Source organism: Sebastes fasciatus, chromosome 11, assembly GCF_043250625.1.
Source record: "Sebastes fasciatus isolate fSebFas1 chromosome 11, fSebFas1.pri, whole genome shotgun sequence".
NCBI lineage: Eukaryota > Metazoa > Chordata > Actinopteri > Perciformes > Sebastidae > Sebastes > Sebastes fasciatus.
The window spans coordinates 28,187,017-28,433,597 of record NC_133805.1 but is presented as its reverse complement, the minus strand read 5'-3'; the positions used below and the strand labels follow the sequence as shown (position 1 = coordinate 28,433,597).

General features: G+C 39.0%; 11 protein-coding genes, 1 long non-coding RNA gene and 1 pseudogene across 23 annotated transcripts in view; 6 read left to right on the top strand and 7 right to left on the bottom strand.

Moving 5' to 3' along the window:
- LOC141777624 (uncharacterized) overlaps window positions 1-34,076 on the bottom strand; it is a 39,089-nt gene extending 5,013 nt beyond the window's left edge. Inside the window, exons 1-45 of one of the 6 annotated variants that reach the window (XM_074652053.1) lie at window positions 33,994-34,076; window positions 26,254-26,306; window positions 26,068-26,094; window positions 25,874-25,942; window positions 24,628-24,675; window positions 22,750-22,803; window positions 22,391-22,447; window positions 22,263-22,304; window positions 22,102-22,167; window positions 20,664-20,735; window positions 20,514-20,564; window positions 18,704-18,808; window positions 16,690-16,761; window positions 16,564-16,614; window positions 15,960-16,028; window positions 15,783-15,851; window positions 15,569-15,634; window positions 14,821-14,886; window positions 14,233-14,307; window positions 13,167-13,226; window positions 12,898-12,954; window positions 11,808-11,876; window positions 11,174-11,245; window positions 10,801-10,857; window positions 10,636-10,707; window positions 10,084-10,143; window positions 9,902-9,976; window positions 9,746-9,811; window positions 9,597-9,665; window positions 9,434-9,505; window positions 8,955-9,020; window positions 7,973-8,044; window positions 6,205-6,270; window positions 5,890-5,955; window positions 5,738-5,803; window positions 5,571-5,642; window positions 5,328-5,390; window positions 4,348-4,419; window positions 4,195-4,251; window positions 2,500-2,574; window positions 2,213-2,275; window positions 2,012-2,074; window positions 1,627-1,701; window positions 547-586; window positions 255-306 (exon numbers count right to left, since the gene is read on the bottom strand). In XM_074652053.1, coding sequence (XP_074508154.1) covers window positions 255-306; window positions 547-586; window positions 1,627-1,701; window positions 2,012-2,074; window positions 2,213-2,275; window positions 2,500-2,574; window positions 4,195-4,251; window positions 4,348-4,419; window positions 5,328-5,390; window positions 5,571-5,642; window positions 5,738-5,803; window positions 5,890-5,955; window positions 6,205-6,270; window positions 7,973-8,044; window positions 8,955-9,020; window positions 9,434-9,505; window positions 9,597-9,665; window positions 9,746-9,811; window positions 9,902-9,976; window positions 10,084-10,143; window positions 10,636-10,707; window positions 10,801-10,857; window positions 11,174-11,245; window positions 11,808-11,876; window positions 12,898-12,954; window positions 13,167-13,226; window positions 14,233-14,307; window positions 14,821-14,886; window positions 15,569-15,634; window positions 15,783-15,851; window positions 15,960-16,028; window positions 16,564-16,614; window positions 16,690-16,761; window positions 18,704-18,808; window positions 20,514-20,564; window positions 20,664-20,735; window positions 22,102-22,167; window positions 22,263-22,304; window positions 22,391-22,447; window positions 22,750-22,803; window positions 24,628-24,675; window positions 25,874-25,942; window positions 26,068-26,094; window positions 26,254-26,301 — 2,804 coding nt within the window. In that variant the 5' untranslated portion in view covers window positions 26,302-26,306; window positions 33,994-34,076. Of the gene's footprint in view, window positions 1-254; window positions 307-546; window positions 587-1,626; window positions 1,702-2,011; window positions 2,075-2,212; window positions 2,276-2,499; window positions 2,575-4,194; window positions 4,252-4,347; window positions 4,420-5,327; window positions 5,391-5,570; window positions 5,643-5,737; window positions 5,804-5,889; window positions 5,956-6,204; window positions 6,271-7,972; window positions 8,045-8,954; window positions 9,021-9,433; window positions 9,506-9,596; window positions 9,666-9,745; window positions 9,812-9,901; window positions 9,977-10,083; window positions 10,144-10,635; window positions 10,708-10,800; window positions 10,858-11,173; window positions 11,246-11,807; window positions 11,877-12,897; window positions 12,955-13,166; window positions 13,227-14,232; window positions 14,308-14,820; window positions 14,887-15,568; window positions 15,635-15,782; window positions 15,852-15,959; window positions 16,029-16,563; window positions 16,615-16,689; window positions 16,762-18,703; window positions 18,809-20,513; window positions 20,565-20,663; window positions 20,736-22,101; window positions 22,168-22,262; window positions 22,305-22,390; window positions 22,448-22,749; window positions 22,804-24,627; window positions 24,676-25,873; window positions 25,943-26,067; window positions 26,095-26,253; window positions 26,307-31,770; window positions 31,827-32,003; window positions 32,128-33,993 lie in introns of those variants that run through there. The other 5 variants (XM_074652052.1, XM_074652054.1, XM_074652055.1 and 2 more) reach the window with 5 other exon arrangements.
- A 1,485-nt stretch (window positions 34,077-35,561) lies between these two features.
- On the bottom strand, window positions 35,562-61,529 carry apol1 (apolipoprotein L, 1). 2 transcript variants are annotated; one of them, XM_074652058.1, is made up of 36 exons: window positions 61,290-61,529; window positions 61,129-61,182; window positions 58,794-58,865; window positions 58,409-58,474; window positions 58,232-58,300; window positions 57,581-57,652; window positions 57,427-57,498; window positions 57,267-57,329; window positions 56,090-56,158; window positions 55,930-55,998; window positions 55,160-55,231; window positions 55,014-55,082; window positions 54,695-54,766; window positions 54,535-54,597; window positions 54,390-54,449; window positions 53,194-53,259; window positions 53,047-53,100; window positions 52,856-52,930; window positions 52,612-52,659; window positions 52,324-52,392; window positions 52,156-52,209; window positions 51,970-52,041; window positions 48,545-48,598; window positions 47,847-47,912; window positions 47,521-47,598; window positions 47,353-47,412; window positions 46,959-47,003; window positions 46,347-46,430; window positions 44,999-45,049; window positions 44,678-44,767; window positions 44,480-44,530; window positions 40,408-40,458; window positions 39,628-39,705; window positions 39,464-39,500; window positions 38,913-38,964; window positions 35,562-38,174 (listed from the first exon to the last, which is right to left on the bottom strand). In XM_074652058.1, the coding sequence occupies exons 1-36, from the start codon at window positions 61,290-61,292 to the stop codon at window positions 37,217-37,219; spliced, it is 3,138 nt and encodes a 1,045-aa protein (XP_074508159.1). In that variant the 5' UTR covers window positions 61,293-61,529; the 3' UTR covers window positions 35,562-37,216. The 2 variants fall into 2 exon arrangements, with proteins under 2 accessions (XP_074508159.1, XP_074508161.1); XM_074652060.1 differs by lacking the exon at window positions 48,545-48,598.
- A 2,567-nt stretch (window positions 61,530-64,096) lies between these two features.
- tep1 (telomerase-associated protein 1) lies at window positions 64,097-106,626 on the bottom strand. 4 transcript variants are annotated; one of them, XM_074652048.1, is made up of 56 exons: window positions 106,507-106,626; window positions 105,232-105,740; window positions 104,866-105,057; window positions 104,556-104,705; window positions 103,339-103,503; window positions 103,115-103,252; window positions 102,716-102,787; window positions 101,811-101,935; window positions 100,405-100,562; window positions 99,738-99,847; window positions 99,492-99,570; window positions 97,815-98,007; window positions 97,017-97,299; window positions 96,717-96,869; window positions 96,384-96,455; window positions 95,013-95,134; window positions 94,677-94,742; window positions 93,903-94,043; window positions 93,424-93,715; window positions 91,590-91,711; window positions 90,473-90,586; window positions 90,099-90,216; window positions 89,048-89,236; window positions 88,509-88,696; window positions 88,267-88,408; window positions 87,769-87,948; window positions 87,507-87,599; window positions 86,914-87,049; window positions 86,584-86,743; window positions 86,071-86,204; window positions 85,885-85,973; window positions 84,558-84,672; window positions 84,318-84,344; window positions 84,021-84,231; window positions 82,002-82,122; window positions 80,966-81,090; window positions 80,752-80,851; window positions 79,675-79,830; window positions 78,353-78,565; window positions 77,622-77,678; window positions 77,298-77,433; window positions 75,801-76,061; window positions 75,518-75,669; window positions 73,854-73,961; window positions 73,071-73,175; window positions 72,524-72,653; window positions 72,333-72,418; window positions 71,953-72,088; window positions 70,074-70,204; window positions 69,857-69,978; window positions 68,013-68,156; window positions 67,313-67,412; window positions 66,932-67,043; window positions 66,709-66,791; window positions 65,788-65,892; window positions 64,097-64,640 (listed from the first exon to the last, which is right to left on the bottom strand). In XM_074652048.1, the coding sequence occupies exons 1-56, from the start codon at window positions 106,529-106,531 to the stop codon at window positions 64,521-64,523; spliced, it is 7,866 nt and encodes a 2,621-aa protein (XP_074508149.1). In that variant the 5' UTR covers window positions 106,532-106,626; the 3' UTR covers window positions 64,097-64,520. The 4 variants fall into 4 exon arrangements, with proteins under 4 accessions (XP_074508149.1, XP_074508148.1, XP_074508150.1 ...); XM_074652047.1 differs by having other exon boundaries at window positions 105,232-105,743; window positions 106,507-106,625; XM_074652049.1 differs by having other exon boundaries at window positions 105,232-105,743; window positions 106,429-106,586.
- A 2,313-nt stretch (window positions 106,627-108,939) lies between these two features.
- On the top strand, window positions 108,940-119,700 carry LOC141777622 (uncharacterized). The gene is made up of 5 exons (XM_074652046.1): window positions 108,940-109,791; window positions 111,771-111,866; window positions 111,964-112,069; window positions 115,125-115,226; window positions 117,131-119,700. The coding sequence occupies exons 1-4, from the start codon at window positions 109,260-109,262 to the stop codon at window positions 115,180-115,182; spliced, it is 792 nt and encodes a 263-aa protein (XP_074508147.1). The 5' UTR covers window positions 108,940-109,259; the 3' UTR covers window positions 115,183-115,226; window positions 117,131-119,700.
- A 1,979-nt stretch (window positions 119,701-121,679) lies between these two features.
- LOC141777619 (protein lifeguard 1-like) lies at window positions 121,680-127,967 on the top strand. Of its 2 annotated transcripts, none has more exons than XM_074652044.1 (6): window positions 121,680-121,841; window positions 123,645-123,955; window positions 124,356-124,556; window positions 125,487-125,615; window positions 125,762-125,905; window positions 126,874-127,967. In XM_074652044.1, exons 2-6 carry the CDS (start codon window positions 123,656-123,658, stop codon window positions 127,006-127,008), a joined length of 909 nt encoding a protein of 302 aa, XP_074508145.1. In that variant the 5' UTR covers window positions 121,680-121,841; window positions 123,645-123,655; the 3' UTR covers window positions 127,009-127,967. The 2 variants fall into 2 exon arrangements, with proteins under 2 accessions (XP_074508145.1, XP_074508146.1); XM_074652045.1 differs by having other exon boundaries at window positions 121,712-121,841; window positions 123,655-123,955.
- Window positions 127,968-133,061: 5,094 nt separating this feature from the next.
- On the top strand, window positions 133,062-153,681 carry LOC141777620 (protein lifeguard 1-like; annotated as a pseudogene).
- On the bottom strand, window positions 153,559-167,874 carry parp2 (poly (ADP-ribose) polymerase 2). The gene is made up of 17 exons (XM_074652041.1): window positions 167,665-167,874; window positions 166,219-166,428; window positions 164,975-165,142; window positions 164,681-164,751; window positions 163,885-163,935; window positions 163,468-163,564; window positions 163,237-163,312; window positions 163,045-163,147; window positions 162,816-162,969; window positions 161,083-161,221; window positions 160,888-160,951; window positions 160,652-160,786; window positions 160,341-160,468; window positions 160,057-160,156; window positions 158,628-158,726; window positions 157,627-157,751; window positions 153,559-155,138 (listed from the first exon to the last, which is right to left on the bottom strand). The coding sequence occupies exons 1-17, from the start codon at window positions 167,738-167,740 to the stop codon at window positions 154,979-154,981; spliced, it is 1,956 nt and encodes a 651-aa protein (XP_074508142.1). The 5' UTR covers window positions 167,741-167,874; the 3' UTR covers window positions 153,559-154,978.
- A 242-nt stretch (window positions 167,875-168,116) lies between these two features.
- On the top strand, window positions 168,117-175,965 carry mettl17 (methyltransferase like 17). The gene is made up of 14 exons (XM_074652042.1): window positions 168,117-168,343; window positions 169,552-169,693; window positions 169,782-169,931; window positions 170,034-170,121; window positions 170,688-170,769; window positions 170,993-171,066; window positions 171,162-171,256; window positions 171,368-171,438; window positions 172,538-172,645; window positions 172,842-172,910; window positions 173,892-173,942; window positions 174,038-174,130; window positions 174,425-174,621; window positions 175,705-175,965. The coding sequence occupies exons 1-14, from the start codon at window positions 168,275-168,277 to the stop codon at window positions 175,802-175,804; spliced, it is 1,389 nt and encodes a 462-aa protein (XP_074508143.1). The 5' UTR covers window positions 168,117-168,274; the 3' UTR covers window positions 175,805-175,965.
- A 29-nt stretch (window positions 175,966-175,994) lies between these two features.
- On the bottom strand, window positions 175,995-180,328 carry sdr39u1 (short chain dehydrogenase/reductase family 39U, member 1). The gene is made up of 6 exons (XM_074652043.1): window positions 180,182-180,328; window positions 179,252-179,358; window positions 178,998-179,080; window positions 178,211-178,332; window positions 177,917-178,069; window positions 175,995-177,192 (listed from the first exon to the last, which is right to left on the bottom strand). The coding sequence occupies exons 1-6, from the start codon at window positions 180,195-180,197 to the stop codon at window positions 176,765-176,767; spliced, it is 909 nt and encodes a 302-aa protein (XP_074508144.1). The 5' UTR covers window positions 180,198-180,328; the 3' UTR covers window positions 175,995-176,764.
- Window positions 180,329-180,530: 202 nt separating this feature from the next.
- On the top strand, window positions 180,531-184,591 carry LOC141777615 (uncharacterized). Its single transcript, XR_012595932.1, has 5 exons — window positions 180,531-180,545; window positions 181,380-181,568; window positions 182,622-182,656; window positions 184,022-184,056; window positions 184,329-184,591. It is a non-coding gene; the product is annotated as an uncharacterized LOC141777615 (long non-coding RNA).
- A 240-nt stretch (window positions 184,592-184,831) lies between these two features.
- Window positions 184,832-193,221, bottom strand: ltb4r2b (leukotriene B4 receptor 2b). The gene is made up of 5 exons (XM_074652039.1): window positions 193,123-193,221; window positions 189,320-189,911; window positions 187,785-187,985; window positions 187,637-187,680; window positions 184,832-186,664 (listed from the first exon to the last, which is right to left on the bottom strand). Exons 2-5 carry the CDS (start codon window positions 189,890-189,892, stop codon window positions 186,355-186,357), a joined length of 1,128 nt encoding a protein of 375 aa, XP_074508140.1. The 5' UTR covers window positions 189,893-189,911; window positions 193,123-193,221; the 3' UTR covers window positions 184,832-186,354.
- Window positions 193,222-201,742: 8,521 nt separating this feature from the next.
- On the top strand, window positions 201,743-220,802 carry nfatc4 (nuclear factor of activated T cells 4). 2 transcript variants are annotated; one of them, XM_074652038.1, is made up of 13 exons: window positions 201,743-202,439; window positions 207,441-207,580; window positions 209,237-209,749; window positions 210,521-210,696; window positions 211,789-211,951; window positions 212,161-212,261; window positions 214,687-214,788; window positions 214,990-215,177; window positions 215,361-215,501; window positions 216,999-217,054; window positions 217,204-217,330; window positions 218,469-219,179; window positions 220,523-220,802. In XM_074652038.1, exons 1-13 carry the CDS (start codon window positions 202,232-202,234, stop codon window positions 220,591-220,593), a joined length of 2,697 nt encoding a protein of 898 aa, XP_074508139.1. In that variant the 5' UTR covers window positions 201,743-202,231; the 3' UTR covers window positions 220,594-220,802. The 2 variants fall into 2 exon arrangements, with proteins under 2 accessions (XP_074508139.1, XP_074508138.1); XM_074652037.1 differs by having other exon boundaries at window positions 201,747-202,439; window positions 207,435-207,580.
- A 9,845-nt stretch (window positions 220,803-230,647) lies between these two features.
- myadmb (myeloid associated differentiation marker b) lies at window positions 230,648-238,289 on the bottom strand. The gene is made up of 2 exons (XM_074652036.1): window positions 238,149-238,289; window positions 230,648-233,344 (listed from the first exon to the last, which is right to left on the bottom strand). Exon 2 carries the CDS (start codon window positions 233,232-233,234, stop codon window positions 232,353-232,355), a length of 882 nt encoding a protein of 293 aa, XP_074508137.1. The 5' UTR covers window positions 233,235-233,344; window positions 238,149-238,289; the 3' UTR covers window positions 230,648-232,352.
- Window positions 238,290-246,581: the final 8,292 nt, after the last annotated feature.

Genomic DNA, 246,581 nt, shown 5'->3' with positions numbered 1-246,581 from the left:
TTTTTTATTTTGTCTGATAATTCATAAATAAAATCATCAATCAATCAATGGACGGGAGCTTTTTGAGGGAGTGGGATAGGACAGGAGTGAAAATCCACTCCTGTGTCACTCTGTTACAGATCTGATAGATATCCCAGATGAGGAAATAGAAATAAAACAATAACACTACCCTAAAAAAAATCCTCAGAAAGTAAAATAACATCTTTTGGCTAAATTTGAATGGAAAGTTATTAAAGAAAAGAAACTACACTTACATTTCCTCGTCTTCACCCTCGAAATGTGATATCTCGTTCCACTCTGCCCAACCTGGAAACCGGCAGCAGAAATAATACAATTAGTTCATGGAGCTCATACATAAAACTGTGTTTTGTTTGTACGTTTTAGTGCTGATTTCTTTTATCGTTTTTTATGATTTTTACATTGTGTGTGAGTGTGTGTGTGTGTGTGAGTGAGTGAGTGAGTGAGTGAGTGAGTGAGTGATTCTCCTGGTGGAGCAGTACAACAAACAAACACAAACAAATAACGTGAACACATCATCATACTGACCTTTGACTGTGTTCCACCACTCCATCAACTCATCACTTTCCTGAAAACAGAGACCGTTGTCAATGAAAATATATACACACACATATCAGCCCTGTCTCCTAAAAATTACATTCCCCTACAACGAAACTGCGAGTTACATTTTGAGGGAAACGTGTTCAACAAACACCGGACTATCGCCCAGGAGACCGGTGTTTTTGTCCTGTGTGAAGCTAACAGTCAACGTTCACTTATACTTTAATCATGATGTTTTTTACTAAACCTTTTTGTTGTGTTTTGATTCATTTTCATATTAATTTTAAGCCAAACTATGATGTTTTTTAAACCTGCCCAAGTAGTTTTGTTGCCTAAACCTAATGAAGTAGTTTAGTTGTGTTTTTTTGTTTGTTTTTGTTTCAATTCACAACATTAACCATATGTTTAAAACTGTTTAAAAGAGCGACTGTAATCTAGGAGAAAATATGTTTCCCTTGAAACCTAATCGACAATGCAGTTTAGCTGTATGGGAACATCATTTTGTAGGAGACAGGGTTGCATGTATACTATATATACACATATATATTAGGTGAGTGCAGTAATACCCCTGTAACACTGCTGTAAGAGATGCAACCTTTTCGTGCTGTATATCTACCCGTTAGTTATTATTCATAACATGGTGTTGATTTTAAGTCTAATAATACTAGAGCTGCAACGATTAATCTATTAGTTATCAACTATTAAATCAATCTCCAACTATTTTGAAAATCTAAACTGAATAACTTTAAGTTGTTGACAAAACATGACATGTGAGGACGTCATCTTGGGCTTTGAGAAACACTGATCAACATTTTTCACCATTTTCTGACATTTTATAGACCAAACAACTTATCGATTAATCGAGAAAATAATCAACAGATTAATCAACAATGCAAATAATCATTATAATAATGCTTATAATAAATTATTTCCTTGTGAGCCCTTTCTGGCACCAGAAAACATAAATATACACATAATATACACATAAGGACCAGTAAAGCAAATGCAAAATAAAAGGCCGGACCAAATGAACCAAAGCAAAAGGTGTGAAAGTGTCCTAAAACACACCTCCTCAGTGTCAAAAGGGGTTTCTTCAGTAGGATAAGCTGCCATCTCCACAGGCTGGACCTCCACTGTGCTCTCCTGGAAAACAAACAATAACACAACTTTGTGACACCAAATTCAGTTTAAACCGGTAACTTAATTAAAAGTTTTATTTAGAGTTAATTAATTTATTCATCGTGACAGATTTTTTGTCAACCAAAGACTGACTTTTCCTTTTCAGTTAATTTCACAGCTGCATGATGAACTTTTTCATAATGTTCATAAATGATATCTTAAATAGATGTTTAGTTAAGATTTATGGTTGGTTGAAATCTTGGATTGGCCATTTGTAAACCCCACTAAAATGTATTTTTTCTGCATATCTACGTTATCATATCAACATGCCAACCTGTGCTGGGTTCAGCTCCTGCAGCTCAACAGCCTCCTCAATAAGAGGCAGCTTTTCTGAACCCTGTAGAGGAAAAAAAAATGAATGTCATTAAGAAGAACTTTGACACACATTAGTAACAGTAACTAAAAAACAGGAGCAGGGAGCAAAACAGCAATGTGAGTAGTAACTGAGGAACAACTACAGGAGACCGGCACATACTTGTGAAGTTAGATTAAGCTTCGGTATTTTGGGAAGAGTTTTCTTGACTCGGAATGACACAACCTGAGAAACAAAACAAGAAAAGAAGAGTTTGCCAGTGAGAAAAGACATTGAACATTGAAGTTAACAGCTGAAACTGGAGAAGCAAGAGAAGAATAATCTCAAAGTTCAGCTCCATTAAGGTATTATAACAGAAGTATAGCTGTTGAAATACACTTTTGTTCTTGCTCTGGTGACTGTCTGTCACGTCTCTGGATGTTTCTTTAAAGTGAACAACAACAACTCACTCGTTTTTTCCTCTTGATGGTTCTCCTGCGTCTCAGCCCACCACCTCCTTCGGGTGCCACCATGTCCTCACCTTCCTGCAAATGAAGACAGAGATAATGTGTTAACGGCTGCACGGACACATAATCCAGGAGTTTATAGGGATCATCTCACTTGCTCTATGTATTTATTAGGGCTGTCAAAGTTAAAGTGATAATGCATTAATGCAAATTTGTTTTAACACCACTAATTTCTTTAACGCATTAATGCAATCAATCTTTCGGAGGTGAAGATACTGGTATCATATGAAACTACAAAACCTAAGGAATCCATTGGTACCAAGCATGTCATGCTTGTCACAAAGGAGGTTAAATAATGCTCCAAACTTACGCTACATTTTGGCGAGGAAAAACTGTCCTGGCCATTTTCAAAGGGGTCCCTTGACCTCTGACCTCAAGATATGTGAATGAAAATGGGTTCTATGGGTACACACCAGTCTCCTCTTTACAGACATCCCCACTTTATGATAATCACATGCAGTTTGGGGCAAGTCGTAGTCAAGTCAGCACACTGACACACTGACAGCTGTTGTTGTCTGTTGGGCTGCAGTTTGTCATGTTATGATTTGAGCATATTTTTTTGTGCTAAATGCAGTACCTGTGAGGGTTTCTGGACAATATCTGTCATTGTTTTGTGTTGGTAATTGATTTCCAATAATAAATATATACATACATTTGCATAAAGCAGCATATTTGCCCACTCTCATGTTGTTAAGAGTATTAAATACTTGACACATCTCCCTTTAATGTACATTTTGAACGGATAAAAAAAATGTGCAATTAATTTGTGATTAATCATGGACAATCATGCGATTAATCACGATTAAATATTAAAATCGATTGACAGCCCTAGTATTTATACCTATCATCAGCATTTTAAATTTCAGGAGTACAGTGCTAGTTTTTGAATGCCGCTGGTTCCCGGAAGTGAATTTCCCATTGAATTTCCCATTCATTCACTCCATTGACGTTTCAGAAAATCCTTAAAGAAAGAATTTTAAGCATTAAATTAAGTCGACCAACTACGAGATGAATCGTGACTATAAAATATTTGAGTCGGAGCAAAAAAAAGGAGGGGGAAAAAAAGGGTAAAGGTACAAGACTGTGTACATAATTATTTGAAGAGTGAAGGAACTACTTATACCACAATCCACTGTGAATGGCGACTCGCCGTCTCTGGAAACTCCCGAAAAACTTTTAAACTAATCGTTGTCGATCTAAAATGAAGACAGATTCATCAACTGTGTGCCCTATTTATCGCCTCAAATGTTTTCAGAAACATATTTCGGTGAACTATTTATATAAGGGAAAGCCCAAACGAGCCGCCATGTTGACCCAGTTTGAAATCCGGAAGCAGACACCACAGAGCAGCACTTACAAGCACGTTCCCTCATTAGCCATTCGCGGGTGCGGTATACATTGCCATAGTAACATCAAGCTCCACCAATCAGAGACGTCACGGTTACACGTAGGATAGTGAGTAGTGTAGTACTTCTCCATGACATCGTGAATAAAACATGTTTTTCTTAAGACAAGTTTGATATCATACACCATCATTTCACAATCTCGTAGCTCATGGTAAGTCTACCTTGGATGGTTACGACATTATGGAGTGTTGGTAAAAATACATTTCATGTCTCTGTGCCAATAATAACATACCTGTTGTTCTGCTTTGGGCGTCCTCCTGAACAATCCAGCAAACCCTCCTTTTTTCTCCTGTTTGAGAAATAAAACATTAATTTAAGTCACAAAAAAGTTATAAAATATGCTGATACGATCAAACAGAATAACAGACTCTACATCAAGACTCACCTTTGTGGCGCTTATAGCTTCAGAAAGATTATCGTTACTGGTCGACAATTCACCACGTGCTAAAAGATTATCCTTTAAAATGAAGCAAAGTTCAACACAGTCAAAAACCTACTCAGTTATTAAAAAGTAAATTTAAAACTGTAAATAATGGCATCTAGTGGTGTGGTTGCAGATCCCAACCGAGTACCAATCCGCTCACTCCTCTCTTTCCAAGACTGCGGTAATGTGAGACGCCGAGTGCAAAACCGTGGTAATGCCGTCCGCCTCGCTCAGAGGCCATCCTTACCATAATAACACTACTTTAGGAGCAACGGAAGTCAGACGGCAGCTGGTGGTACCACGGTTTTACACTCTGCGGCTCACGCTACCGCAGTTTCACAAGCGTGTCGGAGAACTACTGTTATCATCTTTTTTCCTTTGGTAAAGGATGGTCCAGTGTATCTTATGCTAAAGGAGATAAGAAAGGAATCATTGAAGCGACTTTCCTTAGCATATAGAGAATTCGAACAGCTATTATCATGGCTGCTGGCAGATTCTTAGTTTCAGGTGATTTTACACTAAGGAAAATATGTTATGAATATTATATTCAATTTCTGCTGATAGATCCCCTGAAATATTACACACCGTTCCTTTAAATATTTGCTGGCAGAGAATGTAGAGAAAGGAAGGCTCTGCACACTTAGGTCAAATGCTCTTTTGTGAAACATTTGTCTCATGAAAGAAGAAAGCTTGGCTTAAATATATAAAAAGATTCTAGGGATGTTGGTGTGCAGAGCTTTCCTTTCCCTAGTTTGAATGTTTTTGGCCTTCAACCTGAGCATTGTGTTCGGAGTGTAGTCCTCTCAAAGGTATTCAAATGTTGGATGGCAAAAAATATTCTCATGAAAGTACTCTGTCACTGTTGCCTATAGCGTTAGCGTTGCTCAACATGTTGCTTGACAAGTTGCCGGGTGCATCCACAGACTTGGAGTAGCTCTCACCTCTGCAATGTCTGTGAGGCTGTCGCAGCTGGCGGACAGCTCCTTCATGTCATTGAGAGGATCCTGGAAAACAAAAAGAAACAATTTTTTGTACAACCTGGTTTGTTTTAACTTGTTGACAGTAATTTTACAGCAGTATGATTATCATAAAAATGTCAATGGGAGCTTTCACAGACAACTAAACAAGCGGTAATCATACACATCACCAGCAAAAAACAAAACAAAATGAGTTTATTTGTTCACCTTAGTAGCGATCGAGCGCGGAGCTGGTTTGGGGGACTTTTTGAAGATCCCTGCAAGTCCTCCCGACTTCTCCTGAAACATATGAAACATTCACACGTTAATATTAAAATAATCAACAACAGAACAAATAAAAACAGGCCGAGATTGTGATCGTTAAACATTTGTACCTTTGATGCGTTTGCTTCCAACAGATTTTCACAACTGGCAGATAACTTCTTATCCTCGTTTGATTCCTGAACGGAAAATAAAACATAAATACAAAGTACAGTCAAATGGTGAGATATACAACAAACTTTATGTGAAAGGGTCATCACTGTACCTCATCTGTTGCAGTCCACTCTGCTGTTTTAGGCTTTTTAAACATGCCACTGAAAATATTTTTCTCCTGAAAACAGACATTAAACACAGACACACTCTGTGTAAGTTACAGTAAAACTACATCAGGACTATCTGTAATGTCTCATAGAAAACATTAAATAAATTAAAAAAACAGTAATAGCATGGTTAATTTAAATTTTTTAAGTGTAGGCTGAATAGAAAATTAACAAACGTAAACTAAACAAGCTAAAAATATTATATTTTTGTAAATGTATGAGAAACTGCATGTTTAAAGCAACATTTCTCATCTCAGTACCTTGGTGTTGCTGTTTTCAAACAGATTGTCATTACTTGCTGACAGCTCCTTCTGGTCATCTTTGTCCTGGAAGCAGAGAAATGGATGGTTTATAAATATGTACAATAACAGTCACCACAGACAGTGATGCTAACAGTGTAAATCTGGGTTGGCCAAACTATGACCCAGGGGTGAATTTTTTTTTAAATAAACTAGAATAACGCTTGCATATTATAATAAATTGCACTGTATTGCATGTCCTTGTTTAAACACTAGATGTCGACTTAATTTTGTGAAATTTTAATCTCTTGGCACAGAAACCAATATTTTACCATTTCTGTCTGTTCTGTTTGTTACATCTTAATATTAAACTTACTGATTTACATCTTACGCTTACATTGGCATCATTATCTTTTAAGTGGGCGCTTAGGCCACCAACAGAAACCAATATTTGGCAATTTTTGTATGGTTTAACTTTACTTATTTACACATATCATAATATTTTAAGTGGGCACTTAGGCCATGCACTGCATTAGAGTTTAAAAGTATTGAATTAATTTAAATTCAATCTAAGAGCAGCAGATACAGAAATACTTTTTGCAGTGTAACTGATTAAAAACTACGCATTTACTATTGTTTGGCCTGTGACTCCTTATATTTTTCTGTATATTGCCCATAATATAAAATTTTTGGCCACCCCTGGTCTTAAGGCCCCGACACACCAAGCTGACGGTCAGCTGTCGGACAGTTTGGGCCGTCGTTGAGCGTCTGTTGGCCTAGTTTTTGTGGTGTGTCCCGCACATTCGGCTCTAGTCTGCCCATGTTGGAGATTTTTCGGCTGATTCAGCATGTTCAATCGGCAGCAGCGCCCGTCGGCGAGAGGAATCACTTTTTATTGGCTGTTCACCTTAAGCGAATCAGTGCACGAGAAGAGAAACGGAAGTGAAGAAAGCAAGTCAAAAGGAAAAACACAGAATGCTCTTCTCATTTTTCATCTTCATCTCATCTGATCATTCCAATACACAGATATTTTCACAACAAAATGGCCATCTGGAATGAAGCTAAGTGGTGAGTGAGAGTGGTGTGAAAATGGTCGGCAGACGCTGCTTTGTTTCATGTACATATCATAACAACAGCTTGTCTATCCGCCGTCCTCGGTCTTCCGGTTTCCCTTTTTGAATGACAAATACAGACTACCGCTGCCTGCTGGTTTGGAGAGTTATTTCCTCTCACGCAGGCGCAGAACATACATGCTAACTGTGATGGAATTTTCTATTAATTCCTCTCTTCTTGGTCAGGAGGTCAGAGTGTTTGTCTCTGTTGACATTATTGGGTTGGAGTCCTGTCTAGGGGAGCTGCGTTATCTGTACAGCTGTGTCTGTAGTAGGGACCATAGAGCCAGTCGCTGGGGCAACCAGGGTCAGAGATGCTAGAGGAACGGAGTAAGTCAAAACATGATAAGGGTAAGACATTGAGCACCAGGGAGGAAGGGCAGAGTTGTGAGGCCTTCACGCAGAGAGCACCTCAATGGTGGAGACCTGACAATTGCTCCTTGATCAAGCTTCAATAAACCTTCTACATCAACAGCTCCGGGGCCTCTTCCTTCCTATAAGTTAACATGTGTATCAGAAATTCCATCACACTAACTGGCCGTCAGCTGTAGTCTTTGTAGTGTGTTCAAGAGCAACTTGTCGGCGATGTGAGACATCGCAACAGTCGGCTTCCATTGCCGCTAGTTCTTTGATGTTGGCTTGGTGTGTCTGGGCCTTTACTGGTCACACACACTCACCTCTCCAGCTGCCTCGTCTCTGGACGCTTTGGGTGTTTTCTTCTTCAGTCCACTGAACAGCCCGCCTTTCTCCTGATGAGTGAAAAGAGTTCTAGATGAGTTTTGGACTAAAGATAAAATATGTGTCCCCACTGGACAAAACAGTTTTATTTTGGACATTTTGTTGATAATCATCTCTCGATTGGTTCGTGAAAAATGAGGAAGCTTGAAAGACTCAACAAGTGGGTGTTTATGGTTTAGCCAGCTACCTCAAAATACATTTTACATGATTGCCAACCATGTTTCAGAGCATGCAGTCGGTTTATTTTCTACCTTTCAGCAGTAAAATGAGATATTTTACTCAAGTAAAGGTAGTAATACCGCAGTAAATAAAATACTTTGTCAAGTAAAAGTCCTGCATTCAAAATCTTACTTAAAAAACTCTGACTTACATCAAAATGTACCTAAAGTATCAAAAGTAAAAGTATTCTTTATGCTAAATGACTCCAATCAGAGTGTAGTCAAGGTAGAGCTTATTCTAACTACTTAATATACAGTTATGTAGTTTAATTTATCAGAATGCATAATACTTTTTAAACTGATCTGTTTCACACATAAAATCTTGACCTGACAAGTAACTACAGCTGTCAGATAAATGTATCGGAGTAAAAAGTACAATAATTCCCTCTGAAATGTCATTGAGTAGAAGTAGCAAGTAGCAGAATATGGAAATACTGAAGTGAAGTACTAGTACCTCAATTTTACTTGAGTAAATGTACTTAGTTACATTACACCATTGCATTTCAGGCAGCAATGGGTTCATTTCGGCACACCATAAATACATCAAGTTGTAGTTTCATCCAACATGCTGTATTCTGTGACTCGTGACTTTACAACATTATTTTTTATCAAAGTAACATTATTAAAATGTGTAACAATAACGTCTCCATAGTGGAGCCTTAAAGCTGCAGGGAGGATGCTGCTGTGAGTGTTTGACACTGACCTCGTCAAACAGGTTGTCAATGCTGGCTGATCTTTTGAAGATGCCCGCCAGGCCGCCTTTTTTCTCCTAAAAAAACACAGAATTTGTGTTATTTCTCTCAAATCAAAACATTCAGACACAAAAACAAAAATTAAAGAGAATCAGCTCCCAAGATCACAGTGAATCGGACTTTGCTCACACTGTTAAATTCTTCTGTACCAAATTCATCCACAGCGTATACGCTGGTGCTGGATGTGCATATGTATCTCTATGGTATTTATATTTTTAATGTGGTCTTTTACCATTTATGTTTCCCAATTGTTTTTTTTTTATTATTTTTTATTATTATTTAGTTGTTTTGTGTGAAGTAATTTGTAACTAACAGGAACAATGACAAGACAAACACAAAGCTATCTGATCATACAATCTGCTGTCTGTGATCAGGTTTCATGCTGACGTGACGAGAGCAGCCACAGTGAGACAGAAAAAGACTGAAGTACCTTCGTGACGGTGGTGTCAGACAGATTCTCACAGCTACCAGATAACTGTTTTTCTGTGTTCACCTCCACCTCCTGAATTCAAACCAGAAAACTGTAAATATAAACATCAATTCCATCCTCCATAATAGGAAATTTAACGACTGATTTAATCAAATCACAGTACCTTGCCCGCTGCAGCGTCCTCTGCTGGTTTCTGTGGCTTCTTAAACATGTTGCTAAAAATATTTTTCTCCTGAAAATAATTTGGTTGTCAGTGAACGCTCCCGCTGAAGACATTTTACCTACAAGTATTTGTTGCATTATACTGCTCACCTTAGTGGTGTTATTCTTAGACAGGTCTTCATTGCTGGCCGACAGCTCTTTCTGAGTCTCTCGTTCCTGAAACACAAAAATGTATGTTTTATGAAACAGGTGAAATTGTGTTGACATCTTAGAAACTCATTGCGCATCCAGGAAACACTCACTCACCGGTGACTCTGCCCTTTCTCCAGACGCTTTGGGAGTCTTTTTGAGGAGTCCGCTGAACAACCCTCCACCTTTCTCCTGATGAAGGAAAAAAAGAGTATTTATTGAAGTATTTGAAGTATTTACAAATCAAACTGCTGTTTTGTTGAAAAGCCATTAATCATCTTTGATTTTAACTCACTGACCTGTTTGTTCTTAGATAAATTCTCGGTGCTGGTTGAGAGATCGCTGTCAGGAGACTCATCCTGTAAAAAGGATTTAAAAAGTTGTGGTAGCAAATAGATATTACCTGGGAATACTACATAAAAGTTGTATCAAAAATTTTAATTTTCACATTCACAAAATATATCTGGTTAAAACTTTGTTGACTGTTAATTATGATTAATCAGTTTCTACTTGAAATATTTGTTACTTGATATTAACAGAAATAAGTAAATGAAAATATTCAATGAACATCTGAGCATGGCTTTGCATTAGTATACACATAATTAATAATAATCATGGGATATATTTTCCAGATTTTCATGTGAAAATAGTAAAAACATTCAAAAATGCACGATGTTAAGAAATCTCCTAAAAGAAATACTGAATCTGCACCAGCAACCTATCACTCTGGTAACCAAACAGGTAATGAGGCTTTACAATATAAACATTATCATAAAAGACTTCATAAAAGACATATGGGGGTGAAGAGTTGGATTTCATTTAAGCAGGTCACTGACGAATGACACTTTTACCTCCTCAGGCTGAGCAGCTTCTGCTGGTTTGGGAGGTTTCTTGAATATTCCACTAAATATTCCTCCTTTTTCCTGAAACATACAGATTCAGATGAGGGAGTTCAGATGAGTGAGAGCTCTCCCTTAATGTCAAGTTATTCAGGATTGTTTCTAAATTATGCTGACCTTGGTGTTGAGAGCTTCACTGCTGCCTGAGAGTTCATCGTCTTGTGACTGTGTTTCCTGAGAAAAAATAAAAACAATCAGAACCTGTTACACACTACAGACCTTTTACATTTCCTCACTAACAGTCTTTTACAGCTAAAGCCTCAGCTTAAACGGGAACGCCACCAATTTTACACATCAGTCTGTTCACATGCCTGTTCACAAGGAGCTGCGTGAAGTATTTTTTAACTGTCCAACAAGGTTAAAGGAGTGCAATGGTAAATCGGTGGAGTGCTTCCTTTAAGGGCATTTCACATGTAAATACTCAGGATAAGAATTGAGTCTGCCACTGTGTTTTATAATACACGTGGGTCAACTGAATGGGGCTTCTTACTTCGTCTGTAGGAGGACTGTCTGTAAGTCTGGTCGACTTCTTGAACATTCCACTGAACGCACCTCCTTTCTCCTGAAACACAGATGACATTTATTATATACTTTATATTTACATTCCCTCTTCAAGACATAGAGCATATGAATCAATTAGAAAAATACATGACAAGATATCACATACAACTACAATCAGAAAGAGAAGTAACTACTTAGGAAAAAAATACAAATATCAATACATCGATATTAATATATATGTATATGCTGTGGTTGTTTGTATTTATTGCTGTAACAATGTTTTAATGCTACCCCTTTGCCAGGTCTCTCTTGAAAAAGAGATTGTTAAGACTTTTGCCTGGTTAAAAAAATGAAATATTTAAAAATGAAGGGTGTTACCTGTATCACTGTTACATACAGGCAGCAATATTCAATACCACATTAGATTTGAACCATAAGTAGGGCAGCAAATAAAGATTATTTTCATTATCTATTAATCAGGTGATTATTTTCTCCATTGATCGATTAATCTGTTGGTCTATGTTGTTATAAAATAGTTTAAAATGCCTCAATTTCCTGTAGCGTAAGGTGAACAACAGACAGATGACCTCTGATGCCAGAGAGTGATTTTCAACCAAACTGACCTTTGTGTTGGCAACCTCAGACAGACTGTCATTACTGGCTGAAAGGTCTTTCTGCGCCGATAGATTCTCCTGAAAAAAGAATGAAAACTGTCAGAAACAGAGCAGCTCAGCAGGAAATGAAAGGGTTACAAGAAAAACATATCAATGTCTTGTCATATTTTAACTTCTGCTGCACCTGGATAACAGCATTTGACCACAGACGAGGAAATAACAAGGAATTTGCATTATACTGGCTGCGCTCCATTTGGTCATGCTCACATGCCTTTTTTGTTACATAGCAGGAAGGTTAAACCTGGTTAAATGGAATACAGGCAGCAAATGAGTCAGTGGGAATGACGTTGAATCTCTATCAGCTGATAATCAAACATCAGCAGGTGGTAGAGATGTTGAGATTAACTTTGATTTAATCGTTTTACAGCTTGTAAGTGATGGCAAGCATGTATTAGTCTTTTTATGCTGTCGTGCTGTTTATGATGTTGTTGGTACATGTTGTTACCACACTGAGCTGTTGAATCACGTTGGCACATGCAGTTTATTTATTTTTTGGTTTATATATATATATATATATATATATATTTTTTTTTTTTTTTTTTTCTACATACATGCCCCCAACCTGATACACCCAAAGACGTACAATAAAACAATTAAAATCTCTAGTGTTCACAGCTAGTGTGATGATACTGCCCATACATGGAAGAACAATGAGCACGATTTAAAAGATGGTTTACTGTATATTAAGCCTGAAATAAATACAACATAAACTGTTTAGTTATTTGCTTCCTCGTATAATCAATAAAAGGGACTGTACAAGTCAGACGAGGAGTACACAATCTCCTCCAAATAAAGACAGGACATTATATCATTGAGCCACTTCTGAAAAAAATAACCCTTTTATCTATAATCACACAAAACAACTGGGTCTCATGGCATGTGCTGCTTTGTAGGCAAAATTAAAATGGAGTGAAAACCACACCCAACAAACCGACATCCTGACGGTCGGGTTTGGCACAATAAAGCAGCTGTTTTTTTTGTTCAGAATTAGACAGTGTTTGCCTACGTGAAAGCTACATTTGTGTTTGAGAAGCTGTACCTCTCCAGTTGTTTTGGGAGTCTTTTTGTGGAGTCCACTGAACCAACCGCCTTTCTCCTACAGAGAAGCAGAAAACATGTTAGTGCAAACCGACGACTTATTCTCTTTAATTTCAGAATTACAATCCTCCTTATTGTCCATCTACTGTATGCTATGGGGCTGCAGAGATTTTAGGGCACACTTGTCATGTTGGTGGTGACTACATGGTGACTCATGTAGTTTCAGTGGGTGTGTGCGGAGGATCTGTCAGTCCGATGATAAAGACTCACCTTGTTCTCCAACAGGTTGTCAGTGCTGGCAGAGAGTTCACTGTGTGACGACTCTGCGCCCTAAACAAAACAAATATGTTACTCAACCTGTGCGGTTTCACATGAACAGTGAAACCGGTTACTGAAACAAAACTAGGTTAAAGCAGGAGATCAGAGGAACATGTTTATATGTGTTGCAATAATCTGATAATCATTTTATAAGGAGCTGGTCAGTAATTTAGTTTTCTTCTGTGAACACCCATCATATTTATTTATTCAAGTACATTAAATGTTATGTAAGAAACATGTCTCGTGATACATGATGGTTATGGATACATTAAAAGGTCAGCCACCTCATTGGGGACAATTTTTGACTGATTTAGACAGTAAACAAATTATGAAAGTCTAACTGTGCATAAATTTGAATAATGGCGTGAACCCACAGTTCATTAGAATCAAGTAGGGATGTCAAGACAGCCGATACTTTGGTACCAAGTTGATGACAGAAAGTGACAGTACTTGTTTTTCTACAGTACCTGTGGTACTGGGGATCAGGCCTGAGACTAACGGCGTCCCGTCGTACCGGGTATGACAGAGAATTTCCCTGATAATGCTACATTGTGAACAACAAATCCGTGTTGAAATCGGCAGAAGGAGTGCTAGTAAAGTTAGCTGGTAGCAGTCGGTGGACAGCACAGTCCTGCTTGGCTAAATAACGGAGCTAACAGCTAACAGCTAACATACAGAGGTTGCATTGATTTACATTATGATGCATTGTCAATGTAAGGTATAACGTTATCATGATGTGTTCAAATGCAATCTTGTAAAATGTAGTTATTGGCGAGAAACTTGAGGCGGATCATCAGGGATTAATAATACATTTGCAAAAACAGGATGCAAACAGTAATAAAGGAGTTTACGTTGAAGTGATTTATTGTTTTGTTTTTGTTTTTTACAGTGGTATCAAATTGGGTATCGAGAATCGTGGAATTTCACTGGTATCGGTGTCAACTACTAAATTTCTGGTATCGTAACATCCCTAGATTCAAGGCTTCAAAAGTGACGGTTAAGTGTGTAAATGTTTTACCTCCTCCGGTCGGGTGGCCCTAGACAGTTTGGGAGATTTCTTGAACCTTCCACTGAAAACACCTCCTTTCTCCTGCTACGTGAACAAAAAGAAGAAACTCACTGTCAAAGCCTTTTAATACTGGTTTCCTTGTGAGAATGCTTTGGCTAAAATTGTTTCATTGAGAGTTTGTACTGAATACAGAAGAGAAATATGTAAAGCTATAAAATTCAAATTACAATGTTGTATATACCTTTCTTTTACTGGAAAAAAAGACTGACAATAACGGTGCCTTTTAACATATACAGAGGACAAATATCATGCTTCTTTATTAACTAGTCGAAGCTTGAAGAGCTCTATAGTTAGTAGGGATTAAACATTATTTAATTTTTTCACTTCGTTCAAAAATAGAGAGCAACTGGAAACAGCATAATTTGTATTGTGTAATTTGGGCTATGTAAAAATGATTGTTCCATTTCAGCACATTTGAAATCGGGGATGAGTTTGGGTATTAGCTGGGAGGGTGGTCAGTGTAGGGGAGAGTTCAAAGCACATATAAGATTCAGGCTCCCCATCCTCAACCCTAATAACTTTCATGCATTCTCTTACTTTAGTGGTGTTGTTCTCAGACAACTCACTGCTGTCTGCTGGCCCCGTTTGCTGCGACTGTTTATCCTGAAACGAGACGATAAACAAACAGTTCAATAGTGTCTCAGTGTTTCGTTTGATCACTGAACACAATGATACACACAGTCAGTTACAAGTTTTGTTTCCTGTTTGGTGTATGTTTTCAAGTTCTGTTATCACCTTTCAAAGATTCATATTTTACTTTTTGTTTTTCTAACGGTTAAACGCAAGAACATAGTGCCACAATGCATTGTGCAGTATGCAGGATTATGTTATATTATAATGTAGCTAAAAGCAGATATAAGGTTATTAATGTATTCGTCAACAACTGTAACTTCTGGTGTATAAACACAATGAATGACAACATACATTAGTAAAACACAGTTGTAATAATATAAAATCTGTTTTCATAGGAGAAGTTGTGATTGCTGACAAATATTGTACTTTGATTAACGCTTACAGATGTCCTTATAACTGCTTACAACTACATTAGTGTGTTATTCAGTTCAGGTAAATACTAGGGGTGCAGGAAGTATCGCGACATTATGTTTTGTGATACTGTATTGATTCTCAAAAACACTGTAGTCAGTACTTTATTTCATTTGCAAAGATATGCAACCTCTCAGTGTATGTGCCCTCTAAAAGTAGTGCTGGATTAAACTAATGATATGACCTTTTTTACTTTGTTTGAATTGAGTTGCATAATATATTGTTTCTTCAGCTACATCACCTCGTCAGTTTGAGCCGCTTCTGTTGGTTTCTTCTTGAACATCCCGCTGAATATTCCTCCTTTTTCCTGAAGCAGACACACAAACATCACACACACGCTCGGTTATGAAAGATTTATCTTGGTCAAGGTCAGGTCACTGAAGCACCAATCTCCTAGGCTGTGTGTACACTCTAATTAAAGATAACTTTATCAGTGCAAACACAAAGCTGCTCACCTTATTGTTGCCGTTTTCAGACAGGCTGTCGTTGCTGGCAGACAGCTCACTATGGGCACTCAGATTGTCCTGAAACACCAACATGACATAATAGAAAAGTGAAAAAACACAGACAAAAAAACGTTTAACTTTTTCAAGTTGTATTTTAAGAAGGAGAAAGCCCTTTTTGTCACTCACCTGTGCAGGTGTCTCATCTGTTGGTTTATTGGATTTTTTAAGGATGCCAGAGAAGAAGTTTCCCTTTTCCTGTAGAAAATGAAACAGTGTGTTTGTGACAATACAAATACAGATACATAAAAAACAGAACATGTATCCACCCCACCATAAGGACGAAAACAACAAAAAACATCTCAGACATTTGTTCCCAAAGTCCCATAAAACCTGTCTGAATGTTTTATTAATTTATGTGTCTGCTTCTCCAGTGGAATAAGGGCAGCAATCTCTGCCATCCACACTTTTAAAGAAGAGGATGAAACCTTTTCTATATGTGAATGCAGAGATTTCTTTGGATATTTGAGGCACGTCTTTCAAATCATTTCACAACAGTGGCTGAATGTTTGGACACAAAACGTTTCTGGCAACACAGGAAACTATTCTCGACTCTGTAGTTACACTGGGAATCCACATAAAAAGCGAGTAGATAAAGTTTTTATTTATTGATTCACCGACTTTACAGTTGTCTTTTGGGCTTCACTAGCGCAGCAAACACTTCAAAAAAAAAATCTACGTGGATTGTCCGTTACACTGAATACACCCTGAAATCGACTAAAACAAGACTCACCTTATCTGCTGCTTCTTCTGCATCTTCAGGATCACTGTCTGCTTTGCTTAACTGGTGATGAAATGGCAAAACAATGAGCAAGAGAAAAACTTATTGTCAGAAAATGAGCAGAGGAGTTGGTGTTACCGTCACAACAGGAGACGATGATTTCTCTTTGGGTGTTTTCCGGAACATTCCAGCGATCAGACCTCCAATGTCCTGAACGAAAGGTTGAGAGTAAAAAAATCGAATGAGAAGCTGCCTTTAAGTTTTCTTATTCTAATTGGGAATGTTGAATACCGTCTTTCCTTCTCTGTCTGCTGACATTTAAAAACAATGAAAATAATGTAATAATAATTAACGTGTGGCTTCACCAGCATTAAAAGGAAGTGTAGATGGTGGTTTTTATTCAAGCACTTTTAAAGAAATCTGATTTTCTTGTGCTCTGTCACTTAAAGGTACAATGAATAGGATTTGGCGGCATCAAGTGGTGTGGTTGCAGATTGCAACCAACTGAGTACCCCTCCGCTCAGGTTGCTAAGGGTGTATCCCAAAGCTCTTACTTGTCGTTTCCTCGCTCCTCGATCCTCGCTTGAACCAGAAGTTGTTTTGGTGCACCATCTTGAAGCCCGTCCCAAAGCTCTTATTTCTGCACGGAGGAGCGAGGAGTGCGGCGGGATCTCTCAGGATCGATGAGCGAGGATACACGAGAGCAGCCTTCACGGAAGTCTTTTACCGACCAACACGCACCCTCATTGGATATCAGTTACTGATCAGACGCTGTTGCCAATCGGACTGATCTGATAACTTTACCTCTCAACATCACAGGAGTTTCATACCGGAGTGAAAACAGATCACAGATTAAACGTTTCATATTTTAGTTGTTTTCTGATTCACCATCTAGTTAAAATCTGTGTTAACTAAAGGTGTGAACAGCAGCAGAAGGACCTGCAGTATCTCTCCTTCACACACCGCGATGTGCAGCAGCCTGTCACTGAAAGAGCTTCATAAGACCTGACAAACGGGTCTAAAACATCTTTCTGAATTTATTAGAAAGATTTTTCTTTTCATGATCTGTTATTTCCCCCATTCACTTTTATGAATGATATTATTAAAGTCAGAGAGAGAAGGAGAGTCTGTCTGTCAACAACAAACACCTGTTACATCATTTATCCTCATTTCCATTCAGTCACATGTGAGGCTGATACTTCCTGAAAGTCGGGTTTGATATAAGTTATATCATTTACATTTTCCCTGAAACATTCAGCCTAATAAATAATGTCCAGTGTTCAAAAGACACCATAGTCATATTCTGGGTTATTAAATAATGAATTCACAATCAGAATATTAATAACTACAGACGCTAATAATGAATAAATAATATAAAGATATTGTGCCAGTAGAGATGGTTCCTGCAGCTGTTATTCCTGTGCAGGTGTTAAACAGGTAACTAAGGCTACAGAGAGAAAACACAGCTGCTCTGCCACTGATAATAACCGTCTGTCTTTATTAGTATTATTAGTACAGTTCAGACACAAACTCCATCAAAAGTCTCTACAGCTGTTAAAGCCAACTGACAGCTGATCCAGCTGCGATTAGCTGCTGCTGTCATCAGAAACGGACGCCGCTTCACGTGACGGTTCAGAGAAAAGGACGTCTCATTTCTCTTAGAACATATTTCCTCGTTTCCTCTCTCCTCGCATGGTTTCCTTGCAAGGAAAAGACGCAAGTGAGGAAAACGTGGATGCAATTAAGAGCTTTGGGATGCACCCTAAGTGAGCCGCCGAAACGCCGTCCTTACCAAAATAACACTACTTTAGGAGCAACAGAAGTCAGACGGCGGCTGGTGGTACCACTGTTACCGACTGTAGAAACATGGCGTAGCAACATGGTGGACCCCGTAAAGAGGACCCGCTTCCTATGTAGATATAAACGGCTCATTCTACACTAATGAAAACATAACGATTCTTAGTTTCAGGTGATTATACACTAATGAAAACACAGTTCTGAATATGATATTCCATTTCTGCTTATGCTAAACACTGTACTTTTAGATATCACAACAGTGACTGAATAATGATTTTGTTTGTCTGGAAAAAGCAGAAGCAGAACTGGCTTGTTAACATGAGCGGAGTCAGTCAAACTATTGTTAATCTCTTACCTGTTTGGCTTCTGCATTCTTTTCCTGCTTGTTTTTTTCTGCGGATTGTTCCTTTTCTGAGCCGGCTTCCTCTGCACTGGGATCTGGACTTGGGTCTCTGCTGGCCTTAGAGAAGAGTCAACAATCTTCAGCACAATAAAATCATCCTGAATTAATTAATTAATACAACCAGACAAGAGAAGACACTACATTTAAACTATGTGCTTAAAATTGGTCCAAAATATGTCCTATTCCAGTCGCACAATTTATCATCTCAAAGTGTCTCCAGGATTAAAAATCCTTCTCCAACCACTTAGGCTTCACCTCACCACCTATATTATATTTACAGCTGCTTTATGAATACAATAATGATGTGGAATTTCAGGTGGGACATAGGATGCCTTAAAAGTCCTAAAAAATTCAGATAACTTTGCTGATAACTGAAAATTGTCACAAATTTTAATTCTTTAATATGAATAAATTCTAAACAATGAGATGCAAGAAAGGTGGTTCACCCAGTTGGGTAAATCAAATGGGGCTGTGCCATGGATGCCAAAAAATGTCAAGTTGACAAGGTTTTACACGCTGACACTGAGATAATCTTTTCTAGGTATTTTTTGGGGGGCAATTTATGTCTTTATTAGTGAGTTGACAGAGAGAGATGGGGACTGACATGCAGCAAAGGTCCCAGGCTGGACACGAAACAGGGATGTTACAGTTCATGGTCACTGTCTAAACCCCCAACTATAGATTATATATATATATATATATATATATATGTAGGAGTGGACGTAGTCACCGTGACGTCACCCACTGGTTTGTTGACTGCCATTATGAAGCATCTTGGTTTTTGGCCATCGCCATCTTGGTTATTTGCAACCAGAAGTGACACGAGAGGGTGGACCTAAGTACAACTGAATGCTGAGACATTTTTAGGTGACCAAAAAGGTTATAATTAACTTTCATGAACTGAAAACACACAGTGAAAGGGTTAAAGTTCTGAGACGAAAACACGGACAACGCCGTGGTAGCAACCTGTCAATCACAAGGTAGCCACGCCCTAAAGCATCCCCTGCTTTATGGTCTATTTGACTCTAAATGGGACCATAATTTACTAAATGAACATCATGCTGTATTGAAGAAGACTTGAAACTAGCGATTGAGACCATAAACTCATGTTTACAATGTTTACTGAGGTAATAAATCAAGTGAGGAATAGGGTCATTGTCTCATAGACTTCTATACAATCAGACTTCTTTTTGCAACCAGAGGAGTCGCCCCCTGCTGGCTGTTGGAGAGAATGTAAGTTTAAGGCACTTCAGCATTGGCTTCACTTCTCAGACCCCGGAGTTGCCCACTGCTCCCAACCCACCAGGGCACCTTCACAGTCAGGTAATCTTTTGATCCAGCCCCAATAATATGCCATAAAGTAAACACTAAAATGCATATAGGGGGTAAATATACAAGGATAAACTGCATTTACTCCAACAATGCAGAATGATGAAAGCTGCCTACAGACTTCTTTGTTTTAATGTGACAATCAGTAAAAAAAATAAAAATAAGATCAAATCATTCCCAAGGATTCATCCAGGCAGTCTGAGCAATTCTTATTAAAATGCATCATTTTAACCACAGACAACACATTTAAATATCTTTAAAATCAAAGCAATCCAAGCCATATTAAACAAATGTAACCATCCTAAAAGCAGTTACTGTACTACCACCACCACCAGCAGACACACAACAGTACTTCCATGTAAAATGTCACCACTGTAAAATAAAATACTGCAGCCACCACCAGAGGAACACTAAACCAGATGGTGCTTCATACCTTTGGTGACGACTTGATTTGCAACCCTTTCATTACTCCCTTCAGACCGCCCTGTCAATCACAGTCACATGTCACAAACCAGCTGATGACATCAGCAGTTGAACGAACACATACACAAACACAAACACATATGCACATACACACACATACCGGTTTGCTGCCAGGAGCTTGTTTGGCTGCGACATCATCAGTTTTGTCCTCTTTGTCGTGGACCACGTAACTCTGAGGAGGAATGAAATATCAGGTAAACAGTAAAAAACACATTCTTCTTCATACGTATATCTACTGTGCAGCTCTAAAACAATGTATGTTTGTACGTATATTATGTTTATCCTATCATACATGTTTATGCTTAATGCATGTTTGTTTCTTCTATTTGATAATTATGAGACTCTTTCATTGAACAACTTACTGGACAACATTGACTTGAGTCATGAAGAGCAGCTGATACATGCCAATACAAACCTACTGTATGTCTGAATACACACCTACTGTATGTCTGAATACACACCTACTGTATGTCTGAATACAAACCTACTGTGTGTCTAAATAAACACTTGTGTTTCATGCATGTACACACCCACACCTGCTTGCTACCAGGAACCTGTTTAACTGAGGCATTGTCAGTTTTTTTTTAACCTTTACACACAGTTATATTTTTATATATTTTATATGTATATTAATTTCTTATTTATATTTCATTTTTACTGATATTTTTATATTTACATTTTTACATGTACTTTATTGCTTTAAGTAAAAAAGAGGTAAAAAAAAAGCCAATAGAGATTCAGGATTTGACCCAGTTGTTGATCCTCCAGTCAGTGTATGATTTACTGTAGAGTACATATTTAAGTGAATCCCATTTGTATAAACATCTATATCCATTTTTGTAAATGAATATGCTCATTTATGACCATCAGTTATACAATGGCAAATTCTCCTTCTTGACTGGATGGCAGGTGTAATTTGAAATTGTGTATGGGGACCCCTTAAATACCTTTCCACTGTGTAAGGTGTATTACACTCCAGATAACGATGGCTAGATTTTTTTTTCTTCTCATACTTCGTCACAAGTTAACTTAAATTTGTTTTTTTTAAAATGGGTGATGTTTTCAACAGAGCCTCTTGTTTGTATTTGGTGCATGTTCATGGTATGATTTAAAGGAATAGTTTTCCCCCTGGGGTGCCGACAGGCACAGGAGTAAAGCAATGTACTGCTGTGGACGGGGCAGCAGCAAAACATATTTTAGCCACCAAAGAAAGGCCCACCTAAAAAAATGAATCAGTTTAAGTGTACGCAATATTTAGAATATTTTCACCGCTTTATATCTCTTCAAGATGTTCAGGTATAAGGAAATATGGATTCAATAGTGCAACATGATCATTTTCTCCTCCAACTCCAACCTTGTTTTTGTTTTTATGGTAACACCCTGCTGTACGTTATTGCTTACATGATGGACAGAACACAAACAAATAAACACTACAGTAAAGCAATAAACCTGTTCAATATAATAATCATAAAAATAAACATAAGATGATATGATGTGTAATGTACAGTGCAGAGAAGAGCTGCAGGTGCATTTCTTACAGTGAACGTAGGCGTTTTCTCTTTTTGGCTACGTCGAAACAATCCAGTCAGGACCGGCTGATCACTCTACAGAAAAAGCACATGTAAATAAAGAGGAAGACATTTCATATACTGTTTATAAATTAGGTCAGAGCTGTAGTTAATAACTCTGGCTGTAATACCTTTTTGATCTCTGCTTCATTTTTGGCATCTTCGGATTGGCTCTGATGAGGAAAAGGAAGGACACCGATTCAGAAATTTATAAAAACAACCAAGAAGGAACATGACATTTCCTTGTGTGCGTGTGTACCTGTGCGTCCTCAGCCTGTTCCCTCCTGCGTTGGCTGTATCTGGTTGTGTTAAGTTCCTGCACACACACATACAACCAAACAAAAAGCCGAGAAGGGAACAATAACAAAAGGTATTTGGAACAGGAAAGAAACATGAAACCTTGTGTAGCTCTGAGTGATTCTTTACTGTAAGCTGTTTTCACAGTAAAGACACACAGACATCAAAAAGGTTGCCAATCATCTCCAATTTCAATCAACTCAATTATCGGCCAAGTACTTGGCTTTGAACATGAGAAACATTTCCTGTGTGGAAGTTGAACTGAATTCTGACTGCATTGATGAGTATTGTTATATATTAGAGTATTTGGGTGTACTGTACCTTTTCTTTGGGTCTGGGTGGAACCACAGGAGTTTGCATCAAGTTTCCATTAGCCTGATAAAGATTGAAAAAAGGTGACAATACACAAAAAGAATGGTATCAGACTATTTGGTCAATAATGCACAAAGTATATGAAGGCAACAGTAAGCAGAATATTGGTTAAAGGGACAGTGTGTGACATTTCGGGGATCTATTAGCAGAAGTGGAATATAATATTCATAACTATTAGGGGTGTAACAATCCATCGATCTGGATTAATATAACGATTTAATAATCAACAATGCAACACATCAATGCAAAGTGAAAACAAAGATACATACCATCATCTTTAATATATGCCCTTATTTTATAATTCTTAACTGATAAAAAAAAGGTGCACTTCAGTGCACACTCAGAAATGTGGCACTTTATAGTGTTCTACAGGAGGTCTATGTTTAATAGTTTTTATTAAAAAGAATATTGTTTTTCATTTAAATGTCTGGAAGAGCTCAGTAATAAAATTGTCAAATCCTATTTTAGTTGTTTTTTGTGTGTTGATATAAATGTAACCGATTGTGTTAAATGGGCATATGATATCGTCTCATATTGATCTCAGTCCCCTGAATTTAATTGAATTTAATCGAAATCGTATCGTGGCAGATATCAGCAAACATTGTATCGTTGTCCAAAGAATCAATATAATATCGTATTGTGATTTACACCCCTTATAATTATGTTTTCTTTAGCTGTATAATCACCTGAAACTAAGAACCATTGTGTTTTTGTTAGCTTAGAATGAGCCCTTCATATCTACATAGAGAGCGGGTCCTCTTCGCGGAGTCCGCCATGTTTCTACAGTAACCCAGAACAGACAAACCAAACACTGACTCTAGAGAGAGCCTGCTAGAGTTACCTGAAGGCCACCGTAGTTCTCCGACACGCTTGTTAAACTGCGGTAATGCGAGCTGCAGAGTGCAAAACCGTGGTACCGGCAGCCACCGTCTTCTTCCGTTGCTCCTAAAGTAGTGTTATTATAGTAAGGATGGCCTCTGAGCGAGGCAAACAGCTTTACCATGGTTTTGCACTCGGCAGCTCACGTTACCGCAAAGAGCGGTACTCGGTAGCGGTAGTAATCATAAGATGCTTATTCAGTATGAATATACAGTATACATATATCCATACTGAAAGTAGTAACTAGCAGCCGCAAAACGAGCTGCAAGGGCAAGTGAGCAGCGTCACTATAACATCACGTCCATTAAAAATGCTTGTTTTTTGGCTCAGATTGTTATTATAAGTGTCATTGACATGACATTGAAAATCTTTTATCTAACACTAAGCTCAATTCCTGTACTCCAACACAACAAACTCTGCCCGGCTGACACTCACGTTTCCACCATGGATGTATTCCACTATTCCACCGTTGTCTTCTAGCGACACGTCACCTCGCCAGATTTCACAAAGAGGCTTCTCCTTCAGCGAGACTTTTTCCATAATGTCATTAACTTATAACAATCAGAGCCTGTCATGGCAAAAACAAGAACTTTTGATGGACGTAAATGATGGCGCCAGCTTGCCCCAATAGCACCATATTGCAGCCTGTGAGCAGCTGCCGTCTAAAGCGTTCTCCCTCAATATTGGACAAGTTTCAGAAACTGTTGTTCCTATTAGTCAGTTAGAAACCAAAACTTGGGGAAATGGGATCCAGGTTGAAAAATACCTAAGTTACACAATGTCTTTTTGTCTTCTAAATTTAACCAGATATTCTCACATGCAGGCTCAATCTAAAGGGCTTTGTCACACATCATCTTATCCCCACATTTCATTTCTCTCTGTCCCTCTATCTAGTAAAACATAAACAATGGCAAAAAATCAATAAAAAAAATCAAATACAGTAAATACCTCATTGTTTGCTGCTCTTTTCATTTGGTATTGTGTCTGACCCAGTTCCTGCACAGAAAACACAAATCGATTTTTAAAAAAAAAGTTGAGTCTCTATGCAAATCAAAGTTAATCTTCTAAATAGGCCGATTCCCCTCATTGCCTCTCCTGTTTCTTTAGTGACTCTTGTAAAATATATTAAAAAGTTGTATGAGAAAACACACAAACAAAAATGCAGATACAGATAATGGAGGAGAGAAAATGTAGTTCTTTCAGTTTTTTAAGGCTCATATCAGTTCTGATATTGTTGTGCTGATAACAGAAGCCAGCTTGTATCAATTATCGATATCTTTAAAAGTTACTTTTTGTTTTACCAAAATGATGTGGAGTTGATAGATTAACCCCCAGTTTTCCTCCTCACAGAGTGGAAATATCCTCTCCACTGGAACTCAAGCTAAATAATTTACTTAAATGTTACCAGATGTTTAAGGAATGTCGGCCCACCACACATGCTCAGCAGAATGTAAACGCTGGGATACATAAAACAATTATATTATAGACCCTACATCACATCAGAGGCCTTGTTCAGACCTGGCATTAACATAAGTCTCCACATGCGTCTTGAGTGACCCACTTGTGATCCGATCTCACTTCCCCGCTCAGCAAATAAACACGTAGTAAACGCATGGCTAATACAGCAGACATTGTGACGTAATATTACATGAATGTCATTGGTAATATCCTACATATATTAGTGAATTTTATTTATAAAGCACCGGAACAACAAACACCAACAAATTACCGAAAGTATGATAATGCACTTCCCGTGCCTAGTCTGTAAATACGTATGTAGCCTATAGATATAGATATATTTTAATGTAGCTATAGCCTATGAAGGAAATACAGTTGAACCAACAGCATACAGTAGTGCACAGAAGCCGTTTCCATAAAGCGCTCGTGTCTGCCTGTCTATTCACATGAGGAGTGCGGAGACCCCGCGGATCCAAGTGGGACGTCAGTTGAGTAGGCGGTCTTTAATGTGGCCCAGGACACATTCACGTACACACTGCTAAAAGAATGTGGCCATATGCGGCCTAGACCACCTCTGAATGTGGTCTGAATAATCGGATCTCAATGCGTCCTCAATGCGTTTTTGTTGCATTCACACCTGTACTTAGAGCTGTCCACTTGTGATCCAATCACTGAGGACGCATGTTAATGCCAGGTCTGAACAGGGCCATAGATGACTGGCCTAGGCCGGACTTACTGTGTCTGCAGGTCGTTGAGGCACCAGAGGAGTTGGTTTCTCTAGTTTTTCTGGGTCATTTCTTTTTACCTGTAGAGAATCACCCTGAAGTCATATTCTTAAACAAACTACTGATGTTACAGCACATACACCTCAGTAAACACATGATTAACTTTGTCACATAGCTAATCAAAGCTTTGGGTTTCTTACGGTACCTCTGCAGGCTTTGGGGGAGGCTTCGGCTGTGAACAGAGAAGAAAACGTGTTTGTATTGTATATATGATACATTACGTTTGATTTTGGTGAATTTTTTTTATACATTCTACAATCAGTATTGGAGAGTATTCAGACTGTGTTGTGCATTAGTTCAGTGTTTTTGTGTTGGATGTACATGTTCTCACCGGCTTTGGTTTCTTTTTGACTTCTGGCTTCACCATACACGCCTCCATCCTTTCTGTAAGAGCAACACAGAGAAATGAAGTGTAAGGAATAATCACAGGTTTGTGCTCGTTTGTGATTTTGCACTTTTAAATGCCAACTGGACCAAATGGAAGTAAGAGACAAACACTCTCACCAACTTCTTCACAACATGCCCTGTGACATGCTGTAACAAGAAAAGTACAGGTGTAATGAATAGCATTAATCATTAATTAACCCTCACATTATCAACTCTGTAATCACACAACCATCTTGAACACTCTTATGTCTTCAACATGGGAATATTTTCCATCTTTACCATCCATCCATTAAAAGGTGGACACAGAATAAAGCTTGTTTTTCATTTTCCAAGATCTTCCTTGAGCTCTATCACCACCATCCACAATTAGTTGTAATGTTTTGCAGCTGTGAGCAGCTCTTCTATTTCCTTGGTGCATTGCATATCGAGACATTAGTGTGCCTCAAAAAAATTCAAGCATGTTTTAGTGTGCAACCTGAGTTTTAATGAATACACTGAATTTTGACCCCCATTTAGGGTGAATTAATGAATTACAGACTTAGAAACTTCCTAAAATCAGTATGTAATATAGAATTGGGACACTATTGTACATTCTGGCTCACTGGGGCACTTAAATGCAACGGAGCGATCAATAGTGTTATTAGTAACAAATGTGATTTTCCTACTGTTTCAAGTCAAAATGTCTGCTGTTTGTACTGAGAGGCTTTTATGTTTAAATATGTAGAAATGCAGGTCAGTTGATAATTTATCTTTATTATCAAGCAAAACGCAGAAGTTATTGTCTCACAAAACTCTATTGTCAGTCAAAACACATAAAAGTGGCATACTGTTGCACTGGCTCATATGTTCCTTACATAATGTATTTTACTTTTGAACTTCTGGTTAGACGAAACAATACATTTAAATATGTCATCTTGTGCTTGAGAAGTTTTTGCACAATTTTAATTATTTTTTATATCAAATGACTTAGAATATTTAATCGAGAAGATTTCTGCCCTACATACCACAAATCAAAAAAAGTAAAGTACTGCATTCAAAAGTACTCAAAAGTACTCCAGTATCAGAAGTATAATGTACTTGCACCATATTTATAAGCACATCATGTTTTCTTGCAAAAAACTGTGCCTGTAAAGTAACTATTATGAGCAGTATGTACAGTGAAAAGTAACGGAGTATAAGGAAGCACAAAAAAGTACCCCTATACCAGGGGTCAGCAACCTTTACTATCAAAAGAGCCATTTAGGCAAAAAATAATAATAATAATCTGTCTGGAGCCGCAAAACATTTGATCATTGTGATGAAGGTAACACAGTTTATAGTCTAAGTATATAGTACAGACGTAGGCAAAGTTGTTGGTAACGTTCCGTTAAAGAGAGAAAAACCCACAATGGTCACTGAAATAACTTGAAACTGACAAAAGTAATAATAAATAAAAATTCACTGAAAATTAACTAATGAAAATCAGATATTGTTTTTGAATTATGGTTCAGCAGAATCATTTAAAAAAACAAACTAATGAAACTGGCCTAGACAAAAATGATGGTAACATTAACTTAATATTTTGTTGCACAACCTTTTGAGGCAATCACTGCAATCAAGTGATTTCTGTAACTCTCAATGAGACTTCTGCACCTGTTGACAGGTATGTTGGCCCACTCCTCGTGAGCAAACTGCTCCAGCTGTCTCAGGTTTGAAGGGTGCCTTCTCCAGACTGCATGTTTCAGCTCCTTCCACAGATGTTCAATAGGATTTAGATCAGGGCTCATAGAAGGCCACTTCAGAATAGTCCAATGTTTTGTTCTTAGCCATTCTTGGGTGTTTTTAGCTGTGTTTTGGGTCATTATCCTGTTTGAGGACCCATGACCTGCAACTGAGACCAAGCTTTCTGACACTGGGCAGCACATTTCGCTCCAGAATGCCTTGATAGTCTTGAGATTTCATTGCACCCTGCACAGATTCAAGACACCCTGTGCCAGATGCAGCAAAGCAGCCCCATAACATAACCGAGCCTCCTCCATGTTTCACATTAGGTACAGTGTTCTTTTCTTTGGATGCTTCATCTCTTCGTCTGTGAACATAGAGCTGATGTGACTTGCCAAAAAGCTCCAGTTTTGTCTCATCTGTCCAAAGGACATTCTCCCAGAAGCTTTGTGGCTTGTCAATATGCATTTTGGAAAATTCCAGTCTCGCTTTTTTATGATTTGGTGTCCTCCTCGGTTGTCTTCCATTAAGTCCACTTTGGCTCAAACAGTGACGGATGGTGCGATCTGACACTGATGTACCTTGACCTTGGAATTCACCTCTAATCTCTTTGGAAGTTGTTCTGGGCTCTTTGGTTACCATTCGTATTATCCGTCTCTTCAATATGTCATCAATTTTCCTCTTGCGGCCACGTCCAGGGAGGTTGGCTACAGTCCCATGGACCTTAAACTTCTGAATAATATGTGCAGCTGTAGTCACAGGAACATCAGGCTGCTTGGAGATGGTCTTATAGCCTTTACCTTTAACATGAAGGTCTATAATGTTCTTTCTGATCTCCTGAGACAACTCTCTCCTTAGCTTTCTGTGGTCCATGTTCAGTGTGTTACACACCATGATACCAAACAGCACAGTGACTACTTTTCACCCTTTAAATAGGCAGACTGACTGATTACAAGTTTGAAGATACCTGTGATGCTAATTACAGGACACACCTTAGTTTAACATGTCCCTATGGTCACATTATTTTACATCTTTTCTAGGGGTACCATCATTTTTGTCCTGGCCAGTTTCATTAGTTTGTTTTTTAAAATGATTCTGTTGAACCACAATTCAAAAACAATATCTGATTTTCATTAGTTCATTTTCAGTAAATTTTTATTTATTATTACTTTTGTCAGTTTCAAGTTATTTCAGTGACCATTGTGGGTTTTTCTCTCTTTAACGGAACGTTACCAACAACTTTGCCTACGTCTGTATATACAGTGGAGGAAATAAGTATTTGATCCCTTGCCGATTTTGTAAGTTTGCCCACTTACGAAGAAAAGAACGGTCTATAATTTTAATGGTAGGTATATTTTAACAGTGAGAGACAGAATATAAAAAAAAAAAATCCCAAAAATCACATCATATAAAAGTTATAAATTGATTTGTATTTTATTGTGGGAAATAAGTATTTGATCCCCTAGCAACCAACAAGAATTCTGTCCCCCGCAGACCGGTTAGATTAGTCCTCTCGCTTTAAGAAAGTACTCCGAATCTCAACTCGTGACCTGTATAAAAGACACCTGTCTCAACTCATTACCTGTATAAAAGACACCTGTCCACAATCAGATTCCAACCTCTCCACCATGGGCAAGACCAAAGGGCTGTCTAAGGACGTCAGGGACAAGATTGTAGACCTGCACAAGACTGGAATCGGCCACAAGACCATTGGCAAGCAGCTTTGTGAGAAGTAGACAACTGTTGGTGCCATTATTCGGAAATGGAAGAAACACAAAATGACCATCAATCGCCCTCGGTCTGGGGCTCCACGCAAGATCTCGTCTCGTGGGGTATCGATGATCATGAGAAAGGTGAGGGATCAGCCCAGAACTACACGGGAGGAACTTCTTAATGATCGCAAGACAGCTGGGACCACAATCACCAAGAAAACCATTTGTAACACACTACACCGTAACGGATTAAAATCCTGCAGCGCCCGCAATGTCCCCCTGCTCAAGAAGGCACATGTACAGGCCCGTCTGTTTGCCAATGAACACCTGAATGATTCAGAGAAGGCTTGGGAGAAGGTGATGTGGTCAGATGAGACCAAAATCGAGCTCTTTGGCATCAACTCAACTCGCCGTGTTTGGAGGAAGAGAAATGCTGACTATAACCCAAAGAACACCATCACCACCGTCAAGCATGGAGGTGGAAACATTATGTTTTGGGGGTGTTTCTCTGCTACGGGGACAGGACGACTTCACCGCATCGAAGGGAGGATGGACGGGGCCATGTACCTTGAAATGTTGGGCGACAACCTCCTTCCCTCAGCCAGGACACTGAAAATGGGACGTGGATGGGTCTTCCAGCACGACAATGACCCAAAACATACGGCCAAGGCAGCAAAGGAGTGGCTCAAGAAGAAGCACATTAAGGTCATGGAGTGGCGTGGCCAGTCTCCGGACCTTAATTCCATATCAAATCTGTGGAGGGAGCTGAAGCTTCGAGTTGCCAAGCGACAGCCTCGAAACCTTAAGGATTTGGAGATGATCTGCAAAGAGGAGTGGACCAAAATCCTCCGAGATGTGCGCAAACCTGGTGACCATCTACAAGAAACGTCTGACCTCTGTGCTTGCCAACAACGTTTCTCCACCAAGTACCGAGTCATGTTTTGCTAGGGGATCAAATACTTATTTCCCACAATCAAATGCAAATCAATTTTTAACTTTTATATGATGTGATTTTCTGGATATTTTTTTTTATATTCTGTCTCTCACTGTTAAAATATACCTACCATTAAAATTATAGACTATTCTTTTCTTTGTAAGTGGGCGCAAACTTACAAAATCGGCAAGGGATCAAATACTTATTTCCTCCACTGTAAGTCTAATGCAGTGAGGGCCAAAGAGCAAATGTACGACGGAGTATTAGGGCCACATTGAGGGAAAAAAAAATCGGAGATTTCGAGAATAAAAGTCGTAATATTACGAGAATAATGTCATAAATTTACGAGAAAAAAAATTACGTAAAATTACTACTTTATAATATTACAACTTTTCTCGTAAACCTATGTCTTTATTCTTGAAAAACTTTATTCTCGTAAACCTATAACTTTATTCTCATAAACCTATAACTTTATTCTTGTAAACCTATGACTTTATTCTTGTAAGGTTTATTCTCGTAAACCTATAAATTTATTCTCGTAAACCTATAAATTTATTCTCGTAAACTTTATTCTCGTAAACCTATAAATTTATTCTCGTAAACCTATAAATTTATTCTTGTAAACTTTATTCTCATAAACCTATAACTTTATTCTCATAAACCTATAACTTTATTCTCGTAAACCTATAACTTTATTCTCGTAAACCTATAACTTTATTCTCATAAACCTATAACTTTATTCTCGTAAACCTATAACTTTATTCTTGTAATATTATGACTTAATCCTCGAAATCTCATATTTATTTATTTCCCTCAATGTGGCCCTAATACTCCGTTGTACCGTAGACCTACAACAATGATAAATAAAAATGAAACTTTAAACAAAAGAACAGTTTTTCATTTCCATGTTTATAAATCCAGAGGGAGCCACTGGAGAGGAGCTGGAGAGCCTCGGGTTGCTTAGAGACCCCTGACCTGACCTTACAGCCCTTGAGTATAGTTTAAGTTACTTTGTTATTAGCCAACATAGAAAAACTAGAGCAGCAAAAGTCTACTGATTAATTGAAGTATTAATACAGGAGGAAACAGGCTCCATGTTGCAGTTGTCACTTACTGTATGATCATTTGGAGAAGTAACTACTGCAGTACTCATACTCAGACTCAGCTGCAGCGTTAGTCTCGTTAGTTGTTATTGGATGTTAACTAGCTTAACGACTGACAACCTTTAGCTAACGTTAGCTCAGTTAAAAACACGTGTCATTTAAACGGACGGTAAATAATAATATTATTAAAGTCCAAAGCGCTATAAATAATCAGGTTGTTGTCGGACTGAGCGGTTTCACCTACCGAGTATGTAGAAGACGGTTCAGAGAAACTTCACATTTAGTTTTAACCAGATAACATCAGACAGGCGGCTCCTTCACTGTCACCTCATTCCTCCAGGAGTTTATAAACTCCACCACACCCACACAGCAACATCTGCACGCATGAGGCGTTCACAAGCTCCTCCAAAAGATCCGACATTACAGCTCTTCACCCAGCACACATGTGTATGTGGGGCCCATGTGGGTAGTAAATGGCCTGAAAAATGAGCCCTATGTGGGATTGTCCGTGGGTTCAATAATGGCCCCATGCCAATTACCCTTGTGGGTTTCATGCAGGAGTACACTGGTGTTATATGGGCCTAATCTGGGCAACATAAACCAAAACCCATCTCGGTCCCAGCTTTAAGTTCTATGTGGGATCTACATGGGGACTCCATGGGCTGAAATATGGGTTGTAAGTGGGTTTGTCCACAGTTTCCATGTTGGTCCCATGCACTAATTTCCCAGTTTGTGACCCAACTAGGACCCACACGGGTAGCCCACATGGGGAGCCCATGTGGGACCAACTTAGTTGATCCAAGTGGGCCCCATTTGTGTTGCCCATTCTGAGCCCAAGCACTAATTTCCCATTAGTGACCCAACTAGGTTCCACATGGGGAGCCCACATGGGGAGCCCATGTGGGACCAACTTAGTTGATCCAAGTGGGCCCCAGATAAAATGCCCATTTTGGGCCATACCCACTTGGTACCCAGGTACCCCCAGCATAACCCATGTGGGGCCCACATAACCATGTTGGCTGGGCAGTCACAACCGACTCAAGAGCTTTGGTTTTTAGGCTACAATATAAATAGTGTCGGATTTATTTACATGATAATTATATATTGCTTAATCATTCCCCACTTTTTTCACATTTTAACAAACAAATATTACTTTCTCACTCAAGAAAAGGTTTGATTACCGCACTTCAGTACTTGAAATTTTGTGTTTATTGAAAAATCTTATTAAAAACACTGGCGAAGCCCAGGTAGGTGTCATGTAGAAAAAAAAATATTGTCATGTTATTATTATTACGCTTATTTAAATGTATTTATTTATTTTCCATTGCTTGTAAATTATGACAGTACAATTTACCCTGCACATTCATTTACGCAACATCATTTTTATATTGTATATATATATACACAAAATAAAAATGATGTTGCGGTTTTCATATATATATATATAAAAAACATATATATACATATAAATATTCTATTTTTTACAGATTTTTTTAGATAAATAACGCTCTATCCTATCTTATTGTATTATTTGGTTACATTTTAGATAATTCTGCTTAGATTAGGTTTTATACATAAAAAAATGGTTTAAGGTTTTATAAAATAGTGATATATTTGAGAAGTTGGGCCTATTATACGAAATGAAAACAGGGAGTTTTAAAAAAATTTTTTATTTAATACTCAAATTTAGATAGCAAAAAAAAGGTAGCATTCTAGTTTCAGAAACAAAAACATGGGTATGGTATAGATACATTTTGAATAACCAGCCATAATAACATTTCATCTGGAAATATGTCAAACTACACAAGCATTGCATCCGAAAAAAAAGCATTTGCAATGTGACTTTAAAGACAAGTGTGCGAAAATGCAAAACAATAATAATATGCATATCACTGTCAGCATCCTCTTCACCTTCACATCTCAACTACTCATGTACACTCCACCTGTAGCTCATGTTGTGTCGCAAGAGTACAGTAGGCCTATTTACCGCCGCATGAAGTAATCCACATATTTCCGACACCACCCAAAGGCAACATCCCTTACAGGTCAAACGAAGCATCTTAAACAAACCAAAACACGCCCTGAGAGCTTCTGTGCCACAAATCCTCACTGTGAAATCACCTGTCGGATAATAAGGTGACTTCCTGTCACACAAAAAGAGCTCAGTCACAGAATCTCCACCTGATAACTGATCCAAAGATGAAAGGCTGCATCAAAAGCATCTTACATCTTACCTGTTTCAGTCGGAGAAGATGCGAGATCTGAAACCTTTGTGTTCTGTGTGGCTCTGTGATGGCTGTCGACTCACCTGGGAGTGAGGCGTGGCCAGTTTGAGCTCTACCTGTATGTGTGGGAGTGGAAAAAAACGCGTCTCCCAGCCGGTGTGACTCTGACTCATCGGTTTCACAGGTGTCAACAACATGGGAAGAAAAACCTAAACGTGAGGGTCCAAAAATAGAAAACCTAAATGGAGTAATCATCTTAGCAGGAGTCTGAACACCGAGTTTGACAATATTTTATTTTATTTTTTAAATTGTTCATTATTTATTGTGTTAATTTAATTGTTTATTTTTTTATATCTGTTTATATTTTCTGAAATATTATCTATCATTCTGCATTCAGAAAGTATTCATTGTTTTTTGCTCTGATGTGCATTGTTAGCTGTGAGAACTTATATAAACAGGTGTGTGTCATGTCCAATCAACTGAATTGACCACAGGTGAACTCCGATCAAGGTGTAGAAACATCTTAAAGATGATCAAGAGAAATGGGACGCACCTGAGCTGAATTTCAAGTGCTGTAGGGTCTGAATACTTATGTCAATGTGATAATTCATTTTTTTCCCTTTTATTAAATTTGTAAAAAAAACATTTGAAAATTCTCGTCGTGGTCAAAAAAAAAATCACTCCCTTTATAAGTGACACTTCAGTCCTTGAGCTTCATCTGGTAAAATGTGTATTGTATTATTATTATTACAGGGTTATAGATATTTTTATCTGATCACCTATCAATTAAACTCTCTGGTGTGCAATCATTTTGTAGTAATTGGTAACTTAAAACACTTCAATTTAAAGAGCAACTTAACATCAGCTGAAGATCTTGATTTTTTTCGGACCTCCAGTAGTTCATCTTCTCGCCCTGCTTCAGTGACGTAGAAGTGTACTCCAGGGTGTGGTCAGTATGCTGTGACATCACCGTTGGGTGTGGTTACGCCCTGCTGCAGTGACGTAGAAGTGTACTCCAGGGTGTGGTCAGTATGCTGTGACATCACCGTTGGGTGTGGTTACGCCCTGCTGCAGTGATGTAGAAGTGTACTCCAGGGTGTTGTCAGTACGCTGTGACATCACCGTTGGGTGTGGTTACAAGTTTCACCAGGTGCGCTCCAAACCCTGACCAGCGCAGAGCAGGTTTTTACTGGTTGGGTGCGATTTCCACTACATTTCTGTTTCATCGGAACACAAAACGGCACATGCTGCTCATGCCGACCTGGATCGAAAGCTCTGTGTGGCAGCATAAATCCGACCCCAGTCTCACAACTGTGTTTAAACAAGATCAAGCTAGTATATAAATTCTTAATTATGCCAAAAATTCAGAGACATTTGCAGCTATCAGACTTCCGTCTATGTTCATCATGGAAATGACGAAAAGTAAACAGTGCTGAAGGACACTTTGACAAACAAGTTTATCTTGGGTTATTAACTGAGCAAATACCAACTCAGTTTGTACACAGCAGTTGGAAAAAACGATGTGAAGTGTTTGCTTGGTTGCATGTAGACTTTACAAATCAACAGATTGACACACATTTTTCTCTGATCTTTAATAATTAATTTTCTACAATATATTGCACATAAAAAGGTAGTATCGAATGAACAACGCCACCCAGAAAAATAAATATTAAGTTCATTTAACTGACCTCAGAGCTGACATCATCAGAGCTTACAGTACAGACCGACTTTGAAATTACAGTACTCAAAATATTAATGCAACAATAAAAGGAACTGGCAAACAGATCCTTTCAGGAGAGGTTGGCACAGTCCTGGCTGCTTTTTACAGTCCTGTGTCATTCCATTCATCTATGGAGGGACTATTTTACACCTTAAAACATCGAATATGACAGAAGACATGATTAAAAACAATGACTGAACTTGTAGGAGTCTTGAAAGAAAAAAAGACCATCAATGTTTCACATTAGTTCTGCTCAGACAGATTTTCTATGTTTGTGTGTTTGTCTGGAGCCGGTTGCACCAGCTGTTCAAACTTAACTTGGTTAAGTGTTTACCGAGTGGAGATTTACACATCACTAAATTACAACAGGTTGCTCCACAATGACTATTTCTCACGTAGAGATTAGTTACTATTATAAAAAGAAGCCACAACATTACAAACTGGTTCATGCATTAACAAAGGATTGGCAGTTTACTTGAATATTTCACTTGCCTCCCTAAAACTGTTATTTTCTAGAAGTTATGTTCCAGCTACAGGCGTTTCCTATCAACCAATTTAGACATTACTAAAGTCTTCACTAGCTAAGACATTCCTTAAGTTTTAATAGTGCCGATTTAATGAATCAACTATCTAGTAGCTAAGAACTTATTCACGAACAGCTGGTGCAACCCCATCCTGTTTTTTTCTCACTCTCATTTGGTCATTTTATTGGCTCTTTTGTAAAAAAACAATCCAAAACAAAGCTTATTGCTACTGCATTCTTCAAAATGAGACCAATATCATCAAGACTTTGTAAAAAAAACTTAAAACATCCCACATCAGATCCAAAACCTCAAGCAGAGGATGAGAGGAAATGGTTTTGTTGCAGCCCTGACACCAAAATAAGCAACATAGACATAGAAAAATACAGACTAATGCTACATTCCATCATAGTGTATTTCGAAGGCATTGTAAATAATAAAGGCACTCGTCCCTAAAAGAGTATACACAGGCTCTATACCTGGTCAGTAAAAGAGTTTCAATATGAACCAACACACTTTGATGAAACTCTAAGCAAGTCTAGAAAATACTATTTCTTTAACTAATCTTAAACTATACTATCCAAATACATGATTTAGTTTATTAAATCTTTGAATCTCGTTTTATTGAAGACAACATGGCAGGTTTCACACGTTGGCACGACAGCCAGAGAAGCAAATGTGATCTATCTATCTTTATCTATTGAAAGCCTCAGTTCCTCTCAGTAGTGTAAATGCAGTTTGGATTCAAGAAGTCAGGTCCGTTAAGGAAGTTTTAGAAACTAGTGTATTTCATCAAGAGTGCCAAAATAGGCCTGATTATAGCCTGTTTTAAGAAATTGGCACCAACCACCTCACAGATGCTAACAACGCAGCAGTGTGCTGGAGTCGTGAGGCGGTACATTCAACAGGAAACTGACTGCTTGAATCTTCCCCCCTGAAACCGTGATAATAAAGCACAGTTTAAGGCCTTTTCCAGTTTTTAAAGTTTCTGTCAAACATATTCTCGGTTCTCATAGTCCTTTTTAATGGCTTTTTTAATGCGGTCGATTTCATCTTCACTCGAACTGTCATATTTGTCCTCTTTCTCTTTCTTCTCACTGACTACAGTATCTGTATCGTTGGCTGTTGTGTCTTCTGGCGTGGTGGACTGCAGCTCCTCTCGTATCCCGTTGAGCTCCACCAGACCGTCGTGCAGCTGCGTAGCCACCTCCCTGATTTTGGCGGCGAACTCCGACTTGGCCCCTTTCTTGAGCTCTTTTGAGTCTTTGGCCACAAAGTAGATGTCCATACCTACGAAGAGTCCGGTGAGCACACCGGTGGCCATGCTGGCGATCTGGACAGCTCTGGCTGCTGTGCTGCCCGCCACGTTGGCAATCTGCACCACACGCATGATCTCGTTGGCGTTGACGAGGATGGCTTTCCCTGCCATGGCGCCGTCCTCGTAGAACCTACTACTGATCACGGGGAAGTCACGGTTGTAGGCGTGTTCTTTCATCTTGATCAGGTCGAACTTCTTCAGGTTCTCGATACCCTGCTTGATGAATTTCAGGCACTTGTCGAGGTCGACCATCTTCTCCTGATAATCCTTCACAATCTTCTCCACCTTCTTGCGGTCCATCGAGTTGTTGACCTGGTTGGAGATGCCGGCGCCGGCCGATGTCAGACCGCCCGCCGTGGCGACACCCAATCCCACCGCCGTCACGATCAAGGAGATTCCCATGGTGACCGGGGCCAGAGCGAGGCCGGTGATGGTGCACACGCCCCCGATGGCGCTCGTGGAGCCGCCGGTGATTTGAGCGATCTTTGTGTTCTTGCTGAACTTGTCCAGGCCGTCCGCGAGGCTGTTGAGTTCGATGACGTGCATCCAGAGGCTCTCGGCACGCTCCGAGAACAGTTTGTTGAAGACGCGGATGCCCTTCTGCACCTTATCTGCGGTCACAGCAAACGCCCTGAGACCAACAAGTTAAGAGTGATTACACAGAACAAGGTCACTGTATCTCTCACTTACCACTAGTGTAGCTAGCCATGCACATAGTAGTGGTTTTATATGCCCAAGTTTTGCTAAGTCCAGCTTCCTCTCCAATATAACGGAGGTGAATACATTTTTTTCTGCCACGCAAAGCATTGATAAATTGCATTTAAGTAACACCAATGCATCTTTCTAGAAACATCGTTCTGATTACACGACTTGTTGTCAACAGTTTTCTTTGGAACGACTCTCTACTGAAGAAACTGTCCCTATGAAAACTGCTGGCAGCATGTCCTGTGAGTGATGGTGGTATTGTTTCTGTCTGAGTTTTTCAAATGTAATTTGTCAGTGTTTTGAGCAGCTCTAATGAAATTCTAATCTCAACTATATTAGGGTCATGGAAGCTATTTTAGATGTGGCTATCTCAAAACTTTGGCACATGTAACTGTAGCTATCTGCATGGCTAAATACCACCAGAAATAAGAGAAAAATCATAAGGGCGAACAGACCCTTTAAGAGTGAAATATTATATTAACACTAGGGCTGTCAAAGTCATTGTTTCTGTTGTTAATTGATTTCCGATTGTGATACTTGACAAATCTCCCTTTAAGGTACATTTTGAACAGATAAAAATGTGTGATTAATTTGTGATTAATCGTGATGAACTGTTTTAATGGATTGACAGCCCTAATTAACACCTATTTGAGCCTTCACTTACTTGGCCTCTTCTTTTTCTGTCATGTCTTCGTCTTGAGGCGTGTCCTCCCAAGCTGAGGAAGTAAAAGTAAGAAAGAATTATATTAAGCTTTCTCATAATGTTACATAAAAATAAAAGAATGTGGACACCAGCACATTTTATATATGGGCATTAAACTGCTGCTATAACTGCATCCACTCCTCTGGTTTCAGGCTTTCCACCAGATTTTGGAACCTAACGGCAGGGATTTGTTACCATTCAGCCACAAGAGAAATAGATAAACCTTTTTTTATGGCTGTGTGCACGGGGGCATTCTTCCCCAAACTGTTACCCCAAAGTTGGACGAACACTATTGACTAAAATATCATTGTATGCTGCAGCATTAAGATTTCCTTTAACTGGAACTTAGGGGCCCAAACCATGAAAAACCGCACTCTAAAGTATGTAACCAGGGATATCCACATACTTTTGGTCATATGGTGCAAATGGTTGACGAACAAACTTAAAGTTGGGCCCTCCACTCTCAGAACAAATCCCAAAGAAAATCAAAACAGAGTGTAAAAACAACTTACATTCCACATTGATCCACCACTCCATAAGGTCCACATCCTGAAAGACATAAGATAAGATTTGTATGGGTTTGTAGGTTTATGGTTGTTATCCAACAGGTTAATAATGAGCCATCAGACTTTATGGAAATGTTACTATGGTGACATATTTTGCTTCAGAAACCAACCTGTCTGCCTTCAGGCTGTGCTGAGTCAATACGGAGCTCTTCCAGCTGGTCGAACAAGGTTCTATTTCCACCTTCGTTCTGAAACAACACAAATAATAAGGCTTAAAATTCATATTATCAATACCAAGATTTGTGTTTCCTGTGTAAAGACAAAAAGTCTGGGTCTACAGTGTAGCTGAAGTGTGTGAGTGAGACAGATAAAGATACAGATAAACCAACAGAAGAAGAAGAATTCAAATCACATCACATATCCTCAGTTTCACTCTTTTTACGCTGGATAGGCTCAGATAAAAATCAGACAGACATGAGGAAGTGATGGTAAAAAGGGATTCTGAATGTACTGCTGTTTTTTGCAGAAGTAAAAAAGTCCATTCTTCCATCGACACGTTGAAAAAGGAAGCAGAGCAGAGAAACAGGTTTGGACACATTGCAACCTAATCTCATGTCTTCTTCTAGGCCAAGGACATGCGCAAACACTGTGTAGAGGTGTGGGGGTGGGTTTCACGTCGAGAAAAAAACAAAACACATGTTGATTATAATAGTCTCTGTTGGGAGGTGAGCGGACACCATGGAGACAAACATAAGGAAGAGGTTGCTTTCAGGGACGGGTCAGGTGACTGAAACAGACCTTTTGTAATCCTGAACCACAATGAGTAAGACTGCAACTCGTCAGTCTGGTGGACAAACACGCCGACACAGACTGGGTGGGAAAAACGGTTGTGTTCAATGGAAAGCTCAATGCGTGTGAGGAAAGAAAGAGAAGAAAGAGAAGAAACATACCTCTGTGTTGCCTGCAGCTCCGTCCTGTGCGTTTCTCTTTGGAACTCTGCCCTGAAACCAAACAACACAAACACACGGTTAAATCATTTATAACATCAATATATCATGTTGCTTTTGGGCTGGCATTTACGACGGCCTATTGGAGTCATTGTTAGGTAAAAGATAATAGTTCTGGAGCTGGGGGAGAGGGATACTATTTAGTGAAAAAACTCGGAATTTTCCAAGATTAAAGTGGCAAATTTACATGAAAAAACTTGGATATTCTCTGAGATTAAAGTGGCAAATTTACGAGAAAAAAAACACAAATATGCAAGATTATAAAGTAATACAATCTTTCTCTGAATATTACCCCCTTCCACAGCCCTATAATTATTATTCTTTTTAACTACAATGGCACCAATACGCCTTAAATAATGGTTCCCATACAGTCCAGACAGATACAAACTCAGAGGCAGAGCTGTTCTTCTCTGTCACCTTTTTTTCTTTCTCACTTTACCTTTATATACTTTACATACTGTTTTACAAACAGTTACACCTCTGTTCACATATTACTTCTCATCATGTATATACATACTACATCCTGTTTACATTTCGTTTCCACATCTGAAATACTGTCTTCAACCAAATTACAAATTTACATTACTATTTCCTTGTGCTTATTTTTAAGGCCTTTATTTTAACTGCACTATTTTATACCTTAGATTGTCATTTTGCTTTTACGTGTGTGATTTCCCCTTTTATATATACATATTTTATGAAAAGTGTTGAAGGAACCTGAGACCAAAGATTTTCATTGTCAATGACTGCTTTGCTGGAAATGACAAATAAAGAACCTTGAAAGACAGACATGTTATTTGAGTTAAAAAGCAAAAAAAGGAACTCTAGTCAAAATATTAATGCCACAATAACTTATTTTTCTGGTCTTAGAATCAGCAAGGTAACTACCTCAATGATTTGAACATAAAGGTGTAATTTTAGCTATACCAACTTAATAACTTTCCAAAATAACATGGTAAGAGTGCATATTTTCAGTGAACAGCCAGAGAGATAAGGAAAGGTGACTAACAAAAACTAGAATTATCGCCTCGTGGTTGTATGCTTCCGCCAACCAGTGAGGTTGCAGTTTACATCCATATCTGTCCAAAATGTCTTTTGTTTTGTTTATCTTTTGTTTTGCGAGATGGTGTTCACCCCTCCAGTAGAGCTCAGAGATTTGGAAAATGTATAACAAGGAGCATTGAAGCTGTTCTGGGGGAAGAAATCGGTTTTCTGTTCTCTCACAGAATAAATTCCACCTTTAATGAACCATTAATGAACTTAATAAGCACAGAATAGCAGCCACTGAATGCCTGAAATGGGTGGATGCGGTGTACAGCGCTTCATGAGAGTGACATATGGTATGACGTAGGCTTGGATCAGTCTACTCAAATTCCAGTTCCTCCAGTTCTGTGACATGCAGAAACACATGGTCTCCATGGTGATACAGATCCTCTGTCTTGAAAAACCATGTGATTATTTTCTTTAGGATATAGGGATAAGGAGGATTACAGTGTCGTCTTCTACGATGTGAACTGTTCAATGAGCTCAAAGTGCAGTTTTGCAGCAGCATTATCCTCGGATGGAATTGTAATTATGCGGTGTGTTTAAAGTAGGGCTGTCAATCGTTTAAAATAGCTAATCGCGATTAATCACAAATTAATCACAATTTTTTTTATCTGTTCAAAATGTACCTTAAAGGGAGATTTGTCAAGTATTTACAGACGTAGGCAAAGTTGTTGGTACCCTTCCGTTAAAGAGAGAAAAACCCACAATGGTCACTGAAATAACTTGAAACTGACAAAAGTAATAATAAATAAAAATTTACTGAAAATGAACTAATGAAAATCAGACATTGTTTTTGAATTATGGTTCAACAGAATCATTTTAAAAAACAAACTAATGAAACTGACCTGGACAAAAAATGATGGTACCCCTAGAAAAGATGTAAAATAATGTGACCATAGGGACATATTAAACTAAGGTGTGTCCTGTAAATAGCATCACAGGTATCTTCAAACTTGTAATCAGTCAGTCTGCCTATTTAAAGGGTGAAAAGTAGTCACTGTGCTGTTTGGTATCATGGTGTGTACCACACTGAACATGGACCACAGAAAGCTAAGGAGAGAGTTGTCTCAGGAGATCAGAAAGAACATTATAGACCTTCATGTTAAAGGTAAAGGCTATAAGACCATCTCCAAGCAGCTTGATGTTCCTGTGACTACAGCTGCACATATTATTCAGAAGTTTAAGGTCCATGGGACTGTAGCCAACCTCCCTGGACGTGGCCGCAAGAGGAAAATTGATGACATATTGAAGAGACGGATAATACGAATGGTAACCAAAGAGCCCAGAACAACTTCCAAAGAGATTAGAGGTGAACTCCAAGGTCAAGGTACATCAGTGTCAGATCGCACCATCCGTCACTGTTTGAGCCAAAGTGGACTTAATGGAAGACGACCGAGGAGGACACCAAATCATGAAAAAGCGAGACTGGAATTTTCCAAAATGCATATTGACAAGCCACAAAGCTTCTGGGAGAATGTCCTTTGGACAGATGAGACAAAACTGGAGCTTTTTGGCAAGTCACATCAGCTCTATGTTCACAGACGCAAAAATTAAGCATCCAAAGAAAAGAACACTGTACCTAATGTGAAACATGGAGGAGGCTCGGTTATGTTATGGGGCTGCTTTGTTGCATCTGGCACAGGGTGTCTTGAATCTGTGCAGGGTGCAATGAAATCTCAAGACTATCAAGGCATTCTGGAGCGAAATGTGCTGCCCAGTGTCAGAAAGCTTGGTCTCAGTTGCAGGTCATGGGTCCTCAAACAGGATAATGACCCAATACACAGCTAAAAACACCCAAGAATGGCTAAGAACTAAACATTGGACTATTCTGAAGTGGCCTTCTATGAGCCCTGATCTAAATCCTATTGAACATCTGTGGAAGGAGCTGAAACATGCAGTCTGGAGAAGGCACCCTTCAAACCTGAGACAGCTGGAGCAGTTTGCTCACGAGGAGTGGGCCAACATACCTGTCGACAGGTGCAGAAGTCTCATTGAGAGTTACAGAAATCACTTGATTGCAGTGATTGCCTCAAAAGGTTGTGCAACAAAATATTAAGTTAAGGGTACCATCATTTTTGTCTAGGCCAGTTTCATTAGTTTGTTTTTTTAAATGATTCTGTTGAACCATAATTCAAAAACAATATCTGATTTTCATTAGTTCATTTTCAGTGAATTTTTATTTATTATTACTTTTGTCAGTTTCAAGTTATTTCAGTGACCATTGTTGGTTTTTCTTTCTTTAACGGAAGGGTACCAACAATTTTGCCTACGTCTGTAATACTCCTATCAACATGGAAGTGGGCAAATAAGCTGCTTTATGCTAATGTATGTATATATTTATTACTGGAAATCAATTAACAACACAAAACACAAATCAATGACAAATATTGTCCAGAAACCCTCACAGGCACTGCATTTAGCATAACAAATATGCTCAAATCATAACATGGCAAACTGCAGCCCAACAGGCAACAACAGCTGTCAGTGTGTCAGTGTGCTGACTTGACTATGACTTGCCCCAAACTGCATGTGATTATCATAACGTGGGCATGTCTGTAAAGGAGAGACTCGTGGGTACCCATAGAACCCATTTTCATTCACAGATCTTGAGGTCAGAGGTCAAGGGACCCCTTTGAAATGCCAGTTTTTCCTTGCCAAAATTTAGTGCAAGTTTGGAGCATTATTTAAATTTCTTCGCGACAAACTAGCATGACATGGTTGGTTTTTCTAGTTTCATATGATGCCAGTATCTTCACTCTAGCTTTAAAACTGAGCCCGCTACAACCTAAAAATCGCAAGTTGCATTAATGCATTAAATAAATTAGCGGGGTTAAAACAAATTTGCATTAACACATCATTATTGCAATAACTTTGACAGCCCTCGTTCAAAGAGATTTTGGCTGTGTTGTTTAAACAAACAAATATTATCCACACGGGAGAAAACAAGTTTGTACATGTCATATATTACCTTGGTCCGAGGCATGAAAGGATTGTGTTTCTTAGGTTTCTTGACTTTGGTCTAAAAAGAAAAATCAGGATTGCAGTGTTACTCCAAGGAAGATACAAGTCAGGTCAGTAAGTTCCTGATGACTATCATTGTAAAAATCAAACCAAGAACTGTTCAATCCTTCAACAAGCATTTAGTTAAAGAAATTAATTCATGTACCTCTGTTTTCTCCTTGCCCTCCTCATCTTGCTTTTCCTCTTTGGATGAAGAACCATCTTCTTCTTTCAGCCCTTCATCATCAGACTGAGCCTGAAGTAAACAGTGTGAACATAATAATGAAATAAAAAAGTAACACAGGGTTGCATATGAACTTCTTCCTAATTTAACATACATTTTAAACATATTGTGGCCTTTGTCAAATCATTTTGAGGAGGTAATGAATTAATATATTATATATAACCAATTGAAGTAGGTTCAAAGAAGATAAAAGGTCTTCATGACTGAATTGACTCTATATGAAGAGCAAAATCAAGACAATACCTTGGCTCCAGCTTGTCGCATGAATGGATTATGGTGTTTTTTCACCTTGGTCTGTAAAATAAAAGAGGCACAGGGACGATATGTAAGGTGACATGAGGAGCAATAACCGGAAGAACGACATTTCATTACAGCCGTTGGTGATATGTGTGCTACAGTTCAAGAAGATCCTTCAGCAAATACATCATGTGTCGGTTTCTTCCCTAAAATACACAAGGAACTACATATTTTGTTTACTGTACATCAAAAATAGGTGTAATCTAATCTCACTACTACTTACAAATTTCATTAATAACCCTTCAACAAGCAGTGCACAATTAAAGCCGACCAAATAAAAAAATAATTTGCTGAGAGGCGCGTACAAATTGGAGCAAGTTTATCTTTTCCCTATTGCTGTTGAAGTTTTGTTCACTTGGACTCGGCACTGATCTACTGTGCGCTTGAATCCCTTCTCCTCCAGTTCATTTTGAATGACTTTATAAACGTGACTATTTTTGTGGACTTTATTTAGCACATTCTGTATGTTCTCTTCAACCCAGATGTCAAGCAAACACTGACTTCAGCAGAAGTCCAAGGTCAGTCCTCTCCCACTCCTGTTATCTTGTCATTTACCAGTGTCCATCTCAACAAATGCTCACACAGGCAGCCTGCATTTAGGTTCACGTGGAACCAGTTGTTTTGGTTCACACCAGAGTACGATTACTGCGTTCACATCTGCCCAAAAGAACGGCATCAGGGGTTTGATTAAAACGGACCAAATGTTGGCTTGTGAAAGTGCCCTTAGATACCAAATATATCAGCCTTTTTGTCCATTTTGGAGAAATATGTATAAAATAATGCAAAACATCTCTCGATAATGGAATAATGAAGCCATGAAAACATGGGGGTGTTGGGTTTGAAACATTATAGAGCTCCGATGAAGAGCTGGAATAATATGATATAGAATATATAACACCGTCAGAGAGAGAGAACAATCTGCAAAACTTCTTATGGGAAAACAAAAGTGGAAAACCGTATGATAAGGGGTTAAACTGCCTCGTGACTAATCATAACCACAAGTTCTCGTTAATCTCACACTGACAATAGTCTGGTAGTGCCACATGTCATTTGCATGGCATGAAAGAAGTGATAAGGAGGAAGCAGGAACTAGAACAATTAGATCCTGGCACAATACCTGCAGCAAATACTCTTTGTGTTTGTTTTCACCTGCATGTGGGTTCAGTCTCAATCAGTCACTCTCTCCTGTATACCAATCATTGTGTGTTTTCTGAGCTTAAATATATATATATATATAAGACCAAGATTAATAATTAATACAGTTTGACCAACAACGATGAAGAGATAAACTTACGGTTTTGCTTTCTGGAGGGTTCCTCTCGTCTCCTTCTTTGGCTTCAGCAGATTCATCTTTGAGGCCTTCATCGTCTGATCGGCTCTGCAGCGAATTAAACTCATTACATCTTATATAAAATGTACAGGATGGTTCTACATGTGTGCACTGGTATTTGGTGTTGGAATGAGTGCCTGTGTTTTTGTGCGAGTTTGACTGATGAAGGCTTGTTAAAACAAATGGTGATATTATTGTATTCAAGCGGTTAACATCCAATGTTTTACACCAATATTCAATCTAGAAATTGTTCAGTTTAACACCAGATGTCTCCTACTTGACTGAAAAGTCTATTTTAGGTGTTTGTGCACTGAAAGTTTTAAATTCCCTCATCATATTTGTGTTTGTTGCATATGATTGGCTTCAAAACTAGCTGTAATGTCACAAGATCATGCTCACAGTAAACTCAGATTTAAGATGAGCTCAGAGAGTGGGAACAAATGTATTATCTTGTGCGCAAGATAATTAACTTTTTCCCCAAAAGATAATTAACTTGTGCAATATTAATATTTAACAAACAGCAATACTGGTCCAAAATATCAGCAAACCAATAGATGGGTGTAACTCTTGTACTACCTGATGGCTGCTCTTCTGCTTTTGTCCCGCTGTTCTGTTCAGCTCCTGAAATCAAACCAGAGCAGTTTCCTTAACTACAGGGTGAATAAACCAGCATCAACACACACTGATGCACATCAGCTCCAAACGGACACAAACAGATATTATTCTCTAAACACCGAAGGCTTAAACTACCTCCTCTGACGGTCTGGCAGATCTGGAGATCATGTGACACCCTAGAGATACCTTTCCATGTATACAAAGCATGACATTTAAAAGCATAGTATGTAACCTTCATGCCTGCTATCTTGGATCATTTATCAAATGATGAAATAATGACCTGATTTAACTTGTGTTCTAACAGATACCGTCAGATATATTAACACGCATGTGGAAGCAGAAATATAAACTGTACCTGATTATCCTCAGTTCCTCTTGCTTTTACATTGTCGTATGTGACCGTCGCCTTCATCTCCTGTGGAGAGATCACAGCCTTAACAACACAATATAACAGACTGAGCAGAAGTCAGAATAGTCTCAGCTCGACCACAAGTCACTGAGTTGTGTTCAACTGCTTGCAAACCTCTTTAGTTGGTCTGGGTGGGACCGTTGGAGTTTCACTTCTTTCCTTCCTCTCTCGCTGGATCATGTTGCCTTTGACCTGACAAGGACACACGCACACACACAAAGTCACACAGTGTGGTGGAGCAGGAGGACAGGGAGGTTTGACTACGAGCAGGCAGGATTTAAAGGGAGGTAAGGGGATGAGGAGGATGTGGTGAGGTGAGGAGGAGCGTGAGGAGAGAGGGTATTTTTGACAGAAGTTGATCAGCTCTGTTTATGTGTGTGTGTGTGTGTGTGCGTGTATCGTCGCTGATGACTCATGAGGGATGCAGAAAATAGACTGACCGGTTTTGACTTCTCTTCCCCTCCTTTCTGGTTCTCCTTGAGCGTCTCTGTGTCTTCTGTGTCTCTCTGAACAAACAACATTAAATATTAGCTATTAAACTGCATCAACTAATCAACTAACTAACTAACTAACTATCAGATTACTTGTGCAGTGATTAAAAGGACCATACCATTTTTTTTTTACAAGTTTAACTCTTAAACTACAAATCATGTACTGTATACCTTACATTTTTGCAGACCGTTTTCAAATGCCTGCTCTAGAGTTTGTATTTGTATTGTATGTATTTTTCCTACTATTTCAGGCAGCCAGTGGTTTCTATTAATTTCTGTATGGCATGAAAATCAAATGGCAGACTCTTGAAACTTGTTTTTGCCAAAACTGCAAAGAGTTACTGATTTTTATATTGCAAAAAAATAAACAGAAAACAAGGGTTGCCTGGAGCGGAAGAAAAAACACACCCTAAAATCAGTTAATAAAATGGTAAAGTGGGATGTAAAGTATAAGTGATCTGTAGTAAATAAGTTATAACATGCAAAATCACTGGTATGGTCCTAAACCAAACCAAAACGTCACCACCATCACAATTATCATAGTCCCATTGCCACTGCAGTGACTTCCTGTCTCCTAAATCATCCTGATCATGACCATCTCACTCCACACCTCCACCATGACCTGACACCATCAACAGCATAGTTACTTTATGTGAAGACTGGAAAAAATTCAGTTTGGACATGGCTCCAGCCATGGCGCTCTGAGAGGGGGGACACATCAACATTTTAGATTTGGATCGGCTTTGTCAGCCACTACTGTAGCCACATTGGGTTCAAAGGTTAGACCGATATAATGGCCAATATTAGCTCACAGTATTGCAGATATATCAGTGTCTGTCTATATGTCAGCCGATAAGTAACAAGAAACTACGGGCCAGAAATGACAAACTAAGATTGAGGTAATTTAGAAACATGACAGTTTGTCCACACGAGAGAACTGACACATTGATTTTTCAACTGCGAAATGTCCCAATCAGTATGTACAGACGTAGGCAAAATCGTTGGTACCCTTCCGTTAAAGAAAGATAAACCCACAATGGTCACTGAAATAACTTGAAACTGACAAAAGTAATAATAAATAAAAATTCACTGAAAATTAACTAATGAAAATCAGATATTGTTTTTGAATTATGGTTCAGCAGAATCATTTAAAAAAACAAACTAATGAAACTGGCTTAGACAAAAATGATGGTAACATTAACTTAATATTTAGTTGTACAACCTTTTGAGGCAATCACTGCAATCAAGTGATTTCTGTAACTCTCAATGAGACTTCTGCACCTGTCGACAGGTATGTTGGCCCACTCCTCGTGAGCAAACTGCTCCAGCTGTCTCAGGTTTGAAGGGTGCCTTCTCCAGACTGCATGTTTCAGCTCCTTCCACAGATGTTCAATAGGATTTAGATCAGGGCTCATAGAAGGCCACTTCAGAATAGTCCAATGTTTAGTTCTTAGCCATTCTTGGGTGTTTTTAGCTGTGTTTTGGGTCATTATCCTGTTTGAGGACCCATGACCTGCAACTGAGACCAAGCTTTCTGACACTGGGCAGCACATTTCGCTCCAGAATGCCTTGATAGTCTTGAGATTTCATTGCACCCTGCACAGATTCAAGACACCCTGTGCCAGATGCAACAAAGCAGCCCCATAACATAACCGAGCCTCCTCCATGTTTCACATTAGGTACAGTGTTCTTTTCTTTGGATGCTTCATTTTTGCGTCTGTGAACATAGAGCTGATGTGACTTGCCAAAAAGCTCCAGTTTTGTCTCATCTGTCCAAAGGACATTCTCCCAGAAGCTTTGTGGCTTGTCAATATGCATTTTGGAAAATTCCAGTCTCGCTTTTTTATGATTTGGTGTCCTCATCGGTTGTCTTCCATTAAGTCCACTTTGGCTCAAACAGTGACGGATGGTGCGATCTGACACTGATGTACCTTGACCTTGGAGTTCACCTCTAATCTCTTTGGAAGTTGTTCTGGGCTCTTTGGTTACCATTCGTATTATCCGTCTCTTCAATATGTCATCAATTTTCCTCTTGTGGCCACGTCCAGGGAGGTTGGCTACAGTCCCATGGACCTTAAACTTCTGAATAATATGTGCAGCTGTAGTCACAGGAACGTCAAGCTGCTTGGAGATGGTCTTATAGCCTTTACCTTTAACATGAAGGTCTATAATGTTCTTTCTGATCTCCTGAGACAACTCTCTCCTTAGCTTTCTGTGGTCCATGTTCAGTGTGGTACACACCATGATGCCAAACAGCACAGTGACTACTTTTCACCCTTTAAATAGGCAGACTGACTGATTACAAGTTTGAAGATACCTGTGATGCTAATTACAGGACACACCTTAGTTTAACATGTCCCTATGGTCACATTATTTTACATCTTTTCTAGGGGTACCATCATTTTTTGTCCAGGTCAGTTTCATTAGTTTTTGTTTTTTTAAATGATTCTGTTGAACCACAATTCAAAAACAATGTCCGATTTTCATTAGTTCATTTTCAGTAAATTTTTATTTATTATTACTTTTGTCAGTTTCAAGTTATTTCAGTGACCATTGTGGGTTTTTCTCTCTTTAACGGAAGGGTACCAACAACTTTGCCTCCGTCTGTATGTGTCTTAGTCATCATTAAAGCCACAAATGCATCAATATCAGTATCAGCCTCAAAAATCCAGTATCGGTGATGCTTTAGTTCAGAGCGGAATTGACCCTTCGCTAAGTCACGCCCCTAAAATGCAGACTGGCCAATCATAGCGTAGCATCGGCCAGCTCTGACCAGGGTCCGACAACTATCCGGCTCTGCTCATGGATGTGCTCCACAGACTCTCATGCAATCGTTTCAGATCTTCTCCATTTTCAGGCTGGTTTTGTGAATTTGAAGGTAGTCATGGTTACATGTTTTGGCTGGGGCATGTGTAACAGTGATACTTGTTACCCGGAGAGATTGTAAGGAGATATACGTTTCTACGTAAAAGCCTGTGGAGCTAAAATTAGCAGAGTACGTAAGCACATTATTAGCCAGCGTTAGCACTATGCTATGCAAGCAAGATATACTGAATGTATACACATGCTGCTTTTGTTTTTTTTACTGGTTTTAACAGTGAATAAAGACCTGCCCGATTTTACAGGAATAGCGTTGTTCATTAATTTCATTGTCTTCTGTCTCGATCGCCAGGTGATGTGGTACTTTTACTCTGTGATCTGTAGGCTTCAGCTTCTATCTTTATCTTTTTAACCTGTTTTCGCTGCTGAATCAGTTTGACATCCTGATATATCCTTCATGCATATTGTAGATCCTTTTCTCTGAAATCGCATTTTTAGTTTTTCCAAAGATTAGATAATGTTTTTGAAGAGAGTGCAGTTACTGACAGTGTGAGCTCCATGATAGCTCTGACAGCTTGACAAAGTAGCAGCAGGAGGCGGGGCTTAGATAAGGGTCAAATGTCATTTAGTTTGAATAAAACGGCATTATTAGCTTTCTCTGTTGAAAACAAGGGGCATAGATGGATGATCAGAGGCTAACGGCTAACTGAGCCACTTGTTTTCGATCAGTAACGCTATGACTACTGAAAAGCCATTTTAAGGATACTGACCATGCATGCACTATAAATATGTCATCACACTGTAAGAAACTAGTCAGATTTCCATGTTTTCTGGTTTCAATACTGATAATAATAATTTGGTTTTATCAGTTTGAAAGTTTTGCCTGGCCTGGGGCACCCTGGATGCCTAGAGGTTGTTGTTGGAGCTGGTTCGGGTCTGGGTGGGGATCTTTGTTGTACAAAGGACATTTTTCTGAAGGTATGACATTCTCAACAAGACCAGGCAAGTTAAGGTGGACTGCAGACAAAACAGACAAGCAGGACAAAGTGCTTCACAACGCTACACACACAGAAGTGGATGTAGAGCAAGACACTAGACCCCCGAATGCATCAGAGGACTGTGGTGTGTAACTAAATCAAATGTAGAAGTTCTTCTATCCCTCAATGAGGTAAGTGTCTAAAATGATCCAGTTAAATGTCAAAAAGTTCCGCCAAACTGCTAAAATAACAGGAACAAGTAAATGTCAAAGCACCTGTTTGTTGCCTGATGACTTCTCGCTGCTCGCAGGTGGATCCTCGTCATCCGAGCTCGACTGCTTCTCTTGCTGCGGAGAAAAAACAGAAATCATTACTCTATGAAAAACACACATGAGGCAGAAGAGTTCTCTTTTAATACATCCATTTATTCTTGAGCACTATCAAAAGATTACAATCCTTACTTTGTTTGCAGATCGAAAAGGGTTCAGCTTTTCCATCGCTCCGGCAAATTTACTCTGAATATGAAACAAAAAACAAATATAAAATAAAGACAACATACAGATATTAAACTTAAGATTGAAACCATCAGACAAAAACTTTAAAAATCAATATTCAAAAACCTTACAAACCTGTTTGTGATTGGGCTGGCCTTCTGCATTGTCCAATATCTCCTCACTGTCGGAGTCAGAGTCCTTCTCCTGCAGATGGAGCCAATATTTGTCGTAAAATATAAACAACAGTAGCACTACTAGTAGTATAACCAGGTTTACATCATATGTGGATTACTTCATATTTTAAAAATATATATTTTTTATGTTTTAAGGCATGAGATACTATTTAGTTTCAGGGAAGTGTGATGGGAAAGATGAAGTGATGACGTGCAGCAAATGTCAAGAGTACAGTACGCCACCTCTTACCTGTTTGTCAGTGTAGAACGTGCTCTTCATCATCGCACTAAAACCATTCTGTAATAAGACAAAGACACCTTGAAAAAACTGACTATAGCCCTAACCTTCACCTTAACGTCACAGCAGATCTAACTCCTAAACATTCAGATAAAAAATATAATTTCTTTGAGCCTATTACTAATATAAGAAAGCTGCCATGATGTCTCAGTACAGTCCAAACTTTTTTAAAGCAACAGAGACGAGATCCAGTTACCTGCTTGGCTTTGGGCTTCTCTGCAGTAGAGGTATTCTCATTTGAGTCTCCTGACTGTTCAGTCTTTTCCTTATCCTGTTACAACACACATCACCAGCATGTCATTAATCTCAAAACATGGCCACCACTTTAATTGTCCTGGCTGGTAGAGTAATTTATCTGATGCAGGATGAAGTGAGAGATAAAATTACCTGAGATGAGGAGGTGAAAGGAGTCTTTTGGTTCTTCTTCGCTGCCACTCCAGCCTGACAGACAAAGCAGTTAATGTTACAAACTGATTTTATCTACTGTGTATTCTGTTAGTGTTGATATTGTGCAGGTACAGTTCCATCTCTCACCTTTGAAGACTTCTCTATGGGTGTGTCACTGATGGCGGAGAGTTCAATATCCACAGACAAATCATCCTATAAGCAGAAGGACACAGCATACAGTCAGAATGTAACAAAAACATTCACTCAAGAAATATCCACAATTTAAAAAAAACAACTGCAGGGACTGGAACAAAACAGACTGCAGGATACCATTAGTGAGCAAGTTCAGAAATGGAAGGGGAAAAGATGCCTCTGAAAGAAGATATTTCCAAGTAAGTCTGACCTTTTTTCCCCCGAAGGTAACTGAAAGTGGTGGTAAGTCTGTGACCGAAACATTGAGCAGTTTTTATAAGGTACAGTGTGTAGGATTTGGCAACATCTAGCGGTGTGGTTGCAGATTGCAACCAACTGAGTACCCCTCCGTTCACTCCTCGCATTCAGAGACTGCGGTAACGTGAGCTGCCGAGTGCAAAACCATCGATATCATAATAACACTACTTTAGAAGCAATGGAAGTCAAATGGCGGCTGGCGGTACCACGGTTTTACACTCTGCGGATCACATTACAGCAGTTTAACAAGCATGTCGGAGAACTACGGTGACCTTCAGGTAACGTAAAAACACGAAAGGCTCTCTCCAGAGTCAGTGTTTTGTTTGTCCCTTCTGGGCTACTGTAGAAACATGGCGGAGCAACATGAGCGGACTCTGTGAAGAGGACCCGCTCCCTATGAAGGGCTCATTCTAAGCTAACAAAAACACAATGATTCTTAGTTTCAGGTGATTATACACTAATGAAAACATAGTTAAGAATATTATATTCCATTTCTGCTCATAGATCCCCCTAAATGTTAAACGCTGTTCCTTTAACTAGAAAACAACCAAACCACCTAGCCAAGTTTTTGTTTGCAGAAAAAGTAGACAATGCTGGTGAAAACTGGTGCAGTCAACATGTTGCTTTCAGCCCTTTATTCTTAGTGTCCCCAGGTCGGATCCATGTCTGTTTTGATACTACCAATGGGGTGCCAAAGTCTGAAATTTTCAAATTTTCTCCTTAGTGGCTTTAAAAACTAAACCACAGACAAAAATTCCCCTGAAACCATCCCTTCAAAATAAATTGAAAATGTATTTATTTATTTACCCATCCCTATTATTAACTATCCCTCAAACAGAGTACTTAACTTTCTGGATTAAAAAGCCTGTTGGTGACAAACTTGACCGTCTTACCTGAGACTGAGTTCTGGCACCTTTTTTTCTGAACACACCACTAAAGAGTCCTCCTTTCTCCTGAGGAAAAGAACAGAAAGCCAACATTTAATGTTACTACACTTACTGTTATGTTTTATAGTGGCTGGCTTTAACAAAAACTCACCTTAGTGTCCTCAGAAAGGTTGTCGTTGCTGCCTGAGAGCTCGCTGGGTTCAGACCAAACATCCTGAAGGTGAGAAACGAATGTCAACCAATCAATATGAATCCTGTCCTAATAATTTAATGGTGAGATGAATAAGCTGCAGCAATATTCCACATCTCACCTGAGATTTTGTCTTCGCTCCAGAAGGTTTTGGCGATTTTTTAAACATCCCACTGAACACTCCTCCTGTCTCCTGGAGAAAAAAGCCACATGAAAATGTGTTTTGCGAAATTTTGCCCACAATGAAGAAATTTAGAAAAGTATTCTTCTGGTTTTAGATGTCAGATTGATAGGCACAGACTTCACACAGCAGCCTGCAATTTCTTCCAAATACTGATGCATGCAGGTGTACCTCGCCCATCCCAACACACACAGAAACAGAGACACACATTTCCCAGATTCTTTGTTTATAGAAGGTGGGTGTTTTTCATAAACCTCACCTTAGTGTTGCTATTCACAGAAAGATTGTCTTTGCTGCCTGAGAGCTCGCCGGCTGCAGATAAATCCTCCTGAAGGCAAGAAACAACGATTATTATCATCATCTCCTAATAATGTAACACAGGTAAAAGTGAGGTGCAACACTCACCTGAGATTGTGTCCTCGCTCCAGAAAGCTTTGGTGACTTTTTAAACATCCCACTGAACACCCCTCCTGTCTCCTGGAGAAAAAGTCACATGAAAATTGTCTGTAAAATGTTGCCCATAATGGAGGAATTTCGTTAGTTTCAGATGGTTTCAGATGTCAGATGGCTAGGCGCTGACTTCAAACAGCAGCCTGTATTCTCTTCTAAATGCTGATGCATGCAGGTTTACCACGCCTGTCCCAACACACACAAAAACAGCAACAGAAACAAACATTTCCCAAACTCTCCATCCACTGAGCTGAGCTCTATACAAACAGCATTAAAATACAGTCACATTGTCCCACAGTTCAATGAAACTGCCGCGCACTCAGCTCAGAGAAAAGGATCTGATGTCACATTTCTGATGTGGTTCATAAATAATAATAGAATAATGACTTTTCTATTTCAAAGCACAGTGCATCAGTGTTTCTACTGGTTGATCATGCAAATCTACTGGCCAAAGTTGAACAAAAGTGAGTCCAACAGGGCCATCTGGAAAATGCCCCGAAACAGGAAACACATGCTTGAATCAGTCATGCAAACTTTAGATAAAGTGAAAAGTAATGGAGTGAATATGTGCAGGATAGAGGTGTGATATGACTGCAGCTTTAGCAACAGCAGGTTAGAATTAAACCAAAGAAGAACTAGGTAGTTAGTATGAGCAACAGCAGCAACCGACAGAGCACAAAAATATCAAAAGATGAGGAGAGACTTTGTACTTTCACAAACCTCACCTTAGTGTTGCTATTCACAGAAAGATTGTCGGTGCTGCCTGAGAGCTCGCTGGGTCCAGACAAATCCTCCTGAAGGCAAGAAACAACAATTATTATCATCATCATCTCCGAATAATGTAACACAGGTAAAAGTGAGACAAGTGAGATGCACAACACTCACCTGAGATTGTGTCCTCACTCCAAAAGCCTTCGGTTTTTTAAACATCCCACTGAACACGCCTCCTGTCTCCTGGAGAAAACAAGTCACATAGTAATTACTTATACATGTTTAAATAAAATAAAACCAATTGTTATGTATACAGCTGTCAGATGGACAGGCAGGGATTTAGTGCTTCACACATTGGCCAGCAGTTCTTCCAAATGGCTGATGCATGCAGGTTCAAGCTCGCGCTTCCAAACACCCACAACAACAAAAACACACCCTTCTCAAACATCATCCACTGAGGCAAAGTCTACACATCTACTGTAGGTTTAAATGACATCACCAACATACTGTATGTCACTAGTTAACACTAAGGAAGTAAAATCCAATGCTTTCCACTTCATTAGTGTTTCATACATTGAATTTTTGGAACAGATTTTGAGAAATATTTATATGATTTTGGTTACAGAAAACAGTTTACTGACAAAGACATCGGTGCTTACTTTGACTGTAATCCTTCCATTCAAAAGGATATGACCAATTTAATTATATTTTCTGGCAAATTTCACATACATGAATCAAATTCAAGACTCAATACTTTATTGCCATTTCATCATAGTTATTAGGAATTTTGTTTTTTTGAGCTCACACAAAACAAAAACTACTAAAAACCTCACATTGCATAGTCACCACACTGCGACATAAAACAAGTAATAAAAAAGTAAGTATGTATAAATAGATAAATAAGCCATCATTCCCATTGGGATATTTTAAAAATACTCCCCAATTTAGGGGGGGAATAAAAAATATTTTATTTCATATTTATTATTATTTTATATATTAATTGAGTCTAAAAAAACAGGTAAATCATACTGCAAAACATCACATTAATACATTTTATTCAATTTATTTCTTCATGTTTATATTCTTTATATTTTATTACTACTATCATATTTTTATTTTAGATTTTTTTTTAAATATTTTAAGTGTTATTTTGGTCATTGTATATCTATTGTATGATTCTGAGTCTTATTCTGGTATGTAATTGTCCTACCGTTTGTTCAAGCTGTGATCTCTGATTGATGTACGCTGGTTTTGTTAATAATGGACTTTGTGTTTCGATTCTATTTGTTTCCAGTTGTTTGTGTTGTTTTTTTTAAAGTATTTAAATAATAATTTGTGAGATGAGACTCACCTTGGTTGTGGTGTTCTCAGACAGACTGTCGTTAGTGGCTGTGAACTCGTTGTCCAAAAGATCCTGAAACACACAAGATCATCTGTCAGCCTCTTACTGAAATAACACAACACAGACATTTAGCTGATGAGGAATCGCTGTGTGCAAGATCGTGTTTCACCTGCGAAGGCCTCCGGACATGTCCTGGTTTAGGAGATCGTTTCAGTATCCCACCAAACACACCTGATTTTTCCTGAAAAGAAAAGTAGCGAGAACGGTTTAGTTTCAAAGAACATGAGAAACCTAAAATATGACACAGCAGAAAGTAAACTCACCTTTGATGACTTGTTGTCTGTTAAGCTGTCACTACTGACAGACAGTTCAGGATTTTGTGCTGAGAGGGAGTCCTGTAGAAGTAAACAAAAAAAAAAATTTCACTCATTTTTGCTGGCAGGTGCAACACACTCAAGTACTCAGGCCAGAATTTTTAGAGAATTACAAAACTAATGTAATACCAGAAACACAATGTAAGAACGCAGGTAAATAAATAATACATGCAGATACATTTATTTAAAAAAAACTTTCCACTAGAATTTTATTTTTTGTTCGTCAAAAATAAAGGCAACCTGAAACACATTTTTCTTTTTATGTGACCTCAAGTAACCTCTGGCTGCACATTTTGCACTTACATAGGGCAATGTTAAACAACAATTACTTGTATTATTGATTCCTCTGTGGATTACTTTTTCAACTCTTAAATAAGCAGCAAATCCTCCCACTTAAAAACCAGCAAATGTTTGACATTTTTGTTTGATAAATGGCTTAAACGATAATTTAATAAGCCAAATTGTTGTCGACTAATCTTTTGTTGATAAACTAATTGAATAATTAACAAATAATTTCAGTTCTAGTTAAACATCAGTTAAATTTATAATAATAATCAACACGATCTACAGTACAGTAAGTTCAAGAAGTCCACTACCAACCTGTTGCTGTCCCTCTTTGGCAGTTTTGGTCGTCTTCTTAAACATTCCTTTAAATACGCCTCCTTTCTCCTGAAATATTAATAAATAAGTCAGTTTGCATGCTAAAAAAATATGTATTTCCTCATTTTACATTAGTTAGTAATGATCAGAGAACTGAAATGAGGTCTTGAGCATCACCTTGGTGCTGTTGTCAGTCAGACTATCACTGCTCTTCGAAAGTTCACTGCTGATCGATAAACTGTCCTGTAAAGTCAACATAGAGCCTATGTGAGTAGAAGCAGAATCAAATAGTGTAAACCCATAATTATAATAATAGTTATTACAGGCATTATAGGTTATATTCTAAGTTTCATATCTATATTATAGATGTTTATCTTACAAAATAGCAGTTCTTGTCATTTTATTGCTGTACACGTCACCAAATATTCAACATCAGTGATTAATATTCAGTAATGAGCTTTTCATGACAAGCAAGATTTTATCAATGTATTAGCTTATCACATACATTTGATGTTAAGTTCTGTATTTAAATTTAAATAAAAGAGAGTTAAAACAGCATCACCTGTGCTTGGAGAAGTGGTTCGGCAGTCTTGGAGGGTTTTTTGAACATCCCACCGAATAACGCTGCTTTTTGCTAAATGAGGTGTAAAAAAAAAGAAGAGAAAATTATACTTGAAAAAATGAATTTATCCATCCTAAAGATACTAAAGGATGAAAACACAACACAAGACTAATCTCTTCTGTGGTTTCAGTCAGTATGAGTGAGTAACAGAAGATAAACAGTCACGGTCATGATCTGTGAGTCAGCAGCATAAATCTGTCTCTCTGAAACAGGAAAAAGATGCTGCCAACGATCGACAATTCACTGATGAAAGGATGCATTTACTTGCTCAGAGTATTATGAGACGAACTAACACATTGTTGGTTTTAGTCTTTTTCATGGGGTTTGTTGATAATAGGAAAAAATATAGAATAACATTAGCCTCTGTAATTATGGAAACTTGACCTACATTATTCCTGTTTTGTGCTGTGGTTAATTATATTAACTACTTCATAGCAAACCTGGAGTGGGGGGATAACGGGGATCCACATTCTTGTGAAGCAACCTAGTAGGTTAATCCAGCCATGATAATAGGACTACTGTTTCAACAATGTGTACTCATATTAAAGCTGAAAGTCAGCATTTAACCCTCATAGTCATTGTTTAATGTCAAGTCTATTGTGCTGGAGTATAGAGCCAGCATAACAGAAAGTAGGTCAGTGTGAAGAAGTAGTCAAATCCTTTACTTAAGTAAAAGTGGCGATATAACAGTAAAAAATCTAACTCAGGTAAAAGTACATGAGTAGTAGCATCAAATTATACTTAAAGTATCAAAAGTATATATATATATAAATAGATTTGTATTTTATTTTATTGTTTTGTTGTATATAATATGTTTTTCATGTATCTATACTGGCTTATTTTGTATTAATATTAGGTTTGTTAAGTTTCTTTGTACCGAGAATGTTATTATTGGGGACGTTTGTGAATGTTTGTTCTGTTGTTTCAAAATGAACAAAAAAATAAATAAATATAATATTGAAGAAAAAAAAAGTGTCAAAAATAAAAGTACTCATTATGTATAATAGATCATTTCAGAATAATGTATATAATATTATTGGATTATAAATAGTGATGCATTCAAATAAGCATCACTAATGTTGCAGCTGGTAAAGTGGAGCTAATTTCAACTACTTTACATACTGCCATATAGCTTTATCTATAAAAACATTTATTAGTTGATTTGCATTTGGTATTAATAATCTGAATCTGCAAAGTAACTACTAATTAATGTTGTTAAAAAATGTAGTAGGGTTAAAAAGTAGCCAACAATTTTACATTTCTGATCTTCTGCTATGTTATGAACCATCCAGACCTCTCAGGTCATCTGGATCAGGTCTGCTTAGTGTCCCCCAGAGTCAGAACTAAACATGCAGAAGCAGCGTTCAGTTTTTATTCACCACATATCTGGAACAAACTCCCAGAAACCTGCAGACCCCAACTCCAACTCTGAGTTCTTTTAAATCAAAGCTTAAAACTTTCCTGTTTGCTGCTGCCTTTTATTAAACCAGATAATGATCTTATACTGCACTAGAGCTTTTACTCTTGTGTGTTATATTCTATTTCAGCTTCTATCCTAGCTTTTACTTTTAGCTTGTTTTTATTTTCTAATCTTTAATGTTTTTATGTTTTTATAACTGTTTTAATTATGTCTCAATGTTCTTTTAAGATAAGATAAGATAAGATAGAACTTTATTAATCCCGAAGGAAGTTCTTGTGCCAGAGATTGCTCAAAAATGCAACAAAATTACAACAAGTTCAAGTGTATAAAATACAAGTGTATAAAATAAAAAAGTACTATTTCTAGCACCAGTGCCTAATAAAATAATAATTAAGTAAGATACATTTAGTAAAATGAGTAAATAAGATAAGAGAAGTCAAATAAAAAAGGTAAAGTAAGCTAACAAACAGAAAAATAAGTAATATTGCACATGTTGGACATTAATATTGCACTTTGTCGCAATGTTCTTGAATGTTTATGTAAAGCACGTTGAATTGCCCTGTTGCTGAAATGTGCTCTACTAATGAATCTGCCTTGCCTTGGCCTTGTCTTACAATGTTGGCTCCCAAAATGTAGTTGATTATAAGTATAAAGTAACATAAAATGGAGATACTCATGTAAAGTACAGTATCACAAACTTAAGTACAGTATACAGTACTTGAATAAATGTGTTTGGTTGCATCTCAATACTGCTGTAGTGTCCAAAAACAACTCTGAAAACCCTGAAAACACAAACGTTAGCGAGCTTAACTTTGACATTGAACACACAGACAGACAGTATGTGAGGTGACTCACCGCTACGCCTCCTCCATCACAATCCAGGTCCAGATCCATGTTGTCGTATCGATCCTGTCAAACAGCACAAAGTTACATTTACGACATTTTAAACAACTAACGTTAACATCAGCGACAGAAAGACGAACCTTTTGAACAGACTAATGTTAACGTTTACTCACCATATTACTGCTGTACACTGCTACACCACGGTCTGCCCTAGTTCAGCGCTGGTTATTCCGCTGGTTAGTCGATGTTGAATTGATTTGTCTTGATGTTTCGGTCGTCAGTGAGAGTTTCTGTCCGTCCCCGTGTTGTTGATACTCTCGGCTGTTCTTCTCTGAGGAGTTCAGGATCCTCCCTCCTCCGGGAAGATAATAACAGGCTGGAGATCAGAGACTTCCCACAGATCCTTGTGACTTGTGAAGGTTTTTTGTTTATAACACGGACATGATTGAAAACCGGTGGATCCAGTTTTTCTTTTCTCTTACCTGTGCTGTCGTCCTAGAGAGGGCGTGTCTGTCTCACCTGGGAGTTTGACATCAGCCTGATGCTGCTTTCAGGTGCTGCTCGGAAACTCCTACTTTCTACTTCCCTCAAGGCTATTAAACATCACTAATAGTGATGGGAATTACGGCTCTTTTTAGTGAGTCGGATCATTTGGCTCAGCTCACCAAGAAGAGCCGGCTCTTTCGGCTCCCAAACGGCTCTTCATTGAACCACGTCTGCCTTTTATAATTCAGCCAAATTTAGCACTGTTTTTACCTATGATTAGTATGTGTGCTCATATATCACTTAAATTATTCAATATAATTATACTAAACCTTATAATTTCCAGAATACCATAATTTAACATGCTGCTTCGTTGCCGACTGTCACTCATCTTGTCTGCTATTCGCGCACCGCACTCCTCTCTCTCTTTCTCTCCTCCTCTCCCTCCTGCTCTGTACCTGTAAACCGTCAGCGTGCCGCGCACCGCCGCCCCTCCCTGCTTGATGGTATGATCCTTGTCTGTCATCACCTGATTGGTCGTACGGACGTCAGTAACACAACATTCAGTCACAGTCAGTGCATGGAGTGCCCGTGGCGCGGAGAAGATCATCCTATCAATCTGCATTGAATTAATTAAAGAAAGAGAAAAAAAATAACAGCTCTCGGACGGAAGTCGGCTCTTATCGTTCACTTGAAAGAGTCGGCTCAAAGAGCTGGCTCGTTCGTTACCGACACATCACTACTACAGAGAAAAACCTACTCTGTTACAAGTAAAAGTATTTAGGCAAAATGGCCTATTTCAGAATCATGTAGGCTATTTTATATCACTGGATTATAATAGATGAGGCATTAATATGTACATCTCTTTAATGTTGCAGCTGGTAAAGGTGGAGCTAATTGTAATTACTATATATACTGCTGGGTAGCTTGATCCATAATGATGTATCATCATTAGTTGAGTTAGTTGATATTTTGTGTCAGTCTGAATTCCACTGTCTACCAGTAGTGGAGGAAGTACTCAGAGCCTTTACCAGTAAAAGTGGCGATACAACAGTAACACATCTAACTCAAGTAAAAGTACATAAGTATAGCATCAAAATATACTTAAAGTACTCATTATGTAGAATGGGTAATTTCAGAATGATGTATATTATATTACTGGATTATAAATAGTGTTGCATTAATATAAGCATCACTAATGTTGCAGCTGCCTAAGTGGAGCTGATTTCAACTACTTTACAGTCTGCCTTATAGCTTAATCCGTAAAAACACGTCAGCTTTTATTAGTTGATTTACATTTTGTATTAATAATCTGAATCTGCAAAGTAACTAGTAACGGACATTAAATAAATGTAGTGAAGTAAAGTACAATATTGGCTTCCAAATTGTAGTGGAGTAGAAGTATAGAGTATTATGAAATAGAAATACTCTAGTACAGTACAAGTATCTCTTAATTGTACTTCAGTAAATGCACTTACTGGTAATTATTCCACCGCCGGAAAAAAAATGACAAAATAAAGCATACTCAAATCAGAGTATGATGTTTATTCTCCCACAATAAAATGCACAAAGGAAATAAATGGAGGAGTTACTTACAGCTGGAACAATTTTAGATTAATTATGGGAGGTGGTTAAACTGAAAAAATCTTGGAAAACAAAATGATAAGCATTAAATCTTAGAGAAACGTTTATTTGGCAGTAGGTTTCCAAATTTGCATTTTGATTTGTCCCCAACGTCACACATATTGTATAATTTCTTGTTAGTAGGCTAGAAAATGTTAAAGTATTTTGATATTTTTGTACATCTCCTACCTTAACAGTCAGTATACTATGACGATTATGTATTAAATATTGTATAGAATTAGTATGTATGGATTTGGGACACAGCTAATGTTCTGGCATAATGGCCAAAGTCAAACTGCTGTATAAGTCTCATTATGCTGTTTTAATGTTATAATATTAAAGTCCATCTTATTAACATAGCCTATTGAAATATAACGCAACATTATTATGTGATTATTAACTGTCCCATTAAGGTTCACATTTCTATTCATTTCATGGTGAAAACATTCAAATTCAGTGTGCAGCAGTAGATATAGTTTTATTGCACTAAATATGACCCATTGTCAACAGAACAGAAGCAATTCAGTGCAGATAAGAGCTGTAAAAGCACTTAGCTGATAAGCTGTGTTTACATGTCTGCCATCGATGTCTCACAGCTAGACAGAGTCTCTGTTTACATAAAACACATGTCAAATAGCAATCAAAGCAAATCTCTCCTGCTTTTGGTTTAATTACCTTTAAATGCATTCATTCACAGAAAATCTGACAATAACTAGAATGTCAACACCCATTTTCTTGTCCCAGGAATATAAAAGAAAAGCTACTAATTATTGACTAATTTGTTAAATGTAAAGAAAGTATAACATACAATATTTTTTGTTTAAATCCACATTCTTTTTTTCATTTAGTCCTTTTAAAAAACAAACCAAACAACATTTCAAAGTGCAGATTTGAACATTTAATTTATTGTCAAAAAAAAGATAATTGTTTCATATCCCACATTCCTATTTTCATTCTGTTACAACTTTCAAATAAAATAAGGCCATTGATTAATTCAGCTCACACAAAACTATAACTGATAATATTTTCTTCTATCTTATAAAGTAAAGGCACATGTAAAGTAAACATATCTTTGCAACTATTACATAGATGCTTATCCCTGTATGTGATGTAAATATTTCACCTTCATTTGTTTTTTAAATATACTATTCGCCTTCATTGAAGCAAAGAGGAAGCAACACATTCCTAGCAATCTTTGGTTAATTGTGGTGTTTAAGCATTTTTCCTAAATGCTGAATTTAGTGCATAATAGATAAATGGATAGATAGATAGATAACCTTTATTTAATATCTTGAGGATTATTCTTTCCAGGAGAGGAAGTAGATCTTTCCCTGTCCGTCACCACAAACCAGTTCAGTGGGCTTTTCAGGGTTCACCTCCAAATGCAGAACAGGACCTCCACACACAAACATGCCCACCTGGAGGAAGAGAGAGGGAGAGGGTAGAAGGTAAATAGTTATTTGAAGACCATTTTAAATAATACAAAAGTAGGGTGAAGGAACAACTTAGTCAGTAAGCTGCATAAGAAGAGTACAGAACTTTCAGAGTACGCTAATTTGCTTTTTCTTTGCCAAGAGTTTGATGAGAAGACTGATCCCCCTCTCATATCTGTCTGTTAAATATGAAGCTGGAGCCAGCTGGTTAGCTTAGCTTAGCATAAAGACTGCAAGCAGGGGGAAACTATGGAGGACAGAACCTGCCAAAATCAAAAATAAATGAATAAATAAATGCCATGATAAATGAATACATATGTCATTAAATGTAGCAAAGATAATATCAAAAAAAGATGTAGTCATTAATTAATTGATAAAATGTGACATAAATTGATATTTCTGCTTTAATTTGCTTCTTTATTTATTTATCTTTGTACTTTTTCCCTTATTTATTTACTCTTCCGTTTAATGTTTCTGTTTCTGTTTTCTGTTTTCCCTTTTATTTATTTATTTATTAATTTTCAGATTTATTTATTTATTTTTGCATCTATTATTTATTTATTTTTGCATTTAATTTATTTTTTATTTTTAAATGTATGTATTTATTTATTTATGTACTCGTGCCTTTATTTCTTTATATATTTCTGCACAATTTTCCCTTTGCATTTCACCCCTTATTTCTTTCCCCAAACTTATTTATTTATATATTCTTTTCATTAAACCTTTGTGCCATCTGTCTGTAAAATTATTGATAACAAGACATTCAGACTTCTTATCAAATGACCACCATGTGTTTTTCAAGTTCTGTCATATTTAACTTTTTGTATATATATGTATATATATATCTTCTGGATTTCTGAGTTTCTATTATCTGGAGTACTGTGATCGACATCTTGTGTTGTTTTGTTTTTCCCAGCTATTCGCGGTCAAGCAGGTGATAATGATTTGAGTTGATGACTGCTTCTACCTTGCGCCCTACATTTAAATATGTTTTGTCTTGCACCTGAGCATCTTTGCCTGGATTGTGCGCACACACTTGGTACCTCTTCCCATCTTCTCATCCAACTATCCGCGAGAGAAATAATAAGCGTATTTCCCACAATGTTGTTGCTCTTTTAAGACTCTGACGTACCTGTTTCTTAGTGTTTCTGTCCCACAGCTTCACTGTCCTGTCGTAGGAGGCTGAGATGATGGTGCGGTCAGTTAGTTTCAGCACACTGATCCGGTCACTGTGAGCCTGGGGATAAAACATCCACATCATCATTAAAAAAAATACAAAGTGAAGCCATGGCTTAAAGCAAAGGACAATTATTTCTGATGTTTGCTTTTATTTCCTTGCTTTTCTATTATCCATATTTTGTAAGGTTGTGGACTATTATCCAAAATTGGCTACGGCTACTCAATATTTATTTAACATTTACACCTGTAAACATTATGTTGGGGGTTCTGGATGCAAATTGTCCTCGGATAATAAATACAATTATTCTATTAGACAAAATATTTATATTCAAACCTCAATCAAGAACAAATCTGAATCTAAAAATCCCCAAAATACATTGCAAAGCCAATTTCTTTTGGAAAAAATAATTGCTACAAACCACCAAAATGTAGAACAACACAACATGAAAAAAATGTTCTCTACTAAAGAGTGGGACTATATATAATTATTACATACGCCCTATGCCATATGTATATTTCAGTTTCTAAATGTATCGGTATTGTCAACCTAATTATTTGAATTACTATTAATTCGATTTTTGACTCTTTTTAATTATTTATTTATTATTTTCCCTTTGTCTACGTGGTTTCCTTTTTTTTTTTTCTTTATATTGTCATGCCATCATATTGTCGTGTTTGTTATGTGTATTTTGCCTGTATTAAATAATAATAAAAAATTAGACCAAAGCTGTTGCCCTAGCAACAGAATGGCTATGAAAAGGTCTATAGTTTTGTCATTCAAGCAAATGCTGTGGGTTTTATTTTTTTATAAATATTACAAAATAAAATATACTCTAATATCTTATGTTCTGTTTCAGAGTCTCTCAGCTCTTACAGGTTTTCTGCTGCTCCACGAGGAATCCTCTGAAGGCTGGTTGAACCACATGTTGCCGTTCACGTCTCCACACACGACAAATTCTGAAAGAACATACAACACGTTGGATAATCACATAATGAACAAACGCACAAGAAGCTGGCATGTGCAGGAGTAGACGTATGCTTGAAGTAAGAGTAGTAACAGTAGCATCTGCGGCGGAAAACAGTACAGATGTTAGTACCTTTGTCCACAGTTCCAGCTGTTATCATGGCCCCCTTCTTCTCCTCTTCGGTGGTCTCTAGGTTCATTGAGCTGAAAGCTGAATTGAAACTGTTTTTGGGGCCCATGGCAAACTGAGGAAAGAGAGGACAGAGGCATCAATCAACATTTACTATAAATAAAGTATGTGGCACACTAGACCTGAGGTTTGACCTCATTTGTAATTGAAATGTAGGAGCTGCTTAGACAGACAAAAAGGAAGTGCTCTTTGCCAGGTGATATCAATTAACTGACAATAATATATTTTCTTTTCACTAATAAATGTGAGAGCTACAACAAACACGTTTATGGTGTTCCTACAACATTATTAATATTATTTAAAGAAAAGTTGGGCAAAACTCACAACAAAGCCTATTCTGACTTCTCCGCTTTCTTCGCCCACCAGCCACATGCTCTTCTCGTCGTTACGGATCATGCTCAAAATTCGGACACTTCGGCTCCAGCTGCAATAAAAGCCAAATAACCAAAGAGCTTTTTTAAGCTTGGTTTAATAATTTGGGGCTTCTAAAATAAAACCCCTCAGTGTATAAGAAACAACCCAATAGCACCATATGTAGAACTGAGCTAAACTGTGTGTCAATAGAAGCTGCAGAGATTAAAACTTAAATATTACATTTAAAAACAAATTACTGTATTTAGCTGTGGTCTGCATTCTGACCCAGGATATGACTAATATTTACCACTTTCAGCTACCTGCAGCGATCATTAAGGGTTAATCTTGTCAAAAATGACAAATATCAGCAGGCAAATTTGATAGAAAATACTTCAACAAATACATCATCAGTAATATTTTTTTGACTTTCTGATCACCTCCACCATGAATGGGATTGCCTTGATTGACATTTCCTCTGTCTTAATTCAACAAGCAAAAAAAAAAAAAAAATTCACATAATAATGATGAAAACTTTCAGGAAGAATTGAGTTTTCTCCAAACTTCAAAAAACTGATAATCAGCCAATGGACAATGATTCTTTTAAAGTACCCTGAAAAACCTGGACAAAGATTTTGGTAAATACCGTACAGTACAGTATGTAGTGTGTTACCTAGTGATTGTGTGGTTCCAATCGTTTTCCTGATCTATTGTGACGTCAGATATTACTCCATAGTCTGACACACTCATCAGGACGGAGAAGTAGTTGAGGTGGACCACTGGGTCTTTCTTTTTGTACGTGGTTACCTTCACCAGGCTGGGAGCAACAGAAACACATGGACAGAGCAGGACTGGTTAGTGTGTAGAATCAACACCTCACACCGTATTTGGTTAATTTCCAGTCTCCATGGAACTACCTAACTAACCCTCTACCCCAAAATGTGTTTTGCTTATTGTCACTTGAATGTTTGAGCTTCACTGTGCAGGAAGATGTAATTGCAGAGTTTGTCTTAAAACTAGAGCTGTCAAAGTTAACGCGATAATAACGCGTTAACGCAGATTCATTTTAACGCCACTAATTTCTGAGTGAAGATAAGAGTGAAGATACTGGCAATATTTGTCATTGTTTTGTGTTGTTAACTGATTTCCAATAATAAATATATACATAGATTTGCATCAAGCAGTATATTTGCCCACTCCCATGTTGATAAGAGTATTAAATACTTCGCAAATCTCCCTTTAAGGTACATTTAGAACAGATAAAAAATGTGTGATTAAGTTGAAATTAATCCTGATTAACTATAAACAATCATGCAATTTATCGCGATTAAATATTTGAATCGATTGACAGCCCTACTTAAAACATGTCTGGAGGGAATCCTCAAAATTGTCCCAGTGAGAGTGACAGGAAATCAACATGCACAATACCAGGATGATGAAATCAAAGCAGCTAAATGGATTTGAGCCATCATTATTGTCATTCTTTACACCTGTGCTTTTCCTACTGTGACATGTCAAAATGTCTTCCGTGAAAAAGGCCTAATGCTAGTTTCAGACTGACACAGTTGTCATTTTCATGCCCAGCAGCCATGTTACCACGTTGCCACGTTGCCACGTTGACCATCTGTGCGCCCATGAGCGTGTTGATCTTAAAATAAGGTGTGGTCAGGTGCTTTGTTGGTGCATTGCTATCTTGATGCCTTTAGACCAACAAAAATCTGCTCTTTAAAGGGCGTATTATTTAAATGGTAAGATGCAACTACATAGGCGGGTTCACAACAGAAATTTTGAGCGTCAAACACTTCATTCCCTGCATTCTGGTGAACTTTTATGGACAAATTTATGGTGCAAATCTTTCTATTTAGTTGCAGGCACATTTGGTATTTAAAGGGAATGGGAGATGGCACTCTGATTGGTTTATCTCCTGTTACGCCCAAAACACACCTATGATGAATATGCCTTCAAACAGTATCCTTCCATTTTGACATTGTAGTGATTTTATACCACTACAGAAATTGGCACACCTCAGCAATCGGATTATAGGCAGTGTAGTATTACAGGAAAACATGCTGCTAATGTGGCTTCCCATCTGTATCAGCAGTAATCACTATACTGAGAGGTAATGTATCGATTTTGACACATTAATCAGATAATGTGTAATTCTCAAAGCACTGTTTATCATAAGTATCACTGTTAAATATAAGGTATGAAAAGAATGCTTTCTCATGTACATCTTTCTTACTTTTTGTTCACATTTAGTACAGAGAGAAAGAGTGGTTACTTTCGGTTTGTATTTGCATTTTCTCCTCATCACATTCATTTGTTACCAAATAAATGCTGGCATCAATAAATGTGTATTTATTCTGTTGCTCTCTTGTTGTTTCCACAGTTCTTTATTAAAAATGATAATTAGTTCATAACTTCTGACTAAATAAAGGTTTAAAAAATAAGATTTTAAAAAGTAGTGTAGGTCCAGTATTGGTATGTTAGTAGTGTGACTGTTTTGCAGTTATTTACCTTGCAGAGCTGTGTTGTTGATTCCACACCAGCTTCCACACATCAATAGCGAGCTTTGTGGAGCTGACAGCAAACTGGCCATCAGGCATGGAGCAGATCGCTAGGACGCTGCCGTCTGAAACCTGACGCAAACAAACAGACACGCCGTGTGATTAACACAAACACAAAAACACACGTGTGTCCAGTATAGATTCTTTTTTCTTGTGCATGTTTTCACCTGCTTCTGGCCGACCACAGCGTGGTGCTGCCATACTTCCAGCAAACCGGATTCATAACCAGCAAGAAGCAAATCGTCTCTCTGGGACAAGCACAGAGCTGTGACTGGTCCTGTCAGACTGGGGGAAAACTCTGAAAAGACAGAACACAGAGGTGAACTGGGACAGTTTTCAAAATAAAAGGTCACACACCATATATTAGATAGAGTACATCACATTGCAACCATGATCACACCTCCTTCACTGAGCAGCATCAGGTGACTCTTACTAGTGATATATACAGAAGACGGTGGTTTCAAATGATGTGTGTGACCTGGGACATTTGACTTGATTATTGGATGATATAGGGTGTGAATAAACTTTGAAAGAAAATAAAAGAGAGACACTGAAGCAATCGCCATAATGTACACAGAGAAGGCAGGTTTCTCTCAATAAGTGTGATCTAAATATTTTATTCCTAAAAATGGATGAGTGATTATGATGATCAAGATCTCAATAATGAACAAAATATTTTGATTATTATTTGAGCTGTAATGATGCAGTTCTACCACATTTAATATCTCATTTAGAAACAAAGCTTTACAAAATACATAATGTAAAGGCAAAATATTTGCAATAAATGCATGTACTTAAAGGGACAGTGTGTAGGATTTGGAGCCATCTAGTGGTGCGGTTTCAGATTGCAACCAACTGAGTACCCCTCAGCTCACTCCTCCCTTTCCAAGAGTGCAAAACCGCGGTAACGCCGTTCACCTCGCTCAGAGGCCATCCTTACTATAATAACACTACTTTAGGAGCAACGAAAGTCAGACGGCGGCTGGCGGTACCACGGTTTTGCACTCCGCGGCTCACATTACCACAGATTCACAAGCGTGTCGGAGAACTACGGTGACCTTCAAGTAACGTAAAAAGACGAAAGGCTCTCTCTAGAGTCAGTGTACTGTAGAAACATGGCGGACTCCGTGAAGAGGACCTGCTCCCTATGTAGATATGAAGTGCTCATTCTAAGCTAATGAAAACACAACGATTCTTAGTTTCAGGTGATTATTCACTAATGAAAACATAGTTATTAATATTATATTCCATTTCTGCAAATAGATCCCCCGAAATGTTACATACTGTTCCTTTAAACTACACTGTAAATACAATTTTTAGTATAACCAGGGATGTAATTTCCACTGGGGCTTATTCACTTTTCATTCACTTTTTTCCCCTCACTTTTATTGTTTCAGGTTGATTTTCTTGCTAAAGCCTCTTTAAACAAACAGTCCTTTTATCGTCCAGCCACCAGATGAGAGAAGAACACAATGAGCAGCAGCGAGGGCTTTACAGACTTAAGCCTCTCAAGCAACATACTTGCTGCCCTACTTTGTTAATGAAGGTTGTTGGGGCTGAATGCAGCCTGAAAAGAATACTTGAAGACACCGCTGAAAAGAAATATGTATTTTCATAGTGAAATTCGCCCAAAAAGACACTGGAATTAGTCAAAGGCAAGACACTAAGACAGTAAGGCACAGAGCTCTTTGTAAGAAATATGCATATACAACATTATCAGTTGTATATGCAGAAAGTATAATTTCTATATTAGGTAAACTAATAATAATTTGAAGCTGGCTTGATGCATTAACAAAACAGATTTCATTTAATTTTGTTTTATATATATATATATATATATATATATATATATATATATATATATCAACATATATATATCTATATATATATCAACATATATATCAACATATATACATACATCAACATATATATATATACATAAACATATATATATATATATATATATATAGCGATGTCTTTCATGAATGCACATTAACTATTTTCTTTCTCAATGTTATTATATAAAGACAGAATATAAAGTTTTACCTGTTCCCCACGTCCAGCCTCGCAATGAGCAGTCTTCAGAAACAGTGAAGAAATATGCGCCTCCTTGTTCGGGTGCGCCACGTATCACGCCACGTATCGCACCGCTGTGACCCTGGAAGGTGGCGAAGTGCTCCACCTGTACGTAAAGATACAAAATGTGAGAGAGGAGACATACAACAGAGAAATAAGAGACAGTGTCCACTCTTTTATTTTATTTTATTTTATTATGGATCCTAAGGAGGTCATTTTTGCTCTGCATCTAGTCCACATCAAAGAAAATGTGTGAAAAAAAACTAAAAAATATAGAAAAAGACAAACATGTTGGATATTATTATGAAAAACCCTCTAAAACTTTCCAAATTTTATGTTGACTGACAGACCTGTAGTGGTTTCCAGAGCTGCACTATGCCATCATCTGACGCAGTGAAAACAGCCATTTCTTCTGGGTTGACTTCTTTGTTCTTGTCTTAAAAACAAAGCAGGAATTAAAAAAATAACTATTAAAATAAAAACAAGCGTCCTTCGAGAAAAAATGAATGTATGTGCGCACTCATTTTCTCAGGATGTTTACCTGTATTTGGCAGGAGAGAGCAGTGGTGTATACGTTCCTCGTGTGCATCAATGTGGCAGATCTCCATGTTTGTTTCCCAGTTCCAAACATGAAGCTCTCCCTCTGCACAGCCGGCCATCACATACCGTCCCTGCACACAGAAACACAGTCAACACAGAAATCCACTAATGAGGCTGAGGGTTTACTACAGGCAAGTCTCAAAAGAGAAAACAAAGACAGACCTGCGGTTACATTTCAACACTATACATGAACTACGCAAGCTCATTTACTCCACCAACGCAATTATTTGCATTACGGTTTTTCAGGGGAGAAGGAAACAATGCAGTACCTGTGAGGGTTTCTGGACAATATTTGTCATTGTTTTGTGTTGTTAATTGATTTCCAATAATAAATATATACATACATTTGCATAAAGCAGCATATTTGCCCACTCCCATGTTGATAAGAGTATTAAATACTTAACAAATCTCCCTTAAAATGGACATTTTGAACAGATTAACTGTAATTAAATATTTTAATCAATTGACAGCCATAATAATTTGCTCACCAGACAGCAGACAGATGTAAGAGGACTCCTCCAGGAGATTTCTTTGAGACTTTGGCCTGCCTGCAGATCCCATAAACAAAGCCTCCCGTCGTTTGAAGAGCTAATCTGAAACAGAAGACAAGTTTACATAAACACAATAGTGCTGTGAATAACACAGTGTACTGTAGTAATATGACTCTCTCAGGTAACAGCTCTATTCAGGGGCAGACCTGTAACTCAGGTTAGTTACATTTCTTTAAAAAGGCACAGTGTGTAGGATTTGGTGGCATCTAATGGTGTGGTTGCAGATTGCAACCAACTGAGTAACCCTCCGCTCACTCCTCCCTTTCCAAGACTGCGGTAACGTGAGTGCAAAACCGTGGTAACGCCGTTTGCCTCAATCAGAGGCCATTCTTGCCATAATAACACTACTTTAGGAACAACAGAAGTCAGACGGCGGCTGGCGGTACCACGGTTTTGCACTCTACCGCAGTTTCACAAGCATATGGGAGAACTACGGTGGCCTTCAGGAACCGTAAAAACATGAAAGGCTGCCTCTAGAGCCAGTGTTTTTGTTACTGGCTACTGTAGAAACATGGAGGAGAAACATGGCGGACTCTGTGAAGAGGACCAACTCCCTATGTAGATATGAAGGGCTCATTCTAAGCTAACGAAAACACAACAATTCTTAGTTTCAGGTGATTATACACTAATGAAAACATAGTTATTAATATTATATTCCATTTCTGCTAATAGATCTTCTGAAATGCTACAGACTGTTCCTTTAATGTAATGAAGATTTACCACACAGTCTGGAGTCCAAACACAGCCGGTGATCCAGTCTTTGTGTGAGTGAGGGAGCGACTTAGAGAGAGCAGCAGGAGACGAACTCACATCCCACACCATCAGGGCCTGAAACAAAGACACCTGTCAGTACTGCGTTATACTGAAACATGTGTCTGTACGCATTTATATCAGTGACGGTAGGACAAATAACAGAAACACCTCTCTCTATAATGCGATACAGTTCAACAGTTCAACAAACTACATCCTTCAAACTGACCATAAAGTTGAATCAACACCTCTATTTTATTGCCAACGATGGCTTAATACACTCAATGATACTAAAGGGAGAGCTACCATGGAAGACATCTCTAAAGGCTGAAAAATTTGATATAGTCTCACAGTATATTGTGTCAAGTGGTTAAATGAGACTACACCGGTTGTCGGGGACATTAAACGTCATCACGCTGAACACGTAAACTCGTCTACTCACTAGTCTGCCTTCACAGCCTCGTTGTGTTTCTACTCCTATCGACGCTTTTTTGGTCGTCTTTGAAACATGATGTGAGAGTGGCATTGACACAGCCATGACCACTAGCTAGATCACGTCACTCTAAGAGGAAAGGCTTTTGTAGAAGAGGTTTAGCGCATGAAAATCAAATTACAAGTCGGAAGCTTAGTGGAGGTGACGCTGAAGTCATGCGTCCGTGGTGTAGTTCCGTCTATAGCCTAACGTTTGCTTTTCACTACTGGTGATTGCATTCACACTTCAAAAATCATAGAAGTGGTGTTCATTTGTGGAGACTATACGGAACAAAACGTGTAAATATCATACATTTTTGTTTGCCACAGAGCTTATTTTCTGCAATAATCCCAAATCCAATGGAAAAATCCCATTGTCTTCTTGTCGAGGGAACCAGTGCAGTTCTAACTTCCATGTTGGCCTACAACAATACGTCATCCTGGCACAAAAATAGCTACAAATCTGCTAAAGTCCACGTAGCAACACATTTTCAGTATTAATACAGTCAGTGTTTGTATCAAAACTGTCATAATACTATGGCCCAAACACATTGTACCCATACTTGCCAACCTTGAGACCTAAAAAATAGGGAGGATTTCAAAACCAAAAGTGGGGGTCTGGGGGTCCTCCCCACTGTGTCAGAGACTTTGTTTCCTGCAATCTGGTGACTTTTAAAGAATGAAAATAACAAAATACTAAATACACTGCAACAGCATTTTTTGTTAAATAGGCCTACTTTTAATTTTACTTTTAATTCTCAGGATTTAAACTGAATAATTCACCCCTGTGGCAACAACGGCACTACTGCACTCTGAAACCCGTTATTTCCAATGGCTTGCACCACACCATGCTGGCTTTGCTGTGATGTGCGGCGAGCACAGCACAAACTGCGCTGCGGCGTCGCGAGCAGCTCTCCTCTGTTGGGAAAAGACATTTGGTGTAGCTCTATTGCCATCCGGCTGGAAACCGTAGGGCTTATACATGCTGTACAGCGCCAGAAACATGTTGAGATGATGAAAAGGAAAAAAAAAAAGGTGTGAAAAAATTGCCATAAATCAGTAGAAATGCGGGAGAATTGTGACGTCGGGAGGAAACCGGGAAAGGGTAATGAAAAACGGGAGTCTCCAGGGAAAATCGGGAGGGTTGGCAAGTTTGATTGTACCTGATCTTTTCCACCGGACAGCAGCTGTCCACCATCAGGGCTGAACGCCAGACAGGTGACACCTCCACTGTGGCCCCTCAGATACTCATGAGGATCAATACACGGTTCGAGGGCCAGTTCGCTCAACAACCACAGACAAATGGAGGAGTCATCTAATTCAAAGGGAAATACAGAAGGGAAAATAATAAAACAGTCATTAGTAGAGAGAGTGATGTTTTAAGAAACATGTTATACATTATAACATTAAAGGACATTGCTGTAAAACACTAGGTCATGTTTTTACCTGAAGCCGTCGCCAGGTACGTGGAGTTTTGTGCTAATGCCAGGACGACGCCTGATTGCCCAGAAAACATTCCCCACATTGTCAAGCCTCCCAGCAGTCCCTTCTCTTCTTCTTTTCTCTTCCAGACTCTCACACGTTTGTCACTTCCTGCAGACAGCAGCAGCTCAGGTTCCGTCTGCTCTGCGTCCAAGACGACCCACAGCAGGCTCAGTATGGACACATCAAGGCCCTCATGGCCCTCGGAGTCCCAGATCTTCTCACCTGCCATTAAAATAAAAACCGTTACGGTCTGTTTGTTTACCAGATCTTTTGGGGGATTTTTTAGTAAGGATATTATTTTCATTTTGTGCAATATTTATACAGAAATAGATGAGGTGACTTGAATTAAAGGTCAGTTGGGTTCAAGATTCAAGTGCAAGCTCTTGCACCAGTCACTACAATACAGCATATAGCAGGTTATTGATTTACTGTATGTCCATCTCCATGTGTATGTTAATTGTCATCAATATTTTATGCTTTGTTACTATCGTAGCAGTTTTATATCCTCGATATATTGCCTGTGTTACTAGTGTTGTTTTTAGGAGCATCACTCATGGCTGGCTTTTTATTCATGACTTGACAATATATTGTTTTTTGATGTAGTGGCAGACTCGTTCGTTCGTTCAGTTCGGTTCATTCGCTTGGTTCTTTCGATCTGTTCATCCGTCCGTCCGTCAAAAATTGGGTGTCACAAGGTCCGTTTGTTTGTTCGTCTGTCTGTCCGTCTCCTTGTTTTTTGGGGGAAACCTTGTAAAATCCAATTTTGACAAACTATAATTTCCTATTTGGGTGGTTGGTGAGTAAGTAAATAAATAAATAATTAAGTAAGTAAGTAAGTAAGTAAATATAAAATGCCTTTCCAGAACAGATTTCTTAAAGTACTTCACAATAAAAGACACAAGCAAGACACGATATGAGAGTAAGAAATAAAAGTAATACAATTTAAAAAAAAGGAGGAAAGCTACAAAAACTCAAAAACATGACAGTTCAGCCTAAACCTACCTCAGGACCTCAGGTTAGCTAGCTCTATTACCAATTTGTCCTCTTTTGGCATATGTATTGATTTAGTACGACTGGTTACAGGTTTTAGTTTTCTCATTATTTGGTCTTTACGTTTTGTTCTTTTATTGTTGTTTTTATTTTGTCTGTATTTCTTTGTATCTGTGCAAGCACTTTGTAGCTATGTTTAGAAAGGTGCTATACAAATAAAGATTATTATTATTAAATCAAGGTTGCTTTTTTCAGTCGGTTAAGTTTTTGTCCTGGTGAAATATTGTATGTTGCAGAATAATTATCTGACTGTAGCTATATAGACAAAAACTAGTTTGTAGGGTTGTATGATAGGAGTTGAGAATGTGAAGCCATCTTCATATCCGTATTTGTTCTGTCAGATTGACAGATTCATTCAATCTAGTAAAACGCTTTTTTTCTTTTTACATTCCTGGCACATAAACACACCTGAGTCAAGACTGAAGAGTTTGATGCCGTCACCGTGGTAACCCACAGCAGCATAGTCTCCATTAACAGCCACACACAGAGCAGCAGGCGCAGGCGTCTCAGACCTCTGTTTCTTCAGAGGAGGCTCCTGTTCGCTCTAAAACACCAAATGAGAGTATCGATGTGGAGAGAGAATTGTGCGCTATATGTAAAAAAACAACAGTGACACTAAAAAACGTCCTTTTTTCACAAAATGGCAGCTATCGCTTTTTCAATCATCACTGTTCATACACAGACTGTGGCATGAAGTTAAACACTTGTACACAAGATAAATAAGGACCTTACTTCATCGTTTCTAAAAGCGGTGACCGAACGGCCGAGTCCTCCTGACCAGAGCTGGAGCTATTTTACAGAAAGACAAGAAGACATAGAGAAAAAAGAGGCTATTCATTTCAAAATAAGAGATACGGTGCACTTAAGAGGGAACAGGTGCAGGGGCACTTGTCCTGCATTGATCTTCAGTTGGAAGATTGTTGTTTTCCCAAAGCAAATTCATAAAAAAAGACAGCATTCTAAAAGAGCAAATTAATCTTCTGATGTCTTAGTACATTTATTGAAAATGAAATTCACAAAAATGTATGACAAAGCAGCTGATATGTTTTGATCTGAGCCTCGATGCTAAGGTAAATTAGTCTTTTTTCTGAATGGTTGCGTCCGAAATTCCACACTAACACGCTAATAAGTACGCTAAAACAGTATGTGAGATTTTTTAGTATGTCCGAAACTGTAGTATGAAACCAATAGTACACATATTGCATACTATTTCTGGTGAAATATTACAGTATGTAACGCTGGACACTACGGCGGCATAAACATCCCACAAAGCAATGTGGTAGTGACAACAACGTTCATAACAGATACTGACGGACAGCTCGATTCTCACAAACCGTGGTTTTGGTCACATGAGGTTGGCACGGGTTACCATGGTTACATGTCTTCAACTGGCAACGAGGCTCTCAGGAAGTGATGACGTAAATTATGTCTCAGTGCGTCCGAAAAGATACTGTATGCCTCACCATGTGATCAGAGCCGGCGCTCAGCAGCAGGCCCCCGTCCTGCAGGAAGGTGAGGACCTCCGTGGCTCCGCTGTGAGCCTGGAAACATCCCACACAGGTGGAGGTGGGCACCGACCACACCCTGACCTCTCCACACACTGAGCCGGAGCAGAGCATGGAGGAGGAGGAAGAGAAGGAGAGGCTGCGCACTGAGCGCTTGTGACCGGACAGGGACTGAGGGAACAGACAGAAGAGAAATAGTGCATCACTTTTAAGAAATAGCAAAATACCATAAAATAGCCGTCTACTTCTGGTTGAATAATACACGTTAGCCATGCACATACTACCTTAATAACACACTGAGATTAGTAGATTAAACAATCAAGTATAATTTCAATTTTTAAAAATTCACTTTAAAAGAGTACTCCATCGATTTAGCGTCACACATTAGAGCTGCAACAATTAATCAATTAGTTTTCAACAATTAAATTAATCAACAACTGTTTTGATAATTGATTAATCGGTTTAAGTAATTTTTAAAAAAAGAAAAGTCTAAATTCTCTGATTCCAGCTTCTTAAGTGTGAATATTTTCTGGTTTCTTTACTCCTTTATGACAGTAAACTGAATATCTTTGAGTTGTGGACAAAACAAGACATTTGAGGACGTCATCTTCGACATTTTTCACCATTTTCTAGACCAAACAACTAATTGATTCTGAACTAATCGAGAAAATAATGAACAGTTTATTCCGCAATGAAAATAATCGTTAGTTGCCGCCCTAACACACACTAACATTGTCGGACAGACGAAAAAAGGTTCAAATTGATGCAGCAGGACCAGAGATATCCTTTTTATCCAACGCATTCTTCTTCCTTGTCAAAAACTGGTGCCTACATTACCCACAATGCAACTCGACCGCCGACATGTCAGTTGGAGATTTGAGTGTGTTATGCAAGTAGCAGCTATTGTAGCTTCGAGCTGCTAGCCTCAAGCAGAGATGAGGAGCTACAGAGGTCTGGTAAAGCTCACTTCTTTCTAACTCCACACAAACAAGTTTTTTTCTAATTGTTAAACTGTAGTCTTCAGCTTCACTCTGACTCAAGTGACATCAATTGAGGCAATTATCAGATTGTGCACAGTTCCCTCTGGAGCCACAAAATGCCTTATACAACCATTTTCACATATGCAGTAGTACTCCCTGTAAACAGACTTTTATGTGTGGAGTTCCCATTAAAGTGTCAATCTTATAATGTTGTTTGTTTAGTATCTTTTGTTAAAGTTTCAAAGTTATTACATTTAATTTGATGGTGAGCATTAAATTGACTTGATCTTGATAACTCACTGTTAGTGTTTTATTCTGGAGCCAGTTCCACACAATCACGTTTCCATTCCAGCAACCAGCAGCCAGCAGGTGACCCTCGGGGTCAAAGGTCACACAGTTCAAAGGGCTGGAGCTGGGCAGGGCTGCTACCTCCTTGCCTTTAGTAGACGACCAAACCTGAAAAGCAGAAAAACATTTAACGTAATTAAGGACGGATAATGTTGACTATTTAAGTGACATATACAACTCAATCATAGTTGACAGCATAATTTGATAGCAGTAAATTCTATTATAGGTATTTAGATCCCCATCAGCTGCAACAAAGTGGTTTCTATTCTTCCTGGGTCACACATTAAAACATGCAGAATAAAGAAACAAACACCAGAAAACAGGTAACTGATTTTGCAAACAACTAGGGCTGTCAATGGATTCAAATATTTAATCGCAAATTAATCGCAAATTAATTAATTAAGCAAATTTGTATCTGTTCAAAATGTACCTTAAAAGGGAGATTTGTCAAGGATCTAATACTCTTATTAACATGGGAGTGGGCAAATATGCTGCTTTATGCAAATGTATGTATATATTTATTATTGGAAATCAATTATCAGAACAAAACAATGACAAATATTGTCCAGAAACCCTCAAAGGTACTGCATTTAGCATAAACAATATGCTCAAATCATAACATGGCAAACTGCAGCCCAAGAGTTGCCCCAAACTGCATGTGATTATCATAAAGTGGGCATGTCTGTAAAGGGGAAACTCGTGGGTACCCATAGAACCCATTTTCATTCACATATCTTGAGGTCAGAGGTCAAGGGACCCTCTTTGAAAATGCCCATGCCAGTTTTTCCTTGGCAAAATTTAACATAAGTTTGGAGAGTTATTTAGCCTCCTTTGCGAGAAACTAGTATGACATGGTTGGTACCAATGGATCCTCTAGGTTTTTTCTAGTTTCATATGATGCTAGGATCTCCACTCTAGTTGCGTTAAATAATTTAGTGGCGTTAAAACAAATTTGTGTTAACTTGTTATTATCGCGTTAACTTTGACAGCCCTACAAACAACATTTAATGTGGTTTGTTTGAGACTAACTTTCAGCATGAAGTCCAGAGACACCGTTGCGAGGTGCTTTCTGTCTGCAGTGATATCACTTGCTGTTATCACATTAGTGTGGCCCTCAATGAGAGCAGTCCTGCAAGGAGAAGAAACACAAGTTCATTCAGAGATCAGTAGCTTTTGCTGTATATGAGGAAAGAACTGAATCACACAGGATTAGAGATATATTTTCCCCTCCAGCTCCCCTCACCTGCAGCCATTCCCGATGTCCCAGATCTCTATTCGTCCATCAAAGGAGGTGGTAGCAAGATGTCCATCCTTAAGAAAGACGCAGCTTGAGATGCCGTCACAGCTGCTCACCAGCGATTTCACTTCCTTTTCACAGCCAGGAGGAGAGTTCACATTAGACATTTTTCTGGCATTTTTTCTCAGAATGTGACAACTGAATAGTAATTTTTCTCAGATACACAACATGACATATTTACAATTAGCGTGTTTATATGCACGACTATTGGATTTATATTTAACACACTTAATAGATCCCACTTCTCAGCATTTTGTATTTACTAACAGTATATGCACTGTGGTTATAACATTATATATTGTGTCTTAATGCATATATTTGTACTTATTCTTATATTCTCATTTCTTATTCTTATTTGTATTATTACTTACCTTTCTCTACTTTGTATTGTGTTATATATTGTAGCATTGTGTACATGATTTACATGATCTATTTCTTACATTTCTTTATGTTTTATATATAACTGTAATGTCTCAATTCCCCCCCCCCGGGGATCAATAAAGTATTTACGATTCTGATTCAGATTCTGATTCAATCAATTTCTGAAGGAATCTGATTTTTTAAACATCATGTATACATGAAACCTGGTTTCCATAATCGGGGTAGAGATACACAATTTTACCAGCTACTAGATTTCAAAGTATCACTGTGACAGTAGTGTACCAGCATAAAAGGAAAGATAAGGTCAGGGAGGGGAGAAATCTGATTACTGAGATGCTGCATTAACACATGGATTTTACTACAGTGCATGTAGGCGTGTTGTCAGAGTTTCTGTGCAACCTGATTTCTTATATGCATGTTAAATGTGAACTGAATTGTGTAAACATGTGAAGTCTACAGTTGGTCAGGATTGCTACTCAATTGCCAATTAGAAGCTATGAATACAAACCAAAAATGTGCGACATGATGAGAAATTGACGCGATGAAGAACACATCGAAGGGAGGCAAAAAAGAAAATTTGTACTGGAGAATTTGCTCGTACCTGTCCGGTCTGTGTGTTGATGAAATGCAGCATTCCCTGTCCAGTGCCAACCACCATCAGCTCTCCATCCGGGCTCACAACCAAACAGGTCGGTTCAGAGGAGAAGGTCGACACCAGCTCACTGCGATGAAACACACGAGACCATCGACACATTCCTATACATCAATATTAGGGCTGTCAAAGTTAACGCGATGATAACGTGTTAACGCAAATTCGTTTTGACGCCACTAATTCCTTTAACTTATAAACACAACAGCCATTTTTATGTTGTAGCAGGCTCAGTTTTAAAGCTAGAGTGAAGATCGGTGGTAGAAGAAGTGGTATTGTATGAAACTAAAAAACCTAATGAATCCATTGGTACCAACTATGTCATACTGGCTTGATTTGAGCATATTTATTATGCTAAATGCAGTACCTGTGAGCGTTTCTGGACAATATTTGTCATTATTTTGTGTTGTTAATTGATTTCCAATAATAAATGTATACACACATTTGCATAAAGCAGCATATTTGCCCACTCCCATGTTGATAAGAGTATTAATTACTTGACAAATTTCGCTTTTAAGGTACATTTTGAACAGACAAAAAATGTGCAATTAATCGCAATTAACTATGGATTAACAGCCCTAATCTATATTGAATGAATGAAAGACTTTATTTCGAACATATAATAAATAAAAACAGATACAAAATAATAACAAACAAAACAAGAGTTATAGTGTCCGAAAAGGAGTAGGTAGAAGAAAAACGTATATTACCCTACCCCTTTCTCACTTCTCCTCTATTAACTCATATATCATAGAATGATAATATAATATAAAAACTATCTCAGATTTATTTACATCCCAAGTTGAATATATGAACAGCATCCCAAGTTTATTTACAACCCACAAATACATCCGCAGTTAAAAAGTATATAACCAACCTTTAACACAACTCTTCTTCAACCATATACCTCCCAAAAATATCTTTCTTGTATAGCTTTTTAAATTGATTTATATTTGTGCTCCCCTTCAACCCATCACCTAACCCATTCCACAAATCCACCCCACAAACTGAAATACACATACTCTTCTTTTTTGTACGAACAAAATGCTTTTTAAAATTAGATTTTCCTCTTAAATTATAACCCCCCTCCCTGTCACAAAACATTTTTTGAATATTGCCCGGAAGTGAATTATGTCTTGCTTTAAACATAATTATTGCGGTTTTAAATTTGACTAAATCCATAAATTTCAATGCATGTGACTTCAAAAACAGTGTGTTCGTGTGTTCCCTATATCCCACATTATTTACTATCCTGATTGCTCTCTTCTGTAGTATGCATAATGGTTGTAAGTTGCTTTTATAAGTGTTACCCCAAACTTCTACACAGTAATTCAGATATGGTGATACAAGTGAAGAATACAGAATGTGCAGTGATTTATGATCCAGTGTGTGTCTTGTTTTCCCTAAGACTGCTATGCTCTTTGCCAGCTTTGTTCTTACATAATTTATCTGAGGTTTCCAGCAGATTTTGTGGTCCAGTATTACACCCAGAAATTTATTTACATATACTCTTTCAATAGTCACATCATCTATTATCATTTGTACTGGTATGTCTATTTTTTGGTTTCCAAATAACATAAATTTAGTTTTGTCCAAATTTAATGACAATTTATTTCTGTCAAACCACCGTTGCAATTTTCTGATTTCTGTTGTGGCCACCTCCAAAAGCTGCTGCAGATTTTCCCCAGAACAAAAAATATTTGTGTCATCTGCAAATAAAACTAAATTCAGTGTCCTTGATACCCTACCTATGTCATTTATATACATAATAAACAATTTTGGACCCAATTGAATCAAACACTCAACATACAAGGTTAAAAAGACAAAAAAATGATACATGTTGAAGTAATGTTACATCTAACTAAAAGCAAAAAGAAGCTGTTGGCTTAAAAAGGGATAAAAGAAAGAAACTTTCTTAATGACAAATAGGAAGACTTCTTCTAACACACATCTTCTAACCACCTTGCTTACCTGGTCTCCTCGAGAGTGTGACCATCATTGTTTAGCCACTCAACTACGCGGGCCCCTCCGTTTCCCATCAGGCCTTGTGCCCAGGTGTGAGCAGAGGTCAAAGGAGGCTCGTTGAGGGCTTGCTGAACAAAAAGAGCCGGCCAGGAGGAGAGCAGGGAGCCGTGACGCCGCAGGAAACTCCGGCAGTCGTCTAGACGACGCTGGAAGATATCTGAGAGCACAAAGGGAAACTTGTATGAAGGAGAAATAAAGCACACTCGGCAGGAATTTGTGAGTAATGTATTTTTAAGCACTTACAGTAGTCTTCAGACTTATTGTTGTCATCTACAGGAAAGGCAAAATTTCACAGGACACAAACGTTAGGATTCTTTATTGAGCCATAATTTATCAAGGGGAGGTTTGCTGAGTAAACTGCCTTTGTAACAATTTTAAATTAATTCAGGTGCACACGTGTGAAGGATAAAAGGGATAAAAAAGAAGCTAAACCTTCAAAAGATGTTACCACATTCATCATACAGTATCATCATGCATGCTCACCATACAAGATGTAGATCTCCAGGAGGTGGTGCAGGAGGCCGTGGCGCACGTTAGCATACAGGAAGTAGTAGCTGGAGAGCAGGGACCAAAGCGCTTCCAGCTTGCCACTTTTAATCTGAACAAAGACAAATAAAAGTAGTTAAAATCTAGCGGAAATATCATGAGTAACTGTGGCTCTCTGGAGCATGTATTTAATTACTAATTGTCCTGTCTGAGCATTTCATTTGGCCCAAAGTAATATTCAAACACAATCAAGAGCTTGATTGCAAGGTTTCACATCCAACAATTTTTTTGCACACCATAAAGTTGTAATGACACACATGTAGGGCCAAAAAGTCTCTAAACTGAGAAGGAACCAGAGAGTAAGAGTAGGTAGCACGAGAAGTTTCCCTTCAGGGCTTTCTGTCAGAAATGGTTTATTTCAACTAAGGCTGTCGCAATAACCAAATATTGCAATATTGTGCTATTTACAAGCCAACCGCAGGGGATGACAAGCATCCGCCACAACCGCTATGTTCACATTTTTTCTTTTTTGAATTTTTTGCAATGGGAGCGCCATGTATTCAAACTATGCTACAAACGCCGGCAGCGTGACGAGGCGCTGAGCATCTATTCAGTGCTGCATGTTTGGTGTTTTTATCGGTCTGCCGAGAGTTGAAAAATGTTCAGATCTGGGTAAAAACGCTGCCCTTCTGTGTTCTGCATATAACAATAAACAAGTATTTAATTTTTTTTTTTAAACTGTCATCTTTGTCCTTTAAAAAGAAAACATATACCTAATCATAGCCTAACAATAAAGCGTAATTATATAGCACTAAAATAAGACAATAATATCTTATATCGCGCTATTGAGCCAATAATTATCACCGCAGGGGGAATTCCTTCACTGTGACGGCCCTAATTTTAACCCAAATCATGATCTTTTTTTCAACCTAACAAAGTTGGTTTGTCGCCTAAACCTAGGAAGATTTCTGGCAGAAAGTAAACTTCTCCCATGTGCAAGTAAGTAGGCAACATCAACAGAAACTTCACTTGAGTCATACCTGATGAAGGTCTACCGACTGAAACTTTTGATTAAATGAAGCCAGTCTAGTGAGTGGCTGTGACCGTCAGTGTGCAGGATTTCTGATTGCTTCTCAAAAACTGACTGATGAGACTTTATGAGTGAATACATACTTAGAACTTTGATCTCTACCCTACCTCGATTTTTGGGGTTTTCTTTTAACTGTGGAATTCAGTTGGTTCAGTTGGTGCTAGTTTACTGTATTGCAGGAGAATTATTTTATTGCTCAGGTTGTATTGTGGGTGATGATGAGAGATGACTAACCAGGTTGGAAGGCAGGTGCATGACAGAGTTGGCCTCACAGTGAAGGAAGGTGTCTGTGTCCAGCGGGTCGGCCAGTGCCCACAGATGAGCTGTATAAAGAGACAGTATAGTGATACAAGACTAATTTAAATACACAGGGACTAACACTTATCAATACTGTATTAAAACAGGCTGTGTGTACTTTACCTGCCAGTACGAGGTGAGCTCTGGTTCTGTCACTGTCTGTTGGGAGGAGGAAGTCCTCGAAGGCCCTCCTCACCTCCGGATTGGTCAGAGCCAGCAGGTCGTCAGTGTCGTGGCATTGAGACGGACCAATCAGACTGCAGATAAGGATCCAAATAGGTTTAATATCTTTTCCTCCTTTAGGATTGTTGTCTATAATTTTACTCACACATCAATGTACTGTATTTAAACAGAAATGTGTATTCCCTCTAACATGGAGGAAATCTGAAAGCACAGTGTATCAGTGTAAATCCTTGAAACGGTGATCAAATATTAATGATTAGGTGTATTTAATTTTAGTAAAAAGAGCTATGTGCATTGGAAAAATCAAAACTGAAATCCTGAAAGATAAAAACAGACAGCGAGGTTCGGGAATACTTTGAGATTTGATGATTGTATCAGCTTGTAAGAGATGAATATTCATAAACTGGCAGAGATTTAGACTTGCACCACTTTTAACTCATATGGGATTCATACCTTTGTAAACTCTGCGCTAAACGGGTGAAAGTTGCCATGGGAATGCGTCCTTTGGGCTTCCTGGACAGATGCAGTGCTTCCTGCCATGTGACCTTTCCGTCCAGTTTGAATAAGTCGTTGCATGTGTTCAGTACAGAGTACAAGTCTTTCTCTCTCAGGCCTGACGATCAAGAGGAGAAAAAAGTTGAGGAAACCAAAGACAGTTGAGGAAATTACCACTTTGGTTCTAACATCACTGCCATCCCCTTCACCGCCTACCAATTTACCAAATCTAGCACTCCATAAAGTTTAATGATGCTATAAATTATGTTAAAACTCGACTCATCTTACCAGTTGTGCTGACGGTGAGTGCTGCCAGGGCCCAGCGGAGTCCCAGCATGCCTCTGTACTGCAAGCAGAGTCTGTCCAGGCTGTACTGCACCAACTGGCTCAGAGACTGAGGCAAGTCTTGGAGGTTCTCCTTCAACTAAGACACAGAGAGAGTTGATAATCATGTGCATGTACCAAGTTAAACTGGTAGCAGGGTGGTATAACATTTCAAGGAATTGGTCAAGGTTTAAGATGCACCTTAACGCATTGTTTGTGCGCGCTTCCTATCAACCTATGCTGCACTTTGTGTGTACCGCTAATTAGCAAATGTTTGCATGCTAACACACTATAATTGCATCATCATACTATCATTATGACCATGTTAGCATGCTGATGTGAGCATTTAGCTCAGGAACAATTTCACAGATTCTAGAAAAATCTTGTTTTAATATTGTCATCAACATTTTCTATGTTATCAGCTTATTTACTGGTGTTACATATTGTAAGAAGGTTTTATGTAAGCATCCATCCAATACATACTGTAGCGCTGCCACATCCAAAGACAACCAGTAATACCATTGTGGAAGTGTCTAAAAAAAAAAGTGAAATGAAACCTTATCAAAGGAGGCAAAGTTCCTCAGGTCTTCACAGGCTAGGTGCAGGTAGAGAGGACTCACTGCTCCCTTCTTCATTATCAGCGTCTGGAGCTGGACGAGCAGACACAGCATAGTTTTTAAGATTAGATAGCATTAGATTAAATAGTGTAGGGCAAACTGTGGAGTATCAACAACAGCTTCAATGCACAGAAGCAGAATTTGGAGACTCACAACTGCCACAAAGAATGTGAACACTGTGATGAAAACACATAAGAAGAACCTGGTTGTTGAATGCAGATTCACTGAGTTTCTTCCCAAAGGTGTCCAGTCCCTTCTGAACTATCTCCTTCCGGTCCGGCATTGTGAGCTGTCCCAGGGTAAACAGGACAGTGCCTCTTTTCTTGGCCAGGGTTTGTAACAGTGCTGCTTTTGTTGTGATGCTCACTACCAAACAAACACCCTGACAAGAAAAAAAAAGAGGATCTGAGTTTTACTGTAGCAGACAAACACCTACAAATTCAACCATAAACAAAGCAACCAGTGTAGACAATACATTTTTTATCCTGCATCCAAACCAGGTTTTGTTTTATTACCTTGTCAACTTTGAAATATTAGAATGTCTCTGCTCTAAAACACATGTCAGATACTTTATGTTGACAAGATTATAAAAGCATTTCTTGGTATAGAGTGAGCGGTGATAAAATTCAGGGCTAACCATAGCCGGGTTTCCACCGAAAAGTTCCTGGTGATTTTACTACTACTTATCCATGTAACTGACCTGTGGAAGCTGCTGTGGTATCCAGTCAGAGCTGAGCTGACCTCTGCCGTCTTTGACAAGATCCACCCCATCGACGAGCAGCACTAGAGGCTTATTCTTCTTCAGGTCACTCAAACTGGTGTGAAATTCTGACAGCAGATCTCTGTGATTAAAATTAATAAAAGGAAATGCAGTAGCTGTTAGTGCGAAGACAATACGATGTACCTGTAAACTATTTTAAGGATAATTGAAAATCTATCTACTTGTAAGAATGGGGAAGAGGTGATTCCTCCTCAGTATCTTTCATCTTCCTCAACCACTGCATGAGGCATCGAAGCAGGTTTTCCACAGAGAGTGCCGATTGGCTGGCAGCTGTAGAGTAGGAGATGACATCACAGACGAGGTTTTTCCTGGACCTAACTCCAGTCCTGAGGGTGTCTGCCAGAGCAGCCTGTGTGGGGAGAGATCAATATGGGTAGCAGGTAGGGCTGTCCTCGACCAAAGAACTTCTTAGTCGACTAACACTCATCCGATTTTGTCAGATTTGTAAAGTTTCTCCACAAAGAATCCCACAAAAGCACCACTTTAAATCTTGTGTTTCAAATAGACATCATCCCATCTAACAGCTAATATTGAGAGCTGAATGAAAAAAAATAACTTGGACTTCGAGAACAAGCCAGCCGTCATGTGGAGTTTCTTTTATTCTGTCTAAACTCCTCCACAGATCTGACTGTGTTAATCAACAGGTTAGAATTCATGATAGAAGAACAGAGTGGAATATAATTCCGTTATTTAAATTTACCATGAAGACGGTTTTGCCCTCTCCAGGTCCTCCCTCCACCACCATCATCCCTCCTTTGGTCTGAGCCTGCTCCACTATCTCGACAGCCGCAGACAGCAGCTTCGCCCTGCCGAAGAACTGCCTCTGCAGCGCCCCCTGGTGGACCTCCTGCTCCATCACATCGGACACAGCCTCCGCCTCCTCATCCCCCTGCCACATGGAGAATAACCAGGTTTATTTACAATCTACTGTATGTCATCCAGGATACCTTGTTAGTTTTAAATGACACCAATAAATCATTTAAGGCTCAGTGTTGCTTAAAACAGCTGTGACTGGACACAAAATACCTTCAGGCTTTTGTAATTTTAGTGGTTTCCCACAGTGGTGGAAAGTAACTAAGTACATTTACTCAAGTACAGTACTTAAGTACAATTGTGAGGTACTTGTACATTACTTGAGTATTTCTGTCTTACAGTATTTTATACTTCTACTTTTAGAGGGAAATATTGTACTTTTTGCTACACTACATTTATCTTTTAACAGTTTAAACGGGAACAACGGCCATTTTCATTGTTCCCCTTTAAGATTTTACATACCAAACATATGGACCAGTTTATAAAAGGTGCATTATTATAGATTAAACTATCCAGCAGCACATGAAGCAGTTTAAAGTAGCTCCATCTCGATCAAGTACAAAATGAAAGTACTGCTTAAATATTTAGACATCATTAATAATGAGCCAATAATAAAATAATACAACACTGACAGGGGCAATTCTGCATAATGAGTACTTTTGATACTTTAAGTATATTTTGTTGCTAATACTTTTATACTTTTACTCTGAATTCAAGACTTTAACTTGTAATGGAGTATTTTCAATTATTAAGACCACTTTTATTATTTTATAAATATTTTGAAGAGTGTTTTTAATGTGTCTTTTGACATTATCTTTCGTTTGTATGAAAAAGAAGCATGGCAATACCATGTTTTGCTCAAAATTAAAAGATTTGAAACAAGTTGGGTTAATGAGGAGTATGGAAATGAAATTGATTGAATCGTCAGAGTGACTAACTTCCACAAACTGCTTTACGACAGCCGTCCACAGGTCTTCCAGCACGGCCTTGCCAAAGTCCTCCAGGTTTTTCAGATATGGTTTCCCTTCCACGACGCCGCTCCACTCACACGAGTAACTATGACAGAAAAACAAACAAGAAGCCTCAGCTAAGTCCCTTAAAATAATGTTTTTGTGGTTTCCTTTCAGAATACTATTTGCCAGTTTTTCTAAAATATTGTACTTCACCAGTTAATACAAAAAAAAAAACACAGATCTTGCAAATATTACTTTTAAAATAAAATTCTTAAATGAGAAATATTCTAAAATTAAAGTGAACTATTGTTTTAATATCACAGCTTCAGTGCAGCAGGGATATGACAGAGATAACTCACTTTTCAGTGACCTTGACTTCACTGGCCCGGATCCTTTTCTTCAGAAACGCCATTTTAGACCCAGCCTCATGTGATTCCGGAGCAAAGTCAGATTTCCAAGCTACCGGAACGGAGCTGAGAAACAACAAGAAAAAAACATAAAATACTTAAGAGGATTTCCAGCAAACTGTAGGATTACAGAATTAAAAACAAGTTAATGGAAACACAAATATTTCACAAAAACATCTACATCATATAAATTGGTAGGGGTCAGTAATTAATTTAAATTAGGGCTGTCAATTGATTAAAATATTTAATTGTGATTATGCGCATGATTGTCCATAGTTAATCGCAATTAATAGCTCATTTTTTATCTGTTCAAAATGTACCTTAAAGGGAGATTTGTCAAGTATTTAACACTCTTATCAACATGGAAGTGGGCAAATATGCTGCTTTATGCAAATGTATGGGTATATTAATTATTGGTAATCAATTAACAACACAAAACAATGACAAATATTGTCCAGAAACCCTCACAGGTACTGCATTTAGCATAAAAAATAAGCTCAAATCATAACATGGCAAACTGCAGCCCAACAGACAACAACAGCTGTCAGTGTGTCAGTGTGCTGACTTGACTATGACTTGCCCTAAACTGCATGTGATTATCATAAAGTGGGCATGTCTGTGAAGGGGAGACTCGTGGGTACCCATAGAACCCATTTTCATTCACATATCTTGAGGTCAGAGGTCAAGGGATCCCTTTGAAAATGTCCATGCCAGTTATTCCTCACCAACATTTAGCATAGTTCGGAGCGTTATTTAACCTCCTTATCGACAAGCTAGTATGACATGGTTGGTACCAATGGATTCCTTAGATTTTCTAGTTTTATATGATGTCAGTCAGAGTGATGCATCTTCACTCCAGCTTTAAAAATGAGCCCGCTACAACCTAAAGATCTCGCAGGTTGTGTTAATACGTTAAAGAAATTAGTGGCATTAAAATGAATTTGCGTTAACACGTTATTATCGCGGTAACTTTGACAGCCCTAATTTATATGACAAATTTTTGAAAGTTAAAAAGTGTAAAGAGAAAAGTTTAGCCAAACTGTGATGTGTGAATGTGAGCATGGATTACTTGATGACTCTTGGATCTCTGAAGTAGCCGAACATTCGCTGTTTTGCTGTCTCGGGGTGAAGAGCCTGGAACTGACGGATCTCCATCTCTGTGATGGACAGGCCTGGTGGGGCCGACTCCAGCTGCCCACAGAGAAATACATTATTCTTCCTGTCATTATTTTAAAGAATATCTTCACATCTAAAAACAAACACGAGTCTCTCAGATTTTCCGTTCCCTATATCACAAAATCAACAAAATATTTCTAAAGAGGTCTGATTGACCTGTTGATCAGTAACAATAACGTAATGGTTACTTCAAAAGTTGCTGACATTTCTACCTTTTCTGAACAATACCTCTTTTCCAACTTATTTCAGGATAATTATTGAACCATTTTCTCTCATTTTCAACCGTTCTATGATGCGGCAGGTGACTAGTTTTACAACACATTTCAGCGACAAAGACTTGGATTAGGAGATTTACACTGAACAAATTCAAATCCTATGAATCCAGTATGTTTCAGATTATTTACTGCCCCATCTCTCTAATCTAAATTGTTCATCTTATTTCCTACGTTTGATTTTATTGACTGACAGTGATCTTAACTTATTTTATTTAAAGTGGAAATAGACAACTCTTCATGTTATCCCCCCAGCATTTCCAAGTGCTATTATTGTTGGTGCCGCTGTCACAAAGACAACCGGATCGCTTTCCCTTTTCCTCAGAGCCTAGCAACTAACAGTACACACTGCATTTTGTTTTCCACAATTACATTGGTTGTTCCACCGTCTGCTATTTACTCTACAGGACTGGGGATAATATCTGTAAAGAACTTACATTGATACTCTTAGGTAACTGGGAATAGCTACCGATTGCTACCAGGGAAAACAAAAACACCATCCTCTTTTTGTTTTGCCGTAAATTGAGCCATTTATTCCCCGGGAGATCGTACCCAGTGAAAGCGAGGCTTATAAGGAACCAGTCTAAACGCTGATGGTTTCATTAGTCCTTAGCCATTACACTGTGCAATCAACATTTACTTCATAATGATAAGTTAAAGGGACTGTATGTATGTTTTTACACATATAAATGTGTTTTATTAATTTTTTAATGCCAATGTGTGAACAGGTTGTAACCTAACCTTAAAAATGAGACCTTACGCGACTTTCCCCTATCAGCTCGTAGACTGCTTTTAATGTGAAGAATGTGGGCCCGTTTTTCAGGGAAAATCCAACGGATGTGATGTCATGCGTGCTTGCTTCAGCTCCACAATAGGACTAACAATGTGCAACCAGAGCTAACGTTCAGTTAGAAATGGAGTCCGCTAACGTCAACAAATGACCAGGCCCACCACAACTCAACAACAACAACAACACAGACTCCATGGAAGCACAAAAAACAAAGTTATATGATGTCAGGCGAAAACTGGTGCTGTGGGAGTATAGCAGAGCCAGTGCAAAGAGTGTGTGTGCACATGGGAAGTGAGTGGTGAAGCAAGAGAGAGAGAGCGGCAGCGGGTGTGTGAAAAAAACAAGCGAGCAGCGGAGCAGAAGAGAGTTAGTTTAGCTTTCAGAATATCAAGTGAATGTTCAGCAGAAGTTGCACTTAAATCTAATTTAAGGCTGTTTTGTTATTGTAATAACTGTAAGAGTTATATTAGTTCATTCTTTATTAGTTTTATAGTTTAATTTTCTGTTTATCTGCACTTCGCTGGAGAATTTAAGTGAACAAATTTGAATTAAACCGTATTCTTGCACAGAATAAAGCATCAGTACTATATTTACACTGAGGACATTGCGCACACAGCTCTACTTGTTACTTCTTTTCAATTTGATGTCATAATAACAAGTCTTACCCAGCTGTACTGCGGCAGGTCAGGGAGGTCAGGTTTGGGAGGCACCAGGCCGTACCTCTCTCCCAGGATTGCTACCATCATCTGGCTGCGCCACACCTCTGACAGGCACAGCTCGGCGGCCCGCCCCGACTCCTCCTCCGTCACACCCCAGCGCAGCTCCACCTCCTGCAGGTAGAGGCAGTGTAACGCAGCACGACGCCGGAGCTCCGGGAACACGCTGCGCACCAAGATGTCGCGCTCAGCGTGCATGTCTCTGAAGGTGGAGGAGATAAACACACGTACACCTCGCCACCTGACGACAGAGGAGGGAGTTAGTGTTAAACTAGTGAGGAAAAGGCGGGAAAAGGAGATGTCCCCTGGCCTTAAACGTTAACATGTTTTGAACTATGGAACTGTGATGCTGGAAACTTGAATTTCCCTCGGGATCAATAAAGTTACTATCTATCTTAAGCAGAAAACTGTTCAGAAATAAAAATGACCTTAAGTTGGGGCTGGCTGGTATTGGGACGACACTGTTTGTCTGAGGGCCTTTAGCTCCCTGTGGTTCTGGGATGTTGTAAAGTTTGTCCAAATGCTCCACATGGTCCAGCAGCCTGGACGATCCTCGTTCTGCCACAAACCTGGTCACATAGTGAAAGAAACAGTTTAACATTAACGCTTATTTCTTTTAATTGGCGAGAGTTAGATCAGAACATCGATACCACTCTCATGTCTATCAGATACATATAAAGCTACAGCCAGCAGCCAGTGAGCTTAGTTTAGCATAAAAAATGGAAACAGGTGGAGACAACTAGCCTGGCTCCATTCAAAGGTAATACAATCCACCTACCCAAACATGTAGAACTCACTAATTAACATATTATCTAGTTTGTTTAATCTGTACAAAAAGTGCAAAAATGACAATTTTACTGGGGGATTATGTGCCAGACTATTTCTTGGATTAAACAAACAAGAAAATGAGTTCATTAGAGAGTTTAAGAGGCGCTAGTAGGGGGGATTTTGTTACCATCAAAGTGAGCCAGGCTAGCTGTCCCCAGACTTTGTGCTAAACTAACCAGCTGCTGGCTCCAACAGACAGATATAAGAGTGATACTGACCTTCTCCTCTAACTTTTGGCAAGACAGTTCCTACCATTATCAATATATCATAATCAGAAAGCCCAAGAGTTTGCTTTAAAGAGCTATTGGGTTTAACATTTCTTACATTTATATAAATCATCTAGACCCGTTTCTGGATACAAATGAGTATTTTACCTCAGAGTTTGTTCACTGAATCCTGTCAGCTTCACACGGTTCCTGTCAGGGTTGAGCTCTGCCTCTCTGCAAGTAGACAATACAACAATACATTCATTTAAGTTAGAAACAGGGAGGGAAACCCAAACCGGCTGGATTTTGTTTGTGGCTATAAATATGTCTACATTACTCAAGATTTTTGCAAACAAGCAAAACGTACCTGTCTATACTGTAGAAAACAGAGATGGTACATTTTAAAGGTCCACCAGTGATTGGTGTGAGTGCAACTTTAGCTTTTCAATTTGGTCTGTGAGATACAGCAGTAATAGCAGCTACAGCAGGAAATTGGAGCATTACCCCTGTGCCAAGTAGATTTCCACCACGAGGGCTTTGTTGTTTATTTCCTTCCTGTAGCTGTTGATGGCCCACTCGATTTCATGATTGATATAGTAGTCAGTCAGCAAGATGATGTTGTCCACCTGAGAGACAAAATCATGTGAGGTCAAAGATAACAAGGAAGCATCTTGTACTCTCGTCTAAAGCAGCTGGGGTAGCAACTCCGGGGTCTGAAAAGTGAAGCCAATGCTGAAGTGCCTTAAACTTGCATTATTTCTAATAGCCAGCAGGAGGCGATTCCTCTGGTTACAAAAAGAAGTCTGATTGTATAGAAGTCTATGAGAAAATGAGCCTACTTCTCACTTGATTTATTACCTCAGTAAACATTGTAAACATGAGTTTATGGACTCAATCACTAGTTTCAAGTCTTCTTCAATACAGCATGATGTTTATTTAATAACTTATGGTCCCATTTAGAGTCAAATAGACCATAAAGCAGGGGATACTTTGGGGCGTGGCTACCTTGTGATTGACAGGTCGCTACCACGGCGTTATCCGGTCTGGGAGTTGTCCGTGTTTTCGTCTTAAAACTTTAACCCTTTCAGAGTGTGTTTCCAGTTCATGATAGTTAATTGTAACCTTTTTGGTCTCCTAAAAATGTCTTATTCAGCATTTGTTTGTACTTATCTCCACCCTCTCGTGTCACTTCTGGTTGCAAAAGACCAACATGGTGACAGCCAAAATGCCAAACTCAAGGCTTCAAAAGGACAGTCTACAAACCGATGAGTGACAACACGGTGACTACGTCCACTTCTTATATACAGCCTATGTGTGATACTAATAGCTGCTGCAATTCTGAAACTTGTGCCCCCTGCAGGCAAAGAATACTATAGCTCAATTGTTTCTTTTTTTATAGCTCCTGTTGGTGCGTGGTTACGTTGGAGGGAGGAGGGGGAGGATCCTAACAATATTTCATTAGACATATCAGAAGAGGGAGGGGTTATGATAACTAAGTTCTGTCTGTGGTGCAAATATTTGAAGTTTTTGTAAAAATATTATTGGAATCACTTAAATATATATTGTTTATGATGGTACAAGTGTTGTTATTAATTTAAAACCTAAAAAAAACACAGAAACAGACAGAGACCACAGCTAAAAATTAAAAAAAATCTTTGCTTCTGTGCAGTAAATCCTGTCTGTTTCTCCAAACTGTTGGCGTGCCTACCGCCATCTACTGTAGGTAATACACTGACTCTGGATAAGTAAGTGTAAGCATTTATCAAACAAAATAAAAGACATAATAATCTATTTTTATTTAAAAAATAATAATAATAACTTTGACTCTCCCCTATCAAAATAAACTACATTATGTACAAAGACTAACCTACAAACCTTATTTTTCTTGGTGAGCATTTTGGAGAAGGCACGGCTGTCCCAATCTTCATGTGACATCTCTGAACACACCTGTGAAAGAGAAGTATTCATTAATAAAGGCAAAATTTTAGAAACAGAAACTTCAAAAACACAACTTATCTGTTATTCTATTCAGTTGTGTCCATCCTTATTGCTTACTATTATTTTTCTCTATATTTATTTTTCTTAGATATCAAAGTATTTCACTTCTATTTCACTTCTACTGTGTTTAATCCCTCTACATGAAAGTCAAAAAGACTGCTGGTATGAGATATGACACACAATAGGATGCCATAGGAATGGAGCCCTGACCTTTATTTGCTTCATCACACTTCTGACATTATCCAAAAGGACATCAGACTTCAGCTCGACTTCTAGACTGTGACTCCAATCAAACAAGCAGAGCCGACTGTCCTCGGCACTGCTGCCAATCATCAGGCCGAGCAACACGGCCATCTCCATAGCCTGAGAGGAAGAGGGGAGAGATTAGTAATAACAAGTAAAAACAGTACAGCTGAAACAACTCTAACTGGGTTTTAAACCGAGTCAAATCAGATTCATATGTCAGTTTTGTTTTGTGTTATTGCTAATCAGGAGAAAACCAGCCCTCACAGAAGGAGTGAGCTTGTCATCCTGCTTCTTCTTCCTCCTCTTCCTTCCGCTCTCTTCTTCTTCTTCTTCTTCCTCTTCCTCCTCATCGTTCTTCTGCTCGGGGTCTGGTGGGAGGCAGAAGTCCTGTTTCTTACACCAGTCTTCCTCACCCCTTATGTTAGTGGGGAGCACGATAATGGTGCGTCCCGGGAGCGGGGGCACATTGTAACGGCAGGAGAGCTGGACCGCCGTCTCCAGAGCTTTGCGGTAACGGTCCAACAGAGCGACAGTGAACTCCCTCTGACTGAACGCACAGATATAGAAAGTTACGTTATTTAACTGAGTGTACTTTTCTTTTTAATCAATGCAGATGTCAAATTGTCTTTGTTGTCTTTTTACCTGATCTAACCAAAAATAATTTACAATCCGAGCGAAAAAAACGTCTTATTTCTTTTAGAAATAGGTCGTTTTTCTTGGCAGCATCTTTGGTGTGAAGCAATTTGGTTGTGATGTTTGAGGTCACCTGTCATGCTGTATCGGCAGTTCAGCGACATCTCTTTCTACTTATGTTCTGTTTGAGTTTCTCTATGTGCTGCTCTTTGCTTTGTCTGCTCAGTCATGGTCAAGCTAACTAACCAATTGTTTTTCTGTTCATTTCAAACTGCTGCTGCTTCTCTCACTTCCTGTGCACCAGAAATGTTTTCCCCAGTGTTGTATCAGCCACAGACAACAAAAACAATTATACGTTTAAATCTAAAATGTAATAAAGTAGGAAAAATATCAGAGAAAATTGCTGAAACTCAAAGGACATTTCCGTACTTGGCCTTTAGGAGCTGAGTCTTCTTCGCTCGGTATAGTCGATAGATAAACGGCACTCCGAGTGTCACCCTGATCCGGCTCCTTGGAGTCGTGTCCCATTCCAGGCTTTTGAAGCGCTTGCTTTTGGGAATCTTACTCAGGATGCCCTTCAGGATCTCTTTAACAGGGGGAACTGCTTGCTCTGATGCTGCGGCTGGAGGACAGAGGGGTAAAGAGGAGGCACTGTATGTGTTCTTTGTAGCAGTATGTCAGAGGTACACTTTATTAAGCCAGATCAGGCTGATATGTTAGTTTGTCAACATATTTTGGTTAATACTGGGCTTTGGTCAACAATTCCCATGAAAGGACAAAAAACAACTACATTGCTATGCACACTAATATTCCAAATATGGCAATATTCTGAATTTGATAGGGATCATGTAAACAGCGTATTCATTCATTATCTGTAACCGCTTATCCTATTCAGGGTTGCAGGGGGCTGGATCCCAGCTGACATTGGACAAGACTATCACAGGAGACAGACAACCATTCACACTCACATTCACACCTACGGGCAATTTAGATGCAAGTCTTTGGACTGTGGGAGGAATCTGACAGTAACACGGGGAGAACATGCAAACTCCACAGAATGGAGTATTTTCTGATTAATTATACCGTGGGATATGTTGATATTATTTAGGTATTAGGAGCACTCTTTGGACATGTATACAGCGCATTCAGAATTATGTGTCTCAGTTGGGATTTTCACAGCAGTGTTTGACCAGCTCTTTGTGCACAAACCAACTGACCGACAGTTAGCAGAGATGCATGCCCAAAAGAAAAGAAGGAGAAACACACCTACTTTTAAACATTATGAAAGACTTGGATATCACCATGTTTTGGTTATGTGCAAATACCGCAACGCCGACCTTTCAAGAAGGTGGTAGAAGCAATGAAAGAGGGAGGCTGTGTTGGCACGGTCGAAAAAGTCCACCACCGGTGGAAAACTTTGAAAAAAAAATAATTTTTGATGTGAAGAAGCAAAATGGCACAAGCAGCTCCTGCCGTTCCACTTTTCTATATTTTGACGTGATAAACGACATGTTAGGGCATCGAACGTCTGTCAAACACAGCAGAAAATGGCGTCAATGTGGGATTCACCGGCCCCGGTGATGGGGATGCCCTGAGCTCCTCAAATGTACCAGATGATGATGGTAAGAATAGGGAAAAAGACAACAAGGTAGCCAGCTGACTTGTTTAGCTAAATGGGTTGTTTGTAGGCCAGCATGATGTACGTCATGTGGACGTTTTACATTAATTGGAGTATGCATGGCTGCATGTTAACGGGAACATTAGTGGAATATTCATGTTCATTAGCCATGTAAACAGTTTAGTAGGAATACTGTCATATCTTTCACTGTTTGTTGATGTTTTTACATTAGATTTGTTGACAATAAGTAAAAATATAAAATATTAGCTACTTTACACAGCAACAGAAAACATGAATTTGTCCCAATGCAATACATTTTACATAATTGTATTTATCAATTTATTTTTGTTCTCGTTCTTTTTGTCATGATAGGACTCTCAGCCTCTTCTAAAACGCTGTGATACCATGTCTTAGAAAAGAGCTAGAGTTCCTTTAATACGACTGTCAGTCTATGAGTTTTAGTGCCACTTAATGTACATGTATCTCACCCAAAGTGTTAAGCTCCATGATGACTTTGTAGGCAGCGAGGAATCTGATGGGAAACTGACGGCTCTGAATAACGGCCGTCTGTTAACACATCAAGGTTAAAGAAAGAATTTAATTTAATTCCAAAAGAAACTAAACAACAAACACAGATATGACTCTTCCTCTGATACGAAAACTGTAAAATTAATAACTGAAATGTAATCTTTACAATAAGGATGTAGTATATGCTTCACTCTGCTGGATCTCACCTTATTGGTCAGTCTGCCGAGGATCTTCTTGTGATGAGCCTCACTAATGCCCTTACTGATCATGTTCCTCAGGTTCCTCAGCATGGCCATGAATGGAAGAGACTTATTATCTGCACAGTAGAGACATTATTCATCAGTACGTGTCATCACGGACATGTTTGAGTATTTATAGCTGTGTTAGGAGCATACAGTATGTTTGCATGTGTAGTACATGTAAAGTGCATTGTACTGGATTTGCATAACATGTAATACATTATAATATAATTAAAATAAATAATAATATTCATGTATGCATTGGAAAATATGTATCCATTGCTTTTTTGATTCCATATATACCAGTGATTAGGAGCTTTGGACTCAAAAAATGTGGGATTGAATCTCTGAACCAGATTGGAAATTGCAGGACAGTAAAGTCAAGTCATGTAAAGTCAAACAGTACTTGGAAAGAAAGGATGAGATGACTGACAGTACTTTTTCCCATCATCATGCACTTGGAACTTGTGATACAGTAATTACACTCTTCTGGACAGCAAGCCTGTGCATGCTGTAAATCTGACAACAAGGTGGGGCTTTTGTTCTTTTAAACAAATGTGAGGAACTTTCCCTGGAATAAAGGAACAGCATGACATTTTGGAAACAGTTGTCAGTCTGTGTGTACTCAGCAGACCTATGAGCTTCTCCCAGGTGGCGGCCTTGTTGCCCTCCAAGCTGAGCAGCCGCTCCCACGTCTCTGGTTCTTTGAGCTTCATTCGCGTCCCGGCTCTCTCCCTGTCCCACGAGCCCTTTATTCCACTGTGGGTGAACGCCTTCAGGTCAGCAGGATACCTGGGAACGACAAAATCACATGGCATTTTAAAATGGAAGCAGGACAACCCTAGAGGCCTGAGACTAAATCTAACACTTTTCTCCTAATTCTCCTCTGTCTACTTTTCTATCTTCATATTGTCTAAACAATAAATGAATAAAATACTCATTTTTTTTCTAAATACGGATCTTTAAGTGGGCGTGTATGAGAGATCATAGTTCTTGTCCAGGTAACTGGACTGTTGTACACATTTTCATTTACCTAATGCTGTGTTTGTATGATGTAAACCCTCTACAAGACATCTTACGCAGTAGATACGAAAGATAGTAGTATTTTTACACTTCCGAGAAATAGAGCATGCTATCAACCCAGCAGTATATACTGTAAACATTTATTACATGGGTGTTTATAACCAACCCTGTCTCAACAACTAAACTGCATTTTCAATTATGTTTCGATGGAAACGTGTTTCAAGATAATCTGTACATATTTAATAGTTTTTTATGTGAACGTGTGTTTTGTTTTTGTTTTTCCACATGCAAGACCGGAAGATGTATGTAAAATAGTGATGTCTTGTAGTCCAATGTGGGATGGGCCAAATGTTTGGCATGACACAGAAATAAAAAATAAATGAATGTAAGCATATTTAAGGTATGTTTAAGTATTTATTGATAATGAAACAGACATAAACAGATAATGAATGACATCTATATGTAATTATATAAATATATCTTTATAGGAGATGTTACAAATGTTAAAGATATTTTACAACACTTAAAGTATCCTCATATCTGCTTATAACTACTTTATAATGCCTTACTCAGTGGGTTTTATTTTCTATCTTATGTTATGCATTCTATGTATTCTATTTCTTCCTATTTTGATTTTATCTTATCAGGTGTGTTTTATTTTCTTATTTTGCCAGTTTTTATGTTCATTCTATGTCTTTTCCCTTATTGTAAAGCACTTTGTGCTGCATTTCTGTTTTACAAATAAAGTTTATTATTATTATAAACAATTTATCATAGGTTTATATTAGGGTTAGCGTTAAAGTTAACACGATAATAACGCGTTAATGCAAATTCGTTTTAACGTCACCAAAAAAGCTAGAGTGAAGATATTGGTATCTTATGACACTAGAAAACCTAAGGAATCAATTGGTACCAACCATGTCATGTCCTTCTTGTCACGAAAGGAGGTTAAATAACGCTCCAAACTTACGGAAAATTTTGGCGAAGTGTGTGAATGTAAGTGTTTGTGTGGCTTACTTTCTTCCCAGAATGGCCATAACATATTCAGCCGGTTCTTTAATGTGAAGCTTCTTGATCATCTTCTTTATACTGAACTCACTCTGCTTTTTATCCACCACTGTTCTGCTGCCCTCTCCCTGCAACTGTGCACACACACAGACACACAGACAAACAGACAAACCAGTGTTACCCATATGATAAGGTTTTCTTCTAAAACACCAAGAAGCTGGTCTTGATGTTCAGAATGAATCATTCTATCACAATTTTAGTTCAACAATCTGTACTAGAGCCATATTTGCATATACAGAGCAAAACATTCTAAAATCACTCAAAGGTCCCATATTCTGCTCATTTTTAGGTTCATACCTGTATTTTATGTTTCTACTAGAACAAGTTTACATGCTGTAATGTTAAAAAAAAAGCTTTATTTTCCTCATACTGTTTGCCTGAATATGCCTGTATTTACCCTCTGTCTGAAACGCTTCGTTTTAGCAAATTTCAACGAGTTGCATTGCTAAGCAACGGCTTGGGTCCATGTTTACTTCCTGTCAGTTGATGTCAACCACATACACAACAGGAAATAAACTGGGACACATTTAGAACCTTTACGTTTAAAACTGTGAAATGGTCTAAATATTGTATATTTGTGAGATCACAAAATTATAGAAATCCTGACGGCTTGTTTCAAAGGCAGAGTTTCTGAATACAGGTTGTGTATTTCTCCATGGATTGAGCGTTTCGATACTTTCACAGTATTTATACAGCACTTAAACCGGCTTTATAATAAAATAAAAACATGAAAATCTCACTTTTTACAATATGGGACCTTTAAGAAAACGCTAAAATTACATAAAAATAACTAAAAGAAACATCCAAAGCATTTACTTATTGGCACAATAGAAAAGTACTGTACATTGACTTACAAACTTCTCCAGAATAGATTCATCTGATCTGAGCAGGTTCGCCCACAGTTTCAGCTGCTGACCAGTCGGTTTCTGGAAATCACAGATAGTGTGCGTAGGACAAAGCATGGAGTGATGAAGAGTGGAAATTTGAGTGTTCATTTAGAGAAATGAGTCAATTGTACTAAAACAGAAACCACATAAAGTTTAAATCTATTTTCAGTCGAGGTGATTAACAGTGTGTGGGGGGTCAACCTTTGTTTTTTAACCACAGTGAAAGTAGAGAAACACTAATACAGACAAACTGTTTTCTGCCTGTCGTTAACTAGGGTGTAATATTATTATTATTATTTGGTTTAACCAAGAGTTTTAACATTGAACTAAATAAAAAAAAACAGACCAAAATGAAAGCTTCTGTACCTTGGCTTTGCGCTTGTTGCGGTTGTGTTTACAGCGGTGTTTGCGTGTGTTGTATTTGGCCAGCTGATACTCATTGAACTGCTTGAACTTGTCAGCCATTGCCTTCTTCAAGCACATTGGCAGGGAGCGACTGAAGCACTGGAAACAGACAAACATGTTGTTCAGACTGGACAGAACTGACACATCCAGATTCCACCACACAGACGACGCTCACTAAGACTTACTGTACTATAGATTCTGACTACTTCTAGCCAATCTGAGGGCAGCTGTACGGCAGCACAGAAGTATCTGCGGACATGTTGCTTGGTGGAGGGCTGGTTGGCAGCCAGAGCCAATAAGAAGTTTGCCGTGATGCGGATGTTCAACTCCTGTCGAGTGTAGACTGCCACCTGAAACGGTAAAAGAAAGAAGAAGCATGGAAATGATTATAACCCTTTTACTGTCTGCCGGAAAATGAATTCCACTGACCTGATTCTCTGGCAAAAAGAAGATAAAAAGAGTACAACAATCAATACAAAAAAGGCACTTGTCACATGATGGAAAAACTGAGTTGTAAATGAAAATGTAAAATGAAACTTTCCTTGACATCTAACTCAGATCTTCATAACATCCCAGATCAAAAGCAGACAGTTAAACACCCAAAAACCATGTTGGAGGCTCTGTGGCAAACCACTCTAATGTTTTCTGGAGTTGCACTAAACTGAAACCTTTCTGGGACTCAGTAAATTCAAAGCAACTGTGCTCTGATGTACCTTGGACACATTGAGGAGGCTTTACAAGCAGATACCTGACAAACATTTCGCTTGCAGGCAACAAAAAAAGCTCCAGTAGAACAAGAAATTCATGTAAAACTGATTCTCCAGGAAAAGAGCAAAGAGCGAGAAATTAAAAGAGTCAACCTAACTCTTTAAAAGGACATATTTTTGAAAGGCATTGGGTGAATGATCACATATGAACCAAGATGCCGGACAAGTAACTTAACCGTTTAAATATGGAATAACTGGAAACTAAAATATATATATATATATATCTGGGTAGCCTGTGACAACTTTTTGCTGTTAGTTATGTTGTATTTGTCATACTGTCATGTTGATCTTTACAAATTTGAAAACCCATAAAAACCAAAGTATGATGATCTATTTAATTGTGTACAATGTTGTCCTATTCTGTTGTATACATCCTTTTAAAATATTTTAATAAAACGTATGAACTATAAATTCTTGCTACAAAACATTTCTTGACGACATGTTTTGGGTGTTTTTCTGGGTTGATAACAACATGATGAAGTCTCAGTAAAGTTGAAATATTACCACATAGTTAATATAAAAGTTCAGGAGCTACAATCCAGTTTGTCGTACAAATACAATTGTCTTCAGATACCCCGCACGCACGCACACGCACACACACACACACACACACACAGACCGACATGCATACACACCTTGAGAAGAAACTGTGGGTCACAGTCAGAAATATCCTTTGCCAGGCTTTTGATGTTGGTCCACACACTGTCCTCTGAGTCCCAGTCCGTCTGGCCTGGAGCTTTGCTCTTATTGATCAGAGAGCAACACACCGCATTCAGCAGGAGATACTGAGGAACGGACAGATAGACAAAGAAGTAGGTGTGTTGTTATAATCATTTTTATCAACACAGGAATATAATTTGGTGGCGATGGTGCAGAGAAATGCTAATCTTGCAAAGCCAGTGATTTCTATAACATAAATATTCATTGAAGAATATTTTCAACTACCTTTTTATCTTTCAGCTCCTCCTCAATATTTTCTTTTTTTCTATCAATTTCAGCAAATTCCTCCTGTCTGACGACCATAGTTGGTTCAAGTTCCTGGTTGCCCAACTCCGTTTCCAGGGCAGGTAATTCCATGGCTGCCACAGAATCCTCATCCTCCTCCTCTTTAGACGAAATATCATCGTCCTCATCACACTGTTGATGCAGAAGAAGTTACATTAAAACAGTAATACTGCCAAATGGGATGCATCGAGAAATGGTGTCAAATACTTTAAATAAGAATGTATTAGCAGTCATGCTCATTTCATTTTCAGTTTGTGCAAAAAAAATTGTCAAAAAAGTAAAACTTGTGAAAAACATTTCATGTACCACACTTGATTCTTCAAAAGAGGGCTGCATCACTTCAGATATTTCCTCCCTGCCTTCGTCTCCTCCATCGTCCCTCTTCTGTTCTCCACCCAGATCATGATGGAGGAATGAAGGAGGATGAGCATAGCGATTGAGCAGAGCACTGCCGGCCAGGGATTTAAAGTGCAGAGATTCATTAGGGCCAGATGTTGAGGAGGTGAGGGAAAAAGAGAGACTGGGTGAATGGTCACTTAGGAGCTTGTTCTCGGTGCTGACGAGAGGGGAGTTGAGCAAAGGCGAGAAGGAAGAGGTGGAGAGAAGGGAGGATGAGGTGGACGACAGGCTGGTGGGCTGGAGAGAGGGGCAAGAGGAAGTTTGTGCTGCAAAGTTTAAGAGTGTGGAGGTCTGAGCCAAGAGCTTGTTCTCCAGACTCGGAGGAGCATAGTTGGAGGACAGACTTCTCCCACATGTGGCCTGCAGCTGCTCTCCTGGGGCCACATTTGCCTGCAGCAAAGTCAGCGCCTTCATACCTGCTGAGAAACACATCAATCAGACGGTCAAAGGATGTCAAAAAAAAACTCCCAATCATGGCATTAGGTATTGAGACAAGCAACTCCGCAGCATTCCTTCAACTGTTTGAACAAGCATTGTATTCTGTAGTTCAGGGTGTGTGCTGCTCAACTGAAAACATCCATAAACATGGGACAAAGTCTGGAAATAATCAGCATAAGGTCCGACAGGCTTTTCACTAGACACCAGAAGCACCATAATGCATAGATAATATGCAGAAATGAGTCAAACACATTGAAAACATAAAATCTTTCCCAAAAAATAGTATAATTCAGTTAGGTTCTGGGGAAATGCAAGCAAAGAAAAGGCTTTCTGCAGACCAAAAACTCAGCTATAGAGCAAATTAACACTTTCACTGACAGAAGATGTACTGCAAGCCCTTTCTTCAAGTTAGTAAAGTAGTATTTTACATCTATTCATAAGAGATGTCACATATAAACAACTAAACTGTGCGTAGAAAAATCAGGCATTTAACTATCAGAAAGAAAACCATATCACTACAACAATATCAAGACAAGCCACTGGATTTAACTGGCATAAATGAAGTTAAATTAGCCAACATTAGTCAAGGCCTACTGTTGTGTATGACTAAGAGTGTTTAAAGGCGTGGTGGCTGGCTAGGAACCAGACCAGAAGTACAAAACTCACCGGAAATAAACACAATGTAAAGTCCACAGGCAGAGCAATGACTCTAAACGAAAGTATTTTTCTTGTGAATAATATTACCGTTTGACGTACTGCTGTGTAGCATCTACTTCTGAAGGATTTGGAGGTGCAGCTCTTCATTTACTGTAAATGTCCTCATCGGAGCAGCTGACTGCTCGGTAGCCTTGAGAGCGCTGATTGGTCAGTATATTGTGTACTTTTTTACCGTAATACCACATATATAGGCGCCCCGCCTCAAATCATCGAATATTAATGGTCCCATATTGTAAAAAGTGAGATTTTCATGTGTCTTATATTATAAAGCAGGTTTAAGTGCTATATAAATACGATGAAAGTATCAAAACACTCAATCCATGGAGAATTACACACAGCCCGTATTCAGAAACTGTGCGTTTGAAACAAGCCGTTAGGATTTCTGTCCATTTCTGATGTCACAAATCTACAATATTTACACCATTTCACAGTTTTAAACATAAATATACTAAATGTGTCCCAGTTTATTTCCTGTTGCAGTGTATGTGAATAATATCAGCTGACAGGAAGTAAACATGGACCCAAGCTGTTTCCTAGCAACGCAATTCTGTTGCCATTCCGTTGAAATGCACTAAAACGGGGCGCTTCAGACAGAGCGTGAATACAGGTATATTCAGACAGACAGTAAGAGAAAAATAATGTGTTTTTTGAGCATTAAAGCATGTAAACATGTTCTAGTAGAAACACAAAATACAAACATGAACCTGAAAATGAACATGATATGTCCCCTTTAAGTCGAATAAATGCAAAATTGCTTGGGAAGAAGAAAAAAAAAAAACAATTATTAATAAACAATTACAAAATAAATAAATATTGTTTTTAATGTTTATATTACAAAACTGCTCGGCTGACATGGTGACGCACCCAACTGGGAAATGCACATATTGTAATCAACCAGAAACTGTCGAACATGTACTGATACACTGCAGGAATTACAGTATCCAGAGGAATCACCTCTTACAATCACTAAGGAAGGCAAAACATCCGGACTTTTCATTGTCAGGTCTATTGGGGAATACAGCAGATAACATATACTGTGAAATTATTCAGTTTTTAAAGGGACTATTTGTTACTTTCAGAATTGCTTGTTAACAGCGACACCTCTGGCCGTTTAGTCATCGAAAGTCAGCGCCGGGCTCGCGCTTGCTCGCTCTAAATATACCTGAACGAGCATCGCTCAAAACAGTGAGGCGACACACGTCAGCTAAAACCACAATATCACTCTATATTTCTGGAGGAGTTGCAGCAGTTATTTCTGCACAAACGTCCACTGTACATTCACTAGATATTCTCAGAGCTAAACTAACTCTTCTGCAGTGTGGAGTGAGCGCGCGTTCACGTCTAGAGGTGGAGCGAGACAGCGAGAACGCGCGCTGTGTGAGTGAAGGCAAGCAGGCAGAGGAGCAGTGACTCCGGCCACATGCGAGCGCGAATGGGATCCCGACCCGGTACATTTATACTCTTAAAAAGTTACAGTCCCTTTAAAGGGACTATTTGTAACTTTGTACGCGCATAAATGTAGCGGGTCGTCACACATGCGCGTTCGCATATGCGCGCTCGCGTGTGGCTGGAGCCTCGTCTCCGCTGCCTGCTCTCCTTCACTCAGAATGCGCGCGCGTCCTCGCTGTCTCGCTCCACCTCTAGACGTGAACGTGCGCTCACTCCACACTGCAGAAGAGTTTAGCTCTGAGAATATCTAGTGAATGCACAGGGGACGTTTGTGCAGAAATAAATTCTGCAGTTCCTCCAGACCAACAGAGGTTTCCCGTGTCTTGTGAAGTGACGGAGCTCTTCAGAGAGTTATGTTACCCTCTCGTTACCGACCGGGTGCCGGTGTCTCCTCTGCTCTCTCCGGCTGCGGGCGGAGAGAGCAGGGAGACACGCTGAAGAGCCCCGCTGCATCAGCCTGCACTTAGGCAGGAAAAGCCAACACTAGGACCAGATCTAAATCATGTTCATGGAGAGACCTTTGTCTGGTCAGCTAACATTACTGCCAAGCAGCTGAAATATAGAGTGATATTGTGGTTTTAGCTGACGTGTGTCGCCTAACTGTTTTGAGCGATGCTCGTTCAGGTATATTTAGAGCGAGCAAGCGCGAGCCCGACGCTGACTTTCGTTGATTTCACGGCCACAGGTGTCGCTGTTAAGAAGCATTTCTGAAAGTTACAAATAGTCCCTTTAAGAGAAACTGATTTAGTTAAACGAATCTAGGGTTTTTCCTCATTATTTTATTTATTTTATTTATTTTATTTATTTTATTTATTTTATTTATTTTATTTATTTTATTTATTTTATTTATTTTATTTATTTTATTTATTTTATTTATTTATTTTTATTTTTATTTCTGCACAATCTCTTGTTCCACACTCCAGTCCAGATGGTGGCGGTAATGCGCCTCTAAGATGGTTTGCCCACCGCCAGTAAACACCAAAGAAGCCATGGTGACGCTACCGTAACTGACTGTGTACGACTCAAAGAAGGAAGCGAAACCGCTTCTATTTCCGCTGCAGCAGCGAGAGGACGGGCACGTCAGAAAAAGAGACATGGAAATGTGGACAGAAAGGACAAACTGAGGCGAGAGAAGGGACATCCAGCTACATACATCATCTGTGTTGAGGTCGGTTGCTAGGCAGTTGTTGTTATCTAAAGTTCCAGGTGATTATTGTTCAGTTTAAGGGTCGTTTCGAGGTTAACTCGCCTCCTCTCTGGTTGCGTGGTGGGTCTCTTTGAGGAAGCAGCTCCGTTAGCCCGCTGTAGTAGCTCGTTAGCTCCGTAGAGAGATGGGGACCAGAGCCAGTCGCCTACAGGAAGACCCGACGCCCTCTGCCTTCGGGAAAGATGGCACAAAGCGGGACTCCTACCGGCGACCCCGCTGCACCAGACCCACCAGTCTCATGGTGGACTTCTCCGGCAGCTTCGAGGACACGGAGGCCAACCGGAGCCGCTCGGAGGAGGGCAGCGACTCGGACCCGGGGCTCCAGGGGGCGAGCAGCGACGGTAGCCCCGCGGACCACCACGGCATCCCCTCCGGCATCAGCCAGGCGTCACCTGCAGAGGACGACGACGACAACAGCGAGGGGAAACCCGAGGAAGACGGGGATATCAGCCCGGAGCCTGCCGTGGCGGCGGAGCATCAGTCCGCAGAGGAGACAGGCCGCACGCCACACCGCACTTTTTCCGAGCGGCTGCCCGGGAATCGGCACTCTTCCGGCCGCAGCGTGGGAGCTCGATCCGCCCGGGTCCGAGGTACACACCAGCGGCCGGTGTCAGAGGCTTGGATCGGCCTGTACCGTGTTAACAACCGACATGGCAGTAAGTTAACATGTTTACACACTGCAGTAGAATTTTCTATACATGTATTTGTATTATTATTATTATTATTATTATTATTATTATTATTATTATTATTATTATTATTATTATTATTATTAATAATAACAACAATAATAATAATATTTGCCCTTAGTTCCTAGTATTGTCTGTTTTTGTTGATATATATAAAAAATGAGGCATGATACACACCCCACAGTAATAATAATTATTATTAATAATAATAATAATAATAATAATTATTATTATTATTTGTGGCACTTAAATAACACTTGCCATAATAATTGTCTGGTTTACATCAGTAACTTGTTAGTTTCTATGATTTAACCTTGTTTTTAGATGTCAAGGCGGCTCATATTCATACATTACATTATTTCGTTTGTTTATTTATTTTGCTCAATTTAAGACTATACAACATTAAAAAAATGAACAATATAGAGTGCAGGAAGAGGCAAAAACCCTGCAGTAGGATTTTCTATACATGTATTATTATTATTTGTGGCGTATAAATAACACTTACCATAATAATTTTCTGGTTTACATCAGTAACTTGTTAGTTTTTATGATTTAACCTTGTTTTTATATGTCATATTCTCATATCTCATATTCATACATTACTTATTTTGTTTGTTTATTTTTGCACAATTTAAGACTATACAACATAACAAAAAAAAAAAATAATAAATGAATAATATACAGTGCAGGAAGAGGCCAAAAACCCACTGGGTTTATCTGAAGCCTCCACCTAGAGACAAGATTAATATAAAGAAATAATATGACTACATATAATCTGTGAATGGCGTTAGAGCTTGGCAATATCAGCTGAATTAAATTACTAAAACATAAAACATGTTGGGGAATGACTGTTGATGCCTCCATAATAAGATAGCTGATAATAAACTGAAGACAAGAGTGGGTGACTTGTTCAGAGAAAATACTAGTAATATGTATATGATGGTTAAGTAGGAGGTAGGAGTATTCATTGTCAACTCAGTTTTAGTCAACTTTACACAGTCATAATAGTAAGACAGAGTCACATCACTCCATGACATCCTTCTAAGGCCAAGAAAAAATATAAGACCGTTTCAGTATCACACAAAATCAAAGACATTTTGTGTCATATAACAAAATGAATTTTGCATCAAAAAATCCCCCAGTGCAGCCCTGCCCAGTCTGAAATTAACATGGATTATTTGGGGAATTTACATTCCTGAACAGATAATCTCTTTTCCCCGTGCTCGCATACTGACAAAAAATCATCAGAGACCCTATTGTGTGAAGCACAGAGCTATGGCGTAAAACTGGAAGTGGTGACATACGAGCTCTTTCATATCACAAGGCTTGTGTTGACAGTGGTTGTCAGTGGCAAATCCTGCAGCATGCGAGTCGAAAACATTAAGTGACCAAACACTTTATTGTTAAAGGGCATTAAAATGGGAAGTGAAAATGCACACATGGTCTGCATCAGACAATCAACGACACAGAGATGGTGGTGGTGGTGCGATGGCAAACGTGACATTGCGAGCCAAAACGCAACAGTGTGGCGGGTTTTCCCAGGCCAGCCCTCTAGCAAGTGTAGGGAAATGGGTCACAACTTCACATGCCCGCTCACTGTTGGCAGCAGCTCATACATAGAGGGAGGAGGGGAATGTAGGGCAGCAAGGCACAGTGTCTGCCCCCATCCTCTCATGGCTCTAGTGGCGGCTATCCCTCCAGCCCTACAGTCAAATAAAGTTTCAAACTATTTTGGGTCGGTTACACTCGAGGTCACATCACTCACGCCATCTCCGGGAAGAGAATGACTGATTGTGTTCCAGCCTGCTCTTCGGTTCGCCTGTGACATCTACATGTCCAAACATAGCACTTGAGCGCGATGTGATGTGCACACATCATCTATCATTTATGTCTCGCTGTGACACAGTGTGTTAATCTCAGCCCTGTTGTGTCCCCGCTCTGCGCAGATATCCGCTGTCCTTTCTGCTCGAAGCCCTTCCCGGGGGGTCGGATCGAGGATCACCTGTTGAGCTGCCTCACCTCTCCTCCCCTACCATACAATAGTAAGTATCATATCACAGAAATGGCCTGACGCCTGTGTTTTTAAAAAAGGCTGGAAACACTTATGGTTGCTTTGTGTGTGTGTGTGTGTGTGTACAGCGGATGTGCTCAGTAAAGACAGCGGAGAGTGCTCCATCTGTTTGGAGGATCTGATACAGGGAGAGACCATCGCCAGGCTGGCTTGCCTCTGCGTCTATCATAAGAGGTAACAAAGTTCAGTTAATGTATTTGCATTGTAGTATAATACAGATCATATAAATGCAAAGAGGAGGGTAAAAAATGCAAATGAATGCAGGTGAGACTAAAAGCAGGCTTCGTGCATATGGCGAACAATGTGTTTGGTTATTTCCAGATGTGAAAAAATGATGTGGTAACTGGGGGGAAGGATTTTCAAAAATAAGGAAGCAAAGGTTGTACTCTACTTGTCACATATCACTACACATTTCTGATAATTTGTAGGGCTGTCAACCGATTAGAATATTTAATCGCATGATTGTCTGTAGTTAATCGAGATTTATCACAAATAAATCAAATTTTTTTATCAGTTCAAAATTTTACTTTAAAAAGAGATTTGTCAAGTATTTAATACTCTTATCAACATGGGAGTGGGCAAATATGCTTGCATTAGGCAAATGTTTGTATATATATTTATTATTGGAAATCAATTAACAACACAAAACGATGACACATATTGTCCAGAAACCCTCACAGGTACTGCATTTAGCATAAAAACAATATGATCAAATCATAACATGGTAAACTGCAGCCCAACAGGCAACAACAGCTGTCAGTGTGTCAGTGTGCTGACTTGACTATGACTTGCCCCAAACTGCATGTGATTATCATAAAGTGGGCATGTCTGTAAAGGGGAGACTCGTGGGTACCCATAGAACCCATTTTCATCCACATATCTGGAGGTCAGAGGTCAAGGGACCCCTTTGAAAATGGTCATGCCAGTTTTTCCACACCAATTTAGTGTAAGTTTGGAGCGTTATTTAACCACTTTTGCGACAAGCAACACTCTAGCTTGAAAACAGAGCCCGCGACAACTTCCGAAAGACGCGTTAAAAAAAATTTGTGGCGCTGAAACAAATTTGCGTTAATGCTTTATTATCACATTATCTTTGACAGCTCTAATAATTAGAGACCCTTTGTCCTTTTCCATGATAACCACTGCTGAGTTATTGTCATTAAGAATCATTATTTTAAACATGAGATCAATTGGATGAGTGCCAGTGTCAGCGTAAGAGCAAAAATCTGTTCACAAAAGAAAGAAAAGATCAGCAGTTTGTGTGCTTCTGTCCTCTAACTGTTTACTTTACAAGTAAATGATGTGAATATTTGCCTATAGAGCTGCATAATAATAACAGCAACATCATGACATTTTAATTAAATGTTCTCACAACCGCAAAGAGTTTTGTAAGCGCTTTAAAAGAAATAACCATGATGTCATTCAAGAACTACCAGAGTTTATGCATGTTTCAGCCCATTTACTACTACAGTCATTTACATTTTCAAAGCACGCTGTAATGTTCAATACTTTTCTTTTTTTTCTCCAACTTTCAAGGAGCCATTGGTTTCCCATAATTTCAGTACAGTATGAGATCAGACTTGTTGAAACTTGAAATGTACCAAGACTAGGTAATCCGTCATCGGGAAGATCCTGCTATTTTTTCTTTTATCATTGTGTGTTCAACACTCATCAGTGGTTATTTAGTTGAAAATCTACTCTCCAATAATTACTTTGACAACAACAGAAGCAGAAATGATGTTTAACTGTGATTCATAACCAGCAGAGAGAAAGTTGAATCTTAAAAATACTTTAATCTCAGATAAAGCACACGCATCTATCTTTTGTTTTGGTCTTAAAGCAGATAAGCTTTCAGATTTGTAGGTGTGGCTGTTTGGCTGTGTAATGAAATTCTGGTCCACCCAGTAGAGCAACTGGGGTTTGGAAAAAATGGGCATTTCAGGATCTAAAAGATGACTGTGTTGAAAATTATGAAACAGTTCATGTTCAAGTTCACTTAACACACTTAAGAGACACTTAACAAAGGAAAGTTATTTTTAAAGGTGCTATTGATAACATTCAGCCACTAGATGTCGCATTCTCCCTCCCCCGTTCCATTGCATTTACTTCACAACAAGTCGTTGCCAGGTACTTACCATCAATCTCAGCCATTTATCCGCTTTTTTTCCACACTAACTGAAGATCCAGAGATACCACGTGATGCCAACTTCTTTTAATATTGGCTCACAAGACTTTTTTTTTTTTCAGAAAAAGCCATAACTTTTATTGGGCACCTTTCTAAAGGCTCTATGGATATATTATTTTTTTTTTAAATATTCGTTTACATAAAAATGTTATCAATAAGACCTTTAACAATGAAATTCATATATTAGTGTAGGGCTGCAATGAGCCCATTTTTGACTATTTTCTCGATTAGTTGATTAATCATTTGGTCTGTAAATGTGAGGAAAAAGGGAATCCCAATTTCCTAAAGTTCGACGTGATGTCTACAAATTGCTTATTTTGTTCAACCAACAGTCCAAAACCCCAAACATACTCCTTTAACTATCATACAAGAGAAAGAAAATGCAGCAAATGGTCACAATTGAGAGGCTGCAACTAGTAATGTTTGTCTTTTTTGCTTGAAAAATTACATTAATGGGATATCAAAATAGTTGCAGATTATTTTGTCGTTTGTCTGTCCATCGACTACTCAAGTATAGACTAACGGTTTCAGCTCTATATTAGTGATGGAGGCAAATAAAAGTAAGTACTAGCCCACTACACTCGGTGCATCTTATGGTGCGTTCAAATGAAACTCGTGAGCTCGAGTTTACAACATGGGAAGTCGTGTACACAATTTGCTTGGCGTCCAAGTGGTTAAGTCGTGAGAACACCATCAACAAACGTCAACAAACACATCACAACTCGTGAACTCGGAGCTTTCAGAAACTTTCCACTTACAAGGTTGTGAATACCACAAGAGAGGGGCGTTCATATGGACTCTTCTCGTGAACGCGGTAAACAAGACCCCATTTGAAGGCACCATTATCTCTGGTTCTGTTGCATATTCACTGCTCGCTGCAGTGATAACATTTAGTTTGGTTTCACACTGTCAGTAAGTGGATTAAACCTTGTGGGAGACACCACATTCAAAAACCCACAATACGGGTTCTGGCACATTAACATGAGCTAATCAAATGTAATGTGTTGGTGTCCCCACCCGGGTCTCTGTTCTTCCTCCCTGTAGCTGCATTGATTCCTGGTCCAAGGTGAAACCCTGCTGCCCTGAACATCCCTTCGATTGACTCGTGGGTCACATGTATTCTGCACAGTGACCAACCCGACTCAGGTATGTACCCGCAAGACTCACTAACTGGACGTGCATTAGCAAATTTTTTCAAAAATAACGGCGATGAAATATCCACATTTTTGGTATTGATGACAAATGCTCTTTTTTAGATGGCTTACTTTGAGAAAAACATACTTCACGTACAAAAGTAGCCAAAGTTCTTACATGTAAATGTCTGAACACAAGAACCTGTACAAGGACTTTTCCCGAAATAACATTGTGTGAAATCATGAACTATCTGATCAAAGAATAAGTTAACAACAATAAAAAAAACGACATATTTCACAACAGTTTTCAGTGTTTTTCAGTTGACCTGCACAGAGTCTAGATGCAGTTAAAACGTAACGTAATGCAAAATGCCATTGTTAAGCTGCCAAATGATACTGTATCCATAGCAACGGGCATCACACATTGCCCCAGGAAAGATAACACCAAAGTAGGGCGCTTATGACCTAGCCATACTATTTCATATTCAAGTAAGACACTAGAGCGGCAACTAACAATTATTTTTATTATCGATTAATCTGCTGATTATTTTCTTGATTAATTGATTAATCATTTTGTCGATTAAACATCAGTAAATAGTGAAAAATGTCCGTAATAATCTACGGTCTCAAAGATATTCAGTTTATTTATGTATGACAAAGAAAATCATCAAATCCTCTCTTTGGAGAAGCTGGAACCAGTGAATGTTGTCGTTTTGGCTTAAAAAACTACTAAAACAATGAATCGATTAGCAAAATGGATGGCAATTAATTTTCTGTCGATAGACTTATACATTTATTGGCTAATCGCTGCAGCTCTATAAGACACATATTGACAACCTAGTGATAACATAATGATAAAGGTATAACGACCATATATATAAAACAGTTTTATATCTATGATAAAGACTGTGTTGCATGTACGTTCGTATGGATTAGGGCTGGGACGATTCACCTATCTCCCGATTCGATACTATCACGATACTTGGGTGCCGTGTATACTCCATTGGGCCCGTTTACATGCATTTAACATAAATGTCAGTATATGGCAGCACTACATTTGTAGTGTCGGCTGATGTGACTACGGAGATGCGAGTGACGGCTGGCTTGACCGCACGTTACCGCAATACGATAACGTTTCCTGTCCGTGACAGAGTTAGCATGTAGCTTTAGCCACGATGTCTAGCTCTGCTTTTCCAGGCAATGTGTGAAACCCAAAGTGTTTCCATACTTTACTGGATGTGTAGTGTTTACCACTTTGGATTAAAAAAATGTGAGGGTGCAGGTCGTATCCACGCGGACCCTCCGCCTTTTTCTTGTTTCGGCTCGCTGAAGCCGGCTGCATTTTGTTTTGGTTGAAGGATACTGAACTGATATGACGTCATGTCACTCAGACTACAACAATAAAAGCAGTAACTTCCTTCTACGTCCACATAGACTTAAATGAAGCAAATATATTGATTCTGGCATTAAAAAATGTATTTCAAAATCGTAAAAAAAAATCGCAATATATGTATTACGATTTTTTTTTACGATTTTGAAATAAATTTTTAATCGATTTTTTTTTTCCTACCCCTAATATGGATGTTAGTTTATCAGCATTCAGTGGAATAATATTGTGATGATAAGATTCTTTTATCAGTTCCTTAAATGTAATATGAAAACCAAATAAATACAATATTGAAGTTTTTGTTTCATGTGCTGCGTAACAGCGGAACAGACATCATTGAACATTAGTTTAACTTTTTTATGATTTTACATGCATTTGCCACATCATGATATTTTATACGGAAGAAATTATTGATGTGATATTGAGTTCAACCACATTACCCAGCCCTATTGCGTACATTATTTGAATAAAGTCATTACAGTGTGTATTACTTTGTCTAATGCCCACTCTGTCTTTTTCCACTCTTACAGGAGACTACACTGAATCTCAATAAAATCCCAATAAAAATGTGTAATTGAACAAATAAAAGCCCTCTGTCCCTCTCAGACGCAAACCTATATTTGAGGGGGGGAACAGACGATCACAAGAAGAAGCTCCTGTTAGCGACAACCGATGCTCTCCGTTTGGATCGGTCCATTTGAACTTGGTCTAGGCCATTTCAAGCCAAAATCCAACAGTTAAAAACAGCCGCTGCGTGTCCGTCTAATCTCTGGTCGAGACTCTTGTTGGACCACAAGTGGAGGAGGTTCCCTTTCTATGTTACGAACTCTTGAATCCGCAGAAGATATTAAAAATAAGTAAAATAAACAGTATCATCACAGAATGATGGAACTTGCCCCAGAACAATCTTGAACTTGGGGAGGAACACAAAAAAAAGTTAACTGTGACTCTGGATCCTCTCCCGTGTATTTTTTTCTCTCCCTCCAAACGGGATTGGTCATTTTATTAAGTATTTTGCAGAAAGAGTATTGTTCCATGTCATACATTGGATGAATGTTTTCTTTCCTCGGCGAACCCCAAATGAACCAACCTCACACCGAAAGCGTGAACTGTTACCGCATAAACGTTGCTTTATTTTGAACCAGCTGGAGGTTGAGGGCGTGTTTTTGGTGAATGGGGGCTGCCGTTACTCGGTGTTTTTCTGTTTTCTATTACCTGTAAACATTTCAGGGGAAGTCTGGGGGCTAATTGTTTTATCGGAGTGGGTCAGTTTTTTGTAGGTGGTTAGTTGGCGCTGAGTTTAACGTGCTGCTACTTGCTGAGTGTTTAGGAGGGGTTGTAGGCATTTCATAGGGCCATAGTAGCGCTGGTGTTGGCACCAATTTGAGCACTTTTGTCCTTCAAGGCTGATTTTATTTAGTTTTTTTCACATAAGGTCTGGGATAAAGTTGTGTGTGCGTATGTGTGTGTGTTCAAATGATGACCAGGGACAGAAAATGTCCTGAGCATGACTGTATTCAGGAAAGTGTGACTTTGTGTGTGTGTGTGTGTGTTTACTGTAAATTGCCCGGACGTCTGCTTGGTCGAGCGGGTTACCCTTTTTCATTTTTAACGCTAGTTTTTACAGTCAGTCGCGCTGGCAAACATCCTGTTACACGTGGCATTGGTACGCAACGTGGCGGCTCACGAGGTCCCGTTGTACTTTTTAAATGCGGTTTGGGATTTTTATCCCACGACCCCCTCCTTCTCCCCCTTCATTCTCAAACACTCTCTGGGGGTGTAGTCCGGATTTTTGGACCAGACCGCCATCTGGTTGCATCAATGCCAGATCGAGGAGGGATAAAGGGAGGGATGGATTGAGGGATGTATTTTTGGGGCATGTTTACACCATGTGGCATCTGCCTCTCCCCCCAACACTGGAGGCTATGGACAGCTGATGGTTAATTATTACATAACTAGCCCCCACCCCTTTCCCCCCTTTTTTATTTTAGGATTTTAGATATTGTATCATCACATTATGATCATAATTACTGCTAAATGTGTTAAATGACTTTCCTTTGCCTTCTTTTGTGTGTGTGTTGATTGCCTTTGCCTGGTGAAGGGGTTCTTGTGCAAGCAGGTATTTGTAGTGTTTTTAAGGGCTGAACTGAGGTGGAAAAGCCCAACAGTAAGGCTGCTCAATTTTTGCTTTTGCTGCCTGTTCCATGTGTTTAAATCTCTGTGCTCTCGAGTGACACGGATCAGTTTAGAGTTCAGTCCAGTGCACAGGTTTCCTACTGGCTAGTTCTTTCACCCCAGCCTCTTTTTTTTTTTTTCTCTGGTCCCTGGTGTACTGCAGTCTGAGGTGCTACGACATTTTCCGGCCACTAGAGGGCAGCCCTGTGCATGTTTCTTTTGTATTGGAGAATAGAAAAATAATGCCAAAAGTCTGTCTGTGCATTTGGGGGCATTGTGTGTGAGAGAGTGCGGAAGACGGGGTGCATTGATCATTAGATGTTACATTTGTTGTGGTGATAAGTTATGATGTTGTATACTTTGGCTGGGAGGGGTGGGGGTGTTTGTGTGTGTGTGTTCGGGGGGGTTGGTGGTGGTGGTGGTGGTTGGGTTGTCGATAAAGGTAAGACAATCTCAAACCCCACATTACTCTTTACTTTCTTACCCCCCTCTAAGCTGTGTGGTGCAATACCTCAATCTTTACCAATGCTAACTAAACGCTCTGTGTGTAAACTAGCTCTCCTCCAACCAAGGACGCTATTTTGTATAAATGTCCCTAAATCCTTGGTTTTGAATCGCAGGGCACTGATCTCCCCCCCCCCCCCCGTCTGCCCTGTGCTTTTGAGGTCGATTTATTAGATGAGAATGTTTTTTCAAAGAGTCACCACAGCGGTATCTGCACCCCAAGATATGGACAATCTGCCTTTACTCTGGTATAAAAAAAAAAAAATTTGAATTTTATTTATTAAATTGTAAATATGTAATGCAATTCAAAAAAATGGCTTTGTCTTTGTCTGTTCAATATACTGTTTCTAAGCTCCAATCTTTTGTATGTCTCAGAAAATTGTTTTTATATGTATTTTTTACAATAAATATGTGTGAGAGATGTTTTGTGAACGTCTGTTTTGTGTTTTTTAAGTGTCAACGATGCGTTTTGTGGTTGTTCGTCCCGCTCAGACCTGAAACAGGACAGACTGTCCTGAAGAGTTTTATTATAATGAGAATTTACATTACTAAATATCTTTTATTATTATTATTATTATTATTTTATTATTAATATTTTAAACTACTTTTAAAAGAACGGCACATTGTTTTATTTAGTAATTGACAAACTTTGAACACCATAAGGTAATGGTTCTTTCCTCCCTCTATTAATACTGAAAATCTTTTAAAATGAAACTGTACAGATAGTTACAATTTTGCAAATGTGCGCTTTAACTCTCTTACAGCTGCAACTAATGATAATTTTCATTATTGATAAATCTGCAGATTATTTTGGGATTTTTTTGTCTATAAAACTCCTGCCTGATCTCGTTTGTCAGCCTGTCCATCACCAAACAAGAAAGAGCTAAGAGTCGGGTTATATGGATGATGCGGCTCCACTTCCTCCCACTGTATCACTGATTTAATCCCACTTCCACCTTGAACCCATCCGTCCCTCCTAATGCGCATCTCCCCATTGTTACACTACCCCGTACATATCTTGCACCACTCTTACATACTTTTCGGCTACTCCCAACTTCCTCATACATTACCACACTTCCTTTCTCGGCAACCTGTTTTATGCTTTCTCCGAGTCCACAAAGACTCAATGCAACTCCTTTTGACCTTCTCTATACTTCTCCATCAACATTCTCACAACGAACATCTACCATACTGCTGCTCACTAAACATCACCTCACCTCTTGACTTATAGCTTCCCTTCTACTACTCTTTCCAATAACTTCATGCTGTGTCAGATCAACTTTATGCCTCTTTATTACATGACTTTGTTGAATACTCAATTCTGATTGGTCAATCACAGCGTTCTACGGTCTGTTATTTCTTTATAGCAGACCGTTGCTATGTATAACAGACCGTTGCTATGGTTGCAGTTCTGATCGCAGACTCTGGTGGCCCGTTTTTGTGTCAAATTATTGATTTCTTAAGTAAGTAGCCGTGTAATAAGCGTGATAATGTACGGCGAGCAGGTCATTGCTGTGAAATTAACCCCTTCAGGGCAGTGTTCACACGACGTGGATCGCCCTGTCGGGGTTTATTTCACAACAATGACCGGCTCGCTGTGCATTATCCCTTACGTAGTTACTACAGCTCTGCACATCACCCTTATTCTTGAAAATCGGTGAAAGAAAACTAGACTTCTGTACCTACTCATGGTTCTGTTTTCAGGCTTTAAAAAAATCTAGCCCGTGACGGGAGACTTTGGCCAATCACAGGTCATTTCAGAGAGAGAGCGTTCCTATTGGCTGTGCTCCGGCTGGTGGGCGGTGCTTGGTATTGGTACCTGGCTGCCGGGTCACAAACTTTCTCGTTTTCCAGCTAAACAGTACACTACAAGATGTTTCTGAAAACATTTGAGGTGAGAAATAGGCATTACAGTAACAGAATATTGATTCATATTTGATCAGCGCTGAATAGTTTGACCATTTGATCGGAGTTCACGAGTGATTGACAGGCGGCTCTCATAGACGGCAGCTGGACGACTCCAGAACAGCTCTGATTGGTTGTTTTGGATTGGACACCGGAGGACACAGAGGCACATGCTTTTTTTCAGATTACCTGTCTCATGCACTACTGTCAGGATTTAGTGACCGTTTTATAAAAACATTTTTTTTAATCATATTTGCTCCAATCTCGCCAACTGCTGCTTTAATCAATTATCAAAACAGTTAGCGATTAATTCAATAGTTGACATTAATCGATTAATTGTTGCAGCTCTACTTTTACTCAAGTCTGGACATTCATATTTTGCTGTATGTATATTACTGACATGGGGACCCCTGGAAGTCCCCAGACCCTACCTTTGACAAGCTCCGACCAACATTAAAGCAACAGAGGAGTTTCCAATTTCTACACTGGGTCTTTGCAGACGGGGATTTTTTTTTTTTACATCACTTAATGAGGAAACTGTACATCACAGGTTGTTAGAATAAATGACACCCATTACCATGCAAGGTATGCTTTTTGTGTCTTCACCTCCTCGCACAGCACTGTGGTGTCGAACACAACTATAATCCAGCAGAAAAGGTACGCAGAACATTCACTTTATTCTCTATTATTTATTCTTAACTTGTTCTGTGTGTAACGTAAAAGCAAATACTCCGCTGTTTACTCTGCTGCATTTTCATTTGTAGTAATTACTGGTACTCTCAACAAGACAGCAAACATTTGGTGGGGCCTGTTTACTCAAAAAATATACCAAAAATATATTTTGCCATTTGCTCCTACTATTATCTCATACAGATACTGAAACTTTTGCAGTCTCAGTGATAGACAACCCCGAACGAAACTCATTTTTATATACCACTGTGGGTACATGATTTGGGTGAACTGACTCTTTAAGCTATCTGAATTAAAAAGTAAGCAGGTGAAGCAAGTATACCGTCTTCAACACCTCATCTCTGTCTAAGAGAGAACTGTCAGCTCTATAGTTTCTGTCTCAACCACATTCTGTTTTAGTCCTGCAATATTCTTGCACATGTTGAATTTTGCACATCTACATTTGAACATTTACTACCTCGATTATTTTTTGTTAAAGAACAAAACATTGCAAGTTGTACACTTTGCTAATGTATATAGTGGTTTCTTCTATGTTTATAATTTAGATTTTTTTTCTGCTAGTTGTAGTAGTCAGGTATATTTATAGTGTATTCCAATATTCTTTATATTTTGTATTCTATTGATTTGTATCTCTAGTGGTGATATGTAAATTGTATTTACTGTCCCTGTGCATTGCCTGGATAACCTGCTGCTCTAACACAATCATTTCTCCATCTATCCATCTATCCATCTATCCATCTATCCATCTATCCATCCATCCATCCATCCATCCATCCATCCATCCATCCATCCATCCATCCATGGCTCTTTTAAACTAATTTCATTTCTATTAATTTGAGTTAATTCAGTTTCAGATTGTCTTTTCAATGAGTACTTTTATTTTTCTTGGATAAAATCTAGGGATTTGTTTATGGTGGTGGTGGTTATGATACGTACATGAAACAAAACGGCGTTTGCCGAGCACTCTCACTCACCACTTAGCTTCATTCCAGATGGCCATGTTGTTGTGAAAATATCCGTGTATTGGAATGATCAGATGAGATGAAGATGAACAATTAGAAGAGCTTTCTGTGTTTTTCTTCTTGACTTAACTTGTTTGTTTGCTTTCCTCACTTCCGTTTCTCTTCTCGTGCACTGATTTGTTTAAGCTGAACAGCCAATCAGAGTGATTTCTCTCACGAACGAGCTCCGCTTTCGGCCGATTCAGCATGTTGAATCGGCCGAAAAGTCTCTGACATGGGCAGACTAGAGCCGACGGTGCGGGACACACCGCAAAAACTAGGCCGACAAACGCTCAACGGCGGCTGCAAACTGTCTGATGGCCGACCATCGGCTTGGTGTGTCGGGGCCTTAAGACCCCCTCTCGAAAAAATCCCAGTCTGCTCTGATTGGCTCGTGAGAAAAGTTTGGTGCACCTTTGCAAAGTTAGTTCTCAAGCTGTGGGTGATATATTCTAATGAGCCTGCATGTGACACAGGAAGGAAAGACAAATCTGAATGGCTTATTGAATCACATGTTTTCTGATCTAGGCAGCCCACAAAAAACTGACTGGGTTGCCTTATTTCATAGTTTGTGGGTTGGTATGCACTCCAGATACCCAAATGTATGAACACAAGCAATGAACAAGTGAGTTTTTCATGATGTGTCCCCTTTAAGTAAAACAGGAAATTCCCACTTCAGCTGCTAAACAGAATGTATCCCATCAGAGCCGTGTTTGTTTTGCATAAGTTGATGTTTTTATTTGCCTGAACTTCTGTGTTTGACCCACAGTTTCCTCCAGAATGTCAGATACAGCAGACTTCCTCACATCTAAAGAGACACAGGACGCTCCTGTTTATGATGTGTCCTCACCACCACCACCACCACTACCGTCATACTCCTCCGAAGGACAGCAACCTCCACCCTACTCTGCTACCCCAGAAAAGTACCCTCCACCTGAAACTGAGACAACTTGCGCCGATGAGCCTACCACTGGGGACGAGTCTTGCGACATCAGCCCAGAGGCCTTGTCGGACACAACTTCACCGATAGCCTCATCTCCCTTTGATGACAAGACAGTGAGAAGAGCGTTTATTAGAAAGGTTTGTACGACTTGCTATGAGCACGTTATCCTACACCAGATTTTCCCAACCTGGTGTCGGGAGAGACTTTCCTAAGGGGTTGCAACTCGCAAGAGAAATGTCAGGGATCGCACAAGATGATTAATAGGATAATAAAGCAGAAAAAAATATATCTATAGAAAACTGGACACTACCAAGCATATTTAAAGCACAGAGATTCTGACAATCTCTCCAAACAAACTTTTAGTGAATGATTGGACAAGGAAAATCTATTTTCCTAATCCATAAATGATCACAGATCATAAGTGTAATCTGTTTTACCTGAAAATATACACCGGTAAGATCAGTTGCTGTGCAGAATATTTAGTAATGAAGCTCTTTGTTTTATATAAGTGCCTGTTCTTCATCTTTCCCTGTGCAGGTGTTCAGCATCCTGACTGTCCAGCTGCTGTTCACCTTCAGTGTGGTGTGTGTGTTCACCTTCTCCAGCGTGGTCAAAGAGGCAGTGCAGCACAACCTGTGGGCCTACGTCAGCTCCTTCATCATCTTCATCGTGGTGGCCACCACCCTCGGCTGCTGCAAGTCCTTCAGTCGGCGTCACCCCTGGAACATCGTGGGACTGGTGGGTAAAAATAGAGGAGCATAAACCCCAAATATCCAAAGGCGGGGATTGATTTTACATAATAGAAATACTGTCACAGATATCTACATTTAATATAACCCTGACATTATGATAAAAAAAAAAGCATAGCTTTGTAATTTAAAAGAAAATATATCAGACATGAAACACCTGAGGTCACACAGTCACTTCCTGGAAGTGAAATATAGTAGGTGAGCTGCTGCCTCGGCTAAATGTTGCTCAATAAAGAGCACTTTTCTGGAAAAACTACCCAGGTAGAAGTAAAAGTATTAAATCGAATTACTCAAAAAGGTACGTGAGAAAAATATATTCCAGTACAGTAAAGACGTTAAAATAGTAATGATAAAACATAATGGCTATTTTTTTATTCACTGCTTGGTTCTCCTCAACATTTAGACTTCTCTTTAAATTTACAGTAAATGAGCAGGCTGTGAGAAAGTGGTACCTTTTCTATTGCGTCCAAATGAAAACCTCAGTTTCCTCTCAAGTTGAGTTCACACACTCACAGATTCACCGAGCCGTTGAGGTTTTGTTGACATTCAAAATTAGGACATCCTGTATTGTGACCGTTAATACGCAATGCAGTCTTCTATAAAAGACTATGATTATTGAAAGACATTAACAATCTGGATTACATTAGATTCAACTTTATTGTCATTGCACATAGTACAAGTACAAGTACAAGAAAATGCAGTTTAGCATCTAACCAGAGTGCAAACTAGTAAAGTGCTGATAAGACAATTTATACAAATGAGGATATATTGGTGTATGTACATACATAGGCATATACATATATACAGATTGTAATTAAGGTGTTTCTGTTTGAAGCAACTTGTGAAGCTATCTATGAAGCAAACTACGGGGCAAAAACTTTCTCAAATGACATTGGAGATGTTGTTGTTGTGTCTACAGGCTGTGGTCACCCTGAGCTTGTCATACATGGTGGGAACCATCGCCTCCTTCCACGACACCGCAGCTGTCGTCATCACTATGGGAGCAACGCTGGCCATTACTGTCGCAATCATTGCATTCTCTGCACAGGTTAGGACAGTCAGGCTTAGCCTAACAGCATGCGTTTCAAAATGCTTCCTGTATACAGACATCATGATCTGTGTTTATTGTAAGCAGAGCGATGTGCAGACTTTTCCGTTGCCTTATTTATTTATGTTTTAATTTGTTTTTTGCAGACTCGTTATGAATTCAGTATTTGTTACGGTATTCTGCTGGTTCTGGCTGTGGACGTGATCATGTTTGGTATCTTCAGCACCTTCTACTACTCATACATGGCTGATGTGGCCTATGGATGTCTGGGGGCTCTGCTGTTTTCACTGGTAAGGGAGAAAAGAACATTGTATACCATGATAATAATACTGTTATACAGCACTTCTCTTGCTATAAAGCAGAAGGGACAAATCATATAATATACACGCACCTCTGTTGTCCTGGTAGGTTAAACAAAGCCATCACTAATAAAAGCATTCATATGCTATTACTGCCCTTAGACAGAAATACCTGCGGTTTGAACACGTCTGCCACTACAACTATGAACAATTCTTCCGTGAAAAAAAGGAAGTTCTGTATAGTGTCAAAATGCAGTTCCACTTTCATTTAAAATATTTGTTTTTACATTTGACCTTGTGACTTGGTTTTATATTAGAGGAAATGAGTATACAGCAGCGAAATAAGTTTCTTTGTCAGACACATTAAATGCTTTGCACTCCCACACACCGGTGCTTTCATTAACAGCTCCAGCAGAAAAGTGATGACAGTGTAAGGGTGAAAGCCACACAAGCCACCGAGCGGAATAGAGCATAAAAAGTTAGATTTTTTAGGATTTCATCCAATCTCACACACAAAGCCACTTCCACAGCAGCAGGTTAAGTTAAATCATCCATCTGTCGGCAGCAAAAGATTTCTTCTATCACGAGGAGCTTTCAGAGAAGATGATTTGATGACTGTTAGCTGTCAAAATACGATCTATAAAGGTCTAATGTGGATTTTTCACAGCAGACATTTTGGCTTGTCATAGTAAGTAGGAAATGCACAGGTGTTACAAACAATGATGGCTCTGTTCTATTCACCAGTGAGTCATGACAGTGCGACAGTGAGCCAGCATGCACAACACCAGGACCCTGAAACTGAAGCAGCTAATTCAGTCATCATTCATTTCATTATTTACATTTTCCTACTGTGACATGTCTTCCATTATTAAATATGTTACTACTAATTATGTGGTGGTAATCTCTCACCCTGTCCTATCTCTTCCTCCTCCTCCTCCTCCTCCTCTCCCTCCCTTCAGTTCCTGATGGTCGACTGTCAGCTGATCATGGGGAAGACGAGCTACCGTCTGGATCCAGAGGAATACATCACCGCTGCTCTCATGATCTACCTGGACGTAGTCCTCATCTTCATCTGGCTGCTGGGAAAGAGGTGAAACTATACTCCAGGTCAACAAATTGAGGCAGTCTCCACATACAAATACTTAGGATTTTTCATTGATGACCACCTCTCTTTTAAACCTCACATACAGAGTCTGGTGAAAAAGTTGAAATTGAAGTTAGGTTTTTATTTTAGAAACAAGTCTTGTTTTTCTCTTGATGTCAGACGAAAACTGGTTGAAGCGACGTTCTTGCCTGTTCTTGACTATATGGTGATCTGCTTTACATGAATGCATCAGTCCATTGTCTCCATATGTTGGATACTGTATATCATGGCGCTTTACTGTAAGGTTTGTTACAAACTGTATAGCCCTGCTCTGTCAATACGTCGGCTTTTAGCCATTGGTATGCTTTTATCTATAAGGTCATTCTGGGTAGACTCCCCTTTTATTTATCTGTCTTTCTAACCAGAAAACACGGCAATTATGGGTTACGGTCTCAGGACACTATGCTTATGACTGTTCCTAGAGTTCGGGCTGAGTTGGGAAAGAAGACCTTTATGTTTTCTGCACCATCTGCATGGAATAACCTGCAAAATGAACTTAAACTCCAGGACCTAGTCACTCTAAATGAATTTAAAGGCATGGTGAAATCTATAGAAATGGACTGTATCGATACTTGTACTTGTTTTGATTGATTATATGGCTTCCCTGCACTTTTACGGTATGGCACCTTTGAGCTGATCTATTGTTTTTTAATGTGCGTGTATGAAACTGTTTGTACTGTTTGCCATTCTTTGCCAGGTCGCTCTTGAAAAAGAGATTTTAATCTCAATGGGTCTAAACCTGGTTAAATAAAGGTTAATGAAATGAAACTGAAATACAGTTACACACAAACACACACAGATGGACACTCCGAACTATACCCACAATTAAAATATCCTTTATTATTATTATGTATATACTTTAACTCCTGTTTTAAACGACAATAAATGAATGATCATCATTATTCATTATTAATGAATGATTTTTGTCTCAGTTTTACATTGAAAAAATGATATACAAATTGTTGTATTTGTTGTTTTGCAGTGCATGTTAACCCATACGGAAATTTAACCCGAAAATTATCGAAACAATGAAAGCATTTAGTTTCATTTTTTCTGCATTAATAAGACACATTCAATAAGATGTAGGTAATTATTCAGTATAAATGCTCACGTCAAACCTGCCTACAGAACTTCCATATCATTTGGTTGTGTCATTAAAGTCAGACGATGATAATCTAATAGATCCATAAGGCCATTTGTGTTTCATACAGCACCAAAGCAGAGACTAAATGCAATAAATTGATAAACATTGATATGAGGACGTATGATATATAAAACAACATGGACAAAAAGTAGATGTAAATGTAGAGCATATTTTCTCACATCACAAAGATCCATCCTCATCTTTTACGCTCAACAAAGTTCACTGAACTAACCAAGCAATATTCAGATTACAGAGAAATTTGTAGATTAATTTTCAGTCAATCGATTATTCGTTTCTAAATTCTATATTGTGCCATTATACAAGTTTTTAATTACAAGTTTTTAAAATATGCACCAAAGTGTGCTGTTTGACTTTGCTTGATTTATTCTCCCATGAATTCATGTTGAAATATCAGCAGGGCGCTAAACAATATACACCTCTTGGCCTTATCAAAGAAGTCACAGTGACGTGTCATTAGCTTCATACTGTAACCAGAATGAATTGCTATTTAGTTTCACTTTCAGTTTGACATTAGGAAAAAACACTGTGGGGCAACGATTCTCTGGAAACAGGCTATACAAGTATTACTGCCATAACAATTGTCTTCCAACACATCACTTCATGGTGTCAGGAAGTTAAACTCGACAATAATGCCCGCACAAGGTATCCTTTTTGTGTCGTCTCCTCCTCACACAGCACTGTGGTGTCGGACACAACTATAATCCAGCAGAAAAGGTAAGCAGAACATTTACTATATTCTCTATTATTTATTCTTAACTCTGTTTGTGAAGTAAAAGCAAATACCCTGCTCTTTACTCTGCTGCCTTTTCATTTGTTTGTAGTATTTACTGGTACTTTCAACAAGACAGGAAACATTATTTGGTTAATAATAATCTAGGTAATTATTCACCGCAGAACTTCCAAATCACTATATTGTCTCATTAAAATCAGACGCTGATAATCCAATAGATCCATAAGGCCATTTGTGTTTCATACAGCACCAAAGCAATAAAATACAGCTTATACTGAAGGAAGAGGTTTAACGTGTTTCAACTGCCTCACAAGGAATTGCAGGCCTGTCCGGTGCTCTCAGAATAAGATAGAAATCTTTTATCAGGAGAGACTTTAGATTTTTGGTCCAAAGGTCTGACTCGAGTGAAATGCACTTGGCGTCAAAACGTTATTCTTCTGATAAAGTTTCTTGCCTTATATCCATGTGCTCCAGTATACTTTGGACCAAATCTATGAAGTCTCTCCTCATACAGCTTACATTGATATGAGGACGTACGATATAAAACAACAAGGATGAAACATAGTGCAAACTGTTGAGCATATTTTCTTGTATCACCAGGATCCATCCTCATCTTTTGCCCTCACCAAAGTACACTGTACTAACCAAGCAATATTCAGAAATTATTTGACCAGTCCAACATCCTTTTTGGACTCCAAAAAACAAAAACAAAGATGTTACGTCGTATTAGGAGAGAAACCCCACTGTAGGAAAAAGTTTTGTTGTTTTTCTCACTTGAATTCAAAATTCATATATTGAGTGAGTTGTACAGACTTTGGATCTGTCAAACCCCACTGTGGACATCCCTGTAGGGCTGCAACTAATACATCTGCCAATTACTTTTTGAATTGTTTTGTTGAAAATGGAAAAAAATCACAATATAATTTCCCAGAACTCAAAGGTAGCGTCAAACTTTGGCTTGTTTTGTCCAACAGTCCAAAACCCTGATATTCAGTTTACAGTGACAGAGAAAAGGAAGAAATCCTCAAATGAGAGTTTTACATTTTTGCTTGAAAGTGACTGAAGCAATTGATTATAAAAAATAGTTGTAGATTCATTTTCAGTCAATGAATTAATTGCTTCAGCTCTAAATTCCATATTATGCCCTTATACAAGTCTTTGAATACAAGTTTAAAAAATATGCACCAAAGTGTGCTTTTTGACTTTGCTTGATTTATGCTCCCATTAATGCACATTGATGTTGAAATATCAGCAAGGAAGTAGAAACTTATAACATAATAACTGTGCATAATGTTATAATTTAAATTAAATAAAAGCTCATAATGTAATAAAACCTTGAGCGCATAACATAATAACAGTTTTGTTCATAATGTAATAAGTTATTACTTTATGAGAACATTATTACATTATAAACTTCGCAAAAAAAATTTAATAATGTAATGAACTCAGCGCATAATGTAATAAATAAAAAAAAGAGTACTTCTAGTTTTACATGACACAAGCCAGCTTCACACTGGCCTCAATGCTGTACCTCAAGCTGGTCTCAACACTGTACCTCACACTGACCTCAATACTGTACCTCACACTGGTCTCAATGCTGTACCTCACAATGGTCTCAGTGCCGTACCTCATGCTGGTCTCAACACTGTATCTCACACAGGTATCAATACTGTACCTCACGCTGGCCTCAATGCAGTTCCTCACACAGGTCTCAATACTGTACCTCACACTTATCCCAATGTTGTACCTCACGCTGACCTCAATACTGTACCTCACACTGGTCTCAATACTGTACCTCACGTTTGCCTCAATACTGTACCTCACGCTGGTCTCAATACTGTACCTTACGCTGGTCTCAATACTGTACCTCACGCTAGCTTCAATGCTGTACCTCACGCTGGTCTCAATACTGTACCTCACGCTAGCTTCAATACTGTACCTCACGCTGGTCTCAATACTGTACCTCACGCTGGTCTCAATACTGTACCTAACGCTGGCTTCAATACTGTACCTCACGCTGGTCTCAATACTGTACCTCACGCTGGTCTCAATACTGTACCTCACGCTGGTCTCAATACTGTACCTCACGCTGGTCTCAATACTGTACCTCACGCTGGTCTCAATACTGTACCTCACGCTGGTCTCAATACTGTACCTCACGCTGGTCTCAATACTGTACCTCACGCTGGTCTCAATACTGTACCTCACGCTGGCCTCAATACTGTACCTCACGCTGGCCTCAATACTGTACCTCACGCTTGCCTCAATACTGTACCTCACGCTGGTCTCAGTGCAGTCCCTCACGCTGGCCTCAATACTGTACCTCACGCTTGCCTCAATACTGTACCTCACGCTGGCCTCAGTGCAGTCCCTCACGCTGGCCTCAGTGCAGTCCCTCACGCTGGCCTCAATACTATACCTCACACTTGCCTCAATACTATACCTCACACTGATCCCAATACTGTACCTCACACTGATCCCAATGCTGTACCTCATGCTGGCTTCACTGCAGTCCCTCACGTTGGCCTCAATACTATACCTCACACTGACCTCAATACTATACCTCACGCTGGCCTCAATACTATACCTCACGCTGGTCTCAATGCTGTACCTCATATATAATTATAATTATAATTATGTGTCCTCAATTGTCCCATCTTTGATTTTGTACTGAGCTGGCAAAAAGGGACATCCCCTTATCAACATCTGAAATACAGACGTAGGCAAAATTGTTGGTACTCTTCCATTAAAGAAAGAAAACCCCACAATGGTCACTGAAATAACTTGAAACTGACAAAAGTAATAATAAATAAAAATTTACTGAAAATGAACTAATGAAAATCAGCTGTTGCTTTTGAATTGTGGTTCAACAGAATCATTTAAAAAAACAAACTGATGAAACTGGCCTAGACAAAAATGATGGTAGCCCTAGAAAAGATTGAAAATAATGTGACCATAGGGACATATTAAACTAAGGTGTGTCCTGTAATTAGCATCACAGGTACCACACTGAACATGGACCACAGAAAGCTAAGGAGAGAGTTGTCTCAGGAGATCAGAAAGAACATTATAGACCTTCATGTTAAAGGTAAAGGCTATAAGACCATCTCCAAGCAGCTTGATGTTCCTGTGACTACAGCTGCACATATTATTCAGAAGTTTAAGGTCCACGGGACTGTAGCCAACCTCCCTGGACGTGGCCGCAAGAGGAAAATTGATGACATATTGAAGAGACGGATAATACGAATGGTAACCAAAGAGCCCAGAACAACTTCCAAAGAGATTAGAGGTGAACTCCAAGGTCAAGGTACATCAGTGTCAGATCGCACCATCCGTCACTGTTTGAGCCAAAGTGGACTTAATGGAAGACAACCGAGGAGGACACCAAATCATAAAAAAGCGAGACTGGAATTTTCCAAAATGCATATTGACAAGCCACAAAGCTTCTGGGAGAATGTCCTTTGGACAGATGAGACAAAACTGGAGCTTTTTGGCAAGTCACATCAGCTCTATGTTCACAGACGCAAAAATGAAGCATCCAAAGAAAAGAACACTGTACCTAATGTGAAACATGGAGGAGGCTCGGTTATGTTATGGGGCTGCTTTGCTGCATCTGGCACAGGGTGTCTTGAATCTGTGCAGGGTGCAATGAAATCTCAAGACTATCAAGGCATTCTGGAGCGAAATGTGCTGCCCAGTGTCAGAAAGCTTGGTCTCAGTTGCAGGTCATGGGTCCTCAAACAGGATAATGACCCAAAACACAGCTAAAAACACCCAAGAATGGCTAAGAACAAAACATTGGACTGTTCTGAAGTGGCCTTCTATGAGCCCTGATCTAAATCCTATTGAACATCTGTGGAAGGAGCTGAAACATGCAATCTGGAGAAGGCACCCTTCAAACCTGAGACAGCTGGAGCAGTTTGCTCACGAGGAGTGGGCCAACATACCTGTCGACAGGTACAGAAGTCTCATTGAGAGTTACAGAAATCGCTTGTTTGCAGTGATTGCCTCAAAAGGTTGTGCAACTAAATATTAAGTTAAAAGTACCATCATTTTTGTCCAGGCCAGTTTCATTAGTTTGTTTTTTTAAATGATTCTGTTGAACCAAAATTCAAAAGCAATGTCTCATTTTCATTAGTTAATTTTCAATACATTTTTATTTATTATTACTTTTCTCAGTTTCAAGTTATTTCAGTGACCTTTGTGGGTTTTTCTTTCTTTAACGGAAGAGTACCAACAATTTTGCCTACGTCTGTATACTGTAACAATCAGGGATTTTTCTTTTTACATCACTTCATGGTGTCAGGAAGTGAAACTCGACACCACATGTTGAATAAATAACACCCATCACCACACAAGGTATCCTTTTTGTGTCGTCTCCTCCTCACACAGCACTGTGGTGTCGGACACAACTATAGTCCAGCAGAAAAGGTACGCAGAACATTCACTATATTCTCTATTATTTATTCTTAACTTGTTCTGTGTATAAAGTAAAAGCAAATATCCTGCTGTTTTGTAGTATTTACTGGTACTTTCAACCAGACAGGATACATAATTTGGTTAATAATAATCTTTTAAAGGTTTTGTTCACTCAGATCACAACAAAATATTTTTCCATTTACTACTATTATCTATTCATGCTGATAGTTTAGATTTTATTTACTGAGGTTTTGAGATCTCTAGCAGCAGTAGTCTCAGTGATAGACACCTCAAATCACCTGCCAAAAAACAAACACTTCATTGCTTCAGTTTATTTGATATCATATCAATAAAAGTGTATAAATAGACTTGTTCGGGATGAGCCAGGCCTGCGCATTTACATACTACAACTCTGGAGAGTTATGACGACAATCATTTTATCCATCTCGACGATCACAAAGCAAACAGAACTACAGTTTTTTTTCCTCTGTAGGGAAGTTGGTTTCCTAACTTCACTGTTACAGTACACAGCCCTCTTTTCAAACATTTTTGGATATGAGTAATGTTGGTTTAGTGGGGATAGAAGGAGAAAAAGACCTTGTGATTGACAGGTCACTACCACGACGTTGTCCGTTCTGGGAGTTGTCTGTGTTTACGTCTTACAACTTTAACCCTTTCACAGTGTGTTTTCTGTTCATGAAAGTTAATTATAAAAAAATTTCGGTTGTACTTAGCTCCACCCTGTTGTGTCACTTCTGGTTGCAAAAAAACAACAACATGGCGATAGACAAAACCAAGATGGCCCCGGCTAAAATGTGAACTCAAGGCTTCAAAACGGCAGTCCACAAACTAATGGGTGATGTCACGGTGACTACATCCACTTCTTATATACAGTCTATTCTCTCCACCTACTGCAAGAGCCAGGGCATGATGGGAGACGTCTGGCTGTCGGCTGATCAAAGAGCTGATTGGCTCTTAGTTTTGACAACAAACACCACGTTTTGTAGTAATTGTAATAATTAATGCTAGATTGTATATGCTTTAGTCTCATGTCGTGCAATGAAGGTTTAACCTGTTAACAAACATATCTTGTGTGGTTGATAATAATATTATTATTAATAATAATAATAATAATAATAATAATAATAATAATAATAATAATAGTAATAGTAATAATAATAATAGTAATAGTAATAATAGAGCATCACAATTAATTGATAAGTCGTCAAATACTGTATTAAATGGATCAACAACTATTTTGATAATCGATTCAATCCGTTTGAGTAATATTTTTAAGAAATTCTTTGAATCCCACTTCTCCTTCTCATCCATTTCCCACTCTGCTATAAATTCTCTATTTCCCATGTGTTTGAGAGAGCCAAAAAGCTTCTCAACTGCTGCTGCACACCTTCCCCAGAAACTCCCAAAACACCCAGAAACCTCCTTGCTGCATCTATAATTATGTCAGTTTTCTCAGATTTTCTTTCCACTCCAGCAGTACAGTTAATTAACATTGCCAAAAACTTCTCCTGATCCTTACTAAAGCAAAATCCCTCATGCTCCCTGACTGATTTGAGCTTCTTGTCACACCCCATATCTTGTCTCAACTACTTCCTCATGCTTATGTCTGTTCTCAGATCTAACCCTGATTATTTATGTCTCCTTTACTCTCATTGGACAGTTTGCCTCCCATGCTGCATGATTCCATTCGCAGAGAAGACACTCTGGCTCTTTCTCACAGTCACCTTCACATTCATTCTCCCCACATTTACCACATGTGAAAAAAATCACTCCTACACAGTAACAGACTATGTCCAAACTTCCAACAGCTGTGACATTGTAGCAGTTTGGGAACATACAACCTTACTGGGTTTACGACACATGGTCCAAGAACACTCTGTCCAGCAAGTACTGAGTACTTTTTCTTTAGTCAAACATCTTCATTTTAAAACTGTCTGTCACCCCTATACACTCTTTAAATCTCCACTCTGCGTGAGACTCCATCAACACCTTTTTTTTGGAGCTTTCTTGCTAAGTGGAAAACATGCCACTTTGTACATATCCATCCCATCCTCCGAAATCAAGATTTTCAAGACTTTTTCCATCTGACTCTTTAACATGCACTCTAACTGTCAGGCTGGATCGTTTTATATCGATCAGTTTAACTCCTCCCACTTCTTTCTTAATCCATCTTGCCACAGTGTGCTTTTCTGACAAATCTCTACATCTAGCCGCTTCCTTCAAACCCTGAATCTTCATTCCAACCATGTAGGTTTCTTTCTCCTCTTCACTCTCACTATGACTCGATGAATACATTTTCGTTCTCTTCTCTGCTGCTTCTAAAAATTCTCAACATTTGCCTTGCTCCCATTTGTGCCTGCAAATTTATAATTTCCTACCAAATCCATTGGTACCAACCATGCCATACTAGCTCGTCGTGAAGGAGTTTAAATAACGCTCTAAACTTACACTACATTTTGGCGAAGAAAAATGAATGCATAAATTTGTCCATGCAAATCACATGCAGTTTTGGGCAAGTCATAGTCAAGTCAGTACACTGACACACTGACAGCTGTTGTTGCCTGTCGGGCTGCAGTTTGCCATGTTATGATTTGAGCATATTTTGTATGCTAAATGCAGTACCTGTGAGGGTTTCTGGACAATATTTGTCATTGGTTTGTGTTGTTAATTGATTTCCAATAATAAATATATACATACATTTGCATAAAGCAAGCATAATTGCTCACTCCCATGTTGATAAGCGTATTAAATACTTGACAAATCTCCCTTTAAGGTACATTTTGAACAGATAAAAATGATGTGATTAATTTGCGATTAATAATGATTAACTATGAACAATCATGAGGTCAATCGTGATTAAATATTTTAATCGATTGACAGCCGTAGTTGTACTGTTAGCTACTTGCCCAAAGTCTGTCCGTACCAAATTCCAAGACTTTTGACCAATCAGAACAAATGTTGTGGCATTTTTTCTTATCATACTAAATATAGTCCATGGGCACAAATGGGTTAATAGGTAGATCAGTTGCTCAGCAGGTCGATCAAGTAAAGTGCAAACCAGTTTTGCAAATAATGTCCTCTTATCAGGGAGAGGCCGGGTCCTGTTAAAATGTAGGTAAGATGGCTCTGCAGTAAATTACATTCTATAATATTTGGAGTGCTCATTGGTATGGATGGGTGCCCATAGATAGATTGAGATGTCAGCAGTAACTTAGAGATCTTGTATTAATGGTATGTTCATTATTCTGTGTGATTCGGATGCTTGCTCAGCTTGAACTACTCCTGCTTATCGACCTGGTTTTTCAACATCCCTTTTAGAAGTTTTCCGGTGCTAAACCACCTCAAATGCCCTTTATGCAGCTCTACCTACTGTAAAATCTCTTAATGCAAAACGTCAGTGATGCAAAGCAAACACATCTGCATGACAGGCAATTGTTCTTTGAAGGCGTTGGCCCTGTTTATTCAATGAAATTTGCTCAATGGAGCATGATGCCAAAATGGCTCGACTTCTGACTGGAAAAGTACCAGGATCTTCCGGCAATCTTTCGTATCCATTGGGCCCATGGAGCAGGTGCAGTAGCGTCCGCTCGGTCACATGGCTCTGTCACGGGGTCACAACCTTCACGGTGTCGTCGCAACTTGTTAACTCCGCCTACCAGCCCTCGCTCCAGCCTCGGTCTGGGTCTCATTCACATCAACGGAGGAAGGGAAATAACTCTGGATTCAGCTATTAGTGCAATTTACAACTTTTAGGACCTAATGATTTAAATGAGTGTTATTCAAGTGTTCATACTGGGAAGTTGATTCACCTCAAAAAAAATTATCCGCTGAGTTACAGACATCTCTTTCGCAATGTAAGTCTATGGAAAAAAGTCTTTTTGGGTCCAATGGCATCACGAGACGGACACGGAAGTTGTAGTACTGCCGTTTGGCCACTACGAAAATTGTGATCAACGACCGGCGTTCTGCCTGGGGGCTTAGTAGTGTCCAGCGTTGCATACTGCATTGCATGCAATTCATGTACTATTGGTTTCATATTAAGGTTTCGGACATACTAAAATATCTCACATACTGTTTTAGCGTACTAAATAGCATGTGTGGAACTTCAGTTCTCTTAATACATCCATGGTTTATTCACACAAATGTACGTGAATTAGAAATTCAATCTGGGATAAAATTCTACAATTCTACAATTTCATTTAGCAGACGCTTTTGTCCAAAGCCAGGTACATCTGAGAGTTCACACAACACAAGCAAGGATCTGGATAGGAGGGAACAACGTGACTAAGAGCCAACGACAGCTTCAAGTCTGATCGGACACAGGTGCTGACAAGCAGTGCACAAAGGCGATGCACAGTGTGGATAGAAGCAGATTTTTTTTGTCATCGTCATCATTTACATTATCAACAATGCCATCAATATCATCATCATCATGAATATCCTAATCAACATCAGCAACATCCTCAATATCATCATTATCAATATCATCAATAGCATCAATGTCATTAGGTGCGGAGGGGTTCATGAAAGAGCTGGGTCTTTAGCTTTTTCTTAAAGGTGGAAAGAGACTCTGCGAAAATCTAGGGATTTTTTGACTGTTGGTGAATCCAAGACCACATGACGTTTTTTTTTAAAACTAAATAACACAACAGTCATTTTCCCAGAATATTTGCTGATTGTAAGAGAAGTGGCACCACAGCGCAAGTTTTACTTCCTAATGTTTACACCATTCTTGGGCAACAAGATTTCATATTAGCAACCCTGTACATGCTGACAGGCAGCTATAAAACAATGATTCACTAAATGAAACCATAAATGTATTCATTGCAGTTCAGACGCCAAAGTTAATGAGTAAACCCTACAATATAATTTAGAAAAACAGGAACTTCACACAGCTGCTAAACAGAGTGTACACCATCATACCCGTGTTTGTTTTGCACACGTTGATCTTTTTATTTGACTGAACTTCTGTGTTTGATCCACAGTTTCCTCCAGAATGTCAGATACAGCAGACTCCCTCACATCTAAAGAGACACAGGACGCTCCTGGTTATGATGTGTCCTCACCACCACCACCGTCATACTCCTCCGAAGGACAGCAACCTCCACCCTACTCTGCAGCCCTGGCAATGTGCCCTCCACCCAAAATCGAGACAACTTGCACCTATCAGCCTACCACTGGATACGATTCTTTCCCCGACGTCAGCCCAAAGGCCTCGTCGGACACAACTCCACTGAAATCCTCATCTTCTTTTGATGACAAGACAGTGAGAAGAACATTTATTAGAAAGGTTTGTACGACTTGCTATGAGCACGTTATCCTACACCAGATTTTCCCAACCTGGTGTCGAGACAGAGCTTCCTGGAGTTGCAACTCGCAAGAGAAATTTCAGGGAACGCACAAGATGATTAACAGGATATTGTAAATTAATGGATCATTTTACATCCTCAGACCTCTTAAATTTGTAAAATAAATCAATCTGGGAAGGAAAAATAACTTGTAGACATGTGAAAAGAAGCTGCAAATAGACATTGCTTTGTTTTGAGGGGTTAGGAACCACTGTTTTACACAAGTTCGAGCCAAAAGTGTCAATCATGAAAAGCCATAAAATCCCCTTGGTTCAAAAAACATCAATTAAATCTGCAGTGGGTAGAAATGGAGCAAATGTGATTAAAAAAAGTTATTTTTATAAAACGGTCACTATATCCTGACAGTAGTGCATGAGACAGGTAATCTGAAAAAAATCATGTTCATCCGGTGTCCTCCGGTGCTCCTAACGGCATCTGCAAGATTTCACAGACCGGAGGAAAACAACCAATCAGAGCCGAGCTGGAGCCTGCCGTCTCTGAGCAGCTGTCAATCACTCACAAACTCTGATCAAACGGTCAAACTATTTAGCGCTGATCAAATATGAATCAATATTCTGTTCCTGTAATGCCTATTTCTTGCCTCAATTGTTTTCAGAATCATCTTGTAGTGTACTGTTTCGCTGGAAAATGAGAGAGTTTGTGACCCGGCAGAGATCTGTTGAAGAAATACCAAGCAACACCCAGCCGGAGAAAATGTTCTAATTTCACAGTACAACAGTACACTACAAGATGTTTCTGAAAACATTTGAGGAGAGAAATAGGCATTACAGTAACAGAATATTGATTTATATTTGATCAGCGCTGCCTAGTTTGATTGTTTGATCGGAGTTCACGAGCAATTGACAGCTGCCGCCGTTGAATGAACAGCCAATAGGAACGCTCTCTCTCTCTGAAATGACCTGTGATTGGCCAAAGTCTCCCCTCACGGGCTAGATTTTTTGGAAGCATGAAAACAGAGCCATGAGGAGGTGCAGAAGTCCAGTTTTCTCTCAGAACACTTGAATTCATTTTTTTTGTTTTTTGTCTGACAGGCCCGACATGTTCAAAACGCGTTTGCTCGGATTGATTTTGAACTAAATCTGTGCAATATTATTAATTATATAAACATATATATTGTTAAGATAACTTTTTGATACAAGTCAACTTACCCATTGCATTTAGGGAGCTGTTTTTGGACAGCTATGTGCACTTGCTAATTTGTTTTTATGACTTCTTAATTGCAGTATTTAGTTGAGGTGTTTCAGCTGACTACGGTTGGTGGGAGTCGTCTCCTGAGCAGTCAGCCGATTGTAGTTGGTAGTTTATTGGTTTTTGTGACAATAAAAAATTACTTTTCTCTACCAAGTCATGATTTATTTTATTTTTTTTTCAAATTAGTTGAGTTACTCCTTAAACTTACCTCGCAAGCAGCAGAAGTACCCCTTGGTTGGGAGTCGCAGCATTAGACCACCTTGATTACTGGACACTGCAAAGCATATTAAAGCACTAGGGTTTCTTGAGAGCTAGGTCAGATAGTAGTGCATGCTGGAAAGTGTAATCCAACAATCTCTCAATAAAATGGTAGTGAATGCTTGCAAGTAAAATCTGTTTTAACCAAGTGCTTGTTCTTCATCTATCCCTGTGCAGGTGTTCAGCATCCTGGCTGTCCAGCTGCTGTTCACCTTCAGTGTGATGTGTGTGTTCACCTTCTCTGAAGTTGAGGAGATACAGACCGGCATGTGCCTCAGCTCCTTCATCATCTTCATCGTGGCGGCCACCGCCCTCAGCTGCTGCAAGTCCTTCAGTCGGCGTCACCCCTGGAACACCGTGGGACTGGTGGGTTACAAATACAGATACAGATACTGTCACAGATATCTACATTTAACATTTACAACTAAACATTTAAATAATAGACTAAGAGCACAGTTAACCCTGACAATATGATAAAAAAAAAATTATAGCTATGTAGTTTAAGGAAATATATATATCGGATATGAAACACCCGAGGTCACACAGTAGCTTCCTGGAAAGAAAAGGGAAATGTTTTGGTCAAGTAGGCGAGCTGCTGCCTCAGCTAAATGTTGCTCAATAAAGAGCACTTTTCTTGAAAAACAAAAAAATAGTAATGATCAAACATTTATTTTTTATTCACTGCTTGGTTCTCCTCAACATTTAGACTTCTCTTTACATTTAAATGAGCTGTGAGAAAGTGGTACATTTTCTATTGCGTCCAAATGAAAACCTCAGTTTCCTCTAAAGTTGTGTTCACACACTCACAGATTCACTGAGCTGTTGAGGTTTTGATGGCTTTTAAAATGAGGACATCCTGTATTGTGTCACACAATGCAGAGCAAGACACTGGGCCACCTGGCTTTGTCACTACCCAGGGGCAACTCCTTCTCCCCAGGGCTAACACCAATAGTGTTCATGCCTTCAAGAAGAGATTGAATAAATACCTCCTCAGCATGACACTGCAATCCTAAAGTTCAAGGACTTCAAACATGTACAAATCAGCTTCATATATACTCCTGAGTAGCTGCAGAACAGTGATATGCTCTCTGAATGGTATTTATGAAGCTTGTGTCTGCTAAAGTAAAAAAAAAAAAAAGAAAAAAGGGTTTCTGGTAGAATAAAAGATGTCTGCACTTCACACGTTTTTCATTAAAGGGACTGTTTGTAAGAATCAGAAATTGGTTGTAACAGCGACACCTGTGGCCGTTAAGTCAACGAAAGTCAGTGTCCGGTTGCTCGCACTCGCCCGTGTGCACGCGCTAACTGAATGTGAGCGAGCATCCGTCAAAACAGTGAGGCGACACACATCAGCTAAAACCACAATATCACTATATTTCACCTGCTTGGCAGTAATGTTAGCTGACCAGACGAAGGTCTCTCCATGAATCGATGCTGATCCTAGTGTTGGCTTTTCCTGCTTCAGCCTCCCGACCGCGGTCAGAACAGGGGAGACACCGGCACCCGGTCGGAGACGATAAAGTTTCTCGCTGCGGAGCCCCGTTACTTCACAAGACACGGGAAACCTCTGTTGGTCTGGAGGAGCTGCAGCATTTATTTCTGCACAAACGGCCACTTTACATTCACTAGATATTCTTAGAGCTAAACTAACTCTTCTGCAGTGTGTAGTGTGTGCGCATGAACGTGAGGTGGAGCGAGCTGTGAGTGAAGGCAGGAAGGCAGGCAGAGGAGCAGAGACTCCGGCCCTGGAGACCAAAGCTACGGTCCTCCGAGCGCGGCCAACACTGTTTTGCAAGACGGGCTTCACTAGATATAACTTTGCAGTTTTGGTGCTTCCGTGTAGTTTGTGTTGGAGTCTTGGCTGAACAGAGTAGCCACACGCGAGCGCGCATGGGACACCGACCCGGATTGATTTATACGTGTAACAAGTTACAAACAGTCCCTTTAAAGTCTATGAAAGACAAGGATTATTTAAGGACATTAACCATCTGGATCTGTCTCTGTTTGAAGCAGTTCAACTTGTGAAGCTATCTATGAAGCAAACTATGGGGCAAAAGCTTTCTCAGATGATATTGGAGATGTTTAAAGGGATAGTTTGGGTGTTTTGAAGTGGGGTTGTATGAGATACTTAGCCATAGTAGGTGTATTACCTATAGAGGGCGGTCGGCACGCCCCAAGTTTGGAGAAAAAGACTGAAGTACCGACATCGCAGCAAAGCGATGTACTGCTGTGGACGGGGACGACAGAAAAATGTGTTTCAGTCAACTAAAAGAAAGGCTCACCTAAAAAAATCAATATCCGTTTAAGTGTACGCTATATTTAGAATATTTTCAGCACTTTATCTTGCCGTGGAGCCCTTTCCTTCTCCTTTCAAATGGGAAACTGAACTGAATGTTAGACTTATCCATGCGGACCGTAGCAAAACAGACTTGTTTTGCCAGCTTCTATACTGATAGAAGGCAGTTTAAACTGAAGCCATTTATGTGACCTAAGATTATGACTGTTTTGCAGAAATACAAACTTCTGGCTTAAGTAAGTGAAATTTGACAGAGATGATCTTATAGACTAAAATGTACCAATGTTGTAATATACGCAAAGTGAGGGATGACCACCCTACCATGCTGTATAAGGTACAATGGTGGGGTGACGTACCTGTGACTGCTGCCATGAAGCTGTATGGACATAGAAACAACACCAATCTCTTATCATTTGACACTGATAGGCATTTCCCTGAATTGCTTGTTTTGCCCGCAAGGGGAAAATAAAGTTTCTGTCTTTCAAGATAATCAAATATGCAGCATTTCAATGAGATTTTAAAGTCTAAACAGGCAGACCGGAAGGTGCGGGCCTGAGCCCTGGGAGACTCTTTTAGTGATGGGCTGCTGTGGAGAAACTGCTCAGAGAGATGCTGGTACTCCAGCTGTTTATGCACTCCATAAATAAACTGAGAGCTTGGTGGACACTCTTTCAATATTAAAAGTTCTTTGTCCCAGAAATATCACAGCTCCGTTACAGGCAACATGAATGGGTATATAGGTACCATAAAGCATTAAATACAGATACTTTAGACGTTATTGTAATTATTTAATTTATTCCTTGATATTAAAATCTGTTTTTCGAAGGAGGCCAAGGTAGCACACCATTACAAGGTTACTGAAGTAAACGTATATACTTGTGTAAACTAAATAGAGGTCTATTTGTTTTTGGTGGCTTGGACTTAGTCTTTAGAACGCACATTGTTAGTATTAAGAAATAAATACGAAATATGAAGCCAAGGACGTTTGAACATAGTCCCTCAGTCTTTCCATTTCTAAGTCATGCCTACCATCTAGTGTTTGGAAGAGGAAGTGACATGTGATCATTGAGAGATACATACTATCAATACACTGCATATAATTCTGTCATCTACCCACTGTGGAACTAAAACTAACTTGAGAAATGCTTTGGCAGTTTGGGGTGGAAGAGGAGGGCTAAAAGCAGCTAGACAGTTACTGCACCGGCACATCTGTGTATAATCAGGGGGAGACCGACCTAGGCAGGACTCACTTGACCTTACATGAGACTGACACAGGGGATGCCAGTCTTAAAGTTAAACTGTCCCTTGGACAGTAACTTGTTTTTCCACGCTACTCCAGAACCTCGGGCATTTCATCTTTGCTGAGGGCGTGATGGCAGATCCTGCTAAGGTGGAGGGTTAGGGAACGTCCTGTCCGTAAAAACATGCCGAGGTTCAGTGCTTCAAGTTGTAGCCAGGCTTCCTCTTGGACTGCTTCATGATGAAGAGGCCGTGGCTCGGGTGGCTGGGATCAGCGATGATCTTGTTTGCCTTGGTTATACATCTCTTGGTGTATATGTCCTCCAAGTTAGGCAGCACTCCACCTGTGAGCCGTTGGGCCGACCGCACCACTCTCTGAAGCCGCCGTCGATCCTGATCGGAGCAGTTGCCATACCAGGTGGTGATGCAGCCGGTCATGATGCTCTCAATAGAGGGCTAACCACATATTATAGGCATTTTGTAAAAGGTTTTGCAGCCATTGCTCGCCCTTTGCACCAGCTCGCAGAGAAAGGGAGGCACTTCCAATGGAGTGAGGCCTGTAAGAGCGCTTTTAATGGTGACATTATTTTCAAGAAAGGAAGGTTCTTTGAACCTAGTTTGAGGATTGATTTGTTAATCTTGGATGAAGTGATCTTGTGTGCTCTTATTTTGAAATAAAGGCCCACTGAGTAGAGGGTTGAAACCAAGATCAGTGTTCAGATGATTGGTTGAGTGTTGATGTTCATGTGATTGCAGTTACATGAGTTAGGTGTGCTGGGAACCCTCCCAGCATGCACTGGGGCAATAGAGCCATGGACATAAGTCTCATTTTATGTGTTCTTTTATTTTAACTTGTTCTACATTGTGCTCCACAATGTTTCCACACTGTCATCGCTGTTGAACAATTAGATATTACCAGTGAATATGGTTTGGCTACAAGTGATGTCAGTGCATGATTGGTGGAGGTTCCCCTTGAGTGTGCAGGAGACTTTACATTTTTAATAAGTTCATATATATCTATATATATCTATTTAGATATATATAGATATATATAGATATATACACTCTTCTACCATTCTTACTACAATTTTTTTTATTACAGTAATATTTTACATAATGTGTGTATGCAACATAAATGTATTACATGTTTCTTTGTATGTAAAGTGTTCATTTTGTATTTCGTTTTTCAATTTTGTCATTATTATGATACTCAAGTGTTCTTATTTAATTTATTTTTTGATTTACAGATTCCATACCCTTCAAAATTCTTGTTGTTATTAATTTTTATTTTTTTATTTTTTTTAAACATTCACACCGATGGCTCAGCCTTCGGGAGCAATTTTGGGTTCAGTATCTTGCTCAAGGACACTTCAACATGCGGACCGGAGGAGCCGGGGATCGAACTACTAATCGTCACGATTAGTAGTTCGATCCGCTCTACCTCCTGAACCACAGCCGCCCGTACCTCTCACCCACTATGAGCCTTCACAGCTCACGTTAGGCGAGAGGTCATGATTCACACTCACACCTAGGCTGCATGTCTTTGGACTGTGGGAGGAAACCAGAGCACCCGGAGTCAACCCATGCAGACACGGAGAGAACATGCAAACTCCACACGGAAAGGCCTGCCTCCTGTGAGGTGACAGTGCTCACCACTGCACCACCGTGCCCATACATTTAGAAATATAAATCATGTTTATCATATTCATAATCTATATTTCTAAAGTGGAGTTGTAGTTTGTAGGGATTGTAGTTTAGAAGCTAATGCCATAGAGGTCTAGAGCTATGTCTATACCTGCAGTGGCCATGGCAAGAGGAAGACCTACAATCAGTACAAGTTTAGCACAGCGGCGCAAGAAACTTCTGGTCCGAGACCCAGAAGCTGGAGACTCTGGGAGGCTCTTATCCCTCTGATCCCCAGATTTAGCGTCATTGAAGGTCTCATCGCTCTGATCCTCAGATGTAGCGTCATTGAAGCTCTCATCGCTCTGATCCTCAGATGTAGCGTCATTGAAGCTCTCATCGCTCTGATTCTCAGATGCAGTGTCATAGAAGCTCTCATCGCTCTGATTCTCAGGTGCAGTGTCATAGAAGCTCTCATCGCTCCGATTCTCAGGTGCAGTGTCATAGAAGCTCTCATCGCTCTGATTCTCAGATGCAGTGTCATAGAAGCTCTCCTTGCTCTGATCCTCAGATGCAGTGTCATAGAAGCTCTCCTTGCTCTGATCCTCAGATGTAGCGTAAAAGAAGGTCTCAGTGCTCTGAATCTCAACTGTAGCGCCAAAGAAGGTCTCATCGCTCTGATCCCCAGGTGTCGTCTCAGAGAAGTTCTCATCTCTCTGCTGCTCAACGCCAGCTACTATCTCCACCCCCTGCGTCACCTTTTGCTGGAGTTTAAGTTCACAGACTGATTGCTTCAAATCGGTTGTTAGGGTGTGATACTCTTCTAACTGTTCCTTATAAATACCAATTTGCCTGGTTTGGATTGTTATGTGATTGTCCATTCGGTAGATGTGTTCATTATCCACCTGCACTTGGTTCTGGAGATACTGAACAGTTGTCTTCAGCTTTCTCTTGTCCTCATTTTCTTTTGCTGTCAGAGACTCAAGTCGAGCCAGCTCATCGAAGGCGCTCGTGTTCTGCTCACTCAGAGAGACTTCCTTTTTCTGAAGATCATGCAGTGCTTGATTCAGCTCTTTTGTCAGCTTCTGTATTTCCTCATCTTTATCCCTGATGGTGGCGCTCGTGTTCTGCTCACTCAGAGAGACTTCCTTTTTCTGAAGATCACGCAGTGCATTCCCCAACTCTTTTCCAATAGAGATCAGCTTCTGTATTTTCTCATTTTTATCCCTGATGAGTTCCTGACCTTTTCTTAACTGGTGCTGAAGATCACAGACTACTGCCAACAAACGTTCAGTCTCTCCTTGTTTCAGTGATTCAAGGTGGCCCACCTTCACAATAAGGCTCCGGTTCTCATCAGCTGTGATTTTCTTGGTTTTCTGCAGTTCTTGAACTTGTTCCCGCAAATTCTCATTCTCTGTCTTTCTTGCGCGTATCTGAGATTCAAGCAGGGCCAGTTGATCAGTCAAGGTCTTATTGATGTTTTCAGTCTTCCTCTGCATCATCTGGGTCAGTTGATCAAGTCTGACCACCTTCTTTTTGTCATGCTGAGCTGCATGATGCTTGCCGTTATATGCTTTCCTCAGGTCTTCAATCTCTGCTTGGTTTACCTTGTCCAGATGTTGAAGTCTGGCCACCTCAGCAGTCTCTGTCTCCAGCTCTCTTTTCTGGGTGTTATTTTTCTTTGTGATGTCGTCTAAGTCCACCTGAAGTGCCCTTATTAAGGAATCCAGCGTCCCCTTTTCCTTTATCTCCCTTTTCGTTTGCGTCCTTGCATCCATCAGTTGGTGTTGCAGATCTTGCACAAGTTGCAGGTGCCTGACATTTTCCTTCCTCATTTTTTCCAACTGCACTGTCAGCAACTGTTTCTCTAACTCCAGTTGGTTAGGTCGAGATTGGTGATAAAAGACTTTTGGGAGCTGTTTAAGCTCCTCTGACACATGGAGGCGACGTGATTTCTCCATCTGTGGGCCGCGCACAGCGTTGCGGAAATTATTTGGATACATCGCTGTCCTCGAAACTCTTCAAAGTGCAGGTTTGCCTGATGTGGAAATAATGAGAATCCCTGGGTTGGCTGGCTATAGGTGTAGTCCTAAACACACTTCCTTTGATCTGATGGGATCAGATCCTCATCAAAGTGACGTCATTACAATCCAGCGCCTTAGATCGTGACGTCGTGACATTCCAGCGGCATTGCTCGTGACGTCACGACATTCGTGCACCTTTCCACGCATGCGCATAGAATATCATGGCGCCGCATCATGACATTCTATGCGCATCTTTCATCAGAGGATATTTTCCAACCTCACACAGGTGTGAACTGTGTGGAGAAAAACAGGTATTTCTAGTCCCAATAACGAATTCACTTTAGAAGGCACGTTTTTGTTTTCTCTGAAATGCTTTTTCAAATTTCCTTGCAAATCACTCCAAGAAGTGCAATATTGGGAGTTATCGAGGCTATATCAAAGGAGAATGGACGATCAGATTATAGGAAGTGTATGACATTTAAAAAAAAATCTGAGATAGACACATAATGGCGACTGAAAGACTGATAAAACATTTGAAAAGTTGCATTAATTTATTAGAATAATTTGTAGTGATATGTAAAAAAATAATGCTTATGTTACTTCTTAATGTAACTTAATGTGAACCCTTCATTATTTATTCACCTCTAATTTCCTTTTGATGAAATTTCTTTCTTTTTTTTTTTTTACTTAGTGGGATATATTCTTCAAGATCAAATGAAATCAAGATCAATTCCACCCGATGTGAATATAAGGACAGGTCTGCATGCGCGCAGGAACGTATTTTATGTATCATAACAGGCTTAAAATGTATATAGGCTTAAAACTAGGGCTACTTTGTTGTGCTTTATTTAGGCTAGCATGCATTAATGTTTGGTCATGTTTCAGATACAGTAGATGTCCGTCCTGTCTGTCCTCAGATTTCGTGGCTGTAGGCTCCTTTGGCGCACCTGTGGCGCTTTTGGGCACGTTGTGAGAACAGAAAGAATACGTGGTTAGGTTGGTGCGTTAGAGGCTGTGACAATCAGGGTTAATCCACTAGACAGTTTGGGAATCCTGTGAGAGTTTTCCTCAGAGAAAATCGTCTGTTACGTGCAGAGTTTCACATACAAAGCAACAGCTGAAATATGCTGCCAAGAACAGATAATGACTCTTTTTAAACTAATCCACCCTGACATGTTGAAGATCTGAAGGTCACCTTGTTCCCCCGTGCGTAATAGTGATTAATCATATTAATCCATACGATAACAATCCGCAGTTAAATACCACCGTAGAGCTTTAAATGAAATGAGAGTCAAATTCAAATGTGGTCTAGTTTTTTGCATGTTGTTTTTCTTAGATTTGACTGTTTTACTTTGCTCACAATTTTGGGACCTAATTGTCGCCTCTTTAATCTTCACATTGCGACATTAATGTGATCCTGGTAATGATCCACAAAAAGATTATGATTTTAAAAATAACAGTTTTGTTTCTGGGAGCACCGCTATAAAATTGAACCCAATCTCTAACACTTAAACTGGAATCATGTTGGCGGAGTAAAAAGGAGTAAAAATCAATGTCAATTCAGCATAAAGGCTCCTGTGGATACCCATTTTTCCAGAGCCTATATTTGGTTCTGGAATAGGCTATTGTAAATAGAAATATGTAGCCTATAATACTTTATTTTTCTGTACCATTATTTAGCTTTGATCAGTTGAAAACCTTTAGCTGAGGTGAAGGCAGGCAGTCATGCCAGGATATTTATGTAGTGTGTTTGTCTTTTGACCATCCTGGATTTCTTAAATTACTGGAATGTATTTTTTAAGATAAAATTAAATCCTTAGGATTTGTTTAATTTGGGTAACCTGATGGGAATCTAGGATACATGCGCAAACTGCAAAACTGAAAAGTAAAAAACATAGACATACAGGCATAAAATGTATAGGCTTATTACTTTGCTGTGTTTTATTTAAACATTTATTCCATACTATCCCTTTAATACATTGAATTTTGTGCCTACAGGTTGTGGTCACCCTGTGCTTGTCACATATGGTGGGAACCATCGCCTCCTTCCACGATACCATTGCTGTAGCCATCACTATGGGAGCAACACTGGCCATTTCTTTCGCAATCCTTGCATTCTCTGCACAGGTCAGACAACCAGGCTGAACAAATGTTTCCTGTATACAGATATCATGATCTGTGTTTATTGTAAGCAGATAGATGTGCAGACATTTCATTGGCCTCACGTATCAGCTTGGAAGTTATAGCTTTCATATGTTTCTTGTAAGGAACATCCAAAATTTGACTTTAGGAGGATACATATTGCAAGCGCTGGAAAACAGTATCAGAGGAGGCACAAAGTGAAGGTAGAGCTGAAACGATTAGTCGATTAAAGTGGCAGTAGGCAGTATATTTTTGGCATCATTGGGCAGAAATTCCATAATAACCTTTCAGCATATTGTAATTCAAGTGCTCTGAGAGATAACTAGACTTCTGCACATCCTCGTGGCTCTGTTTTCAGGCTTTAAAAAAATCTATTATCTATCTATCTATCTTTGACCAATCACAGGTCATTTCAGAGAGAGAGAGCGTTCCTATTGGCTGTGCTTTTGTCATGTGACCGGTACTTGACTTCCTTCAAGCCATCTCAACCTGATCTCAACATGGCTGCCGGGTCACAAACTTTCTAATTTTACAGCTTAACAGTGCACTACAAGATGATTCTGAAAACATTTGAGGAGAGAAATAGGTATTAACGTAACATAATATACATAAACAGGGTATAGAGACCGTTTCATAAAAAATAACTTTTTTTAATCATATTTGCTCCAATCTCGCCGACTTCAGCTTTAATTGATGAAGATGCTTGACAGAAATTTAATCAGCAACTATTCTGACAATAAATTAATCAACCTTTAAAGAAAAACAAAATTAACGTTTCTTTGGTTCCAGCTTTTCTAATTCAAAGATTTGATAGATTTTATCTTTTTATATCTTTGTAAAGTTAATATCTCTTTGGTTTTTCGCCTGTTGGTCAACTAAAACAAAAGTTTTAAAGATGTCACCTTGGGCTCTGCAGGGTAGAAAGAGTATTTTCTGACAGTTTATGGACTAAAAAAATATCTATGAATGGAGAAAATACTCAGAAGATTTATTGATTATTAAAATTACCGGTTCAAATGTGTTCTCTATGACAGCTGTTTTTACTCAACTGTATCCACTGTACAAACAACTACAGTATATCCCTTTTATATTCCAGGTCTTATTAAAAACATGTTGAATTTAAGCCATTATGTGCAAATCCTGTTTTAGATACTGTGTTATGAATCCAATCTTCAACACTGTGCTCCAAAATACTTGATTATTACCTGCGTCAAAAGATTTATCTGTCGAATGCTCATTTCGTGCAATGAGATGCAGGATTACATACTCATTAGGCTATAAGGCTAGTGTGCAATAAATAATATCAATTAAAAATAAAAAAATATATATAAAGAAATAAACGCTAAAAAAACAAAATAAAAAATTATAAATGTGTAGTAAAAATATTCAAATGTGTACGTTTATAGTGGCGCAATGTGCAAGTTATCAGTATAAAAAAAAATTTTTAATTAAATTTTATAAATTATTTTTATGTATATTGATCAACACATCATGTATCGTCTGTTATTATTGTTTTCTTTATTGCTGTTGTTGTTGTCTATATTAAGAAATATAAAGAAAAAAATGTATTAATGAAATGAATTAACGTACTAATGTCTTCCTCTGTTATTTGCAGACTTATGATTTCACTATTTGGTACGGTGTTCTGCTGATTCTGACTGTGGACGTGATCATGTTTGGGTTCTTGCACCTTCTACTACTTGTACATCACTGATGTGGCCTATGGATTTCTGGGTGCTCTGCTGTATTCACAGGTATGGGAGAAAAGAACAACGTTTACATGTATATGATAATACTGCTATCTAAAGTAGAGGTAGATATGACGTTTTACAAACTATTGTTATCGGTGGAACTGGGCTCTGATAGTGACTGATGGCTGCACAGCCTCCACCAGTCATACAGAGACGTACATCACCGTTTTGCTTGGAGGTTCCATACACAAAGTCAAGGTAGAGGAGGAAAAAAAATTATCTCTCGAATAAATAACGCAACACTCTCAGCTTTTTGTCCACGATACAAGACAGGCAGACAGGCAGGAAAATAAATGATCCAACTGCTACTTTAACTTGCTTACCAATTCAGCCATGTAACTTATCCATAAAATGATATCACACACTTTAGGATCCTCTTTACCACGGGAAGATACACAAGCATTAATGTTTGTAAGAGTGCCATTTAATAAGGTAACGGGATGCACAACAGAAGTAATCGTGGCCAGTCCTACTCTAAACCCCAGAAAAGCACATCGCCCATTGTAAATAAATAGAACATAATGCAACAATGTAAGCCACCAAATCACACTTCAGGATATTCTCTTACGAATTATAAAATTCAGTGACAAAAAAACGATTTATTAAAAATGCTGTATGCACAAGTAGTCGACTAGACTGCTGCAGAAGTAAAGAAGATATCGGCTTTTCCTGCTCCAAACTATCGATATTATATCTGCCTTTAAAAATCCACTATCGGTCGACCTCTAATCTAAAGGAATGTACAAACATGACTTATACAGCACTTCCTCTGCTATTAAGTAAAAGGAACTAAATTATATCAAATACACTTCTGTTGTCCTGGTCACGTCAGTAGGTTAAACAGTGCAATCACTGATAAAAGCATTCATTCACTCATTCATCCACTGCAGCTATGAATAATTCTTCTGAGAGAAAAAGGAAGCTCTGTGTGGTGTCAAAATGCTTTTTTTTTTACATTTAACCTTGTGACTTAGTTTTATTTTAAAGCAAAAGAGTGTACAGTTGTGAAATAAGCTTCTTTATCAAACACATTAAAGGCCCTGCACTCCCACACACGGTGCTTTTATTAAAGGCAAAATGAAAAAACAATGTATAGACTCTAGGGCTGACTCCCATGCTTTGAAGCTTTGACCGTTGCCATGGTAATCAACCTCCAAATCAGTATTTAAATGCTTTGTGCTATATATATATATACATATATATATACACAGTACATGTATGTATGCATGTATGTATATATATATATATATATATATATATATATATATATATATATTGAAAAATATATATATATATATATATATATATATATATTATTTTTTTTTCAGTGCTCCAATGACGCGATGAAGCGTCAACCAATCGTTTATGTTTCACCCTGGTTCCGTTCGATCAAAAAAAAAAATGCCGTTAGCCAGTTCCCAGTGCTATTTAACGATGTAATACGTCAAGGAGCGCTTGAGCAACACTTGAACACCGACTCGCTGACAATGTAGCTGGCCACACTGGCCGTTTTGTTGCTTTGGTCGCTCATAGTTTGAACACAGCAAAACCCCCGTTGAGCCGCGAAGGAGGGGCCAACGTTAAATGTTGTGTCAGATCCTACTCATTGTGCCTTTAACAGCTTCAACAGAAAAGTGATGACAGTTGAAGGTCCAGCCTTGAGAAGAGATCTGATCAGGCAAAATAAATGAAAACACCTGTGAATAATGAATGTGTAGGTGCTTTGAAGGTAACCAAGTCTAAGGGAGTGTAAGGGCTCTATAAAGGTCTATAATTGGATTTTTTAACAGCAGACATTTTGGCTTGTCATAGTAAGTAGGAAATGCACAGGTTTTACAAACAATGATGGCTCTGTTCTATTCACCAGTGAGTCATGACAGTGCGACAGTGAGCCAGCATGCACAACACCAGGACCCTGAAACTGAAGCAGCTAATTCAGTCATCATTCATTTCACTATTTACACCTGTGCTTTTCCTACTGTGACATGTCTTCCATTATTAAATATGTTACTACTAGTTATGTGGTGGTAATCTCTCACCCTGTCCTATCTCTTCCTCTTCCTCCTCCTCCTCTCCCTCCCTTCAGTTCCTGATGGTCGACTGTCAGCTGATCATGGGGAAGACGAGCTACTGTCTGGATCCAGAGGAATACATCAACGCTGCTCTCATGATCTACCTGGACATAGTCCTCATCTTCCTCTACCTGCTGGGGAGGTGAAACTGAAATACATTTACACACAAACACACACAGACGGACACTCCAAACTGTACCCACAATTAAAATGTCTTTTATTATTATTATTATTATTACTGTAACTCCTGTTTTAACTGACAATGATGAATGATTATCAGTGTTTTTGTCTGAGATTCACATAAACAAAAAATAATATGAAAACTGTTGTACTTGTTGTTTTGCAGTCAACGTTCACCCATACACAAATTTAACCCGACAATTATCAAAACAATGAAAGCATTCAGTTTCTGTTTTTTCTGCATTAATAAGACACATTCAATAAGATGTAGGTAATTCTTCAGTATAAATGCTCACGTCAAACCTACCTAAAGGACGTCCCAATCATTTTGTTGTGTCATTAAAGTCAGACATTGATAATCCAATAGATCCATAAGGCCATTTGTGTTTCATACAGCACCAAAGCAAAGACCAAAATGCAATAAAATACAGCTTATAATAATATGAGGACATATGCGATATAAAGCAACATGGAAAAAAAGTAGTGCAAAATGTAGAGCATATTTTCTCGCATCACCAGGATCCATCCTCATCTTTTATCCTCACCAAAGTTCACTGTACTAACCAAGCAATATTCTGAAATTATTTGATGTATGTGTGGACATCACTGTAGGGCTGCAACTTGGGCTGGGCAATATGACAATATATATCATCAAAACGATGCAAAAATGTCTAACGTTTATATTTTTCTATATTGTTTCTATCACAATATAGGCTAGGCTTATATTTATTTATTTTTTTCACTTAAAACTGTTATGTTAATTTTACACTCAAGTTCTTAAAATTAGAAAATATTCCTCCTACTTTTCATTTGTCAAGTATTTAATTCACACAGGAGTATACCATAATACCGTGTATTTATTTCATACAGACTATTTATTTATTGAATTACCAGAAAACTTGCTATAGTGTGATCTATATCGTTATTGAGATATGAAATTACCTATATGGAGATGGAAGATTTTGGCCATATCACCCTGCCCTAGTTACAACTAATTCATCTGATTATTTCCTCAATTAATCCATTAATTGTTTTGTCTATAAAATATCAGAAAAATGTGAAAAATGTGAGCTAAAATCTTCCACAGCCTAAAATGAGGCTTTCTTTGACCAACAGTTCAAATCCCAAATATATCAAATATAACAAAGACAAGCAGCAAATAACTGTTGGCATGTTTGCTTTAAAAATGACTAAAACAAACCGATTATCAGAATAGTACCAATTAATCGAGTAATTGTTGCAGCTCTACATCACTGAGAAAGTAAGCATTCCTGTAATCCACCCAATAACAGCAGTATGTTCAGTTTTAACATCCTATCCCCAAGAACCAGAATCTAACTGTACATGAAGAATGACTAGGTGATATATCATCCCGGCTTTGTGGAGAGCAAAACACCCGAAATCTCCAGATTTCACTCATCCATACTGTTTTGCTCGGCCTCACCACAGTGACGAGTAGTTGAACTTGATCCGCAGCAGGTACCTCATGCGAGTCTGGGCGGGGTTGTAAACGATGAATTCGTTGTACAGGAGGGAGTAACAGCTCTTTTTACCCACCCCCGTCTTCACCCCCGGCCCCATAGGCACGGTCACACCGTCCCTTAGAACGAGAGAGAGGAATACAAATGAAAGGTTTTAACACATTACGTATAAATTGCCTTTCCTTTACAATACTTCTTCTCTCAGAGAGTTACAAACTTCAGCACAATATGAAAATCAACTTGCAGAGATGAACTGAAACCAGTTGCTGCCAGGAAGTATATGATGCTTTGGAAATTGGCTGGTAGTAATGGGAAATATATTCATAGTTAGCAGCCTTAACTAACTTTATTTTATTTTTATTATTGATAAATCTGACACATATTTTTTCTATTAGTTGATTAATCTTTGTGTGTGGGAAAAAAGCCTATCCTAGATGTCAAGATGTTGTTTTCAAATATTTTGTTTTGTGTGACCCTCAGTCAAAACCAAAAGATATTCAGTTTCAAATCATAGAAGACAAAATCAACCAGCAAATATTCACATTGGAGAAGCTGGAACCAGAGGATTCTGGCAAATTTGATTTAAAAAACTGGACTGATTTTCGCTGATTAATTTAACGTAAATTGATTAATTGTTACAGCTCTTTTGTAGATAATGAGATAAAACTAGGACTGTAACTATTATTTTCATTATCAATTAATTTGCAAATTATTAATAGTTTAGTCTATAACATCATAAAATAGAGAAAAATGGACATACAGCACAAAGTGATATCATCAAATGTCTTGTTTTGTGCAACCAACAGTCCAAACCCCAAAAATATTCAGTTTCCTATCATGTACGACCAAGAAAAGCAGCAAATTCTCACAGTTAAGTACGCAGAACAATAAAATGTTTGTAATTTGACAGAAAAAAATCTATAAAGAGTTTCCCATTAATTCTGTAATAGGAAATAGGAGTTTCCATTTAATTGAAGGTAAGGTCTATCATTAACCTTCAATTAAATGGTCAACACCATTCTATTCTATTCTAATCTTTTACTGCTTGTTTTTTATTCTTTATTTTATTCTGTAAAGCGTCTTTGAGCACTTTGAAAAGCGCTACATAAATCTGATGTATTATTATCATTATGTACATAGATATATTTCACTTTTATATTTTTTTTAATTTGTTTCTAATCTAATTGTGGACTAATCGACTAATCAATGCAGCTCCAGTTAAAACATTAAAAAAAACAACCAGCTATTGAGGTTGATCGGATTTGAAGGGTGGCACAAGATGTTGTAATTGGAGCTGCAACGATTAATTGATTAGTTGTTAACTATCAAATTAATCGCCAACTATTTTGATAATCGATTAATCAGTTTGGGTAATTTGTATAGAAAGAAAATGGTAAATGGTAAATGGACTTGGACTTATATAGCGCTTTTCTAGTCTTCCGACCACTCAAAGCGCTTTACACTACATGTCAGTATTCACCCATTCACACACACATTCACACACTGATGGCAGAGGCTACTAAGGTGCCAACTTTGCCCATCAGGATTTAATCTAAATACTCATTCACACACCGATGGCTATGCCTCCGGGAGCAATTTGGGGTTAAGTGTCTTGCTCAAAGACACATCGACATGTGACCCGGAGCAGCCGGGGATCGAACCACCGACCTTCCGATTGGTGGACAACCTGCTCTACCCTCTGAGCCACAGCCGCCCAAAAGTCAAAATTCTCTGATTTTAGCTTCTTAAATGTGAATATTTTCTGGTTTCTTTACTCCTCTGTGACAGTAAACTGAATATCTTTCAGTTCTGGTCAAAACAAGACATTTGAGGACGTCGTCTTGGGCTTTGGGAAAAATAGATCGTAATTTTTCTCCATTTTCTAACTTTTTGTGGATCAAACTAATCGATTAATCAAGAAAATAATCGGCAATGAAAATAATCGTTGCAATCGAGTTGCAGCCCTTGTCGAATTTAGTGGTATGTTTCATGCTCAGATTGACTGCTCTCTAATGAAAAACAGTATTTTTTCGAGCGTGAAATCTACAGAGAGCAGAGGCAGCAGAGCAGGAAGGTAAAATGAGGTCAGTCCATCAGTGTATGAGTCACTACAGCATTTCAGCATTTAGTATTTTCACTTTCATTTTAGCGTTTTTACTCCATATTGCCTTTTTCAGGAGCAAAACCATCTGACATTTCTATGGAGTGCTTAAAAAATGACCCTAAACCAATAGGTCTGCATAGATAAAATACACAGCTTAGGTAGTCTAGTCAAGCACTACGAGGATACTGAGCTAACCAAATGTTTTTTTATAATTTAAAAATATGAACATATAGGAAATTAGAAATTAAACTATCTTACAGTTAGCAGAGCAGGTCGCAGTTGAAGAAATTAGTCTTTATAGGCTACATCTTGTAATGTTATTACTGTTATATCATTTTATATAGTTTTTCTCTGTGGTCATCAACCTGTATTTTTTCTTTGCTAATGTAATCAACAAACTCCCCCTCTCAGATACTATAATGGTTTCAGTTGTGTAACAGAAAGCACAATTAAATCAATGTTTGGCCTGTTTGAAATGTGTCGGTGTAATGAGAGATACTAACAGATCGACAGAGTTTTTGGGGTCAGGTCCGGTCTGTCCCAGACCCTTAGTGCTGTGTTTTCCAGCAGGCATATTCTTGGCCTCGTAGTCGGCATCCAGCAGCTCGTTACTGTCTCCCAGAGCGACCTGAAACCACACACAGACACAGAGCACGGGCAGTGAAACAGGTGCATTACATCTGGGCCAAACATATAATGTGGTGTTCACATCATGTTGGTTTTATTGTTAATACAAGTCATGGACTTGTATTGGCAGCTCTACGGGGTCTGAACGGGGGTGAAAGTAAATTGAAGTTCTTGCCAGTACTACTAGGCTACCCCAACCGTCATCGCTTATTGTTCTCCTCCCACCCCCAGCTTCATGCATCCCTGAACACACAATGCAATGTCTGTATGGTGTAAAAAGAAATTAGAAACACTTGACATCCAGATGCTGTTTCTATGGTTGCCATGCATAGCGCCTGGCATTAACTCGCGAAGCACTTGTCTACATGAGGAGCGCAGTCAGACCCCACAGATCCAAGTGAGTACGTTGGCGGCAGAAAAAAGACCTTGATGCGTATACAAACAAACCAAACCGCAAACATAACCTCCTTGGCGGAGGTAACGGTATACTGACCTAAATGTCAGCAGATGTGTTTTCTTATTGGAAATGTGATCGTGAGTGACGGGTTGTATGTGGGTTTTGGCAGGCAGCTGCTGTCCCCTCTTCCCAGTACTGTGTACCGGCACTGACTCTTTTATTGGTACGGAGTACCGGACCATACCGGCTTACTTTCACCCCTTGGTCTGAAATGAACAGCCTGTAAGCACCAACTACTGGCACAAGTTGTTCTTGGAGCATTTTATCAGTCATTTTTTGGGAACTAAATTCAAGTGTGCAGACACTAGAGTTTTTTTCCTCCATTGAATCTGTTATCGTGCACCTGTTGTTACTATAGGATGGGATGTGCACACAACTTGCTTATTTATTTTGGCCACAGAAAATAGTAACTCAACTCACCTCACACAGCAGCAGCAGTCCCACGTTGTTGTTCTGGCCGGCAAAGCAGTAGTTGGCACTCTTTGATGACATGTCAGCAAAGTAGATACCTTTTCCAAACTAGATGAAAGAGAATCAGGGAAATTATTATCACTGGAATAAATAATAATTTAATATAGTGCTATAGTTTATAGATAATTTAAAGCTACTATGAAGAACTTTCATTTTGTGTTGATTTTGGTGGTCCCTATGGATAGAAGCGGTAGTGTTTCCCGAACACCAGAAAATCTCTAATTTTATTGCAGCAGGGTCTGACAGTCTGCCCCGCTCAGTCCTGGTTCTGGTTCTCCCGTGCTTCCCTTCCCTCCAGCGGGCCCAGCAATACGGCCTGGGCCTCCAGCAGCGTGGGGTCTGTGTTGGCTTCCACCAGGGACCGGCGGAGCAGCGAGGAGAAGCTCTGCTCCTGCCACGAAACGTCTGCTTTCTAATTTTTTTGTACAATAACCCTGTCAAAATTCCCCCACCAATAGAATGCCAGCTGCAGTGTTGACCAAAGAAATGATCCTTGCTCCAGTTTGAGCAGAAGCAGATAAAATCTAAGCGCAAGTAGGGACTATTTGAGTGCGAGGTAAAGGATAAAGATGCAGCTAGGCGTGGAGCTCTCCTCCTCACGCCAGAGGAGCAAAGCCAGATCTAGGTCTGTCCCCAGTGGGCTGGTCGCTGCCCGTTAGAATCTGAGCTGAAGGAGTTTCTGGTGAACCTGCATGATATCGTCTGATTTCACTGGAATCGGACCCGTTGGCACAGATGACAAGCATTAAGAATAACTACATAGAAATAGCCAATCTTCTCGCTGATGGTCTCGTTTTGATTATGTAGGTCATATAGAGTTATCAGTATTAAATTGAGACTGTTTCATAACAAGTTAAAAGTTCATAGTAACTTTAATTCCAAAAAGCTAAGCATAATCATCACCTGTTAAAAAATATAGGTTTCTATTCTAAACATTGCATCAGGTTGTTCTTAGACCCTGCATCAATGTTGGATATTAGCACTTACACAACTGTCACCTAATTGTTTTTTTTGTTTTTTTGGGGTGATTTTTAAGTATTTATTGATAGGACAGTGGATAGAGTGTTGGAAAGGGGGAGGGAGAGAAATGACATGCGGAAAGGACCACAGGCCGGATTTGGAACCCGGGTCCACCGCTGCTAGGACTGAGCCTTGGCGTTACATGGGCGCTCGCTCTACCGACTGAGCTAACCAGCCGCCCCACCTAATTGTTTTAATAGATGCCAAAATGTATTTTATGTTATGTATTAATCTAATTATTTTTGTCTTGTGAGGTTGCTTGTTTTTTAAAGTAGAAGACTTGGGTTTGAGACAAACGCAAAGAAAGAATCAAGAGGAAAACAGGATATGACAGTATTTTTCTGTGTTTCCATCCTACCATGTAACCAGTGATGGGAGCTTCAGGTGGGGCCACTCGGAGCCCCTGACTGAGGATGCCGACCCAGTTAGTCATGCGGGAACCGTGCCACAACAGAGTCCTGGTAGACAGACAGACACACGATAGGGTATATGACTGGAACTGTGTGGTAATGCAGATTTCAAAGCCGGCACAGCACATTCGGTATAACATCTGAAGCAGCAACAACTAGTACTGAATGGTATTTATCAAAGCCTTCAGGTGTATTAACAAGTTATCTAAACTCTAAGCCCGCGGTGTATTACCTGTTGTTAATCTGTGAGAGGAAGTTGTTCCTCTCCCCGTCTCTGTCCACTGAGAAGATGTCAAGGACCGTCATGGTGTAGTCACGATGGGTGGAGGCGTGAGTGGACTGTAGATACTTTTCTACCACCTTTACACAGAGAAGAGAAAAGTGGCTACAAAAACGACCTTCAGGTTTTTGATACAATTTCAGTGACTTTGTTAAATGCTCCACATAAATCTTGCATCCATGAACATAACAGCAGTGTATTAGTCCCGGCTGATAAACCATGACCTTTATCATTATAACAGTTATGAGTAGTAAAACACTGACTGTGTATTCGTTGCTGCTGGAGTCCAGCGACTGCAGTTGGCACTGGAGGGAGCTGTAATGTCGGTCCAGAGGATGTTCGTCACTGTCTTTACTGGACTGAACCATTTTCACTGCTATCTGAATGTCACTCAGAGCCTGAAAAAAGAAATAAGACAAAGAAATATATAAATATTACAGTGTGGGCCATGGATTTAAGGGATTTAATTGTCGACCATCTTTTAAAATCTCTCCATTACCTCCAACAGGGAGATTTTTTCCTTCAGCTCATCTTCTGTTCGAATGATTGGAGGACTTTTCAACCTGGAGAATTACATCTTTTAGTTACAGATAGAGAGAGATCAATGTGAAATGTTTCCCTGTCATCATTCAGACATCAAATTTCTCAACAGCATTTGTACATCTCCCCTACTGCACAGCCACATGTTCCCTACCCAAAGTCATGAGGGATGCGGGTGTAGAACTGGTTGCATGCTTCCAGCAGCTCACGATTGCTGCCCTTCTTCTTCAAACACTCCTCGATTTTCTTCAGCGCCATGTAGCCTGCACGGATCTGCTCCGAGGTCAGCTTGCCTGCAGGTACAAAGAAAAATACTGAATTTGAAATATGAAACACAACAATGAAACTTACATACTTAAAACGTACATACATTAGACATATTAGAGACTCAGACTACCTACTGTTTCATGCTGCAGATAGTTTCATGCACGCTATGATCTTTTCACATTTAAGTTATTGTGCAACCTCTTGACCACAAGCAGCATCTACAACAAACAGGCCTCTTATGATGATAAACAATTGAGTAAGGCTGCACAATTAATCATGCTCATCATTTAATCACATTAAATCAAGATGTTTTGGCTTCAATTTTGGGGAGCTGTCATGCTGCTGCGCACGCACCCTACAGCGGCAGCCAAAAACATTCCTGACTGGTGCGGCTGCAGTCCAGAGTAGAAGAGTAATGCACTGAATTCAGGTGAAGAAGAACCCTTATCTTCAGTCTTATTTTGATGCAAAGATCTGTTAATTAGCAGGAATGTAGCACAACGTGGAAGTGAAAGCAGTACTCTGTTTATTTAAATCTGAACGTGCAATAAAGATATTTTGTCAATGAATAATCGTGATAAATAATCAAGATCTCAATATTGATCAAAATAATCACGATTAGTATTTTGGCCATAATCGTGCAGCCATAGAATTGAGTAATTAAAATGTTGGACAGCAAAGCCGATAAGATCACATCATAGCCATGATCGTAAGCAAATAAATATGTTAGGTTTTGATAATTTTCTTAAACTTGCTCATCTTAAACTCATCTAGAGATGCCTACATAACCACGCTTCCCTGGTGCTCAGTACTTGTGGTTCCACTCCGACCATTGTAAGGTGCCTTTACTTAAATCTTCATTTGGACAAACAGCTATTTCTATTCAGGTGACCAACTGGTGGATTTCCTTACCTACAGAACTCAAATTTTTGTGTTTTTAATGTAGTTTTGTAATGTCTCTTGTGTATTTGTTGTCGAGTTTTATGTATTTTAAAGGCCCATCTAGCTTAGGCTATAAATGCTGTGATGTGTAGCATTGTTTTATGCTACATACTTGTCCCTATGCAAATATACATTAAACAAATATAGGTCTGAAAATACTGATGACTTTGTTTGTCAAATTATGAATTTGAGAACCTGCTTATAACATCTTAGATCACATAGTAGCAACTTTAATATTTTAAAATGCTATAAGTGCTCTATATAAAATAATGTTGCATTCTGGGAATTATGGGCCTGGTTCAACAAATGTTCTTAAGAAGAAATATATTCTTAAACTCCAATTACACCGTTTTAACGAAGATTCATTCACCAATGTTTTCATATTTGGTATTTGTTCTTAGGTAAGAACAGAATTTACTCATACTCAAGAGTATACTTATGCACATTTGAGTGCTGTTTGTGCAAAACAATTGGTAATTGTATTTTCACTAACAATTCTGCAGTTTAAGAACATATCAAGAATCTGACTTAGACTTTTCTTAGGACCTTTCTCAAGAACAAATTTAAGAAGAAAGGAAGATATTTGTAAATAAGGCCCATTATTAGTAGAAATTAAAAGAGTATAACGGAATAAATTTCAGTATATTTCTGTTGTGATTTTGATTCTGTCAGACTGACCGAGAGGAGCTTTCCGGATGTCAAACTTCATCTCCAGCACACACTCCTCCATGGCTTTGACGTCACAGATTAGCTCCAGTAGCGACTGGACCTTCACATCCAGGCTAGAGGTCCTCTTTTTGGGTGCAGCATCCACTGTGTTCTGGCTCTCCTCCTGGAACAGTGAAATATATCAGTATACATAATGATAGAAGATATTGAGGAGATACATAGTTCGTTGGTTCTTTGCCTTTTCATCGGTGCTGTAGTCCATGAACACCATGTCGTATTTTCCATCTACTTTCTCAAAACTCGCTCGGTCTCCCCACTCATTCTTGGTCTTGTCTAAAAACCTGTTGCAAAACAAACAAGTTTCAGAATTTTACTAAACTCACTTCAATGTGAGACATTCAGAAATATTTTTTTAAATCCACAATCTCACTTTGTGTTGAAGATATTTTTGGCTTTCAGCAGGTCTCCACCACAGGCTGTCAGACTGTGTTGACCCACTTTTCCCACTAAAAACAAAACAAAAAAGAAACCACCAAAATATATTTAATCAGGTTGTTTACGTTTTATCTTCCAAACTGCAGGCTTGTTCTAACTTCCTGTGTAAATACAAACATTTAAATATAGATAAAATATGTTAGGAATCATGGGCACATAAACTGACCTCTGCCCCATCTCAACCACACACTGTACGCCTTGGAGTTGTCGTCTTCCAACAGCTGGATCAAGTAGTATTTGTTGTTGTTAAACTGAAGATTTGTCTGTAACAAAAGAGAGAAAGTGTTTGCTGCAAGCCTAAAACTCAGATAACATTCCCACAAATCAAAATGTTACATGAAAATAAAAAACATATCATTTACAGCCTTCACTTGATTTCTGTTTTTCAGATATAATTTAAGAAACATTATAGGAAATGCATTATTAGCTATGAAAAATCACTCATACACCTTGCACTTAAACTATTCACAAGTACTATTCAGTCAGTCAGCACTACTCAATACAGACATAAAGACTACGGTTTTAAAATTTTTGAACAAAAAACACTTCCAGCTTTGAGTGTAAGCAATTAAATATTTTTTACCTGATTTAGCATCACGTCGTAAACATCTTTTCCTTCACTGTAAACATGAGCCTGAAAGACAAATTGAACATATTTACTACTACTAATATAAATGAAGGTAGCTGCACCTGAGCTGCATCTTGTAAGTGGGAAATGAAACACATATTGTTCAGGTAAACTTCTCATTTCCTTTCTTTACAGTTTCATACAGTTAATTAAGATAACGGTGATTTAGGAAAGTGTTTGAACAAAACTCAAGTGAAGTCCATTTTCACAGATTAAAAAATAAGGACATTACAGGACAAACGGTGTAATAAACGCTCTATAAGCACTATAAATAAAAAAGCATCCAAACAAATTTTGTTTGTAGGACTGCAATTAACAATTATTCTCATTAGCTATTAATCTTTTTTGATGAATTGCCCATCACAACCTCCAAGAATCCAAAGTGACGTCTTGAAACTGTTTGGTTTGTTCGGCCAAAAAATCCAAACTGGAACATATGACGAAGACCAGCAGTAAATCCTCATTCATGAGAAGCTGGAACAACAAACTAAATGTTCATTTCCAAGAATCAAACTCAGCCCGAGCATCCTACATTGTTGCTGTAAGTAAATATCAATAACCACAGTGATATTTTCTTATAGCTATATCTGTAAACTACAATCAAATTACATTTTTGATTGATTGAAGTCCAGACATTTAATAGAATAGTAACACACACAGCTTTGCAAAGGTCTTCTACAAGTGTCAAACCACAAGCGTGTCCGATGTGATTCATGAGTTTCATATCTCGTGTGGAGAATAGATACGGTACCTTTCCCAGCTTGGCTTTACATTCAGAGTCCAGTGGAGCTTTTCCCTTCATGACCACCGTCCTCACAACCTCTGTTCAACATCCAAAGATCAGAGATATGAGGTCAACTCACATTTAATATGAAGTTCATGTAACACCATGTATAAACCAAAAAAATAGAAACCACTTGATGATGTTGCCATAGTTACTGCACTTTGTGGGTCACCAGTTACTCAACCACTTTAAAATACTACTTCATATTTTAATGTTAATAAATAGACAACATACTGTAGATGACAATCAGATCCACATTACCTTCAGTTTTTATTTCTTCTTTGGGCATTTTTTCAGTTTTTGTCTTACTACTGCTCTGCCCTCTCTTCTTCTTGGCTGCAGGCTCCTTTTCCGTCTCCTCCTCTTCCTCTTTAACTTGAACTGGACTCCCATTTTTAGCTTTCAAGTCACCAGCCTCATTCAAACTTTCTGAACAAAAGAACGCAACAGAAGAATTATCTTAAATACCTTCAGTAATTTAGATTTTTTTTTAAATGTACAAATACATAAAAAACCTGAACAAAATCTATGTAAAGTTCATATGATACTTCTACTACTTACTACAACATAAAGCCTTTTCCGTAGTGTTAAGTAGTGAAAAATCTAATAAAACAGTAGTTAAGGAAATGTGAAATAGGACAATGATATTTTGGGGATTTGGTTAAAGGGACTGTTTGTAACTTTTTACACGTATAAATCTACCGGGTCGGGATCCCATGCGCGCTCGCATATGCGCGCTCGCGTCCACCTCTACACATGCATGCGCGCACACTACACACTGCAGAAGAGTTAGTTTAGCTCTGATAACTAGTGAATGTTCAGTGGACATTTATGCAGAAATAAATGCTGCAGCTCCTCCAGACCAACAGAGGTTTCCCCTGTTTTGTGAAGTGACGGGGCTCTGCAGAGAGAAACGTTATCATCTCCGACCGGGTGCCGGTGTCTCCCTGCGGGCGCAGTCGGGAGACGATAACGTTTCTCTTCCTGCTTCAGCCCCGGCACCGACCCGCTTTTCCTGCTTCAGCCGGAGGCAGGAAAAGCCAGCACTAGGATCAGCAGTGATTCATGGAGAGACCTTCGTCTGGTCAGCTAACATTACTGCCAAGCAGCTGAAATATAGAGTGATATTGTGGTTTTAGCTGACGTGTGTCGCCTCACTGTTTTGAGCGATGCTCGTTCATGTCTATTTAGAGCGAGCAAGCGCGACCCCGACGCTGACTTTCGTTGACTTAACGGCCGCAGGTGTCGCTGTTAACAAGCATTTCTGAATCTTACAAACAGTCCCTTTAAGTTGGATTTGTCGGCTGTACGTCCCCCTTAGAAATTAAAATTACATAAAAACATTTAATTAATTAAATGCAAAATAATACACGTTGATAGCAAAAATCAGGGGTTGACAGAAATTAAGTGACAACAATTTAAAATAAAATAACTTATTTACAATAAAACAGTGATGTGACAGACAATTACAGACAGATATGGCATAACACAGAACACACACATACCTGGTTTTACCATCTGAGAGCGAATCTTCCTCTTGTACTTGGTGACAGGATTAATCTGGACCATCTTCTTCAGGTCGACTTCGTAGGGCGTCCCAGAGCCCAGAGGCAGAGTGACCGAGGTTTCTCCTGAAGAGACGGCTGAGTCCAACAAGGCGCAGGCTGAAGGCAAGTATGGTTCCCACTGTCCTTCATCTCCTTTCCACTGCCACACTGGCACACACACACACACACACACACAGAGTGAGTAGGGTTGTTCATACCATATTACCTCTGTAAAGCGGGACTTTAAGTTCTGGTAACTTCCCTAGTCGTTATTGTGACAATTTAAAGGGAAAATTATTGTTCAATTAATAAAAAAAATAGCTATTATATAATGAATCAATAATGATTGAATACATAATACTGTACTAAGATATATCTAGCGACTAAAATGTAAAGAGTCAAAAAGCAACTGCACCCAAAAGTATTTTCCCAGCAGTATGTCCCTTAAGAGCTGTCAGACTCCACAGCCAGCAATGCTCCCAGTAGACCACTTACACTTAGACACCAAAAACTTACAATAACCTGATATTTTCAGGTGGAATTTCCTTTCATTCTCACTGTGCAATATCATTTTCCACTTGTGCAATTTTGTTAACAGTCTGTTTATTGTCAATACTGTAAATACTGCTCCTATTTTTATACTTCCTTCTATTTAAATGGTTCATATTTTGTTACACTTTGTTTAGCTCTTACTGTGTTAGCTGATGCATCTTGTTTTCTGCACTATCCCCTTTGCTGCTGTACACTGAAAATTTCCCTACTGCGGGACTAATAAAGGAATATCTTATCTTAACTTATCTAAATCAACTATACAATTCTTATTAGAAACATAACCACCTATATGTTGTATGTGTAAGATATCTTGACTGAAAAGCATAACCTGGTTTGCAACTTACTGTATGTGCAAACCAGGTTATGCTGTTGAATTATACTGCATTAGTTGTAGCCAGTTGTAGCTTATGAACTGGCATGTTGGATATTAACAGCACCACCTGCATCCCCAGGTATCCAACACCTTTATGTGTGTGGTATGATGGTTGACAGTAGTGGGCATTAACAGGTTTTACTAACATAGTCAACTTGAACCAGGTATAGAAGACACCCTGGACATAAAGTTGGTTGTTTTCTAAAGACTTCCCAACCACAGTAAAGCCTAACATGTACATCCTATCCTCTCCTCTCCTCTCCTCTCCTCTCCTCTCCTCTCCTCTCCTCTCCTCTCCTCTCCTCTCCTCTCCTCTCCTCTCCTCTCCTCTCCTCTCCTCTCCTCTCCTCTCCTCTCCTCTCCTCTCCTCTCCTCTCCTCTCCTCTCCTCTCCTCTCCTCTCCTCTCCTCTCCTCCTCTGACGTCGTCACAACAGCCGGGTTAACTAACGTTAGCTTCAACAGCTGTTCAGGCACCAACCTGTCTTTGACGGGACTTCTTCAGTTTCTTGTTCACTCTTCTGACTTGTATTCTTCGAGCTTCTTGTCCGCCTCATGGTGGTTTATTAAATAATATGTAGTAGTGTGCAGGTACAGTAATAAAGGGACAACAAAGAAGGCGGAAGGAAAACTTTCCCCGCCACCGTTTCCTAGCCGCTAAAGATCGTTTAGTATGAAGACCGATCACTCCGTGGTTAAAACGAAACCCTTGACGCTTGCGCGCTACAGCCTTGTCAAAAAAGGAAACAGTTACCGTGGCAACGATTTTAGGACAAACCTGAAATTTAAAGTTCATCACAAATTGTCAAACATTAGCCTTGTTTTTAATATTTTTAGCTTATGCGTAATTTTGTTCACACTATGCTAAAATTAATATTTTCGAGGTGTAAGCCAGAAGAAACAAGGGCAGAGTGAGCCCTCCTGTATGTGCCTCCTCTACTGCGTGGAACAGAACTTCAGGACCAAAGGTTCCGCCTTAACCGTTGGTCGGAATTATTTTGTTGAAGGACCGGTGCGAGATCCTGGTCCTAACGTGCTCATCAGAGTGTGGATGAAAAGTTAAAATTAAAGGCATTTAAAAACAAGAAGACATGGTTTCACGGAGCTACGGCGCTTGTGTGCTCTGTCACAGGGCGGTGGTCGTGAGGATGATGTGCAGGGTGAGTGACGTTTGAGAGTGTCATTGAACGCAGCATCTCTACCATGGAGGTCAGACAGACTGACATAATACATAAGAGTTTAGTTTAGCTATGTTCACAGAGTAGTAGACGTAATATTCATATACATTAATTTATCACATTTCTTCAGTATCCTCCTGTTAGAGTACATTTGCTTTTTCTTTACTCAATGTAACCGTTGTCACCTACGTTTTTTACTTGGAAATATATTTGTATTACTCAGATATTATTTGCTACAATTATACTAATTATTATACTAATAGGGAATATGTACATTTATTATGTGTTTTCTGCAAAAAGCTCTACGGGCAGAAAATCTCTGAATCTCAGTCTGAAATAATTTAATTATTAAATAAAAAATATCTAAACTTTTGTGCGGATAATAATAATAATACATTTATTTATATAGCACTTCTCAAAACAGATGTTACAAAGTGCTTCACGAGATAATAAAAGCAGATAAATGAAGTAAAAGATATGGTAACTGCTAAAACAGAACATCACAGAACATATCAATAATAATAGACGTGGTCAAATGGTAGGACAAGTTGATATAACAAATATATAAACATAAATGTGTATAAATGTACATATGGGTCCAGAAACGGATGTATACAGTACATACATATATGTATACCCTTCTACTTATAGGAATAAAAAAAATGTGTTTTCAAAAGTTTTGGATGCTGAATCCAGTCCTTCAGGCACTCAAAAGTTAACTATCTAACAAAACAAACAAGCCTCTTAAACACTATGGTATGACCTTTTTATATATATATATTTGGTGTTTGTAATTGTGATTTCACTATGCTCTTCATACAGTATGTGTTTGTAGGGTTGGGTAATACAGATAAAATAATTTTATGCAGTATATGTATTATATATGGAAATAGGAATATACATTGTGACTTTGTGAATTTCCTGTAAATCCATTTTAAAAACTGTGTACATAAAATAGACCTAAATCTATTGCTACAAGTGCAGATTGTGAGTTAATCAATGAATAAATCAGAAATAATGCATGCTCAGATGGACTGCAGATTTTAAATTGAATACCAAAATCTTGGCTCCAAAACTATCTAATGGCATTTCTTGTCTGTCTATTATTATTGTTTTAATCTAAGACCAGAAGGAGGTTGGTTACTGTTAACTGTTAGGTGGAAACATTTGTTTTTATTTCTCATCCTCAGGGAATGAGTACAGCTGCACACCCGCAGTCCCAGTTAGATTTCTTAAAAGGAGAACCACACAGGAAGCACCCAGGTGTGACCAACCTGAAAACTCTGCGCCTACCTGACGAACTCCAGACGGCTGCACGGTCGATTATTCACAGTAGGTCAAAGTTATGAATGTCTGTCAGTTTGCATACCAAATGTTTCTGGAGCTTCACTGTGCGACTCTTCGATCTCTCCACCTGTAGGAGCTCAGGTGACTCGGCTGACTGACCGCGCTCAGAGCCTCACAAACTTCCTGTGGAGCAGAAAACGAGCCGTCGAGGACTCGACTCTGAGGAAGAAAGCTGTGAGCCTGGAGAAAGAACTTTGGGAGAAAGCGATGGAGAAGAGAGGAGGTGGGTGACACATGAATTAAAAATAGCAATGGATGTACAATAGCTGCAAAGAAATCATATGATGCAGCAGCTGGAGAAAAGTAAATGTGCTTTATATTGCAGATATAGATGAACAATTGCTGGAAGACCGCATCAGGAAGAAAGTGATTTCAGAGCTCAAAAGAACCACATATCACTGGACTCCCATGAAGTAATACTTGCTTTTATCTCGGGCTGTCCTCAACCAAAGAGATTCTTAGTCGACTAACACTCATGCGATTTTGTCGACTGATCGATTAGTTGATTTAATCTACAGATCTGTAAAACTGAGTTTCTCCACAAAGAATCACACGAAAGGAAACCATACTTTTATCTACATGTTCTTTTATAGAAACATATAATATATACTGGATTTTTTAAATGATAAGTGTGTTCAGAAACTGAATTATTTGAAATGCTTTCTAATGGAGAAAGAGAGTTCTTTACCAAACTTCCGACAAGACACAAGTCTGATTTGTGTCAATGCTGACTAACTTTAACATTTTAAACCTTGTACAGACGTAAAGGACATTGGCAACTCTTTTTCACTTTTCATATTGACAAGTTTGTACAGTTAATGTCAATGGCATGAAGTCTTATTTTAGTATGTCAGGCTCTGAACAAAGACAGAAGTGGAGCGAGTCTGCAGTTACAATTTGGAACTTGTAACTGGTGATTTCTCCTGTTTGATTTTGAGGTGTGGATGAGTTTCTATACAGCTTACTCTGTCTGTTTCAGGTATGATGAAGATTTAGGTGTGGTGTACATGGCGGCTCGGCTGGCTGGGGGCTATGCAGCAGTGAGGAGAGCTATAAATGAGGTAATGAACGAGTGGTGGAGATCATAGGCTAACTCAAGTGACAACAATGTCCTTAAAGGGTCAGTTTACCCAGATTATAAAAACATATTTTATACTTATAGTGGTAAAGAATGGAAACATTACAAAATAAATGTCCTCATTACTGACGATTGTTACCCCTGGATGTGTTAGGGGGTCAGACTGCTGCCTTTTCTGTCCTAAATTACAGTTTGAATCGTTTCAGATAAAGAAGAGGGATCCCTCTTTTGCCCCTCAGTCTCTCCTGGATTTTGGATCAGGGCTGGGAACAGTTGTCTGGTTAGTGTAAAAAAAGCTGATGCAACATAAAAAGAGTTTTCATGTAAATTACAAGACTATGAAGTATTAACTTAGTCTCTCTCTTTCTCCAACAGGGCGTCACACTCGTGCTGGGGCGACACTTTGAAGGAGATGATATGTGTGGACAGCTCTGGGCCGATGAACATCCTGGCAGAACGGCTTCTCAAAGGTGCACAAACAAACACTTGGATCAGTTTTGATTTGTAGCATTTTTGTTTGGGCTTTTGTCAAATACTCGATCGGAAAATCTAAGCATTAGTTGTCTTTTTATGTTGAGCAGGTGATGACGAAAGAGCTGAACCTCACATCAAACAAGTCTATTTCAGACAGTTCCTCCCTGTCTCTCCTAAGGTAAAACCTCTGTTTTAGAGTTTCTTCCAAAAATATATATTCTAGCCTTCAATTTTGAGTTCCAAACAAATCTGATTCCTGCTGTACACGAAACAAAAAAGAGAGATTTCTTGCATAAAACTCAGATTCTTTTTTTTCTCATAGATCACATCAGGGTGCATGAATAGTTTAACTATAATCAGTATTACCCAGATGCATTTAAAGGACCAGTGTGTAACTATTAAGGATATCCATTGGCAGAAATGGAATATGATATTAATAAGTGTGTTTCTTTAGTGTGTAATCACCTGAAAATAAGCCGTTTATATCTACATAGGGAGCGGGTCCTCTTCATGGAGTCCACCACGTTGCTCCGCCATGTTTCTACAGTAGCCCAGAACGGATAAACCAAACACTGCTAACTTTTCTTGCTTGGGCCGGAGTCGATAACGTTACTCGCTCCCGTCGCCGCCGCTCTCTCTCTTGCTTCACCACTCACTTCCCACGTACACACACACTCTACACACACTGGCTCTGCTCCAAATGACCTACGCTACTCTTATAACAACAGGCTCTAGAGAGGGACATTCACGTTTTCGCGTTGGTCACCGTAGCTCTCCAACACGCTTGACACACGGTAGAGGCTTCAGTTGGTTGCAATCTCCTCACTGCTAGATACCGTCATGATAATAGAAGTTGGAGTGGCTAAGAAACTGTATATTGAAAGCCATGTCCCATCAAAGTGTATTTTTTGTAATAATGTAATTGTAATCTTTGTTGACAAAAATCCTCACACCCACAATTTTCTTTTTTATGCTTCTAAAAGCATTCTTAATATATATATTCTTTCAGTTAATAGAAGACGAGCAGGGGAGCTAATCCTGGACTACAAGTGCTACTCTCACAGTTGTAAGGAAAAGTGATCTCTGGGAAATGCAGTGTAGAAGCACCATCGTAAGCACATGGCACCAAAGATGTCGCTAAAATAAGGAGCATCATCATTAGGATTCTCTCTTTTACATTGAGTTTTGTGCTTGGAACATTTTTGTATTTATGGAGCAGCTTCACAGGATCATCTCCAGGATCAGGAGCCCTGACAGTCCTGTGTTTCTCCTTCCAGGTGCAGTTCGACTTGGTGGCAGCAGCCTTCACCCTGTCGGAGCTTCTAAATGTGAAGGATCGAGAAGAGGCGGTGTTAACTCTGTGGAGAAAGACAAGCTCGTACCTGGTTGGTTGAAATGAACTTTACCCATAGATAATTTGCACTTTTTAACTTTTGTTGTCCTTGTACCTTTAGTAGATATATACTAGATTTGAGGCATTTTGTGTATAAACTGCAATTTGTCTTGAAAACTATTCTGGTGCATGTAAGTCCTCCTTTTATTTAATAACATTTGATTATGTTTTATATGTTTTTTGTATAGGTTCTGGTGGAAAATGGGACTAAAGAGGGCCATCAGATACTTATGGAGGCCAGAGACACTTTATTAAAGGTATTCAAATACAGCAGATAAGATGGCACTTTAAAATCCCCATGGTGGATGCAGTATAAATGTGTTATTTCTAAAATGGTGTATTTTAATATTTCTGCTTTCTGGGGTCGCTAAACAGTCTTGAATTACATAAATTGGGTATCACTGGAAAGCTGAGACTCTTGTGGATCCAACAAATCCAATTGTATTCATGTGTGATGATGCTAGTCCCCATAGAAGCCATTTCATTGTTGTGGGACCATTTTTTTTTATTTGACCTCACTGTATAAAATGACCTGTGGTGACCTCTAGGATAATCACAGCCTCATGAAACTTTACAACCATAAATTTGAGACCTAAAGCATTCAGAGGATGGATGGCTTCCCTTGATAGATTGACAATAAGGGGGTTTCTGAGCAGTTTCCAGAACAGAAGTGCTCGCCATCTAATCACTGAAAAATGCAATTCTTGCAGAAATCTCAAAATGTCAAAAGTTTTTGATACCAAATCACAGCATGGCTCTTTCTATGGTGTTTCTCAATGACTTTGGTGTCTTAATGTGGTATTTTGGAGGCATTATTGATCTTTTTTATCAATTCTCGATAGATAAAAAATGGTTAAATTTAGCACCAAATCTGTGTAACAAATATAACAAATATTGCTGCAGCAACTTATGAGACATAATAGAGGGAATGACCATCATATACTGGTATCATAATGTTCTAAACCCTTGTACACTTTCAAAATGTATTTTAATTAATTGATTAATTCATTCATTCATTCATGTTTATATCTGAAATATGACTAGAACAACTTGACACACAGTGCTGGACTGCATCTCAAATTAATCTTCAGGTTCCCAGCTTTCAAATGATGTACACCACTTCTATGTGACATCTACTGCTGACCTGCTATCTCCCCTAAAAAAGACAAAAACAGGTCTATGTGGGTCTCAGTGGGTTAATGGAAGCAGACTGATGACTTTCAGTTCTCTATCTCCAGAAACAAGAGAAGACTGTCCATGACACCAGACCAGCGTCAGTGTTTGCTCCGGTATGTTCAAATCTCAGCTGGTTTAAAATGTCATACAGTACTTTCAACCAGCTGCGTCACAGTCTTCTTGCATCTTTGTTGTTTTGTTTCTCCAGTGTCCTCATAAACAGAAATGTCCTAAACTGGCCCAAGAGACGACCACACCCTGCAACTTCCAGCAGAAGTACCAACCTCTGCCTCTGGCCGGGGTAAGAAGCCGTTGTGTCGATTTTGTCCCAGTGTCAGACTTTGATAATCTCTGGTGTAAAGCCTCTGTCGGTGGGGCTGCTTTCTGTGTTTGCTCAGCTACGGTATCACGGTACGCTCCGGCTGACTTTCCTTTATAAAACACACTAATTACAGGATAAATCACACTTGTATCCCACCAGTTATTGACAGAAGGAAGCAAAAGTGTAAACAAATTCAATGAAAATGTAATTAATTTCTATGTAAAAACAGGCAGTCAAATCAAAGATAGATTCCACATATTTATTTATTTCCAGCACAACGACCGGCAGACGGAGAAGTTCAGCTACCTGATTATGACTCGGACAGAACCAGGAGAGGCAGAAGCAGAAGGTGTGGACTGGGCCCGGCTGATCGCACCGGTGCAAAGCAGAACAAGACACGTCCACTGTCGAATGTGCTGCCCTGATGGACAACTGCAACACCTGGTGGTGACGGCACAAAAACACAGCAGGTAAAGGTCCCGCATAGCACAGGCTGTCAAACTCACCAGCATCCCACGTTTGTAACTGGGAGTCAAAGCTTGGGTTTGATTTGTCCAAAGAAATGTGGTTCAAGAGCTGTGAGGGACTTGATGAGAAGTATTAGCAGCATTTGCCTTATGGCAGGTGTTTCATACCCTGTCTATGATACATTTGAAATGGATTGGGTTTGATTTAGTTGGGCCAATAACTTAGGTTACTGATACAAAACTGCCAATCCAGTGTAAATTTAACAAAATAAGCCAAACAAATGTTAAAGGAGCAGTGTGTAACATTTCAGGGGATATATTAGCAGAATACCCCAAGACCCGTGTACCAGCCTCTTTCATTATGCCTTGGTCCTCTACACGGAGTCCGCCATGTTGCTCCGCCATGTTTCTACAGTAGCCCAGAATGGACAAACCAAACACTGGCTCTAGAGAGAGCCTTTCACGTTTTTGCGTTACCTGAAGGCCACCGTAGTTCTCCGACACACTTGAGTGCAAAATCGTGGTACCACCAGCCGCTGTCTCTCTTCCATTGCTCCTTAAGTAGTGTTATTATGGTAAGGATGGCCTCTGAGCGAGGGGAACGGCGAATACCACTGTTTTGCACTCCGCAACTCCGGTACTGCAGTCTTAGAAAGGGAGGAGTGAGCGGAGGGGTACTCAGTTGGTTACAATCTCCAACCACACTACTAGATGCCGCCAAATCTTACCTTTTAAATGTGTGTCTTAACACAAGCAGCTGTGCAAGAACTTTTCTTAAATAAAACAGTATAAAATTGGCAACATTTTGATTTAAATGAGGAACTTTCTGATCAAATACGCAAAGAAGACTAGAAATCAACCAGACTTTCAAAGACAGCTTTTGGTATTTGGCAGTTTTTTAATACATGGTGCCGCAGACACATTTCTGACTGTGTACCATTGAAGTATTGATACCCATTCCTTGTGGTCATGATAGTGTTATGCTGCTTTTATTGGAACACTGAATTAAAGCTCATTGTTCAATGTGTGTCTGATCATGGCATCTCTCAAATAGACTGAACATTTTGTTTCACTTCCTTCAATCAGAGATGTGTACCGCTGTGCCCGGAGCAGCGACTGGGGAGATCAAGTGCCAATCATTCAGAGAGTCGACGACGACGACGACGTCCAGAGTGATTCAGAGTGATGATTCAGCGACGAAGATACACTCTTTATACTTTTGAAACAATGGAAACACCCTAAAACTGAGATAAGACTGCCGACCAAGGACTCCTCAGCTTTTAGTTGAACAGAACATCTGAGTTTCCTTCCTGGATTTGTTAAAATACTGACTCATCTGACAACCTCTTATAACCTCAATAAAAAGTCACAACATAAGTAGTTTACCCAGCTTTATTGTGCACCACCTTCAACAAATCATAGTCCATTTCTTGTAACAAGCATGCTGCAATTTCCACAGTCATTTGATATTTAAAAGTCACAAAATGGAGAATAAGACACTTCCTCCTGCATGTTTCAGTACTTCAGGTTAAAGTTCACACATCCCCAAAGTCCAAAAGCACCACTGATCTTCATAGTAACTTTCTATTGCTTACTTGAAGGAATGATTACACAGATGTTTGATAGACTGATCAATCAATAATGATATTAATCATTATCTGCAGCCCTACTGCTCAGATCATCAGAGTGTATGTTCTTCTGCATCTCTGCTCATATTTGAGTTTATGTGAAAGAAAACAGTAAAATCAGCTGAACAGGAAAAAATACACATCTGTGGTCAGTCGAGAGAGAAGTGGACTATTGTGATGTGGACTTTTTACCTGATTTGTTTGACATTTTTGTCAGGGCTATGCAGTCCTTCAATGCCTGAACAATCAGATCCCAGTGTGCCCTAAATGTACGCGGTTATGCCATCACACCTGTATTTGTCTATTGAGCCTCAGTGTCTCCGCTCTATTTTATCACTTAGTACAAACAAACTCTCAGAAAACCTGATTCATAAACTGGTCATATGTGATAAGCAGTCCTCAGGCCCATTTGTGATCCTAAGTTCTTGTTCAACTATTGAGTTGAATCTTGTAATCCAGTAAATATGAACACCCAATTACAGAAAATCTTAAATCGGCACATATTCTTACAACACCTGTTAACTCCCAACGATCTCTTCCAGGGCAGAGGTCAAGTCCGGGTACTTGTACTCAAATCCGGCCTCTTGAGTCCTCTTTGGTATGACTTTCTGACCCTGCAGGAGGACCACGGCCCTCTCAGAGCCCATTAGGGTGTTCATGACGAAGCCAGGCACAGGGAAAATGGTGGGCCTCCTCAGGACCCGGCCCAGTTCTTTAGTGAACTCGTAGTTGGTGTTCAGCGTCGGCGCGACCCCGTTGAACACTTGTGGCGAAGGCGGGGGAGTGTCTGCAGGGGGCTCCAGGGCGTGGGCGATGAGTCCTGCCAGGTCTGAGACGTGGATCCAGGGAAACGGCTGTCTCCCTGACCCCAGAGTGCCCCCGAGGCCGAGCCAGAAGGGGAGCATCATTTGCTTCATGGCACCACCATCGCGACCCAATACTGCCCCTGGTGGAGGGAGGGAGGGAGGAATGGATGGATGATGGAACTAGGCAAGATTTATGCATCTTTTCAGCAGCCTAAATCTGAAAGAACTACAACGATGGCTACATCCACAACCAATACGTTTTCCTTTTAAAATGCAAAACTTTTACTACGTTTATGCCCTTGTCCACACTACTCCGACGTATAAGAGCCCCTAAAATGGAGACGTTAGAAAACGCTGCTGACCCCGTTTTAGAACTCAGGGGTTGTGTTTCAGTCTGGACGGACAGAAACAGAGACCTTTAAAAACGATGACGCAGACGACCACGTTCGCTTCTTGATTGGGTCTTATTAGTCATGACGTGTCCTTCCCTGATTCGTCACACCCCATCACATGAACCTTGCACAAAACGTGTTAGTGTGGATGTAGCCTAAGACCACCCGAGACCCTGCAGGTACATGTATACCAAAATAAATGTCTGATTTTGAAGAAGACATAAAAGTAGTGAGACCTTAACATTTAGAAACAAAGCATTAACTGTTCTCAAACAGCAGAGAGCAAGAGCTCCATCCACAGAAATATCAACTACTAATATACATTTCTTAATGACATTGTCTTTTGTGCAAAATGTGATAACAGTAAGTGTTCTGTGTGTAACTTCCTGATGCTGCAATATATGGTTACTGGGCATTAAACTAACAGGATTTTCTACTGTAACCTCAAGTGACATATGCACTTTTTACGTACCAGACCTGATGACGACTTGTTTGGTGTTTTTTGTCACATTCTCAGGAAGAAGTGCCGAGGCCTCCCACTCTTTCACAAGTTTGGAGAGGAGGTCGAATGGCGTCCATTCACTGTCTTCTGTATACTCAGCCGTCTGACTGGGCTTGTAACAACCTGTGGGTCAAAAAGCAAAGTAATAAATATACAACAATACATCATGTCACTGTCTATATTAGCTGTGAGTTTGTCTGGTCTGACTTGTTGCTATTAGCAGGAAATCAGAATGTCAAGTTATACTTTTAGACTGAAACTTACCTACACCTGATACCACGACCCAGGAGTGAGGAGGACTGGAGGAAGCAGCAATGGCTTGTGCCAGAGATTTTGTAGTGTCGATACGACTGGAGAACAAATCCTTTTTATAGCTTTCATTCCACCTGAAACCACAAATAAAAACAGATCAGGTGAAGATCCAGCTACATTAAAACAGATGGCATAGTACCTGCAGAAATTGCATTATTACGTGCCAGTATTAGTTAATCTAGACAAGAGGTCAAATGCAATATAATCAAGACATTCAAAGCTACAACTGAACAGGCCAAAATTGTCAAAAGTATGTGGACACCTGAACAACTCATTCCAAAGCTATAGACTTTAATCTGCTACTATAACAGCTTCCACTCTTCTGGGAAGCATTTCCACCAGATTTTGGAACCTGGCTGCAGGGACTTGTTCCTATCCAGCCACAAGAGCGTTAGAAGTCGGCCACTGATGCTGGGCGATAAGGCCTGGCTTGCAGTACATCTCAAAGGTGTTGGATGGGGTCGAGGTCAATGCTGCTCTCTGCAGTCCAATCAAGTTCTACCACACCAAACTGGGAAAACCTTTTCTTTATGGAACTGCCTTTGAGTATGGGGGCCTTGTCATGTTGAAATAGGAAATGACCTTCCCAAAATTGTTGCAACAAAACTCTAAGCCCCACATTACAGTTTCCTAATAGGGGTGTCCACAAACATGTTGACTATTTAGTGTTTTAGCTACTGGAGGAAAGAGAGTGGCTGTGTGTAGTTGTTATTGCAGGCTCTGTTTATGTATTGCTCACCATCGTAGAGGGTTCATAAGATTCTCTCCAGCCAAGTTGACGGCGCCCTCACACGGTGGGAGGCCGTGAGACTCCAACTCACTCTGCAGAAGCACAGAGGAGAAAAAGTGTATATATTACTCTGGATTTAGAGACAGGTAACAGTGATCTGCCATATAGCCAAAAGGGGGAAATTAAAGTAAAGGTGAAAAAAAATGCTGTGACAAATCAGGAGCTCCCGTGATGAGAAATGAGTACAACACCTGAGATCATACCCATGTTATCTTCCCCGGACCAGGCTGGCGAGATATCACCGTGACCTCATGACCTTTGTGTTTGAGCAGGCGAGTCAGCTCACGGCCCACGAAGCCAGATCCCCCTCCTACAAGACAGACAATATAGAGAAATGCTCATACAAGATAAGATAAGATAAGATGAACCTTTATTAATCCCCGGGGGGAAATTCAGGTGTCAAAGCAGCAAAGCGCAGATACGGAGGTACAGGTGTACAAAAAGATTATAAAACATTAAATAGAAATACAGAATATACATAGTGAATGAACATAGTGAATGGACATAGCGTGTACCGTCCGTCAATACAAAAATGTAGTGTACAATTAATAGATGTAATATGTTCAGTCTATAAAATGGTATATTGGACGTAGTGTAAAGTAAGTTTAAAGTGCACCAGTGGTTAGAAGAGGTGGTTGCAAACAGAGGAACCAAAGATGCACACAGAAACTATCAGTTACCAGTTACAATAAATGTGGATGAGAGAAAAGACAGTTTCTGTTATATCATGTTATGCACTAATTTTACAAATACATAATATTGATTGTGCTGCATTATGATGTATTTAATACACACAATATATTGGATGCAATCAATTGATGGTTGTCACAAGAGTCATAATGGTGCGCATGCGCAATAGACATGCTTACAAAACAGGACTTCAGCACATGTAGCTTTAGATAACTATTAAAAAACAGTGTTTTCTAGGTTTAATCACATTGCTGGCACGCTTTTTAAACTGTACTCGTCTGGACGACCATAATGCAACACGTTACAACCTTGGTACATGCTGTACACTCAATGCATGCAATGCTTTAACCTCAGCTAACAGCTGACTGGTGGCTTCATGTCACATTGACCTTTTCTAAACGACTTTATAAATATAAGCATATAATTATAAATAACGTACATACCTATTAACACTCTCATAGTCGTTCAATGTCCGTCCAATGTTGCCTGAACGTCGCTGCAGGTTACAACGTTTCCTTCTGACTGGACCACTCTGAGTGAATGAGGTTTTCTTTCGCCTTTTTGGACCAAAAGGAGTTCCGTAGTCGGGCAGTGACGTCATTTTGTAGTTTATAACAGCACTGGATGTTTTAAAAGAACAGGTGGAATAGAGTCATATGTTTCTATTAATATTTACTTACTAAAACAAAAGTGTGTGACTTCAGTGAATGATGTTTTCATGTCAGGGGGTGCAGATGAAAGGTTAATAACAACTGTAAGCTGATTCATTAACTTTCATTAAGTTTATACCAAGAGAAATTCCATCTGGTGAGTGCAAAACATGTGACATTATTGATATTATTAATTTGCCTATATATGTCCTATTGTTCCAGGAACCATTAATTGGATTGCTAAACCATACATAGTCAATATGTGGGTTAATAACAGAAATAAGATACATGCATGAATCTCTACATTACAAGTTTTGGACAGATATGCATTGCAGCTACAATTTAAATGTGACAATGTATTTTAGTGTCAATACAATCATTTTAATGGGTAACCTTTACACACACATTGATAGATTTTTGTCTATCTGTCTATCTTTTATATTCTATATAGATATATATATAGATATTCTATTCTATCTTTATTTATGTGTATAGATATACATATATATGTAAGTATATATATATATGGAAGTATATATATATGTGTGTGTATGTATATATATATATATATATATATATAATCAAAGACCAAACAAAACGCAGGTTGGAGGAAGAAGAGCAAAAATAAACAAAAATGGGAATAAAGGGTAAAGCAAAGCTAATATTAGATTTTATTTCTTTAGTGAGTCCTGAACACTCATATAATTTTATTTTTTTTTGCTTTATTATTTATTTGCTAAATATATGTTTGTTACCATTATTATTAAGTATCAGTTTTATGTTATATACTGTATTTCATTTCACTTCATATATTTTATTAGTTTAGAATACTGCAGTAAAACGATGCACCTGTAGCTGCTGGATGAATCATGTTTGTTGATACATTTATTTTTTTAATAATAATAACATGCATTATACATGCATTCAAGAGAGCATGTTGTTTATAATTAATGTTAACATGTGTTTTCATAATATTGGCTCTTTATTTAAGGCGCTGCGCCAGACCCGGAAGTGGTCTGTGTGCATCCCGACCACAGCAACACGTGGTTGTGATAAGGAGATAAATGCAGCCTGAGCTTCATTAACAGTCTCTCTTCTCTTCCTGGTTGCGGTGATGGAGGTCGGACACGCTGCGGGGGAGAGAAGACAAACCCCACCGTGTTATCAGACTTCACTGACGGTATGTGTTCACATTTACTATCACATTAGTTAGTTTATGTCGCAGTTGATGTGTTTATGTAGCTTGTGATTGTTAGTTGCGGGTATTTCCGCACAGATGTGTCAATGTTAGCATAATGTGGCTACAGTAGCGCCAGACCGACCGCATGGTCTCCTCTAATTATTCGAGGCAGGCTGTTATTACACAAATTATAGCTGGAATTGATGCTGTCTTTTTATTAAAACTACTTGATGACAAACTCCCAGGTGTGTTTTTATTGTTTCACTTTTATGCCACTTTTTGTGTTGCAGTTTTGCATGAATTGTGCAATAGTGGTGTAAATTCTTAATTTATTTATGTCTTTTTCTTAAAGAGCCTCCAATAATAATGCTGTTTTAGAAGGATCCTGCACTCTGTTGCCAGTTTAATTACACTTTTAGCTATAACTAATGCTGTGTAATGCAACAGTCTCACAATAAATCCTACCTCCAGGAAGGTTATAATACATATTGTTTGAACTGTTAGAGAGGGGTTATGATTAATTTGGAGGGGTTATACATACTTAAAGGTGTTTCTACTATTTTGTCTACCCCGGTCATACCAGTGACGGGAGGCTAAACAACGGAAACATCTCTTGCAATACAGTTACAGAGCACCACAAACCACATCCTCTTAAATGCTAAAGTTTAATCAACAGTTTGAGCAGAAAGTTCAACATTACAACCTTAAATGTAACATGTCTAATAACCTGGCAACTGAGTGTAATGTATGTTGTAATATTTCCAGGCATTATTTACACCCTCTGCAGGGGTATTCATGTGCTTTTTTCACATCTGCATCTCTGAGAACCACCTTTTTAATGCTGCCACAGTACTGTTCATAATAAATCCACTTTAAAGCTTTAGTTCTGCATTATACAGTCAAACCTTAATGATGATTTGCATGTGAGTCCGTGTTTCAGCTGATTCTCATGATTATTCTTTCACTGCGCTGATGGGTTTGACATTACAGATACTAGTGAGGATGTTTGGTGTAGTTCAAGTTGGGACTAACCTGTCGTGTTTTTCGTTTTAGGATTTAAGAGCCTGGACTGGATGCATCTTGACGAGGTCAGTATCAGTCTTTTTGGTTGGTAGATGGAAGATGTGCATTATTACTATACATGATTGTACACTCTGCTGTCGGTTTATTAGGTCCATGTAGGCAGGGCTGTAGTCTAGTCCAACTTAATCGAGTCCAGGTAAAGTCGAGTCAAGACCGAGTCCAGAGCAAATTGAGTCCTGTTCAAGACCATAATAGGCAATAGTGTCTTTCCAATGCTAAAATAGTGATTTAATGAGTTAGGATGGACAGAAATAATTTATCTATAAACAATATTGCTCCGTCTTTTAACTGACTCCACTGCAGACTGAAGTCTACTAACGGTGACAGCTGACTCGCATGATCTGGTCCAGGGCGGGTTGAATGCGCGCCGGCAGGTCCGTGTTATGTAAAGTACGTCTGGTGTATGAAACGGCTGTATCCTCACTGTGCTGCAGTTTTATAAACTGATCATCTGGTCACATCTCTCGTCCAGGCGCCGTCTCACTCCCTCTTCCCCTCCTTGCATTTCTAGAACTATAGTCCCCCCTTTTTTTTTTTTTGTGGCAGCCCAAATTGCATTCAGTGATATTTTTAGCAGTTGCACTGCTGTTGATTCCACGCATGTATAGGGGAAACACTGTAAGAATCGGACAACATTCTGTACAACTGATCCCAAATCAGCAGCACAGGAACGACTTGACCAGTTCTCTATAGCCGAGTCCATCACAGCACGAGTCCAAGATGAGTGCAAGACTTCAAAATAACTTGACTCGAGTACTGCAGTCCTGCATGTAGGTCAAATTAACAGTCTATTACTACAGCGCTGCACTAAAACGTTCATTTTGTGGGTCTGTAGTTTGTGATATTTAGTCTCATCTTCATTGATATAATAATATAACATAATGAGTAAGAGGTAGTTGCAACAAAATTCAACAGCACCACTATCTTCAGCCTCCAACCTTGAAGTTGAATTGACGCGTTTCTAAAACAGTTTAAACAAACTGAACATTACAGTAACTGTTGTATGGACTGACTTGGTTTTAGCTAGGCGTACCTAATAAACTGGCAACTGAGTGTAATGTATGTTGTAATATTTTCAGGCATTATTTACACCCTCTGCAGGGGTATTCATGTGCTTTTTCCCCCATCTGCATCTCTGAGCAGAACCACCTTTTGAAAGATGCCACATTTGTGTTCATAATAAATCCACTTAAAGCTTTAGTTCTGCATTATACAGTCAAACCTTAATGATGAGTTGCATGTGAGTCCGTGTTTCAGCTGATTCTCATGATTATTCTTTCACTGCGCTGATGGGTTTGACATTACAGATAGTAGTGAGGATGTTTATTGTAGTTCAAGTTGAGACTAACCTGTCGTGTTGTTCTTTTTAGGATTTAAGAACCTGGACTGGACGCATCTTGATGAGGTCAGTATTTGTCTTTTTGGTTGATAGCAGCGTGTACAGTAGTAATGTGCACCTTCCATCTGTCAGTTTATTAGGTCCATGCAGGTCAAATGAATGCAGTGTATTACAACATTTCTGCAATAAACCTTACCCTCATGAATGTTAGTTTGGCTTTTAATAAAACTTTAATTTGAGGGGCTGTAGTTTGTGATATTTTGCAGCCTCCAACCATGAAGTTGAATCCACATGTCTCTATAATGGTTTGATATTAATTCTTTTTTTTGCTATTACAGGTAATGGGAACACTGCATGTACAGAGTCCACTGCTGGATCACCCCGGTTTGGTATTTTGAAGTTTAAAAGGAGTAAGCTGGATGTAATTTAGTGTTCAGTTGTAGCAATTTGAATCCCTTTGAGTATAATTTACTGCCTGAAATTATGGAATGTCTTTATAATCTATTCACATGTAACGTCCACAGCCTCTCTTAAAATAGTCTTGTGATACTGTATGTATAAACACTGAAATTCACTGGTAAATAAAGCTAAATGTGTTAAACTGTGTATTGTATAATCAATTTTGCCTCATCATGGATAGGTTATAAATTGTAATACAGAATATGCAAGAGTTCATCAGTAGTTGGATGTTTGCTACTATTAACAGTCCTTCAAGTAAGTTGCGATTGCACCAATTCATGCAAATTCATGCAAATTCAACCAATTCCCAGTGAATTTCGACATTGGAATTGTCCAGTCACTGCAAATTTGACCAATCATGGCAGGCTGACATTTATTCTCACTGGAGCAAGTTGCCGTTGATTTTTAATGAATTGTACAAAAATAAATCAACTATTTTTTTAAAATTTTCACTTGAGCTTGCAATTTTATTGCAAAAAAACTCCTAAAACATTGCAATTATCTTTATAGAAAAGCTGCTGTGAAATCAGACATTTTAGGCCACAACAATCCCCCTCCCCAAAAAAGCTGGTGAAATCCTGGAGGGTCTGTATTAAGTCTAAAATGGCACAGAGAGACTAGTGACAGTTCTGATGAAAAAGTAAAAAATGGCTGCATGATGTATCCACAATGGAAAGTAATTGTATCAAATCTTTAAGCAGGTAACAATTTTGAGAGTAAATCTGAATATTTAGTGCAGTTGAAATTCAAAGATCTTGGACTTTAGAATGTAAAGTCATATTTTATTTATTTTTTTATTGTAAAAATAGTGGTACAAACTTTTTGTACAGTGCATTAATGGAATAAATCAAGAGCATAACACTTTAAAAATGACTCAAGACAGAAGCTGACGACGTGCACAGAAATTCAAAATGCTGGTAACTCATTATTGCATCATGAGAAATTATACAAATAAAAAATTAAAAAATGATAAACTTGCAGAACTGAACCTGTAAAATATATAAAATGGGGCAAAGACTCAGCACTTCCCCAAGATTACCTGTAGGTTTTCATGGACAATGCCCAATCCAGAACACTGGGTGTGTATTGAACACTTTGTGTATACAGTTTGTACAAAGCTTTTAAAACAGGTCACTGATAGTTAGTGGATGAAGAGGAGAAAGGAAGAGCAGAGTCCAGATCCAGACGTATCAAAAAGGAAAAAGTGATCTACCATACACAAGAACTGAGTTCACCGATTCTGTTCAGACTAATGTATTCAGAGTGTTTATGATGCAACACCTAATTATATTAAGTCACAAAATAAGTAGTTAACATATTTCTTTGATCATAAAGTGGTTAAAACTAATGTACACGGATGATGAATTATAATGGAGCTCTTTAGAAATTAATTTCATCTGAAGGGCCTGTTTGAATCCCCCTATTTAACATTTATAAGCAGTATATAAACATTTAATAAATGGTTTATAACACACTATGTCATTGTAAGCAGATACTGTATAAGGATTTATTAATGTAATTTACAACTACTATGTGGGAACCCATACATTTATTAAATGTATATTTTTTATAAATGTGAAATGAAGTGTTTCCTGTTAAGAAATGAAAGGTTTTTTTTCTCACAATCTAATTGCTTCCAAAGTAGTATCTGTAGTATGTTATTATTACAAATTATGTTTTCCTTATTTGTTATTCTCTAACTGACAAAATGTAATAAAAATAAAAATGTAAAGAGTATTTACAGTTCTGATATACAGGTCAGTTCAAACGTATATTTCTTTCAACACAATCTGTGTACAAAACAGAATACTTGTCAGTCAGCTCTCAGCTGGTGCTTTGATTTTGTCAAATGTTGCTTTAACCAAAATCTACACACACCACGTGTTTTGTATTTGGTTTTTCTTTTTACAAATTTTCACTTTCAGGCAGCTCTCGTTTATGCACAAAGTTCATGCAACGCTTCTCTCCATTTAGTAAAGTAGGAGTTCCTGAGTCGTTAGTGGAGTCAACATTACTGAGTTCCACAGTGTCTTTGCTCCTTTTAGTCTCTGATTGGTCCAATGACGTTCCCTCAAAGAGCCGAGCCATGAAGGCGAAGCCGTTCTGCTTGATGTAGGACTTCCCAGCGAAGGTGTAGAGGACGGGATTGGCACAGCTGCTGATGAAGGCCAAAGCCGAAGTGACCGCACGGCTGGACTTAGTGATTTTCTCCAATCTGCAGGTAAACAGAACATTTTAGACCACAACTAAAACTTATATTATATTTAGGGGAAATTAAAGAGGTTTGGTAGCATTGAGAGCTCAACTTAACATCTTGCTCTCAAACTAACTGATATGAAATATAAGTATATCAATGGATGAATTACTGAACGGTCAGGAGACCCCCTGGACCTCATCTACAAAATGTCACTGGAAGCAACCACAGAGAGACGCAATACGACTACGAAGAGACGCAAAACAACCACAATGAGTTGCAAAACATCCATGTGACTGTATAGAGATGCAAAATGACAAAGAGACACAAAACTATTACAAATAGACACAAAGCAACTACAGACACAAAATGACTACAAACAACTGCAAAGAAGCATAAAGCCGCCACAAAGAAATACAAAACAACCACACGGCTGCAAAGAGACACAATACACCTACAAAGAGACAAAATTATTACAAATAGACACAAAGTTATACTAAAAAGAGAACAAAACAACTACGAAGAGACACAAAACAACTACAAAGACACAAAATCACTACAAAGAGACACAAAATGTCCACAAAGAGACAAAACAACTACAAAGAGACACACAGTGACCAGACGGAATATAAATATCAGCTTTGAAACACCGAATATAGTTATCAGTCCAATGTTATTTAAACTTATGTTTGTCTGAATGTGCAACTGTCTTTGTGTTACCTCTTGCAACCTTCTTGCATTTGAAACAATTGTTAAATTACCAACATTGTGGATTCATATGAGGTTTTATTTAAAGACTGCATTTGTACGCAAAAGAAATAATCCAAAATTACATGTTCGGTTTCATCAGATGTGTGTGGAAAGGAATCAGCTTCTCTCAATCACCTTGTGTTTTAGTGCTAATGCTTATGTGCAACTCTAATAAATCAAAAGTACCATATGTCAATGAAAATAATTTAGTTTGAGAGTGGGTGAAAATCTTTCATTACTCACACTAGTCTTTTGGGTGAATTTTCCGGGTACCACTGAGCTGCCACCTTGAAGAGACCAAAACATAATCAGTGCTCATTGAAAAGATCCAATCATTGATCCAAAATCAGAAATGTATTTCTTGTGATACCGTGAACACGTCCTCACACACCTCCAACATGTTGATGACATGATAGGGCAGCCAGAAGAGGCCAAACATCACCACAATAGCCAGGATGAGGTTCTCGCTGCGGACCTTTCGGCGGAACTTGATCTGCCTGAGGCGTCTCAGGATGAGGACGTAGCTGGTGATGATGACTGCGTAAGGAAGAATGAATCCCGACACCGTCTCAAAGGCATATTGGAACCTCACCTGCACACAGGAGGATACAAAACAGATGTGCTCACTGTAATGACTGCATGTGTTTCTGTAGACATGACTGGATCTGTCAAAACAAGGCAGAGCAAGAAAAACACACTGAATCTGAATCGGATTATTTAGACTTATCTTTACATGTACATACTGTACATAATCATCCAGTCCATGTGTATCCATTCAGTACGTATTTCTTTGCACAATTTGTATTGTTTACAACTTATTGAACACTTGACTTGCATATAGGCATTTTATTTCTTATTTTATTGTTGTCATTGGTGGTATTATTACCTATTTTCTTCACATACTTGTGTACATAACAGTTCTGTGTATTCTTTACCTTTATTTGTCCAGCGTTGTTGTCCTTGTCCCTAGCTGTTATTTCTATTTCTTTGTAAGTACATTGAGAGAGAGGCAAAAGAGTGGAGTGAAATGATTCAGATGATTATAGTATCTTTCTGAAGTTTTTGTTCGTGAAGAAATAGGTCAATCCCTTGTAGTCTCAGGGTTGATAGGAATCTTGTTCTTCAGTAGGTAGATGTGTGTGTGTTTTATACTTCTGTATGGTGTTATTTCATCTATATGTGGATGTACAGTACGCCAAGTGAAACCCAATCTTAAGGTGATTTTGTTTTGTAATGTTAATTACCTGTTAATATGTGTTAATGGCAATAAAGTTAAAAATAAAATACATGTTCAGTTGTTTGTATGTATTTGTGTTTATGAATCAAATTCCAGCTCTAAAAACCCCACTAAACACTATCAGCTCAGCAGCAAACAGCAGACAGCAACAGTTTGTGACTAGCTGGTGAACACAGTGGAGCATTTAGCAACTAAAGAAGTTGGTGGAGACCAAAAACAGAGCTAAAAAAGAGTAAACAAGGTCTTAAATTCATCAGGTGAGCAGAAACACGACTCCAATGGGATTGTGACCAAACGATAAATCAATTAGTCAAGAAAATAATCTGAGGGTGTTGCAATATAACGGTATTGCTGATATTTAAAAAATGAAATACTGATATCATGTTAATAATACACATACGATAATATCATGCAATAATCCAGCACCTCTTAAATCATTTTATATATACAGTAACCCTCTTTCTCCACTTCCCTACACTTGTATTTTGAGTGTTATTCATTTTCCAAAAAAGAGCCAAAACGCGCAACAAACAAATATAAAGATGAATTTAAAAATAGAATTATTACTATTTTTTTTTTCTATAAATAACGCCATAATATTATTGGTCAAGATAATCGTGTAGTGAAAACCTGATATTGTGACAGCCCTGTAACAGATAAAGAAGATAATTGTTAATTAATCTACTCACATGTGTTGCCAGGGTGTGATTGGGCGCACACACCAGTCTTGTTCTATTCATATCAGCGTTGTCGTCTCTGACGTCTCGAAACACCAGTGATGGGATAGCGATGACCAACACCAACGCCCACGTGCCCACGATCACCCACCTCACAATCTTCCTGCTGACCAGGGAGGACAGTCTCTTCGGCAACACCACGATGACCATCCTGTGCACGCTCATCAGCGTGATCAGAAAGATGGAGGCGTACATGTTGGTGTTGCACAGGTAGAACAGGCCTTTGCACATGATGTCGCCAAAGACCCACGTCTGCTTGGCCAGGTAGATAATGAAGAAGATGGTGAGGGCCATGAGGAAGCCGTCGGCACACGCCAGGTTGAGGATGAGGAGGGTGGTGACCGAGCGTTGTCGGGTTCGAGCCAGGATGCTCCAGACGATGAAGAGGTTGCCGGGGACGCCCAGGAGGAAGACCAAGCCGAGGATGAGGGCACCCAAGGACGTGGAGAAGTCATTGCTCACAACGCTGGGATCCTCAGGGTTTACTTTTTTGGAATTCAAGAAGGAATAATTCAAGTTCTTCATGTTAGAAGGAGTTTTTATCCTGAGGACGAGAGACAGAGTTAGGACATAAATATGTCTGGCATTAAAGGAGCAGTGTGTAGGATTTGGCGTCATCTAGAGGTGAGGTTGCAGATTGCAACCAACTGAAACTTCTCCCGTGTGCCAAGCGTGTAGGAGAACTACGGTGGCCAGCCAGTGTTTGGTTTGTCCGTTCTGGGCTACCGTAGAAACTTGGTAGCCAGCTCCGTGAAGAGCTCCCACTCCCTATGTAGATATAAACGGCTCATTCTAAAGTAACGAAAACACAACGATTCTTATTTTCAGGTGATTATACTCTAAAGAAAACATATATCAATATTATATTCAATTTCTGCCAATAGATCCCCCTAAATGCTACACACCGTTCCTTTATAGCAAAGGAAGGGGGCTGAGTGGGAATGAGTGTTTGTACTGCACAGGGTTGGGTGTATGTTTGGCTGTATGATTGAATTTAACATATTTATTGTATTCTTAACCTGTATTTGTATTCATTACATTATTAGTATTAGAGTTTGTGTCTATACCTGCACAGCTGTAGCTAAATCTGTTACAATGCATCTCTTCCCTTTGCATGAGATTAATGGCTTTTGTTTATGGTCCCTGACCAAAGTAAATGTAATAAAATCGACTAAAGTTCTATTTTCCCTAAACATCAAACTTGTGGATGCCTTTCTCATAACTTTGTAATGTCTCAAAATTATGATATACTATCTCATAATGATGATTTACTCATTTTTATGAGAAACATATGAGTAAAAAAACACAAACATGTTTTTTTGGTTTTTTTACAAGGACTTTCTTTAGTGTATTGAACAAGATTTTATTCACTCTGTCAGTAATCTGTTTATCATCGCTGAGGTAGAGATTTTTGCTGGTGCACGTGAAAGTTTATCACCTCAGTGTCTCACAAAGCTACAGGATGTTTTTGTATACAGCAGCGGATGTAGACCTGCTTTCACTGATCAGATCTAGTCGTATGCTTAGTACAATTTATTATTATCAACCAGCAGATGTTTTTTGTTAACCTTTCTCTTCTGATGGCTTCGAAAAAGGTTGACTGAGACTGAAACCTGATGTCTGACACCTCTTTTGAGAGCTTCTGGAAAATATTTATCACAGTCTTCAACAACCTGCTTCAATATCAGGTTTTTGACAACCTTTGATAAAACTGTCTTCACATATCCATCTCTGATATTTCAACATGTCTGTGTGATGTGGACTGCCACTGCATGACAATACTCTGTTATACTAATAATAGTTTACAGGAACAGGCAGTAAAAAAGAACTTCCTCTTGAAGTCAATTGTTTCTAACTGTGAATGATGACAGGACGTAGTAAAAGAGGAAAAAGAGGGTGATAGAAATTACATTGATATACATGTATACATATACAGTACATATATGTATACTGCTCTGTCATTGATACTGCATTTATACTGTACATTTCAAGAAATATTCTTATTTAATTCCTATTTATACCATTCTGGCATTTATATTTAACACACTTAATAGATCCCACTTCTCAGCAATTTGTATTTACTTATTTGCACTGTGGTTATTTGTTGTATGTTGCACGTCTTAATATTATATTTCTTATGTTCTCATTTCTTATTTTTAATTGTATTACTTATATTTCTTTACATATATTGTGTTTATATTGTAGCATTATGTACATCATTTTTATGTTACATACTCATTTATTTACTGATTTCTTACATTTCTTTATGTTTATACAAGAGCAACCCCCTGGGGATCAATAGTATTTCTGATTAGCAAAGTATTATACTGGTAATTTGGTTATTTCACATAACTATTCAGATTATAGACAAGTTGGAGGCCTGATTGTTGGGTTTCTGAGCGTACCGACGAAGATGGTGATGATCTAGAGGAAATAGTGCGCCAGTAACCGAAGACAAACATTGCATAAATATTGTTCACCAATGGTACACAAGCTGTTTCCCGAACTAAGGGATGGCTGCCACCGTGACGCAGCCTCTAAAATATTCACATCAGGCCCTGTAGCCAACAGTGTAGCTCAAACTCAGTGGCAGCGTGCTAAAACACGCCACAAATTAGCAGCACTGCGTCAATGAGGAGCAGTATTTCGACACAGTCTTTGACTCACTTTGATTTCTCTTTCTTGTCTCTTTCTTTCTCACTGCCCTTTCACATGGAAACTAGCGTCACGCAGTGCAGAGGTCACAGAAGGTTGACCTTTAGAGAAAAACACAGATAAAGATGGCGTGTCCCTGACCAACCCTGACTATTATTATAGACTAATAAAAATAAAAAAAACAGACATCTGTGATGTAAAGAGAGGAAGGATATGATCTCCGCAAAACCACATTTCCTTTTGTGAGAACAAGACATCAAGCCCTTATTTCCTGATTACATCCTAATTTCCTTGCGCTGGTTTCACTGAAGAGAACTGTTCATTTTCCCCCGATGGCTATAAACAAGAGTGAACGAGTAAACAATGTCTTACATCACTAGCAGAAAAATGCAACACAAGGCCGAGTCTGAGCTGCACATTGATGCTGTCAGGTGAAAGCATTGTTTCTCAGAAATGACAGCCTTTTGTTTTTTTTACAAGAAATTTTCTTTGAGTTTTTAATAAAACCAGGTGACATGAAGCTGTTCCAACCTACAGACGACCATGCTATCTATCAGTTCAGGTAAAAACAAAAACCTCTGCAAATTATAACCTAATGTTAATGGATATATGACATAAATGTACTGCTGTAATGGACAAACTGCTTTAAGGAGAAGAAGAACTGATGTGATTTATGTTTATATGACAAACTAAGGAAAGAACTGTAAAAGTCTATGCAAGAGAATCCGACAAAGGAAAAAAAATGGTACAAAGTACGGCAATGATATGACAATTTCAAGCAGCTATTTGGGTTCAAAAACAACAAAACAAAACTTGAGAAAGAATCTGAAAATCATCACAATACTGCAAATGACTTGTTCCTGCCAGAAACTCTCTCAGCCAATAAAGAAATAGCGATGGATTATATTGCAGTCTAAAGATTTAAAATAATGAGTCATAGGTTTGTAATAAATCTGCTACGTGTAAATAATCAAGTCAAGAAAAGTAATTATTATTTTAAGAGACAGATGTTAGAAACATCTTACGGAGAGAGACTGAAGGAAAATGTCAATAAGAAGTTCTGAATTGAGTTTTCCAGCGAACGTTCAAGAGTGACTGACCTTTCCAGGACTCGATGTCTCTCTGTGATGATGAGATTCAGTTATCCCACTGCTGCTCTGTCCGACAGCGTTTCCCTTGTGTCACAGTCTCTGTCAGCTCTGTCCATAATAAATTGAATCGCATCCTGCCCCACAGGCTGCAACATGCTGTGGTTTCGAGAAAGGGAGGGAGGCAGAGAGGTGTGTCCTCCCTTAAAACTCTCACTCTCCCTCCCTTTATCTATACAGTGCATTCATCTCCATATATGATTAGGATCCTGTGGGATGTATGTGTGCTACAACATTGTATGCATTAAAAAAAAAACATGCATTCTTCCTGAAAGCATGTCCCAGGGTCATGTTTCAAAATGCACATTTGTGTGTCCTGAAGCACTTTTCACTCTGTGAGTCAAGTGTTGTGTAATCTGGAGGAGCACAGGAGGATGGGTGATTCAAATTCTTGCACAAGAAACTGTGTCATAGATGCTGAGTACACAAGCGCAAACACGCATACAGGTAGCACACACACACACACACACACACACACACACATAAATACTCACACTCACTAGTTGATACAAGTCACTGATAGGAATGCTGGTTTCTCCACTGGGGAAAGATTGCTGAACATGCATGTCCTTGGCTCACAATCATGCTGTTTAACCCTTACAAAGTGGAACATTTTACCCAGTATATATCCAACCAATTTATATACCTCCTCATTCTTAGATATTAAAAACAAATGTAATTTCTTGCATGATGAAACAGAACCTAGAACACATTTATTTTACCATTATAAATCCACGTACCCTTTGGACTCGGGAGAAAGAATATATATATTGTGGAAAACTAATCATAATGTCAATATTGATTGTAGAAGTGTCATTTTGAACATATTAAATCTACACTGAATTTATGGTAAACTTATTGATTATATATGATACATTTTACCTACATAGATAACAAAATGTAACAAAAGTTACCCTCAGTTTCACTGCATTTTTATGTGAGTAAAGAATATATCAAACTTACAAACACTTAAAAAGTGGCAAAGTGATTAAGTAAACAGTTCAATCTGTTATAATTATATAGATTATTTAGAAAAAAATGAAAATGTAATAATCAAACCAGGGATACATGTTTGGCTAAATTAAGAATTCTTAGCAGTGGGGGTCAGTCTGCTCAGCCATGTAATGTAAACAAGCATGTATAAATAAATATGCAATATAAATATTTACTGATTTACTGATGTTTAATGAAGTGAATTAAATGCTTATGTTCTCACTGCAGGAATGTTAAGAGTGAAATGTGACCTTAAAATAACAAAGGGAACTACTTCAGAACACATCAGTTCAAGAATATTTGTATTTGTAATGTTTCTATGTACTTATTGAAGTAGTGTATAGAGAAAATACTTCTTTTTAATACATAGGCCTTTCACCCGTTGCTACATTGCTGAAGGGCAACTGTAAAGTCTCTTAGGAGGTAAAGAAGGGTGTGGTTCACTTGAATGTGACAGGATGAAGTCTGTTTGCTCATCATATACTGTATATATACATATAATATGTTACAGAACGTACCACCACTACTGAACAAAAACCGGGTATCTCCATGAAAGTTTAGCTTCTGCAGGAGTGATGAAACACTTTGGGAATAATTATGGTGATATTAAATTGAAAGCTCATTACATTTCCTAAACACACGCAGAGAACCATGAAACCAAAAAAATTTACAATGACAAAAACAGTTCACCATGACCATAAGGATATACAATCTAAATAAATGTCTCCATGTCTGACAGCTGTTGACCATTTTCTCTTTATGGTTCTATAAACTATACTACCTTCTACATTACTGCTCTGATAAGAACATGTAAGACTCCAATATGATATGCAACAGAACAGTATACAGACTCCACTTCTGTGGACACTTTTAAAAGAAACCTTAAGACATATCTTTTAGCTTGGCTTTTAATAAAGGTGCATTGTCATTTATTGCCTTAGTTTTTAAAGCTTCAGTAGGCAAAACGCTTTTGCCATCAGTAATAACCTTTCAGCATATTGTAATTCAAGTGTTCTGAGAGATGACTAGACTTCTGCACCTCCTCATGGCTCTATTTTCAGGCTTTAAAAAATCTAGCACTTGACGGGAGACTTTGGCCAATCACAGGTCATTTCAGAGAGAGAGCGTTCCTATTGGCTGTACTACGGCTGGTGGGCGGTGCTTGGTATTTCCTCAACTGTTCTCAACATGGCTGCCGGGTCACAAACTTTCTCATTTTACAGCTAAACAGTACACTACAAGATGTTACTGAAAACTTTTGAGGCGAGAAATAGTCATTACAGTAACAGAATATTGATTCATATTCGATCAGCGCTGCCTAGTTTGACCATTTGATCGCAGTTTGCAAGTGATTGACAGCTGCTCAGCGGCAGCAAACTCCAGATCACTTCTGATTGGTTGTTTTCCTCCGGTCTGTGAAATCTTACAGATGCGAGCACCGGAGGACACCAGAGGACACAGAGGCACATGAATTTTTTTTAGATTACCTGTCTCATGCACTACTGTCAGGATATATTGACCGTTTTATAAAAATACTTAATAACCTTTTTAATCATATTTGCACCAATTCTACCCACTGCAGCTTTTAGTCTTTATCATTGGTTTTCATACTATTTCTGTCTTGTGCCTATTTATTGTAGTGACTTCTATTTATTTTAACATTTTATTGTTGTCATTTTTAGTCTTGCAAAATTCTATTTATTGTTGTCTATTTTTTTTTTGTCTGTGCTGTTTTAATCTTGCTCTGTGAAGCACTTTGGGCTGCATGATTGTATGAAAGGCTATATATATATATTTATATATATATATATAAATAAAGTTGAGTTGAGATGTTATCCAGTTTGGACAATGAGAAAATGAGCCTATTATTATTATAAGCCTGTTGTTGGAGGTATGTATGTCTTTCATTTGTAAATACTTGATCAGCTTTATTTTTTTTAAAGATCATATTTTTATTGCCTTTATTAGAGCAGATGTAGAGTGACAGGAAAGAGAGAGGGGATGACATGAAGCAAAGAGCCGCAGGCTGGAATCAAGCCTGGGCCGCTGCCAAGGACTCAGCCTACATGATGGGGAGCATGCTCGACCAGGTGAGCTAGCGGTCACCCCAACACTTCATAATATGCAGGTAAATGTAAAGTAGGCAATAAAAGACATTAACAGTAAAAACAAAACAAAAAATAGTCAATAGATGGTAAATACGTGAAATAAAGTTTTAAACGTTATCCAGTAGGTTGATTTGTAACTATAGAAGTTAAACAATGCTGCCTCCTAGAATTGACATTCATAAACAACCATTTTGTTTTGCCAATTACGTTAAGTAATAAAAATACAAACATATATGTATATATGGATCGCCTTCTAGTGTTGAACTATCATTTTCTTTAAATAATTTGTATCAATTGATCAAATACTTCATAATTTTTTTTTTTAATCTTTCCAAACATCTTATGTTTTGGATACATTTCAATAATGACAATTTATGTATTTATATATTCATTTCAGTACTTATTTATTTTAGTATTATTAAAACAATTCCACAAGTTGTATTGTATTTTTTTTTTTTTTTACATATTTGTTCTAATTACAATTTATTTGTTTAAAGGAAAAACAAGAATGGAGTAAAAATGTTTAAATCAATACTTTCTAGAGCTGTCCTCGACCAAAGAAATTCTTAGTCGACTAACAATCATAGTCTGTCGACTAATCGATTAGTTGATTTAATACAGATCTGTAAAACCAAGTTTCTCACACAAAAGCACCACTTTAAATCTAGTGTTTACCAGAGATGTGCTCATGAGTTCATGAGTCATGCAGTATGAAAATTAGCATAAACAATTGATTATAAATGAAATGATTATATGTATATGCAGTCATATTCAACATGTTTCACTGATAACAGCAATCTGTGACCTCAGGCTGTGAAAACTGACTGTTGAGGAAAGTTCCAGTAAAACTGTTCTGTCTTTCACCACACGATGGCAACACGTCCACTTCTTCTGTTTCCTCCTTTCCTCCCATAAACTTGACACTCAGCAGTTCCTCCTGCGTGTTGCACTCATCCATCTCATTGCAGCCCTCCTTTAAACAATTTATTAGCCATTCAACTTTACAGTTTCAAAACCCCACCCCCCCCAAAAAACTTTCCATTTCTAAAGCGGCTCTGTGCCTCATACAGAACCTGCATCTAGTTCAGCTTTATGAACCAGTTAGCTCAGGATTCACTGGAAGTCTTGCCGCTCGATCACATATAAAAACTGAAACTGTTCGTTTTACCACTTTGGCAAACCGAGTTTCATTAATTCAGGATGCCAATGTGAAGGCTATAGTATAGTTAATGAGGACTTGGATAAAGTCAAAGGCAGCTAAATCTGAAAATAACTGACATATTTCAATATTATTGCACATATATGCATGCATATAGGTAACTGTATATCTTCCTTGAGAATATAATTTAGTTTTCTTTTTTATTTCTTCCTTTAGTGCAACTTTTTTGTTCTATTTAATTATTTTAGTCTATTTTAAATTAAAATATTTGAATATACATTTCCTGTGTAGCATGGCGGGGGTTGATCCTAAGATATACTTTTACTTTTATTGTCCCTGTGGGGAAATTGTTCCTGGACTCCGTCCAACTGCAGTTACATACACTAAATTGAAACAGCATCAACAGCCATAATAAACGATTCAACACAAGACAGGGAAACAGTTCCACAGAAACAGATGTTTCAACACATACACAGTCCACGTATATTATGGCACATACTATCACACACACCATGACAGGTATTGCACCCAGGTAGTGCACTGCACCGTCTACCGTCTTGCCCATGTTGCACAGACAATAGCCCAATATTACACAGATGCAACTTATTGCACTGTCCCTATTTAACATATTGCACTGTCTAAACATATTGCACTGTCCTTATGATAGCTTTATGTTAGGAGTTGTTGAGAAGTTTAATAGACATCGGCAAGAATGAATGTTTGTAATGGTTCAATCTGCACCGTGGGACTCTATATCTCCTGCCGGAAGGTAAAAGTTGGTACTCCTGGTGTTAGATGTGAGTTAGGTCTGACACAATTTTCTGTGCCTGTCGGATCTGGAGGGTAGGGTGGTTTTTGACCCCCTTAATCTTCATGGCAGTCTGCACCAGGTGAGAAATCTGTGACCTCAACTGCACAGTCATGTTACCGTACTAGGCCATGATGCCATATCTTACGATACTTTCCAAGACAGCCCGGTAGAAAAGTAACATGATCTTCTGCTCCACTCCATAGAACCTGAGTCCCCATCTTGTATTGTATAATCACAATAGACCATGACCTTGAACCTTGACCTTGAAAATGCATCTTTTTCTCCTTCCATCCACGCTAAACTGCCATTATTCACGTCCAAAAGCGTTTCAAAAACAGAGTTGATAAATCTGAAAACACGACCAGCCTTTGCATTTCAGTGAGGACGAGGAACTTGAACTTCTCCAAAACAATGACGTATGCCTGCTTAGACACAACGGAGGGCTTTGTACTGTAACAGTAAAGTTAGGAAACCAACTTCCCTCCAGCGGGAAAAAACACTTGAACCTGGTTAAACTTTTGCCACAACACAATGCGATGTAATCCAGCAAAGCACTGGGTTGCCCAATCAAATACATGCAAGCGCATATTACTGGTAAATGACTTAGTAACATGAACGCTGTAGTTCTGTTTGCTTTGTGATCGTTGAGATGGATAAAATGATTGTTGTCATAACTCTCCAGAGTTGTAATATCCTGTTTCAAGATTCAGAGATTTAGTTGTCACTTACGTAAGAGATAATGTACAGTGATCTGGTCATTGTCGTGAAATAAACCCTGGACAGGGCGATGCAGGATCCCTGATGGTGGACCCATCACCCATCAAGGGGTTTATTTCACAACAATGACCCGCTGGCTGTACATTATCCTGCTTATTACACAGCTACTTACGTAAGAAATCAATAATTTAACACAAAAACCGTCAGCTAGAGTCCGACATCAGAACTGCACCCATAGCAACAGTCTGTTATACATAGCAACGGTTTGCTATAAAGTAATAACAGACTTTTAGAATGCTGTGATTGACCAATCAGAATCAAGTATTCAACAAAGCCTTATAATAATCTTTTTTAAATATGTGCAGTTAAATGCAGACTCAAGGGTGTGTGTTAAAAAGCTAATGTGCAATGCTAATAATTAGAATAAGCAATAAAAGCAATACCAAAGATTATATTTCAAAGATACAAATTTAAAAGCATAAAAAGTTTATTTGCAAAGTGCATATTTAGTCTCATAGTTATTATATAGCCTACTGCGTAAGCCTTTCTGGATTGTATTTCATCTTCTCAGTGGTAGGCTTGTATAACCATAGACTGTATGAAGTGGACGTAGTAACTGTGACGTCACCCATTGGTTTGTGGACGACGGTTTTGAAGCCTCGAGTTCAGTATTTTGGCCGTCGCCATCTTGGTTCTCTGCAATCAGAAGTGACACGAAAGGGTGGAGCTAAGCACAACTGAACGCTGAATAAGACATTTTTAGGCAACCAAAAAGGTGATAGGGGTTAATTGATTTATAGGGGTTATGGGTGATCAGATTCTGCCTTTGGGCCCAAACGTCTTGCATCGGCCCTGCTGGTAGCACTTTTTCTTCTCCCCGACGAGACTGCAACATCTTGAGATCGGGATCCAAGGCCTGCCCACACAACCCCAAGAGGATGACAGGGAGAGCGAAGCAAGCCACCAGTTACAAGCCACTATATAACATACATAATGATTGTGAGAATCGGAGGAGGAGGAGGAGGAGGAGGACAGAGAGAAGTGGAGGAGGAGGAGGGAGGAATAAGGAGCTGGACTGAGGCAGAGAGAGCCAGAGAGAGAGAGTGTGTTTATTTAAGTTTTTCGTCTCCTGACTCAGACAGAGAGCAGACTACAGAGGATAATGAGAAACAGATCTTTTGGTGGAGAGGAAGGAGAGGGAGGGGAGACTCGAGAGAAGGAGGGACAAGGAGAAGAGAGGAAGGAGGAGTGGAGTAAAAAAAAAAAAAAGAAAGAAAGAAAGGGGGAGGAGAGGGAAGAGTGACAGCCAAAAAAGGGGGGCTGTCGTGTTCATCGCCACAGGAAATAGGCCCTCTTATGTTCACTAACTGACAGTTAACATCACAGCCCTGGTGGCCATGCAGCCGGCCTACAATGGCAGGTTTTAGAGACAGTGAGCTGCTTGCCATGAGTCCTGCTCATGATTGGAATAATAATCATATTGTTTCAGTTCTTAAATGTGTGAAAAAGTTATTGATGCTGAGCATGATTTGGAGATGAAACTTAATTCTAGTGGGGAAAAACTCCAGGATAATGATGTGTGGGTGATGCTAAATAAGATGTAAAGTCAAGCCCTATTTTTTTTTTTCACTAATATGTTTATTGGGTTTTCTTATTTTCACAAACACAATAAGAATTAAAAAAAAAACACTGGTACAGCTCAGATCAAAAAATGTATATAGGAGGTCATAGGAAATAGTCCATAGTGCAGGGAAGTCACAGGATATATGAATTCATTTTCAAGAGACTCCTTGTGAGATAATGGAAGAAAGTTCAGGTCCAATCTAATTCAGATAGGGCTGCCAAATATTGTAAGAATGTTATATAACCTTTTGTTGGCTGCAGTAATTATATTTGTACTTGGGATCCCTAAAAATCAAAGACATTGGATTCATTTCTAAATCCTTATCAAATATCTTTTCCATTTCAGTCAAGCCCTATTGGTACACTGTTAAGAATTTCCCAGTAAAATAACAGTAAAGAACTGGCAGCAGGGTTGCCTTTATGTTACTGTAAAATTAACATTATTATACTGTTGCTGAAATTTACAGCTTTGTACTGTTAATGAAAAATACAGTTTGAACTGTTTTTTTTATTAATTTCACAATATTTTACAGTTAATTTACTGTTTAAAGATACATTATAAAGCTGTTTTTCACCTTTCTTTTACATTATCTTACTGATTTGTTTTAATGCACTATTTAGGTTGTATTTTTTTACATACATTTTAATAAACATTATTTTTTTGCCTAGATGAATAGACTTAGCAGGTTACAGACATAGGAATAGTCACACTAAATACAATTAAAGGCACTTTGTTAGGAAAAAGGCTATAATAGACTTGTTGACACTTTCATGTACAATGTACAAGCCTCACATGTGCAGATCAGGTCCCAGAATTAAAAAAAATACTGCATGAAACTGTTACTGATGATACTTTAGACAGTTGATCAGCAGTAAAGGGCTGTTTTCTAAGAATGCATTATAGTTCAGTTAATAATTGAACAGGTTTTCTTTTTTATATTAACAGTAAAGCACTGTTTTAAGCAATAACAGGTTAATACTGTTGAAATCCTGCAGTAATTTAACAGCAATTGTTTACAGTGTAGGGTTTAAAATATGTGGTGGTGTATGAAGTAAATGTGTAGTTTGAGTAAGAGAGAAAGCTCCAGAGTGAGTGAGTGAGTTTGGAGGCTGGAGGTTGGGTTAGGGGGATTCATGACTGACAGACTGAAGGTCCTATGGGGGATGAGGAACAGACCAACTGGAGCTGGGAAACCCACCCAAAGGCAATTAAGGGTAAAGGACGACAAAAATATTTCATCAACTTTTTTTTCCTCCTCTCTCTGCCTTGAAAGTGGAAGAAGAAGCTTCTTGGATGGCGATGGAGATATAGAATGAAACACCCTGAAAGGCTGTGCGTTGGAGATGCGTTTCTGGGGGAAAGATTGTGAGATATCCAGAGAGAAGATCTGATTTGGACCGAAAAAAAGTTGCAAATACCCGAGCAAGAAGCAGTCCCCATCGTGTGGAAACGACTTGGAAAAGTTGCCGCAGAAGTTACATCCAAGAGAGGAGGGATGTTTGCGCGATGACACGCACATAAGGAGAGAAAAAGTTTTGGGAACATCTTTGGGAAACTCTGTTTTCTCTCTGGCGCACCGACCAAAGGACGGTAAAGTCGACGCACGGAGATCAGATTGTATATCTCTCTCTATCTGTGTCCGGAGGGCGATGGGGGCCGCGCCGGGCTCCGGCTGGGAGGAGGGCGAGTTCGAGTTCAAGCTGGTGTTTGAGGAGGACCCGCCGTCGAGGCAGCAGAGCCAGAGCCAGGGACCATCACCGGTACGCACAGCCGAGCAGGAGAGCGCCGTGCCCGGGGAGGAGAGGAGGGAGGGCGCCCTGCTGCACCTGGAGGACACCAGCAGCACCAGCAACCACGGTTAGATACAGGACTTTACTGGAGAGTTCAATTATGTGTGGACGTAAAGGGACACACTAGATAGAGGAGGTCTGATGATGGGCCTATAAGTGTGGTTTCTTATAATGCATGGGAACTTCTATGTGTGTGTGTGTGTGTGTGTGTGTGTGTTTGGATAGTTGGATGTGTGGAAGTAAAGGGACACACTACATAGAGGAGGTCTGATGATGGGTCTAAGTGTGGCTTCTAATGCATGGGAACTTCTGTGTGTGTGTGTGTGTGTGTGTGTGTTGTGTGTTTTGTGTGTGTGTGTGTGTGTGTGTGTGTGTGTGTGTGGATAGTTGGATGTGTGGAAGTAAAGGGACACACTACATAGAGGAGGTCTGATGATGGGCCTAAGTGTGGCTTCTAATGCATGGGAACTTCTGTGTGTGTGTGTTGTGTGTGTGTGTGTGTGTGTGTTTGTGTGTGGATAGTTGGATGTGTGGAAGTAAAGGGACACACTAGATAGAGGAGGTCTGATGATAGGCCTAAGTGTGGCTTCTTCTAATGCATGGGAACTTCAATGTGCGTGTGTGTGCGTGTGTGTGTGTGTGTGTGTGTAGTTGAATGTGTGGAAGTCAAGGGACCCACTAGATAGAGGAGGTCTGATGATGGGCCTAAGTGTGGCTTCTAATGCATGGGAACTTCTATGTGTGTGTGTGATGAGGGGCCTTCATCTGCATGCCTGTGCTTAAGTGAAGTGTGTGTGTGTGTGTGTGTGTGTGTGTACCTGCATGTGTGTGCGTGCCTCTATCGTGTAAGCATGTGAGTATGTTATTGTGTGTTTGTTTTGTGTGTTGTGTGCATATCTGACTGTATTCATGAGTGCATTTGCGTGTGTGTGTGTCTGTGTTTGTGTTGTTTGTACATGTGTGTGCATGCAGCCCCAGACTCAATGTGTTTCTAATCAGCTGTGCGTGTGAGTGGAGTTAACAGCTGCCATCTGGGAAGGAACCTCAACCTCTGTGTACTGAACAGGCACCACATACACACCTCCCTCCCTCTCTTTCACTCAACCCTCCATCTCCCCCATTTTTCACTCCACACACACACACACACACACACACACACACACACACACACACACACACACACACACACACACACACCTCGTATCCTCACATCCACTCTCTCATTTGTTTCCCGCCCACACTGGCATACAGTTGTGTTACCACACCCAAGGCATGAAAGTGAACTGCAGGACAAACAAGAGAACAATCTTACTTTTCAGTGCATCACAGAAGAGTTTTGTCAGCTCTCCTGACACTCTGGTGTCACTCTGGTATTCAGATTTATGGGGGGACACAACTTTTTTCAAAGACAATTTACCACCTCTGGTCACTGGTTCGACATGTCTACCAGTTGTAACCAGTTCAACCAAACAGTGATACACTTTTATTTATTTGAATGACTTTTAGATGCCTGAAGAGGTATAATAGGGCTGTACTTGTCCCGCTTTTTCTTTTCTGATAACTCAAATCAGGATATCTGTAGATACAGAGTACCAATTCATTACCAGTGCTCTATTTTTCCCATATTTAGAATCGTTTATCGCTGCATGGAACTCATTGGAATCATTTTTATATGAGGTGTCATGAGGACACAGATTGTTGTTGTGCTAAAACTTAGTCGGCAATGTGCGACAACTCAAAGGACCAGTGTGTAGCATTTAGGAGGATCTATTGGCAGAAATAGAATATGATATTAATAAGTATATTTTCTTTAGTGAATAATCACCTGAAAATAAGAATCGTTGTGTTTTCCTTAGCTTAGAATGAGCCGTTTATATCTACATAGGGAGCGGGTCTTCTTCATACAGTCCGTGGGGACTTGGCTTGGGAACTGGAGGGCCGCCGGTTCAAGTCCCCACACGGACCAAGTACAGACTGAACTGATAGCTGGAGAAATGTCAAAGTCAATGTCAATGTCACTGCCAAGGTGACCTTGAGCAAGGCACTGGACCACCAAACTGCTCCCTAGGCGCTGTATAGTAGCTGCCTACTGCTAATACTAGGATGGGTTAAATGCAGAGACTTAATTTCACTGTGTGTAATACAATGTGTGACAAAAGCTGATTTACATTTACATTTCATGGAGCCGGCCGCCATGTTTCTACAGTAGCCCAGAATGGACAAACCAAACACTGACCCTAGATAGGACCATCTGGAACCTCACCGCTAGATGCCGCCAAATCCTACACACTGCACCTTTAATTAATGTAATTTATAGTGAAAAATCAGAATTTTATGATCGTGATGAAAAAACTGCATTTTATGTGGATCAGTCATGTCATGAAAAAAAAAAGCATATAAAAAAGCAACTATTAGAGAGAATTCTGAAAGTAGAAATACGTTTTTTTCTGCTCAATTATCCATTTCATCATCTCAGAACCCCTCCGATTTATCTTGTGACCCCTTGGTTGGGAAGTCTCACCCCTTATAAGAAGTTCATTACTTTATATTAAACATGTTAGACTTAAGATGAGGCTTCCCAAAAGAAAGGGACAAACTGATTGTGAATGATAACTGTCAGGTACATGTTGGTAGTAACAAACTCTGTTTCTGGAATAGTTATAAGATCCCTGAAAAGGTCAAATTCTACATTATTTTATAATAAAAAAGAAAGGGAAGTCTGAAAAACCACAGTAAACATTTGTGTCCTATTAATCATCTCGCGAAACTCTTGTGAGGTTCTGGATCACTATTTGCGAGAGGTTCAACTCAGGACACGGAATAAAATATTAGTTAGACTTCAGCTTTATTGTGTTCAACAAGTGTTAGGTACATTTTCGTGGCTCATAAACTTCTCTGCTGGTCTGCACACAAACATCTAAATCATTGTTTCATGTGAAAAGAGAAGTTGCCTCAGCGCTGCAGCTTTAACCGCTTGGAAATATTTCTGTTGCCAGGAAACATTTGAAGACATTTTTTTCACCCTAAGTCTTAATTTGTTGGCAGTTGCTGTTGTGTGTCCGCGTTGCCCAAAAATTGCCTGTAGGGCCCGCCGCTGCTGCAGCGCAACAATGATCAATTGGAGCCTCGCTCATTACAGAGTAACTACTGTTTGGCTCCATGTGGAGGAACGACCACACCATGCTGGGGAAATGTTGTGGTGAGGAGGACTGTGGTCGTCAGGGGTTGTGTCCTCATTCGGATGATTCTTCGGCAGAAAGTTTTGTTCTCTGAACTTTTTTTTTAAAAAGGAGATGGAGAAAAGCCCCAAATTATCATAATAACGCTCTTCTCAGCAGAAGAGTTGGGTTTGTTCTTAGCGGTGTAAGATTTGGATCCGTGGGCCAAATGTTTGGTTACAATTCCCACTTCACCCTTTACTGTTTGTGACTCTAATACGTGGAAAACATGTATTGAAATAGTTCTTCACACTCAAAGTTTAAAAGGGTGTTTTGTAAATTGTTTCCATATGACTGTGTGAGATTATGGAATATAAACCAAATCCTACTACAGTATGTTATGCCTATATTTTTATTAATCTGATGCACAGCGTATCGTCACTTTTAAAGGAACAGTGTGTAGCATTTAGGGGTAGTATGTTTTCTTTAGTGTATAATCACCTGCAAATAAGAATCGTTGTGTTTTTGTTACCTTAAAATGAGCCGTTTATATCTACATAGGGAACGGGTCCTCTTCATGGAGCCGGCCGCCATGTTTCTACAACCCGTTCTCACCATGGATGTATTAAGAGAACTGGATACAGCGTTGGAGGCGGGGCCCCGTTCATTCCTATCAAAGTTGCTCAGTGGCGCATGATGCCAAAGTGGCTCGACTTCCGTCTTGGAAAAGTACCCGGATCTTCCGGTGATCTTACGCATCCATTGGTAGCTCAGAACGGACAAACCAAACACTGGCTCTAGAGAGGGACATTCGCGCTTTCACGTCGGCCACCGTAGTTCTCCTACATGCTTGGCACACGGGAGAAGTTTCAGTTGGTTGCAATCTGCAACCTCACTCTGCACCTTTAATATTCCTGAGTAGATTCTTTTGAAATTGATCGTTTACTATTCTGTGCTGCCTTGCCGTAAGATACAAATGTATTCATCCATTTGAGGTGAGATAAATAACAGCACAAAGAGTAAAGTAAACAATATAAACAAAGTTAGTATTCATAAAATTCAATATAAATGTATCTAACGGAATAGTTCAACATTTTGGGAAATATTTGTTTGCTTTCTTGCTGAGAGTCAGATGTTCAGATTGAATCACTCATATGAAGTGAGTGGTATCAATTTCTCATCTAACTCTCAGCAGGAAAGTTTACAATCATGTTTCCCCAAAAGTTGAACCAGTGACAAAATGCTGCACTTGTTTCAAAGACGTTGAGTTTGCACTTCCTGAGGAAAAGTTCCAGTTGCATGCATTTTCCATATGGCAACAATTTCAGATCAGTAAATCAAGGGAAGTTGATGTGTAATGAATGATGCAGGCAGGCATGTTGATGATAAGAGAAAAAATTAATCTGTACTTACCACAAATTGTGTTTACTGTATTTTGATTGACATCTAATGAGTCTTTCTCGTGCCAGATGTAAAAGAACAGCACGTCTCGAGAGCTAACTGTCACTTTGTGGTTGTGTAAAAAGATGAATGGGAGGTCACATGACCCCAAAAGCCACAACATATGATCTAAAAAGGAAGTGTGTGTGTGAACAAAAGAAAGAAGTGTTTTTTTTACTAGAAAGCAGCCAGAAGATAAATTGTTGCCATGTGGAAGGTGATGTTATTAAGATGAACTCACTGTAAACTCTTCATTGGCGGCATTTCATAATCAGCATTGTTTTAGCCAGTAAGACCAACTTTTGTCCACCGCTTTGCCAACAAGAGCAAACTGTGGGTGCTCTCTAGTGTTTTCAAGCTGTGCTCTGAACTTGTGATGTTTGCCATTTCATTTTCGCCATCATATTTTGTTGCCAGAGTTTGTCATGTTTCCACATACTCAGTCTGATTATTCTTTTTTTCAGTTACAGATAACCACAACTCAATCAGCATCCCCAGCCCGCCATCCTCGGCCAATCAGCGGGCTGGGATGCATTCCCCGCCTCCACGGAGGGCCCCCGCCAGAGAGTTCAGCGGGACCTATGAGAGCCTGCCGGCGCGCTCTGTACAGGTGAGACAATCTTTCTCCGCACAATGACAAACTGTAACTTAGGTTATTACAGCAACTCAGTAGTGATGTAATGGTCATCACTCACTCACAATTGCTTAATTTAGAATTAAGCTAAATCCACTTAGATGCACATTTCTTTAAAGGTAAAATAAGACTTTAAATCTAGGGCTGTCAAAGTTAACGCTATAATAAAGTGTTAACGCGAATTAGTTTTAACATTTCGAATCGATTTTCCAGAGGTTATACCGGGCTCAGTTTTAAAGCTAGAGTGAAGATACTGGCATCATATAAAACTAGAAAACCTAAGAAATCCAACCATTTCATACTAACTCGTCACGAAGGAGGCTAAATAACTACAAACTGTCATGGCCATTTTCAAAGGGGTCCCTTGACCTCTGACCTCAAGATATGTGAATGTAAATAGGTTCTATGGGTACCCACGAGTCTCCCCTTTACAGACATGCCCACTTTATGATAATCACATGCAGTTTGGGGCAAGTCAAAGTCAAGTCAGCACGCTGACACACTGACAGCTGTTGTTGCCTGTTGGGCTGCAGTTTGACATGTTATGATTTGAGCATATTTCTATGCTAAATGCAGTACCTGTGAGGGTTTCTGGACAAAATTTGTCATGTTTTGTGTTGTTAATTGTTTCCCAGTAATAAATATACTGTATACTGTAGTTTTCGACTGCACCCCTGGTAGACATAGGGTGCGAAAAGAATCCTTTGACATGCTGAAATCTGATGTTTTTAAATCACTACAAGCCTTGTGTTAGCGTTCCAGCCCCCGGTTGCATATTGTGGTGCCGATTTTTTTCCCCTCCGGTGGGAGTATGACGCTCTGTCTCTTTTACATTTAGTTGATTTATTTTCTTTGTCAGTGTTACATTATTGCTGCAATTGAAAATAGGAAAATCCCTTTTTGTCGTTGTCGCATTCAGCTGAATCCAATATTTCAGAGTACCTGCAAAAAAACATTGCTTTCACAAGTTATGTTGAAATAAAACCTGGAAGAAGTAAATATGGATGATGATAAAGTGAATTTGTTAGTTTTTGTTGGAATTAAAAATGCTGCTGTTCAGTGGCTCACCCAAGCAGAAGTGAGTCATACAAACAAAAAGAATTTCAAAACGGTTCCCGTTCACAACCGCGTTACATTGTGATAATAACTGTGGTAGATTTTGCATATCAAGAATGTTTCAAGGGAAATAAATGGCTGCCTCTAATGTAATAATAACATGACAATCAATCCAAAAATCCAGAATGTCCCTTTAACTTTTTGTTTTGACCACTAAAAATGAATGGTGATAGCTCGGCAACTAATTAAGTTTTTCATCTGCAATCAATTAACATTTGATTCTGTTTAATTCCTTAGTTTATGTTAGAAAACAGTGAAAAGTGTCCATCACAGTTTAAGAGGCCAAGTGACCTCTTCACATTGCTTGTTTTGTCACAAATCTAAAAGTTATTTGATTTTCAATAATGTAAACCAGAGACACGCAGCAAACGCCTAATTTGAGAAGTTTGAACAAGCAAATAATTATCATTTTGACTGATAAATGACTTAATCATTAAAAGTTTGTAATTTCCTATCTATCAACTGAATATCAAAAGAGAGAAAATTAAAGGTTCCTCGCTCTCCTCTTCCATCCAGGTTTCAGAGTCTCGTGTGGTCGAGTGTCCTAGCATCCAGATAACCACCATCTCCCCTGAAGACGACCTAGCACCCACCATTTCCAGTTACTGGGACATGGGCAGCGGTGGTGGTGGGTGGGACCGAGAGCGCCTCTACCTCCCCCTGCTGGACCCCTTTACTTACCGCGACAGATGCCCCGGCTCCCTCAGCCCGAGCCCCAGCCCCGGCTCCAGCCCGTCCTCCCGCGGCTGGCTCAGCCCCGCCTCCAGCTGTGACTCGCTGCTGGTGGAGGAGGAGGAGCTCAACGAGGCCACGATCAATTTTGGGCTCTCGCCATCCTCGAGGCCCACGTCCCCCGGCGGTAAGAAACGTAGGAACTCCCCCCTGGTGTCCCCGTGTACTTCACGGAGAGGCAGTTACTCAGAGGAATGCAACCTCGAGGGTGGAGACTCCACCCCTCAGTCGCAAGCTCCGCCCAGCAGCTGTGAGCTCAGCATCCCACAGAAAACCAGGAAGACGTCATTGGAACAGGTGAAGAGTTGGCTTGGTTTCATGGTGTTTATCATAATGTTGTTGTCTCTCCATATAGCGGAGCGGATAACATCCATTTTTCAGTCAAATCGTGCAAATAGTGATACAAGCACCAAATTTGGCATGATGACTGCCGAGGGGTCACTAAGCAAATATAAACGATTGGCGACTTGAAAATCCAAGATAGCGGCCATTTTTCAAGATGGCCGCCAAATTGACCTGCTGATAAATATTTATCTCATAGAAATTCATCTACTTGGTCGATTTCAGTGATCTTGGTGTCAAATTATATGTTTACTGGCATGCTGGATCTAATTTTGATAATTTTAACTATTTTTAGCAGCAATATGGCGGCCATTTTTCAAGATGGCTGTCAAATTTACTCGCGGAGAATGTTTTTCTTAAGGAAACGCATGTACTTGGTCAATTTCTTGTATGCTTGATCTAATTTTTTACAGCTTTAACATCCTCCAATAAGTTTTTTCTTACTTTCTGGCTGTCCGCTGAGTCTTTGCTTTGAGGTTTTTGCGGTTTGAGTGTCCACAGTTCCAGTTCTAGCACCTGATGTTGGATGTGGAGCTTGTCATATTCCAGCTTATCCGGTCTTTCAGGGAAGGAAACTTTGGCCAAGTGGCCAATCGTTCATATTTGCTAAGCATCCCCTCGGGAATCATCATGCAAAATTTGGACCTTGTATCACTATTTGCATGATTTTCCCACTATCCGCTCCACTAATATGAGAGTGGTGACCCATACTTTTTGGTTTCCCAGTTGTCTCCCAGGGAGGTGGATCAGGAGCAGGCTCCAGGCCACAGCTCCCCCTGCCCGCTGCCAGAGACCCAGCAGACCAGGAGAGAGCCCCTTTCGCTGGGCATGGACTACCTCTCTGTGCCCCCTGCTCTCGCCTGGGGCCGGACCCGAGCCAGCGCCCACAGCCCTCTGTTCAGGCAAGGATGCGCACCACCTACATATGTGATGATATCCATCAAAAATCACAGTTTGAAACTCAATATTGATGATGTGTTAAAGAGTTACCCAAAAAATATAGCAGGAAAAGTAAAACCAAAAACCAAAAATTCAATTTCAAAATTCACACCATCTACCTGCTCTCACATGCAATGTTATATGTCCACTAATTCACCCTTTGCTAAGCCCCTCCCCCCGCGGTTACTGTTGCTAGACCTGTCCTATTTTCACATCTGGCTTGTCAACATGGCGTTTTCAACGATATCAGTGAGAGATATTCCAATGGTAATAATAGTAAATTTCTGGAATAATCGTTCTGTCAGTATACTGTTTAGTTATGGCTCCCTATAGCTTTCATTACCTAATATAAAACTAAATTATTGCGCTTTTCCATTTGTTTAAAGCGCACCAGGATGTTATTGGCACATGTGGGCTTGATGCATAATCTGGATTACACAAATTAATAATAATTAATATTCAACATCTATTTGCTAACGTGCTGAGCTAGCTAACGTTTAATGGCCTTGACTTTAGCGCAAACAAAGGAATTTTTGTTAGCTGTGAGTGAGTCTTCCACACTGTTTAATCCATATCCGCCATGGCTCCTCTCGCGTTTTTGATTGGCTTCGGAAAAACGAAAAAATACAACACTCTCCTCCAAAATGGAGATATGTGATATAATGAAAATAGAGGCTCTGTTTTTTATCATATCGCGACTCTTTTAGTCAAATCGGTTTTAAATGAATCAATTCACTTGATAATTTATCACTCCATTTTTTCATTTCACATCCATTTTTATCAACTCATTTTTGATACTTCCACCCCTCATAGTGGTTGTATCTGTTCTTGCAAAAATAAAGTTCATTAATCTACTCGGGATTATTGTTCAATGAAAAAAAGAAAAATCCCCCAGTTGAAAAGGGAAAAAATATATGCCTTTAAATATGCTAAGGGATCAGTACTGTGAACTGTTTGTCTAGATTTATATACACACATTTAAATGATCGGTTTTAACTGTATTAATGAACATTTATTCGTTCACGAAATCCCTGCTCAATCCAATCAACTTGTAGGTCTAACGCCCTGCCACCACTCGACTGGCCGCTGCCTTCCCAGTTTGACCAGTACGAGCTGCGTATTGAGGTGCAGCCCCGTCCACACCACAGAGCCCACTATGAGACCGAGGGGAGCAGAGGAGCCGTCAAGGCCACACCGACGGGACATCCTATCGTCAAGGTGAAACCCAAAGCTGCTGAAAATGACCACTTAAATATACAAAATATTCATTTGCAATTGATTTAACAGCTCTGGCTGTCCTTATATTAAATGTAATTTTTAGAAATTTAGTTTGAATGTTGTGTTTTCATAATACCAGAACAAAGTCTGAGGACACATGTTGTGGCTCACTGCTGTTGGCCTCATCACAGTTTGATCTCTCTGTACAGCTGTGTGGATACGCAGAGAGGAAGCCGCTCTCCCTTCAGGTCTTCGTTGGAACAGCTGACGACCGCACAATCAGGCCACATCCTTTCTATCAGATACACAGGTACTGAACTGTATTTCTATTTCAAATCAAGCTTATTACCAAGCATCCCTCCAGCACACATTAATATTCAAAGGACACAGCGTACTGTATACACTGTGGCTTTAACCATTGTGTAACTTACCACCAGCTGCTTTTAGTGTTGGTCCAGGAAATTTCTTTCACCAGTTGTTCTCAATGTAACGCGCCCTGGATGAGAACATCAGCTTAATGTAGAAGATGTAACATCTTTGAATAGGATTGCACAATAGAGCTACATAAGTCCATTCATCTAAACTCCAGGTAGATGACGAAGAGGTGCATCAAGAGCAAAGACATGTATGTCCTGGTTCAGCTATTCTCAACCTCTGGGCCGGGGCCTACTGTTGGGCTACAGAGCGCCACCTAGTGGGCCGCGAAGGTACAGCCAAATGGTTAGATTAACCGCTATTCTGTATTTCAGAGGTTATAGTGGGCTCAGTTTTGAAGCTAGAGTGAAGACACTGGTTTCATATGAAACTAAAAAACCTAAATAATCCATTGGTACCAACCATGTCATAACAGCTTGTCAGGAAGGAGGCTAAATAACGCTTCAAACTTACGCTACATTTTGGCGAGGAAAAACTGCCATGGCCAAAGAGGTCCCTTGACCTCTGACCTCCAGATATGTGAATGAAAATAGGTTCTATGGGTACCCACGAGTCTCCCCTTTACAGACATAATTGTCTTGGATGCAGTCACACAAAATGGAGCAATTTGAGACAACCCTGTACCAGTAAAGGCTCCTAAGCGTGTGCTGAGCTGAATATTTATGTGTGTCATTACACCTGACAGCGGCATAACACATATTTTTACAGCCCAGTTTGTCATTTATTTGGGAAGGCGGTCCTCCTTTCTTTAACAATCGGAAGTAGATGTTGAAAACCCCTGTCCTAGTTTATGTTTTTATTCTGCTTTATTTGTGGGATATTTTGGGACATTAACGGCATATGATTTTTCTGTGTTTCAATGTGTTTTATTAATCGTATTAGTAATTTTTCTTATCACATTGTTATTTGTTCATTTCATGTATGGATATACGCGTAAACCGAAAAGTGTTTCATTCAATTTTGCACAATATGTAACTCCTTGATAGCCAAATAATTACAGCGCACGATGCCACATAACCGTAGCCGGATCAATTTCAGCCGGGCAACTTTGTTGCATGTCACACCTCCCTCTGTTTCCTATCTACCTCTTTACTGTCAACTATCCAATAAAGGCAAAAATGCCAAATATTATTATCTTTATCTAATTATCTATCTAAGAAAAAACTAAAATTGCACACTAAAAGTCAAATGTAATTGTAGCAAATATAATATAATATAGATACTAATGATTCATTATCAATTAATCTATCAATTCTTTTAATTGATAATATATAATGGATTGATCTAGAATATGTCAGAAAATATAGAAAGAAATGCCCTCACGAGTTTCGGACATCAAAGTGACATGGCTTGTTTTTTTCCAACCAAAATCCAAAGGTATTCAAATTTACAATTATATAAAACAGAAAAGAATTTAAATCTGGCTGTCCAACAACTATTATGTGCTGTAACCAGCAAATGTTGGATATAAGGCTGTCAATCAATTCAAATATTTAATCGCGATTAATCGCAGAGTTATCGCACATTTTTTATCTGTTCAAAATGTATCTTAAAGGGAGATTTGTCAAGTATTTATTACTCTTATCAACATGGGAGTGGGCAAATATGCTTGCTTTATGCAAATGTATGTATATATTTATAACTGGAAATCAATTACCAACACAAAACAATAACAACTATTGTCCAGAAACCCTCACAGGTACTGCATTTAGCATAAAAAATATGCTCAAATCATAACATGGCAAACTGCAGCCCAACAGGCAACAACAGCTGTCAGTGTGTCAGTGTGCTGACTTGACGATGACTTGCCCCAGACTGCATGTGATTATCATAAAGTGGGCATGTCTGTAAAGGGGAGACTCGTGGGTACCCATAGAACCCATTTACATTCACATATCTGGAGGTCAGAGGTCAAGGGACCCCTTTGAAAATGGACATGCCAGTTTTTCCTCGCCAAAATGTAGTTCGGAGCCTTATTTAACCTCCTTCTCGACGAGCTAGTATGACAGCTGGTACCAATGGATTCCTTAGGTTTTATAGTCTCATATGATAGCAGGATCTTTACTCTAACTTTGTATTTGAGCCCGCTATAACCTCCGAAAGATTGATTGCGTTAAAGAAATTAGTGGTGTTAAAACAAATTTGCGTAAATGCGTTATCGCGTTAACTTTGACTTTGACCCTAATTGGAAATATTTGATTGATAAATGACTTACATGATTAATCAACTGTCTAAATGGTTTATTATGGGACTTTGATTCAGCATAAAAACTGTAAATTGATGTGTTTCTTCCCTCTCAGGGTGACAGGGAAGATGGTGGGTACTGCCAGTCATGAGAGCGTCCAGGCGGGGACCAAACTGCTGGACATCCCCCTCAACCCTGAGAACAACATGACTGCACTGTGAGTAGGATAGAGACAGGAAGCTGTTCCTCTACAAGCCCACTTTTTGTTGTTTTTTCAGCCTTGTACTCCACTTTCATGGCTATGTTGAAGTTTACAGTATAGCCTACACTTGAGAAGCAGGCTTATCATTTGGATTTGTTTTACTGGACCAAAGTTGAAGAATGTGACTAAACCACCACTTCCCCGGATGTGTTGTAGCATCGACTGCGCTGGGATTCTGAAGCTGAGGAACTCGGACATCGAGCTGAGGAAAGGAGAAACAGACGTTGGGAGGAAGAACACTCGCGTCCGTTTGGTGTTCCGTACCCACCTCCCTCTAGCGCCCCCTGTAGCCCCGCCTGGACGAGTCCTGGCTCTGCAGGTGGCCTCCCTGGCCATCGAATGCTGTGAGTAGCTGCTCAGAGGCACTAAAGTGAATACACCTTTACATAATGCAGGTTGTTAAAGCCACTATGTGTAAGATTTGTGTCCAGCATGCATTGACACTTGGAGACATTTTTTAATACATACTGGTTTTAAATTAGGAGCTCATTCAGTGGTTTTAATTAGCCTGACTCTCCCTGCCTCAGCCCAGCGTTCCGCTCAGGAGCTGCCGGTCATCGAGTCCGTCAGTCTGACTTCCTGCTGTGTGGAGGGAGGAGAGGAGCTTCTGCTGAGCGGCTCTAACTTCCTGCCAATCTCCAGAGTCCTTTTCATGGAGAGAGGGACAGGTAACGGTCCACAGGGGAGACACAACCCTTTCTAATGTTGTTTTTCTGATCTTTTGTCTGATATCTTCAGATATTAAAAAAAACTTCAGATATGACCACCGAGTCTGAAAATATGTTTAAATTAATTTCATTTATACCGTTGCAGTGGTCAAACATTTAATTACATTTCATTGAATTACACAATTACAGTTTATTTTGTTTTCAACAAAATATTCTGCCTTCTCTCCTGAAGCTTGGAAAATAAATTCTGCTAAAAAAATGTTTTCCTTTCCTGAAGCACAACTAAAATGTTTCATAGTCATCCAGCCAAAAGAAATGAACGGATCAATGGATGTCATTTTACTAAAAAAGTACATCCCTCAATTTCACCCAGCTCACACAACAAACAGTCTGTCCTCCTCTGGAGTGGCATTAAACCTGCTGGTCTTACTTTTGTGTACAACATTTTGCTCCTAATATCCTGAATGTCACAGCATAACCTGTTCTGAAAAAAATTAATGACAAATCGTTCAAATAAATTAGAGATTTCAGCTCCTCAGCCGAGGGATGACCATGCGAAATGTCCCATTCAAATATCTTTTTAGTGAGTCTCTGATCAGTATATGTACAGATATTGTACAGTTTTATAGCACATCATTCAGTGAAAAAAAGGATAACAGTTGTTCTATCTATTTATAACCTGCACATGAATGAGTTTTTATAGATAACTAAGTAATGTAGGCTTATAAGACCAACAGTGTCAGATCATAAAGTGGGCTGCACATATGCAAACAATGTTTAAAACGTTGTGAAACAGGGGGTTTCAGGATGCTGACTACACAGCAGCATGATTTTGGGTCAAATTTTAGTAGATTTGTTGAGATCAAATTATTAAAAAAACTAGAATTACCACCTCCGCCAACCCATCAAGTTCCAGTTTATATCCATGTCTGTCCAAAATATCATCACTTCATCATTTTATCCTGTTAGAAATTTGTATGAAATTGTTATAATTAGCATATGAATTATTTAGTTATGGCCCAAAACATGTTTTGTTAGGTCACAGTGACCTTGACTTTTGACCTTTGAACCTTTGATTGGACCAGACAGACATACCGACGTATGGCCGGACAACCCGAAAACATAATGCCTCCGCGCCGGCGACAGTTGTGGCTGGAAAAAAAACATTTTCACAGTCATATCAGGAGAAGGGTTTACAAACCAACCATATTTATTCTAGCAAATAACAGTCAAATTGGAGAAATAATCAGCTCTCACATTCTCATCTATATTGTTAAAAAAAAAGCAGCTCCTTTAAAAGTCACATGCCCGTCTCCAGTTAGGGTTTTTCCAAAGAAATCAGCGCAGACTGCTTTACGACCTGAACCAACCTGTTTTACAAAAGCTTTAATGTTAGGCGTCACCTGTGATTCAGAGAGCAAATTATATTCATTAAACTGACTGTGTATGTGTGTATCTAGGTTACACTTAATTCTACCTTATGTTCTCATCTGTTAGATGGTAAACTGCAGTGGGAGGAGGAGGCTCATGTTGACCGTGACAACAGCAATGAGGTAATTTTGCATGTGTGATATCAGTCCTAAAAACTGCAACCAACTCTGAACAGCAACACAAACTTTTCATCACTGAGCTGTGATGTCAACTAAAGCATCTGGTCTTCTAACCTGTAATAATCTGTGTCCACACCTCTTTTTCCTGATAGTGTTTGTTGTGCGTGAGGGTCCCGGCCTACAGCGACCTGTCCGTCAGCCGGCCGGTGTCGGTTAGTCTGTACGTCTCCAACGGGAAGAGGAAAAGGAGCAGCACTCACTGCTTCAAGTATCTCCCCGGTGAGCATCTAATCACACCGTATCCACCTCTGTCTCCCTTCTGTCTGTTTGTGTGTTTATATCTGGAGATGCTCTTATGGTGTTACTATCATCCCTGATATTTAGTGGCGGTTTTCTCCAAAGTCCGAAATAGGAACAAAAACGTAAATGTAAAAACAAAATGTAAATGTAAATTGACTTTTATTGTCACACATTGTATTGTACACAGCACAGCACACACACAGTGAATTTTACTCTTAACCCATCCTAGTATTAGGAGCAGTGGGCAGCTGCTTTACAGCGCCCGGGGAGCAGTTTGGGGGGCCGGTGCCTTGCATAAGGGCACGTCGGCAGTGCCCAAAAGGCAAACTGGCAACTCTCCAGCTACCAGTCCACAGTCCGTACTTGGTCCATGCGGGGACTTGAACCAGCGACCCTACGATTCCCAAGCCAAGTCCCCACGGACTGAGTTACTGCAAATAAAAAAATAATAATAATAAAAAATACAAATAACTACTAAGACAAACATAAATAACAACTATACTTATAATATATTAACATATACCTAAATACATATGTGTATTTCTCTCTATAATTTAAAGTAAAAACATTATGCTAACAAGAAGACATAAAACAGAAAACCTACGATAGATTGGAAAATCATCTTACCTTTGAAAGAATGGTAAGAAATCTTATTGTACATGGTTTTATTCCACTTTGTCACCAAGGTCAACTTTTTAAGATATATCTGCAATGTTTTGTATTTTACATGCAATACATGAGTTAATTTATCCAATAATTGAACTTGTAAATTTGACTAAATTGTATTTATGAGTCCTGGGTGTAGATTTTTTTTCCAATTTCTTCTGGTTTGTTTCAATGACGTCGTCTTTTGAAAACATCTTCAATGAAATGAAGTACTGTACACCAACATTGTATTCGATATCTACATGAATATAAAAGATACAAAAATAAATAGTAAATATAGGTAATATATAAATGTGGCACTACCTTTATTTCTGGGAGAATTAACAGATTAAACTCCTGAAAAAAAAGCCACAATATAAAAAAATATTACGCAACATTCAAAGGAGAACATTGAATACAAAATGTGAAAATATTATTTCCACATATTAGTTAAACTGTTTCTCCTTCACAGTAATGTTCAAAGAGGATGAGCCGCTGCTGTCCCGGCCCTCTGTGCTGCCTCTGGATGGGGGGACTGTGTGTCCTGTTGGGGGTCAACCCAGGATGGACCGGGGCTTCCACGTGAGAGGCGATCCCATGGCTGACGATCGAGGCCTGGGCTTCCACCTGCCCCCCTACCCCACCACCTACTCCCCTCCCTGCCCCACGATGAGTTACCACGAGGAGTACTGCTCCAAACCCGACGCTGCGGTGGAGGAGTCCAGGGCAGCCCTGTCAGAGCGTCACCCGAGCTTCGAGAACCTGGAGCTGGGCTTCACCGAGCTCCTTCCGCCCTTGTACCCCCGCGGCCCTCAACCTCCCTCCCCCTCCCCTTCCCCGTGGCTGGACTCACCCTACCTTTCCTCCTCGCCCTCTCCCTCCCACTCCTCCTCTCTCAGCCCGTTTCCTGCCGGCAGTCCCATCTCGACCTCCCCTCTGCCTCCGATGCTCACCTCCCCTTACCCCCAGTACTCTGCTTATCCTCAGGAGGTGTGTCCCTCACCCCCCTCCAACCCCAGCCCATATCAGGACATGTGCCCGGCACCTTACTCCCACTACGAGGGCTGGGACCCCCAGGGAAGGGTGCTGGGGATGGGACATGGGGGAGAGAGGGATGCCAAGATCCAGGAGTGCCCCCTGGAGTTTACCAGCTCTTCTATGCACCACATTACATTTGAAGAAGGTAAGTTGCACATATTTGTCTTAATGAGTGCAAAAGTGTAATAATCTGTTGATAAGATTAAATAACTGGCTACATTACTTAAGGGATAGTTTACAGGCCTATAGCCCGACTGATACTGGATTTGTGTGGCCTTTACCAATATTGATATCCGAGAGTTTTTACATTAACACATAAAATAAACGAAATATGATAAACATATATTTTTGATAACCAAGATATAACAGTTGAAAAATAAACTTGCAGTGTTCTCTGGTGGAGACTCTGGTCAAACTAGGGCAATCTTTTGGAGGTTGTAGCGGGCTCAGTTTTAAAGCTAGAGAGAAGATACTGGCATCATGGGCAGGAGGCTAAATAACGCTCCAAACTTACGCTAAATTTTTCCGAGGAAAAACTGGCATGGGCATTTTCAAAGGGGTCCCTTGACCTCTGACCTCAAGATATGTGAATGAAAATGGGTTCTATGGGTACCCACCAGTCACCCCCTTTACAGACATGCCCACTTTATGATAATCACATGCAGTTTTGGGCAAGTCATAGTCAAGTCAGCACACTGACACACTGACAGCTGTTGTTGCCTGTTGGGCTGCAGTTTGCCATGTTATGATATGAGCATATTTTTTATGCTAAATGCAGTACCTGTGAGGGTTTCTGGACAATATTCGTCATTGTTTTGTGTTTTTAATTGATTTCCAGTTATAAATATATACATACATTCGCATGAAGCAAGCATATTTACCCACTCCCATGTTGATAAGAGTATTAAATACTTGACAGATCTCCCTTTAATGTACATTTTGAACAGATAAAAATATGTGTAGGATGTGGAGAATTTATGATTTATCGCAATTAACTATGGACAATCATGCGATTAAATATTTTAGTTGATTGACAGCCCTACCTCAAACATGTCTTTGGTATGTCACACAACAATAAGTACAGTATATATACAGTATTAACTTGCATTTTGAACTGCTCACTGATGAAAAATTGTGATATGAGCCAAACCGACAATGCAAAACATTTCATCCACAAAGTTTTAAATACAATTGTTTTTAGGGATTAATCAGCATATTATCTTTGACAGACTTTTTCCTTAGATATCTGCACTATTGAGCTACTGTGAAAATCATCATGTCTAAGAGGTTTGTGTAGGAGGAGACAAGTTATTCAGATGAATTCATTTCCTGCTGCTTTCCAACTAAATGAGTATAAAATGATTTACGGGTTAAAACATACAGGTTGATTACCTTTGATTCTAGAAATGCATAAGCTGAACAAGCTGTACCAATGACACATATGAGGTGGATGAAAGGATGGAGTGATTTTCTCTTCTCCCTCCACAGTGACGGAGTTCATCGGGGAGGACATCCAGTCTTACCAGTCAGTCTCACAGATGGACAACCAGCCAAACTGAGCTCGGAGCAGCTCATTACCCCCCGTTTGATATTCAGCATCATTTTAAATCCACTATGCACTTGGTATTAAGATGCATTGCTCCAGTTACATGTGATTATTGGCAGGGGGATTTGATTACCAGGACACTGTTGTAATTATGACCACAGGTAACTGTTAAAGGGAAACTAATGTTTTAACATGTTTTCAATATAAATTATACAAGAAAGTGTTTGGGTTTGGTGTGTCTCGTGTTTTTCTTGCAAAAAGCTAAATTAATATACAAGGTGAATCCAGAATAGAGGGACTGAAGGAAAAATGCTTAGACACTATATGGAAATAAGTGGAGATGCAACTATTTATTTTTCCTGAGTGTGTCTTTATTTTAAGATTACACCAGCATAAACTTAATCCATCCTGCAGTAATAACACGTTTCTCTGCTCAGTTCCTGGATGTGATGGAAGTTTCCTGAGTAAAGGAGACAGGATTTAGGTTCCAAATTGCAGCAATTATTTCAGATTTTTTTTTTCTGCAATGCCAGATTTATGCGTAGTATAGTTTAATGAAATGACTAAAAGCGGCGAAGACTTAACTGACGAATAAGACAATGATTCCTGTTATCTTAGTAGATACTGAGGCTGTAGCTGGTGAAAAGGTAAAGTGTTGAGACAAAAGGTAGTTTGACCTCATGAAAGAATGATGTGAAAAGGCTGTGGCTGTGAAAGCTGTTTGAAAGGTTTGTATGAGAAATAGTTTGTTAGATCCTCTGGAAGCAGAGCAGGTTGGTCTTGAAGAACAGCACCACCTGGGGGGACTCAGGTCCTAAATCAGCAACTGTTTGAGATATCACACGTTATGCTGTAAAACTTCACTGCTCTTATTTTCTGCTATGTGTACTTTCTCCACTAAAAGGAGTGCAGCTACAAGAACGATAGACAACAAGTGTTTAATTATTGCAAAACAGCAAAGGTAATAAAAATACACCAACCTAATAAAAATACGCTAAAGTAGCATTATATGTTTTCTTGACAGTTTTATGGGTCTAAATGGTTCAAGTGCAACCATAAATGGGCATGTTGGGAGCTTGAGACCAAAAAAGCCTTAATGGTAAGGAATACATATAGTTGGTGTAGAGCTTTGAACATCTTTTAAGAAGAACTTTCTGCTGGAATCTGAAGCCGTAACTCCTTCATGACATTTATTATTCCTGTTCCAGCTCCTATTTTTTTTCGCTCTGGCTGGAGCTCTTGACAGGTAGTTACATGTGGAAAACTTATGAGAGGTGAATGTGGCAGCAAATAATGGAAGGGAAGACCCTAAACACAAACCAAGACAATTAATGCTCTCCCCTTTGCTGCAAATAATTTATTTGTTTATTAGTCATCTTTGGGGCTCAAATATTGGCACTGCCATTTAGTTTGTGTGCATCTTTGACAGTGTAAAACATTTAAAAATACAAACTTTTCCTTTATTTAGATACAGTCATCTGAAGTAATAATTCAGATATTCAAAAAAATAAAGAAAAATATGAAAAACACAAAAAAGAGAAGAAAAAAAACTAGAACAGCAATTTCTGAATAAATTGTGGTGTGGATGCTGAAGAGCTGACGCTACGCTGAAATGCTGGCTTAAATGTTGTTAGAGAGAAGGTGAAGCAGTAGGAATAGTTGGAAAAGTGGGAATGGGTTTAATTTGTATGAATATCATTGAAAGGTTAAATGATGGCAATAATAATTCCAGCATTCACACCAATAACATCAATAAACAATGTAAACATAAAAGAGAGTCAATCAGAACAAGCATCCTGATGTCATCTTAACTTATAGGCCTTTATCTTAATTAGAAATACTTCATTAATTTTCCTAAAACGTTGAGCAACATGAAGCTATTGGGACTGACTGTGGTTCAAGATTTAATTAAAGTCTCATAAATTCTGTCACAATCAGCAGCTACGTCATACACTCTGTCTTTCACTCTGTCTTTCACTCTGTTGAGAAACACACAACTTTATTTGTCATTACAGTATCTGTGTAGCATAGTTTCCCAGCCTATGAATAGACAACCAAGGTCGCACTGACATAAAGCTACTGAATGACCCACTAAAATATTTCATTTTCACATAGCAGAATTCTCTACATCAGGACACGTTGCTTCAAATTATTGATCAAAACTTTTTCATTCAAGAATCAGATACAGTAATAAAGATTCTGTCTGAAGATGCCCAAATATTTCTTCATTTTGTATTTTTTCTCAGTCGCTTTGGCTCATTATTTTAAAAAGTCGTAACATTTTCTAACCTGTAATTGTCACAACTGTTTGATGGGATATCACAACTCTATTGCATGTCTGCATAAGGTAGTAACTCACCCAAAACACTTCATTCATGCTTCAAAACCCAGTTATTGTGTCAGTAAATTGACCAATGCCACCAAAATGAAAAGTTGTTTTGTCATGGTGTGAGCCTTTCTGGTCAAAATGTTAAGAAGCATGCAACCCTGGAAACGTTTCTTATATACAAATCTCTGTTTTGTTCTACTTTTTGTTTACAGTCCCTGTTTACTGAGCTATACCAGAATGTCAGTTCTGTCTGAAGGCCGTTGTGTATCGCACTGAGCTTTTTAGATTACAATTTGAACAGTAGGGAAAGGTTTACTGGGTAAAGTCAATACTGTAGTATAGCTACACAGAAAAGGGATATGCACATTTGTATGTGTACAGTAAAATTATTTGTGTAACTTTACATGTACTGTAAAGAGAAAATTCACATTGATATTTCATTTAAAGTCATATACAGTGAACAGAAATTTTGCCACAAATGGACATCCATGCGAATAAAAACCAACAACAACCCTGCAAAAATGAAAAAAACAACAACCCTGCAGTAGTTCAAAAACAACAAATTGTACCTCCTCATAGATATTTATGTTATATGCATGTATGTCTGACAGATTTTGATAACTGAATGGAAGTTGTGAAGAGGACGACTGAGAGTCAGTTCGTCAGTTTTGATCAGCAAGACATTTGCAAGTGGTTATTGTACTTTCTCTTTTGCACACATGTGCCAAAACGCGTGCGATTTGCTTGAATGAATGAGAAATTCAAATGTGTTGTGAACAACAAACTAATTGTTCAGAGATTTGAACTTTTTGTTTTGAAAAAAAATATTCTCATTGAAGAATTGAGCCAAAGCGAATGAGGAAAAAATGTAGTATCTAGGAACTTATTCTCCTCTATCCACATGAAGTCACTCCGAGTGTCACCAGGGGGAGGTATAATCTCAAACATCACACAGTGAGCTCTCAGCCTGACTGACACATACAGGTTCATGAAACAGCCGCCAAGCGGACCCTTAATGGAAATGCCTGCTTTAGATCATAAAGCTCCTATGGGAAAACAGGATGGACCATTATGTCTAAACCTAGCCTCCATCACTGGAAAGCTAGAGTCCCAAAAGACTAAAGCTAACTATAGGATGACTAACTATAGGATCACTGAGGTATGTGGGAATCATACAGAGCAGTCAGGCTGCTGCTGCCTGCTGATACACAACTAGTATACACACTGTTTAATGCATAATAATACCTCTACCGATACAGCCACTACAGTAATACTACTAACGCTGCCCCAATAGTATTGATTCTGACTCAGATAGTGACACATATGCTTACTCATAATAGTAATAATGGTAATCATAATGATGTTCATGGGGCAGCACGGTGCAGTGGTTAGCACTGTCACCTCACAGCAAGAAGGTCGCAGATTTGAATCTAGCTTGTGGGCCCTTCTGTGTGGAGTTTGCATGTTCTCCTCGTGTTAGCGTGGGTTTTCTCCAGGTTCTCTGGCTTCCTCCCACAGACCAAAGCCTATGGAAAGGAGTCTGGGTCACAGGCGGACATGGGTCTTGGGGTATAACACATGCGCAGGGTGACTGAAGCTGTGGTCGTGCGTTGCGATTGGCTCAATTTCGGCGAGTGCAGGCCAGATTTTACTGCGCATGTGTTGTACCCCCTCAGATATGACGCGTAACCCAGCCTCCTTTCCATAGGCCTTGCCACAGTCCAAAGACATGCAGGTTAGGTTGATTGTTGACTCTAAATTCCCCGTAGGTGTGAATGTGAGTGTGAATGGTTGTCTGTCTCTATGTGTCAGTCCTGTGATAGTCTGGTGACCTGTCCAGGGTGTACCGGGCCTTCATCCAATGTCAGCTGGGATCTGCTCCAGGCCCCTGCGATCCCAAATGGGATAAGCGGTTACGAATAATGAATGAATGAATAATGATGTTAATACTAGTAGTTCTATTATTGGGTGAATTTGGTGGAAGGTGATTCTCAAAGAGTTCTTGCAAAATTACATATTTTTCAACCAGAGGGCAAAGCATAGAGAAGTAAAGGGGCGGAATAAAAATGTTTATTTTTTTAAGTTAGATAGACATTATATCAAAATTGAAGACTACTGCTCAGCATTAGTAACATGTCCCACATTGTCCCACACAAACACACTCTTTGTCCCACATTTGGTTTGTTGGGATTTGGTCACCCTAATGGTCAACGACATGCTCACAATGACAATACCAACGCGCCTGTCATGTCTCGTCCTGCTCCTTAGGTTATGTGTTTTATTTTCCACAATATTCAGTTATTTCCTGTATAATTTTGTGATACTTACCTATACTTTCCTCTCGTTTCAGATACTTCACTTCCTGCCCAAATACATATTGTAAGTTTTTGTTGAGTTGCCTCTTAGCAAATGCTCTGAGTGAATAAGTTCCCCCTGTGATGCAATGTATATGTGTGGGGATTTTATTGTGAAACGTAAGAACAGAAGGAGTAAAGCAGCCGTTGCTGTTGTCAGTGTAAGCATATAATAAGCATATTTTCCCAAATTAACAATTGGCTGTTTGTGTTGTGATGCACTGTTCTGCTCACATTAGCTCATTTACTCACATATATTATTTTCGCGCTGCAACTCACAGATTTGTCTCAATCGCGCTGCTCTCCTTTTGTCCGTCTGCCATTTGTACCTACAGCTCAATGCATGATGGTAGATAGTGCTCAGTTAGTGATCATTGTTGTCCACTACTATTGGTGTTACTATGTGCTACTATGGTGCATTGTGGGATACTTTGAGTCCACTATATGGGGTATAATAATTCTCACTCTACATTCGGACAGCACTAGAAAATGTTGAACTCACTATATATAGTTCACTATAGTGAGTTCTGAGTGATTTCGGACACAGCCCAGGTCTTATTGGCCAGGAGCAGTAACTTCCTTCCAATATTACAGTGAAGTTGCCAGACAGCCAGCACAGAGGAAGTCACTGCACCTAGCCAAGAAATAGTCCCACCCATAACACCCCATATAAAACCACACCTTGTTTCACAGACAGAGTAGCAGCCTATGACGAATACCCCATGACGAATATACTGACCTTTATGTGCAAAATTGGTGAAGTTCCCCTGTGAAACCACTGGATAACAGGAGATCAGTCAAGAGTCAATGTAGGGTCAGAAGACACAAATGTGTTGAAATAGAATGAGCATATTGGGGAACAACCCAACAAAATGACTTTTCACAAAGAGCTTGCACAGCTGTTTGCCATTGAGACTCTCGTGGCCTGGAAAGAGAAGAGGGAAGTATATCTGTGGGAAGATGACGACGATACATGAGCCTCAGCACTGAAGGAATGGCGGGCCTTTCCAAGCTCTCGGCACATCTGTGTGTCTACTTTAATGTGTCGTATGTTTTCAGTCAAGCATCTTGTTGTCATTCCAGCGTGCTTGTTGTTACACACTTGACTCTTGGTTGTGCTGAGAACAACACTTCCGCTTTAAGAGTGGAAACAAGATGCTGCGTTTCAGACAGACTTCTTTCTATGGCCTCTTTCATTTGAAGATTGTATCAAGCTATTGTAGTGCCGATGACTTGCACTCTTTGTTCTTTCTATGGGTCAAAGTGGGAGTAAGGCCAAGAATTAATTTAGTTACTTAAGGAGAGGAGGAAGGCCAATCCCCAATGGACTTTTTTGCTGTATAGCAGCAAAGCTTACTGGGAGATGGTGTAAAACAGACAAAAGCAGTGCAGACTAACCTCATGCCAGCAGAGATTTGCAAAATGAACTTTTAAGCCGCCAAGAAGATATGAGAGACATTTTTCACTGGGACAGACGAGAGGAAAACGAGACAGTTTAGAGAAAAGCTGAGACTACAACATTTTCACTCCAGCAGTATGTGAATAATGTTTACGATCAAAATTAAAATATGAATGCTATCATTTAACATGCTTTTAGATGACAGTCCTGATATGTTGTATGATACATACCTCAAAATGTAAACAAATAAACTACAAGAAACATTTAAAGGTCTTATTGATAACATTTTTATGTAGATGAATATTTAAAAAAAAAAAAAGAAATAATCAATAGAGCTTTTAGAAAGGTGCCAAAGAAACATGGCTTTTCCTGAAAAAAAAATTTTTATGATTGTGAATTAATCATTTTAAAAAATTTGGCGGGTCCAAAATGCATGTTTTGTTTATCTCTGTGGAAGATATCTGACGTTTGGTTCCCACTTCTATCAAGGCTTGTGAGCCAATAGTAAAACAATGTTGGTATGTGGTATCTCTGGGTCGTCAGTTAGTGTGGAAAAAACTGATAAATGGTTGAGATTGACGGTAAGTGCGTGGCTACGACTTGTTGTGAAGTAAATCCAATGGAACAGGGGAGGGGAGAGTGCGACATCTAGTGGCTGAATGTTATCAATGTTATCAATAACACCTTTAAATAAAAGGTGTGCACAGGAAATCAGGAGGATTACACTGTCACTGTGCTTTCTGATTTTTCTTTTCATACCTATTCTGCTTAACATCGTGAAACACAAACTCAGGGTATACAGGCTCATTAAATGTAGATTGAGCTTTATGAATGATTGAATTCATGAGAAAAACTAAAGGAAAGACCGCAAACATGTATACTGTCTATGTGTCAAAACAAAGTCTCAGTTATAAATTGAACAAATTAAACATATAATGCTCTCAAAGTTTATGAAAAGCCTTTAATAAAAACTATGTCAGGCACTGTAAACACGTGCTACCTGACAGAAGAAAGAAACTTAACTTAAAGATTAGGATAAAAATTGACAGTAGAATATAAAATGTATTAAAGGTGCAGTGTGAAGGATTTGGCGACATCTAGCGGTAAAGTTACAGATTGCAACTAATTGAAACTTCTTCTGTGTGCTAAGCGTGTAGGAGAACTACGATGCCTGACGCGAAAACGTGAAAGGCTTTAATTAGTGCCAGTGTTTAGTTTGTCCATTCTGGGCTACTGTAGAGACATGGTTGCCGGCTCCGTGGGTCGTGTCTAGAAGGTAACCCGCAAATTGCAAAATCTGATCGGAGATTTGCAAAAACTTTCGCGAGACTCACTGCCTGACGACCTATCCTAACCTTAACTATTAGAAATGAATGCCTAACCTTAACCATCTTGCAAGAGTTTCCCCAATTTGCTGGTTCCCTTCTACACAAGACCGGCTCTGTGAAGAAGTAGATATAAACGGCTCATTTTAAAGCAACGAAAACACAACGTTTCTTATTTTCAGGTGATTATACACCAATGAACACATACATATTAATATTATATTCCATTTCTGACAATAGATCCCTGAAATGCTACACACTGTTCCTTTAAATTCACAATATGAACCATATGTTCTCAATTTGACTAAATATCTATTCTGGCCATTGTCCTGAATATTTTTACATTTTATATCCCTTCAAGGAAACATATTTTTTATATATACTATAATCCAAATCTGAAAATAATTTTTCGACTCCTAACTTGCCGGTGGCTGGGCTTGCTATTGTAGTAGCCATGTTCCCATGCCAGAGAGTACAACCCTTCCCTAAACAAAATAAACTCCATGTCATGTCATTGTGTCAGAACTGGGCGTCTCCTTTCCTGCCCATACGTAGATTTATAGGTGACTGAGATGTTTACTGTGTTGCACTCCGCCCCTCAGAGGCAGCGGTCATCAGTAGGTTGCACTGGGGTCTGCAGAGAGCTGTAGGGGGATCTGACAGTGAAGGGAGGAGGTGGGAAAAGAGTGTTGAGAGATAAAGTAAACAGGGAAGTATAAATAGTGTGCATAGAGCAGATGCTGATTTATGCTTGGTTTACTTTCAGTTCAAACAATCAGCTCTGTTTTTCTTAAAGTGAATTCACTTGTGAAAGACTTTACATGTATGTAGCACAATTAAAGATGTCTAGGCTCGTTAGGCAGTTAGTGTACAGTTAGCTTGTGGTAGTGTAGTATTAAAAATAAATCATCTTTGCATCCTTAAACGTTCCTGTAATCTGATCAGTTATACCAGTTTAAAAGTACATTGTGTAGGATTTGGTGACATCTATGTGGTGTGTTTGTAGATTGCAGCCGACTAAGTACCCCTCTGCTCACTCCTCTCTTTCCAAGACTGCGGTAACGTGAGCCGCCAAGTGCAAAACCACGGTAACGCCGTTCGTCTCGCTGAGAGGCCATCCTTAACATAATAACACTACTTTAGGAGCAACAGAAGTTGGCTGACGATGGCTGGTGTTACTACAGTTTTGCACTCTGCAGCTCACGTCACTGCAGTTTCACAAGCGTGACAGAACTACGGTGGCCCTCAGGTAACATAAAAACATTAAAGGCTCTTTCTAGAGCCAGTGTTTGGTTTGTCCCTTCTGGGCTACTGTACAAACATGGCAGAGCAACATGGCGGACTCTGTGAAGAAGACCCGCTCCCTATTCTAAGTTCAGGTGATTATACACGAATGAAAACATAGCTATGAATATTCATCTTGGAATCAGTAGGCAATTCCGAGGTCTGAAAAGTGAAGACCATGCGGAAGTGTCTTAAACTTGCATTCTTTCTAATAGCCAGCAGGGGGCAACTCCTCTGGATATAAGTCAGATTGTATAGAAGTTATATGAGAAAATGAGCCTACTTCTCACTTGATTTATTACCTCAGTAAACATTGTAAACATGAGTTTATGGTCTCAATCGCTAGTTTCAAGTCTTCTCCAATACAGCATGATGTTCATTTAGTAAATTATGGTCCCAATAAGAGTAAAATAGACCATAAAGCAGGGTATGCTTTAGGGCGTGGCTACCTTGTGATTGACAGGTCGCTACCACGGCGTTGTCCAGTCTGGGAGTTGTCCATGTTTTCATCTTAGAACTTTAACCCTTTCACAGTGTGTTTTCAGTTCATGAAAGTTAATATTAACATTTTGGTCGCCTAAAAAATGTCTTATTCAGCGTTCGGTTGTAGTTAGCTCCACCCTTTCATGTCACGTCTGGTTGCAAAAAGCCAAGATGGCGACGGCCGAAATGCCGAACTCGAGTCTTCAAAACAGCAGTCCACAAACCAATGGGTGATGTCACAGTGACTAAATCCACTTCTTATATAGTCTATGCTGAGAACCATGTGCCAATTCATTGAGTATTGAGGTATTTCACTGGATATGTGAAAACTTTGACCTGCTTGTGGCGCTTGATAATGATAAGTCAGGGGGTCACCAAAGTCATTAGGAAACATCCCCTCGACACCTTGATTTTCTGCACCAACTTTAATGGCAATCCATCCAATAGTTGTCAAAATGTTTAACCTTAAACCAAAAATGTCAACCTCATGCTGGCAGAAAAGTCAGGGGATCACCAAAGCAAGTCGGATTCATCCTCTAGGGACCATGAATGTCTACAAAATTTCATGGCAATCCATTCAATAGTTGTTGAGATATTTCAGTCTAGACCAAAGTGGTGGACCAGTCATTTTATTTGTATAGCCCAAAATCACAAATTTGCTTCAGGGGTCTTTACAACCTGTACATGAAACGACACCCTCTGTCCTTTACAGTGTGACGCTCTCATCGGATAAGGAAAAACTCCGCCCCCAAAAAAAAACTTTTAACAGGGAAAAAAGAAAAAAGACATTACCACAGAGTTACTCCACTAGCATGACTAAAAACAAAATAAAAGTAATGAAAGTGCGTAATACGGCACCTTTAACCAAACCCAAACAAAACAAAACACAAAAATCTGTTTAACATGTGGTTTTATTGAAACAATGGATTACGTTTTCCTACAACACTGATGTGGTATGCACAATTGAAACACGAACAGTGGAATATAAAAAAAAGCTGAAGAATATAACACTTATAACAACATCTAGAGAGAGAAGCATCTTTTTTGGTCTCTTTCTCTGAATATTTATTACAGCAGTACAAAGCCAATAGACCCAATCAACATCATATACGAATTTAGTGGTGTGAGTTTGGTGTTAATAGATGCTTTGATATTTGGAGACACCAGATATTTAAACACACATAGAAAATACTAATATTAAGTGCACTTTAAACATACTTTTCTTGTTTTTTAACTCAACAATCTTGCATATGTTCTTTCCACATATATATATATTCTTGCTATTGATTGTAGCTTGCAGATACACATATATCATAACAGGAGCAAGAAGCTAGCCTAGCATTCATCTTAACATCATGTAAACTATTTTGCTCTAACTTCAAATCTGACAACATTGGAGCCGTGTAAAATAATGATATGAAAGATACAATCTGATCAGTTGCTCTGCGTACTGTTGGGAAAACAAAACAGTCATTTTTTTTATGAAATCATCAAAAACACAATTTCCATTTGTATGGCATTGAAATATTTTCTCCAACAGTTGACTTAATCTTGGCTTCTACATTTCGTCCTTTAGCGGTTAAAAACAGAAATACTGATCGTCAGTCTTTTTATAACTGGCATCAAATTGAATGCAAATTTAAGGCAGAGCACTGACATAAACATTATGCAAAAAAAATTCAACAAAAACACAACAATAAGCCGCCATTTTCTTTGGTTTTTCTTCATTTGTCATTACAGACTATGTTTACATGCACATAGTATTTGGGGTGTTAGCTTGTATCCTTGTTAAGAGTCGGGAGATTCTTTTTATAGCTTATTCATATGATCCTAAACATCTTGTATTTTGAGTATTACAAAGGGCAATGATCTGCCATTCATAAAAAAAAGATCCAGCAATCACATTCAGGTGTCTCATAATCAAGATTAGAGTCTATCCAGGTCACTGGAACCAAGGTTTGACATTTACATGCTCCAACACATGAACAGAAAGCCTCAGTAATTTAAGGGAATATTGTTGTACGTGTAAACATAGCCATTGACCTCAACCTTCCCATCTTCTCTCTCTCTATGGTGCTAAGCAGTATACTTTACACAAAATCAAATTTGGCAGGTTTGCAGAGGCAAAACTGAGTCTGGGGCCAAAAAAACCCCCACAACATTCTGGTTTGATAACCCAGGTTGGCCAGCTGAACTTGTTAATTTCTTTAAAAATCCATGTTCACTGCCCCTGATACATTATCTCCAGTAAATCCTGGGTCAACCATTACGCAAGCACTTTGGGCTACTTCTCCGACTATTTTGTTGTACCAGAACTAAAGTGAAATTTTTAATTTTCAAATTTCAAATTGGAGTCACACTAGATTACAATACATAAACTATATCAGTTGTGGTAGAACTCCACAGTCTGCTCTCATCATGACCCATAAGCTCCTCCAGCTAGTGGTGATGCCATTAAGCAAACAGACCGGAGTCGCAGTGATTACGCTAGCATTTGCTCGCAGCACTGTATTTGACAGCAGTTCGACAGCCTTTGAGAACCTGCCAAGTTCAATTTTATTTGGAGCATACTGCCGGCCTAACTCCCTCTCTCTTCCCTCAAGCGCTGACAAACACCAGGCGGGTGGAGTAGATCAGGTCGGCCAGGTAGAGGATGAAGTTGACAGCCGTGAGCACAGCCACCGCCATGAGCTTATCCCACACGCACAGCCCCATCGTGGAGCTGCAACCACTGGGCCTAACTTTTGATCCACCATTCTTGGGATCAAAGTTGAAGATGGGCCAGATAATGGTTGCTGACAGGTAGAGGACCACGGCCAGTAGGGCGTACGCGGACAGGAAGCGTGCAAATGGGAAGGGGAGGCAGCCGGTGCACTCGCCTATGCAGAGCAGGATGATGGCCGCCGACAGGATGAAGCAGATGCAGTAGACCGAGAAGCAGTACTTGAGTGCATCGTGACGGTCGTACAGCACGGGGTCACTGACAAAGACAAAGATGATACAGGCGACGAAGGTCTCGCAGACTTTCAGCAGGCCGGGGGCTGTGGCCATGTAGCCGGCCACCTCGCCCGGACGCGCCTTGCTGATGCTCACTTCGGAAATGTAGGCGATGGTGGCCAGGCAGGAGAAGACGGTCGCCACGATGCGGTAGTCGCGGATTTCACTCGGGCCTGTGGAGCCCTTGAGGAAGTAGAGGGGGAAGATGATGGAGGCGGACAGGCAGAGCAGGGCGGCGTAGCAGGCGAAGGTGATAGGGAAGTTCTTCCAGGAAATAGGGGCTCTGGTCTGAAGGCCGAAGAGCTCCACCAGGAGGACGAGCACGCTCCCGGCGAAACTGAAGGCCCAGCAGAAGATGCACCAGTCTCCGGTGCCGTGGTAGAGTCTGCCTCCATGCACGGCCACGGAGAAGGCCACGCACGCGAAGATCAGGGCTGCCAACCGCGTCCATAGGAGGGGGTTGGAGTGGAGGGCTACAGCCATGATGTAGTCGGTGATGTGAGAAGCTGGTTCCTGTGAGATACGAGTCTCTTCCTGTTGGGAGTCACTTCCTCAGATTTTTACCATCAGCCACTCAGAGAAGGCAGAGAAAACTGTAAGAAGAAAAGACATTGAAAAGAATTAGTAAGCAAGACTTGTCATTTTTCATGACCTCTAGATGAAGTACATGATACGACCACATGAGGGCTCAACAGGCTCTGCACTCCTACATGCCCTTTTCTCAAACACACAATGCTGTTATTGTATTTTATGAATGGTTGATACAACAACTGAAAACACAATTTAAAACCACAAATAATGTCTCCACTGTGTTCACTCGCGTCAGCACATTAACATCTAGTCAAATCATCTGGTGAACACTGACCCGTATCAAACTTCCAGACTGCTTTCTCACCAGCATTTCTGCACTGAGTGCAGACTGTTTCGCTCTGACATTCCTCCGTGCTCATGTCCTCTGACGGGCGTGGCGCCGCAACCTCCACCGACCCCACAGTGAGTCTGTCATCGTGCTCTAAACATGGCCCTCTCCACTTGTACCACTCCCACAGGGACCTCATCTACACTGCAAAATAACTTACAACGCTCTGAAATCTAGTGCTGCTGGGTCTTAAAGGGGACCTATTATGCTCATTTTCAGGTTCTTACTCATATTTTGGGTTTCTACTAGAACATGTTTACATGCTTTATTGTTAAAAAAAACACTTTATTTTTCTCATACCGGCTGTGATGCAGCACCTCTTTTCACCCTCTGTCTGAAACGCTCTGTTTGACCTCCTGCCCACCCTCCCGAAAAGCCCAGTCTGCTCTGATTGGTCAGCTGGCACTCTGTTGTGATTGGTCAACCAAACCAAACTTTTCGGACTCCGCTCCAGCTCCGCTCTAACTAGCTTTGTTGGAGGGTGTGCCAAACTAGCTGCTAGGTAAAATGTGTTACTTGGTGACATCACTATGTTACGGAAGAAAAGGCAGGACTTCAATCAAGGCGTTTCAGGCAGTTCAGGTGCAGTGTTTCTGTGATGAGAGTAACTCCCTTTGGCCTGAACTTTGCAGACCTTTTACATGCACTAAAACTATATAACACACTAAAGGAAAGACAAAAGGCACAAAAGCATAATAGGTCTTCTTTAAATTCTGGACTTTGTTAAAGGAATCTGCATCTTTAAGTGCACCAGTTTAGAATAGCTTTTTGAGTATTCAACTCCTAATGAATAATACAATAGAGATGTTTTATTACCAACTTTAAGTTTGATTGTGGCTCATTTAGACATCAATATTTAATGTTATATAAAGAAATAAATGTCATGTTTTCAGAAGCTTTAAAGATAACAGAGTACTTCTACACTGCTGGGATTACTACTACTACTACAATACTGGACTAGTTTCAGAAATGGTTGTCCCTATTAGTCAGTTAGACACAAAAACATGCGGAAATAGGGTCCAGGTTGAAAAATACCAAAGTTATCCTTTAACTACTGTGGGTTTTGTACTTTGCTTTATTGAGGTCAAACTTCCTTCTTTCCTTCCTCATTTCCAGAATTATTTTCAACCAAGCAGCAGCCAAAAGTTAAAGCTAACACAAAAGTATTTTCAGATGCAGCTCCTCAGAGAAAACATATAACATCTCAAAATTAAAAAAAAAAAAGAGTTGGCCAAGAGTTTGGTAGCTAATCATCTCCTTTACTTAATAAAGGATATCAAATTTACATCTACTCTGTAAATTCAGCCACTGTGGCCACAAGTGACAATTAAAGAATAATAAATTAAATTTTAACAATAGCACAAGTGGAAAGAGTCATAAAGTCAGCAAACCACTGCTGGTCACACCAGTCCAAGTGAGGTTGTAGCAGCAAAACTCCAGAGTCTGTTGGATTGAGCAAGGGAGTGTTTTATTGCCTATGAAATTAACAGTTCATTTGTATGACTAATGAATGTGCTATTTCCTGTCCAGTCGCTCCCTTTTGGCTTATACTGTACAGCATAGTGTTTTGGCTTGATTTGTCCGTTGACTATTTTTTATATTATAAAAATATCATATAAAAATAAAATACAATCGATTATTTAACTAATCTTTTTAGTTTTCCTTTAGCGTGTTTGACTGACAGTCGTCGATCGGGACACTCAGCCTTGTTTGTTGCTCGCTCGAATGCCCAAAGAGATCCGACCAAATGGCGCCAAACTCAACTCTAGGTTAACGCCCTTTTCTGGAAATTATGGGGTGATGTCATGTTTTCAACAAGACATGAGATCAGGTGTGAAATGGTTGCATCCATCGTTGCCCATTTCAAGGCATTGAAGGGTTTTTCCAGTTGATTCAAATGACTCAAACCACAAGCTGTCGTGCAGCTGCAGGCGCCGTGATCTAATGAGGCTACTGTCATTAGTGCAGATATCCTCTTCCTCCTCTTCGATGGATTTCTATTGAACGCTGTTGCATAATGGCATCTATATAAAGAAGCTTCTGCTCTTTGAGGGACTGATAGTGACGTTTGTTGCAGAGCATTTTCTGATGTGACTAAAATACAAAGATTCTTTGTTACTTGCTTCACGAAAAGTCTTAAACAAGCACATCTGCTTTTGAAACTTTCAGAAAAACAAGATTTTCAACCACAAAAGCCCATTTAACAGGATGAGATGGATATTTTCACAGTGCAGAAACCCTCTGACCACACTGGCCGTCCTCCCTCAAGTCCCTCCTGACACCCATCACCCACTTGGCTCTGCAACCGCTGCATTCCCTGTTCCCAGTTTACACAGAGAGACAGTTATAAACAAGGAGAGAAGGCCTGTTTACATTAGTCCCATTAGACACCTATAAAGTACTCGAGGCCGGGGAGGCGAAAATCTGAACTGGTGGTGAGGCATGAATAGAAAGAGGAGAACAAATAGAGAGAGAAATGGAAAAAGAGAACCTAACACTCTTGCAGGATGACTAACTTGAAGCCAGGAGGGGAGTAAAAAGAGGGAGGGACACGGGGGAAGCCCTGTGTCTCAGGCCACAGAAGGACACACAGTTTAAACACAGTGATGGAGTGGAATAGCAGAGACGTGAGTCACCACCGGGCCCCTCTCTTTCACCACTCCTCCTTTCTCTTCCCCCTTACACCTCCTCCCTTATTTCTTGTAAGATTTTCCAACTAACTGATGCGTTCCAGATGTGCTGCAGTCTGGCTGCTGCTGAACAACTGGTAACTTTGTCACATTTGCCAACTTCTTTCCTTTCCTCTCTTTCCCTTCTCTTCCTTCTCTCCTCATAGTCTCATTTGGCGGCTACTCCCTCTCTTTTCCATCAGTTGTCCTCTTTCTCCCTCCCAGCTCAATACTCCCACTCCAGCTTTAAAGTCAGGGTACCAATTATGCTTCATGTAAACCACTCAAAATAAACGTATACGGAGGGGTCGTAATGGAAAAATCAATCCCGCCACTCCCGCCGCCATTATTTTTGCTGCTTATGGAGTCAAGTCAGGAAAGAAATGGGAGGAAAATGGCAGAGGGGAGACCAAAAAAAAGAGAAAAGAAACAAGAGCACAGTGTGGGAAAGTGTCTTTTCACAGAACAGCATGGAAAACACGACAGGATCACGCAAACAGGAGCACTTCCCCAACTGGAAGGGGCGCTGAAAATAGGTTCACACATCAGTCTTGCAACAGGACAGCAAACAGGATGTGACCGCATCGTGCTCCTCTGCAGTCAGTCTTTATACAGACAGCACACACACACACACACACAGATGATTGTCTCAGGCAGAGAGATCATGTGCGCTGCTTGTTTGGTTGTCATGACACAACATCACTAACTCGATTTCACCCATAATCCACTTACAGGAGACCCGTGGGTCGAAGCACAAGACGAGCTCTGTTGGCAAACCATCCCACTGTGTGTGTCTGTGTAAGGCCGGGGCAAAATGTACCTTGACATTTGACCTTTTTCAAAACCAAAACAAATCACAAGAATACAGCACAGATTTCTGTTTTTTTGTCAGACTGGAGAACCATCAGAAACAACCATCACAAGATACCAAATCTCTGTAATGAAACACAGACTGATTTCTTTTAGGGTCATCACCTTTTTTTCTGAGCAAAACCAACGAAGATAGAAACTCATACAGTTCTGCATTTTAACGAAACACAACAAGGAAGTTGTTGGTGAGAATCTAAATCTGTGTCTTTAATAAACTCCAGGCATAAACCAAAATCCAGAAAGAGAGTAAAAGTCCCCATGATAGAGCAGTTGTGTGTTATAGGCCCCAGCAGAGGTTCATTCATTGACTGTGGAGGTGGGTGTGCCGCCTGCCACACCCTGCTCCCACCACTCACACACACACACACACACACACACCACACTACAGCCCACTAAACACAAACTGACCCCAAACACACAAATATATGCCCAAAACATGCATTTTTCTTCACGAAACTGGGCTTAAAATACATATTTGAAAACATCATGCACTTGCTGAATGTTTTAATTCTCTCCAAAAAAAAAAATATAGTAGAAAAATTAGAAAATACTAAAAAAGTACAACGAAGTGTCTATAAACTCACTAAGGAGCAACTTAGATAGTACAAGTTTTCCTCCTACTCTCAACTCTTTTTTTATATACATACATACATATATATATATATATATATATATATATATATATATATATATATATATGTATAAATCAATGATAAGAAATATCAGCTCTTCCAAAATGTCCTGAAACATGCACACAGATAAGTCCACCCTAGCTGCTGATAGTACCACATTCTTCCCCTGAGTCATGCAGGTAAAACAAGATGCAACAAGTTGCAGCTGAACGAGGTCTCACAGTATCTACCCTATAAAAACACGCGTCCTTAAAGCGAAATCTCCATATCATCTAGTAGTAAAAAGTCTGATGTAAAAGTTGGTTACCTTTCTGATCACTTGGCTGCAGATAGCGTCTCTTCTCTCCGGGACATCCAGCAACAGAGGATCGCAGTTCTCAACTCCTCGTCTCCAGGACTTTGACCAGCAGTTCAGAGGAGCAGCTCCACGCCCAGCAAACCAAATTAGGCATCAAATGTCTGCACCGTTATTCACATCTGTCTCTCTGACTCTCCTCCTCTTCCTCCTCCTGCAACCTGCAGCCTGCAGCAGCAGAACCAGGACACACAACACACACCCAGTGAAACAAGTTCAGCCTCCTTCAACATGACATATGTCTCCGTTCAATTTATGCATCTCCAGAGGCTGCTATAGCACCGTTTAAAGCAGGAGAAAAATAAAGTTTTATGAATATATCGCTTTGTATGTGAAGATGGATTTAATGGTTTTCTGTAGCAACGACTAACTAAATTTGGAAATGGGCATATATATATATATATATATATATATATATATATATATGTAGTTAGCCTATTGATGTTTTTTTATCATCCAATATGATTGAGCAATGGGTCAGTGAAACAAAACAAAAAAAAATCATAATCACAACATCTGGTAAATTGTGTTCATGTTAATGTAAAATACATCCTTTTAAATAAATTATATATATATATATATATATATATATATATATATATGAGAGTTGAGAGTAGGAGGAAAACTTTTGCTATCTAAGTTGCTCCTTAGTGAGTTTATAGACATTTTGTTGTATTTTTTAATATTTTCTACTATAGTTTTTTTTATTGGAGAGACTTTAAAACATTGACCAATGCATGATGTTTTCAAATATGTATTTTAAGCCCAGTTTTTTGTAGAAAAATATTTTTTTTTGGGCATATATTTCTGTGTTTGGGGTCAGTTTGTGGTGTGTGTTTGTTAGTTTGTGTTGATATCTCTGTTATAAAAGTGCACTTTAGCCTATTGATGTTTTTTTTATCATCCAATATGATTGGGCAATAGGTCAGTGAAACAAAACAAAACTAAAGTTATTTTAAGCACAACATCTGGTAAATTGTGTTCATGAAAATGTAACATACATCCTATTAAATCCCTAAAATGAGGGATTGAATTTTAATGCTAAATTCGTCTGATTTTAACAGAAAGTTCTGGAAACCCTCCAGAGATGTCGTCATGTTTATTTTAATCAGCGTTACTATCGACACGGTTCAGATAAAACCAAATATTTGTCACTGCTGAAGTCTGAATCATCACAGTATAGTCCACTCTGGGGTTATTTGTATGCGTTGCTAAGCAGCAGCAGCTGTAACCCCTGGCGACGGTTATTTTATTTACCTAGTGTTGTAAAGTGACGCGTTTCCTGAAAAAAAACAAAAAACCTGTCCTAGAGACTGAGAGACTGAGAGGGGGGGAAGCTGCTCTCACATGCACATTCTTACTAGATTGCTTTAATTCACTGCAATTGCTCACATTTCCTTCCTCCGTTAAAACCTACAGGAGGAGACTGTTATATAGGAGACTGTTATATAAGAGAATAGGCTTTATTCTATCGTATTGTATTAACAATAACAACACCACACTGTGTGCTCTATTTGTTACAGTTAAATACAATAAAATGCACAATAAACCTACCACAAAACATCTATACAGGGTTTTGTTGTTTTTTATTTTGCATTTTTTATACTTTATTGTACACATGTTCATATACAGAAAATAGACAATAATAAACAACAAAAAGAAGAAGACAAAACAACAATAATTGCAGTTACATTTTATAATGACAAAGTTTGTGTTATATTCAAGATTCAAGATTCAAGATTCAAGATGTTTATTGTCACGCCAGTTATACAAGTACAATCGTGTGAAATTTTGTGTGAAAACTTTTTGCTGGGAAGCTCCATTAAAAATAATAAGTTATATTACAATTATAAAAGGAAATACTTTGTACAAGGCATATTAAGAACATATACATATCAGGAAGTATGAATGTACATATATAAGAAATACTTTGTACAAGGCATATTAAGAGCATATACAGGCATATTAAGAACATACACATTAAGAACATATACAGTATATACAGTATACTGTGTATGATTGAGGTTATATGCTTCATATTATATAAATTGAATAACTTAAAAGTCTTAATGTTTTGTTTTTTTGTTTTTAACTTTAGGTAAGATGGTGTTATATTGTTTGAATTCATTATTTAAAAGCAGGAAAGTTGGGTTTGTTTCCTGACCATTTTTTTTCTTATGAATATGGAATTTTACAAAAATAATAAATAATTATGTGATATACAACGCATGTTATTTTCAATCTTATCTTAATTAAAATACAGCATCTGCACAGCCATTTACTGTAATTTGCATATAGCATTATGTTGTTGTCATTCTGTTCTAGGGCAACAGCTTTGGTCTACTTCCTGTCAGCTACTGCTTTAACAATTATTGCAACAGGAAATGCAAATGTTTATATTGTCAAATTTGAAACAGTCTATATGTCATTTATATGTCATGCTTTAGTGCAAAAGTGATTTTTTTTTATCAAGGGTGACCTGTGGTGAGCTTTAGACTTTGGAGACTGAACGGGGAGATGTGTCCCGATCACCAATACCTACTCATTATCTCTGTGTCAGTGCAGTCATGCAGTCGTCTTGGTATGTGTATAACGTCAGTAAAGTTTATTTTTGCAGCTTTATTTCTATTGATAATGCCAAGCCAAATGAGTAATTTGACATAGTTAACACGATATACCACTTTCTAATAAAGCACCCTTTATTCATGCTTCATAGATAAGAGCAATGTTACATGTTTCAAAATTACCAACGCATTCTCATCCCAACTCATCATTTACTTTGTCAGACCCCTCGGCGTCACGCTTTTCGGTCGCAGTAAACACATGCTTAATGTTGTCAAGTAGACAAAAACACTTGCTTAGGTTCAGGCAATAAAACCACTGTAGTTAGGTTTAGGAGAAATAATATGGTTGGGCTCAAAACTACTACGTTTGTACAGTGAAAATGACACTGAACATAGTGAACAAACAACTGGTGTTTGACGCCCGGGGAATGAGAACAGGGTGAAATTACACACCTCAAAGGAGTTGATCTATTACTATTATTATTATTATTAGTCGTAGTAGCAGTAGTAGTATTGTTATTATTCACTTAGATACAATCTGTGTCTTTATGATGAGGGTGTTACAGAAAGAAATTGAACGTGGTATTTGCAAAATAAGCTTTTATTTTGAATTTTGGAGACACTGGCGGAGCAATCTGAGACAACACGATGCTTCCATATTACAATGAATGAATACTGAAGCAAAATTTTGTGCATGATTCACTCATAGCGTTCGAGCATGCTTTTGCTCCAGGAAATGTATTTTAATATATCCGAGCAGACGTTGGGTACATCTGGGTCGTCACAGTTTCTGTTCATGTTGAAAGACACAACACCAGCAGCCATCCCGTTACAGAAGAAGATTAATTTGTTTATTCATTATTTGATTTAAGATGTTTGTAACATTTCTATACCAGCTGACATTTTCTATAAAAAGACAGAAAACCACAGAATTCTTTGTCTGGGCCAGATGCACCTGCACTGAAAGGGTTGGCAGGAAGACAACGCCTTTTCTCCTTAACGATAGACACATCCACCACTCTCAGCTCATCAACAACTTTTATTCATTTCAGATCTGGGAAGTGGAATAATTGTTTGTACTCTGTTGTCCAGTTCAGCCGTCGCAGGCAGCTGGAGACACACAAAATCAGAAAGTAAAACTTAAAAACTAGCAATGTCTTATTTCATAACATACTTCTCTTTATTCATCAGTACTTTTCTAGGATCATGATGTCATTACCATTTTATAAGATGGGTGTTTTTTATCTCTTTTCAATGTATCTTAATATGTTTCCATCATCAACCCTCTTGAGATTCTGGGTGCTAAGAATATATATATATATATATATACATATATTTTAAATTGATTTGTAATTACACAAATCAATCTGTTATTCTGCACCGAGGTCATATAGACCGTTTCAACTGAACTTCGTTGCTAGGCAACATCTTGGGTCCATGTTAACTTCCTATCAGCTGATGTCATTCACTGCAACCGGAAATAAACTGAGAATATGATATAAGAACTGTGAAATGGTCTATACAGCACCGACCTCTCTCCAGTGTATGATTTCACTCCCATCAGCTAAAATAATCAAAATTAGGTTAATGTCCCATTAAATTGTTTGAGAATAATAATCAGATAATCTTACCGTTTTGTCCGAGACATGTCAAAAAAATGAAAAAGCAAAAATTTGTGCTGAGTATGCATGATGCCAGCAAGACAATTGACCAAGTAGACCCTTAATACGGCAGTTTGCGTGATTATCACCTATTTTATCTTGACTTCTGACCACATCCACATGCAATATATGTTTGAAATTGCAGCAGTTTGTGTTATCTTTGCATCATTATCTTGTCTGTTTATGTTGTCTGATGCCTCGACGGCCTGAAGCACTTTATGATCAGTATGTGATGAGTTTAACACAGTCTTTCACATGAATCCATTCTTCCTCTTCTTACTTTTTTACATCATTCATCATTCACTTTTGTATTTAGGACACTTTCAGCCTCTTGATTAAGTTCATTCTAGACCTTATTTCTTCATTGTTTATAAATATGACTTAGCTACATTAAGTGACTTTTGTTGGATTAATTCAATAAGTGAAGAATATTCTTTAGTGTGGAAGTCAAAATGTGTCACTGTGGCCATGTGGCTGTTTTGGGTCACTCTATTAATCCATTCTTGATCTTTTTACTTCATTCATGATTTATTTTCTGCAACTTTCAATTTAGTTCATTCTGGATCACTGTGGACCTACTTGTCGTCACTTTTGGTGAGGTTGGGGGAATTTTGATGAATCAATATCACTTTGTTGTATATGTATTGAATGAAAACATTAGATGTTAATGATAAGATAGCAGATACTAATGATTTTCAGCCGTCACCGGGTTTTCGGTAAAACAGCCCAGTCAAACATTTCTTCTGAATCCTCCCACGGACCAGATGAACCACAGAAACCAGTTCCCTGCTTCAGTTATGAGCGACAAGTCACAGTTATCAAGCTAATCTGCTAGTTTAATAGCTTTGATCTTTATTTGACAGCAAGTTGTCAACAGGAGCATCGTCACAAGTTTCATAAATGTAAAAAGTTTTAATTATATTGTACATCAGTTGGAAATACTTACTAAGATTTATAACTGCACACTTTATGTCTTATTAGAAAAATGAAATCAAATTACTAAAAGATTAAAATTAGTTAATGTCCTATTTGTAAAGAATAAAAGTCAGACTGGACTACCAGTCAACCCCCCAGGTGGCCCAAAGACTCCCGGCTCACCTTGTAGCAGGTTGTGATAATTCAATTCATTAAAAGTTTGTTTGTTAATATCTACGCAGTATTAAAGCTTGTTTTATTATCTGCTCTGGAGACCCCATCTTGTTGAAGGGCCCCTGTTAAAATCTAGTTTGAAGGCCTTGATGATTTCAGTATGCATTTCTTAAATAAGTTAGTACATTGGTACATTTTTCTAGATAAATCAAGTTGCATTTACATACATTCAATAGGACTGTCACTTTTTATTAGAAATTTGAACATTTGCTCAGACATGGGGAAAAAATGTAATATTTAAACTATGATGACCTTCAAAATGTACAGTCTATAAACTCAACAGGCCATTTGAAGTAGTCACCTTGTTAAGGGGCCTACAGCTCAGATTTGCCTCTAGGCCCCCTAGTGGGTTAATCCAGCTCCGACTTTCTCAGAACATGAAAAATCCACAGATCTGTGGAGATCACAAGACTACAGTCTTTACTGACGAGTACATGACCTCTGATGTCCTGTATCAAAGCCATACATACTGTACAAAGTTCCCTGGGGCTTTTCGACCATTTATGATTCCATTCCAAGAAAAATGATGTCCCATTTGTAGGCCTGAGACTAAATGACAATTTTACCAATTTGTCCTAGACATGTCAGAACATGAAGCAGAAATGGGTGCAGGGTATTTGTAACGAGAGGGGCTCACTCCTGTAGGTTCTGCCCCACCTTGTAATCACGTATTAATTCATATTAATGGACTGCCTCAGAAGGAAGAATAGCTTACAGACCAGTTTGCTTACCAAAACTTGACCCTAAGGTAACTTCAGTGGTAAGGTCTGCCTGACTACTACTTTAAGAAATAATAATCATAACATTTATTATTTCAAAAAGATGTTACTATCCCTTCTGCTGTATCCTATTGGTCTAGATTTGTTGATAACTTGAATTGGGGAAACATTTGGAATCTTCCATAAAAGTATCTCCTTACCAAAAAAAACTGTACATAAATAAATGAATAAATAAATAAACAAATAAACAAATGAATAAATAAATAAATAGATAAATAAATAGGAAAGATACATAAACCATTTATTTGTGTTCTTTGTTCAATGTCTTTATTTAAAAATTCCGCTTGGCTCTGATGTTCTTTTGTCTGTATTAAAGACTTCCTGTGCGTCCCAGTACACATACTACCATACTATTTAGAAAAAGATTTAGTATGCCAAATGCAATATGCCAAAAATACCAGGATGTCCTACTACATCCGGTCACATTTAGCATTATGCAAGCCAGCATGCTTTTCTGGCTATTCTGACCCAAAATCCTCTGCACAGCGGATATATGAGCAAGAGGGTCAAAGGTCAAGGCTCAACGTTATGATGAAGTAGTACATTCCAGTTGAATGAATACTGAATGCAACAGTATGTACTTTGTAAGGGCAGCTGCAGTATGTATGTGATTTGGAATGTGGCCTTCTTTGTATGGATGTGATTTCTAATGTCAATAAAGATAAAAAAAACAAAAAAAAACTTGTAATCATGTCAGCTGAGAACAGGTAACCCTTCTTTACTTTCAGGTTAAGCTGCCCAGGATTATAAATGAACATACAGATATTCTTCTACTGTTTTCTGTCAATAAAAGAGCCTTTAGGAGTGTTTGTTTAAGAGATAAATAGAGACAGTGAGGCCTCAGGGCTGAGACTGAGAGCCCTGCTGCTCATCACAACAGCGCCATCTAGTGACAGCAATGGAAACTACCATTTATCAGCCACACAATGAGACACAATGAGAGTACTTTTACTGTGATGAATGCCTGAATCTATTGGTAATAAATGGAGTGAGTTAAAGACACAGACGCTGTGAGGCTCATGAGTCTACTGCAGCAGCAGAAGAGGGAAGTCCTCAGCGATCACTGTTCCAGGCTCTGACGGAGGATAGACGGCCTCATAAATATCAGAGGAGAGCAAACAGAGTCAGAGAATAAAACACACTCTGAATTACAACACAGTGCTGTAACCATGTGAAAAACAAACAAGTGAGCGGAGCACCGCAGACAATGAGTAAAGGATGTGTGAGATGGACCCAGCTGACACTGTAAAGATGTTATCACAGTCATTGATGGTCAGAACACTAAATAACACCGTGGGGCTTCTGCTCTGCAAATCACTGGGTGTGTTTTATTTGATTTTCTATGGCAGGGCATTAGATTCACTTAGATAACAGATCCAGAGTACCTACTTGATTTTTGTAGCATCCGGAAAAGACATGTTAAGAGAAATATAGTGATTTTTTAGAAACATCAATAGCAAAACATTGTTTTCTAATATAAATATAACGTTATTTAAACAGGGAGGGCTTCATTAAGATTAAAAAATCGCTTTTACTTTCTGTTCCATGTGAACTAGGCTACGTCTTTGAGTTAACAACGATGTACAAATGATGAAAGTATGACAAATTATTATTATTATTGTTGTTGTTGCATTTTGTTATTATCTTTCAAATGTCTGACATGTAAGTGAAGGCTTAATTTTAATGTTACAGTACATGTTATATATGTTATGTTATATATGTGTTATATCCTCATATTGGATGAGAACACATTTGCTTCTTTGTTGTTGGAAGTTATTTGAAAATATTAATAAAGATATTGCTGGGGAACTCTTTTACAGGAGTGTCTTCAATACAGCAGCACCACGTAAAACATAAAGCATTATCACAACAAATAAAACAGACAGATTATAAGAGAATATTCAAGATCCATAGCTCAAAAGGGTGAAATAAGAACGATAAAATAACAGCAATAAATATACCATAACACATAATATAAAAACAGATTTAACTTATTTAAATGAGATACATAAAATGTATGGCACTGTATTCTAATATAATTAAATGTTTGACTTGGACACGAGGTCCTGTCTGTAAAACCAGCTGTAATTGTTTTATTATGACCTCTAAAAGAAAGTGTTGTGCTCGCATTCCTGAAGGCATAAAAAGCAAACAACTATTTCAGCTCTTGGGGCTCAAATAATAATAATCAATAATAGATTGAATTAAATTAATCTGCGACTATTTCGATAA

What these genes read in the sequence shown, in the direction of transcription:
- LOC141777622 (XM_074652046.1), top strand. Translation starts at nt 109,260, where the DNA reads ATGGGGACCAGAGCCAGTCGCCTACAGGAAGACCCGACGCCCTCTGCC. An exon ending in TGTTAACAACCGACATGGCA is followed by an intron (nt 109,792 to 111,770) that starts GTAAGTTAACAT and finishes CGCTCTGCGCAG; the next exon opens with ATATCCGCTGTCCTTTCTGC. An exon ending in TCCTCCCCTACCATACAATA is followed by an intron (nt 111,867 to 111,963) that starts GTAAGTATCATA and finishes GTGTGTGTACAG; the next exon opens with CGGATGTGCTCAGTAAAGAC.
- sdr39u1 (XM_074652043.1), bottom strand. An exon ending in CTTATGAACCCTCTACGATG is followed by an intron (nt 178,333 to 178,997) that starts GTGAGCAATACA and finishes TTGTGGTTTCAG; the next exon opens with GTGGAATGAAAGCTATAAAA. An exon ending in ACAAGTCGTCATCAGGTCTG is followed by an intron (nt 177,193 to 177,916) that starts GTACGTAAAAAG and finishes TCCCTCCACCAG; the next exon opens with GGGCAGTATTGGGTCGCGAT.
- LOC141777619 (XM_074652044.1), top strand. Translation starts at nt 123,656, where the DNA reads ATGTCAGATACAGCAGACTTCCTCACATCTAAAGAGACACAGGACGCT. An exon ending in CCTGGAACATCGTGGGACTG is followed by an intron (nt 124,557 to 125,486) that starts GTGGGTAAAAAT and finishes TTGTGTCTACAG; the next exon opens with GCTGTGGTCACCCTGAGCTT. An exon ending in GGGCTCTGCTGTTTTCACTG is followed by an intron (nt 125,906 to 126,873) that starts GTAAGGGAGAAA and finishes CCCTCCCTTCAG; the next exon opens with TTCCTGATGGTCGACTGTCA.
- apol1 (XM_074652058.1), bottom strand. An exon ending in CGTTCTACACTGACAAACAG is followed by an intron (nt 52,393 to 52,611) that starts GTAAGAGGTGGC and finishes CTCCATCTGCAG; the next exon opens with GAGAAGGACTCTGACTCCGA. An exon ending in AGTCATCAGGCAACAAACAG is followed by an intron (nt 48,599 to 51,969) that starts GTGCTTTGACAT and finishes CCCCCCTCTCAG; the next exon opens with AGCGCCATGGCTGGAGCCAT.
- nfatc4 (XM_074652037.1), top strand. Translation starts at nt 202,232, where the DNA reads ATGGGGGCCGCGCCGGGCTCCGGCTGGGAGGAGGGCGAGTTCGAGTTC. An exon ending in GGAAGACGTCATTGGAACAG is followed by an intron (nt 209,750 to 210,520) that starts GTGAAGAGTTGG and finishes TTGGTTTCCCAG; the next exon opens with TTGTCTCCCAGGGAGGTGGA. An exon ending in GCCCACAGCCCTCTGTTCAG is followed by an intron (nt 210,697 to 211,788) that starts GCAAGGATGCGC and finishes ATCAACTTGTAG; the next exon opens with GTCTAACGCCCTGCCACCAC.
- tep1 (XM_074652047.1), bottom strand. Translation starts at nt 106,531, where the DNA reads ATGCTACACAGCAGTACGTCAAACG. An exon ending in TAGTCAGAATCTATAGTACA is followed by an intron (nt 103,253 to 103,338) that starts GTAAGTCTTAGT and finishes GTCTGTTTCCAG; the next exon opens with TGCTTCAGTCGCTCCCTGCC. An exon ending in ACTCACCGTCAGCACAACTG is followed by an intron (nt 86,744 to 86,913) that starts GTAAGATGAGTC and finishes CTTGATCGTCAG; the next exon opens with GCCTGAGAGAGAAAGACTTG.
- ltb4r2b (XM_074652039.1), bottom strand. Translation starts at nt 189,892, where the DNA reads ATGAAGAACTTGAATTATTCCTTCTTGAATTCCAAAAAAGTAAACCCT. An exon ending in ATCACACCCTGGCAACACAT is followed by an intron (nt 187,986 to 189,319) that starts GTGAGTAGATTA and finishes TCCTGTGTGCAG; the next exon opens with GTGAGGTTCCAATATGCCTT. An exon ending in AATTCACCCAAAAGACTAGT is followed by an intron (nt 186,665 to 187,636) that starts GTGAGTAATGAA and finishes GTTTACCTGCAG; the next exon opens with ATTGGAGAAAATCACTAAGT.
- myadmb (XM_074652036.1), bottom strand. Translation starts at nt 233,234, where the DNA reads ATGGCTGTAGCCCTCCACTCCAACCCCCTCCTATGGACGCGGTTGGCA.
- parp2 (XM_074652041.1), bottom strand. Translation starts at nt 167,740, where the DNA reads ATGAGGCGGACAAGAAGCTCGAAGAATACAAGTCAGAAGAGTGAACAA. An exon ending in ACGACGTGATGCTAAATCAG is followed by an intron (nt 163,565 to 163,884) that starts GTAAAAAATATT and finishes CTTTTGTTACAG; the next exon opens with ACAAATCTTCAGTTTAACAA. An exon ending in CTCTCACAGATTAACAACAG is followed by an intron (nt 160,157 to 160,340) that starts GTAATACACCGC and finishes TCTGTCTACCAG; the next exon opens with GACTCTGTTGTGGCACGGTT.
- mettl17 (XM_074652042.1), top strand. Translation starts at nt 168,275, where the DNA reads ATGGTTTCACGGAGCTACGGCGCTTGTGTGCTCTGTCACAGGGCGGTG. An exon ending in TATCACTGGACTCCCATGAA is followed by an intron (nt 170,122 to 170,687) that starts GTAATACTTGCT and finishes TGTCTGTTTCAG; the next exon opens with GTATGATGAAGATTTAGGTG. An exon ending in GGCAGAACGGCTTCTCAAAG is followed by an intron (nt 171,257 to 171,367) that starts GTGCACAAACAA and finishes TATGTTGAGCAG; the next exon opens with GTGATGACGAAAGAGCTGAA.